The sequence below is a fragment of the Piliocolobus tephrosceles genome, chromosome 4 (assembly GCF_002776525.5).
Source record: "Piliocolobus tephrosceles isolate RC106 chromosome 4, ASM277652v3, whole genome shotgun sequence".
NCBI classification, from domain to species: Eukaryota; Metazoa; Chordata; class Mammalia; order Primates; family Cercopithecidae; genus Piliocolobus; species Piliocolobus tephrosceles.
This window is the reverse complement of record NC_045437.1, coordinates 84,022,595-84,262,566: the sequence shown is the minus strand read 5'-3', so window position 1 is coordinate 84,262,566 and position 239,972 is coordinate 84,022,595. Positions and strand designations below refer to the sequence as shown.

At 36.8% G+C, this 239,972-nt stretch overlaps 2 protein-coding genes and 2 non-coding genes across 8 annotated transcripts; 3 read left to right on the top strand and 1 right to left on the bottom strand.

The window, feature by feature from the left end:
- The first annotated feature begins 28,231 nt into the window (after nucleotides 1-28,231).
- Nucleotides 28,232-28,338, top strand: LOC111544523. The gene has a single exon (XR_002732187.2). It is a non-coding gene; the product is annotated as a U6 spliceosomal RNA (small nuclear RNA).
- A 7,321-nt stretch (nucleotides 28,339-35,659) lies between these two features.
- CCNH (cyclin H) lies at nucleotides 35,660-72,142 on the top strand. 4 transcript variants are annotated; one of them, XR_002732169.3, is made up of 12 exons: nucleotides 35,660-36,019; nucleotides 37,324-37,446; nucleotides 39,290-39,363; nucleotides 40,454-40,664; nucleotides 43,607-43,770; nucleotides 46,815-46,885; nucleotides 49,380-49,491; nucleotides 53,479-53,539; nucleotides 54,078-54,157; nucleotides 55,255-55,368; nucleotides 55,671-55,805; nucleotides 71,880-72,142. XR_002732169.3 is itself a non-coding variant. In XM_023215011.3 (9 exons), the coding sequence occupies exons 1-9, from the start codon at nucleotides 35,903-35,905 to the stop codon at nucleotides 54,114-54,116; spliced, it is 972 nt and encodes a 323-aa protein (XP_023070779.2). In that variant the 5' UTR covers nucleotides 35,660-35,902; the 3' UTR covers nucleotides 54,117-54,295. The 4 variants fall into 4 exon arrangements, 2 of the variants coding, with proteins under 2 accessions (XP_023070779.2, XP_023070778.2); XR_003309434.2 differs by having other exon boundaries at nucleotides 55,255-55,805; XM_023215011.3 differs by lacking the exons at nucleotides 55,255-55,368; nucleotides 55,671-55,805; nucleotides 71,880-72,142 and having other exon boundaries at nucleotides 54,078-54,295.
- Nucleotides 56,639-184,256, bottom strand: RASA1 (RAS p21 protein activator 1). Of its 2 annotated transcripts, XM_023215007.3 has the most exons (25): nucleotides 183,071-184,256; nucleotides 115,467-115,619; nucleotides 114,326-114,461; nucleotides 113,643-113,713; nucleotides 108,877-108,994; nucleotides 105,628-105,659; nucleotides 100,205-100,257; nucleotides 97,560-97,710; nucleotides 93,726-93,804; nucleotides 85,655-85,775; nucleotides 84,901-85,057; nucleotides 78,474-78,561; nucleotides 76,177-76,254; nucleotides 74,056-74,213; nucleotides 73,471-73,547; nucleotides 71,833-72,005; nucleotides 71,357-71,516; nucleotides 69,851-69,993; nucleotides 68,564-68,679; nucleotides 67,817-67,903; nucleotides 64,618-64,685; nucleotides 63,027-63,115; nucleotides 61,535-61,612; nucleotides 58,967-59,101; nucleotides 56,656-57,764 (listed from the first exon to the last, which is right to left on the bottom strand). In XM_023215007.3, exons 1-25 carry the CDS (start codon nucleotides 183,607-183,609, stop codon nucleotides 57,681-57,683), a joined length of 3,144 nt encoding a protein of 1,047 aa, XP_023070775.2. In that variant the 5' UTR covers nucleotides 183,610-184,256; the 3' UTR covers nucleotides 56,656-57,680. The 2 variants fall into 2 exon arrangements, with proteins under 2 accessions (XP_023070776.2, XP_023070775.2); XM_023215008.2 differs by lacking the exon at nucleotides 67,817-67,903 and having other exon boundaries at nucleotides 56,639-57,764.
- Nucleotides 153,410-153,520, top strand: LOC111544526. The gene has a single exon (XR_002732190.1). It is a non-coding gene; the product is annotated as a U6 spliceosomal RNA (small nuclear RNA).
- Nucleotides 184,257-239,972: the final 55,716 nt, after the last annotated feature.

Genomic DNA, 239,972 nt, shown 5'->3' with positions numbered 1-239,972 from the left:
CTAGGTATTTTATTCTCTTTGAAGCAATTGTGAATGGAAGTTCATTCATGATTTGGCTTTCTGTCTGTTACTGGTGTATAAGAATACTTGTGATTTTTGCACATTAATTTTGTATCCTGAGACTTTGCTGAAGGTGCTTATCAGCTTAAGGAGATTTTGGGCTGAGACAATGGGGTTTTCTAAATATACAATCATGTCATCTGCAAACAGGGACAATTTGACTTCTTCTTTTCCTAACTGGATACCCTTGATTTCTTTCCCTTGCCTGATTGCCCTAGCCAGAAATTCCAACACTATGTTGAATACGAGTGGTGAGAGAGGGCATCCCTGTCTTGTGCCAGATTTCAAAGGGAATTTTTCCAGTTTTTGCCCATTCAGTATGATATTGGCTGTAGGTTTGTCATAGATAGCTCTTATTATTTTGAGGTACATTCCATCAATACCGAATTTGTTGAGCATTTTTAGCATGAAGGGCTGTTGAATTTTGTCAAAAGCCTTTTCTGCATCTATTGAGATAATCATGTGGTTCTTGTCTTTGGTTCTGTTTATATGCTGGGTTACGTTTATTGATTTGCAAATGTTGAACCAGCCTTGCATCCCAGGGATGAATCCCACTTGATCATGGTGGATAAGCTTTTTGATGTGCTGCTGAATCTGGTTTGCCAGTATTTTATTGAGGATTTTTGCATCGATGTTCATCAGGGATATTGGTCTAAAATTCTCTTTTTTTGTTGTGTCTCTGCCAGGCTTTGGTATCAGGATGATGTTGGCCTCATAAAATGAGTTAGGGAGGATTCCCTCTTTTTCAATTGATTGGAATACTTTCAGAAGGAAAGGTACCAGCTCCTCCATGTACCTCTGGTAGAATTCAGCTGTGAATCCGTCTGGTCTTGGACTTTTTTTGGTTGGTAGGCTATTAATTATTGCCTCAATTTCAGAGCCTGCTATTGGTCTATTTAGGGATTCAACTTCTTCCTGGTTTAGCCTTGGAAGAGTGTAAGTGTCCAGGAAATTATCCATTTCTTCTAGATTTTCTAGTTTATTTGCGTAGAGGTGTTTATAGTGTTCTCTGATGGTAGTTTGTATTTCTGTGGGGTCGGTGGTGATATCCCCTTTATCATTTTTTATTGCGTCTATTTGATTCCTCTCTCTTTTCTTCTTTATTAGTCTTGCTAGCGGTCTGTCAATTTTGTGGATCTTTTCAAAAAACCAACTCCTGGATTCAGTAATTTTTTGGAGGGTTTTTTTTGTCTCTATCTCCTTCGGTTCTGCTTTGATCTTAGTTATATCTTGCCTTCTGCTAGCTTTTGAATGTGTTTGCTCATGCCTCTCTAGATCTTTTAATTGTGATGTTAGAGTGTCAATTTTAGATCTTTCTAGCTTTCTCTTGTGGGTATTTAGTGCTATAAATTTCCCTCTACACACTGCTTTAAATGTGTCCCAGAGATTCTGGTAAGTTGTATGTTTGTTCTCATTAGTTTCAAAGAACATCTTTATTTCTGCCTTCATTTCGTTATGTACCCAGTAGTCATTCAGGAGCAGGTTGTTCAGTTTCCATGTAGTTGAGCGGTTTTGATTGAGTTTCTTAGTCCTGAGTTCTATTTTGATTGCACTGTGGTCTGATAGACAGTTTGTTATAATTTTTCTTCTTTTATATTTGCTGAGGAGTGCTTTACTTCCAATTATGTGGTCAATTTTGGAATAAGTGTGATGTGGTGCTGAGAAGAATGTATATTCTGTTGACTTGGGGTGGAGAGTTCTATAGATATCTATTAGGTCCGCTTGGTGCAGAGATGAGTTCAATTCCTGGATATCCTTGTTAACTTTCTGTCTCGTTGATCTGTCTAATGTTGACAGTGGAGTGTTGAAGTCTCCCATTATTATTGTATGGGAGTCTAAGTCTCTTTGTAAGTCTCTAAGGACTTGCTTTATGAATCTGGGTACAGAGATAAATACTTGGTTCACTATCTGCTTTAAATTTTTCCAATGCTGAAATTTCTGAAGCCCCAGTCAAAGACCTAGACTAATTAAGGCAGGGAGCTTTTATTTGTACAATATATACAAAGAAACAAATTCTACTCCTTAATTACATTATTAATTTGGTTCACTGATAGCCCCTCGGACCAATTCTATGGGGAAGTAGTGGTGCTTACACTCTGAGTCATGTCTCTGTATCGGGGTCCTCAGCTTTCATGAGATGATTTAAACCCTAATCCAGTTTGGAGTGTCTATAGGACATTCAGTTTATTTGTCGCCTCTTAATTCTCTTAAATCTATTGTTAAATTTAGTCATTAGGGCCCCACACAGAATTTCATGAATCAACCTGGTGGAAAATTTAAGAATAGGATTATATATCTCTTTCCAGTGTTTATTGGAAAGATGATTGTGTTAACCCTTACATTATATAGTAAGCTCTTCATTAAGACCTATAGGTCTTTCTTAATCTCAGTATCAGAAAAATGAGTTTCTCTTAAACAGTTGATGTATTTTTGTCTTACAGACACTGCAAATCATATTTTCATCTTTGCATTGGCAATTAGTTTAGAGCCATGTTTGCACCTACTTCTAATTCTGTGTACAGAATTTTGTGACATGATTTTGGGAACAACTTGCTCATGCTATATCGTTTTCCCCCTGCATTCATTCTTTTGTCCAGGTTTCTTCATCATTTGTTTTAAATGTATGTTACTATTATACAGGACACAGTTGTAGAGAGTGATTCAATTATACCTGAGAACAATTTGGAAAATAGATAAATATGTAGATGTACCAGTCAAACCTCTTATTTGTCATTGAAACACTTAAAACATAGTTTTCATCTGACTTTTCCACTGTTCACCTAAATACAACCATTCTTTAATAAATCCTACTTTAAATATCTCACACTGAATTTTCTGCTAAGGCATCTCATCTACATGCATGTCTTCAGTTTGCATCTGTACTAGTTGTGACAACCAGGAAGGTGTGCCATTCACATCTCCCTTCAAGAAAGGACTTGTCATTCAGTAGTAAGGAGGACTGTTAGGTGACATCTCCACTGCAGTTCTTTCTGGATTCACCGCAGTGTTTCAGCTAAGATTATGCTTTCTTGGCAAACACCCAGCCAATGACTGAGCACAGTGGGTGTACCAGGGCCTACCCATGTCCAGTGAGAGCCTTCTTTAATGGCCAGTCTTTGGTCTGGGGATCACAATTGAGTTGGCCAGGACTCTGTCACATTTACATCACAGTTTAAGGCTCTTGCTGCCCAATTCTGCTCCTTTCCTGTTAGATGTCAGATTAGCACCATGGTCTGAAATCTTCCCATGCCCAATCATGTTTGCTCCTTTATCTTTCTCATAGGTATTATCAACCTTCTACATCCCTGACCAATAAACTTCTTGCACTCCTAAATCCAAATCAGCATCTTATTCTGATTTGACATAATGAATAAATGACATAACAGATAACACACAAATGTATAATTCCTTGTTCTAGACCTATAAGTATATAAATATATTTAAATTCATCTCCTGGGTGTCTCAGAGATACCTTAGCTGGGACCTAGCCAAAGAGAACTCATGATCTTCTAATTTTTTTCTGTTCTGCTGTTCCCTATCAGTTGATAGTTCTAGCTTCCATCTCATTTTGCAAGTCAAAAACCCAAGAGATATCCTTGACATTTCTTCTTGCTTGTCCCACATATCCAATTTATTACTGATTCATGTCATTCTTACCTAATAAATATATTCCTCCTTCTATTATCTCTCCAGATCCACTGCAATGGTTTTTGTCTAGAATACCATCATCCTTTGATTTTATTCTCTACTAGCCTCCAAAGATCCGTATCCACTGTAACCACCATCCAATACCTTTTGTCCATATTACCTCCGGAATTATTTTCAAAAGACAAATCTAATCATGTCACTACCTGGCTTAAAATAACTTCCGTCGTTTCCCCTTTGCTCTTACAATAAAGATAAAACTCTTTAACACAGCCTACAAGTCCCTGTAGTCAAGTTCCAGACTTATTTCCCATTCCCCTGACCCTGCCATATTGTAATTCCACTGTGGCAAGGACTGTGCCTATTTGATTGACTTTTTTTTTTTTTTTTTTTTTTTTTTGAGATGGAGTCTTGCTCTATCGCCCAGGCTGGAGTGCAGTGGTGTGATCTCCACTCACTGCAAGTTCCGCCTCCCGGGTTCATGCCATTCTCCTGCCTCAGCCTCCCGAGTAGCTGAGACTACAGGTGCCTGCCACCACGCCTGGCTAATTTTTTGTATTTTTAGTAGAGACGGGGTTTCACGTTGACATTTTTTATCTCCACCGACTGCTTGAGTACCTGCTACATGCCAGGTGCTCACTATATAGTTGTTTAATACACAATGAAATGACTGAGTAAATGAATTGATTGAATGAATCTATTCACAATCCACTGAGCACACAAAATTTTCTATTGTAGCTCTTTATTTCAGAGTTGCCTATCTAAATCTCTATCCTATAATTCTCAGCTCATATGTCACTTCCACCAAGAGGGCTTGCTTGACTTATCTAGCTGATAATAGTTATGCTACCCTATTATAAATGCCTATGTTCTTAATATGTATGATGCTTAATATTTAATCATCTGATTAAAAGCTTTAAGATTTAATACAACTAACATATGCAATTAAACTCTACATTCCTTGAAGGCAAATGTTGAGCTTATTGTTTTATGTATTCTGCACATGACCTAACATACACATATGTGTATAACTGTGTGTGCTTTAGTTGATTGAATGATTTGATTGACTGATCTGGCAACATCTGGATGATTTTGTCTGCCACTACAGCAACACTGTTGTGATATTAGAAAGAGTAGATGAGGCTAATAAAAGTGTGATGGCCCAGTAAAAATGTTAGTAAGGCAATTTATCTATTGAACCTAACTTTGCATATCAACAATAAGAGACTCATTTGACCTATAAATTTTTGTTGTTGGTTTTCTAAACTCAGATATTATAAAATCTGCTCTGTAGCTACAAAATGTTCAGTGGCTGTAGGCATTTAAGAATTGCCAAAGCTTTATATTAGAAAAATTTTTCAAAATATCAATATGTGTACTATTGGGATAGAAAAGTATGTTTAAGACAGTTGATTTTTAGAGACAAGCTGTCTTTAAAATTTTTGTTCTGAAAATTTTAATGTATATTAAAAAAATAAAGTGTACTACCACATTGTGGTATTTCTCACAACATTTCAAACATTTAATTATTATAATATCTGTTATGGTGATCTGTGATCAGTGGTCTTTGATGTCGCTATTGTAATTGTTTTGGGGCACCACAAACCACACCCATAGAAGACAGCAAACTTAATCGGTGAATGTGTGTGTTCTGATTCCTCCACTCACCAGCTATTCCCCATCTCTCTCCCTCTTCTCAGGCCTCCCTATTCCCTGAGACACACCAATATTGAAGTTAGGTCAGCTAACAACCATACAATAGCCTCTAAGTGATCAAGTGAAAGGAAGAGTCACAGGTCTCTCACTTTACATCAAAAGCTAGAAATAATTACACTTAGCGAGGAAGATATATCAAAAGCTGAAATGGGTAGAGGCCTGTTGTGCCAAACAGTTAGTCAAGTTGTGAATGCAAAGGAAGAGATCTTAAAGGAAACTAAAAGTGCTACTCTAGTGAGTACACAAATGATTAAAATAAAAGTGAAACAAACTTATTGCCAATATGGAGAAAGTTTGAGTGGTCTGAATAAATGAAACCAGCCACAACAGCCCCTATGCCAAATCCTAATCTGGACCAAGGCCCTAACCATCTTCAATTCTGTGAAGGCTTAGAGAGGTGAGAAAGCTGCAGAAGAAAAGTTGGAAAGTAGCAAAGGTTGTTTCACAAGATTTAAGGAAACACTCTGTCTCCATAACATAAAAGTGTAAGATGAAGCAGCAAGTGCTGATGTAGAAGCTGCAGCAAGTCAGATGATCTAGCTAAGATCATTCACCAAGGTGGCTACACTAAACAACAGCATTTCAATATAGATGAAACAGCTTTCTATTAGAAGAAGATGCCCTCTAGGACTTGCCTAGTTAGAGAGGTGAAGCCAATGCTTGACTTCAAAGGTCAGGCAGACTCTCTTGTTAGGTGTAAATGCACCTGGTGACTTCAAGTAGAAGTCAGTGCTCATTTGACATGCTGAAAATTGGAGGGCCCTTAAGAATTATGCTAAATCTATTCTGCCTGCGTCCTATAAATGGAACAAGAAAGACTGGATGACAGCACATCTGTTTACAGCATGGTTTACTGAACACTGTAAGCCTCCTGTTGAGACACACTGTTCAGAAAAAAAAATTTTCTTTCAAAATATTACTGCTCTTTGACAATGTGCTCAGCAGCTCTGATGGAGATACACTAGAAGATGAATGCTGTCTTCATGTCTGCTAACACAACATCAATTTTGCAGCCCATGGATCAAGTAGTAATTTCAACTTTTAAGTCTTATTATTTAGGAAATACACTTTGACAGGTTATATCTGTCATAGACCGTGATTCTTTTGATGGATCTGGGCAGAGTACGTTGAAAACCTTCTAGAAAAGATTCACCATTCTAGATGCCATCAAGAACATTTATGATTCATGGCCAGAGGCCAAAATATCAACATTAACAGGAATTTGGAAGAAGTTCATTCCAACCCTCATGAATGACTTTCAGAGGTTCAAGACTTGAGTGAAAGAAGTAACTGCAGATGTGGTAAAAATAACAAAAGAACTAGAATTAGAAATGGAGCCAGAAGATATAGAATTGCTGCGATTTCATGATAAACTTGAAAAAATGAGGAGTTGGTTCTTATGCATTAACAAAGAAAGTGGTTTCGTGTGAAAGAATCTGTTCTTTGTGAAGAGACCATGAACACTGTTGCAATGACAACAAAGAATTTAGAATATTGTATCGACTTAGTTGATAAAGCAGTAGAAGGGTTTAAGATGATTGACTCCAATTTTCAAAAAACATCCTATTGTGAGCAAAATGATATTAAATCACATCTTTTACTACAGAGAAAACTTTTGTGAAAAAAAGAGTCAATCGATAAGGCAAAATCTGTTGTTGCCTTATTTTCAGAAATTGCCACAGCCACCCCAACTTTCGGCAACCACCACTGTGATCAGTCAGCTGTCAACACTGAGGCAAGACCTTCTGCTAACAAAAAGATTTTGACTGATGATGATCATTAGCATTTTTCAGCAATAAAGTATTTTAACTGCTATGTACTTTTTTAGACATAATGCTACTGCACACTTAATAAACTATAGTATAGTTACAAACAAAACTTGTATGTGCTGGGAAACCACAAAATTCATGTGACTTGCTTTATTGTAGTAATCTGGAACAAAACCCACAATATCTCTGAGGTATACCTGTACTATGTGATGTCAGATATGGCCAAACCAATGACTGAAGTTTAAGAACCATTTTTTTTTTGTTGTTTTTTTGATATGGAGTCTCACTTTGTCACCCAGGCTGGCCTGCAGAGGTGCGATCTCGGCTCACTGCAACCTCCACCTCCCTGTTCAAGCAATTCTCTGCCTCAGGCTCCCGAGTAGCTAGGATTACAGGCACCCACCACCACGCCTGCCTACATTTTATGTTTTTAGTAGAGACGGGGTTCCACCATCTTGTCCAGGTTGGTCTTGAACTCCTGACCTTATGATCCACCCACCTCAGTCTCCCAGTGTGCTGGGATTACAGGCGTGAGCCACCACGCTCAGCAAGAAGCATTGTTTTTAAGGACTGAAACATTATTCTAGCTCTTTATTGAAAACTAGGTTCTAGTTGGTCCGAGTGTTGTGGGTTATTGTTAAGTTGAAAACTAGGTTCTTACCACTATTTAATAATTGTGTCTGCTAGCTTTCATTCAGCTGTCACATATTTATAGAGTACTGCCTATGTGTAAAGCACTATGTTTAGAACTACAGAAATAAAATAATTAAGAAAGTTTCTTCCCTCGAACAGCTCAGGACATCAAGGGGAAGGCACTACGGAATAAATAAATAAACCCAGTAGAAATTCCCCAATAGAGGCACATCTATTAAAAGGTTACTTATGGAGGAAAAAAAAAAGTAGGAATGATCAGCTGTGCTTGCTGAAAGTGGTATCAACAAAAGGGGTCAATACAAGGGCTGCATTTGGGAGGCTGAGTAAAACAAGTGTGGTCACATAATTTCAGGTGAAGGCAACAGTCTTTGTCAATCCAGAGAGGCTAGAATGACAGGAAGTAATTCCAAATGTCTGGAGCATGGGATGCAGCATAGTGGAGACTCGAAACTGAGGCAAAGCAAGTAGAGGCCTTCTATGCCATGCCAAGGTGACAAAGGACCAATACATAGGAGACGCAGATGATCAGGCTTCTATTTTAAACTAAATAGTGTCACAGGAATTTTGTTCCTTATGAATTTCAAGGCAAGAAATCTGAAAAGTACTTTTTCTATAAAGATAATTTTAGGTATAAATGTTTTCCAAAATTTCCAAAAGTGAGATTTGGAGAAGACACACAAACTGAGGTAAGGTGAACAGAGACTTAATAAACCATGAAAGTTTTCTCTCTAACATCAAGAATAAAACAAAGATGCCCACTTTTGCCACTTCTATTCAACATAGTACTGGATGTCCTAGCCAGAGCAGTAAGGCAAGAGAAAGAAATGAAAGGCATCCAAAGTGGAAGGAAGACATTAAATTGTCCCTATTTTCAGACAACTTAATCTTAACCATAGAAAATCTTAAAGATGCTACCAGAATACTATTAAAACTAATTTTTTAAATTCAGTAAAGTTGCAGGATACAAAATCAAGATGTGAAAATCAGTAGTATTTCTATACACTAACAATGAACTATCAGAAAAAGAAATCAAGAAAACAATCCTATTCACAATAGCAAAAAAATAATAATAATAAAGATACTTACGAATGAAATTAAGCAAGGAGATGAAAGGCCTATACGATAAAAACTATCAAACAATGATGAAAGAAATTGAAGGCACAAATCAATGGAAAGATATCCCATATTCATGGAAGGAAACAATATTGTTTAAATGTCCAAATTGGCCAGAGCAATCTACAGATTCAATCCAAGTTCCATCAAACTTTTGATGACATTTTTCACAGAAATAGAAAAATCCTAAAAATTTGTATGGAACCACAAAAGACCCTGAATAGCCAAAGCAATCCTGAGCAAAAATAACAGAGCTGGAGGCATCACACTATGTGACTTCAAAATATACTACAAAGCTATTGTAGTCAGAACAGCATGACATTGGCATTAAAAGTAGACATAAGGGCCTGGCACGGTGGCTCATGCCTGTAATCCCAGCACTTTGGGAGGCTGAGGCAGGCAGATCACGAGGTCAGGAGATCAAGACTATCCTGGCTAACACGGTGAAACCCTTTCTCTACTGAAAATACAAAAAAATTAGCCAGGTGTGGTGGCAGGCGCCTTTAGTTCCAGGTACTTGGGAGGCTTAGGCAGGAGAGTGGCATGAACCCAGGAGGCGGAGCTTGCAGTGAGCCAAGATCTTGCCACTGCACTCCAGCCTGGGTGATAGAGCGAGACTCCATCTCAAAAAAAAAATAGTGGACCAATAGTACAGAACAGAGCCCAGAAACGTATCAACACATTTGCAAACAATTGACTTTCAGCAAAGGTGCCAAAAACACACAATGGGGAAAGAACCGTCTTTTCAGTATATGATGTTGAGAATACTGTATATCCACACGAAAAACTGAAATTAGACCCTTAACTCACATACAAGGATCCACTCATTATGGATTAAAGGCTTAAACATAAGACCTGAAACTGTAAAACTACTGGGAGAAAACTCTTGAGGACATTGTTTTGGGCAATGATTTTTTGGAGATAGCCCCAAAGCACAGGCAACAAATTCAAAAAAGACAAATAGGATTACATCAAAGTAAAAAGCTTCTGCACAGCAAAGGAAATAATCAACAGAGGGAAGAGACAAATCTACAAAATGGGGGAAAATATTTGCAAACCATACATCTAATAAGGGATTAATATCCAAACTATATGAGGAACTACTACAACTCATAGCAAAACAAATAAATAACCTGATTTTTTTAAATAAGCAAAGTTTGTGAATAGATATTTCTAGAAAGAAGATATACAAGTGTCCAGGAGATATATGAAAAAATGTTCAACATTACTAATCATCAGAGAAACGGATATTCAAACCCAATGAGATATCACCTCACACTTGTTAGAATGGCTATCATCAAAAAGATGAAAGATAATAAGGAAGGCAAGGATGTGAAGTGGGAACCCTTCCACAGTGTTGATGGAAATGCAAATTAGTACAGCTATTATGGAAAGCAGTGTGGAGTTTCCTCCAAAAATTAAAAATAGAACTACCATATGATCCAGCAATGCCACTACTGGGTGTATATCCACAGGATATGAAATCAATATTTTGAAGAGATATCTGCAGTCACATGCTTATTGCAGCATTATTTACAGTAGCCAAGATACGGAAGCCACCCAAGTGTCCATGAACAGATGAATGGATAAGAAAGTGTGGTATATATAGCACAGTAAACTACTACGCAGCCTTAAAAAAAAAAAAAAAAAAGGAAATCTTGCCATTTGGGACAACATTGACGAACTTGGAGGACATTATGTTATGTGAAATAAGCTAGGCACAGAAAGACAAATACCACATGATCTCACTTTCATGTAGGATCTAAAAATGTCAAATTCATAGAAATAAAGAAGAAAGTGGTGTTTATAAGGAGCTGAGGGTGAGGGGGAAGGGTGATGTTGGGGAAATGTTGGTCAAAGGACAAAATTTCAGTTAGGTAGAAGGAGTATGTTCAAACAATTTATTGTAAAACATAGTGACTGTGGTTAGTAACTATTATATTCTTGAAAATTGCTAAGAGAATAGATTTTAAATGTTCTCATTATAAAAAATTGTAAGTATGTGAGGTAATGCTTATGTTAATTAGCTCTATTGAGCTATTCCACAATATATACCATTTCAAAATACCATGTTGTACATAATAAATATGTAAATTTTTGCCTGTTAAAAATTAATAGAGTGAACAAAATCAATAAAAACAAAAGTACTTTATAAATGATATTTCCAATTATGAGTCTATTTACATCACATGACATGAATTATGGCATTCCATTGAAATTGAATTAAAGATGATAAATTTTGGTTTTAAAAAAAGGAAAAGAAAAAAAGAGACAAGGCAAATAAATGTAAGTGTGAATCTTTGGATCCTGATTTTAAAAAAGCAGCTATTAAGGATGTAATTGGAGTGAGTGGAGAATTTTGAAAAAAGATATATATTATCTGTACATTGTATATTTATGACGTTATTGTAAAGTTAAATTGCCTTAGTTTGATTGATTGATTGATTGATTGATTGATTTTTTTAGATGGAGTCTGGTTCTATCTCCCAGTCTGGAGTGCAGTGGCACAATCTTGGCTCATTGAGGCTTACTGCAAACTCCACTTTCTGGGTTTAAAGGATTCTTTGCCTCCGCCTCCTGAGTAGCTAGGATTACAGGTGTGTGTACCCTGCCTGGCTAATTTTTGTATTTTTAAAGTAGAGATGGGGTTTCACCATGTTAGCCACACCAGTCTTGGACTCCTGATCTCAATTGATCCGCTCACCTCGGCCTCTCAAAGTGAGCCACTGTGTCCAGCTTGTTTTGTAGGAAAAATGCCTTTGTTCTTACGAGTTACGTGCAGAAATATTTGAGTATAAAATTGTATAATTTGAGGGTAAGTTATTCTCAAATGTTTCAGAATAAAAAATATATTAATACATATATAAACAGTGAGGTAGAGCAAGGAATGTGAGTGTTGATTTATTATTCTTGTAGACATTCTGTAGACTTGATTACAAAATAAAATATTGGAAAATAATTGATTCCTGAGTCCCTAAAATTTCTGATTTAATTAGTTGGAGGAGTAGCCTAAGCATGGGGATTTCTTTTAAGCTCCTTAGATTTTGCTTAGGTTGAAAACCACTGCAATAGTTCAAAATTGTATTTTATGACTATTTGGGGTGTAGAGAAATCACAGCTCCTTCAGCATAGCAATTCTTGACTTTAGGGCAACATCTTTACAGGTTCTTAACATATATTAACTGGCTACATTGGAACATCATAGGGTATAGGCTTGGATACTTGATTTTAGTATTTTATTCATTTTTACAAGATATATCTGTGAGTGATTTACTTTGTACCAGAAACCCACCCATTTCAACCCATAAATAAGGCCAAACCATTTAAAATAACATCTTCCTGGAATATGTAAACTACTAGACCAGAGAGTTAAAATTTGAGAATGTTATGTGAAAAACACTCAAAATTATATGCAGTCAGGATATATATCACTGAAGGACAAGAGTTTTCCACACACAAAAAAATATATTAATGCAAGAAAAGATATGATAAAATATGCATGCATTTATCCCTCACTGAATGACAGGAAATATAAATTTCTAAAATCAATAGCTGAGTAAAAAATAAAAATTCAACTTTATATCTGATCTTCATCCAGAATAAAAGACTAAAGGTGAAAATCTCAAATTTAGTTATATTTTATGTAACATTTTTAAAAGGTTTAACGGATGATATAATATCAAAGGAGCCTTATATCTCCATGGCCAAGTATAAAATTTAGATTTCATTTGGTCCTGATTTCAGGGATTTGTGCTGCTTGCTACAGGAAAATTAGACATCATCTGAAGCTATAATTATATCTAACTTTTGCCCTAACATTTGCCAGCCAGTCAATGTCCTTGCTCTTTCCATGTTTTTGCATGTAAAAAAGTAAACAAATTAAACAGTAATATTTCTATAAAAGGAAAAGTTACAAGAAGAATGAAAAATAAATATTCTTCAATATAACAGATTCATAGACAATCTCTAGGCTTTGATAGTCTCAACCCATTACTTCTTTATCAATAATTAAATCTATCATTAAACAAAAGTTTATCCTTTAAGAAAGTGCATATAATTGGTCTATCTCTTTGCTACATTTGTGTTAGGTGAGGTCTAGTTGCAGAGCCAAAATTCCGTATCAAGCTTAGCAGTTACTTTATAAATAAGCACACAGTGTCCTTATCTTCTAATCCTGAAAAACAAATGTTATTTGACCATTACTTCAAACATTAGCCCCATATGTACATTAAGCAAAGAAATTATGTTCTATAATTTTTTACTAGAAAAATAAAATCTATTCTCCCCACTCCTTGCCTTTTCACTAAGGTCTGCCACCAAGATCAGAAAAGAGAATGGTGTATTATTTAAGAGCAATAATGTATACACTTTGGTTTGGTCACATACAGCTAAGAAAGCAGGTATAATGAGACACCTGAACTGGTTATTTACTTTATACCCAGTAGCCTTATGAGATGCAATTTGGAAATGAGGAAGTAAACGAAAAAAAAAAAATGTTAACACCACCAGAACAAGGATAATAGTGGCCTTGAAAATTATAGGGAAGAAACTTGTTTCTCTTCTTCCTTATGGATTTAGTCTTTCCTGTCCCTGAACATTATTTGCCCAGAAGAGAAATATGTATGCATTTGTGTTGTGGGGGGGCGGGGGGTGTGTGTGTGAGAGAGAGACTCTGTGTGTGTGTGTGTGTGTGTAATCCAACAGCTTACCCACTGAATGCTAAGATTAAGGATGCCCATCTGCAACTCACACCATTGGAGAGACTTTTAGAGATGAGGCTTGTCAAGGCCACACCCATTCTAGACCTTTCTCTAAGATTTGGAGTGTGAATGCCGAATCTGCACTGTCCTTGAGTCCCCATGAAATTATTCCAACTCATACTTGGGAGAATATACTTCCAGGAAGGAGGGAAATAAATTCTAGAGTAAGACTAATTTGTGGATAGGAAATAAAGTTTCTAACAGTAGATAAAGAAACTGACAAGGAGAAACTCTTACAAACCTGATGATAGAATGAGGTTAGAAATTGGGACACCTTCCTAAGAGGCCTTGCAGGAAAGGTAGAAATTTGGGGACACTTTCCCTTTGGACCACGGGAAAGCCATGTCACTCTCATTTACAATTCTTTCTCCATTGCTTTTTGTTTTCTTCAATCTTTTAATAAATTCAGATATAATTTAATAATTGTGGTAGTTGTGATGTAGAAGGAAGGAAGGAACAGGGCCATAAAAACAGACTGGACCTGTAACACTTTTACCACATACACTTCTGCAGAGGACTTTGGCAAGCAGCACCATTTCTCTGAGAGGCCTTGAAGTTCGTGAACATGATTTATTTTTTTTAAGTTTTTTATAAAAGGGTTTTACATCTACTTTTTTGTACCATAGTCTATTGCCTGCCACATCTCTTTTTCCTATGTATTACATTAGATATTGTGAAAAAGTATTTTTGAAACTGAACTTATATCATCAAAAAAGAAAGAAAACAAAGAACTAGAAAGGACTGGTGTAAAATGTGGGATTTCTGTTCCCGGAACTCATTGAACTTACTTCTCCCTCAACCATCTATAGATGAACATGGGCTATCATAAAATCATGTTAGAACCTTAGAGATTTTGATGGCAAAAGTCAACTGTCAGAGAAACCAGTTTCAAGTCATTTCAAGAAGAATATTAAATGATTTTCATTTGGGAAATTCTGGTTTAAAAAAAAAAACATGTTGATGTGGGTACAAGACTTGACCACATCACCCAAGTAGTAAACACCAAAGTAAGAATCAGCCTAGTTTCATCTAACTCCAGAACTCTTGCTGTTCCCCACTATGCTGCACTATCCCATAATTTTATAATGTCAGCTGCACACCTAAGCAATCATTATGAACCTATCAGTTCCCTGGGATCTTGTAGAATGACAGAAAGCCCTATTAGAACCCTAGGGGCAGGTTATGACAGCATCACTTCTTTTGAAAATGGGGAAAACTGTACTGCTTTTCAGTTACCAACCACACAAGGATACTAATTTTTTTTGTTCTTTATTCGGAATTAAGAAAGGGACATGGGGCATCAAATCTGACATGCAGCAAGATTCTTCTGCCTGCATCCCCGAGAAGCTGTGAAATTTAGGTAGTTAAAAGGTGACTGGCAGAAGGATCCAATCCGTTGTGTTCTCTGCATTGACACATATATCACAATGTTGAGTAACAGTACAACTCTGAATGCAGAATATGGATTTATTGTCATATATCATGTGTAAGAGATGTACTTAATATTCACTATTGAATATTAAAACTATATTACCTTGAAGCAACAGAGGCATCAAGAAGGAAAGAAAAATGACATGTTATTTTTTTTGACATGATAAACTTCTAAAAGACTCAGAAAAAATATTATCTTAATCATGATAGGTATGCCTGGGGAAAGAACATGGTAGTTGCTGGAAGCACAAGAGCATCAGATGAGTCCAGCAAGCCCAGTTCTGTTCATGACTGCGACATCAAATATATAACCGTTGACAATGTTAAGTCCCTCACCTTAGTTTCCTTATCTATTAAAGCCAGCTATTTATTTGGCCTTTATCTACCTATTAGCTTATTGTGAGGAGCAAATATAATAATGGGGATGATCACAACAAACTTCTATAAAAACAAAAGTTTGTCTAATAATTTGATAGGATAATACATCTATTATATGCAAATTTTACTTATTAACCACAGAATTATTTTAATTAGCAACTACAGATTAGTTGAGTCATCCAAATAAAATTAGAAAATAGAAGTATTAAGTATACATATTTAAACAGGAGTGTGGGAAACATTGAAGCACTATCTGTTGAGTGTAGTTTCTGGTGCTGATTCAATTCTCATCCCAATGACATAGAATGTCTTTTGTTTTCCCAGGTTAAATATAGTATCTTCGGGAATTATTGACATTTTAAAAAAACATTTTCAATTAATATTAAATTCTGAGTGGTGCAATATTTTGAAAGATGAAAGACAGCAAAGAATAAACAAATGAAATTGATTTTCAAGTCTAAAAGTTTAAAAACATGAAAAGTAGGAATTGAAATGTTAAAATGGTGGTCTCAGATGTTGGATAGGCACAATGTCTTAGTCTGTTTAAACTGCTATAACAAAATACCACAGTAATAAGTTTAATAGTAATAAGTTTCTGTTGTATTTTATAAACAACAGAATCTTATTACTCACAGTTCTGTAAGGTGAACAGTTTAAGATCAAGGCATCAGCAGATTCAGTGTCTGGTGAAGGCCCATTCCCTCATAGATGGCATCTTCTAGCTCTGTCTTCATGTGGTGGAACAGGGAAGGAACAAGCCTCATAGCATCTCTTTTATAAGTACAGTAACCTTTTATCTGGATACTGAGGAGCCCCCATGACCTAATTGCCTCCCAAAGGGCCCCACCTCCTGACACCATCACATTGGAGACTAGGTTTCCATCTTTGAATTTTTGGGGGACAAAAGCATTCAGACTATAGTACATAGGCCTGCATATTTCCAGTTCTAGAAGGATCTCACACTTTGGAGTGTTTTTCTCTACATTTTCTATAGCCTCCTCTATGCCTGGTAGTGGCTAGACCAGCAGTGCCATCCAAGCAGGGTTCTCCAAGCTCAGATCATAAAACACAAGGTCTTCATTCTCCATTTCTCCACTAAGGTATTTCTCCAACCCTCTTTTCCAAGACATGGGTTCTACCAAATGCCCGTGGAGTCCTAGGGCTCATGCGGATGGGATTGTCCTGAGACCCCTGCCTGGCCTCTAATCCAAGAGAGCAGACTGAAGACTGGTAACTCCCAATAGTCAGCACAGCATTTCTTTTTGTGGGACCACACAAGACTGAGTTTTCAGAATGGAACCAACAAGCAGCAGATGTTGGCCGACTCTCTTATCAATGTAAGACAAGTTCAGGACTCAGGGCTACAAAGAATCTACTGCTAAAACTTGAGCTTGATCTGAGTGTGTGGTCTAGAACATGGGCCCACACTCATCTTTGTTCTGACCACAGTACCACTTTTGATCCAGCACTGAAGAGTATTCTTTACCCTATGTACCCTTGGCCATTCCTGTGGCAGATACCTACCCCTTCTTCAGGCTCCATGCCCCATTCTCTGGCGTTTGGTGATATTATCTACTCTAAGGCCTTTGGATCTGTATCTACTCTGGCTATTGATCACTGTGGTAATGCCATGCTTTTGTAAGATGGACTTCCTCACACAAATTGGACCATTCCTTCCCTATCCCATCCCCCTTCCCCTCAAACTCCTCACCTATTCTCTCCTCTGGTGGTAGTGTATAGAAGGAAGAGAGAGTCAACTTTTAAGAAGATCATATTTTAGGTATGCAGTGATAATAGCCTAAGGAGTTCAAGAGAAAACATGGTTGGAAGTCATGTTGTTCTATGCTTATGCATTAAAATTTAAAACGAGAAATTTAACATGAATGGAGAATGAATTGTTGTTCACATGTTTCTGCATAGTCTGGGTAAGTTTACATTTCTGTTCATCATCAACAAAACGTAGTAACAACATTAAAGAGAGTCTTTGGGGGGCAGTAATCATGGAAGGCACTATGGATGATGCAAAGTCATGAGCAATCATGTAACCAGAATTAAATAAATGGTATTAGGGAACTGCAGAAGCAAGATCTATATTTTTCAATATAAGCAGGTTCCAGCAAGCCATGACCTTATGAGTAATAACAATGTTAATGCCTTTTTCTTTGAGTAAGCAATATAAAATTAGCCAGGAATGGTACATTTTACAATAAAGAAGAGTGGGCTCCTGTACCTGAACAGGAAAAGATAATGCCTGTATACTACTAGAAAATGTCATCTGCCATGGGCCTGATCAGGCTTGCACATTCTTGCTCTGTGTGCCAGATTACTAGTTTTATCCATTCCCTGTTACTGATCAGGGGCACATAGGCACTAAGTAGGTCAAAGTGACCACAGTAAGATTCCAGGTTTGTAGCAGGAGGGGTCTGAATGATTTGCTACCTGCCTCAACATTTTGTAGCTTGCTCAGAGAGTCCTGGACCCTTGGGACCCCTACTTTAATGCAACTCCCTGCATGTACAGGTGTCATCTTAGCCCACTTCATCAAGCCCTGATACTTAGCAAGGAGAACCAATGCAAATATGGGGATGCTCATGCTTTTTGCTGTACTGTGAGCAATTAAATCCTTTGTCTCTGACCCATGAGTCTCCTGTTTTTTGCCAGTATCCTTGATATAGTAACAAACTAACTTGTTAGATTGCATTAGGGTAAACTTTCAGAACCTTCACAGTTTTTGGCAGATCCTACAAATAATCCCTTCTCAATTCATTATTCTAAATCACCATCAACATATCACTGTAACTCACATGGGCCTGTGAATTTCATAACACGTTTTAAAATCAAATTAACCACATAGACAGGAGCCTGACAAAAAAGTTTTGCCCTGTACTCTGCACACCCTATGGATGGCCCTACATAGGTTCCCATTATTTGAATGGCTACTTATGTTGTAAAGTTGAAAATGTACTCAAGTTTGCTTTTGTTTTGTGAAACTGAGAGTCCAGAAATAGTTTAATAATCAAAGCATGTTTGTACAAGTAATTAAGAAAGATAATAATTTTAAAATAACTTTTTAAAAATTAATATATACCAGACAGTGATTAAATACTTGAGGAATCTAATCTCTCTCCTCCACTGTAAGACCCCATTGTAGTGGTTCCTATATCTATTACTGTGAGTCCCTCTTGAATAAAGTCTGTCTTTCCATCTTTAAGAAAAAGAAAAAAAAAGCTGAGCACAGTAGTGTGCACCTGTAGTCCTAGCTACTCACGGGAGGAGCTCTTGAGACCAGGAGCTTGAGTCCAGCCTAGTGTGATGTCTCATTAAAAAAAAAAAAAAAAAAAAAAAAATCACTTCTTGATCTTTTGACTAAGATCAAGTGTGAATGTTTGATATATATTATCTCATTTAATCCTATAATTCCATTATCCTCAAATTTTCCTACCAGTTAACAACATGTTTGAAGTTTCATCCTTAGTTAATATATTAAAGCATTCTACTTAAAGGAATGGATCAATGTAAGCTTAAGATAAGGAGGGTCTTAAAAAGAAGGTGGGTATATTTGCAGATATTTGTAAAGGACACTGGATCAGTTCATAGATTGTACATAAATGACCAAGACCAAGAATAACAAAAATTAGGGTTCTTGAGGACCTCAGGAATTAGAACTACAGACATTAAAAATCTTTTCAACACTGTTTCTTGTCTTCTTTTCTTTAGTTCCCTCTTGTGTTTTATTCCTCTGTCTGCTTAAAACTCTCAATCCAAGGCTGAATCACTACCACTAGTGAATGCTGGATTAATATCCTCACATCTTTACCATCTGAAGTAGAAGGGTTCATTCCTCTAACTCAAGCTTAAATTCATAAGAAAGAGTCTGACTGGCATGACATATGTCTGGTGCCTCCTCCCTGGACTAATCACTGTGAACAAAATGTACTATGATTAGCAATCTTTACTAAAGGTAGTCTATTAATCCTAGAAGGGAAGGATGCTGGGAAAACCAAGCAAAGTAATATCCAAAATAATAGTTTAAACAATTATGAGTTTATCTTTACTTTAAAATTATGAACGAACCATGTCAATATCATTCACTTATTTTTTGATAGAAAGAAGAGTTGTTATTCAAGTCCATAATTTGAATGCCATCCACGCAGCCACAACCCATACAGCTAAGAGATTCCTACTACTTATGAACATGACACTGAAGTTTTGTTTTTTTAAAAAAAGATGCTCTGTGTAGCCAAGAAATGTATTCTAAACACATTGTAGTTATCAAGGATCATCAATCTTAAAATATTACTGTCACTGAAAAGGGATTCCCTGATATGACCAATACAGGCAGTAGGGCTTACTATTTATCTTTAATAAAGAATTATATTAAACCTATTCAATGTCATAGAAATACTAGTTAATTCAACAGCACATTTGAATTTACATTAGAAAAGCAAAACCACTTGTTTTTCAATATCTGCACCATCATCCACATGCAAGCATTGTACGTAAATGTCATCCATGTTCTAATCATGAATTTTGACATCAAAAGTGCTCAGTTCATGTGAGCACTTTGCAATGAGTAACATTTTCAAAAACATTTATTTTTATAAACTTGAAAACTTTGACAATTTCTTTCACTAGAGGGCATTTGATAATACTAATTCTAAGAAAATCTGAGTATAAATGATAGGTCAGTATGATCTTTATTACTATACTCATTTCTACTATTGGCACCTTTCCATTAAGGGAACATCAAGATATATCTGTTCGATATATAGACCAATGGAACAGAACAGAGGCTCAGAAATAACACCACATATCTACAACCATCTGATCTTTGACAAACCTGACAAAAACAAGCAATGGGGAAAGGATTCCCTATTTAATAAATGATGTTGGGAAAACTGGCTAGCCATATGCGGAAAACTGAAACTAGACCCCTTCTTTACACCTTATACAAAAATTAACTCAAGATGGATTAAAGACTTAAAACTAAGACTTAAAACCATAAACCCTAAAAGAAAACCTAGGCAATATCATTCAGGACATAGGCATGGGCAAAGACTTCATGACTAAAACACCAAAAGCAGTGGCAACAAAAGCCAATATTGACAAATGGGATTTAATTAAACTAAAGAGCTTCTGTAAAGCAAAAGAAACTATCAGCAGAGTGAACAGGCAATCTATAGAATGGGAGAAAATTTTTGCCATATATCCATCTGACAAAGGGCCAACATCCAGAATCTACAAGGAACTTAAACAAATTTGCCAAAAAAAAAAAGAAAGAAAAAATCCCATCAAAAAGTGGGCAAAGAATATGAACAGACACTTCTCAAAAGAAGACATTTATGCAGCCAGCAAACATAAGAAAAAAAGCTCATCATCACTGGTCATTAGATAAATGCAAATCAAAACCACAATGAGATGCCATCTCACACCAGTTAGAATGGTGATCATCAAAAAGTCTGGAAACAACAGATGCTGGAGAGGATGTGGAGAAATAGGAATCCTTTTACACTGTTGGTGTCAGTGTAAATTAGTTCAATCATTGTGGAAGACAGTGTGGCGATTCCTCAAAGATCTAGAACCAGAAATACCATTTAACCTAGGTGGGTATATACCCAAAGGATTATAAATCATTCTACTGTAAAGACACATGGACACATATATCTTATTGCCGCACTGTTCACAATAGCAAAGACTTGGAACCAACCCAAATGCCCATCAATGGTAGACTGGATAAAGAAAATGTGGCACATATATACCATGGAATACTATGCAGCCATAAAAAAGGATGAGTTCGTGTCCTTTGCAGGGACATGGATGAAGCTGGAAACCATCATTCTCAGCAAACTAACACAGGAACAGAAAACCAAACACTGCATGTTCTCGCTCATAAGTGGGAGTTGAACAATGAGAACACATGGACACAGGGAGGGGAACGTCACACACCGGGGCCTACTGGGGGCTAGGGACCTAGGGGAGGGATAGCATTAGGAGAAATACCTAATGTAGATGACAGATTGATGGGTGCAGCAAACCACCATGACACGTGTATACCTATGTAACAAACCTGCACGTTCTGCACATGTATCCCAGAACTTAAAGTATAATAAAAACAGAAAGATTTAAAAAAAAGATATGTCTGTTCAAAAGGAGTAGCTTTGACATGCTAAGTGACTCACTCGGATATAAGAAAGGTACATGCTACAGTGAAAAATCGGGTTGAAGGTATGATTACAGGAACATTCTAAAGTTGTTTGATATGTGAGTACAAGCAACTAACTCTACTTCTCCTGGGAAGGGGGTGGGAAACCGTACTGAGACGAGATAGTGATGGTCTGAAAATAAAGACCAAGTTAACTTACTACCTGCTATCATCATTACATCATCTGGCAGGCACATCTGAGGAGACATTTTAGGGCTGAAGGGCTCCTCCCTAATTTTTCTGAAATGAGGGCCACATGACTTTCCTGGGACCTAGCTGCTTTTGCCTTCATGGCCAAAATACAACAGAATTACAAATTGCATTTTATCACTGTATTGGCATAAAGATGACTATATTACTATTTTATGTTAAAACATTTTCTTTGATGCAAAGGGTCTTTTTTTTCCTTCTAACTTAAAGGACATTAAAACATAATCGTGGGCGCCTAAAAGCACTGTGGTTCCTAGGCACTAAACCTACCGTGCCTAACGGAGAAGGCGGCCCTGGCTCAAGTCACATCACTTACTCTTCCATAATAGTCACTCTTGAAAATCCAGTTCATTCAGGGTCTTGGCAGTTTTAGGATGAGGACTATCACAAAGTCGAAGATTCTGAATGACTAGCTAGTGAATATGAGGATCCACTAATTTAAAAAGAATATCTACACCATCATCCACATGCAGGCAGTCCATTTTCTGTTGACTGAAACAGAAATGTTAGAGTTGAGAATTTTAGATTGAAAAGAAGTACAACGTAAAAGCAGCTGTTTCTAAGGAAGTTTCTGATGTTACCTTTGAATTCAATAAGTTTGCAGAAAACAGTGTCTTCTTTAAAATATAGTTAACATCTGTTGGTTGACCTGGTGCCACATTCTGTACTCTAAGCCACCGAAAGGCAAGCAAACACTTGAGAGTTGTTTGACAAAAATAAACATCTGTGTCCTAAATAAGAGGAAGCCATTTTACAGTATTCATCTAGTCATTCAATAAATATCAATTAGTGCGTAGTGTATTAGTTGTTAAAGTTACGAGGTAATTCTGGAATTGTGAAAATGCCTGGTCAGTTTAGAAGCCTGCAAGCAATTCTTTAGGCTGGAACTCTGCATGTGCTGTGGGGTGGAAGATGGCGGTGATGCTAGAAAAGCAAACGTCAGATGTTGAACAGAATTGTTTGCCTTGTTAATGAGGTTGATTTTATCCTAGAGTTGATGAGGAGCCAATGAACAATTTTAACTGGAAGAGTGGCGTGATTAGATCTATAATTGAAAAAGGTGTCTACAGTGGTAGTATGCACTGGTTTACAACCTTGCTTTCAGGACAGAATCACACATGGAGACTTCAAACATGTGCCAATGTCCAGACTCCACTCTGCAGATTGCTGATCAATTAGCTTGAGGTAGGGCCCTCAGCACGAGGATTTATAAAAATTGCCCAGAGTTACCAATGTGCAGCCAAGATTAGCAAATCACTGCTATAAAAGACAGACTGGAATAGATTAAGGCTGCACTCTGCTACAGTGCGAGATAATAAGGAACTAAACTAAGAGAACCAGAGAAAACTGCACACAGGAAGAAGAAATTTGGTTGGTTGGATTTATCATGAGTTATTACAAAACGATGAGGATAATAAAATTAGTGTCTCCAGGATCTAGCCACATGGCTCCACCATGTGGATAAACTGTGATGTGCCAAGTTGGTTCATTGCTTCTTTTCCCTCTGATCTTAGTTGCTGTTAACATGACAATATTAGTTTAGAAATCAATCTTAAAAAACAAAAGTAATGTGCTGATTAGCAGAAAAATATGTATTCATACCTGAAAATATTTAGAATTCCAATACTTTATTCAAACCTGATATAGTACTTACATGTGAAATTCCTTTATAACGTTTCCTTGGGTACAACATTTATGTTTAGAAAGGTACTTATTTGCATTTATTAAGTCCAAAATGTATTAAGTAGTGAAATTATTATATTTATTTTGAGGTAAAGTATATAAAGAATATTGCTTTAAGAACTCAAAAGTTGGCCAGGCGCGGTGGTTCGTGTCTGTGATCCCAGAACTTTTGGGAGGCCAAGGCAGATAGATTGATCACTTGAGGTCAGGAGTTTAAGACCAGCCTGGCCAACACTGTGAAACCCCGTCTCTACTTAAAAAAAAAAAAAAAGACGAAAATTAGCCAGGCTTGGTGGTGGGTGCCTGTAATCCCAGCTACTCAAGAAACTGCGGCAGGAGAGTTGCTTGAACCTGGGAGACGGAGGTTGCAGTGAGCCCAGATTGCGCCATTGCCCTCCAGCCTGTGCAACAGAGTGAGGCTCCATCTCAAAAAAAAAAGGAACTCAAAAGTTCATAAAATGCCAAATATTTATAACTGCTTTTTATATCTATCTATAAGATTCCTTGAAAGCAGCTTCATCTTCATACTACTTTTATTCTTGGAATATACTAAAATAGTTCAGGTAGAAATTTTAAATTGATTAGAAGAAGAGCAAAGTAAATTGGCTAATTTTTATGACAGCAGAAGTTTCTCATCTTATTTAATTACTCACATAATTCTCTTCAAAAGCTGGAATGTGTGATTCTTAATGGCAAAATAAAACATTTTCATAGTCTGTAAACTTTCATACATGATTGGCTATTGCAATTTATCAATACCTCTTCAAGCAAATCCTGAAAATGAAATTATTAAACTTGTGAAATTAACATTACATTTCTAATTCTCCAGCCTCCAGGCAATTTGCACAATAAGCAGATTTTCAGTTCGTAATTAAGGTGTACTTTTCATCTCAAGGCTTGAGACAAGTTTAAATTTCAATTCTGTAGCCTGATTTAATGTATTAATCCAAAGACTTGTATTTTACTTCAATACTGTCTTTTGTTCAGGAAGAAGAATAATTCTTATCACTGAAATTTATCAAAATTATTAAAGAGAAAAAATAAATTAATTCTAAAGCTGTATCAATGACTAAGAATATCACTTCACGTACTGCGATGATGTACTGTTTATTTAACTATATCCTCTCTAGGTGTGGAACATTAATTAATTTAATAACTATCTTGAGAATACCTTCTACATGTTAGGTACTATGCAAGCATAACAGGTAATAGATGTCTCAAAACAGAATATCTAAACTTTAAATCTTTTGAAGGAGTTAAGATAGTCACACATTAAAAAGTCAGGCCTGGCGTGGTGGCTCGCGCCTGTAATCCCAGCACTGCCGGAAGCCGAGGCAGGTGGATCACCTGAGGTCAGGAGTTCGAGACCAGCCTGGCCAACATGGTCAAACCCTGTCTCTAATAAAAATACAAAAATCAGCCAGTTGTGATAACAGGAGCCTGCAATCCTAGCTACTTGGGAGACTGAGGCAGGAGAATCGCTGAACCCCGGAGGTGGAGGTTGCAGTGAGCCAAGATTATGCCATCACACTTCAGCCTGGGGGACGAGAGTGAGATTTGGTCTCAAAAAAAGAGTGCAACAGCCAGGGAACACAGAATACATTCAAAGCCTAAAAATTTGAAACAAAGTAAGTACAATGAGGAAGAAGAGTTCACAATAAGATGAAATAGTTTGGAGAATAAATAGAAGTAGCAGGATTTAAGTTTGATGAACCTAAAGAGAATCTGCATAGGCAGGAGTTTAAGGCATTATAGTTAGGGACTATGAAAAGAGCAAAAACTGAGAAATAGAATATGCAGTTTGCAGTCTAGCAGCACTGGCCTCACCCAGAAGTATGATAGTAATGGAGAATTTTGGCTATGACCTACTGAATCTGAACCAACAATTTAACAAGATCCCCAGTTGATTGCACATATATTAAAAGGTTAAAAGCACTCTCTTAGAACATTGGTGAGCAAAGTTTTTTATTGTAAAGGGTCAAATAGTAAATATTTTGGGTTTTGCAGGCCAAATGGTCTTTGTTTCAACTCCTCAGCTCTGTTGTTATAGCTTGAAAACAGCCGAAGATGACAATATGGAAATGAACAAGTGTGGCTTTGTTTCAATAAAACTCACTAAAGTGATGGTTAATTTTATATGTTCGCTTGACTAGAACACATGGTGCAAGGTATTTGGTGGGAAGTTGTTCTGGGTGTGTCAGTAAGGACATTTATAGGTGAGATTAACATTTGAATCAGTAGACTAAGTGAAGCAGGTTGCCCTCCACAATATGAGTGGGCCTCCATCAATCCATTGGAGGCCTGAATACCACAAAAGGTGAAGTAAGGGAGAATTCACTGTCTGTCAGACTGTTTTCTTCTCCTGTATTTCAGCTGAAACCTCTACGATTGGTTCTCCTGGTCTTTAGCCTCGCACTGGAACTATACCACTAACTCTCCTGGGTCTCCACCTTGTAGAATGCAGATCCAAATCATGAGACTTCTCAGCCTTCATAATTACGTGAGCCAATTCCTCATAATAAATATATACATAGGAGCACTGATAGTCCATGGCATGAACTGGTAGCAGAGATACACAAAATACCTGCACGGAACACTCCTAATCAACCACTTCCAAGAAGCAGCAAGCTGGGTGGCTGTGTATACAGTACTTCCAAGCTTTTTTGGAAAACTAACCAATACAATAAGATTGACTGGTTGTTCCACTGTTGCTGGACAAAGTGGTGAAGGAAAAGAATGAGCTCAGGGATTCAAATTCACAGCTCAAGCACCACATAAATGACCTGGGTTTCTATCTGTGTCCTAAAGGAGACCCTTATCTCCTATAGCCAAAGGGCTAGGTAGAAAATCGAATGCAGAATACCATCCCGAGACTAAATTACAATTTAATTGATTATAAATTCCCAGCCTTGTTGAATGTCTACTGTTAAAGTATGGGCATTGATTGGGAAAGAATAAGATTTAGGATGAGGATGTGTGGGAAGACCTTGACAAAGCTGAGGATATTGTGTCCCTAAATTCTGATGTCTCTTTACCAGTGGAAGAGGCCTCTCCATCCCCAGAAGGTACGGCCTCCCCATCCCCAATGGAAACAGCCTCCCCATGCCCCAGTGTCAGTGGCCTCCCTACTACCAGTGGCATCAGCCTTTTTTTTTTTTTTTTTTTTTTTTGAGACAGAGTCTCGCTCTGTCGCCCAGGCTGGAGTGCAGTGGCCTGATCTCAGCTCACTGCAAGCTCCGCCTCCCAGGTTTACGCCATTCTCCTGCCTCAGCCTCCCGAGTAGCTGGGACTACAGGCGCCCGCCACCTCGCCCAGCTAGTTTTTTGTATTTTTTAGTAGAGACGGGGTTTCACAGTGTTAGCCAGGATGGTCTCGATCTCCTGACCTCGTGATCCGCCCGTCTCGGCCTCCCAAGGCATCAGCCTTTTTAATCCAGTCTGAGATTAACCATGCATTGCCTGAGGAAAGTTTAATGGCCTCCCACGAGACAGTTGCCATGCAAGACAATGCTGACTGTCCTAAGGCCCACCTCTCTTTGTTTCTAGACCTATAGGTAGACTCAAGTCCCAGCAGGCCCCTAAAGGTGAGGTAAAAAGTGTGATTCATGAGAGGGCTCACTACACTTCAATGGAACTGCTTGAGTTTTCTAATTTGTACAGACAGAAGTCCAGGAAACATGTGTGGGAATGAACACTAACAGTGTGAAATGAAGGAAGATAAAGTTAGATCAGGCTGAATTTATTGATATGGGCTCACTGAGGATAGCCTGCATTTCGTGTTACAGCTCAGAAAGTTGGAAAGGGCACTATGAATTTGTTCAGTTGGTTGGCTGAAACATGTTCTAAAAGGTGGCTCACAGTAAGTGAACTGAAAATGTCAGACTTGCCTTGGTATAATGTAGAGGAAGAAATTTAAACGCTTAGGGAGATTGTCACATAAGACCTATCCACCTACACTGGAAGGATTCTTAAAACAAACTTTTACCAGTACTGAGAGAAATAAATGTGTGAGGGGGGCCCTGGCATCCTTGAAGAACTCTTTGATGCCTCTTCTCTGTAAGCAAGACCATCTTAAGTATGGATTTGCATGCAATGCTTCTGCCAAAACTGTGATCCTGGACTTACAGGATTCCTTTTCCACGGGCACAGGATTCCACAGATTCCACACAGCATTGCTTCTGATTAAGGAACTCACTTCACAGCAAAAGAAGTATGGTAATGGGTCCATGCTCATGGAATGTATAGGCCTTATCATGTTGCCCACCATCCTGAAGCAATTTGTTTGATAGAACAGTGGAATGGCCTTTGGAGAACTTAGTTACAGCACCAGCTAGGTGGTAATATTTTGCAGTGCTGAGGCAAGATTCTCCAGAAGGCTGCACATTCTCTGAATCAACATCTAATATATAGATAGAGCTGTTTCTTCCATAGCAAGGACTCATGGGTCCAGGAATAAGGGGCAGAAGCGGGAATGAATTTATTCACTATTACTCCTTGTGACCCACTAATAAAATGTTTTGCTTCCTGTTCCCATGACCTTATGCTCTACTGGCCTAAAAGTCTTAGTTCCTGAGGGAGAAATGCTTCCAGTAGGAGATACAACAATGAACTGTGCTCACTTCAGCAGCACATATACTGAAATTGGGATGATACGGAGAAGATTCGCATGGCCCCTGTGCAAGGATGACATGCAAATTTGTGAAGTGTTTCATTGAAAAATATATTAATTAATAAAAACTGCTGCCCAGCCACTTTGAATTCCTCATACCTCTGAATCAACAGGCAAAGAAGAGAGTTGCTGTGCTGTCTGCGGTGACTGATCAGAACTAGCAAAGGGAAACTGAAGTGTTATTGCACAATAGAAGTAAGGTTGAGTATGTTTGAAATGCAGTAGAACCTGCAGGATGCCCCTCTGTACTACATGTCCGGTAATTAAAGTCAGTGTAAAATTACAACAACCCAATCCAGGCAAAACTCCTGATGCCCCAGATCCTTTAGGAATGAAAGCTTGGGTCACCTGACCAGGTAAAGCACCAGCTGAGGGGCTTGCTAAAGGCAAACAAACAAACAAAAAACAGGATAGTTAGTGAAAGAAGGTAGTTATAAATATCAACTACAACCATGTAACCAGTTACATAAATGAGGACCGTTAGGAGTATTCCCCCTTACTTTGTTATGAAATGTTCGTGTGTGTATAGTAAACATCTTTTTCTCCCTCTCTTATTCCTTTATTATGTAACATATAATGTATTGATTTATTAACATAACATTTAAGTATTGTTCAATTTACATCATAGTATTTTTTAAGTTACAGGATGTCAAGGAGAAGAGTAAACATCAAGAACTTTATCTCCTTTTCTGGGGAATGGGTAATGAATATTCAGTTGTATGTGGGATAGTTGCATTAGGTAAGGTGGAGTTATGACCTTGCTATTGTGTTTATTTGGAAATTAAATATGATTTAAGGAGATGTATATGAATGCCAAGCTGAGAAGGGATAGATTTTGTTGACTAGGACAATGGGCTGCCCAGATATTTGGTTGAACATTATTCTGGGTGTGTCTGTGAAGGGTTTATAGATGAAATTAACATTTGAATCAGTAGGGCGAGTGAAGCAGTTTGATCTTCCAATGTTGGTGGGCCTTATCCAATGTATTGGAAGTCTAAATGAAGCAAAAGACAGTATAAGGAAGAATTTTCTCTTGGTACCTGACTTTTTTTGTGATGGTGCATTGATCTTCTCCTGTACTTGGACTGGAACTTACACAATCAGCTCTCCTGGGTCTCCAGCTTGCAGTCAGCAGATCATGGAACTTCTCAGCATCCAAAATTGTGTGAGCCAATTCCAATATCCAAAATATTATGTATTATATATACATATGCATATGTACACACACACACACCCCTCCTATTGGCCTATTGGTTCTGTTTCTCTGGATAACTTAATACATTTATAGACATCAAAATTTGAATTTCGTACAATTTTCATGAGTCTTGAAATATTACTCTTCTTTTGATTTTTTTCAACCACTTAAAAATATAAAGGCCATTCTTGGCTTGTGGACCATACAAAAATAGACATTGACGGAATTTGGTCTGTGAGCCAAATTCACATTTTACTGACCCCTGTCAATAGAAAACCAAAAAAAAAAGTATCCTTTCAATTATCTTTATCATTTGAATTCTAGACTTTAAAACAACAGAAGAATAACTAAAGGGGTTGATAATTTTTATTACTCTACAACGAAAGTATATTTCAATCCAACTGTGAGAGAATACATTTTTTCTTCACCTTTTATTTATCCAGTGAGAATGTTATTAGTCATTTTTTTTTCAAATGGATATTAAATTTCACCATGGTCATGTTGTCTGGGTAAGGCCAACAAATGACTAAGCATCCTCCATTTTTCTTCTCTTAGGTAACAAAGAATAAAAATATGGTTTTCTTCAACCTAATAGAAAAGGCGAAGATTCTTAACAATAAGGACACTATCATTCTCCCCATTACCCAGGCTATAAAAATCAACTGCAGTAGTGGTTCTCAAACTGTGGTGGTCCACGTTCCAAGTATTATGTGGAAATTAGTTAGAAATGCAAATGCTTGGGCCTGCCCAGGATTGGCTGAATGAGAAATTCAGCAATCTGTGTTTCAACAAGCTTTCCGTATGAGTACGACGAACACTAAAGCTTAAAAATCACCAAACTCAAGGTAACACTTAAGGATCCAGATTCTTGGGGCTTCATTCCAGACCTACTGAATTGTAATCACTGGTTTGTGTTTTAACATGATCCAGATGATTGATATGTTGATTCACATTTGAAAGTCATTACTTTTTAGAGTTGCTGCTTCTCTTTCATCCCACCACCATATCTGTCCTATTTGCCAAGTCCTGTAAATTTTACATTTGCAAAAACTTTCAAACAAGATTTTTATCCACCAAAATTCCTAGGCCCTGCTTCATAATTTCACACAAAAATATATTATATGGATTGGTTATATCTCATAGAGCATATGTTGTATGATATACAGGATATACTACCTATCTCTCTATCTGGAGACATAGTGAGGAATTCCCCTTTATAATCGAGAATCTCATGTAGCTAGTTCAAGAACACAGGCATTTGGGTATCACTTATAGACTTAATCCCCTGTTCTATTTCAAGTTATTTTAATGAGGGTTTATAAAGTCCTCACTATCAAAACAGTCACAAATCATTTCCAGATTAAAGTAATGCAACTCTGATCATTTCATTCTCCCATTGAAAATGTTTGACATTCAAAGCCCTCTTGTCAATCAATCAAGCTATTCTACTTCCTAGTCCTTAGAGACACCCTGTACATTGTGGCCCTTTGCCTTTACTCAAGCAAATCCTATCCACTGGCACTGCCCTCTCCCTCAGTATCAATACAAATTCACAAAAATATTATATCTTCCAATTAGCCTATGCCATGTGTCAATGAAGTAATAACTAACAATTTAAAACATTTTATAGAAGCCAACCAGTCTGCTATATCTTCACATATATTAACTAATTTAATCCTCACAACCACCTTATGAGGTAGTTACAACTATTTTCTTCACTATGCAAGAGATGAAACTTAGGGTAAGGTAGGTTGAAGTGACTTTCTCAAGAATGCTTTATTAATGATACTTGTGAAGAATGGTGAGACAGACCTTTTCAAAGTCAGCTATGGAGATAGGTTTCAGGACCACTGCAGTAAGGTATTGTAGTGGGGGAGTGAGATTGGACTCAATTCTAACTCCAATAAGGACAAGTGGGAATTTATAACCAAGAAGCAGGGTGGGGAGCAATGGATGGAAAATTACTAAGAGTAAACACCAAGGATAAAGGATTTCTGGCTAAACTGACCTGATGCGATTATTGCTGAAGGCAGGCCAGGGTGATAAGACATTGAGGGTGGTCTGATACCAAGGGTAGGGAATATTCATTAAAGTGATGTGGCAGGATTCTTGCTCCAATTGGATTCTACAGATGGTCCCCAACTTACAATGATTTGATTTTATGATGGTGCAAAAGCCATACGTATTCAATGGAAACACTTCCAATTTTGAATTTTGATCTTCTCCTGGGCAAGTGATTCACAATACAATACCCGCTCCTGATGCTGGGCAGTGGCCGTGAGCCGCAGCTGTCAGTCAACCATGCAATCACAAGGAGCATGTTTAAGGTAGGCTAGGCTTCAGCACGTCTAAGGTAGGCTAAGCTGAGCTATGATGTTCAATAGTTTAGGTATATTAAGTGCACTTTCCACGTGGAATATTTTCAACTTATGATGGGTTTTTTGCATCGTAACTTCATCCTAAGTCGAGGAGAATCTGTACTAGAACAGAAAGGAAAGCCCAGATCAGGCTTAGTCAAGCAGAGGACTCAGAGAAAAGCCTAATTATAGTTTTGGTCAAAGGAGAGAGTGTGTGTCAGCCCTATCCAAGGTTACCATCATTGAGAGGGGATTGTATTCATACATGCCATAATTCTACTAGAGTCCAAGAACCCTGGGACAAGAACTGTGAGAGAGTCATTCTTGTGACCCCATCACCATATCACTACCACCTAACAATTGATACTAGGCCTTGTGTATAGTGGTGATTTACTAAGTATTTGCTGAATTGAAGATGCCTTTATAGGATTTTCTCTTTAGTACGTTGTCATGTCTTCTTTATGCCTTAATTTGAAATAGTCTTAAAGCAAAAGAAAAAGCATTTCCGTTTTGAGGGGGTCACGTATAGATCAATGATATTTTCTAAATGCTATTTGTTCTTTTTATTTGTCTTCCTTTAGTAGCACTCTGTTTTCTAGAAACTAGGTACTTGCTTCAGGCGACTCCTTTTCTTCTGTTAGTTGTAACTTGACAACTGAGAATAAAACTAAGAAAGGATTTTGCAGCCAATGCTGCAAATACAAATTTGTTAATTGTATATTAACCAAATATGACTGCAAAAGGTTACTAAATACTCATTGTAAAGCTGTATTTTAAATGTCAGAAATCCATGTCAGTAGCTGAAGGCATATAGTTTTATGTTATATTTTAAAGTAAGAAAGATATCATGTTTTTTTGTGAGCATAGATGTGGTTTAGTCTCTTTTATCCCCCTTTTGTGTGTGTGTGTGTGTGTACGTGTGTGTGTGTCCCTGAAATCAGAAATGGTGTGAACGTGAGTATGCTGATGCATTTGGGAAATGAGGACTATAAATTAATCTGGCCACTTTATAAGATGTTTTATATTAGACTGCAAAATTATTTCAGTTGCAAACGTATTTAGTGGTAACTCCCATATACTTTTAATTCCCCTTTTTCTTCCTTTTCTCCTAAGATCGGGCAATATGACATTTTTACTTTTATTTTTCCCTAAATATTAAGATCACTAGGTAGTGCCTGAAGAAGGAAGACTGTCCTGAAGCAAGAGAAAGGAAATCCTAATACTCTTATGGGAAATTTTGGAATAGTATGTGGATAAGTACAGGGCATTTCTGTGGTGGCCAAACAGATGACACCTGCTCAGCATCACCTAATCTCTGATTGGTAACCCTTAGTTTACAGGCAATGCTTGCAACTCAAAATATTTGGAATTTGTCTACAAGTACATACCATAGCACAATTTAACAACTGCAGCACAATAAAAGAGATTGTATTTACTTTGAAAAGTCATTGAAATATTTCTTAACATTTCACTTCTGAGTAGTGTCTAATGAAATAGTAATATCTTTGTCAACAAGCTGTGAATTTCCCTATCACTCTTCTAGGAAGAATATGTTCTGTCTGGTTAGCTGGTTTGTTCTTGTTTGAAATATCTTCATTTAGTAGCAGGGAAATTGTGATTTAAAACTAATGGAGTTGGGAGGCCCAGGCAGGTGGATCACTTAAGGCCAGGGGTTCTAGACCAGCCTGGCCAACAAGGTGAAACCCCATCTCTAATAAAAATACAAAAATTAGCTGGGCATGGTGGCATGAGTCTGTAGTCCCAGCTACTCGGGAGACTGAGGCTGGAGAATGGCTTGAACCCAGGAGGCGGAGATTGCAGTAAGTAGAGATTGTGCCACTGCACTCCAGCCTGGGTGACAGAGCAAGACTTTGTCTCAAAAAAAAAAAGAAGAAGAAAAAAACCTAATGGAGGTGTGAGCGGGGGTAGAAGGGAATTGGCCATATATTGATAATTTTTGAAATGTGTTTCTCTATATTCTTTATATTTGAAATTCTCCATAAATAAAGTAAGTAAAAATAATAGAAGTGAAGAGAAACACTTGCTGCTTTTTAGTTGAAACTAGAAATGGAAATAGATAAAGGCACAAGTTCTACATTCCAGTGTGCCTCCTGTGGTAGCAATAGCAAAGAAACACTGTCTCACATCAGGCTGAGTAGGAGACTGTCACAGCATCCAGTCTGCTTACTTTAATAAAAAAAATCATACATGAGCCTTAATGTTAGGGCATCAGCAACAATTGTATTCTGTAGACAGTTAATTTAGACACAGCCCAATTCCTACTACAGCTGAAAAATAAGATCAATGTCAATTTTCATGAACTAAAATTTGTTCAAGGTTTAAAAAAAAGTTACACCAGCAATGCCAGGTTTTTCACATATTTTTCCTAAGTGACATTCAGAAATTTTACTCATATCCCTGGAGAAATCATAGTCTGCCAACTCTTTTAAATGCCTATTTTTATTTTCCTTTACATAAAACTAAGGAGTTGTCAAATATCTTTCAGAAAAACAAAATGAAAAGAATTTATATGATATTATAAGACGCAAACTGTCATGCGTCTAATGCTTTATATAGACATTTAATTATCTAGATCACTTATTTTCCTATCTTTTGTACCATTAATGTTTTTCTCCGTTAAATTATTCTTTCCCCCATATGCAACATTTTAGGTTGTTCACAATTCATTGTAATCAATTTGCCATGCCCTTCAATCTTCTCTTTCTCTTTTTCTCTCTTAGCCAATTTACGACACCAGATTAGCCACATATGTTGAGTGTGTGGATCGCCAAAATTATAAACCACAAATGGCGTAAGTTTGAGGAATTCAAATAACTGTGGCAAACTCTAACCTCAACTGCACCCAACAAAAATGAACAAGAAAAGACTTTCCCTATCATAAGCCTCTAAAAACATTTTCATAGAAAGCAGAGTTAAAGTCATCCTGCCACTTCTTTTCAGGATGTTCAAGACCTAAATTCTCCAGGTCTCATCATCTTTCTCTATTATTTATTTATTTATTTATTTAATTTTTTAGAAAAGCTATTTGCCATAGGGAAATCCATTTTTCGGATTGGATACATAATAAATACATGAGAGAATACGGTATGCCTAAATGGGACAAACCAGAATCAATGTAAATTTTGAATCTCACCTGCAATTTTGAAAGTCCTATTAATTTAAAAACTAGTAAATACCTTAGTATTCATGATAGCTTACTGTAAGATTCCCTAGGGGCAATGAAGATGGGAATCTCAAGAAAACTAAAACTACCATACATCCTGGCTTCAGAGGTGAAAACAGGGGGAGAGGAGTGGCTAGTTATCAACAGAAGGGAAAGGAAAAAAAGCACAGAGAAAGAATAGACAAGGCAACAAAAGTGGCAAACTGTAAGGGCCAATACACATCCACTGCTTCAAGTTTTTCAGCCATGTTCCATTCTCAGAGATTTCTGGTAGTGCTTCAAGAACACCGATCTCCAAACTCTTTCTGAAAAGGGCTAGGAATGCTTCTGCCTGAAGATCTTATCTATTCTTTCTGGGCCCCATGATCTCCCTATATGATTGATCAACCTACTATTTCAACTCGAAAAAGCCTTTTCACAAATGTCAACTTCAGTAAGGCCTCCATTTAAAAATGAACACCCTACCGAGTCCTTTCCTAATTTCTGATTACACCCTGTGAATTTACATCAGCCTACCCCACACCCTCAGTTTATGCCTCTTTTGAAAACTCCTGCCGGGCTTCTCCTTTAAATCTTGCCTGGAAGGGGCGGAGCTATGTCCCAGGCTCACCAGGAGGAGCGTTCCGTAGGCTCCGCCCACCCTAGTCTCAGCTGGCGCCCCGACGAACCCAGATACGGTCTCTTCCTAGTCCGCTCCGGAAATGCGACTGCGTACGCGCTGGACACATAATCGTGACGTCAGCGCGCCCGCGCCGGCTGGCCGAACGCCCTAGCCTTCGGCGAGATCTTTGGTGCGGTTAACGGCTGCTTTACGCCACGGCAGTGCTGCGTTTGGGTTGTCTCCTGCAGGCTGTTTGGACCTGCTCACGATTCCACAATGTACCACAACAGTAGCCAGAAGCGGCACTGGACTTTCTCCAGTGAGGAGCAGCTGGCAAGACTGCGGGCCGACGCCAACCGCAAATTCAGATGCAAAGCGGTGGCCAACGGGAAGGTGAGGTTTTCCCGACGGTTGCCCAGTTGCTTGGTCACTAAATTCTGAGCAGCTGCGGGAGCTCTTCTGGCTCCTAGGACAATCTTACTCCCTCATTTCTCTGCCTCTGCGGCGCGGAGTACGTTTATCTATTAAGCGAGCACCTTGCGAGGTTCCGTGGGTACAAAGACGAACAACGCCATCCCCGTAGTCGAATGGCAGGCAAGTAACCAGTCTTTGTAACGTGGTGAAGAAGAGAGTAGGTAGTGTGCTAAGGTAGTGCGTGGCAAGAGCAGTTCACTTGTCAAGCGATAATGTTGGGGAAGGTTTTTCCCAGTAGTCAATGGCGGAGAAAATGGGGAAAGGACGTTCCAGGCAGTCAGAACTACCGTGCGGAGTGGGAGGGAGGTCAGAAGTTACAGGGCTGATGCGTGGAGGTGTTTGTGGTCGTATGTGGCCAAATGTGAGTACCTGTGCGGGAATGGCTGGGGAGGGTAGGAAGGGAACTTGTTTGTAAGTGGAAGTGAGGCGTTTGAAATTTCCATTGAAAGGATGAGGAACCTTTGAAATATTTAAAATGGGAAGCTAACCTTATCAGATTTCCGTGCTCTAGCAACCTCGTGGTGAATGGGTTGGATGAGGGCGGGAGACCGGAGACGGAAAACAAACCAAGTGACTGAGGATGGTTTGGACTATGGCCCGCTAGCCAAGTCCCTTCTGTTACAGCTCTAGGACTGGTTTAATCTTTCTTACAAGTTCCGCTCCAGCAAGTGTTCAATGCCTCCAAATTACTGATACTGAGTTACTTTACTTTCTACCTTTAATTCACGTCACTGATTTTAGCACCTGAATTAGTTTCCTAAGGGCTGCCTTAAAAAAATCACCACAGACTGGGTAGCTTAAAATAACAGAAATTTATTGAAACATTTGCTGTTTTTTTACAACTTGTGTCGTAATGACTGACCGAGAAACGGATGTTGGAAGCTTTCCAATCATATTTGTAAAAAGTCCATCTACTTTTAAATTTGTAAATAATGGTATCACAGCTGTGAGCATATGCACACAGCCTGTCGTGATTGTTTATATAATGAAGCAAAGGTCTAGCTGACATTCCGAAAAGTTGTGAAATGATGGTACAGTTTTAGTTTATTATTTTCCTACAGCTATTTTGTGTAATGAGTAGCGAATCTATAAAGAAAACGAGGCTTGATATATTCCCCTTCGTTGGAGATATAAACTAAATTTAATCTGGATAGAGAAAAATGTTTTACAATTGTTTAATTCATTGAATTCACTGAACTTGTGTTGTAATTGTTGATCTAAAGGTTCTTCCGAATGATCCAGTCTTTCTTGAGCCTCATGAAGAAATGACACTCTGCAAATACTATGAGAAAAGGTTATTGGAATTCTGCTCGGTGTTTAAGCCAGCAATGCCAAGGTCTGTTGTGGTAAGTTACAGTAGTGATGAAATATAAGGTCCTTTAGTTGACTTGTGAAATTTGACCTCTTCTAAATTCCCTGTCCACTCTAGTCTTAAAAATTCACATTAGTTACAATTAATTAGTTTTTGGCACATTATATCTTTTTCAATTCAGGCCTTAACTCATGAATTGCTGTATCATATCTTCAAAAGTATTTCAAGTCTCATTTTGTGGCCAGAAAAAAATTTGAGGTCAGGTAATATTATAAGGAAAGAAACAAAATAAATTACTTTCCTCTAAGTTCTCAACTCATGAGCCATAGAACTGGGACTAGAACATAGACTACTTGCTTTTCCAACTCTGTGACACCCAATAAATGTTTGAAGTAATGCATTCTTTCATAATTGGTAATCATATGCCCCAGCTGAAACTGCTACCATAAGATTTTTTTAAGCCTTGATTAGTAGAAGCTGGAGTTTTATCTTTGGTTAAAAAAGATTGTCTTATTGTTTCAGATGTTTGGTTCTGAGGACCTGTTTGTTTTTTGCTGGGGTGGGCAACCGTGAGGAGAAACAGGTAGCTGAGATTAAAAAGCAGAAAGATAAAAAAGCTAGTGTGGGAGGGTGTTTAAAATGACTTTATATTATTCTCTCACAGGTTTGTTGTAAAGAACAAATATTGAAGTGTATCTTAAGTAAAAGTCTGTTAAATTTTAAAGTTATACAGTGTCACTAGCTTACGACCGAGTAGAGAATAATCTTCCAGGAAATTATCTCCATTTTTATAGTTGAAAAAAATTTGAAGTATGTTGAAAATATTAAGTCCATAGAATTTATAATTTTTTTTTTCATCTGAGATATCAAAGATTCAGAGAGAATTTTAGGTATACTTCATTAGTTTATGTCTTCAGATTTGGCTTATTCTTACAAAAGAACTAAACTGAGGCAGTAAATTTAAGTGATCTTATCAAATGAAGAAAAAAGTCCTTTAATGAACTTCTTTATGGAATTTGTTTTTAAATAACATGTTTATCATTGGTGAATAATTTTTTGTTTTACATAATGACAAAACTAAACTTTTAAAATACTTAAAAGGAAATATTCTTTTTTCTATCATAAAATAGATTAGTGGTTATTTCATTGATTCCAGCCAGATGATATAATGGTTAAAAATACAGGCAGGTCTTACTTGAATTCATTCCTGTTCCTTATTGGCTATGTGACCTAGATAAGTCAGTTAACCTCATTGATACTCAGTTTCCTTCTCTGCAGAGATAGTAATATTTCACCAAGCTGTTGTAAGGATTAAAACATGATGATAGTTTTGTGCTTATCACAGAGTCTGGCACTTGGTATGCATTCAGTAAATGGTAGTGCTGCTTCTGCCATTCACTTGGCAGCAGTGATCACAGATCATGGGAATGGATACATAGCAATATCACAAATATGTAGTGGCTTTAGAGAGAAGGCTTATTGCCTTGCTCATGTTTTTTTGTCATTATTTTTATAAGATTGGTTAATCTGTGAACATTGGTATTTTTCTTCCTGAATTTATCTAATTCAGGACATTTTTGATACTCTGACTTCTAAAACATACACACTCACGTATTTTTAAATCCAGTGACCATAGGAAGGATTAGCCAGGGTAGGCTGGGGATAGACAAGCAAAGGATGGGAAAGGATCTTTTGGCTATGGCATTTCTGTAGTAATTCATCACAATTTATTTTGATTAAAGAAGAATTAATGAGTATTAGTATGTTTCTGGGTAATCTCTACAAAGAAACCTTTCCATAAATAAGTTCTGTTTCACACAATTTAACATTTAACGTTTGTGAGTAGATCCTGATGATATATTTTTTTTAACTCTTAGGGTACAGCTTGTATGTATTTCAAACGTTTTTATCTTAATAACTCAGTAATGGAATATCACCCCAGGATAATAATGTGAGTATGTCTGTCTAATATATTGTTTTCATTTAAGAAGATCTTTATACTCTTTTTGAGTTTTTTTTGGGAGGAGAGAGTTGTGTGTGAGAGAGAGGATAATTTAGACTTGAATTCTGTTTTTTTTTTGTTTTTTTTTTTGTTTTAATTCAGAACTTAAGATCTCTATTTACCTGTACTTCGGTAATTCTGATGGCATCTGAACTTCATCTTGTCCAGATTCAAATTTTGTTTTTCTCAAATTAGCTACTTCTCTAACATCTCTTTCTATTTGACACCTTTGTTCTTCCAGTTGTTCAGACTGAGAATCATTTGTAGTGGCCCCTCCCACATCCAGTCAGTGTACGGATCCTATAGCTTCATACTCATTTCAGTTGAACAAAGGTCTGTTGTTGCTGCTCTCTGCTGAGCACTGTGTCTATCATTAAAGATGAAATTAGTATGAGACTCATCAAAGAGCTTGCTCTCAATGACATTGTACCTGTTTTCTCTTTTTGATTCCCATTTCCACCAGTCAAGATTAGGCCCTTGATCTCACTGCCAACCTTGATTTTTGCAGTAGCTTTCTTACTGTTTTCTTATACTGAGCAGCATGAATTGGCCAGGTGAATTTCACACATTTGTCCCTTAAATAATAGTCTCTTATTCAGATGCCCTTAGAGACTTCCACCGATGGCCTTCCACAATGTTCCTTTAACCTACTTTTCTTCCCATACTTATATGGTACATATATGCTTTATTTTTAACTATTCCATCTACGTTATACAAAGTGCTCTTATTCCTCAGTTAATTTATTTTTCCAGATATTTAGGTTGTACTACATAACACTGTCATTGAGTCAGTGATGTTTGAATGCCATGGAAATATTGGTTTGACCTAATTTTATAGTTTGTCTTATGTCTCTTAATGAAGTGTGAACAGGAACTATCTTTCAAAAAAAATTCTTGCAATGTCTAGCAGTCACTTTTGAATATTAGGCAATTATAGAATATACTTTTAGAAATAAAATATTTAGATACTTCTCAAAGTATATGCATGTTCTTCTGCCCCACCCCAACCCCGCCCCCTGCCTCCTTATTTTTTCCTCTAGGCTCACTTGTGCATTTTTGGCCTGCAAAGTAGATGAATTCAATGTATCTAGTCCTCAGTTTGTTGGAAACCTTCGGGAGAGTCCTCTTGGACAGGAGAAGGCACTTGAACAGATACTGGAATATGAACTACTTCTTATACAGCAACTTAATTTCCACCTTATTGTCCACAATCCTTACAGACCATTTGAGGGCTTCCTCATCGACTTAAAGGTAAACTTGATGTAAAATAAACTAATACCACATTCTCCTTTCCTATTCTTTAACAAAAAGGATCCAAAATTTTAAAACTCATAGTCATCCTCATTGTTAGAGCATGGATACGACCTGTGGGTCTGGCCTGATCATATAGGGCAGTTGTGTTTAAACTTCAGTGGGCATCATCAGTCATCTGGAGAAATTGTTAACTCAGATGGTTGGGTGGGACTTAAACGGAGTTTCTCATTTAAGTGATCTTTATTACGTCCAGGGATGTAATGAAGACCATTGAGAGTTTAGAACAGTGCTTATTATGGAGGCTTAAGATACCTCTTCTAACTTTGAATTATATTGTCATGGATCTGGGCCTGATTTAAACCATAAAAAATTCTTAAACTAGAAGATTGCTAAGTGACTTATATTTTTAGAGGCTTGTGAACTTGAGTCCCTATGTAGGCATCAATAATATAAGTAAACAAACATCGACAGAAGCAACTTTTAAGTTGTTTTGTTTGGCTCTAAAAGAGAAGTTGGATAGTCAGAGTCAAATCAAACAAATCAGGAACTGGTTCATTCATATTAGATCAGTGGCTCAATTTGGGTATCTTCTGTGTGCCAAACTTTGTGCTTGAGGATGTAACCAGAAACAGGACAGGAACAGTCTCAACTTTTGTGAACCTTGCAATCGAAAGGTTTTAGACAATCATATATCCATTGTGCTCAATGATACAGAGGGGAAAATACATTTTAGAGGGAGATAACAGATTAAGAGATAAGGAAAACATTCTAAGAACGTATCATTTAAAGTACAATTCAGAGTAGGAATAGGAGAGAGAAGAACATTCCAATCAGAGACTTCCCTGGTAAAAAGTTCAAATTCAAGAAACCATTCTGTGCAGAACAACCTGAACAGAGCATAGCAATTCAGGGGGAAGAGATCACAGACAGCTGCTGCCAGAGTGGAAGGCAGAGTCTAGACTGTGGAGACAATGTTACAGATTTTGAATAGAGCAAAGAGAAGCCAGTGAAAGGTTTAAATTTGGAGAGTGGCATGATTAGATTTGCAGTTTTAAAAGATCATGTTGGCAATCTTATGGATCAGGTATTTACTGCACATCTGTATATGTCAGGCATAACGTGGAGAATGGATTAGAATAGATTAAGTGAATAATGGGGTACTGTTAAAGGAGTCCAAGCTAAAGATGGTGGTGGTCTTCACTTGTATGAAGGTTGTGGATACAGAAAGTGCTTCCTGGGCTTCAAAGATACAGGATAAGTATCCCTTACCTAAAAAATTTCGAGCCAAAAGTATTTGGGATTTCATTTTTTTTTTTTTTTTTTTTTTCGATTTTGCAATATTTGCATTGTGCTTACTGGTTGAGCATCCCAAATCCAAAATCTGAAATGCTCCAGTGAGAATTTCCTGAGTGTCATGTCAGTGCTCAGAAAGTTTCAGATTTTGGAGTATTTCGGATTTTGAATTTTTTGGATTTATGCTCAGCCTGCAGTTAGGTAGAATCAATGGAACATGAGGAATGATTGTATGTAGAGATGAGGACGGAGGAAGAACCCCCAAGTTTCTGACTGGGTGATACTTTTTTTTTGTTGTTTTTTTGTTTAATGGAAGAGACCGATGCACATTTAAATACTGATGTAAGAGAGGAAGATGAAATACAAAATAGTCTGTTTGGAGTAAGGTGGAAGGGGTTGGCATGGAATTTGGAAGCAAGGGAGAAGAACTGGCCTTAGAAGGAATAATAGCTCTTTCTCTTAACAGTGGAAAAGGGGAAATTATGGGCTTAGGATACTGTTATGCCTCAGGATTTGGTGTTGGCAGGAAATAGCACCTTTCTTTGGTAAGAAATAGTTTTCTGAGAGTGACGGAGTTTCTGAGAATTATCAAAGACGTTAAGACAGATGGAAAATATTTATGCAGTCACTGAAAAATGAGAAAGTAAACTGTCTGTGGAAATACTGTGGTTGCTTGACAGTGTTTAATAGCCTTGCTGAGGTCAGTGAACATGAGTTTACAGTAACATTTCCAGACTTCTGCTCGTATTGTTTTCTCTGGCAGTACTCAGAAATCTTGGTATAGTTGCAAAGCGAAGTTTGTTGGATTCAACCACTGTTCAACTTCTGGTTTTGCCAGAAATTTGTTGGAGCGTATCAGGGCAGGGAATTCAGGAGAGAAATGAGGACCAGAGGACACTGGTGAGTGGGAGCAAGTAGAGGGATAAATGAGCAAAGGTTCAGAGGAGGAAGAACAGCTGTGAAGTAAATGAGTAAATATATTAGAAAGGGAGGCATTGTGGTCAGAGTAGTGGGTCTTAATTTCTCATATCACAGGTGAGACATTTTTGTACAATTGACTCTTAAATATTTCAGAGTGTAGAAAAGCTTTCCTACTGCTTTAGGTGTTGAACATGGATATCTGAGGACTTCAGATTTATGGTTTATTTTATAGGGTATGAAGAATTGTCAGGAAATAGGAGGTCTTCCACATCTCTTGGGCATATTCTAAACTTTTTCTGTGGGAATTTGAAGTCTAGTGTGTTCTAATCAAATTGAGATTCACTTTTATTTACTTCTTCCTGAAAGTAAATTTTAAGTAGAAGGAATTTCATATAAAAATAAGGTGTATTCCTAAATGTGGCCTTACATTTGAATCACCTGGGTTGCCTGAGAGAAGCATTTACCTGGGAATATGTATTTCTTGTCCCTACTTTAGACTCAGTGGAATCTCTAAGAGCTTCCCTTCCTTCCCCTTCCTACTCAGGTGGAAAAGGACCGAGAAGGGATTAATGTAAATTGGGGACACTGTCAAGTACTGTGCTAGGAACTTTAGATATGTTATGGCACATATTTCTTAATTTGAGTTGTGTAATTTTAAACTGTTGTTATACTCCATTTAAACCCTCAGAAATGGTAACATTTACATTTGCAAACTTTCTTTCTAGACTCGCTATCCCATATTGGAGAATCCAGAGATTTTGAGGAAAACAGCTGATGACTTTCTTAATAGAATTGCATTGACGGATGCCTACCTTTTATACACACCTTCCCAAATTGCCCTGACTGCCATTTTATCTAGTGCCTCCAGGGCTGGAATTACTATGGAAAGGTATTAATTAGTGTTTTAGGTCAACTTCAGTCACTGAGTTTATTTATTCATAGAATCATTTCTGACTATAATCTTTAATATTCCTTGTGGCTGGGATGGTTGGTGAAAAGAAGAAATGAAATTGCCTTTTAAGGAAATCTTTAAACATCATGAAAATACTGTTGAACTAAGAGGAGGATACATTTAGGATTAAAGTAGGAGTAAACCAGGTGATCCTTGAAAGACTGATATAGCTATCAGTATATGACAAATTTAGAAGGTCCTGTGAACTGGTGAGCAACTTGAGTGCAGCAAATATGTCTGCCTTGTTTTATCTTTATTCCCCTTCTGTAGAGCATGTATCACACGTGGAAGTTAAATATTGTTAACTAACTGAAGCACAAGCTAGCAGCCAATTAGACATTTTTAGTTTCTGTATTAGGTTTCTCAATTTATGACCTTTGAGATTCTGCTTGATTTCATTTTTAGAAATAGCTGAGGAAGAAAGATGATAAAACTTCCTAAAGTTAATTAAAACTATTTTACATGATTATAATCCCTTATCCATAATTTCAGAATCCACTGATAAGGTGGCAGCAGATAGAGCAGATTGTATTTAGTTTTTATTTCACTTAATAGGAATATTTGTGTTCCCTTGCAGGAATCTTAATATTCCTGATTACAGACATCACTTAGGTATTTCACATTTCATAATATATGCACCAGATAACTTTTCTAAGACATGAATACTTAAGAATTTCACAACACATCTGCATCTAGGATAAGGGATTGTAGGTTTATATTTTATGATATGCCTCTTCTCTGCAAACACAGCTTACTAACTGTATATAAATGTATATATTTAATCCCAAAGTGATTTAAATCTCCACTTATTTACTAAGCAAACATCTATTAAATACCTTCTGTGTACTACTATGCACTGTACTACACTTTAGGAATATGAAAATGAATAAGATAAATCTCTGCGTTAGGAAAGACAGTCATGTAAATTATTGATGTATATGGAGTTAAGATGTGGACTTCCATTAATTTTGGGGGGGTTGGTTGGTTATTTTTTTTGGGGGGGGGACAGCATCTCACTCTCAGCCAGGCTGGAATGCAGTGGCACAGTCATAGCTCACTGCAGCCTCAACCTCCCAGCCTCAAGCGATCCTCCTACTTCAGCTCGCTGAGTAGCTGGGACCACAGGCACACACCACCACACCCTGGCTAATCTTTTTGTTTTTTTGTAGAGTTGGGGTTTCCCTATATTGCCTAGGCTTATCTCAGTCACTCCTAAACTCAAGTAATCTCCTGCCTACGCCTCCCAAAGTGCTGGGGTGACAGGTGCACACCACCATACCTGGCCTGCGGACTTCATTCTGTAAGGGAACAAAAGTCCTCTTTTCCACAGTTCAAATAACCAAAAGTCTGATTAATCTTGAAGCATTGTATATAGTGCATATATAAATTCTTCAGTGATGAGATTTTAGTTACATAGAGTGGGATGAAGCATCCTAAGGTCCAGATGAGTTTATTTCATCTTATAAGTTTAGTTCAGTATAATTCCAGGCAGGCAAAATGGAAATTGTGATACCTTTGGCTCCGTGCAAATTTAATAGGCCTTTGTAACATTCCCAGAGACTAGACATTGGGCCTTCCCCGCCCCCCACTTAGGGAAATGCTTTCCAAACATTTTTAACTTACAGCTGATTTACAGGCAAATTTTTGAGATACGTGGAAATGGGGTTTACATTTATTGCTGATTTCAAAAGGGAAAGCCCCTGTGCTGTTGTCAGAGTCTGGATAATGCCTCAGATTATTAATCATAGGATTATTACCGTTATTTCTGGGTTTTCTTCTCTTGTAGATTTAGAGCTTTATTTCTCATCTGCTACTTTAGGTATTCTTATCAAATTCAAAACTGAGGTTAAGAGTTGCTAACTTCACAGAGCTAATGAGTAGTCAGCCAACTCTTAGCACCAAACCTATGATCCTTATGCTTAAGAAATCAAAAGGAAATGAAGAGTAAAAATAAAGGAAGATGACAAAAATGGGAGTAATTTCAGGTAGGAAAGGGAAAGGAAAAAACTAGTTATTTTGAATTACTAGTAAGTGGAAATGGATTAGTTGTCAGGAGATTTCTTGATTTTCAGATCCAACATTTATTCCCACAATAGATGATGATGATGTAATGTCAAACAGTTATGAAAACTTTATAATAAAATTTAAATCTGGATAAAGACACAAGAGTTCTTAAAGCATTGCTTTCTATTTTTGTAACTATTACACCCAAGAGAAAAATAATTTTTTTGCATTTGTGTTTGAAAAACTATTTAATACTTTGAGAATCTGTTCATTTGAGCTTTTATCAATTATAGGTCAAGTTCAGGTATGTAAAACTTCAGAGTAACTAAAAATTTAAATATAGAAATTATATTTTCATACTGTCAGTAGCTCTGAGAAAAACAGGTAATTTGGATTTTATATCACATTGATAAAGAAGTTTAACACCTTTGATTTGGACTTGATGCAAATAAGATGTAATAGATTTATAAAGCATTAGGTGGCTGGTTTGAATGTCTGTTACTTCTCAAAAGTGCAACTATAGGTAAAATGGCTTTCATATTAAGGGAACAGAGAATCCTTACTAGTGCCAGATTCCAGTTTTGCTGCTTCCTAGCTTTATTACTTTGGGCAAGTTACAAGATCATGACTTATTCATCCCTGTAACTCAGATTCCTCATCTGTAAAGTAAGGTTAGACTCATTGGCCTTCTATATTAAAAGATATAAATGTTATAAGTACTGACTGTTACTGTTACTTTCATACTCTTTTGTCTCTGAAAGGTTGTACTTGAATGTCACTAAACTTAAACAGTAAACATCTTGTAATGTAAGTGCTAATAAATCCTTAAAACATGAGTTATAGATTATACAATTCATAAATTAAAAAAAATTTTAATTGCCTTTGATGAGGATGGAAGAAAATAATTTATGATGTCATGTTTTCTCAATGTGCTGTATGTTTTCAATAGATTACATTTTTTTTCTTTTCTTTACCAGTTATTTATCAGAGAGTCTGATGCTGAGAGAGAACAGAACTTGCCTGTCACAGTTACTAGATATAATGAAAAGTAAGTAAATGAGAACACTTTACAAAATGTTCTTCCAATACAAAGCTCCTTTCTAAATAAATATCTTGGTGTTTAACTAGAAATACAACATAGATTTTTGTTTAGATTTCTTTTCACCGAATTACTGTATTATGGAAGCATGAAAGACACATTGGTCTAGAACAAATAGAAGGTACATAGAAGGAAGTAGTGTTCATATCTATAGAACTTACGCAAAGAGTGAAAATAGAGTCCGGTTTAGAAAGGATTTAGAGATTGACAACAGGATCCTTTTAAAGAATAAAGAAACATACTAGGCACTGAAAAAGATGTAATGGGAAATAAGGATAATGTTTAAATTTGTAACTTCTATTTTGTAGATAAATTATTTCTCTAAGAGAAAGGTAGAAGGAGATTTGACACACTCAGAGAAGGCACGGTTAAGACAGCAGAGAAAGATTTAAAGATGCTTGCCTTGAAAATTGGAGTGATGTGGTTGCAAGCCAAAGGAAGCTGGCAGCCACTGGAAGCTGGAACAGGCAAGGAATGGATTTATCCCTGGAGCCTCCAGAGAGAGTGTGGCCCTTCCAGCACCTTAATTTTGGTGCAGTGAAACAGATTTCAGACTTCTGGGCTCCAGAACTATGAGATAATAGATTTCTGTTGTTTTAAGCCATCACGTTTGTGATAATTTTGATAGCAAGGTTGGGAAAATAATACAGCCCTGAATAACCAAGACTTATCCAGTCCAAAACGTTGTGAGTGCTGGTGTTGAGAAACGCTGTCCTAAGAGTTGAGTAGAATCTCTTATTGGCTGAATTAACCAGCATTCTCCATTGCTCATTCTTGCCCATGGCACACTTGGTCATGGCTGCTAAGCTACTCTTTGGGGTTAAAAGTAATCATGTGGCCGGGCGCGGTGGCTCACGCCTGTAATCCCAGCACTTTGGGAGGCCGAGGCGGGCAGATCACGAGGTCAGAAGATCGAGACCATCCTGGTGAACACTGTGAAACCCCATCTCTACTAAAAATACAAAAAAATTAGCCGGGCATGGTAGTGAGCACCTGTAGTCCCAGCTACTCGGGAGGCTGAGGCAGGAGAATGGCATGAACCCAGGGAGCAGAGCTTGCAGTGAGCGGAGATTGCGCCCCTGCACTCCAGCCTGGGTGACAGAGTCAGACTCCGTCTCAAAAAAAAAAAGAAAGTCAATCATGTTTGTTTCCAAACCTTCTTGTGTAAATTGTTCTTGTTAATTAAATTTGTAATGTAATTAAATGTTAAGCCAGTAAAATACAAGATTGAAATCTTGATCTTCGATGACAGTAAATGGGTATACATTTTACATATTTTGTGTTTTAAAATTTAAGATGCTTCAGGGCATCTCTGTATCATTTCTTGATTCTCTGCTCGAAGTGATCCTGAGGGCTTCCTTCTTGGAGAATGATGGCTGTGATTTATGAATTATAAACTGTAGGTCTTTAGTTATACCACTAGGGGGTTCACTTTAAAAGCTAATTGTGATTTGACTGTAGCTGTTAGGATCGCATCACTTAGTAGGTAAAGGGGGTCTTATTCCAGTGTACTCATTTCATAGCTTAGTTTTATTACTGATTTCTTCTCAATACCTTTATTTTGCTCCACTTATTTTAAAATGAAATAAAAACAGCTCTTTATGAAACACTCAGAAGTTTAATGCTACTAAGATATTGGTAATTTTTGGAACACAGATACTGTCCTAAGGGTGTTGAGTTACAAGTATTAATTCAATTAAAAATACTGTTTTGTTTGCATTATGAAATAGGTCAGTAGTGTAGTCATTTGGATCACATGGCTGGCTAATTGTAATAATAAGCTCATTGGATCTCTCATTATTCCACTAATGTTGAAATTTGTATTCTTTGGTTTATTATACTTGAATAACAAGATCAGCTAGAGGATGCTTTTGCAATTATAAAGTTACTGATATAGTAGTTTACTTTTAACTTGAAGTGGACATTTTTGTATAGGGTCTGCTTTTTGTTAAAGCAAAGGATTATTAAATTTTTACTAAGCATCCTCCCTTTATTGCATATTGTGTAATAACAGTTTCCTTTGTAAACAGGAAGTATACTGTTGGCCCACTATCTATGGAATGGAATATTACAAAGATGGTTGGTGATAGAGAACAAAACATGTTCACTAAATCATTTAGGGATTTTTTTTTTTTAAGTCTTAAAACTGAACAAGAAGTGACCCCAGTAGGATTTGCAAAAAATACTAGATTTTACAGTGTGCTTTATGTTATATATGATATGGGCTAAACAGCAGAGAGCCATAATTACTTCAACTAAACATACAGTGCTTATTGGATTTTAATGTAGAATGAAATGCAGAATGATGCAAATCCTGAGAATAATAACCATGTCATTTGCAGGGTGTTTTGTTGTTTCCTATAACAAAATGGAAAAGTAACCAGCTCCGCTACTATGAGAAGGTTTGCTTATTCAGTTTAAATTCTTTTTTGTATCCACATAGGCATGAGAAACTTAGTAAAAAAGTATGAACCACCCAGATCTGAAGAAGTTGCTGTTCTGAAACAGAAGTTGGAGCGATGTCATTCTGCTGAGCTTGCACTTAATGTAATCACGTAAGTTGATGTGACAGTGTTTATCAATAGACACAATTGTTACCCAGTCCAACTGGTTCGTAAATCATTTTATTGGTGTTTGCTCATTTGAGGAAAGCTGACTGATCCATTAAATCAGATTTTCTTTATTGAATGGACATTTCTAATGAGATTAAGTTAATAGTTCGGCAATCACTGTGCAGTTCTGATCCTGCTGTGATTCATAAGTTCTTTGGCTTGCAGGCCGTTCTGTTCTGTTACTTCTCATGGGATTTCAGGGGTCAGGGTCTTCCTAAGGAATCCTTTTACCTTTTCCTGTCCTTTTAATCTTTGATCTCTCTGAAGTTGTGATACTTGGTTTGAGGAACAAATATGCTGTTCCAGACTTCCGTTAGCTAGAGTAGGGAAAGTTGGCATACTTGCTTTCAGTGACAAATTTTATATTGACGATAAAGCCAGTAGGAAAATAGGCTGTTTAATTTCTTCTTGTAGCTAGACATAACACCTTTAATGTCTCTTAATTGATATGTAAGCTGAATGTGGAAATCACCATAAAATTGGCAATGCATGCTTTGCAAATTGAAAGATCCACTTAAACTTTTCTCTTTTAGGTGTTTAAGCAGTTGGGAATTTGGATAGATACTAGGATTAAGTAAACTGTCATTTTCTATTTCCTGTGGGATGCATTTTGTTACTTAAAGTTATACCGTATTTGTTAAAATTTAATGGGAGTTATCTGTGGCCTTTTATATTTAAGATGTATTGAGGTATTATTTCTGTAATTGGTGAATATGTGCTGCTGGACACCTATGAAAAGCCAGAACAGCATTCCAAGGCCCTTATGTCAAATACACATGACTTAAATTCCTTACCTATACAGTTGTAGTTGGGGAATATCTAGGGAGTTAGGAAGTGTGCAGAATATAAGGTTGTTTTATTATAGTTAGAGCTATAATGACAAAGCATGATTTAGCACAGAATTTGAAATTGGTGGATTTCATTTACTCCCGAGTTTCAGTGGTAACAGGAATTTTTCAGAGTGGTTACAGAGAAGTAATGTTGGCTTTAATGAATAAAAGTATTGCAGCACTGATTATGTTCTTTTTGCATTGATTTTGAAATGGGATTAGACCAGGGGTTGGCAAACTGTGACCTACCAGGCCTATCCAGCCCATTAGCTGTTTTTAGAACAGTTTCTTGGGATGTAGCACACCCATTCGTTTATGTATCACCTATGGCTATTTTCATGATACAGCAGAAAAGTTAGGTAGTTGAAACAGAAACTGATTATAGGGCCTTGCAAGGCCTAAAATATTTACTGTCTCTTTAAAGTTTATCCGCCCCTGGATTAGACCAGTGAACTATTAATCCGACCTTTTCTAGCTAAGTAACTGAATGGACCATAATCCAGAATTCCTAACTACCATAGCTTACATTTTATTCCAGATTGCCATCTGCCTTGTACTGGGTGGGCCAAGCAAATTCTGAATATCTATGAGTACTTGAGGGGTGCTTCTCAAACTGTGAAGGACTTTTTTAAAAAAATTCACTAGATGTATACTTTTGTAAAATTCAATAAAAAATGAGTTACTAGAAAAGTGAAGACAAAAACATAAGCTCAAGTTGTATTAGATTCAACAGTCATAAAATTATATCAGATTGCTATTAAAAATTTCTAGGGCTGGGCACAGTGGCTTATGCCTGTAATCCCAGCACTTTGGGAGGCTGAGGCAGGCAGATCACCTGAGGTCGGGAGTTCGAGACCAGCCTGGCCAACATGGCGAAACACCGTCTCTACTAAAAATACAATAATTAGCTGGACGTGGTGGCAGTTGCCTGTAATTCCAGCTGCTCGGGAGACTGAGGCAGGGAGAACTGCTTGAACGCCGGAGGGGTCACAGTGAGCCGAGATCATGCCATTGCACTCCAGCCTGGGCAACAGAGTGAGACTCTGTCTCAAAAAAAAAAAAAAAGAAAGAAAAACAACTTCCAAACACAATTCCTATACTTAACTCACTGCAAACTGTGCAAACTGTTCATGGACCAGCCCTGGTACTCACTACCATGAGTAGTGCTACTTTAGGACTAAATATTTGTTTTCTTTGATCTTCAAAATTATTTTACCTTTATTTTTCATGACACAAAAACTGTTTTGTCATTGTCAGTCAATACAAGTGAAACCAAAGTCCCCTTTGATTCAAAACCCAAATCTGTCATGACCTCAGAAGTTACTTAGCAGTTGTTTACCTTTGCCAGCCTTTTCTCTGCACGTATATCGATGTGTGTATTTATGAAATAAGTCGCATTTTCTTCTTTACATCTTTCATACATATGATACAACGTGTAATTATCAATGCTTAGCTTTAGCTAGTCTGAGTGGAAAAGTATCACATTGGTATTTTAATTTGCATTTTCTTGATTATGGGGCATTGAAGTTTCCACGTTTAACAGTCACTTATATTTCTACTGTGTTGCTTATTTATTCCCCTTGTCCAATTTTCTGGCTTTTTTTTTTTTTTTTTTTTTTTTGAGATGGAGTCTTGCTGTGTTACCCAGGCCTGAGTGCAGTGGCGTGATCTCACTGCAACCTTTGCCTCCTGTGTTCAAGCAATTCTCCTGCCTCAGCCTTCCAAGTAGCTGGGATGACAGGTGCATGCCACCACGTCCGGCTAGTTTTATTTTTTGTATTTTTAGTAGAGATGGGATTTCACCGTGTTAGCCAAGGATGGTCTCAAGCTCCTGACCCCCGCCCACCTCAGCCTCCCGAAGTGCTGGAATTACAGGCGTGAGCCACCTTGCCTGGCCACATTTTTGTGGTTTGTAGTGCTTTATAGATTCTATATACAGTCATCCTTCAGTATCTATGGGGGATTGGTTTCAGGACTTTCTGCTGATAACCAAAATCTACAGATGCCCTAATACAAAATGGTGTATTTGCATATAACCTATATACATCCTCCCATATACTTTAAATCATCTCTAGATTACTTATAATACCTAAATACAATGTAAATGCTATGTAGTTATTATACTGTATTCTTGAGGGAATAATGACAAAGTCTGTACATGTTCAGTACAGATAGAATTTTTTTCCTTATTTTCAATCCGCAATTGGTTGAGTCCACAGATGTGGAAACCACAGGATACAGAAGGCTGATTGTACTTAATTATATATGATATATTCTATTGTTTTTCACAACTTTTTTCCAAATACTAATTTTTGCCCCAGCTCCCATACCCCTACTTTTTTGAGAAAAAGTCTGTGTCATCCAGGTGGAGTGCAGTGGCTCGATCTTTGCTCACTGCACCCTCTGCTGTCTCGGCTCAAGTGATCTTCCCACCTCAGCCTCTCGAGCAGCTGGGACTACAGGTGCTCAACCACGTTGGCTAATTTTTTAATTTTTTTTGTAGAGACAAGGTTTTGCCACATTGCTCAGGCTGGTCTCAAATTCCTGGGCTCAGGCGATCTGCCACCTCGGCCTCCTAAAGAGCTGGGATTACAATTTGTGAGCCCCTGTGCCCGGCAGGTCCCAGCTCATTTTTTATTTCATGTTTTTCCTAGTTACTTGAAACACTTTTTATCACACATTAAATTTGTACTTCTGCATAGTCATTACTTTGCTTAATCTAGTCTGATCATTGATTTAATATCTCACTTTTAATTACCATAGCTTTTGTAGTGTGCTTTGAAGATAACTGGGACAAGGTCTTCCAACATTGTTCTTTTTTATATTCTCTATTTTTTCACACTTCTTCCTAGGTCAGTGTTAGACTTGACAAATTCCATGAAAAATTTTATTGGGATTTTAATTAGAATTGCATTTAATTTAAAGATTGATTTTAAAAGTATCATTTTCCCTACCCATAACTCTTCATCTTTTTCCATTTATCCAGGCCTATGTTTTTCAGTAGATACATGATATTGCATATAGCCTTGCTAGTTTATTTTACATTTTATAGTTTCTGTGGCTGGTATTAGATTGCTTATTGACAGCTGCTTAATTATAGGAAGAAGAGGAAAGGCTATGAAGATGATGATTACGTCTCAAAGAAATCCAAACATGAGGAGGTATGTTTTACTCCAAAGATGAACTCTAAGTCATTTTTGTTACACATTCTGGTGTGATTATACTATTAGATTTGTTCTCCAAGAGTACAAGCATTATAGAGTTGTGCGTTTTTTCATTTTTTGCATACTTCCTTATGTACAGTACTGTTGTCCATTATTAAAGGGATTTTTCTCTCTTCTGTCTTTACTTGATGAAGAATCCTTCTTGTGTTCATAGAAAGCAGAAATAATATGCATACATACTACATATTTGCTTTATTTTTTATTTTACCCCCTTTTAAAAACAAATTTTCTGTCAAGTCAGATAAGTGAATAATCAGAGGCAAAAGGTCACAGTTGTAACCTTTATTCCTCATTGGAGGAGTCTGGTGAGACCATGCCAACATTACTAACAGTGAAATATTACAAAATTTCCTGGTTTATCTTTTGTAATCCACATGGGTAAAAGGAGGAGAACATTTTCCTAAAGGGAGGTAAGAAGTAAACAATACTGGTTATGCTTCAGTGTTATCCTTACCACACTTTTTTTCCTTCTTAGGAAGAATGGACTGACGACGACCTGGTAGAATCTCTCTAACCATTTGAAGTTGATTTCTCAATGCTAACTAATCAAGAGAAGTAGGAAGCATATCAAGCGTTTAACTTTATTTAAAAAGTGTAATGTGAAAACAAAATATATTAAAACTTTTCTATTACTTTCTTTCCCTTTCACAGTAACTTTATGTAAAATAAACCATCTTCAAAAGAGCTAGAATAGCACCTGTTTTGAATATTCTTATTCCATTATGACTAATATCAAATTAAAGTTGCAACTTACTTGCCTAATTTTTTAAGCAAAATATGATAGGCAAACCTATGCTTTTTTAAGAAAAAGGCACCACAAAAAACAAAACTTAGTAGCCAGCTTTAAAAGTGTTAAGGAATGTGTTTTGCCCTCTAGAAACCTTTATAAATGGCTTTTTGAATGCCATCCTGATACATTTAGCTATTTGTCCATTACTATTAAACTGCAGAAGGTATTTCAGCTATTACATGGTACTGAAAGCCAGTTGTCTGGGTAATGAATATTATTGGTTTTCTTTACTTACCCGAAAACAATTCCAAATGAGTTTAAAAAATATATATATATATATATATATATGATTTTGAATAGCTGTCTACATCAAACTCGTAGGCTAGTATAGATAAGTAGGCAGAAGCATTTGTATATTCGGTTATGGTTTTTTAATTTTGTTTTGATGTAGGGTCTTGCTATGTTGCCTAGGAGGTCTCAAACTCCTAGGCGCTAGTGTTTCCTGAGTAATTGGGACTACAGGCACACGTCACCACAGCCTTTAATTAACCTATTAGATCACCTATAAGTGAATCCGTGTAAGTAGATTATAACAGTTACTAGGAATTGTGCAGACTAAATATGTTCGAGAAATGTAATTCAAATTGAAATGAGTCAATTTAAAAATATAAAAGCACAGACTGTTACAACAAATTACTTAGATGTGAATCATGGCTGCCTCTATTTCACTATGTGACCTTGGTAAGTTATTAAATCTCTAAGTGCCAGTTTCCCACACTGAAAATGGGGAAAATAGTAATGCCCACTCTTTATAGGATTAATTAGAACAGTACCTGCATACACTAAGTATTCAGTAATTGTTAACTATTATAATTGGAACCAAACTGTGGATGTCTGTATATCAAGCCAGATTTTTTTTCAGGAAAACTGGCTTGAAGGAATTCCGAGTAATTCAAGTGTCCTAAATCTAATTAAATTGCACAGATACACACACCTCCTCAGTCTCAGTACATCCCAGGCTGTACTTTCCAGAAAGGTAAGTACCATTATAATTACATCTACTTTAAGGCAATGCTTACTATGTGCATATTCATCTCTCTAACAATTCTTTAAACTGTAGGCTTGAGTTTTGTGGGGTGTTTTTTTTGTTTTGTTTTGTTTTTTTTCCCCTCATTCTGGAGTCAAAGGAATAAAATTCATGACATGAGATTTTACAAAAGCAGAGTGGAAGAAGCCAAAAGTTATAAATCCTCCATCGTGGTCCTAGTTAAGTACATTGCTGCTAGGCTCTAGACAGAATTACAAGATGTTCACAGTTTTTCTCATTTTCCCTTTCAGATCGCCAAACTTTGGCATCAGAGCAAGGTCCACACTTATCACTGAAAATTTTCCCACCCAGCCCCATTAAAAAAGTTAAAGTGTGAGAGATTTTATTTCAACACTGACAAGCTAGTTACTACAGGGCCTACAAAGGTAAGTAACAAGTTTCCATTTCAACTTGAGAGACAAATGATGTTAAAATATAAGAAGCAGGATGAGTCAGGTTTGTGATTTTTAATAAAAGGGAGAAGGATTTCAGACTGAGGAATGACAGGTTAGTATGGCTAAAGATTGAATCATGATTAGCGGGAACCAAAGTGCATAGCAAAATATCTTGACTAGTCCGTATCCTCCCTGTCTTCTATCATGTAACTAAGGAAGGAGACCACCTGGGATACTATGTTGGTCCAAGTCCAGCTATAAAACAGAAGGGATGGAAAGGAGAGTAATTTGATAAAAGAGCCAGGAAAGGAGAGAATGGAATGAATTGAGTTGATTTCAAGGAAAAGGAGCATGGGACATGTTGAGATTTTTGGTATCAGTGTTAAACTGTGATTGAAGCCACAGAAGTTAGCAGCCCCCATATAAACAATTGCCTTTTGTAGCTTGAAACTATTAAGCAGACATCTTTTAAACCTTTAGCATTTTATTTTTTCCTGTATTTATACATTAGAGGAATAGCATAAAGTGTTGCCCTTGGAATCTAGGCCTTTCCTTACTGTAAGAACACCTCCTTGGGTTCCTGTCTCACCCACTTTGATTACCAATGTCATTCTGCCACATATGTTCCATATGTCATACCTGCCCTGCACAATTATGAGACGGAAGGAATTGTTGCATATATAGAATCCTTTTCAAAAGAGGCCATTAGCAAAAATACTGATCTAAAGCTTCAGCTTCTCCCTGGGCCTTGCTCTGGTGCTAAGGTTTAAACTGCCCCTGAAGGAGGAAGAAAATAAACAAATTAAATGCTTAGCTCTATTTAGACAGAAGTAATCAATTATGCAAGATATCCCTTGGTTTTATTTTAACTTAACCTTTGTGAATACTTCACAAAAATACACATACAGAAGTAAATAAAACTATACAGTTGAACTAAATGTCCAGCAGATACAACAAGTAGTCAGAAGTTCAAAGATGGATAAGTTAGGCAGCTGATGAGGTTTGTCTGCATAATCAAAGGGGTAGGGTAGCACAAATAATGAACAAATAACTTTTAACAAAAACATTCTAGTTAAAAGAAACTGGTAGTCTATAAAATGAAGGGGTAACATGCATTGATCAATACAACAACCAATAATATTTACTGAATTCAAACTATTTACTGTTGTAAACATTTAACAAAGCATTATGAGATCTAAATACAGTCTTTGACAATTTCAACAAAATAAGTAGTATGTTTAAAAAATAAAGCTGATGAGCAATAGATCATTCTATATATTTTCTTTCAACAGTTCCAGCAAGAGAAATAGCACAGTATTTTTTAAAAGTATACAGCAAAGATTGTTCCTATTATAATGACAAACTCTGGAAACTGTAAATACAAATAATCATTGAACAGTCAAATGGTCATATTCCTAATCAGGAAGTAGTTACAGTAAGAACAGTCTGCAATCCAGTTATACACAATTGTCAATAAGAGAATATGTTTGTCAGTTGATTTCATAGTTCTTTCTCTAAGAGACAGCAAGACTTTGGCAACTGGGTGTACTGAAAATATATTTTCAGAGTTCCAAGATACAGTCATAGCATTTTGTTTTGTGAAAGGTGATCTGTACACCAAGGCTCAGAGGTTGTTAAAGATTGATTCCATGTGGAAATAGTGCAAATATCCTGCACAGATAGCTTACAAGGTTGCTGGCATAGTTACGCACCAGCAGAATCTTGGATTTTGTTTGCATAGCTCACACATCAGTGGAATGTGGAAAAGGGTGCTATTTTTTTGGCAAGAGCAAAGGAGACATTATACTGAAGTGAATTACCACGTTGGGCATGATGAATCCATGCAGAACACTGGGGCGAAGGCTGCTACCTGACATCATTGGTTTTTGTATACTGGTTTTGTTTTTGTTGAAGCAGTTCTGTTATAGCCAGAAGCTTTTTCAATACGTGCTAGACAGAGGAAAAATGGTATGAAAATAAATGAAAGCTCGGTCAGCAATTTCAGGATGGGAACCTGGATTTGAAAAAAGCAGTATCAAAGCAAAGGGATGCATAAAATATTAGCACAATTCCACTCAAAACATAAGTTTCTATTATTCAGTCATTGGCTGAGTATTTCTGGTCATAACTAAGAGAATTTTTATACCCTAAAGGGAACAGAGATTCGTTTGTGTTTGGCATGCTCCTATTTTTTAGGCCAGAACTATCACTATCACATTTTGCCAGAAGAAGTTTACCTCTCTTTAAAGGTCTTTTATTTAATATCTAAGGCAAGTCGTATTATTAGTTTTGAAAGCTGGGGGGGGTGGGGGGCTGGGAGGAACAGGACTTGAGGATTCTAGAATCTCAGATTGTAGAGAACTCAGTCACCAAATTCAATGCTTTAATCCCTTCTACAAAATCCCTGCCAAATGGTTAGCCAGTGCGGTGACAGCATTCAGTATCTCCTGAAACTACATTAGAAACTAGTCAAAACTGTCCCCGTGGTCACTTCTTCTCAGTGGCCCTTATGTCAGCTGAGGACATTGAAAATGTAACTCATTTTGTTCTGTATCTCCAGTATCTTAATTGACCTAGTAATCTGTATCTCTTTGGTGCAGATGGCAGATAGAAGTCTATCAATGTAGTCTACTGTTTCTCAAAATGTAGGCCATGGTTCACTTGCATCAGAATCCCTATAAATTCCTGTAAGAGTTTGCTAGATGTGCAGCTTTCAAGGCCACACTTCAGAATCTCTGGATGTGAATTTGACAAACATCCCAAATAATAATCATTTGTTTCACAATTTGAGAATCACTTTGGCCATGCACTGTATCTGTATGTGACAGAAAAAAGAAACTGAAAGAAAAAAAAAAAAAAATACTGACTTACTAGCCATTTTCACATATGTCGCCAAAGTATATTAACAGTTACACTGTTTTCTAGTAGAATTAACATGCAGACTCAAGAGCAAAACCTGATGTTTTTCAGTATTAAATGTACATCATTTTAGTCTGGGCCCGTTATTTCTGTCTGCTGAGATCTTTTGTTAATATGATGCAGAGTCTCAAAAATGTAACAAGAAAAAATGTTAACCAGAATTCAGCTATTTATTACCTCTCAAAGTGTTATCCTTGAAACATCATTGTTAATGAAGGCTGGCGAAAGCCTACCTGCTGTGCACCACGCTCATTACTGAGCGTTCGAAGTTCATCTGAATGAGCCACACAAATCTCATGCAATGCTGCTAAATCACGGGACAGGTCCGTTCTAGAATGCTCTGTAGTGTCCGGAAGTTCAGGTACATTCTTTAAGGGAATTGTAAAATTGCATTTAGAAATACAAATCTTTTTTCTTTTTTTAAAAGTTTTTGAGACAGAGTTTCGCTCTTGTTGCCCAGGCTGGAGTGTGATGGCATGATCTCGGCTCACTGCAACCTCCGCCTCCCGGGTTCAAGCGATTCTCCTGCCTCAGCCTCCCAAGTAGCTAGGATTACAGGCGCCTGCCACCATGCCCGGCTAATTTTTTGTTAGAAATACAAATCTTTATAGTCTCGTGTGAAAATATTCTAATTGGGTATATTAGATAATTTTTTTAATTCTCAAATTTCTTAAAATTCTTAAGATTCTTATTGAAATATAAAATTCAGCATTAATGATGGTAAAATATAGACTCTGTAACCTTTGTATTTACATGAAAGCCAGATTCTCTTTTTTTCCATAGCATGACAGATGTGGTACAATATTATTGCTATTTTAAAAATAGGGTCGGGGGGTGTGGCTTCCTAACAATTAGCTTTATATCTGAAATATAGAACATATGCCAAATAGTGTAGGTTAACTGCTAATCTGGATTAAATGCAGCCTATACTTAAAATTCCTAGATGAAATTTCATTATTAAGCTCCTGTAGTTTGTCTAAGTTAATATGCATATAAGTAGGAACTGCACTATGAAAATGCAATGAGAACATGTCAAGTTAGACATTATCTGTGGACTGTGTTCAGAATACGTGCTAATATGTGGGAATAATCAGTGTTAATTATGGTACTTTCAGATAAGGTTCATAAAGTAACTTAGTCACTATAATTAAAGTTTATAGTATAGGTTGAATATCACCCAAAATGCTTGGGACTAGAAGTGTTTCAGATTTTGGAACATATGCAGTATACTTGCCAGTTGAGCATCCCAAATCCAAAAATCCAGAATTGGAAATTTTCCACATAGCATTTCCTGTTGGTGCCCAACAAGTTTTGGATTTTTTAGCATTTCAGATTTCAGATTAGGGATACTCAACCTGTACTTTATTATCAACACTAAATGGCAGTGTTATTTTAAGCCTTGGAATAACATTTAACAAAGGCTTGGATTACCAGTAAAATGGTGACAGTATTTGCTTTACACTGCTAAAAACTGCAAAACAATGTTTTCTTTGGGATAGAGAAACACGGTTATACAGGATATATTCATTCAGTGATTAAAGGATTATAGCGATGAAAGACACCATATTTGCCTTCAGAGAACTGACTCTAGTAGAAAGGACTTTAGAAAAAGTAATCATAGCAACACAGAGTTTATATATCACAGATATGCAGGGGATGCTTAGGAGGTAAAACAAAAGTTACTTTATTCACGTTTGGGGCTCGGCAAAGCTTCCTGAAGGAGATAATAATTCAAGTGGGTCTTCAAAAATAAATTTGGCTTATACAGATGGTATACAGATGGTGAAGAAATATAATAGTATTATATTTGGATTCTAAGCAGTATGAAATCCTAGATTGTGTGGCATAATTTCTCACACAGTTCCTTAAACATTATAGTAAAAATGTTTTCCAATGATCAGCTGTATCCCAGTTCACATATAGAAGCATGATGGACTTTTAGCTTGTCAATTTCACTACATAGAGCTATACCATAATTTTTCATACACTAAACTAGTGACTCACAGGCATTTCTGATTTGTTTGCCAGAAATTGTGTTCTTTTTAACTGAATCTGAATATATTAAGACAGAACATGGACACCTCAATCTCCAATCCTAGCACTCCCTAATGCCATGCCTTATACCTAGCTCTATTCACATGTACATGTGTACATGTACCTTGCTGGTTTCCCTATATATGAACTGAATTATTAATAAGTTTAGTTTAAAACTGACTCAGTACCTGAAAATCTGTACAATCATGAAAATTTAACTCTTAAAGGCAGGGTCCTAGAAATTATAAAATAACCTCATTCATAATTTTGTAATCACATTTTATTAACAAGGCCCAAATGAGGCATAGATATTCACACTGAATGAAGTGTAACACCAAATCCATGTCTTTTATTCCTAGAAAAGAAGACTTTTCAGTCTATTTACTTATTTAACCTGGTCAGAACTGTGTCATCGTCTTGCTTCAAGCCCCACATAGTAGCAGCAAAGTAAAAAAGCTAAGGAGGCAACAGAATGTCATGGCAGTCAGATGTGATAGCTTTAAAAGGATATGAAAAACAAGACGGACCCTAAAAAATGATGGAAGTAGTCTAAAAGCCACAATAATGTATGCTTTGGTTTAAGAATAAATGGTTTTAATTACAAACAAAAACGCTGTTTTTTGTTTAGGAAGGTAGACAAAAATTTGCAGGCTTTTTGTCTTTGTAGTTTTGGATAGAAAATCTTTCTAAAGATGGCTGCTTAAATGGGTTAACTTAGCTATGCCAACTCTAAGTCTTTAAAAAGTACCTAAAAACTATATACATACCCCAAGTTCATCTAAAAACATGATCATACGATGTTTGTTGCTTTTGATGAATGGATTGACACCTTCCATGTAGGGCTCCTGAAAAATAAAATGCTTCTGTTATATGCACCGGAAACAAACCACTGTTTGACCTATTAGGTTGATGCAAAAGTAATTACAGTTAACAGCAAAAACCACAGTTACTTTCACACCAAATTAATATAGCAAAACCCATACATGTAGCAATACTTCTTATAAATTAGGTGTAGCAGCAGCAACACATTCACAAGAATTAATTAAATCATATAATGACAGTATTTTCCTTCTAGTATATAAGCAAATGGCTATACTGAGGAGTATGGGCATTTTTAATGAAAGAAAATTCTGAACCCAAGCACAAATCATAACACACAGACTGGCAGACACAAATTGCTTATATATAAAATCACTCAAACATGGTCCCAAATCATAGGTTCGAATCCAGCAGAGATTACAGGGAATTAAAATACAATATAATGAAGACTGCAATAGGAAAATATCTTATTTGTAACCTGCCTCAAGATTCAGATGAATTCAAAACCTAGGCCATACATGTTAACTGCTCATCATACTAAAATCCTGACTACTTACAACTATACTATAAATAGGGAAAAGGTTAAGATTAACACACTCTTAAAAATCAGTAAGAAACTCAATGAGACAAGGACCTCAATAGGCAATTCCAAAGATAGAGACAATGAAAGTCTAACAGTAATAAAACAATGAAATACAAAATATTCTGCCTATCAAATTGGCAGAAAAGAAAAAAGTATAGTACCCACTGAGTTTTGGCAAGGCTGTGAGGAGTGACAAAAGAATCTTAAGTTGTTGACAGGAAATCTTGTAATACATAGCAAAGCCTAAAACATGTATTAGTAATTTTACTCCTAAGTTCAGCTAATAATTGAACAAGTATGAAAGGAAATGTATGTAAGGATATATGTTACAACAATAACAGGGACAAATTGGAAGCCATCTAAATATCCATTATTAAGAATAATGAGTTATCTATTTCCACATATGGCAAGAAGTCTGTCACATATTAGGTGACAAAAGCAGGAGGCATGATATGATCCCAACTGAATATTAGTCATTATCCTTAGATAGTACAGTTACATGTAGGTGTCAAAAAAAAAAAATCTTGAGTTTTAATATTTACAGTGAAGGTTTACTGTGAAATAAAATTTTTAGTGAATTTTTGTATTAAAATGTACTCATTTATTGTTTTTATGTTAAAAGTGGGAGAATTTGAGTACACTGGACCTTGAAAAATTTGTTTTCTATAATGGCTGAAGTGTTTTTTTTTAAAATTCCACTATTAAAATGTAAAATTTAAACAAGATGCTTTAAACACAAACATAGCAACGAAAATAATCTTTCACTGCTAAAAATTTCACTGAAGCCAAATTTTATCGTTTTATCATGTCAAACTTGCAGTCATAAATTACATTTTAAAGTATCAAAATGTTTTTACCTTAGCTCCAAATTCCACAAGATTTGCTAAGTTCTGCACAGATTTAGCCACTAATATTAGTGTTCTTGCAGCAATAGGAGATGGGGAATCTGGAAGAGAATTGGGCACAGCTAATGACACCAACTCCAACAGCACTTTCAGCTAAACCATTATAAATTTAGCACTTTAACATTTCTTTACTATTAAACTACTACCCATTCTTCCATTCACAACTCAGAATGTTTTTTGAAAAATGTTTTTTGAAAAAAAAATTATGATCTGTATAATTCAAAAGAACTTGAGTTAAAAGAGGAAAACTGAATATGCTTATCAGTGCTTCTAAAGGCTTGTGAAAAGGGTACTACAAAACGCAGCAATTTCCAATGGTTGATACTATTTCAGAGGACCTCAAAGCTTTACCTTTATCACTAAAAAAGACTGTCACTCCTCCCATGTTTTGTGACAGTTCACAAAGCTAATTTTGGCCTACTCAGGTTAGCAATCTGAGCAATTCCCTGCTCCCAACATTATCTGCAATCCAAATAATTCACTTAAAGCACAAGAAGCAAGATAAAATCTAGGACCTCTGCTTTATTTTGAGGAGAAAAACATGAAATTTAATAAACTTTTAAAATATTTTAAAGGGAAATCAGGAGGCATTTCCCTGTAGAACACAGATAAGTAGGATGTAAATGACAAGTATTGGTGTCTATTAAATATAAGCTCTGGAACTTAATTATTTAACAGTAAAATCCCATAGATAATCTACCTGACTGCCTAGTTTTATATAGTGTTGTCTGAGGCAAACATTCAGATAGATCTCTCCAAAAGAATTTCAAACCCTTAATCTTAATGGATTTGTAGATTTAACTACTTTAGTAGCAATAAAAGATAATTACAGAGACGTGATGGCTATATACAAGTAAAAATTAAGACATTTCCAAAACATTTTTAATACAATTTTGAGCTTCAGATTATTAAGGTAAAAATTCCAGTTCCTACTGTTTATAATTGTTCATTATTACATTCAGAGTCCCAAATACCCCTGTTATCCTTTCTTTGAAAGAAGTGTGTAACACCTGAAAGTCATCTCAAAATGGGTATATGGGTAATAAAACTGCATCAGGTTTACGGAAGTTTAAAATGGCCAATTTACACTATATAACTGGTGACTTTAAAAATCTCTAATGAGAGGAACCAGGATTGCTTTCTTCATACATACTCACAGAATACTATTCCAACTGTAGATATCATTTAATTTGATCTTGAAGATCCAGCTAGCAGCAGTCTAGCAATGGGCTAAGCAAAGCTCTTCCCAACTTGAAAAAGCCAAGTTGCAGACTATAAGAAGTTATTTATTATAAAGGTTTGAGACACAATAGCGTCAGAAAAAAAGGTGGAATGTGTGTAATCATGCCATCTCAGATTAGATATGAGATGGAAGAAAAGAAACAAAAAGAAAAAAGCCGAAGAAGCACAAGGAAGGAAGGGTGCTTTGGAGTACTTTATATATGCCAAGACTAGAACTGGATAAGAAGAGTATTCTTGTCTAACAGTGTGAAACTGTTAATTGTAAATTTTTGAATTTTGAAATTTATCAAAAGCTGATTACCTGAGATGATATTGAACATCCGTGGATTCAGGATGGCAGGACAGATGAGTCGAAGAAAAACAAAACCACTGAATGGGAGGGAAATTTTTTTTTTTTTTTTTTTTTAGAAAACATATATAATGTGTTACATTAAAACAATACATATAAAACAGAATTTTTAGTACTCATAGAACCATAAACTTCACTCTAAACCAATAAAAGAAAGCCCAGACACAGAAAGCTTTAAGAAAACAGTAAGCCAAAGCATCATATTTTAAGAATATATATATATATATCTGCTTCCTGAATGTATTACTCACTTTTCCCAATTTAGAATTTGGGTTAACTTTGGGAAAATGTTGTTCATCTGTAGTATTTACTGTCTTGCTTACTATTTATTATTCCAGGCCTAGTAGTCATGTGATACTTAAAGTAGTATCCTCGGGAACCCTAAGAATTTCTGAAATACCACAGGAGTATAAATATACTTTTTATATTATATAAGCATAATTCTGTACAATTTCAGAATTTCACACATCCTCATTTCTTAATTTATTTAAACAAAACAGCCTTAAGTTGGCTGCATTGATTTTGTTGATGATTCATATAAAAATAAGAATCCATTGCACTAGAGAAAAAGTGACTTATTGATAAATGAAAATGTCTATAATGGAACACTGGAAAGGTTTTTTTTTTTTTTTTCTTTTCTTTGAGATAGGGTTTTGTTTTTTGAGACAAAACCCTATCTCAAAGGCTTGAGTACACTGAGGCTTGAGTACAGTGGCCCGCAATCACAGCTCACTGCAACCTTGAAGCCCTGGGATCAAACAATTCTCTTGCCTCAGGCTCAGAGTAGTTAAGACTACAGGTGCACATCACCATACCTGGCTGACTTTTTTTTTTTTAAATTATTTTTGTAGAGAACAGAGTCTCAATACGGTGCCCAGGACAATTTCAAATTCCCGGCCTCAAGCAATCCTCCTGTCTTGGTCTAAACGTGTTGAGATTACAGGCTTGAGCCACCATGCCCAGCCTGGAAAACTTTTAAGGCAAGACATTAGGAATTCTAAAGTTTTTAAAAGTTACCAAATTACAAAACAATAGCAAAAGCAAAAATTATACTAACAGCTGTCTTATATTATTTTATCTGCTAATTTTATTTTGGGACAAGTTAAGTGTGAAAATGAAGCTTGCATAGATACTCCTATTCTGCCTCCTTTAGTCACTGGTAGGGAGGATATGTTGTCATGTAGATAATTTCTCTCTAATTTCCTTTTAAGAAGAATCCACACTAATAACCTCTTGTCCCATGTAAAGACAAGCATTATTTCTAAAATAATGAATTATGCAATTCCTTCTACAGATTAATAGACATAATCTATGTAAAGACAAGCATTATTCCCAAAATAATGAGTTACGCAATTCCTTCTAGACATTAATAGGCACAATCTCTGTTCTCTGTTAGAGTGGGTTACCCAATTTCTTAGCATTTACCTTTGAACATGTACCTGTTTGCTAATTTTGGGGCTCTCAGAAAGTAGTTACTTCTCAAACACCATTTATAGGAATTGTAATTTATTGGCTGGGCATGGTGGCTCATGCCTGTAATCCAACACTTTGGGAGGCCAAGGTGGGTATATTACCTGAGGCCAGGAGTTCAAGACCAGCCTGGCCAACATGGTCTAACCCCATCTCTACTAAAAATACAAAAATAGACAGGTGTGGTGCTGCATGCCTGTAATCCCAGCTACTTGGGTGGGTGAAGCACGAAAATCACTTGAACCTGGGAGGCGGGGGTCGCAGTAAGCTGAAATCACACCACTGCACTCCAGCCTGGTCAACAGAGCGATACTCTGTCTCAAAAAAACGAAGTCTTTAATTTTGGACTTCTCAAATTTACAGAATCTTGTGTAAACTTTACTTGAAAATATTGTCATAATTATACATAGTAGGTCTATGAGCCTGAAACATAACCTTGGCAAAAATGCCCTAAAACACCCTCTTGCATCAGTTCAAAATTTCCTGCTGTGTTTGCTTAACAATTATACTTGTTTGAAACTTACAAATTTATAGAACAGTTTTAATTTACATCTCACACATAACTGTGCTGGAATGTAATTCTTTTCTATTCCTCTCAATCACCATTAATGCCAAGAAAAACAGAATCTGTAGTTCTTAAATATTATGTCATATCATAACCAAGAGAAATTTTATCTGCCCCCCAAAAAAAGAAATAGAAGACCCTTGACAAAATTTAGGTTGGAGGCAGGATTAACACACATTTTCAAAACAAACTGTAATAATGGTGTTAATGGTTGTCTAATTATTTTAAATATAGCATGGCATGACAATGTATATTCTAAATAACATATTATTAGAAAACTGCTGTATTCCATGATGCTTTTGCATTAAACTTCCATTTGCCTGGAATTAGTTGGGGTATTGGTTGGAGTATGCTTAACAAAAGCAAAAGCCTACAAGTAAGACTTAAGGATATCAGATTGGGTCTTAGAAAGTTACCTTTAGTTGTGCCTTAGCCACCAGCTTCCTATATAACCTTAGTTCAACAACTTAATCTCTCCAGACAGATCTGCTTCTTCATTGGAAAGTAAGTTAGAATAATGATAATTAAGTAACCTTATATAAGCTCCCAAATTCCATGATTTGCCAAAGCAGTTCTTCCTACAGAATAATGATAATGAAGTCCCTTTATATAAGCTTCCGAATTCCATGGTTTGCCCAAACATTTCTTCCTAATTATGGTACATTGAGCAGACTGAAACACAGCTTCAGCACTACATGTTCTGGTTACAGGTTAGCTCAGAGTCACAGATTGTAATAAAGCAATTAATATCTAAATCAGTCAATTACTGCTCTTCTCTTTTAGTGCCAATCAATGTGTGTGTGTATGTATGAAGAATATGATATGAAGTTAGCTACAGATTTTAGTTGTATAACTTTTAACCTCATCCTGTAAGGGTTTAAAAATCCCCAATACTTGACTATAAATGAATGTTCATGTTTTTAGAAAATGCAAACAGTAGCTAAATCTCATAGTAACTTTAAGTTTAGGAGCCATTTGGACTTAGAAAATATGCAACAGGGCTTTGACATAAAAGCCAAAGAAAAAAAGCATTGAATTGTATATTGTTATTCTTCAGTTTTTCACAATTATCCATCTATCAGTTTGTGATTTAACAAATGAATTGATGAGCCTTACCTAACAACTCTTGTTCTCATTGTGGTATTTGTAGGCCACTTATGCTGAACAGATTTCTGTAAACACCCATAAATATATCTCAGTGTCCTGCCAAAATAACACAATCATCTCAACACAGAAAGCAAGTGAAACTACTGATCTCCTAGCAGCCGAAAGCTTAATTTACCCAAATATACCACAGTTTAATAAAACTGGCCTTTTCCCCCAAAAAAGCATTTTGCCACAGGTAATGAGACATTTAGAAGGGGTAAGGAAAACTTTATCGACTAAGTTTATCATCATCAATTTATTCAGTCAACTTCCTGACATTTACTTTAAGATACAGAGAACTAACCAGCTGCAAACTCTGGGGAGAAAGATTTAGACTTAGGTTAACTTCTGCCTGAACAAATGAGTTCACTAATACTGGAGGCCTAAAAGCATATTAACAGAGTGATTAATCTATCAAGTATAGACTAAATGGACAGACCAGATATCTTTTACAATCTCAAATCTGAAACTATAAACCTCTATTCACTCCCCAAGCTACTATACAAACCAGACATATTGGCTTGTACAAAAACAATGGGTGGTTTTATTAAGACAGTTATTTTCTTTAAATATAATTCATCTTATAAAGATTAACCGTGACTTTTCCAGAGTATAACAATATTAGGACAACAGAAAAGCTTTCACATGTTTTAGAAATAGAAACTTCTCAAGACATAGATACACAATTTCTTGTCAAATGAAAATTTCACCACTTACGGTGGAAGTATTTCTGAAGCCATGAATATTTTCTCCACAAGCTCTGAAAGTATGTTCAATAGGTGTGCTAAATTAGTGTTCACATCTTCATTTTTTTCTAACTTTGATGGACTTAACTAAAAGAAGGAATAAATCAATAGAAATGCATTGTTGGCAATGACAAATGCAAATGAATTGAGGAAAATAAGTAGTTGTAGTTTTCAAGGTTCTCTATTTTTCAGTATCTCTGTGTGTACTAATCTTTTTTCTTTGTATAAATGGGAGTCTTTAAGTAGTTTGCTCTATGGAACTCCTTCTGGTAGGTTTGTTACCATTTATTCCCAATTACCCAACTGAAAAGCAACCAGTGGTTAGTCAATTCTATTTATTTGAGGGTAAAAAAAGCTGATTAAAAGCCTTTTCTGAATGAGGCTTATTTAATGACTAATAAAAATATCAAATGTCTTAGGCAGAATCACAAACCTTTCTCACAACTTTTCCTGTAACCCTTCTGATCTAGTGTCAGCAGAGTACATTTATCTATGGAAGTCCGAATTCCGCAGCCTATCTCTAAAGTCCAGAGACTCCCCTACCCACCTGCTGCACTTCTGTGTCATCCTTATGTTAGGCCAACTATGGCATTACTCCAGATTTCCAAAATTAAATCACTGATTTCTTCCCTTCAGGTTATTAGTATGAATTGACACCTTCGTGCAGGATTAACATTTGCTAGGTTCCAGTGTCCACTGTCGAAAACAATTCCTTAAACTGATTTTTGTATCAGATCTAAAATATATATTTCTTTGTAGCTGCTTTACCATTAAAATGAGAGAATATATGTGTGAGATTCCACTTACTGTCTTAATAGTTTATTATGAATTTATACTGAAGCTTTAATAATCCTAAAAAGATGTTTTTTGTTTTAGTCAAGGTTATCTCATAATTCTCCTCTCGCAAAAAAAACCTTCAAGGACAAAGCTAGATGTAATGAAGTGCTACATAGGTCATATGATAAGTCACTAACAAAACCTTCAATGTATGTTATGCACACTTTCTGTAAGTAGTATATAGATTACTAGTGCAGTAGAGGAAATGACAAAAGTATTTTCATGAATTTCTGGTGCAACTTGATGGTTTTTAATCCCAAAATAAAGTACATCTTTTTTAAAAAGTCCATTTTGCAGAACATTTTTATAAATGTATTAGAGACAGGTATAACTGCTATGAGGAATAATTTTAGAAATTTAATATTTTTCTTAAAATGTAATTGGCTACAAATTATTACCTACTAAAACATTAAATTCTTACCTCACAAGACTGCTTGCTTTCCATTATCTTTAAAATAGAGTCTTTCAAAGCATGATGAACAAACTGTGTAGCAGTGGCTTTCATATACTGCTCCATCAAGGTGCTTGCAAGTGTTGTGGCTCGAAATAGGGTAGTGGCTTCATCTACACAAATATTTACATTAGATTATTTGTAAAGGACTGACCTAATGTGATCAAATTGGAAATTAAGTGAATTCATTTTACCTCAAAAGGAATAACCACTTAAACGTACTTTTTGCATGCAGCATTGAAGTACTAATTACAACGACATCCTGTACTTCTACAGACTTAACTCTGTAAGACTTTCATATGTATTACCTCATTAGATCATAAACAGGAGAAGGGATTAACACTGCCATGTTCATGTGGAAAAATGAAGTCTCAGAATTGTTATATGTAAGATCAGTTAGACAGCTAGTGACAAAATTAGGACCACAAATCAGCTTTCCTGCCCATTGACCCCATGCTTTGAAACTTTGGGGTTTATTTACAATTAAGGATATAACACAAAATCCCAGTTTAGATTAATTTATTAGCTTAAAACGTGTCTACTGAGTTTCAGTAAAATTTTAATGAAATACAAATGCTACGGAAAAGATAAACTCAGTGTAAAATGAGGACCACCGTTTTATCTATTCCTTGACAAATCTATATTTTGTGATGACAAGGAAATAGTTCTAAACTTTACTATTTATTTGGGGAAACTAGAAGCAAGAACTATTACTGAATCAAAGTGTTGGGGCAGGGGGTGGTGGGGGTGCTGGTGGATTATTTTGTAAGCCACTAAAAGCACTAAGTCTAGCAGCTTGGGAACTCTACCTATCTATAAAAGTTAGAAATAAAATGCAATTGACACCCAGCTTCTGTGAAATGAATAAGTAAAATTAAACAAGACCTGTAATCCCAGCACTTTGGGAGGCCGAGGCAGGCGGATCACCTGAAATCAGGAGTTCAAGACCAGCCTGGCCAACATGGTGAAACCCCGTCTCTACTAAAAAATAAAATAAAAAATTAGCCGGGTGTGGTGGCATGTGCCCATAGTCCCAGCTACTCGGGAGACTGAGGCAGAAGAATCGCTTGAACCCGAGAGGTGGAGGTTGCAGTGAGCTGAGATTGCGCCACTGCACTACAGCCTGGGCGACTGAGACTCCATCTCAAAATAAATAAATAAATAAACAAGAGAATACAATTAAATATGCCAGATAATCAAGCACTATGAACCATTGATGTAGACACAGATACCACTTTCTTGTGGCTTCTAGTACTTATCTGCCAAACTCTGCATTAGAAAATATCAGCTCCCCATAGTAACCAACATAATCAGAACTGATCTCCAGCTGCAGTTTTTAATGAGGGAAAACAGAATAACTTATTTTGCAATATAATTTTAACAATTTAGTATATTCAGAGATAGAGTCCATATACCCTTGATACAAAATCTAAACCCAGTTTCTTAAAGTATCACACTAACATAGCCATACTATACCTTCCATGCTTATTTCTCTGTCATTTAGTGTGCATAACAACAACGATTCAAGCTTTTCGTGAAGAAAAATCCTCAGTAGGATGCTGGCCAGTAGTGTTCGGTCTTGTCCACATACATGTGATAAAGCATAGACTACATGAAGTTCCTTTTGCAGTATAAGCTAAAATGACATTTTAAAAGACTGTTTAAAGTACATAGCAATAAGCATGCTCCATGAGACTAACAAGAAATATGTTCTTTCACAAGTTCTTATATTTAAAATGATGTCCCATTGAATAAATTTATTTAAAATAGAATGAATTCGTAATCTACCTATTTCTACCAAAATCACACTATAAAACAAGGTTTTAAATCTTCTCTGGTGTCAATGTGCTACTAAGCTATGAATTACTATGTTTAGCTTAATGGATTTTTTATTAAATGTTAAATGTTTCTGTTAATTCCAACAAAAACAAGACTGATAAATAACTTAATACCTCTTTAAATTCACTGTACTCTTCTTCTGGCATGATTTTTTCCATAGAGTATCGTGCTCGAACACGCAGGGACCCTGGTTCAATACCTTTTAATGGTATATGGGAGCTGAGCAGAAACCATTCATCTGTGGCATGCCCTTTCTGTAATCGGCTCAACTGGCAGCGCATAAATACTTGGGAAGAAAAACAAGCAATTATTGTCTAAAAAGATAACATGATAATTAGTCATGCAAGTAAATTTTTCTGGTGTTCAGTCTTCTCTATGGTGTTAAATGCTTTTCATTAAAGGAGTTTCCAATAACATCACAAATTCAATATTTAATTGCTTCATTCATTTACTGAATGTCTACTGTGCACTAAACTCTGATAGGTAGGGAGTATAGAGATGATTGAGATGTGGTCTTTGAGTTGCACAGAGGTCAATTTAGTCAAGAAGGCAAGAAATCAATTATGTTTCAGCATTAAGTGCTGTTAATAGTGGTGAATGCTATTCGAGTACAGATAAATAATATCTAATTCAGCCTGTGGAGGTGAAAACTCCACTTTAAACAGGTAACCCTTGAGCTGACAAGATCTGGAGGTGTAGCTAAGAAGAAAAGTAGTGAAAAAAGAAAAGAGAGCACTTCAAATATAAGGTATGGCCTTCCTTCTGTGTCATTACTGTGGGGTTTGGATTTTATCGTAAAAGTAATGGAAAACTAAAATTACTACAAAAAAATTACAGAATAAACATTTTATAGAGGAATATTCAGGCTCTGATCTGTTAATACATATCACTTCCTTCCCTAAGCCTGAGTGTTAAGAAGGTATTAACCTAATTCACCCTGATGTGAATTGGTAAATCCCACTGTCAACTGCTTTAGCAGCAGGATGGAAGGAGTTGTGCTGCTGAGGACAGGAACTGGGAGCCTTTGACTACCAGAAGTGAATAAATGACATATTCAAGTTTAAGGGAAATTTTTAAATAGAATACTTTTTTACTAATATGCTAGTGTAATCCCAGCACTTTGGGAGGCTGAGACAGGCAGATCACCTGAGGTCAGGAGTTCGAGACCAACCTGGCCAAAATAGTGAAACCCCGTCTCTACTAAAAAAAAGTACAAAGCTTAGCCAGGCATGGTGGTGGGTGCCTGTAGTCCCAGATACTCAGGAGGCTGAGGCAGGAGAATCGCTTGAACCTGTGAGGTGGAGGTTGCAGTGAGCCAAGATCATACCACTGCACTCCAGCTTGAGCAACAAGAGCAAGACTCCATCTCAAAAGAAAAAAAAGAAAAAAATGGAAAAACCTAAAAAGTAGAAAGAAGGGATGAGGGCAAGCCCTACAAAAAGACCACTGTAATCATTTTCTTATTCTTCCTATTTATTAGAGAAAGGAGGGTGGCTAGATACTTTAATCTTAATTGCTTAACAGTATGTACAGTTGAACCGTGTTGGTCTTTTTCTTTCTTAGGTATACTCTTTCTTGATAATCAATACTTTAAGATAATCAATACAATAATACAGAAAGAAACTATCTCAAATTATACTACGTGCATTTCTGATTTTTTTAAATTTCTATTTCAAGACTATTTCATTGTGAATTTTAAAAGTATATAAAACATGCTTTCTCTATTTTAGAAAGTTTCTGTATCAACTTACAGATATCAGGATCTTTGCTTTTCTTTGTTTTATTACTAAGAGTTATTTCAAATCTGTTGATGTCAGGAGGAAGATCACTAAAGGAGCAAGGAGAAAAAGAATTAACAAAATGATTTGGCATCAAACTACCTTATTTCTTTAGTTCTAGTATCAAATAAACCCCCATTTCTGCCAAAAAAAAAAAAAAAAAAAGTGAGTGTGCTAGACCTAAAACCAGATTCACAACGTATTTTATTATTTGGTATACAGAAGACACGCAAATTACACACTTTTCCTACCATCTTTAACCTCCTAAACTAATAATTCATTCAAATAAGTACTGGAAACCTTAGTAAACATTTTGTATGTGTGGGTTAGTAAAGTTTTTTGACTTGCTAATAATTCATGTTAATAACTAAGTGGAAAAACCAAGGGCATAGCACTTCACAAATAAAGGTAAACAAATACAACAGAAAAGAAAAAATATATAGCTATTAGGACACCTGGATATAGTACCTTGTTCTGATGGTTTAGAGACCAAAAAAATAGAAAGAAACGCAATATGGTAAAAGAAAATGATTAATGTAATGATAAAATAAGACTTACTCAAAGACAAACTCTTCTGACCACACTGGGTTTTGCCCTTCCCTTGCATGAGTTTTTGCTACTTGCACACTATTCAGGTAGATGTTACAATATGGATTAGTAAAATGTTTTACTGGGAGTTTATGGGCTTCTTCAATATGTAAAACAAGGCTGCTGACCTAAAAAAAAAAAAAAAAATTATTACCCCAGGTTTCTAGAATTGCACATTTCAAAAGCAATTACTCTAAGATACAAAGCCAAAAATAATGACTTATTTTCCCCTTTTTTCAGAAAATATGAGCTTTGGTTATATTTTTCCTTTATATATGACATACTTAAAACATTCAAACATTTAAAATAATTCTTCCCACCTAAAAAGATAAAACAATGCAATTTTATTTTACAAGTTATTTCTCCCATATATATCTTGGAGAAATAATGAAATACATCTTTTCTACCATAAAACAATGATAAAGAGAAAATGAAGTTAAAAAGAAAATTCTTTACTAATGTAAGTAAACAACTGTCACTACTCAAATCGAAATCCCATATGTTATATAATATTTATCTGGAAGATTCTATTTCTATAGAAGAGTTCCACAGCTAAACATTTTTAAAATACTGACCTTACCTTCTTATTTCACAGGAAAGGATACAAACCTAAAGAAACTAAGTTACTTGTCAGTTTGGATGCCAAAACTTAGATCATCTACCTTCTAGTATCAGGTCCTCTTTCTCTCTTGCCATATACTACTTATGTGGCCTTGGACAAATCTGTCCCTCTAAGCCTCATCTTTCTAATATGTAAGTATAAAGTCTACACTACAGGTTGTAATAAGGATTACAAACTAGTTATCCCTCAGTATCTGTGGGGGACTGATTTCAAGACCCTCCACCTCTCTCTCCTGGCAGATAACAAAGCCCAAGATGCTCAAGTTCCATATAGAAAATGATGTAGTATCTGCATAAAATCTATGCATGCCCTCCTGTATGCTGTAAATCATCTCTAGATTACTTGTAATACTTAATACAATGTGAATGCTATGTACATAGTTGTTACACTGTATCTTTTTATTGTATTTTTTTCTGAATATTTTTGACCCATGGTTGGTAGATTACAGTGATGCAGAACCCATGAATAGAAAGGGCCAACTGTATATGTAAATCACGAAATCTCACTGCCCACTGATACATAAAAAGTGTTTGAGATGTTAGCTATGATTATGTTAAACCTGCAAATGTCAGTTTAATGGCTCAGGTTTCATACAAAATACAACTTGCTCTTATTTGCAAAAATCCAATCTGATTTTTGATAGCTTACAAAATGTTACAATGTTATGAAGACATGGCGATTGTGTGTCTACTTAAATTTCCCTGGCGAAGAGCCAGACTTTGGGTTACAGGGACCATTTAGTCACCTAAATGTCAACCATTATCCACTCCCAGTAGAACAGTATGTTAATCACTCAGTTTATCAGATATTCACATGAAGAGAACAGGAGACACTTTGGTCAGTAAATATTGTACTCAACTTTCTTTAAAACCTCGAGAATGTCAAGATTTGCCTAACTTCTTCCAATTATATAGGGATTACTATAAAGAAAAAAGCCAAGAAATGGAGGTTATAAAGTTACCCTTGTAAAGGCAAAAAAGAGAAAGCCTAGCTTAACTCTCCACAAATCAAAGTATAGGGCATGTTACAGTTTCAAATAAGATTAAATATTTCCTAAGAGTTAAGCAGTAGGTTTTAAAAGCTGTTCTTCAAAATGAAAATCCCAGAAAAGTTTACTGGGATTTGTGCCATAAATCTGATGATCTTTTCAATGTTCTACTTTTCTGAAAAAGGCCAAAATAATTTTTTAAAGGAAAATTAAGTGCCCAACAGAACAGTTTCTGCTGTGTTGGTTTAGTACTGTTATTTAAAGTGGAAGAATATCTTATGTTTTTAACAGTTGGCATTTTGGACTAAGAAAGAACATTCTCTTTCATAAAGAAGTAACATTTTCCTGCTACTAAAGCAAGTGGCAGCATGGCTTAACCCCTCCTAAGATATGATGTCCAAAACAGTTCAGATAAAAATAAAAAGAGCGAAGCGTTAGAGCAAACTGTGACAATTAAAAATCAAAGAAAATTAAGCTTCACCTGACGAAGGCGTTTATTGGATGTCCCTGGACTACTTTTCCGTAAATTGCAAAATGCCTGCAGACCTTTCATCCAATCCTACAAAGAAAAAAAGCATTTCAAAGAAATATACACTAGTTTATTTGGTTTCCAAATCATCAGTTAGGTTTTTTTTTTTTTTTTTTTTTTTTCAAAGTCAACAATTCCTTCCTTCTCTAGACTGCCATTTTGATTCTCGGACTATATTGCACTTCATAACAATAACCAATAATATCAATAAAACAACCAAAACAGTTGTAATTCTGTATAAATCTTTATTTGAATTTATGTATTAAACACATCGAGTGGCCATTAATTAGCCAAAAAATCAAATTTACATGAAAGAAACTGTTTCTCCCAAACATACTACCTTGGGGAAGTTAACTGTCAAGTATAATTAAGCTGTTACACTTGAGGAAGGCTTAGGTGGAATTTAACTTGATACATTTTTTGAGAAGGGGAGAGGGCTGATTGTAAAACCAACTGATAACGTGATGACTGATCCCATGACAAGCATGCTAATCTATACTTTAGGCCATGATACAGGTAGAAATGTATAAGGGGATTTGGGTTATTTTTAAGCTTTTAAATATAACATTAGATTTTTAAAATCATTTTAGCCTAATATTCAAATCAAATTGCAGCCATATTTTTTAAATGTTTATCTAGTGCTTTGGGGGAAAGGAGAGAACTAAGGTTTATTAAAAATAAATCTAAATATTCACTTTGGTTTTTACATGTTTCTGGAAAGCTGTGTTCTATTGCTTTATTCAATTATGTCTTTAGTTTGTTGGCTATTTCAGTGAAGCTGAAGTACAGCAAATTAAAACCAAATCAGTTACCATAGCTTTTTGAAATAGAAGAGAATAACCAGAGACCCCCACAGCCCAACAAATCGACAAAAACTGGACCCCCACAGCCCAACAAATCGACAAATACCATTTATGGAAATATATAAATATTATGTATAAATACATTTAAAACATATTCTAAGTCAGGCTGCAAAACATGCTGAAGTGTCACTATGGTATGTGACACATTTTTATTCAGAAAGATGGACGATGGTAAAATAATTAGAAAATAGGATGCTGAAGTTTAAATTTCTAACTCAATTTCTAACATTTAAAAAAATCATGTAAGTTACCAAAATGTTTTGAGCCCTACCTTTCTCATCTAAAAATTAGGGATACATAGCCATAAAATTTTATGTGCATTACATGTGAAATGAGCATTTAAATGAGATATTTTATAAAGATGTGAAATATGACATTCAGTTACAAGCTACAAAACACAGTGGCTCATTCAAGTTTATTCTGTGAGTCTCATGCTAGGATCCAGTTTTAAGGGCATCTTCCTCATATCTAGGGTTGGCAAATCATATTTCCAACACCCACTTTCACTTCTTAACCACGTTTAAGTTCCTTCATTAGAGTATAAGCTGAAATTTAGCCATTATTTGTGTAAAATACAACCATATACCCCAGAAGTATTAGGGTTCAAAGAAAGCAAAAAAAAATTTTAAGAGACAGTGTCTCAGTCTGTTGCCTAGGCTAAGGTACACTGTCTCAATCTTACTCACGGTAACTCAAACTCCTGTGCTAATGCAATCTTCCTGCCTCATTCTATCCAGTGGCTGGGACTACAGGCATAAGCCAGAACACCCAGCTAATTTTTTACTTTTGTTATAGAGGTGGTGTCTCCGTTTGCTGCAAAATATTTTTTAAAGAGTTTTTTTCTTTACTATTATTTCTTCACAAAATTACTTAATAGAAGCTGTAAGAAGGACACTGCACATGGATCAATAGCTAATCTAAAGTAGACATTATATCTAGACTTGGCTTGGAGAATAGATTCCTAAACTCTCTTTCCTTGTGTTGACTGACTTTTATTTTCAGACATGGAGTTCAACCAGTGAAGAATAATAATTAATGCCTGTTAGCAAAACTAACTGGCTTACCTTTGGATTGTACTGAGATTATCTATAGCCTTTATGCAGAGAGGATTTTAAATGAGCATTCTCAGTTGGACTCAACATCATAGAGTATTTAAAGGTCAATTTAAAATGCAGTTTTCATTCCTAATAACCCTTCACTGTGTTTGTTTCTGCATTTCTTTCAGAAAACTTTTTACATATGAAATCTCTTTCCTTAAAATAAGAGATGATTAGATTTCAGGGCTTCTGTCACTTTATCTTGAATGCAATCGTTTTCTATTCCAGTTAATAAGAAAACATGGGCTCACATAAAAGTTTACAGTAGTTGAAGAAACAGTACTCTTACCTCTGCTTGTTCTGGAGTTTCTCCCGCAAAGTAAAAGATGTAATGTTCTTCACTAAAGTGCTGAACTACTATCTGAAAACAGTTTGGCCTTTAAAATAAAAACAAAAATTATTAGGAAGCTTAACAAAAAGCAGCAAAATATTTATACCAGCTTCCAAAACACAATAAATAACATAAAATTATAATTCTTAGAGAAATAATACTCCACTGTACTAGATCATTACTAAAAACAAGTCAGCTGTATATATTTTAGAAAACTTTATGTCAGCACTATTAAAATTTTATCAGTGTTTCAAAGTGTAAACTAAAGCAATTTCAATTAATTGTAAAAGACATTAGAAATAAAGTTACAAACAAATTGAAGCTGAATTGCTACAACTACACACAGCTAATCTGAAAAGCTTTATATGCACTGGAAAAAGACTAGAAATGTTCTTAGACCAAAAATGTTCTAAGTAATTATCTCTAAGGAGATTGCAGGTGATTCTATATTTTCAAATTTTTCTAAACTGATCATTTTTCTTCACCTGTTGAAATGGAAACATCATCTCCTCATACATACGCTGTTCTAGAGTTTAAGTGAACAGCTGTGTACAACAAATGTTCCTGTCTTCTTTTAGTATTATTATAAATCATTTGATATCACTTTTGAAAATATGCTATCTTTCCAACTAGACTTGAAAACATTGATAAAATCTTTACTAAGGGCCTGCATGTTTTTGGAACTCAATAAATGTTACTTCTATTTCCTGCTTTAAACAAAGATTTTATATCATGCTAATATTAGGAAGCCATAGCAAAAATACAGAGGACAGGCTTAACACTTATTAAAGATAAAGACTATCTTTTCATGCTTTGTGAATGTCCTAAAAATAATCATGGAAAATAGAAACTGGAAACTCCCAATTGTAAATATTGCCTGTATCAGACTAACCATCCTAGTTGGATGAAATTTAAAATATTAATACAGAACAAAAAAAACAACTGTTTTTGAAAGCAATGGAGAACAACCAAAGCAGCTAAGATTTGAGGAGCCAAGATCATACTATAATGAACCCAACATTCTCCACAGCTTTTCCATTCAAGGCAGTTGCCAATTCCTAAGCTGTGTAGCTGAGACGCTAAGCAGAAAATAGTAGCTAAAAGGCTAAAAAACTAACTACAAATCCAGTAGTTTGACAGTGCTGGAAGGGGAAAAAAAATGAATTTCAGGCTTTCCACTGAGACCCCTGAAGGGCTATGCCTTCATGATTAAGGGCAAACCAGAAATAGAACAGCCTTTACAAGATGTACTATCCCTATACCATCCGTAAGAACAATTCTTTCTGGACACAGTAACATTATTATCCATAGTTTCCACAGTTTTTCATGTACAATGTTTACCATTCAATCAAAGTAAGTAGACACTACAGGCATCAGGATTAAATGGCTAAAAGTTAAGACAAAAAACCAGAAAGACATACATATAATCCAGATACTGAAGACAGACAAGACTTTCAAGTAATTATAATTAAAATGTTTAAGAAAATAGGTAACAAGAATTTTGCCAGAAACTAGATCTTTTAAAAAATGGAAATTCTAAATTGAAAAAAATGTAATAAAATGAAGTCCTGAAAAAGTGGATTTAACTGCAGAATGGAAGATTGAACTGAAAGACCAGAAGAAAATATATAGCTTGGTACAGAGGAAAAAAGGATGAAAAACATAGAAAACAGCATGGGAAATAGTGCAACTTTTTTTTAACAGGACTCCAAGAAGAAAAAAGAGTGTGGCAGAACAACTGTTTAAATTAGACACTAGCCATTTAAATAGATACCAACACCAAGAGTTTTCTAAAACTGACAAAGAACATCAGGTCTCAGGTTGAAGAAGCACTACAAACCTAAGGATATATATTTTTTTAATTTACAGTAGGTACATTTTGATTTTACTGCTAAAAATTTTTTAAGGAAATATCTCAAAGCATCCAGAGAAAGTTGTGTGAGATACATTACCTCTAAGAGAAAAGACAAAGATATATTACCTCTAAAACAGAAACAATTTGAATGACAACGAAAATGCTGGAAGGCAGAAAACCATCTTTAAAATGTCAAAATAACTGCCAATCTTAAATGTAATATCCAGCAAAACATTTTCATAAATAAATGTAAAGCAATAAATAATACCATGGTGAGATCCAGCTATGAAAAGATGGTGTTAAAATTAATTACCACATGGATATTCACTAGAATAACTTTATATCACTAAGACATCTTTCTACTTGTGCTTCTGAAATGGTTAATATTTAAAGTAATGCAGTATTAAAAGTTAGAAGTGTAATACAAGGAAATAGAGTGCTTAGAGATCTCTTAATATTGAAAATAATCTGGAAAAATTGCACAGCTGTGAAACTAAAGCCATGCAAGAAAACAGCATTGCCATCCAACATTCGTTCAGCATCAGGCTGAGCATGCACACGAATCACCTACTGCAGAAGGCAGTAGGTTTTAATGTGAAAATGTTAACTTTCACATTAGTCTTCATCTAAATGCTAAAGGTCAGCGTATCAGGTTCTATGTGTACACAAAGCAGGAAATGTTCAATGTCTGGCATTAATTTGATAATAAAGAAAAAGATGTTAACATTCATCTATAATTTCCCCTTTTGTCCTCTGGTATTTGCATCCTATGGTAATACATAATTTATCAACCTATTTTTCTACTTGTCCTATTATATGGTACAGATGTCTTCTCATTTCCTTGAAATGTACTTTGTTAAAGCTATTTGCCTTGGCATTCAGTCTTTCTCACTAAGTGCTTCTCTATTTCACAGGAAGGCACACATTTTAAAAAAATAATTGATGGTAAACTAGCGTACTTTGAAAAAAAAATTTTTATTGTTTTTGGTTTAGTTTTGAGACAGGGTCTCACTCTGCCATGGGTGTAGTGGTACAGTCAGCTCACTGCAACATCCACCTCCTGGGCTCAGACAATCCTCATACCTCAGTCTCCTCAGTAGCTGGGACCACAGGTGCGCAACACCACACCTGGCTAATTTTTTAATTTTTTAAAGAAATGGGGTTTCGCCTTGTAGGCCCAGGCTGGTCTCCAACCCCTGGGCTCAAGTGATCAGCCCACTTTGGGCCCCCAAAGTGCTGGGATTACAGGCGTGAGCCACTGTGCCCAACCTTAAAAGAAAAACCTGTTTTCTAAATGAGAGACTTGAGTTTAGTTCTCATGAACATAACTTTTTCATACTAGGTTTCAGACTTGGTATCATTAAATATAATTCATGACAAAGACTTTTTTTAATGTCTTCATATTCTTTTAAGTCACCTTCACCAAGAAACTGCACAAGAAACAAGTTACAACTTCATAGCAAGTGATAAAAGTATATTTATTGCTTTTCCCCATACCAGACAGAAACTCCTTTCTTGTTACTAACCAGAATAGGAATCATTCAGAATCTTCAACTTGTACTTCAAGGATCTGATCCTTCTTTTTACTCTAGCAGTTCTTTCTCTTTTACTGTCAAGTGTAATGTGGACCTTTCTTTTGATTGTGCCAACAGATTTCCAATCTAACTGCATCTGTTCATGTAAACTAATGCTAAAGCTTTTCTTCAGTCTTATAGATATTGCTATATTCCTCTTAATACTTCCTTAAGATTCATATAATTCCAGTTGTAAGTATCACTAGTGAAACATTTTTAACTTCATTTTTCCCGGGTTGAATTTCTGCCTTAAATCCATAAACTGTCAAAACACGTATCTTTTTGTATTGTACATATAATTTGATGAAGTTTACTCATTCTTCAGTAAACCTGCAAAATGAGAATCATTCCCCAAAAGTTTTTCTCCTGTAATCATAAACTTTTATCAAAACTTTTCTTTTGGACAGCTAACATACTTCAGCATCCAACAGTAGGTATTTTGATTCCACTTCTCACATAAAACTGAAAACACATGCAACTAAAGCAGCTTAGATTTTATTACAGCCTCCATTTCATTCTATTATTTAATATGGAATTCAGGTCTACAGACAAACATATATATAATCTTGACATGAAATCTTTAAATGTTCCTATCATGAAGGCTCATCATCAGTCATTAACTAGCATTTCCATAGGACCTTCGCTGTTTCAAAGTATTAAAGGAATACATTTAACAAATGTATTTCTTTCGGGGCCTAGGAAGTGAGTTAACATTTTTTAAATTATTTTTCATCTTATGAGTCTAATGATTTGCCAATGTTAGTCACTAAATTGCCCTTATTGGGGGAAAATTAATATCGGTACATTAAGGCTAATTATAAAGTAGTAAAAATGAAAAATATATCAAATTTATTATGTTCTTTTCAAGAACCTCCTTATATATTTTACAATGATAATTACAACAATTTTAACTTTCCTGTTAATTGAAAGAAATGTAAGAAACAAAATGAGACATTTCTGCTTGAACATAAAAAGTAGCTTCATGATGATTAACAAGCTGTGAATAAAGTAATATTCAGAGTACCTGGATGATTGAACAAGAAAGTAGGAAGTACTGAAGTATAGCCACTATGAAAAGCTCTCTGTCTCCAAGTGTTATGCACCAATTCTTTTGCCCCAATAAAATAATGAATTGGAGCAGTTTATACAGGGATCATATGATTTCAAGTGTTATAATTTTTGAATAACATCTGTTAAATACTTATACTACAATAGGATTTTACAACCACTAGTATCTCAAGGGACACCTACACTGATTAATGGAACACTGGTTAGGAAGCTGTGCTTAACTATCCAAATAAATTCATACCCATCCTCCAAGAATCAAGAACCACCTATTTCATATTACTGATCTCAATGAAGTTGTTCCCAAAATATCATCCGACTTTTACTGTTTTAATTGTTTTCACGATAATAAACTACATTTAGTGGTGAATAGTGTCGTCTCTCCAACATCCATTTCACCCATACATATGGTAAGTAGAGCAGCCTCACTATTTGGATGAGATCACTTCTAGCAACAGATCTGGACACAAAAGGGCCTCCTCATTTTATCGGGATAATCCCATTCCTTTTGCTACCTCAGGTAACCTAGAACTAAAAATTGGTTGAGAGGTGGCTCAACAGAATATTTTCAAGATTTTTAATAATTATGGGAGTGAATGCTTACAGCCCTTTCTCTGGTGCTGTTTGCCACCTTGCTACTATGTACGGAATTGGTTTGAGGAAGGATTCAACCCACAAGAAGGGTGTAGAGTAGAACTAAAGAGAAAAGCCAGAGACCCGAATCAACCACATTTGAAGGCTAAGATTCTCAGGTTCTGAAAAAGGGGCAGAAAAATCTCAAGAAATTCTGTCTCGCCCAATCTTTGTATTTTTTGGGACAACTCTTTATGAGGTATCAGAGAGTATTCAAGGAAAAAAAAAAAAAAAAAGGGTATCTTTGTAAAATGAATTTATGAAGTAGTTCATACTATTTTAGAGATTCACAATATAAACACTAGCTAAGAATACAAAAAGCCTTGCTATATATAAGTAAAACTATTTGTTCAATCAGCATTCCCCAAACCTATCTGATCATTTTAAAAAACTGTCAAAATCACAAATAACACTAATGTGATCTCCTAAACACACTCTGAAAAAAGAAATGACAAGGCTATATATTTTACAGGTATTTCTCTTAAGAGAAACATTTCAACAGGATAAAACATAGATTTGCCTCACAGAAATGCCATCCTGCAGCAGAAAAACAAGCTGTTGAAACATTTGTTTTAACTGCCTTTTCTCTAATTGTAATAATAGGTAATAAAAGTGATAAGTACATCTAAAAAGACTGGGATGGATTACTGATAATACTAATGGTGAAAGGTAAAAGGCCGTTGTTCTTGAGCAAAAAAATCCAGATGTAATCAAGAGCTGGATTTGTCCTCTGATGTTTAGGATTCAGCTTATGCATTTATATTCATTTTTTTAAAACCAAGAAATCAATGTAAGAAGAACTGTTTTTTTTTAATTTCAAATATATTTTTCCTATCAAGACAATTTTAAGATTATTTTTTAACGTTAACTTTTCTCAAGAACTTGCTTACAGAGTTAATAGCAGAATTGAGTGCACCTAGTACTCTTGGGTACACTGAGTTAAAGCATGTGAAAAAAACAGAGGAAAGATGACAAAGACTCAAAATCAATCACTCAAAAGATTGCTGGTGGGGGCAGGGAGAAACATGCCTTATACTACAGGAAATGTCATGCCAAAGATTTCTATGCAATACAATGGAGTAGGCTTTATGCATATGTTAGTCTAAAATTAAGCAAGGAAGGCAAAAATTACCTAGAAAGTACATCTACTACTGTTAGAAGATGATTTTAGGGCTCTCAAAATTGGTTTGCTTTGTTTATACCCACTATTTTATTACTAAGACAATCCCGGAAGAAAAATAGGAAACCAGTCTCTTACCTGCCAAAGAGACTATCGTGAACGACATAGACAGAACATACACTGAGATCTATTAATCCTTTTGGTTTGGTAGCTCGTTTTTCGCTTTCAAAATAAATAAGCTGGGCATCACTACCCTCTAAGATAAAATATAAATTTTTCCAACGTTTTCCTTTGCCTGTTTAAAAAAAAAGAAAATTGTTTTCTCTTAGCCAAATAATTGTGAAATCCTACATATTATTAAAATTAGTGTTTCTAAAAATATGAATCAATTTTTATTCCAAAGCTTATATAATATGCCAATTCTTACATAATGAGAAAATGCCTATAACAAATGTATATAAAAATGCCTTTTGTTACATTACTTGTTTTAATCACAGAGTAAATGCTGAGAATACTTCGTATCTTCAGAGATTTCATCTAAAGCACACCCCCCCACCCACAATTCCCCAACATGTCTTTATGTCAAATTGAGGTAAATCTGTAAAATATCAATACTATCAATGTGCCATGTGCCATAAGGAGTTCCTCAAAAAAAAAAAAAAAGAGAGAAAGAAAAAGAAACCACGGGCTGAAGAAACATTCTGGTTGAAAATATAGACTTTTAATATACCTACACTCTAAATTTTGAAGAATGCTTATATATGGGCTCTAAACAAGTGTCAGTTACTAATAACTCATGTCAAAACTTATTAAATATATATCACAATAAGTTCAGAGCTCCATATTTACAACATCTCTATCAAATGGGTTAATGATGAAAGTCTGAACTTACCCTTTTTCAGAAGATAACCTTTCTTAACAATATTTTTATAGAAGGCATCCTTTGTTTTACGACGGATGGTATTATAAATTTCCTTGCCATCCACTGCGTCATTGAGTACTTGTTCTTGATCCTGAATTTTAAAAAACATTAAAATTATTTCGTACATTCTTGATGGAAATGAAGTAAAAATCTATAAAATTACCAATTAAAAGCCAAAGTGCTTAAAATACCAAAATCTAGATATACATAACACATAAATGATTTTTTGCTTTCCAAAGAAATTCTCAGAAATGTTTCCTTATAATTTCGAAGAACACAGACAACGTTCACAGAAAGATTTCCTTGCCAATCCCAACTAATAAGTTGTCTGTTTCCATGGATACCTAATAAACTATTTTCAAATATAGTCAGTTATATTTTACAGCAAATAATGTTTTAAAAACATAAACTTGTCACAGCATAACTGGTAAATCAGGACCCAATATAAGCATAAAGCAAATTCATGTTTGCTTATGCACAGTTGTGTCTGTGAGAAATGCTAGGTGAATACAGAAAACAGTACCCAGGTGAACTAAGACATGAGAATGAACAAAACATACACACTTCGAATACCTAACAGTTCCCTCAATCCACTAAGTGTGTCACATGCCACACCCATGCATCTGCAGCTGGTGTTATAACCCTGATTTCAGATAATCCTCCTCTGCCAATCTGCAACATTCCCACACTTCAACCCTACCAATGGCCATTTCCACGTGTAAACTTAAGGTCTTTCTTCAAGGTAAAGTGCCGTATTTATTGTAGTATGTACATATTTATTAAAAAGAAAACATAAAATTAAGCAACATATTAGGTTCTTTCTTAATGTATCACTGATGAAATTTCTAAGTGTTACACCCTTAACCTCACTTTTCCCAAAAGCCCTGTGGTTTTGATGGCCTGATTTTGCATAATGCTATGATTTTTAGGAATGTATATGTTACATTATAGCAGAACTTACATTAATTACTAAATCTCCTGAGTAAAAGAATTTATCAGGATGCCTTTATCATGATCTTTCCAGAATGAATGAATCTTCAATTTCACTATTAAGGTCAGTTGGATTGTTTTAGTTTTTTGGTTTCCTTTTTGAGTAGCTCTTAACTATTTTGCAAGGATTAGTATTTTATGACTTTTAGTCCATCTTACAAACTTCATGGGTCCACTCAATCCTCTTATAAATCTAAGTTATGCTGTGGGGTTTTCACAATCCTCTCTCTCCTGTATCTTGAAATATTATGCTGTTTCATCATCATTACTCAGAATTATTCCCAAGTTTATGCTAAAAAATTACTAAAATAATAAGAAAATAGAAGAATGAATTGCCTACAGCAGGGTTGACAAACTATGGCACGCATGCTAAATCCAGTCCACCACCTGTTTTTTATACATAAAGTTTTACTGGAACATAGCCATGCTCATTCCCTAACATGCTGTCTGTGGTTGCTTCCAGATAAAAAGACAGACGTTAGTGGACACACTAAATGAACTGCAAAACCCTTTACAGAAAATTTTTGCCAACCCCTGGCCTAGATAATATAACTGAAATAAATCATCTGTATTGCATCACTCTGGGTGTTTTTGTGTCTCTCTCTGTGTGTGTGTGTGTGTGTGTGTTAACTGTGTTGCAGAGTATTGCAGCATCTTTTGTAAAAATATAAAAGGCCATCTTTGCTGTATTTTTAGCTTTGATTGATCGTACTTAAAATATTCAGAACTCTTTATTTTCTGCTCATAAATGATAAAGAGAAAAAAACTGATCCAGGAAGATGTCTGGCAATTAGAAAAATCAGAAAATGAATGCAAAGAAATAGCACTCTAGACTCTATCATGATGGCAGAATTGATTTTGATAAACAAATCTCAGACTATTTTTCAGATGATGATATATTTGAATTTTCTCAAACTCAAGAATCACTGAGTGAACCATAAGAATGTCATCATGCAATATTTTGTGATAAGAACCTGGATTATCCTGTTTGGCTAAAAAGAAATGAGACTATTTAAATTTTTGTATGTACATCAAAATTTACTTAATATGACTTGTGAATGGGCAAATATTAAATAGGCCCTTTGTCTAAAAAATTACTGAAAGTAAACATAGAAATTTTAAAATTCACTGGATTGATCACTCTTATAAACAACGTTAATTGCTGTTTTAAAATCTAAACAAAAATATTTTACAATTATGGAGCAAAGGACACTGTACTCTCCAACAAAATTATAAGCCATCAAAGTTTTCAAAAGTACTGCATTTTGCTTGCGCCTTTAACCCCAGGACTTTGGGAGGCCGAGGCGGGATCATCTGAGGTCAGGAGTTCAGGACCAGCAGCCTGGCCCACATGGTGAAACTCCGTCTCTACTAAAAATACAAAATTAGCTGGGCGTGGTGGCGCATGCCTGTAATTTCAGCTACATGGGAGGCTGAGGCAGGAGAATCGCTTGAACCCAGGAGGCGGAGGTTGCAGTGAGCTGAGATCGCACCATTGCACTCTAAGCCTGAACAAAAGAGCAAAATTACGTCTCAAAAAAAACACAAAAACTACTGCATTTTGATAATACAAAAACAAGAATTATAAGCTAGATTGCAATAGTGATGTACTTAAAATCTAGAATTGATATGATAAATACAATGCAAGAAGAACCAAAGTAATTACAAGTAGAACTTATTAGACATGTATCTGATTTCAAATCTGGAATCAGAATTTACAAGATGGCTGTGTTCCAGGTCTGTGCACGAAGGGTGAAGAACTGTTAGTTGCATTGAAAAGACTATCCATTTCAGGTACGTAAGCCTTCCTAGACATGAAAACATGGAACAAAAATTTGGGTACGCTACATTTAAATTCTTATTACATTTTCCAATGCAGTTGTTTTTGGATCATACCCTGATTCTTGGTGATGCGAATTATTTGTAAAATGACTTCGGAATATAAAAAAATTAAAAGGGTACACTGGACCATGATGTTACAATAGTGATGACTTTTTTTTACTTTCCTGGTAATACCGATTGTATTTACCAAATCTTTAGTTCAATGGTGATGGCACTTAGTATTAGCTGCAGAATGGAACATTCTTGGAGTCTGTCATTTAAGACATGTAACCACACTAATATTTGGATTTAAATACTTGATTCCAAGATGCTCTATATAGGTCTTTTAAAAATCATATTAAAGTGGGGACTAGTCCACAAATCCTAAAGGATTCCAATGCACTAGAGGATGCTATGGGCAAGAACACAACTTCACTTTTCAAGTCCTAGTAAATGACAGGAGAAAGCCTTCTCTGTGTGTTCCTTTTCTCAGCCCGAGAGAAAGTTCTTAGATTTTTTACATTTCTCTCAAGGGAAGTTCAATAATCGGATTGGTGACAGTCTAACAGCCACTGAACCAAGCATTTCCCTAGAAGTTACATATGTAAGCTCCTGAAGGCAGACTTAACTTGCAGATCCTAGCTTTGTTACTTAATGTAGGAAAACACCATTTAATATATTAATTCAGTAACTGTTTGTTGAGTCCCAGGCATTGTTGTAGTTCTTGAAATACATCAGTGAACAAATGAAAGACCCCTATCCTCATGGAACTTATATTCTAACCAGGGAAAGATTAAAAGTAAACATAAATAAATTGTACTGTATGTTAGAAGATAAGCGCTCTGCAGGGTTGAGCAAGTTACAGTGTTAATTAAGGTGTCTAGGTAAGTGTCATTTTCTAATTTGCTAAGTTTTGAGCAAAAACTTGAAAGATTTAAGAGTTAGGCTAGTGGATATCCAAGGGAAAATAATTTTGGACACAGTGAACAGCTACAGCAAAGATCCTAAGGAAGAAAAGAGTCTGGCTTATGTATGAATAATAGTACAGAAGCAAGTATGAGTGAAAAAGAGTGGCAGGAGGATAGTAGAAAGAGACGAGTTCAGAAAATTAATGGACTGCCACTGTTGGGTCTTGTATGCTATTCTAAGGACTTTGGCTTTTATTCTGAAAGAAACAGAGAACATTTTCAAGTATTAAAACAGAGGAGTAACATGATCTGATATTTTAAATGGATCCCAGTGATAGCTCCGTAGCATGCAGCATAAGGGGGACAAAACTAGAAGCTAGCAGACTGAGGCAGATTCTGGCGGTGGTCATATTCTAGACATACTCTGAAGGCAGAGTTAGTATGATCTTCCTGACAGGTTAGATATAGAGTACAGGAAGAAAAAACAGAAGAACTGAGGATGATTTAAGTTATTTACTTAACCTCTCAGCTCTCAGTTGCCTTATCTTTGAAATAGGTGTCGTCATTATAGTGTCACCTTGGTAAAGTTGTTGAGAAAATTAAATGAATGAATATGTATAAAAAACAGTGCTTAAAATATAGTGCTCAAAAATGTAAGGCATTTTTATTATGGGGTGTATTGTCTCAAAAGGTCCCTTTTCTTCTAATGCTTGCCTCAACAAGTGTTAACAGTTCCAGGAAGTAAGCAAACCTAGCTAGGACTCTGCTCTTTCTTAGCCTTTGCCAGCATCTTAGCCTGAGTCTGGGTATACAGGGTCACCTCATTGGAAGATGAGGTGATTTGCTAGCTAATCAATTTGGCAATTAGTAAAAAGATTGTACTTGCCTTTGTACTAACAGTTAAAATCCTGCTTGAAGAATGAGTTTTATTATTCCCCAAACTTCTACTAAAACCTACTTTTCACTCCATGCTCCAAAATAATAGACCACAAATAGCACTTAATAGTTTCTGTGTAGCAATCAAATTGCTTTATAATCAATATTAATTATGTCTGAAGTATTCAAAGCATTACAGGCACTTTCGCAAAACCAACTGGAGGTTTGTTCAGTTATAAAACAGTAACACAAGAGTGAGGCACATTATGTATCTGAAGTAATTCTTAAAGCAGTCTTATAACATACTGCAAGTTTACTAGATGCCACATACTCTCTTTTTTTTTTTTTTTTTTTTTTTGAGACAGAGTCTCGTTCTGTCGCCCGGGCTGGAGTGCAGTGGCGCAATCTCAGCTCACTACAACCTCCACCTCCCGGGTTCAAGCGATTCTCCTGCATCAGCCTCCAGAGTAGCTGGGACTACAGGTGCATGCCACCATGCCTGGCTAATTTTTTGTATTTTTAGTAGAGACGGGGTTTTTACCGTGTTAGCCAGGGTGGTCTTGATCAAAACTTAAATTAGAAAATTCTAAGTACAAATTCAGTATGGGGAAATGTATGATTTAATTTGGGGTCAAATAAAATCACTAATTCAAAGAGCCAAGGGGAATTAGAATTGAGGATACTGCAATGGAACTATATGGCAGGATCTGTCATCTGGAGGCAAAAGCACCTCTGATCCTGAAAAAAGACCCTAGCTGTGGTCTAAAAAGCACTCACCACATGTTATTTAAAAAACATATATAAAACATATATATATTTGTGTGTGTGTGTGTGTGTCTGTGTGTAATATGTTCTGGCTACCTTCTCTTCCAATTACTCTGCAGTAATCAAAAAAAAATTACTCAGAAAGTGAAACAAGATGGATGTTAAAATAGCAGTATTTAGACAGGCAGAGAGGAAGACTGACATGGCGATAGGAAGGAGCACATTAAGGTGTAAGACATATTAGTAACAATACAGGCAAGAGTAAAGTAGGTACTTCTTGCTGGAAAGCAGAGAATCATTCATTCAATCAATATTTATTGAATATCTAATGTCAGGTACTGTTCTAAGCACTGGGATAAAACAATGCAAACAAAAATCTCTGTTCTCATAGACCTTAAATTCTACTAGGAAAGCATGCGGGAACAAAGGAAAATATAGGCATACCTTGGAGGTATTTCAGATTTAGCTCCAGACCACCACAATAAAGCCAGCCATATGAATTTTTTGCTTTCGCAGTGCATGTAGAAGTTATGTTTACAACTATACTGTAGTCTGTTAACTGTGCAACAACATGTCTAACAATGTACACGTGTTAAAAATATTTTATTGCTAAAAACTGTTGCAGCAGCCAAGGTGGCTCAAAACTGTAATCCCAGCATTTTGGGAGACCAAGGCAGAAGCCTTAGTCTTGAGGCCAGGAATTCAAGACTAGCCTGGGCAACATAGCAAGACTCTATCTCTACAAAAAATATTAGCTAGGCACGGTGGTGTACACCTGTAGTCCTAGCTACTGGGGAGCCTGAGGCAGGAGGATTGCTTGAGCCCAGGAGTTCAAGGTTGCAGTGAGCTACACCTTACACTTTTATGTTATGGAGATAGCATCTTTCCTTAAATCTTATAAATCAACCTCTGCTAGCTTTCAACTCTTGTGCAGCTTCCTCACCTCTGTCAGCTTTCACAGAATAGAAAAGAATTAGGACTTTGCTTTGGATAGGCTTAAGGGAATGTTATCCCTGGTTTAATCTTCAATCCAGACCACTCCACTCATATTTTCTCCGTATCAGCAATAAGTGTGTTTCATTTTATTATCATTTATGTGTTCAGTGCAGTAGCACTTTTAATTTCCTTCAACAACTCTTCCTTTGCATTCACAACTTGGCTGTTTGGTGCAAGAGACCTAGCTTTCAGCCTATTTTGGCTTTCACCATCCCTCCCTAAGCTTAATCATTTCTAGCTTTTGACTTAATGTGAGAGACATGTGACTTTTCCTTTCACTTGACCATTTAGAGGCCACTGTAGGGTTATTAATTGGTCCAATTTCAATAGTGTTGTTTCTGGAGAAATAGGAAGGCCCAAGGAGAGGAAGAGAAACAGAACCAGCCAGTCAATGAAGCAATCAGAACATACACTACATTTATCGATTAAGCTTGCAGTCTTCTTCAGATGCAGTTCATGGCACCCCAAAACAATTGCAATGTAACATTAAAGATCACTGATCACAGATCAACCTAACATATAATAGTGGAAAAGTTTGAAACATTATAAGAATTACCAAAATGTGACACTAATACACAAATGAGCACATGCTTTGGAAAAACAGTAGCAACAGACATCCTTGTTGCCACAAACCTTCAATTTGTAGAAAAAAAAACTATCTTTGAAGCATAATAAGGCAATGCACAATAAAATGAGGTGTGCCTGTATGTTAAAATGTGGCAAGATTATGATTCTTGAATTTATATTTAGCTTCAGATTAATGATTCCTCACCCCTCCGCGCCCCCCCCCCCCCAATTAACTGCAATAAGTAGTAGGTATAACCACGTGAAATGAACTTGTTAGGAGGAGACATCAAGAAACTAGGCACACTACAAATCACTGTACAACTGCAGCTGGGTACCCAAAACCCTTAATAATCCTTTATGTCCCTAGAATAACAGTATCTCCATTTTCCACTTAGGAAAATTATTAATCCATCTTTTGAAGCACCTTTTTCTAACTCCTGTTATACCATTTCCCTATCATACATTTCAGAAAGTGCAATGAGGAAGAAACAGAAGCTAATCACCCTAAGCATTAAGCAACTAATATTTAACAGGCTCTCTTGCTCAAGGCCATTCTTTCCTTTTATGTTCTAGATTCTATTCATTTTTGTCTTCTCTAGGACCTTGTCCGTAAGACACTGCCACCACCCGTCTCCCCATACGACATCACTCTCTTTACTACTATATAGTTTTTACTCAAGTATACAGACATTCTCAAATTCTCACCATAAAACTACAGGCAAATAAAGAAAGTGTAAACCATTTTCTGCCCTAATCCTCTTCTGTCAGTATTTTTTATTTCCTTTTATTACTCCCCAGGCTTTAATAAGCCTGGCTGTGGTTTATCACTGCTGTCTCTACTTTTGCCTCCAAAAAACTCACTCCTGGACCTATTGCAACTTACCTTCCTCCATAACTGCTTCTAATCTCAAAAACCTACTAGGTTGCTCCTGATTACCTAAAATCAACATAGATAAAAACTAAAAGATTCTCTTACAGTTTACTTTCTAAAAAATCTAAATAATCTCTAGTTTTAAGTTGTATCCAATTTTAATTGTACAAATGTGCGCAAAAACATACCACCAAAATGCATTTTAAAATAAAATGCTAATTATTGCAATAAGAAACGCAACACTGACCTGCATTGGTACAGGTTCCTTAAGATAATATCCTTCAACAATCTGTTCTTTTCGATAGTGATCTATGATGTCCCCAATGCTGTTAAAATAAAAATTTCTAACATTAATCCGTCTGATAAAAATGCAAAATCTTTAAAAATATGTGTAAACTTTCTTACCAAGGATTATCTTAATTAGCAAATTTTTTTCAAAGCACATAACACAAACACATTAATAGAATAAATGATCATAACATTCATATTGTTTTAGAAAAACCAGAATGTTCTCAATATAGATTTACAGGCCAGAATACGTGGCGCAGGTTCTGATTTTCCGTACCCATCAAGTGGGCAGCCAGGTCAACAATACCATATTCAAAGTCACCATAAATGAGGAAATGATTAAAAGTCTACCTTTTTTTTTCCACCCCCAAGAGTACTTCTGAGATACTAAGAATGAAAAATTCACAGAAACATGGCATTTATTTAGGAAGCAGAATTCAGGTAAATTAAGAATTTTTATTATCACATTTGCACATTCTGATTTTATATTAGAAACAGGTCATAAAACACATGAAAAGCAGGCAAAAAGATGAAAAAAACCCAGCTAATCTTACATGTAGGATTATCACTGTACAGGGAGAAAAGCTTATTATTTTAATTAAAGGTGCTACAAATTGGGAAATATTGGGAAAATATTACAAAAAAATAAAATGATGTACTGTGTTTTAATATAAATTTTAGTGAACCACATATTTTTAAATATAAAGTTGTTTCTCTATAATCAGTCAGATCATTCTACTGTCCTGAATACATAAATCTTGGAATTTTAAACCTTCCTTTAATATAGTGGACAAATGGGAACTTTTGAGCCACTTAGGAAACACTTCTCCAGACAGATTTTGTTTAACCTACTATATATATATAATTAGAATCTATGTGTGTGTATGTATCTTCAAGTATGTTATCTTCCCTATACTACAAAGTTAATTTAAACCAAATATAAGTAATGTTAAAAAACAAAACAAAAAGACCTGACAAGTTAACTAGTAGTATGAATGAACTTTACAGAAGCAGCATTTAACACAAGCCACAGAAGAGTGTGGTGAAAATGAGATAAATAAAAGCATTATTAAAAGAACAAGCAAAGTTTTATGTTTTTAAGAAAAAATCTAATACCATATAAATCCAAAATTATTAAAAGAAAAATGAAAATCAGGAAATATATTTGAAGATAGCTACATTCCACTAAGATGACTATGTGTTTTAAAGCAAAAAGCATCAAATCTATGAAAATCAGTAAACATCAAAGGTTTTTGGGCTCAGTAACTGTAAAATACAATCAATCCACTGTAGCACCTCAATGTTACAATATAATTGTTTTCCATAAACTGAGAGAAGAGGAACCATTGGGAAGTACAGTTTAGATTGTCCACGAGCAAATTTAAAAGTGTGTGGCAACCAATCAGATAGGTTTTTACCAATGAGCTAGACTTAAGAGTTTTTTAAAAAATTACTCTTCCATTCATATTCTACCCAGAAACACCAAAATAAACAGTCAGGGGAGATATAACAAACCAGAATATTCTAGACATTCATAAAAGTTCCAGCCATGAAATAAGACAGATTTACATCTCAGAAAACTAAAACATATTCAATGTAAACTTACTTTTGAAATAAATGTGAGCTTCTAGAGACACTATGTTCTGTACTTTAATTTTTGTAATGCACTTAGCACATAAAACCATGTGCACTCTTCTTGAAGTCTAGATAGATGTTAATATTGTCTCATCAAGGTCTAGCCAAAATCTATTGTCTTCCTTCTCACCCCGCACTGAGCTCTCATCTACTGATGAGAGTTTATATATCCCCTGAATTTATCACAGTCTGCATACCACACTGTCTTTTCTAATAAACCTGAGCACTAGTAATGAAGAAACTGTATCTTTTTTTTAATGTGTTTACACAGGATTTGTACAGTATATTTCACGAAGTAGTTAAATCGATAAATGGCTGCTGAATTAAATTTGCTATTAAATGCCTCTTCTGCTTTTATTTAAAAAACTCTGAATGTAGGAACATTAAAGTTATGTCTTAGTTTCTAAATGAAAGACATAACTACTATCCCTCTTTATCAAGGTCTCGTGTATAGTTAATGGGGATATGGGACAGCAGAGTATGGTTGTGTTAGATTTATTGAAAAATCTTTCTTTATATGTTTATATCTAACAATAAACAATAAGCACAAAGATTTATCTTCCTAGGAATTATTTCTGACATTACTAACATTAATGCTGAAATGAAGTATATATTTCCAAAACAATTACAAAATCCTTCATTTTCACACACCTGATTCACATAATTTGGGGCTTTTTTAAAAAGTTTAATATTAAATCTAGAAACAATAAGATGAATTTATAAACAAATTCACAGGGAAGAAAAAGTATAAAAAAGTTCTGGGGGAATGGTCAAGGCCACTAAATTAACATACATTTAACCTTTTAAAAAAATCCTTATTTTGAAAACATAATATTGTAATAATTTGGACAGAAATCTACTTAAAATACTTCTTTTTTCATGTTCCATCATGGTCTTTAGCAACAAAAAGCGACCACCTTTACATGTTTTACCGACTGCCTCCACTATGTACGAAGAATTTCCAGTTTTGTATGATGTATCATAAGGAAGTTTAAGTTAGTAACAAGACGAACTTCAAAAAAAAAATTCATATAAATTATTTTATCTTTAAAAAGGATCTCAATATGGACATTTATTTAAGAAGACGATATGTTTTCAATGAATTATTTTGTATGTTCTAAATCTCTAGAAAACTGGAATGGGGAAAAATTACATTCTTAAAGAGCTCAAATTGCAGCTAGCTGTATTTTCAGTGAAGACATCTAGAACTCAGATTGTTATGCAAAAAGTACTCAAGCAACCTGTATATGAGGTAGGCAAAGGGGTAGAGCTGCCTAGACTCACTCACATCTTACATTTGATGTCTTTTAACAGTCAACTGAGCTTCTAGCAAGCAACTAGAAGAACTTGTTTTTGTTTTTTTTCAGATAAACAAGTTACAGAATCTCTATTCACTCAAATGTCTAGTTTGATAAATTATAATCTGGATAGAGAACGCTGCTGTGGCAGAGGGGTTAAACCAGGCAAATATAAGCATTTTAGAACGAGATTATGCTAGCCCCTGAAACAGGAAAACAATGCTACTCTAGAGTTATTAGGTATAGGAAAACCTTTACATTCACAAATGATTATTTTCTATTTGACAGAAAAATTGCTGACATTCTGTCATATGGTTTCTTCTATTAACTTATTTTCCTAATCAAGTAACTATAATTCATTCTGAGTTTTGGGACAAACAATGAGTTGACTTTGAAAGTGAGAAGTAAAAACCAACAATCACAGATAAGAAATGTCAACTTGAGAACTGAACTCAATTACATAACATCTGTATAATAAGTCTCAGGTACCTTCAGAAACCTTTTTTTTCCCTACTAAAGTATCTCACTGATAAAATAATGTTGATATATTTTATTGTCCTTAGATATTTTGCTCCTCCTACAGATAATACATGGATTTAGTAAATCTGCTGCAAATAGCTTACGTCTAATTTTTAAAATCACAAAAATTATTTTGGAAGCAAAGTATAAGTTACTAATTTGTATTCATATTTGACACTGTCTAAAGAATTCTTGGGCATGACCACTATGAAATTATATTGAAGGTCTTATAATTTTTAGAATTTAGAAACTTTTATATAATTTTGAATCTGAATACTGTATTATCAAGGTTTCAACTACTTTTGCCAAAAGCAAAAGATAACTAAAAAATTATGATTTACCTGTTATAATACCGGCCTCCCATCATAAACTGATTGTTTGGCGTTGGACATATTTTAAATCGCTGAATATTTTCATTGGTCCGGAAATAAAGTGAATAATCACCAGGAGTATTATCTGAGGGTCTCACAAGAAAACTGCAGACTTGACCAACTGTAAAAATTAAGCTGTTAGTTTTTCCCTAATTATCAAATAAAAAAGAAAAGATGTTAAGTAGTATTATTACAAAGTGCATTCAAAGTCATAAATATATGTAAATTTTCACCAGGAACTTGTTTTATTTAAGGACAATTTCTTTCAAATTTTCTGGTTTATGATTCACAACCATCCATGTTGCTTGTCTGCTATCTCTCTGTTGTATCTTACCAGCTTTAATACATAAAAATAGAAAGCAGAAATTTTGCAGCAGTAACTTCTGATCAGTAATACCTACAACTGTCATAATTTGGAAGGAACCTAAGCACAGTTAGGGAATACTGGCTAAAAATGCTAAATTCTGTTTGTAAATCCTTGTAATAAGAAGATTCTAAAAAGTGAAGACCAGTTTTGCTTAAGAATACTCTGTGCTTTATCAGTGTTTTCAATTAATCATTAAACAGTAATGACTGTGCCAGGCACAGTGATACGTGCATATAATCCCAGCTATTCAGGAAGATCACTTGAGCCCAGGAGTTTAATACCAGCCTGGACAACACAGCAAGATCCTGCCTCTTAAAAAAAAAAATTAAAAAGTAATGACTGTAATAAAATAGAACCAAAAGCTTTTCACAAAGGTAGATTCAAAACAACTGAAACGTGTATACATTATCAAAATCAATACACACACACTATATTTTATTCAATAGATATGCTCCTCAAAGGAATTATAGAAGCAAATTATCCTATGTTAAATATGTCATATTAATTTTAGAGAAGTATTTCTGGTATCTTTGATTGGCAGTGACTCATACTACTAAGATGCTCTGCCTTTTCTCCATTTAAGTCCAAATGATCCAGTAAAGATCAGGACTTGATTGTTTTTAGGAAAACACAATGAATGCTTAGATTATAAGATATAAAGTTTGGGGGCAAATTACAATAGTTCCAATCATCCAGTCAAGGCACATATTATCAAGTAACTTCATGTTCAATAAAAAGAAAAAAAAAATCTCCTTAAAAAACTGAATCTTCAAGGCTTAATACATAAGTAAACATAAAAATTACAGAAATTGTATAACGTGGGCTAAAATGAAAGTGTTTCTAAGTTGATACAACAAATCTTAGTGACAAGAATCCAAGATACTCTCTAAATTTCTTCTAGAATATGATAGGAATTTCATGCAAAATTATGCATGCAAGTCCTTATTTGTACTACTTCTTAGGAGAGAAAATCCCACCAGATCCTCAAAAGAGGACATGACACAAAGAAAATGCAAACTAATGTAAGGAAATTAAGTTTAGCTCCTTTTCAACCCTGCATGCCTTAAAACAAAAGTACCTCAAGTACTTGATGGTGCAAGTTCCAAAAAAGAAACATATCCAAAATTCAATAAATTCACTAAACTACATATTTTTGGTTCCATACTGAAATAGCTGATAGAATGTCATTTTGGTTTAAAATTTCTTCTTTATTACTATCATATAGCATTATCATGATCTTTTTCATTTTTTGAACCTACTTAACATACATCTTCACAATAAAATTGAGTACTTCAAAAACTATCTCAAATCTTTCAAAAGAATAAATTATTAATTTAAAATGCAATGCTTTATGGATTAAAACAATTCAGATTACCTCTTTAATAACTAGTGTTATCACCACAAGAATCTATTTCATTCAATATTTCACAGAAACTATTGAATAGTCAACATTTTTGAAGAACTAAAACTTTTAAATTACAAACTAAAGCTCAAACTTGTCGGAAATCTTTATAAGATGTGGTTTGCTGAAGAAATACTTGGTATTTAAATTAATTCAGCTTTAGATATTTAGTAGGAATAAACAATGACAGGATGGTTAAAACCACAATACAAGTCAATTTTTACTTTGTATTTATAAGCACAAGAGTTTTGGGAAATGTTAAAATTAATACATGTTAAATAAAGCTCAATCATACAATTCCACCAAGTATACAAAGATAAATACAAGAATGTCTGTTATAGGTGAACAGCAAAAGAATAAAAACAATATAATATCCTTCTTCTGAAGACCAGTTAATTATGGTATTTACATAATGAAAAGTTTAAATCCATAAAAAGAGTAATGAAAATTTTTATCTGCAGATACAAAATCATCTCCCAATATATATCTAACATGAAAAAAGTGTGTTGAATGTTCCTGTCTGTGTAGGTGCAGGGGTGAGAAAGAGAGATTCACAGAGACACAGAAAACTTCTAGAAACATATGGGAAAAAAAACTGTCACCTAGTGTTACTTCTGAGGAAGTGGAGAGGGGCCTGGGGTAAAAGAAAAACACACTTTACTAAATTTTATAATACATGTATGTTTAAAATATAAATAAAAACACCAGGTTCTTAGCACTGGACACGAAATTGTAACATGCATAAACACTAACTGAAGGCTAAAGGCAAAACCCATGATAAATGGTTTGTTCACTTTTTTATTATCTTTAAACAGACATTAGAAAAGCAAGTGAATAAGTAAGTACCTGTCATTAGTAAATTATAAGCTTCCTGTTTGGAAATCTTCCCATGGAACCATCTTAAAAAGAGAATAAATTAGATATATAAAGTCCTTTTTGTTGTCATCATATGATCAAAATTAAACAACCAATATAGTAAGTTTAATTCAGTGATATAATAAAATAAATGCAATTAATCAAATCATCTCATTCTTATTATATTTTAATACATTTTATATGCATAATTATATTTAATTTCAACAAAATGTAGTAAAACTAGGAACTATCAAATATAAACTACAACTTTCATTACCAATACAAAAATGGCAATAATTTTTAATCCTGATAATAACAAACTGTTATAGGTCTTTTTTTTTTCTTTTTGTGGGGTAAGGGGGAGGAGTAGTTCAGATACAGCCTATTCCAGAATTTCCCTGAAAAAAATAATGAATTCATTTCTGAATTTTCCTGTAACATCTGATAAATTCTCTCTTCAAATAAAATCAAGATGTTGACTCTTACTTTGCTGAAAGTCAGAATATAAGATTAGGTGATAAGAATGAGTGGATACTACCATCAAGAACTGAAAGAAGTACTTAGTGTTTCCAACTCCATTTGAGCTAAAAACCTATCAAACTAGGTTGCTATGCATTTTATATTCTGTATTCTTAAATTAAGCCTTTAGAAATTATTATAAATGACATCACAGTCAAGATATAGAGCATATAATAACCTAAGTATTTAAAGGTTACCTTCAAATAAAATGATATATCTAATTTAAAAAGTAATTACTAGTCATCAAAGTACATAAAATCACCTCCTATTTAATTAAAGGCCTATTAATCTTGCTGATTGACACATCTTAATGCCAGCCTGACAATTCCCAATCAACTATTTACTACTTTGTTGGATCTTCTTAGGGTCTACAAGTATTTTTAATAATAAAGAGCAAGCTGGAAAGTAAACATAAGACTAAAATATGTAAATGCTCAAAAGTCCAGTGTGACAGGTTTAGAGGTCGTTCACATTGTTTTAAATGATCCATACAATTATTACTGGTGAAGTATGAAAATATAACTGAATTTTTACATTTTCACATGAATGAAAAGGTAAACTTTTCTTTAACACCATTCCAAGCATTAACTAATTCAGATCTCCTGGTGCTCCCTGTGTAAATTTTGAATAATATAAAGCAAGAATACAACAACTAAAACAGTTCAGACTACAAATAGGTTCTATATTGCATTCAAGTATAGGCTAAATGACCACTTACTACAAATGCTAGAGCAAGATTTTTATATTCTGGAGGAGAGTCAACTAGATGACCTGACCTCCAAAACTAATCCTCTACTTCTACAGTTTGAAAAAAAATTCAAAAAGAAAAGGGTAAAAAAATGACAGGGTTTACAGATGAACAAGATTATTTAGCATAAGCATACAATCTGAAGCTAAAGTGGCAATATCACTTTCTAAAGAATTTTAGTTTCATTCTTCAGATGTTTATTCCCATATAAAATTTATATATTTCAACCACATGTTTTCCAACAGTGATAAAAAGATGAGTCCCTGCTCTTATGAAGTTCCACTCCTAGGCCAGGTATGGTGGCTCATAATCCTGTAATCCCAGTACTTTTGGAGGCCAAGGCAGGAGGATCTCTTGATCCCAAGAGTCCAACACCAGCCTGGGCAACATAGACCCTATCTACCTACAGAAACTATGAACTATGTAGAAAATATAATAAGCACAGTGACAGGCACTGCCAAAGGCATTTTGGGAATAACAGAGAAGGGTACCAATTCTGTTGAGTGTGTAGAGAAGAAAATAAAGGAAGATGTTCTAGAGGGAAGTGATAAATGAACTAAGTATGAATGAAAGAATTCTTGCCTAGGAAGCAGCTTGAGCAAAGGTATAAAGAAAAATAGTTAGGAGCAATGGCTCACACCTGTAATCCCAACACTTTGGAAGGCCAAGGTGGGAGGATCACTTGAGGTCAGGAGTTTGAGACCAGTCTGGGCAGCATAGTAAGACCTGATCTCTACAAAAAAAAACAAAAAATTACAACATTTGCCAGGTGTGGTGGTACACACCTGTAGTCTCAGCTAATCAGGAGGCTCAGGCAGGAGGATCACTTGAGCCCAGGAGTTTGAGGTGAACTATGATAGCACTACTGCACTCCGGCTTGGGCAATGGCAAGAACCTATCTCTAAAACAATAAAGAAAAAAGTATTATGCATTTGAAGACCTACATGCTGGAGACTAGGAAACTAGAGATGATAAGTGCTAGGAGTAGTAAAGGACAATATAACCAGATAACAGATCATTTTTTAGGCTCTGCTAAGGTAAAAAGATGGAGAATCAGTAAAAGATTCGATTTTTTAATTTGTATTTTTTCTGTTTTTATGGGTAATGTATACAACTATTTTGTATATTTTTATGGGGTACCAGTGATGTTTTGATACAAGCATATAATGTTTAATGATCAAGTCAGGATAATTGGGGTATCCATCACCTCAAGTACATATAATCATTTCTTAGGCATATTCAAATTCCACTCTTTCAGCTATTTTAAAATATTCAGTAAATTATCTGGTAGCACCCTGTTGTGCTACCAAATACTAGATTTTATTCATTCTATCTAGGTGTATTTTTGTACTCATTAATCAGCCATATTGTATGCCCCTTCCCTGCTACCCTTCCCACCCTGTGGTAACCATCATTCTACTATCTAACTCCCTGAGTTCAATTTTCTAATATTTTGCTCCCACATGAGTAAGAACACATGGTATTTGTCTTCTGTGCCTGGTTTATTTCCCTTAACATGGTATTTTCCAGTTCCATTCATGTTGTGAATGACAGGATTTCATTCTTTTTTATGACTGAATAGTACTCCATTGTATGCATGTACTGTATTTTCTTTATCCATTCATCCACTGTTGAACACTTAGGTTGATTAAACATCTCGGCTATTGTGAATGGTGCTGAAACACAGGAGTGCAGCTGTCTCTTTGATATACTGATTTCCTTTCTTTTGGATATATACCCAGCAGTGGGACTGCTGGATCACATGGTAGCTTTATTTTTAATTTTTTGAAGAACTTCTATGCTGTGCTCTATAGTAACTGCACTCATTTACATTCCCACCAACAGGGTACAAGGGTTCCCTTTTCTCCACATCCTTACCAGCATTTATTACAGCCTATATTTTAGATAAAAGCCATTATAACTGGGGTGAAATGAAATCTCATTGTAGTTTTGATTTGCACTTATCTGATGATTAGTAAAGAATGGTGAGCATTTTTTCACATACCTGCTGGCAATTAAGGATTTTAAGTGAAAATATGATACAATCTAGGTAGAGTATTCCAGCTACTGGATAAAAGGATTTGATGAGGCTAAAGAGTCAAGGGAGATCAACTTGGAGGTTACTGCTATATCAAATCCTGGCAGGAGATTTAAAAGGGCCTGAGCTAGAATGTAGTTATTTAAGATTTGAGAAGGTGGTAAACATTTAAGAAATACTTTAGGAGATAAAAATCATCAGGACTTGGTGTCTGTATCATGTGAATAGGGAGCTGGAAAGAAACTCAACCAAAGTTATACCATCTATTTAATCTTAAAGGTTACGTGGATGTTACTGAGGACACTTTAAAGAATTTGAAGTACTGCCTCACAGCCACAGTCCCTATATTAGGAAATTAAAGGAAACGAACATACACATAAAATAAACCAACAATGCAAATTTACGTTATGCTAAATATCAAGTAAGAAATTATGTAAGTTAAGAAACATAGAAGAATGACAATGTTATCAGATAAAAAAAGACTTCCAAGTGAAAGTGGGATTTATATTTTATACTATGAGAAAACTGATGTAGCTTTACATGTTTATTGGCATTTAACCTACATTTTTAAATTTAAAATTCCATTGCTATTATCAAAAAAAAAAAAAACCCTACATTTATGGTTTTTGAAAATCAGAAGGATTTAACAACACTAGGCTCACATTCCTACACGTATCAACTAGACAACTAAACAGTGATTACCTTACAATAGGCAAACACTTTCTCGTTTTCTACTTCCCACGGTTTTCCCTAATACCATGAGTGAATATCAGTTGCCATTTATTACCAAGCTTACAGTGGTTTTTTTTTTTGATAGTACGGACATAGTTCCATGTACCTTGATCTCTAGCAAAGAGGGAAAATAAGAAAAGATTATTGTGTCTAAAGAAAACTGGGAATATATATACTTGACCCGCTTCACTTGCTTACATTGTCTGTCTGATTCTTCCAATCATTAGAATTTGCAACTCCTAGCTGGACATAGTGGCTCATGCCTGTAATTCCAGCACTTTGGGAGGCTGAGGCTGGTAGATTACTTGAGGTCAGGAGTTCAAGACAAGCCTGGCCAACATGGCAAAACCCCATCTCTACTAAAGGTACAATAATCAGCCTACAGTGGTGGTGTGCACCCGTGGTCCTAGCTAACTCATGAGGCTGAGGCAGAGAATCGTTTGAATCCAGGAGGTAGGGGTTGCAGTGAGCAGAGATCGTGCCATTGCACTCCAGCCTGGGCGACAGAGCAAGACTCTGTCTCAAAAAAAAAAAAAAAGAAAGAAAAAGTAACAAAAAATAATTTGAAACTCCTGATATAGGTAGAGGAGACTTCAAACTAATACAAACAGCAGGGTATAGTCTCACTAATGGAGTCTATTTTGTAGCTACAAGAAACAATAAAAATGAACTCAGAATATATCTTACATATTCCACTTACAGAAGGGTCAAGCACTAAATAAGGTGACTGCAAATGTAGTCAGTTGAATGTTTTAATATTCTAATGGTTAAAAAACAGAAAAAAAGCAAACACTTGAGGCAAGCCTCAAGTTCCATCCATAAATGCTGAAAGACAAGAAAAAAATGTAGTGAAAAGATATTAGAAAATGAATAGTCTATTAAAGTGCGAGTAAGAGAGAACTGGGATTAATGGTTCAGATCTTTAAAAGAAAACTTATATATACATAAAATCAGTTTGAAGATTATGGAAAAAAAGACCTTGCAGAATCTTATTAAAATTGTGAAGAACCATTATTTTGGGGGGATAAAAGATGTGGCTATAAAACAAGAAGGACTATGAATAACCAAGAAATACTATGAATAATTTTAAAATGTGCCGAATTGTGACATTCATAATGTTATAAATGTAATGTTTATTGAAAGTCTTTAGTGTGGTGATAAAAAGAGTTGTATTTAGTTATCAGCTACCTTTTATTTTAAAAATAACACTTTATCACTAGATCCTTAAGAAAATATTTAGAAATGAGTTCCCTGAGCCAAATTAAAAAGTCAGTCCAAAAACTTTAAAAAAATTTTTTTTGGCCAAAGTTTTCCAATTAGTAAATTTACAATATAGATATATATTTTTTTCATTTTTAATAATTAACACCAACTCACATTTTTCCTTCATGTGGATCTTCTTCCCGGCCCTAAAGGGAAGACATTAAGACAGTATTTTATGTAATTAACTGTTAATCTACTTTTATTAAAATTCACAGAAATCATATCTTCAAACATATCCCCACACTATCCTTATGTGTATACAAAAAAAGATGTTTCTGTTCAATATCTATCTTTCCACACCTCTCTTAATCTTTTCTTGTTGCCATTACCCTAACTCAGGCCCTCTTACCCACTTTTCTTAAACTAGTACAACAGCCCAACTAATATAATTATGTCCTACTACAACACTCTAATCTGGATACATCAGTTTCAATAGCAGCTTTGCCCTACATTAAGAAAAACCAAACAAAAAACAAACACCTCTCTACTGCCTACAAATTTCTCATTCTGCAACTGAAGTCCTTTACCACAGGACTCAAGTCCACATTTCCTGTCTCATACTACCAATTGATTTTTGGTTCCTATACCATGGTCACACATAATTTCCTATTTGACAATCTCCCACCACTGTAGCTCGTTCTTTTTGTTCTTAGAATGTACTTTCCACTTTTTGCTTTCTACCTGTTAGATAAATACCTAACCAATCTACGAAGGAACTATCTCAAATGCTACCTCTTCAGTAAAACATTCTGAGCCCATAAAAAGCGACATCGACTTTTACTTTGAATATAAAAGACATCCCCCTTTTATCATGTTTTGAACTTTATTTTATTCTATATTCCTCTGATTTAAGATACAATAGTGTTACTCATTCCACTATTATGGAGAAAAATGGTCTAACTACATGTGGATTTACTTCTCACAATTTGGTCCTCACTCATTAAATACCTAATCAAACTAAAATCAAACACTCACTGAATGCTACTATATCCAAGGGAGTAGGCTAAAAAAAACAAACAAAAAAACAAAAAACTGTAAAAATGAATAGCATTATGTGTGTATCACTGCCCAAAAGGAGTTAATCTCTTGTAGAAGAGGTTTACACTAAATTAATTTTAGACAGTGGAATAGAATGCAAAATTAACAAGGTGCTATGGAAATACAGAAGGAAACAATTTTGCCTAAGAGACTCCAGAAAGGCATAAATCCTCTGTGAAACAACGGGTGACATATAAACTGAGCTGATAAAGATGAATCAAATTTTACAAGGCAATCTATCAGGGCAGGAATGTCAAGGAAGAGGGGAAACTATAAGCACAGAAACATTCATTTACTCAACAAACATTTACCGAATGCCTACTGATGCCAGACACTATTCTAGGCAATGGTAATACATCAGTGAATCAGAGATAAAAAATCCCTCCCCTCAGAGAGCATACATTCTAGAGTTAATACATAAAAGTATAAATGTGTTTGGGGAACAGTAATTAGAATTTTAGAAGGAGAAATTCCTTAAATCTAACCACTAACTGAATGCCTGAAACATCTTCACAAACTAGACAATGTCCAAATGGTTTTTCAATCTACAGGGAATTCACTGCACTCTAATAAAGCCCATCATGAAAGTTATTCTACATATTGGAGTGAAAAGTGTTGATAACTGATGTGGAATTATTCCACTATTAATTTATAATGTTACTTACTATATTCATTTTTAGCAGCCACATCACATTATTCACTCATACTGAGTTGCTACCTTTTTCCTTCATCCCTTGTATTGATGTGAGGTCATGTCTCCTTATTCTGGTTTGGATTGTTATTATTATTTTTCTGTATACATTGAGTAATTTTCACTTTTCTTTAATATTAAAGTTTATCTTGTTAAATTTGATCCAGAATTCCAAAAGCTCAAGAAAAGTTCAACTATGGTGCAATTCCTTTAAGTAATCAGAATTGGGAAGATGGTGGTACAGCAGGGAGAGGGAAACCCAAATTAAGAGTTGTAACAAACACATTTTATAGGAAAACTCTAATAGATAGTAAGATGCTTCAGTATGAATACCGTTTGCCTATATGGAATAAATATCTCTTTTACTGTAGAATACAGAATACTAATCTAGGAATTAGGAGTCCTAATCCTAGCTCTTTCACTAAATAACTATATGACTATGAGTATGGAATGTATCACACCATTTCCTCAACTTTTTCCACCTCTACTCAGTATGTTTTACTTCTATGGATCAAGATTCGGTCGCCAGAATAGGCACGTAAGAGAATTAATAGGAAAAAAAAAATATTATCCACTGCAGTCTTCCAGGAGCAATAATCTTCAGCATATTATCAGGTCTGTGGCATAATTTAAAAACAGTAGCTTTGAGGGCTGTAAAAGACAACAGAAAGCCACTCCATCTCACTAGAAAAATCCAAAAGGAAAAGGAGAATTCCAAAGTTATAATGTATATTTGATACTGAGTATTATCTCTGAAATATAAAAGCTGTTTGAATGCTGACCTGTTATTAAAAATGCACCTGGTAATTGATACCATATGATAATGTATTATATTATGGAAACAAAAACAAGGATGAGATTCAAAATGTAGAACCATGTGATAATATATGTATAATATAAATGAAATCTTCCAAGTTTACTGGAAAATTATACATATATTTGAAAGATAAAGAATCTAAAACCAAACATGTGTAACCAGTTGAGATTCCATGATCAGACTGATATAACTTCACTTATGAGGAAGAAAAAGGGGGCAAAAAAAAAAAGAATAAAAATAAGCACAAATAGGCCGGGCACGGTGGCTCATGCCTGTCATCCCAGCACTTTGAGAGGCTAAGGCGGGTGGAACACTTGAGGTCAGGCATTTGAGATCAGCCTGGCCAACATGGTAAAACCCTGTCTCTATTAAAAAAAAAAAAAAAAAATACAAAAATTAGCTGGGCATGGTGGCACATGTCTGTAATCCCAGCTAGCTGGGTCGCTGAGGCACGAGAAATGCTTGAAGCTGGGAGGTGGAGGTTGCAGTGAGCCGAGATCGCACTACTGCACTCTAGCCTGGGCAACAGACCAAGACTCTGTCTCAAAAGAAGGCACAAATGTTAATATATTTTTAAGTCACAGAAACTCATACAAGCTTTCTGAATATTGGCAGTTATGTATTGTAATATGCTAGCTTGATTATGTTCCATACTAACTGTACTTATAATAGATTTTAATGAAAAATTCCTTGTACTTATCAATTCAGTTCTTTTATAAAAGAAATGTATTCATAGCTACTTTCTCTGATTAGAGACAAGATCCAAATTTATAAAATATTTAGAATCTAGAATTGAGAAGAAAAGAACAAAACTTACCACCTCTTCTACTAGGTCTTCAACAATAAGGCCTTGTTCATCTGTTCTTAAATTTGTAACCCACATCCATCCATCTTCTAATTCATTATGAACAATGAACATATCTCCTTTTAAGAAACTGAAAATAGCAATTTTAAAGTTATTAAAATTAAAAATTTTAAATACAGAAATTAGAATAGTCATATACCACAAAATAGGATAAAGATAGCATTATATTGAAAAATGCAAGGAATTAAGAGTCAAACACTCTAAATTTGTATCCTATTTCTGGCATTATCTACATGTCAATTCCTGAAGATAATAAATAATCTGAATCTTAATTTCCTCATGAGTACAATGTGTCTGATAATAGTATCTGCACTATCTATATCACTGAATTATTGTTAGAGTCAAATTACAACTTGTTAACAGAAACTGATTATACATATATTGAAGGTTTTGGGGTGTAACTACAAGAAACTGAATTGAAAAACTTATGTTTCAATGTTATTACTCTTTCAGATGTAGGTTAGATATAAAATCAAAACACAAAACAAATATAATTAACACATTATACATACATAAGATATGGAGATACTTAGAAAATGTTTATTTTAGATAAGCATGACGTAGATGCTTATGTCAGTTAACATTTTTCTTATTAAAAAACTAGGGCTTATTTAATTCACCCAGATACCCATCATCCAATGGGTACAGCATTCTTTCTCTGAAAGTGGTACCAAGGGATATATTATGAGAAAGCCATGTATTTTTTTTCTGTTACCAATTTAAGAGTACAGAGATACATATACAACTTAGTTTCCTTTTACTGAAACCTACATGTTTTCAACCTCCACACAATTATAGAAACAAGTTGCTGATGTATTTCATCAATATAAAACCATCAGTAATCCTTGAATTTGTCCTTTCAGGCTTAAAAGAATGCGTCTGAACACAAAGTTTCCAGACTTGTTGATGGTACCATTAACCCTATATCTATAACTGTATTTGTCTTTTTTTTCCAGCAATTTTCCTTTCGATCTTAATATTCACAAACCAAAATCTATTAAGTAAATTTAAGTAAATCTCTTCTCCTATCCTTGAAAGCTTTAACTGCTTTCTCTGTGCTATCTCCAGCCTCATTGTCTCTTGGATAATGTTTCGGACAACAGAACTGATACATAACATTTAACTAAATATTTGAATAATCATAGAATATTGTGTTCTATCTTGATTCTACAATCCTTCTTAATGATGGCAAATATTTCACTAGCTGAATGGCAGCAGACATTACCACTTAACCAATTAAATTATTCCTTTCTAGAACCACCTAAATAAGCACATTGAAGAAAATCATTATGAGTAAAAATAGGGTGCACGTGAAATGGTAAATTTCATTTCTTAGTTAAAAGTAGTCATAAGAGATATTTCTAATTTCAAGTTTACTTGTTGCTGCTATAACAACTTTTCATGGCGCAAAAACCAAAAAAAATGTTTTAAATAAGCTTGCTAGTAGTAACAAAATCTAATCATAACTCATTCTGTATTATTTTGTATTATTCCCCCCTAAAACAGGCTACAGTGCTTTATTAAATTATTAATTTTTAAGGTATTTTCATTTTAAAACTCACAGGTATGCATAATTTTTTTAAAAGACTCATAAATCCAAATTTATATCATCAAAGTATTGTTTAAATTCTCATCTTCCTAGAACAGCTATTTTTTTTTTTTTCTTTTTTGGTCTCCCAGGACCTCTTTACACTCTTAAAAACTGACATCCTAAATGACTTTTATTTATACGGATATCTACTGATATTTACCATACTCAAATTTAAAAACAAATGTTTTAAAATATTCACTAATTCCTTTAAAAATAGCTCATTAAAAATATGAAAAATATAACTTTTACAAATTTAGTGAGAATATCACTGTTTTATAATTTTGCAAATCTCTTAATGCCTGGCCTAACTGAAAACCGCTGGAGTCCCATATCTGTTTCTGTATTAAATTTGCTGCTATATGATTTTTTTGCTTAAAGCATATGAAGAAAATCTGGCTTCACCTAAGAATGTAGTTGTGAAAGGGATAAGTATTTTAATAGCCCTTTCAGATAATTATAGATATCCTATGAAATCACACCAAAAATTCAATGAGCGGTACTTTCTTGAAGGTTAATTGTAATATGGAATCCAAAACTATTTATCAGTGAACTTTCTGTATGCATTCCAGTAACATCTATTGGTCTATCTTGCATTTCAAATGAATCTTTTACTCATGCATAATTTTGTAACAACACGCATCGACCTTTTAGAAAATATTAGTTCACCAAGCTATCTATATCTTATAGTTGTTAACACATTATACACTATCAAAACCTCTCATTCTTGGCCAGCCACGATGGCTCACGCCTGCAATCCCAGCACTTTGGGAGGCCAAGGCAGGCAGATCACCCAAGATTAGGAATTCAAGACCACCCTGGCCAACATGGTGAAACTCCATCTCTACTAAAAATATCAAAATTAGCCAAGTGTGGTGGCAGGCGCCCATAGTTCCAGGTACTCAGGAGGCTGAGGCAGCAGAATCGCTCGAACTCAGGTGGCAGAGGTTGCAGTGAGCCAAGATGGCACCACTGCACTCCAGCTGGGTGACAAGAGCGAAACTGTCACAAAAACAAAAAAACAACAACAACAAAAAAAAACAACAAAACAAAACAAAAAAACCTCATTCTTTATTATCACTGCCTGTCTCATCACAGAAGTCATTATTTCAGAAGCTGTCAAACTTTTGATGGCCAATACAGAATGTCTAAAATTCAAATTTTTACTCAAAACTCAAATTTTGTCATTGGCAACAAACACTAACAGTTTTTTTCCTTGAAATAATAGTCTTACTTTGTTCTTCTTCAAAAAATGTCAAACATTCTCTCAAGTGAAAATGGTGTGCACAGAAGTAACAGCTAAGCCATGTGCAGTGGCTCATGCCTATAATCCCAGCACTTTGGGAGCCCGCGGCAGGCAGATCACTTGAGGTCAGGAATTCGAGACTGGCCTAGTCAACATGGCAAAACCCCATCTCTACTAAATAACAAAAATTAGCTGGACTTGGTGACACACGCCTGTAATTCCAGCCGCTCGGAAGACTGAGTCATAGAATCCCTTGAACCCAGGAGTTGGAGTCTGCAGTGAGGCCAGATGGTGCCACTGCATTCCAGCCTGGGTAACAGAACAAGACTGTCTCTAAAAGAAAAAAAAAAGGAACAAACTAGTTCAGCTCTCAACTCACTGCTTCTCCTCATGACACTGAGACACAGCAGAAGTGTTTTATACATACTTCCCATTTCATCATACAGATTAAAGTGTGTGGTCACAGGTCGAAATTTAATAAATATTTTTTAGTCCCTCATCAGTAACACTCTTAAATGAAACTGTCTTTGATTAACTCCAAGTAAAATACTGTACACTTTTGTGCCACAACCTTGATTTCTACTAAGACACCAGCAGTTTTACCATACATTGCTTTTGTACCATCATTGTAAACCTTACAGTGAAAAAGGCAAATTATGTCTTAGTATGGTTATGAAAATAATCTGATCTCATGGATTGTGATGGCTAATTTTATGTGTCAACTTGGCTAGACCGTAGGGTTCCCAGATTAAACATTATATTTCTGGGTTTCTCTGTGAGGGTGTTTCTGGATGAGATTAGCCTTTGAATCAGAGGACAGTATCCTGCCATTCCCAATGTGAGTGGGCATCATCCAATTCACTGAGGGTCTGAACAGAACAAAAACTGGAGGAGGAAGAAATTCATCCCTTTTTTCTGCCTCACTGGTTGAGCTGGGACATCTCATCTTACCTTTTCCTGCCCTCAGACTAGGATTTACACCATAGGTTCCCCTGGTTCTCAGGTCTTCAGATGTAGATTGAATTACACCACTGGCTTTCTTGGGTTTTCAGATTGCAGACAGCCAACTGTGGGTCTTTACTGTCTCCATCTACCATTGTGCAAACCAATTCTCCACAAAAAATCTCCTCTAGAGAACACTGACTAATACCCAGTGTCATTCTAAATGAGTCTCAAAGATCCCCATAGTTACATGAAACACACTTTGAGAACTGCTGTCCTAAATAATCCCACAAAAAATTTAAAAATTACCTAAATTCATAAATTTGTAATTCATCACTGTTCTTCTTTAATATATGCATTTTCTCCTTTGTCATTTATAGGCCTTTCCAGTTTAGATTACAAATAAAAATGTGTCAGTAAGAATTAAATGAGAATTAATGGTAAGAAACAAAGTTTCCACCAGAAATTTAAATACCTTATAGAAAGACATAATTTGATTATCAAATTATATAATTATAGAGAAATAAAACTACAAACTAACAATGTTGCATAGTTCTATAACATTACTAAGGTTTAAAATTATTCACCCCTTACATAAAGTAGAAGCTTATCCTTTATAGCTGTGGCCTACATGTCACATGGTAACAGAAATTTAAATAGGATATAGATTGAAACAGAACTCTCCTTACTTTGTGAGAGACAATGTAATAAAACCTAATTATTTCTCCTGTCATATTCACTGAGGCCACCCTGATTCAAAACCACAGTCTGAACAATTAAGTCAACCCAGAGGTACAGGACCAACAGACCCAATATCAAAAGCTCTTTCACCTTGCTGTATGCCATTTCTTCAAATTTCAAAAGCTTCCTAGTCCAAGAGTAATAAATCTTCAAAGTCTAGCTCTTTCAAATGCCTATACATGAGAACAGATTATAAAATACCTTATTTCATCAGTGTCTGGTACTTTAGTGTAAGGTAGAATAGCTCGTACACGCCTTCTATCTTCTACTGGCTAGAAACCATAAAAAAAAAAAACGGATTTAAAAAGATAGTCTTTTTATCTTAAAGTCAAAAGAGGTATAGCCACATAAAGCCAATAAAAATTCACATTAGAAATTCCATGGAATCATTCAAATAAATTTTGACTTGGACTATAAATACGCAGTGCCTAGAAAGGCTTTTTTGTTGTTCTTGTTATGAAAATTATATTGTAAATATAAGCAATATGCTTTTATAAGGTAATATGAATGATTTCATTTTAAATATACTACATGAAACATGTAAGTTAACCTTTCATTGATGAGGCATTTCAGAATCTTGCAGCAAAGTCAGGGTTAGTACTATGAAATCAATAATTTGTTCTCATACATTCAGAAATATTTGTTAGGCTATCACCAAACAGTACTTTTTTTTAATCTGGTTACTTAAACACAAAATTACTGAAAAATATTTTCTTTTTTTTTTTCAAAGAAGTCCATTTTGTTCTGACATTATAACCCAAATTAAAATGTAATACAACAAATACTTCCTGAATTATAATAAACATAAGAAATTGAGCAATAGCTAAACCTACTATTGTACTGAAAAATAAAGTTTTGAAAAATATTTTATTCATTTTACTTGCCTCTGGTGGTGCAACTGGGTAAAGTAATTTTTCTCCTTTAAGTAAACAAGAAACATGACTGTAATAACCTATTAGGTCTGACAGTGAAGAAAAACGTCTTCCACCAATGTAGTAATCTCCACACATAGCAATAATCCTATTTGAACAGGAAAAAATACAGTATAAAAAAAACTTTACAGCCAATTTTAAAGACCAAGTTTCATAAAGAAATTATAAATCCATAATTTCCATACTCTTTTCCTTGTAACTATATCCTTATACTAAAATACTACTTATTAATATCTTCATCACAGCAAATTACTTGGGGCTGTTTCTCTTACATATATACATGCATTTGATGCGAAATACGTATCAGGCTTATAAACCTCAATTACAGAATTCCATCAAATATTTGAAAATTCACCCTCAGATACCTCTTCTCACTTTCCATATTTAAGGCTGAATTAACAATGTTAGTAAGTTTTCTCTGGCTTAAAGGACCTCACAGATCTCTTGAAATATTTACACAAAGTACAGGAATAATTTCACATACTACATGTGGTATCATGGTACTACTGAACCTTATTTTAAAATCTAAAAACCAAGGGCACAAAAACATTTTATCATTTAACACTATATGCATTAGATGATTTTTTTCAATTTCTTCTATAAAAATGAAATAGAATACAATATGGGTAAATATGTTTATATATACAGAATATTTGTACTTGAAAATTTATATGCCTGTTTCACTGAAGTGCATGTCTGCAGAGTTTTAGAACAGTGAAGCTAAAATAGAGGACACAAAATTTGAGTTTTAAACAGGGTTTCCTATACTTTTTGTTATTCTACAGTCTAAAAGTATACAATTCCTTTATTTTAGACCTGCTGCTCAAAGTTTATTTGTAATTCTTTATACTTTAAAAGCTATAAATATATTTGAGGATCAGCACAGTAATGCCCAAATACACTGTTTTTAAACAAAAAATGTAAACATTCAAAAGAATCTCTCTAAATCACTGATTAAATCATTTGACTGAAAACAAGCTTCCTTCTCTATTATTTGTTACTGAGTGATTCACCTTTATTATACAGGTATATTTTTGAATATTATATCAAAATAGCTACACCATTTGGCTTCACAATAGGAATAAAGACTTACCTAAAATGGTTGACAACATTCATCTGGCTAAGAAATGAAAGCACAAAGGACCCTGGCCTGCGATCACTCTCTCTTATAAGGTAACTGCCAGATTTCCCTGCCTGCCTGAGGCGTTCTTCTGCTATCGTTCTGTCAAGTTTTCCGTGATACCACCTAGGGGAAAAACAGAGAAGATATTACAATATAATAGCAAGTGTAAAATTTCTAGTGATACTTGAAAAACATACTACTAGAGGTTTTAAATGCCTACATGTAACTTAAACATTTACATTTTACTCTGAACCAGTTATTCCAATTTTAACTCAATTCAACCTCAGTCTCTCAAAAAATACTCATTTACTTGGTCTTTAATTTGTTCTAAAAGCTCCGTCCTAGTCATCTCATATATAAATCTCTTCCATTTCTACCCATCTCCCTACTTCCAGGATTGCCTGCTATTCAAAATATAAATACTACTGCAACCAAATCCTTACTTAGAAAAATAAGATAAACAAATGGAAATGATTAATTTACTACCTCGATCTTATACTGAGGAACCATGACTTCACAAGGCACATGGAACCTATGAGAATATAAAATGTTTTATTCCATTTTAGTGTTTGTGCCCTGAGACAGGAAAACAGAATTACACTGTCTAAAGGATGCTATTTTAATTTCCTGTTTGAACATGAAGCTGATTAATCCCTTTGGCTCTAAGATAATCTACTCCATGACTATACATTTTACATTTGCACTCAACTTTCCAAATTTATTTAACAAACATTTGGGGGAATAAATAGCACCTTTGTCCCTTCACCCTTCTTGCTCTCAGTTTAACTGTATTCTACCTACATATTATCAAATGATCTACTTGAGAAACTGGCTATAACTCTAGCATCATCCATGATACCAAGTATGCCTATAAAAGCCTCATGGACTGATATAAACAGAAACATGCTTAGAAATATACCAGAAGTATCATACAGGCATGGTAACAAATCTCCAAACTAACTGTTATAAAATATTTTTACATTTTTCATAGTTTAGTCAAACTCATCCTTAGATACTTACAGCCTAATTTGAAACATTCAGAGAAAAACAACAAACGTTCATATTACATTGATATATTCAATTATGTAACATATTATAGTACTTCAGCTTTAACACTCAAAGTTTATTTGTAATCTTACATTTGTAATAATGTAGTATGTATTTTATATAATATATAATAAGCCAATGATAAAAACATTATGCTACTATGACTATTTTTGTAAGCTTGTTGTAATAAAAGCTCATTATTTTTGACACCTTAATTTTTAAAAATAAAACAAAAACACAGAAACTTAAAACTTATGAAAAGAATCACTTTTAGTTTTCTTCTAAAATCAACCTATTTTAAATAGAGCCCTATGCATAAGGCTGAAAATAACAAACTTATTTAGAGTTCCATTATAACTTAACAAACAAAATATAATTGTAAACTGTTAGTATTAGAGGAAGAAGGGAAAGAACAATCAATATTGCATTCCTCTAAAATCCTAATCTTAGTTCAGCCATCATCTTTGAGACAAATGACAAGTAATTTTAACTCTCAAGAGCTCAGGGATTTTTTTATTCTAAAATGGAAAGTTTACACCAGAGATCATAAAGGTCCCCTGAGGAACTATAATTTAACAACATAAGAGAATAAAATTTTGAAATTTCAGGCTGTAAGTTTAGCTATGAAAATATAATGGATATCCTTAGGTTATCCTTAGAATATGAAACTAGTGCTTTCCTCATTACTTAAAGCAGTAGAACTATCCCAGAGAGCAGATTTATATACCCAACAAAGATAAAATTAAGGACAATTTTAAGCAAATCTCTATTTTTGTGTACTTGTTATTTGTTAAATTTCTGTTATGTCTTAGGCAGTGTCAAGATGAAAAAGGTTTTATTTAAGCTCAATCTTTTGAACTTACCATGAAATGATACACAGAGATACAGGAGGCATTACACAATTACTACTTTACAATAAATATCTGACTTACAATTTTAAGTGATATATACGTTTATTTGTGGTTTTTAGTTGTTTTTGTTTTGTTTTAAGATGGGGTTCTCACTTTGTCACCCAGGCTGGAATGCACTGGTACAATCTCAGCTCACTGCAACCCCCACCTCCCGGGCTCAACCCATCTTCTCACCACAGCCTCCCAAGTAGCTGAGACTGCAGACACATGCTACCATGCCCAGCTTTTTTTTTTTTTTTTTTTTTTGGAGAGACAGTGTTTTGCCTGTCACCCAGGTTGGTCTCAAATTCCTGGACTCAAGCAATCTGCTCACCTCAGCCTTCCAAAGTGCTGGGATTACAGATGTGAGCCACCACACCAAGCTGATTTTTTACATCTATGTACTTTCAGTAAGATCTGAGCATTAAAGTGGATAAGTCAGTTCAGGAGAAAGACATTAATCTAAATAAGTAACTATTTCCTACATGTTAGCAATTTCCTTTCATGTCAAAAGGTCATAAGCTTCCAACACGTAAAGCAAAACATGTCAATTCTTGATTATGACTATAAACTGCAATTAAATTATCCAGCCATCAGCTTGTAAACATTTATGTAGTTGATTTGATCCTTAAATGTTTTATAAATAAATCACAATAAATCCAAAGTTATAAGATTTGATTCAGACATCTTACAGATTTATAGAACCTAAGTAAAATACTATATAACCTTTAAACACCAGTCCTTGGGTTTACTCAAAAACAGTATTTCTCAACCTTTTTTTAACCCACAATATTTTTCATAAATATAAAAATTTTACCCTGAGAGATTCAGAGTACCTAAGGTGGCTGCCCTGCACAGAGATTCATATATTCTAATTAGCCCCAATAGCCAAGAAAATGCTATCTACCTTAACTTTCTGAAGTCTGTAATTCTTTTTATTCTAGGTGTAAAATATATGGGATATGCCTTTACAAAATATACTCTCAATAACAAAGATATAACTTTTCCCAAGAGTGAACACTTGGAGAGTGGTTGTCTAAAATACTCAATTTTTTAAAATGCTACACTTTCTGCCTCTACAAATAGTCACAGCAATAGAATTACAAAGAAATAAAAGAAAACATTTAATCAACCCCCCTATTACTCTTAAGTCTTCACAGTCAAAGCCTTATTATATCTCTTTAAGAGCAGATTTGCTGGTGACTGTTTTCAAGTAAATTAAAAAAATAATTCAATTGGAATCTAGAATACCTTAAAGAAACATAAGTATAAAAGTCATACTGGTGGTATGAGAATACTCTAACATGAGATTACCAAATAATAGCTCATCACCTAAGTTAAAATTTATAAATCTGCTCACATTTGTGGCAATTATAGCACAGAGTATACCTGGCACATAGCAATAATAAGTTTTAAAGGTATTTGTCCAAAGAAGGAAGAAGTGTTGACTCATAAAACAACATTGAAAAATACTTTATAAGTCATCTAGTTGAACCACCTTGCCAATGTAAAAAACAAAACAAAACAAAAACCTCTTTTTTAACATCAACATAGGAAGTTCTCCTTTTTTCATTTTGGAAACAGCGTCTCGCTCTGTTACCCAGGTTGGGGTGCAGTGCCATGCTCTCGTGGCTCACTGCAACCTCTGCCTCCTGGGTTCAAGTGATTCTCCTGTCTCTGCCTCCCAAGTAGCTGGGATTACAGATGCGTGCCACCACATCCGGCTAATTTTTGTATTTTTAGTAGAGACTTGTAAATTAGGGAAATTAATTTCTATCTCAACCTCAGAATAAAATTAATGACTTGTCCTAAATTGCTTTAAAGAAAAATACAAAAATGAAAACTACTACGTAGGCTTTATAGTAGAACGGTTAAGACTCTAGAGTCACTGTCTTTGAATCCCACCTCTGCCACTGAGCTGCGCAAATGTAGGCAGATTACTTTATCTCCGAGCCTCAGTTTCCTCATCTATAAAAGGAATAGTGTCTACCTCACAGAACATTGGCTTTTTATTATTAAATGAGCTAACACATATAAAGTTGCTTAGAAGAATACCTAATGGATACCAAGAACCCAGTAAATACTAGCTTAATTATTATCAAACCAATATCACAGGGGAATAGAGGATACTCAAACACTATGGGACTGATGAATAAACTTCTTCAAAAAAACTAACACATTTTATGACTGTTGCATAATAGGTGATCAATCTGTGAATCATCTTAGTCTCAATTACCTATTTTCCAGTCTTGTTTACTTTCCATGTAATTTGGGGAAGAGAACAGAAGAAATCAATCTTTTTTTCTACTGAGGCATTAATTTTAGGAGGAAATTTTCTCAAAACTCTTTTTGAACATTATAAAGCATTCAAACTAATTGGGGCTGCAGGTGCCATACTATTAATAAACAAGAAATTCTATTTCACCTGGCAACTCTAGAAGGAAACCCTCAAAGAGCCCCCATCCTTTTCCCAATGTGTGTATATTTTGGGTGTTGGGGGGCAGTATAAAGGATAGTATGTACTTGAGATACTATGACTTAAAACTGCTTAATGCAACACGTTAATAACAAAGCATTTATGTCCTCCTATTTTAAAAGTAAATTTCCCTCTCTCATCTTCTTTGCCTAAGGAAGCTGGGGAAAAGGAACAGCAGGAGGAAATTCAAGAAGTACATACATGTCTTCCCAGCTAGCTTTGTAAATTTTTGTTGAGAAATCTTACAGGTAGATATGGAGTTTCTTAATTTCGTTTTTTTAGAAATACAAATCAATTTATAGACAATATCATACATCTAAGATAAAACTGCATGTGAAATAAGTGAACAATTTAAAAAAAAACGCACAGAAATCACTCTATTTTAAATTTGGAATCACATGAACGTTTTTTATAAATGTGTACTGTGGCCAGGCACAGCGGCTCACGCCTTTATAGACCAGCACTTTGGGAGGCTGCGGAGGGGACTGCTTGAACCCAGGAGTTCATGACCAACCTGGGCAATATGGCAAAACCCCACCTCTACAAAAAATACAAAAATTAGCCAAGCATGGTGGCACATGCCTATGATCCCAGCTACTAGAGAGCCTGAGATGGGAGGACAGCTTGAGCCTGAGAAGTCAAGGCTGCAGTGAGACGAGATCATGCCACTGCACTCCAGACTGGGCGACAGAGAGAGACCCTGACTCGGGGTGGGGGCTGCTGCATATTGCTGGAACACATTTGAGGGGCCCTAGTGGGGCCTTTGTGTTTTATAATCTGTCTCACTTGATCAGAGAAAAATATGTAAATTTGTGCAATGAGAAAATATCTTAGTGTGAATGCAGACCGGCATTTCATTGAAACTATACAATTATTTACAACTCACTTGACAATCCCAAATGAAAACTGTCTACTACACAAACAGAAAACCATTAAACCAGTGCTAACATCAGTAGACTTCCTTTTATAGAAAGAAAACTAAATTGAAGTTACCAGCAGATCGCTTTTACTGTCCACTTCTTTTTCCTTTTGGTTATATTACCGGCAGGCACCAAAGTAGTTACAGAGAAACATACATGCAGAAATCCAATTGCCAAGAAATCTTTTGCATCTGAATCACTTGGGACTCTGTGTGCCTGATCATACTACAAACTTCTGGAGTTATTCTACAAGTCTCAAAATGTTAATCAGACTTTCTTACACATGCTTGTGTCTTCTAAAACTAAATTGGTGATTTCAAGTTGGTATGCATTTGCTAAAACACAAAAATCTTCTAAAGCTCCCATATTTATTTGTAACTAATACATTCTTACAGTCTGTGATATGGTTTGGCTGTGTCTCCACCCAAATCTCATCTCACATGTTGTGGGTGGGACCTGGTGGGAAGTAACTGAATTATGGGGGCAGTTACCCCCATGCTGCTGTTATTGTGATAGTGAGTGAGTCCTCATGAGATCTAATGGTTTTATAAGGGGCATTTCCCCCTTTTGCTCAGTACTTCTCCTTGATGACACTTTGTGAAGAAGGACATGTTTGCTTCCCCTTCCACCGTGATTGTAAGTTCCCTGAGGCCTCCCCAGCCCTGCGGAACTATGAGTCAATTAAGCGTCTTTCCTTTATAAATGACCCCAACTCGGGTTTGTCTTTGTTAGCATCATGAGAATGGACTAATACAGTCTGCTAAAGGTTTAAAAAAAAAAAAGCAACTGATTTCTTAAAGTGAAAAGGAAAGTAAAGAAAATTTATCTCATACTAAGTGACTTTACTTGGCATTTTTTCAAATCACTATGATAGAGACTAAAATTGGGTCACTGGTAAATTCACTTGAACAACCACTAGGCTAAGCAAAACAGGTGTAGTACCCCTTAGACCAGCTATGCATCACTTAAACTTAGGGAAGGGGAGAAGAGAGCATGTTTATCTTAGCTATTCTTGGGTATATTTGCATATATCCAGATAGCTAGAGTGTGATGTATGTGTGTGTGTGCACATGTGTGCATGTGTGTATGTATTTATCTCAGATCAAGTTAGTTCAAAATAAGGGCAGAAATGCTGTTTCCTTTTTCAATAGGTAATGTATTTAGAGAATCCAAGAGGTTTTAGTTTTGAGAGAGCATTTCTAAAGAAACAGCACTATCATATACATTCTGTCCACCCAAAATTAACTAAAGACTAACATACAAAAGGTGAGAATACAAAAGTTTACACTGAAATGCACTCAACCATGATTGTGAAGTTTTTACTACCTTTAACTCCCATCACCCTAGTAAACAGATAATGAAGAGAAGAAAAAAACCACACCTCTCCAAGAAATGTTATGCACTAATCAAATGTTGCGAGGGAGGAGGAAAAGGGAGGGAAGGCTAGCACAATACCTACTAGCAGGAGGCCAGTATCAGTTAATACAGCACATTTTCAATCTCTTTTATCTGTGTACTTTAAATTCTCAAAATGGTATCAATTCTTATAGCTGGGATTTTCTTAGAACTTCAACAATTACAATATCCTACCATTCAGCACATGAAGACAAGAAATCACTACATCTGGAGGTTAAAAGTAAACTTTAGTCTAACATTGTCTCTTATTTAGTTCATCTCCAACAGACTATCTGCCAAGCAGTGTGCTACATGGTAGACGATAACAGTAAATACCACAGAACACCATGACATGAAAGTTTAGGATCCAGTGGAGAAGACATTCAAATTAAGCAACTGTAATCTGGTAAAGTAAGTAAGAGGATACACAGGGATACAAAAAAATACCTGTCTCAGTCTTAGAATTTTAGCATACATTTCCTGAAAGAACTGATGGCTAAACTGAAACCTAAAAGATGAATGGCAACTGATTCGGAAAAAGGGAGGGACTGAGAAGGAAAGTGAGAAAAACATAACAGGCAATGGGAGAAAGCACAGGCAAAGAAAAAAAACGACTTATCAAAAGATATATAGCCGAGGGTGGAGCAAGATGGCCGAATAGGAGCAGCTTCAGTCTCCATCTCCCAGCGCGAGCGACACAGAAGACCGGCGATTTCTGCATTTTCAACTGAGGTACTGGGGTCATCTCACTCGGGAGTGCCGGACAATCGGTGCTGGTCAGCTGCTGCAGCCCGACCAGCGAGAGCTGAAGCAGGGCGAGGCATCGCCTCACCTGGGAAGCGCGAGGGGGAAGGGAGTCCCTTTTCCTAGCCAGGGGAACTGAGACACACAACACCTGGAAAATCGGGTAACTCCCACCCCAATACTGCGCTGTAACACCAGCACACCGGAGATTGTATCCCACACCTGGCCGGGAGGGTCCCACGCCCACGGAGCCTCTCTACTTGCTAACACAGCAGTCTGCGGCAATCTAACCGCAAGGCAGCAGCGAGGCTGGGGGAGGGGCGCCCGCCATCGCTGAGGCTTAAGTAGGTAACTAAAGCCGCTGGGAAGCTGGAACTGGGTGGAGCTCACAGCAGCTCAAGGAAACCTGCCTGTCTCTGTAGACTGCGCCTCTGGGGACAGGGCTCAGCTAAAGGAGTAGAAGCCTGTGAAACGCGAACGACTCTGTCTGACAGCTTTGAAGAGAGCAGTGGATCTCCCAACACGGAGGTTGAGATCTGAGAAGGGGCAGTCTGCCTGCTCAAGTGGGTCACTGACCCCTGAGTAGCCTAACTGGGAGACATCCCCCACTAGGGGCAGTCTGACACCCCACACCTCACAGGGTGGAGTACACCCCTGAGAGGAAGCTTCCAAAGCAAGAATCAGACAGGTGCACTCGCTGTTCAGCAATATTCTATCTTCTGCAACCTCTGCTGCTGATACCCAGGCAAACAGGGTCTGGAGTGGACCTCAAGCAATCTCCAACAGACCTATAGCTGAGGGTCCTGACAGTCAGAAGGAAACCTATCAAACAGGAAGGACACCTAAATCAAAACCCCATCAGTACGTCACCATCATCAAAGACCAGTGACAGATAAAACCACAAAGATGGGGAAAAAGCAGGGCAGAAAAGCTGGAAATTCAAAAAATAAGAGTGCATCTCCTCCTGCAAAGGAGTACAGCCCATCGCCAGCAACGGATCAAAGCTGGTCAGAGAATGATTTTGATGAGATGAGAGAAGAAGGCTTCAGTCCATCAAACCTCTCAGAGCTAAAGGAGGAATTACGTACCCAGCGCAAAGAAACTAAAAATCTTGAAAAAAAAGTGGAAGAATTGACAGCTAGACTAATTAATGCAGAGAAGGTCATAAACGAAATGACAGAGATGAAAACCATGTCACGAGAAATACGTGACAAATGCACAAGCTTCAGTAACCGACTCGATCAACTGGAAGAAAGAGTATCAGCGATTGAGGATCAAATGAATGAAATGAAGCGAGAAGAGAAACCAAAAGAAAAAAGAAGAAAAAGAAATGAACAAAGCCTGCAAGAAGTATGGGATTATGTCAAAAGACCAAATCTACGTCTGATTGGGGTGCCTGAAAGTGAGGGGGAAAATGGAACCAAATTGGAAAACACTCTATAGGATATCATCCAGGAGAACTTCCCCAACCTAGCAGGCCAGGCCAACATTCAAATTCAGGAAATACAGAGAACGCCACAAAGATACTCCTCCAGAAGAGCAACTCCAAGACACATAATTGCCAGATTCACCAAAGTTGAAATGAAGGAAAAAATCTTAAGGGCAGCCAGAGAGAAAGGTCGGGTTACCCACAAAGGGAAGCCCATCAGACTGACAGCAGATCTCTCGGCAGAAACTCTACAAGCCAGAAGAGAGTGGGGGCCAATATTCAACGTTCTTAAAGAAAAGAATTTTAAACCCAGAATTTCATATCCAGCCAAACTAAGTTTCATAAGTGAAGGAGAAATAAAATTCTTTACAGATAAGCAAATGCTTAGAGATTTTGTCACCACCAGGCCTGCCTTACAAGAGACCCTGAAGGAAGCCCTAAACATGGAAAGGAACAACCGGTACCAGCCATTGCAAAAACATGCCAAAATGTAAAGACCATCGAGCCTAGGAAGAAACTGCATCAACTAATGAGCAAAATAACCAGGTAATATCATAATGGCAGGATCAAGATCACACATAACAATATTAACCTTAAATGTAAATAGACTAAATGCTCCAATTAAAAGACACAGACTGGCAAACTGGATAAAGAGTCAAGACCCATCAGTCTGCTGTCTTCAGGAGACCCATCTCACATGCAGAGACATACATAGGCTCAAAATAAAAGGATGGAGGAAGATCTACCAAGCAAATGGAGAACAAAAAAAAGCAGGGGTTGCAATCCTAGTCTCTGATAAAACAGACTTTAAACCATCAAAGATCAAAAGAGACAAAGAAGGCCATTACATAATGGTAAAGGGATCAATCCAACAGGAAGAGCTAACTATCCTAAATATATATGCACCCAATACAGGAGCACCCAGATTCATAAAGCAAGTCCTTAGAGACTTACAAAGAGACTTAGACTCCCATACAATAATAATGGGAGACTTCAACACTCCACTGTCAACATTAGACAGATCAACGAGACAGAAAGTTAACAAGGATATCCAGGAATTGAACTCATCTCTGCACCAAGCGGACCTAATAGACATCTATAGAACTCTCCACCCCAAGTCAACAGAATATACATTCTTCTCAGCACCACATCACACTTATTCCAAAATTGACCACATAATTGGAAGTAAAGCACTCCTCAGCAAATGTAAAAAAACAGAAATTATAACAAACTGTCTCTCTGACCACAGTGCAATCAAACTAGAACTCAGGACTAAGAAACTCAATCAAAACCGCTCAACTACATGGAAACTGAACAACCTGCTCCTGAATGACTACTGGGTACATAACGAAATGAAAGCAGAAATAAAGATGTTCTTTGAATCCAATGAGAACAAAGATACAACATACCAGAATCTCTGGGACACATTTAAAGCAGTGTGTAGAGGGAAATTTATAGCACTAAGTGCCCACAAGAGAAAGCAGGAAAGATCTAAAATTGACACTCTAACATCACAATTAAAAGAGCTAGAGAGGCAAGAGCAAACACATTCAAAAGCTAGCAGAAGGCAAGAAATAACTAAGATCAGAGCAGAACTGAAGGAGATAGAGACACAAAAAACCCTCCAAAACATCAATGAATCCAGGAGTTGGTTTTTTGAAAAGATCAACAAAATTGACAGACCGCTAGCAAGGTTAATAAAGAAGAAAAGAGAGAGGAATCAAATAGACGCAATAAAAAATGATAAAGGGGATATCACCACCGACCCCACAGAAATACAAACTACCATCAGAGAATACTATAAACACCTCTACGCAAATCAACTAGAAAATCTAGAAGAAATGGATAATTTCCTGGACGCGTACACTCTTCCAAGACTAAACCAGGAAGAAGTTGAATCCCTGAATAGACCAATAGCAGCCTCTGAAATTGAGGCAACAATTAATAGCCTGCCCACCAAAAAAAGCCCAGGACCAGATGGATTCACAGCTGAATTCTACCAGATGTACAAGGAGGAGCTGGTACCATTCCTTCTGAAACTATTCCAATCAATAGAAAACGAGGGAATCCTCCCTAACTCATTTTATGAGGCCAGCATCATCCTGATACCAAAGCCTGGCAGAGACACAACAAAAAAAGAGAATTTTAGACCAATCTCCCTGATGAACATCGATGCAAAAATCCTCAATAAAATACTGGCAAACCGGATTCAGCAGCACATCAAAAAGCTTATCCACCATGATCAAGTGGGCTTCATCCCTGGGATGCAAGGCTGGTTCAACATTTGCAAATCAATCAAGGTAATCCAGCATATCAACAGAACCAAAGACAAGAACCACATGATTATCTCAATAGATGCAGAAAAGGCTTTTGACAAAATTCAACAGCCCTTCATGCTAAAAACGCTCAACAAATTCGGTATTGATGGAACGTACCTCAAAATAATAAGAGCTATTTATGACAAACCCACAGCTAATATCATACTGAATGGGCAAAAACTGGAAAAGTTCCCTTTGAAAACTGGCACAAGACAGGGATGCCCTCTCTCACCACTCCTATTCAACATAGTGTTGGAAGTTCTGGCTAGGGCAATCAGGCAAGAGAAAGAAATCAAGGGTATTCAGTTAGGAAAAGAGGAAGTCAAATTGTCCCTGTTTGCAGATGACATGATTGTGTATTTAGAAAACCCCATCGTCTCAGCCCAAAATCTTCTTAAGCTGATAAGCAACTTCAGCAAAGTCTCAGGATACAAAATTAATGTGCAAAAATCACAAGCATTCTTATACACCAGTAACAGACAAGCAGAGAGCCAAATCAGGAATGAACTTCCATTCACAATTGCTTCAAAGAGAATAAAATACCTAGGAATCCAACTTACAAGGGATGTAAAGGACCTCTTCAAGGAGAACTACAAACCATTGCTCAGTGAAATCAAAGAGGACACAAACAAATGGAAGAACATACCATGCTCATGGATAGGCAGAATCAATATTGTGAAAATGGCCATACTGCCCAAGGTAATTTATAGATTCAATGCCATCCCCATCAAGCTACCAATGAGTTTCTTCACCGAATTGGAAAAAACTGCTTTAAAGTTCATATGGAACCAAAAAAGAGCCCGTATTGCCAAGACAATCCTAAGTCAAAAGGACAAAGCCGGAGGCGTCACGCTACCTGACTTCAAACTATACTACAAGGCTACAGTAACCAAAACAGCATGGTACTGGTACCAAAACAGAGATATAGACCAATGGAACAGAACGGAGCCTTCAGAAATAATGCCACACATCTACAACCATCTGATCTTTGACAAACCTGAGAAAAACAAGAAATGGGGAAAGGATTCCCTATTTAATAAATGGTGCTGGGAAAATTGGCTAGCCATAAGTAGAAAGCTGAAACTGGATCCTTTCCTTACTCCTTATACGAAGATTAATTCAAGATGGATTAGAGACTTAAATGTTAGACCTAATACCATAAAAACCCTAGAAGAAAATCTAGGTAGCACCATTCAGGACATAGGCACAGGCAAGGACTTCATGTCTAAAACACCAAAAGCAACGGCAGCAAAAGCCAAAATTGACAAATGGGATCTCATTAAACTAAAGAGCTTCTGCACAGCAAAAGAAACTACCATCAGAGTGAACAGGCAACCTACAGAATGGGAGAAAATTTTTGCAATCTACTCATCTGACAAAGGGCTCATTTCCAGAATCTACAAAGAACTCAAGCAAATATACAAGAAAAAAACAAACAACCCCATCCAAAAGTGGGGAAAGGATATGAACAGACATTTCTCAAAAGAAGACATTCATACAGCCAATAGACACATGAAAAAATGCTCATCATCACTGGCCATCAGAGAAATGCAAATCAAAACCACAATGAGATACCATCTCACACCAGTTAGAATGGCAATCATTAAAAAATCAGGAAACAACAGGTGTTGGAGAGGATGTGGAGAAATAGGAACACTTTTACACTGTTGGTGGGATTGTAAACTAGTTCAACCATTATGGAAAACAGTATGGCGATTCCTCAAGGACCTAGAACTAGATGTACCATATGACCCAGCCATCCCACTACTGGGTATATACCCAAAGGATTATAAATTATGCTACTACAAAGACACATGCACACGTATGTTTATTGCGGCACTATTCACAATAGCAAAGACTTGGAATCAACCCAAATGTCCATCAGTGACAGACTGGATTAAGAAAATGTGGCACATATACACCATGGAATACTATGCAGCCATAAAAAAGGATGAGTTTGCGTCCTTTGTAGAGACATGGATGCAGCTGGAAACCATCATTCTTAGCAAATTATCACAAGAAGAGAAAACCAAACACCGCATGTTCTCACTCATAGGTGGGAACTGAACAATGAGCTCACTTGGACTCGGGAAGGGGAACATCACACACTGGGGCCTATCATGGGGAGGGGGGAGGGGGGAGGGATTGCATTGGGGAGTTATACCTGATATAAATGATGAATTGATGGGTGCTGACGAGTTGATGGGTGCAGCACACCAACATGGCACATGTATACATATGTAACCTGCACGTTATGCACATGTACCCTAGAACTTAAATTATAATAAAAAAGAAAAAAAAAAAAGATATATAGCCATAACAATACCCTAAACGTTCTTCATAATATACTTTACAAATCTAATTCCCACCAAGTAAAATGGAAATAATATAAGCTTATAAGTAGACATGTTACTTTACTTGCTGAATACAGACATATTACCTTACTTATGGAATTTCTTCCGGTTCCTCAAACTGAAATACGCCTCAGAGAACATTTTAAAAGTTCAAAATATTCTCAGACCTGTCCTTTCATCTGGTATCAGCAATAACCCTATGAGCACAAGGCAGGGGAATGGGTATTATCCACTCTATCCCTCAAAAGTTCTCCACAATATGCCCATTTTTCTCCTATACATACGCTTATATCCCAAAAATTATTCATTCAACAAAGATTTTTTTAAGCTCCTATTATGTGTTAGGTAATGTTTTAAGGCATTAGTTTTCTTCCTTTGTGCTTTCTCAAGGTGTTTCTCCTATGTAACTTTTTTTAAGAAATAAGAGTGAAATATTACACAATTTACTCAAAGGTCATCCTAAAACTAAGGCATTTTCTACATGCCTTTTCCTCAGAATTTTCCATTTCTGTATTTATTCACAGTCATGGACATATCAGTTATCAATCAGCTCAAATTATAACCTCTATGAGAGTGATCCCCAAATTTCCCTCTCTAAATCTAACTTCCTTCTTAAACGCCAGGCTTAAATTAACAAAGCCCTCCCAAGAATCTTCACCTTAAGGTGAATATATCAAAATCTTAAAAAATTAGCAAATATCTCTACAAACACACAGAAACACACACACACACACTCACACTTCTCTTCCTCTTTATTGTTAATGACACCAGCATCCTTCCTAGTGTCCAGACCTGAAATTTCAAAAGCAATTTTGATTCCTTCTTGTGGTGTTACTTTATTTATGTATGTGGTTGTGTTTATATATCTATATTTTAAAAAATGGATTTTCATCCACAGTTCCTGGTTTATAACTCCCATAGCCCTTTGTGTTAGTCTGTCTTTGCATTGCTATAATCGAATACATGAGACTGGGTAATTTATAAAGAAAAGTGGTTTATTTTGGCTCATGGTTCTGCAGGACTATAGAGGAAGCATGGTGCTGGAATCTGCTTTCAGTGAGGCCTCAAGTAGCTTTTACTCATGGCAGAAGGCAAAGGGAGAGCTAGCACATCACATGACCAGAGAGAGCAAGAGAAGGGGGGAGGAGCCAGGCTCCTTTAAACCAGTAGTCCCCAACCTCTGGCACCAGGCACTGACTGATTTAGTGGAAGACAATTATTCCACAGACGGGAGCTCAGGAGAGATGATTTCAGGATGAAACTGTTTCAGCTCAGATCATCAACCATCAGATTCTCATAAGGAACGCACAACCTATATCCCTCATATGAGGAATTCACAATAGGGTTCGCACTCCTGTGAAAATCTAATGCTGCTGCTGATCTAACTTCTGCTGATCAGAAGGTGGAGCTCAGGCAGTACTGCTCGCTTGCCTATGGCTCACACCTTCTGCTATGTGGCCCAGCTCCTAACAGGTCATAGACAGGTACCAGTCCATGGAGTAGGAGTTGAGGACTCCTGCTTTAAACAACCAGCTCTCGCCTGAACTCATTACCACAGGGGAGGGCAGCAAACCATTCATGGGGGATCCACCTGTATGATCCAAACACCCACCAGACCCCACTTCCAACAATGGAGGTCTCATTAAACATGAGATTTGGAGGGGACACACATTCAAACTATGTCACCCTCCTTATAGTCTTTTATTACAATGTTTGGTGTGTTAGTCCTCAGGAAACAATATATTTGACCTTCTCCTGCCCTCCTTTCACCTGCACCAAGGCAGGACTCTAATTTTCCTCCACTTTTCTGACTGTGGGTCATAATGCCCTCATTTCAGAGAGGGTCTTGTGGGGGGCCTTCCTATTGGGGAAAGTGCTGATGTCATGAAAATTCCATAAAAAACCAAAAGGACTGGCTTCACAGCTGAACATGTGAAGATGGGCAGGAAGGTGAACAAGAACTCATCCATTTGCTGGGAGAGTGGCATACCCTAACTCCATGGAAACAGAGGCTCCTACATTTGAGACCCTTACAGACCTTGCCCTATGGCATCCAGACCTTGCCATATGGCTGTTTACTTGTATCCTTTAACATACCCTTCATAATAAACCGGTAAATGTGTTTCCCTGAGTTCTGTGAGTAGCTCTAGCAAATTAATCAAACCCAAAGAGAGGATTGTGGAAACCCCAACTCGAAGCCATCTGGTAGAAGTTCTAGATAATCCAGACTTACAACCAGTAGGAAGGAGGGCCCAGTCCCCAAGACTGAGCCCTCAGCCATTGGGATCTGACACTATCTCCGGGTAGTACCAGAAACGAATTGGAGGCCAATCAGCTGGTGTTCACTGAAGAACTGATTGCTTATTTGGCAGGGAGAAATACCGTGCATATGGACACAGAAGTCTTCTGTGTTGATTGTTGTGGTGTAAGGGCAGAGGAAAAACAATTTGAGAGTTTTTCCTAAACACTTATCTTCCTAGTCATAAAACTACTGTCAACTTGTATACTGCACCTCCACTATCACTGAAATTATTCTCCAGTTTTCCATTCCTTCATTCATTACCACCCTCTCCATATCATACTGCTCCAACCCTTCCTACAACTAGGGAAAGATTAATCTCCCTAATAGGCTTTTTCTTCCTAAACCACAGGCTTAATAATTTCACTCTAATAGCTCCAAAGTGTACAAATGGCTATTCAATAACAAGTAAAGTACAAACTATTCACCGTGGCATTCAAAAGCCACCATGAAAGGCTCCAGCCTCCCTTTTAGCCAAATCAGACTATGTGTAACTCTACAAATACTACCTTGTTTCACCATGTCTTTTCACAATACAGTCATCATTTGATTTTTGCTTGTCAAAACACTATTCTATGTTGAGTTCCAGGGAAAAGTATACTTGCATAAAGCCATTTTTAATCCCCTTTAACTGAATACATTATCTCCCCCTGATATGGTTGCCCTATATCCCCACACAAATCTCATGTTGAACTGTTACTCCCAGTGTTGGGGGAGGGACCTGGTGGTAGGTGATTGAATTATGAAGGCAAATTTCCCCTTGCTGTTCTCGTGATAGTAAATTCCCATAAGAGCTGATGTTTTAAAAGTGTGTGGCACTTCCCCCCTTCGCTCGCTCTCTCTCCTGTCACCATGTGAAGATGTTGTTGCTTCCCCTTTGCCTTCTGCCAAGATTGTAAGTTTTCTGAGGCCTCTCCAGCCATGACTCCTGTACAGCCTACAGAACTGTGAGTCACTTAAACCTTTTCTTCACAAATTACCCAGACTCAGGTAGTTCTTTGTAGCAGTATGAGAAAAGGATCATACAGAAAACTGGTACCAGAAAAGTGTGGCACTGCTATAAAGATACCTCAAAATGTGGAAGCAACTTTGGAACTGGGTAAGAGGCATAGGATGGAACAATTTGGAGGGATCAGAAGAAGACAGGAAGATGTGGGAAAGTTTTGAACTTCCTAGAGACTTGCTCAATTGTAACCAAAATGCTGATAGTGATATGGACAGTGAAATCCAGGCTGATGTGGTCTCAGATGGAGACAAGGAACTTACTAAGAACCAGAGTAACAGTCACTCTTGCTATGATTTAGCAGAGACTGGCAGCATTGTGCCCCTGCCCTAAAGATGTGTTGAACTTTGAACTTGACAGAGATGATTTAGGGTATCTGGCAGAAGAAATTTCTAAGCAGCAAAGCATTCAAGATGTGATTTGTTTTTTTTCTAAAAGTATATGCTCATATGTATGAAGAAAGAGATGGTATGAAACTGGAACTTATGTTTAAAAGGGAAGTAGAACATAAAAGTTTGGAAATTTTACAGCCTCACCATGCTATAGAAAAGGCAAACCCATTTTCTGGGGAGATATTCAAGCCAGTGGCAGAAATTTACATAAATAACAAGGAGCCAAATGCTAATAGCCAAGACAATGGGGAAAATGTCTCCCAGGGCATGTCAGAGATCTTCATGGCTGCCCCTCCGGTACAGGCCTGGAGGTCTAAGAGGGAAAAATGGTTTCATGGGCCAGTCCCAGAGCCCCACTGCTAAGTACATCCTTGGGACTTGGTGCCCTGCATCCCAGGCACTCCAGCTCCAGCTGTGGCTGTGGCTAAAAGGGGCCAACGTACAACTTGGGGCATGGCTTCAGAGGGTATAAGCCACAAGCCTTGGTGGATTCCACATGGTGTTGGGTCTGTGGGTGCACAGAAGGCAAGAGCAGAGCCTCCACCTTGATTTTAGAAGATGGATGGAAATGCCTGGATGTCCAGGCAGGACTCCACTGCAGGGGCAGAGCCCTCATGGAGAACCTCCACTAGGGCAGTGCAGAGGGGAAATGTGGGATTGGAACCCTCACAGAGAGTCCCCACTAGAGCACTGCCTAATGGAGCTGTGGGAAAAGGGCCATCATCCTCCAGACCCCACAAAGGTAGATCCACTGACAGCTTGCACTGTGTGTCTGCAAAAGTCGCAGGCACTCAATGCCAGCCCATAAAAGCAGCTGTGGGGGTTGTATCCTGCAGAGCCATGGGGCAGAGCTGCCAAAGGCCTTAGGAGGCCACCCCTTGCATCAGTGTGCTCTGGATATGAGATGTAGAATCAAGGATTTGGGAGCTTTAAGGTTTCATGACTTCTCTGCTGGGTTTCAGACTTGCATGGGGCCTGTAGCCCATTTGTTTTGGCTATTTCTCCCATTTGCAACAAGAGCATTTACCCAATGCCTGTACTCTCATTGTACCTTGGAAGAAACTAACTTGTTTTTTATTTTACAGCCTCATAGGTGGAAGGGACTTGCCTTGTCTCAGATGAGACTTTGGACTTTTGAGTTAATGCTGGAATAAGTTAAGAGTTTGGGGGACTGTTGGGAAGGCATGATTGTGTCTTGACATGTGAGAACAATGAGATTTGGGAGAGGCGGGGGAGAATGATATGGTTTGGCTCTGTGTCCCCCACCTAAATCTCATGTTGAATTGTAATTCCTAATGTTGGGGAGGGGACCTGGTGGTAGGTGATTGGATCATGGGAACAAATTTCCACTAGCTGCTCTCGTAATAGTGAGTTCTCACAAGATCTGACGGTTCAAAAGTGCGTGGCACATTCCCCTTCACATGCTGTCTCTCCTGTCACCATGTGAAGATGTGCTTGCTTCCCCTCTGCCTTCTACCATGACTGTAAGATTCCTGAGGCCTCCCCAGCCATGTGTGAGTCAATTAAACATTGCTTCTTTATAAACTACCCAGTCTCAGGTAGTTATTTATAGCAGTGTGAAGACAAACTAATACACATTCCTTTAAAATCCTCTGCATTTAGACATAATCTTCCTCTATCCCATTGTACTTTTTTACATGTTCCCCTATACTGGCCATAAACTCCTCCTCTAACAGGCCAAATTTTGCTGATTTTTATATCCCCTATAGCATTCTTAGTATAGTGCTTTGCATACAGTAGGGAATCCACAAATGTTTGTGGGGGTTATAATAAAAGCTCAGGTAGAACTGTTCTCTGGATTTCAATATGATACACGAAAGCACCTTTCAAAATGCCAAGAACATATCAGCCCAGCAATGAATCTCAACCTAATGGTAGTACTATTACTCTAAATATCTTCTAGAAAACTGTTTCATTACAACTATCTATTATAAAGGGGGGATATTTGACAAAGCAAACCTCTAAAAGAGATGGGAAAAAATGAGCTTAAGATTATGAGAAAAACGGCTGGGCGTGGTGGCTCAAGCCTATAATTATAGAACTTTGGAAGACTGAGGTGGGCGGACTGCTTGAACTCAGGAGTTCAAGACCAGGCTGGGCAACATGGCAAAACCCTGTCTCTACAAAATGTACAAAAATTAGCTGAGTGTGGTGGTACACGCCTGTAATCACAGCTACTCAGGAGGCTGAGGCATGAGAATTACTTAAACCCAGGTGGCAGAGGTTGCAGTGAGATGAGATCGTGCCACTGCACTCTAGCCTAGGCAACAGAGCAAGATATTCTCTCAAAACAAAACAAACAAACAAAAAAGAGCATGAAAAAAACAGTCTTATTAGGGAAGAAGGTCATCTTTTCCTTAAAAACAGAAGAGACAAAAAGATAGGTGGAAACACAGTGTCTACAATCATGGAATGGCAAAAGAACAAATACACAGTTGCCTCACAGTAAAAAGTAGAGAAAATTATTTTAAGATGAAATATCTGGGATGGAAAAAGCTTTCAGATATCTAGTCTAATTCCTTAAGGTCACAAATAAGCAAAGTGATAAGTGAACTTGAAAATATGTAATTTTGATTCTCCCTATAAAGTAGTAATCAAGGCCATCTAATGAGGAAGAAGATAGGCCTTAAGCAGTGTGGTAAAATGCCAAAGCAGAACAGCTAGGGGGAAATATATTAAAAGTCTGGAAGGCATAAACAAAAGAAGTGCAATAAGAGCACCATGTAATAAAAGCACAGATGAAGTTGGCACAAATTCATGGTATCTGCTAGGCACAGTGGCTCACAACTGTAATCCCAGCACTTTGGGAGGTTAAGGCGAGCAGATCACATGAGGCCAGGAGTTCAAGAACAGCCTGGCCAACAAGGTGAAACCCCAACTCTACTAAAAATACAAAAATTAGCCAGGTGTAGTGGCACACGCCTGTAATCCCAGCTACTCGGGAGTCTGAGGCATGAGAACTGCTTGAATCTAGGAGATAGAGGTTGCAGTAAGCCGAGATTGTGCCACTGCACTCTGGCCTGGGCCACACAGCGAGACTCTGTCTCCAAAAAAAAAAGGGGGGGGGGTATCCAAGTAGCAATCAGGTGACTTTTCCCATAAACTCAGATTCTTGGCACTTTAGAGCAGTTTTAATTTCCGAAACTCTGTTTCTCATATGGAAGAAGAAATCAGTGAGTCCACAAGTTACCAGAAAACAGCTTTGTATCTATAATTATGAGAGGCTTTGACAGTTTATGTGCAGGAAGTTCTCCAAAACAGGAATGCTGAGGCACAGGATACTAATAACAGATACAGGAAGGACCATGCAACTTCCTTACTCCCACTCTCCATGTTCTCAATTCTCAAGTCTCTGTGGGACAGGTCTAGAAATTTCAGAGAAGAAAGATAGATAGTGGCAATCCTGACACATGAAATAAAATGCCATGAAAGTTGAGGGAAAGAGGTAGAAAATTTAAGGATGAGAAAAATGAAGAACCACCTTTGGTTTTGAAGTATTTTTGATTGTCCATTTAACTGTTTATCCACTGATAACCTGGGAATCTGAATAGGCTATCCATTACTGTCTTTTGAAAGGCTAATTATTTTTTCCACAGCTATTTTTCCCATTTCTTAAAATGCATTCTGAAACCAACTGGCCCTCAATATGATAACTATAGTAACCAGGCAAAGAAGGAATTATCTTCCAGGTACCATAGTCAGAACATCTTAGAGGGCACATCTATTACGGGCAACAAAAGCCAAGGCACAAGCTAATCATTGGTCATGCTTTAAATTTATACTCGTAATTTGTCTTTTCAAACAAACAGATCTGGTTTCAGAGCATTCTAGCACAAAAAAAGTTAAACATTAATAGTTCTGAAAATTATCCAAATATGTCAGTTTAAAATGTATTACTTGGTGTACAGATTTTAACTTAGTGTCCATAATTTTTTAAATTTTAATGAAATTACTGAAGAAACCACAGAAAAATTTTTATTGCAATTCCAAACGACTTTCAATAATTAAAAAAAATCAGCCTTTAATTTCAATTTTTTGAAATTAAACTTTTAACCTGCACTGTACTTTAAATCAGTATTTTTTTGAAGTAAAATAAACATAATTGTTATGAAGTATTTAATCTGCTTGATTACTAATATAAAAAATAATGGAAGCAGACTATTATTCGCAAGGTGCTACTCATTTAACAGCACATAAAATAATCTTGACAGCAGTTGTTCAACCCTCTCCCACATTAAACATTCTAATATGAGATTATTAAATAGTATTCTGTATTTACTCTAGGTTGAGAGGTTCTCTGAAAAACTCAAAAGATAGCACACTTTTTTAAAAACACAAGATTTTTTAAAAGGAAGCTGCTATGATTTGAATATGCCCCCAAATTTCCTGTGTTAGAAACTTAATCCCCAAATTCATACATTGATGGTATTTGGTGGTAGGGCCTTTGTGAAGTAATTAGGGTTAGGTAAGGTCATCAGGGTGGGGCAGGCTCCCATGATGGGATTGGTGATTTTTATAAGACAAGGAGAGACCTAAGCTGGCATCCTCCCACCCTCTCACCATATGACTCCCTGAACTATGTTATTATGTAGCTAGAAGGCCCTGGCTGGATGCCAACCCCCCTCCCCAGTCTTGGACTTCCCAGCATCCAAAATTGTAACAAATAGCTTTTTTAAAATAAATTACCAGTTCCAGGTATTCTGCTGCAGTAATAGAAAATGGACTAAGACTGAAGTTTTTGCCTGTTAGCCATTAATAGAGGCTGTGATGTAATTCTGTACTTCTTTATGAACACAGTGAATATGACAATCAGAATAATATATCCATTTTAATATAAAACTCTTTATACTTTACATAATTTGGAAACCACACTCTGCTTAGCTCCCAAATATAATGCCCTCAAAAAGGTGTAATACTCAAAATTTTTTTATTTAGGATCTCTGAAACAAACTTAAAGATGAGGGTGTCACTTGTATAATAATCTAGGTCACATATCTGTCATCCAGTATCACAATAAAGAGCATTTAACAATGTAAATAATTCCTAACTCTCCCATTAACCTTAAAGACAGAACTGCATTTCCACCAGCGACTGGATCTTTCAATCTAGATATCTCAACAACTAAAACTCAACACTTTTTTTTTTAATGACCATCATCATTCTTCCCTCAGCCCTTCTCTTTACCTCTCCTCTCTCTCTTGTTTCTCATCTTTACTTGCCATTAACATCAATTCAGATACCCAAGCTATGAGCTGAACCATCTATTGTTGGTTTAAGACCAAAATTAAATACAATTCAACCTGATGGAAACTTCTCATCAGTATCTCTGACCTATCTCTCTACCCTGTTTCCCTCATATCCAATCAGTCAAAAAGCCTTAACAATTCCACCTTCCTATACTCTCTTATTCCATCCTGTCATTTCCTTTCCAACCCATTATGTTCTCTATTCCTACAACAGATTTTTCAGTTTTACTGGTCTCCCATCTCCTTATACATCTATAGTATTATCGCCAGAAACAACTATGCCCAAAACACAAATCAAAACTGAAAAAGTCCCATTGCTTACAGAATTAAATCTAAACAACTGGTACAACATTCAGTAATCTTTATGACTTGGCCAGTCTCTACTGGACTACCTGTCATTTCTTAAACAAACCAAACATGCACTTTATTTCTTGTTTTTGTTTTTTGTTGTTTGTTTTTTGAGACAGAGTTTCACTCTTGTTGGCCAGGCTGGAGTGCAACAGCATGATCTCAACTCACTGTAACTTTCACCTCCCGGGTTCAAGCGATTCTCCTGCCTGCCTCAGCCTCCCGAATAGCTGGGATTACAGGCATGTGCCATCATGCCTCGCTAATTGTTTGTATTTTCAGTAGAGACAGGGTTTCTCCATGTTGGTCAGGGTAGTCTCAGACTCCTGACCTCAGATGATCCACCCACCTCAGCCTCCCAAAGTGCTGGGATTGCAGGCATGAGCTACCATGCCTGGTCCAAACATGCATTTTCAGACCTCTACCCCTTTGATCATACTAATCCTTTCATTTGCAATGTCCTTATTGCCATCCCCTTGTCTATAGAAATCTGTCTCATTCTTCAGTGTCTAGCTTAAGTGTCATCTCCTTGATCCCTTGGTCATAATCTACCATGATGTCAGCTGATTTCTCACACTTTTTTTTGGCATTTTATCTTGTCTGTAATATAATCAATCATTTTCATATTTGCTTTCTCCATTACAGTAAAAAGTACTTGTGGATACTGGGGACATCTAAGTCATCTTCACAATTCTCTAGTCTAGCACATGGCACAGTGTCTTGAACCCAGTAGGCTCTGGCAGGTGGGAGATGAGGAAAACAAATCTGTCAAAAAGTTCCGCCTACGCAGAAATTCAAAAGTCATAATCCCTTACTGAAATCCACATATCTAGCCAAACTGGAGAATGACTTTCACTCTCCCATTCAAGCTATTTCTCACCTCTCCTTCCTCTTTTTCCTGGTAAAGCCCTGACTCCAAACTATTTGCCTTGTCCTCCCATCCTGTGGTAGTTATCTATCACTCTTCCCTTCAAGGAATACCTATATCTCCAGGGATAGTCAAAATTCAACCACCTCAAAGATATTAGCTAAAGGCCACCTGTGCCCAAAGTGATATTTTAAACCTAAAATCACCTAGTATAAAATGCCATTTGATCACATCAAAAACTGAGATAGAAATGTGAGTTCCCTCACTTAAACACCCTAACCTCCCCTTGCACTGAACTCCCATAATATCTGCAGTCTATACAACTTGTTGACACTCAAAGATGATTTGTAAGATGCCTGTTCAACACCCATCCCATTCAGGGAAAACACTCAGTCTCTCTGTGGGAACTCTTTCTCCCTCAATTCCAACAGGGAAAGTATAATTTTCCTTCAATAATCTGGCCTACTCAAAGTTGATCATTCCATGATAAGCACCTGAACCAAGTATTCAAGTATTTTTTCCACACTCATACTGGCAAATCTATTTTTTTCTCTGAAAGCAAAAGATTTAGGATGCAAGATCAAAGAAGGAGTTCTTGCTTATTTATTTGTTTGCTACATTTTCTAATATTCTGAAGAGCCTGTGTATAATAAGAAAGAATGAAGCTGAGAGGGCCAAAGAGATGAAGAGATGGAAATGAAGATTAATGGTAGCATTCACATCCCTGGTTCCAGATATCCCTGAGATTCCAGTTGCAAACTGTCTTTCCCTTAGTTTAGTTGTTCATCTCATCCTTTGATAACCTCTAGCCCAGAAAGAGGAGACCCAGCAAAAAGGTCTCTAGCCCCCTTCACATGTTTAAAACATTGCTGGCCCCTAAAGAACTTCCGTTTTTGTAGGTTATAACTGTCAATATTTACTGTATTAGAAAACAGAACTGAAAAAATTTTTAAAGTTTAAAAATTAATTTACAAACAACACATAATGGAGTAAATGTTAATACAGATAACATATTCTTCACGTAAAATATATTCTCCAAAAAAATTTTATGAGAAGAGCAGCACCAATTTACATTTTTGTACAAATGTTTAGTATCTAACTTAATAGAAAACAGATTTTCTTATCTGTTTCTGCATTCAATATGTTGCTCTATATTGCTTTGGTTCATAGCATATGAGGACTATTACTTAATAAAGTTATATATAAGTTAGATGAAATGTAGACTCTGACCACATCTAAAACATCTGTATTCTATTCCATTAAAATCTACTGGCCTATCATTTACTGATGCATATCATGAGTTGCATCATGCATCTGAAAAATAGTGCTTCACTGAGCTATGCAGATCTTCCGGATATTAACACATTTCATTTACATTATCAAAACATTACATTCCTTATATATCACCAGTATGCCAGTATGCAGTAAAGGATTAATAACTCAGTAGGGCTAGGTTGTCCACATCTTGGATATTCCAAAGAAAGGTTTGGTCCTTGCCCACCTAAGGCCCTTGAAATATGCTGCTTAATAAAAGGGCCTTTGTTTACTGAATCCTTGAGCCACACCAACAGATTATGCTAACAATGTAATTTATGGTAGGGGCCTTGGTCCATGCAGTATCAGTCTGACCTCTGGAGTCAAACAGATGGAGTTACTAAAGTCAGCAACGTGGGCACTTTAGGCCTTCACGAAAGATACCCAAAAAATCCCTGGACACCGAGACTCAGGTGAGTTCTCCTGGTTGGCAATATTTGACACGTGTTGTCACATACTGCTGCTGTGAGCAGCAGTTAAGCACAGTCCCTATGACTCCCGTGGGAGAGGGCAACTGGAAGCTTGCATCTAATCTCTGCTGGACTCTGCCCTATGCACCTCTTTCAATAGCTGATTTTAAACTGTAACCTTTTGCTATAATAAACTGTTATTACTGTGAGTATAACAGTTTTGCCGTGTTCTGTTAGTCCTTCTGGCAAATCACTGAACCTAAGGGTGGTCTCAGAGACTTCTGACAACCATCAGTCTCATCAGAAAAGTCATTAAGTATTTGAGAAACCTTCAAAGTCACAGTTGTAGATACAAGGCCTCCAAAATTCTAATTTTTGCTTGAAAATTTAAATATCATCTTAAAGCACCAAATACTGCCAGTTTTTTTCCTCAAAGTGACAGGCTCACTTAGTTCTTTTTCAAGAAAATATCTGCCATGTACTGAAATCTAAATAACCATGGTTTGTCAGTTATTTTTCAAAGTAAAACTAATGTGTCATGAAAGAAGTGGCTTGTTCAGGTACTGACTCAAATAATCGCATAACTATTTTTTCTCAAGACATTGCACATCAGGATATATTACTATGTGTTCTTTCCATTCCAACCCACAAAATACTAAAAAGACATACACTCAAGGACTGCAATTTAATAAAATTAATAATTTTTACTGTTCTATCAAAGACATTCTTAACTGGAACTGGCTTTATTTTTTTCTGCAGGTATGTGGCGGCAAAGAATACAATAATTACTATTATAGTTTGATGCATAAATTACTTGATAATGAATTATTTGGTACATTAAGGCAATTACTACATGAATTTATACTAAGGCATTAGAAGTTTTCATTTTGTACCAGAGTGCAAATGTCAAGAAACTGAAAATGGCAAATAATGCATTAGTATTATGAAAATTATTTGACTTTACAGACTTCTTGAAAGGGCCTCAGGGAACCCCATGGTTTGGAACTCTAGGGAAAGCAGACAGACTATCAATATCAGGAAAGCCATTCCAACCACTTTATACAACAATCTTAACTAAGTCAGTCAGCACTTACATGAAAAATAAGACTATCACCAATATTGTAACCAAAATTTTAATTCCTTCCTACTTCTTTATGCAAAGCCTACTCAGACTCCATTAGTTGTAAATTTTTGGTGGCCATTGTTTTTAAATAAGATCAACTCTGGAAATAAGTTATTTCTAAATAATTTATTCAACTCTCATATTCTATTGATGTATTTCGGAGTTCACTTACTAGCTTTGCATCTTTCCTTTGATTACAAACATTCTGATGATACATTCCAGTCTCTTTTGATTCATTTTTCTTTAGATGAATCACCCATTTGTGGAATGTTTTAAATTCCTTATTTTCTTCTTGATCGTTTGCTATGATCCTCATCTTCAACACAATTTCAAAAATTATTTAGGAATGTCTTACATGTAACTTACAGTTATTTACAAAGAAATCAACTTCAAAGCAGTCAATTGATCTTCAAAAGCAACAAGCTGCTTGACATTACTTGCCCCAACCAAAAACAGAAGTCTTTCCTGTAGCCAAACATTACATTACCTCTCTTTCTTCTTTTTCCTGGTAAAGCCCTGCCTCCAAGTCACCCAACAAGCAGAAGAGCTTTCAACTAGCACATACACATAAATCCTAGAAAAAGATCTTGTCACATATAAAAATTTAATGTATAATAGAAGGCATATCACAAAAAATATTCAAAAAATATTGATACAACATTCAGTTAGATGCTTGGAAAGTTATCAACTGAGAATCCCAAACCATGCCCAATTAAATGTTAAACAAGTTAAAGTATTTTTTTAAATACTATAAAAACTATAGGTTTATATATAAAATACTGATATACGATAATCTTTGCTTAAAAGCCAAAACAAAAACCAAAAATCAAAGAAATATACAAAGACTGAGATTTGACAGTACAAAACATGTGAAAGCAGGTAAAATACAAGATGTGCACGTGCTCACATAACACAAGAAAGGATCATCACTGTGGCTGTTCACAGTGTCATAAAACTAGATAAAACTTAATCACTAGAGATAAAGAGTAAATAAATTATGTACATCCAATAGAAAACTATGTGGTTACTTAAAAGAGTAAGGCAGTTTAAACATTCAGAAGTATACAAACACACTGTATGTATTACCATATACTTATCTTCAAGTCTTTGCACAAAACTGTCACTTAATGAGTCCTATCTTGACTACCTAATTTAAAATGGCAACTTCTCCTCTGGCACTGCCAGTACCCTATTATCCAGTCTGACTGCTTTTTCCTTTTTGCCATAGCACTTACTACCTTCTAGAATTCTATACTATTTAGGTATGTATCATATTTATTGCATGTCTCCTCTCTGCAAAATATAACCTACAGAGCAACGGTTATCTTCATCTGTTTATTCATGTATCCTAACCACCTTAAAATAGTGCCTGAATAGGTTCTGAAATTTTCATCCCTTAAATAAATCAATATACACAGAATTGGTATTGACCCTAGAAAGTCAAACTGGGAAACTGAGAGTCAGTGGCAGAAAGGGATCTTTTTAATTAAAGAGTACCTTTTTTTATATGTTGTATTTTCTCCCTCCATGAAAAAATATATTGCCTATTAGAAAACTTAACAATCTTATGCATTGTGTAACGACAGGGATACATTCTGAGAAATTTATCCTTAGGCAATTTTGTCATTGTGCAGACATCATAAAGTATACATACACAAATCTGACTGCCATGGCCTACTACACATGGCATAGCATATTGCTTCTAGGCTACCAACCTGCACAGCATATTGCTATACTGAATACTACAGGCAATTGTAACACAGTGGTATTTGTGTATCTAAACATATCTAAATATAGAAAAGGTACAATAAAAATATGGCACTATAATCCTATGGGACTGACCAAAATGTCATTATACTAACATAATTGTATGTTAAACATAGGTAAATGTATACTTATGTGTTATACATATGCATGTACATTATACATATACATACACAACAGCAATGGTTACTACCAAGAACAGTGCGATTAGGAAGGTATGAGGGAGTAAAGACTTTTTCCTATATTGTTCATTATTTTGTTTTTTAATGCTAGTTATAATACTTGTCACATTACTTGCAGCAGAATAATCTCCAATCAAGAACTGCTAGAAACGACAAATAAAATACCAAAAAATAAAAAATAAAAAGAAGAACAGTCTGTTTAAATCATCCAAGAGCTAAATATGGAGGCAATCAGAACTTAAGGAACCAACATTTCAAAAAAAGTAGAATCCTAAAGAAGGTGCCATTCAGCAACCACTCTGCCACTTTTCCCCTCAAACTATTTATCTGCATATTGTGGTCACAAAGCAAGAGGCTGAGAATTCATGCAAAAGACCCAGGTCTTCGGTCTGGGTCCTAATAGGAGGAAAACAATCCAGCAGAACTTTCAACAGTCTCACAAAGCTGGTGAGACAAATACTAAGAGACTTGAAGGGCGAGGATTCTGGCCATAAAAAAGAAACAGAGAACTGAACCACAGGCTTAACTATTTCCCTCCAGAGACATCTACTGAACTGTGAAGCTACAGAGACAAGAAGTTAAGTAAAGACTGCGTAGCAAGCTGTAGTATTCAAAAGTTTTGTGATTAAAGTGATCTAGCTACATTCTATCTGCCTAACAGAGGAGAGGCTAAGCCATCCATCCTCTATAGCAAATGATCATTCAGATAACCTATAAAATTGTCAAACACAACGTCTGGCATTTAACTAAAATGTAACACATGCCAAGAGAGTATACAAGAAGACAAACAAGTAAATAAATGAAACAAAGATACAATACAAAACTTCCGGAAAAAAACAAAAGTTGGTTCTTGGAGAGTCTATTAAAGTCAACATTTTGTTAACACTGATCAAAGAAGAAAAAGTCACAAATTATCAATTTCTGACTCAAAGAGGAATAAATTTTAAAATTACAGACAGAAAGCTGTAATAGTTATTCAAGAAAATATAGGAAAAGACAAAATAAAGATGGAATTTAAGGACAAAATTTGAATATTTAAGAAGTAATCAAAGTTGTAAAATTAAGAGCTAAACATGTTAACAGATTAGGCAGTTTTGTTTTGTTTTTTGTTTTGAGATGGAGTTTTGCTCTGTCACCCAGGCTGGAGTGCAGTGGTGCGATCTCAAGTCACTGTCAGCTCCGCATCCCGGGTTCACGCCATTCTCCTGCCTCAGCCTCCCAAGTAGCTGGGACTACAGCCGCCCGCTAACATGCCCATCTAATTTTTTGTATTTTTAGTAGAGGGGGTTTTCACCGTGTTAGCCAGGATGGTCTCGATCTCCTGACCTTGTGATTCACCTGCCTCAGCGTCCCAAAGTGCTGGGATTACAGACGTGAGCCACTGCGCCCGGCCAAGAAGCTAATAATTTGAAAAGTTCCATAGAAAATACACTTACTAGAGCATAAAAAGAAAACAACGACAGAAAATACAGAAAAGTTATACCTGTCAAACAGTAATGCAGAAAAAAAAGAAAATACAGAAAAGAATACAAAAGATGAATGGGACATCGTTTTTTAAAAAGTTGCTAACAGGCTGGGCAAAGTGGCTCACACCTGTTACCCAACACTTCAGGCGGCTGACGAGGGAGGATCTTTGAAGCCAGGAGTTCAAGACCAGCTTGGGCAACAAAGCAAGACCCCCAGCTCTACAAAAAAGGTTTTCTAAAACAAACAAGCTGCGCACAGTGGCGCACAGTTATAGTCTCTAGCTACTCATGAGGCTGAGGCAAGAGCGCTGCTTGAGCCCAGGAGTTCAAGGATGCAGTAAGCTATGATACCATTGCACTCCAGCCTGGGTGACAGAGAGACACCCTGTCTCAAAAAAAAGGGGAAGTGGTGGGGCGGGGGGTGGGGGCGTAGACATACATGTACAGTACCAGAAAGGAGGCAATAGAGAATAGAACAGAAGCAAAATATGAAGAAAAATTAGTCAAGAATTTTCCAAACTCAATCAAAAATGTTAAGGCAAAGATTCAAGCATTCTATATACCCCAGCAAGTTTTTTTTTTTTCCTTAAAAAAAAAAGGCTACATCTAGGCAAATCACAGTAAAAATGCTAAAAACCAAAGGCAAGACTAAATTTTTTTTTCAACTTTTAAGTTCAGGGGTACATGTGCAGAATTGTTACACAGGTAAATGTGTGTCATGGGAGTTTGTTGTACAGATCATTTCATCACCCAGGTTATAAAGCCTAGTACCTATTGGTTATTTTTCCTGAGCCTCTCCCTCTTCCCACCCTCCACTTTCAATGAGGCCCCAGTGTGTGTTACTCCCCTCTACGTATCCATGTGTTCTCATCATTCAGTTCCCACTTATAAGTGAGAGCATGCAGTATTTGATTTTTCTGTTCTTGCATTAGTTTGCTGAGGATAATGGCTCCCAGCTTCATGCATGTCCCTATAAAGGACATAATCTTGTTATTTTTTTAATGGCTGCATAGTATTCCATGGTATATATGTACCATATTTTCTTGATCCAGTCTATTAATGATGAGCATTTAGGCTGATTCCATGTCTTTGCTACCATGAACAGTGCTGCAATGAACATGCATGTGCAAACGTCTTTATAACAGAGTGATTTATATTCCTTTGGTTATATACCCAGTAATGAGATTCATGGGTTGAATGGTATGTCTATCTTTAGGTCTTTGAGGAAATGCCACACAGTCTTCCACAACAGTTGAACTAATTTACACCCCCACCAACTGTGTATAAGCATTCCTTTTTCTCCACAACCTCGCTAGCACGTGTGATTTTCTGACTTCTTAATAACACCCATGCTGACTGGTGTCATGGTGGCTTGGATTTATATTTCTCTAATGATCAGTGATGTTGAGCTTTATTTCGTCTGATTCTTGCCCGCATGTATGTCTTCGTTTGAAACATGTCTCTTCATGTCTTTTGCCCACATTTTAATGGATTATTTTCCTCATAAATTTAAGTTCTAGATGCTGAATATTAGACCTCTGTCAGATACATAGTTTGCAAATTTTTTCTCCCATTCTGTGGGTTGTCTGTTTACTCTGTTGATAGTTACTTTTGCCGTGCAGAAGCTCTTTCATTTAATTGGATCCCATTTGCCAAGTTTTGCTTTCGTTGCAATTGCTTTTGGCATCTTCCTCATGAAACTTTGCCCAGGCCTATGTCCTGAATGGTACGCCTACGTTGTCTTCCAGGGTTTTTATAGTATGGGGTGTTACATTTTAGTTTTTATTTCATCTTAATTTTTGCATATGGTGTAAGGAAAGGGTCTAGTTTCAATCTTCTGCATATGGCTAGTCAGTTATCCCAGCACCATTTATTGAATGGTCCTTTCCCCATTGCTTGTTTTGGTCAAGTTTGTCAAAAATCAGATAGCTGTGTGAGGTCTTATTTCTAGGATCTCTATTCTGTTCCATTGGTGTTATGTCTCTGTTCTAGTACCAGTACCATGTTATTTTGGTTACAGGAGTTCTGTGGTATAGCTTGAATTTGGGTAGCATGATGCCTCCAGTTTCATTCTTTGGCAAGACTAAATCTTCAAAGTAGTCAAAACTTGTTTCTGTTTCCTTCAGAAACAGAAACAAGTACATTTTCAGATAAATAGAAAGTATATTTGACAACTGACGTTTACCAAAAAAAAAAAAAAAAAAGTATTAAAAGAAGTTCCATAGGCCAAAAGAAAAGTTAAAAAGTTCCTATCCTACAGGAAACAATGGAAATGCAGCATAAAGTGAAGAGCATCATAACAGTAAATATATGTGTAAACAAACACTGTACAAAGCAATAATATCTAATGAATATTAAAACATGTATAATAGGCCGGCACAATGGTTCATGCCTGTAATCTCAGCACTTTGGGAGGCAGATGCAGGTGGATCACTTGAGGTCAGTAGTTCAAGACCAACCTCCCCAACATGGCGAAACCCCAACTCTACTAAAAACACAAAAATTAGCTGAGTGTGGGGGCACACACCTGTAATCTCAGTCACTTGGGAGAGTAAGGCAGGAGAATTGTATGAACCTAGGAGTCGGAGGTTGCAGTGAGCCAAGATTGTGGCACTGTACTCCAGCCTGGGCAACAGAGTGAGACTCCATGTCAAAAAAAAAGAAAAAAAAAGGGCATAATAAACATGCAGAGCAATAATGTAAAAAGCAGAAGGAGGCCGGACGCATTAGCTCACGCCTGTAATCCCAGCACTCTGGGAGGCCCGAAGCAGGCGGATCACGAGGTCAGGAGATCAAGACCATCCTGGCTAACACGGTGAAACCCCATCTCTACTAAAAATACAAAAGATTAACTGGGCGTGGTGACGGGCACCTGTAATCCCAGCTACTATGGAGGCTGAGGGAGGAGAATGGCGTGAACCCGGGAGGCAGAGCTTGCAATGAGCTGAGATCACGCCACTGCACTCCAGCCTGGGTGACAGAGCGAGACTCTGCCTCAAAAAAAAAAAAAAAAGGCAGGATAAGTGAAGTTCAGATGTTCTAAGTTCCTAGCATTGTTAGGGAAGTGGTAAAAGTAAATATTTTCAGTAGACTGTAATAAGTCAATGATACATGTTGTAATCTTTAGGACAATCACTGAAAGACTAAAATGTCAGGCTATATAAAACAATAAAACCCACTTATAAGAGATGTATCTTAAATATAAGAATACAGACATGTTGAAAGTAAAAGAACACAAAAAGCTTTACCATACTAGCACTAATCAAAAGAAAACTGATGTCAGACAAACTAGATTTTAAGACAAGTAGTATCAGCTGGGCACCGTGGCTCACGCCTGTAATTCCAACACTTTGAGAGGCTGAGGCAAGAGGATCACCTGTGGTCAGGAGTTCAACACCAGCTATGGTCAACATGGTGAAACTCTGTCTCTACTAAAAATACCAAAATTAGCCAGGTGTGGTGGTGGGCACCTGTCGTCCCAGCTACTCAGGAGGCTGAGGCAGGAGAATCGCTTGAACCCAGAAGGTGGGGTTTGCAGTAAGCCGAGATCACACCTCCAGCCTGGGCGATAAAAGCAAAACTCTATCTCAAAATAAATAAATAATTAATTAATTAAAAAAAAAAAAAAGACAAGAAGTATTAGAAGAAGTATCAAAGATAAGAGACATTTCATAATACAGTAATGAATTCATTAGGAACTGGTGTATGCATATTTCGAATTCATTATTCTAAATTGAATAATAATTGAAGAATAAATAATGAATTCTAAATACGCATACACCAAAATATAAAGCTAAAATAAAACTATATGTAGTTCTATATAGATAAAACCCCTAAAATAGATAAATCTACAAATCTACAATAGTAGGATGAGAAACTACACATTTCTCTCAAGAGTTTATTTAAAAAGCACATGAAAGAAAAAAAAAATCAGTGAACATATAAAAAACCAAGATACATAAATATAATTGACCCATGAAGAAAGCTGCATCCAATAAAAGTTTGTGTGCATATATTTGTGTGTGTGTGTGTATATATATATATATAGACACACCTTTCAAGTGAACATAGAACATTCATCCAAAACCATATGCTGAATCAAAATGCAAGCCTCATTTCAAAGGACTAAATTCATTCAGAGTATGTTCTCTCAAGGGAACTAATCGAAAAATTACTAACCCCTAAAAAAACTATAAAAGTTGCCATCTATTTGGAAATATGTCTTCACAATATGCTAGTGAAGAAACCAAATGCAGATAGGTCAGATAACAATTTGTGACATGTAGCTGAAGTTATGCTTGGAGGGAAATCTGTAACCTTAAATGATTATATTAAAAAAGAAGACAGAGAGGAATTATTTAAATATCTACCTCAAGAAATTAGAAAAGACAAAAAGTTAAACCTGAAAAGACAGAAAATAAATAGGACACAATTAATGAAATCAAAAGCAAAGGTACAACACAAGACTTCAGGGAAAAAAAATGAAAAATTGGTTCTTGGAAAGATCAACAAAATTGGTAGACTGGAGAAGACTGAACAAATGAAAAAGGTCACAACGTATCAATTTCACTAGTGAAAAAGAGACAGGTCCTACTGAAGAACAATTAGTCACGCTATTATACATTAAGAATTAATGCAAAGATAGACAAGTAGACTTATGGGACAGAAGTGAGATGTAACAAACTCACACATGTATTGCCACTGATTCATGACAATGATGAGTCTGAAAAATATGAGCTTTTTACTTGATGGAAATGGGTCAACTAGATATCCACATTGTTTTTAAATGAATCTTGACCTCTTCCTTGCTCCATTCACAAAAATCAATTCCATATGTACATTATATCTAAAAGAAAAAGACAATAAAGTGTCTAGGAAAAAACACAGGCAAATATGTTCGTCTCCTTAGAGCACGCAAAGATTTCTTAAACATGACTCAAAAAACCTCAACCTGTTTATGATTCAATTTTATTATATAAAGCTGAAAAAGTCAGAAATAATCTGGGATGTAAGAAGTTAGAATTCTGTTTACTTGGGAAGCGGTAGCGTGCGTATTAGGCAGAAAGCAGCCCCAAAAAGATATCTAGGATGCTGACAATATTCTGAGGTTAAGTATGGATTACATAGGTACATCCACTTTTTAAAATTCATTGTGTATAGTGTAGAATACTATGCTTTATGTGTGCTACACTTCAACCACAAAGAGAAAAAGAAAACTGATAAAATTAACTTCTGTTAAAAAAAAAACAACAGTTCAAAAGCACATATACTCATCAAAAGACTCATAGCCAAGATAGAGAATAACCAGAAATAAATACAAAAAAAAGACAAACCAATAGAAAACTGGAAATCAAAAGACTTCTTCATGGAAGAGTTACAGAAATGACCAATAAACATATGAAAAGATACACACTTCCATTAATCATCACATCAAGAAAATAAAAATTTAAAACCACAAGAGCTATTACACCACCAACCCAACTAAATCACTACAATGATTTTATTTTGATACTAAATGTTCACAAGAATGTAGAGCAACTGAAATTCTCACACGTTGCTACTCAGAATTTAAATGGGTACAAACAGCTTGCAAAACTATTCAGCAATTCCTACCAAGCTTATTATATGAACATGCTATGATCCAGCAATTCTAATCCTAGGTGTATAACATAAATGTCTATACATGTTCATCAAAAGTCATTATCAGAAAATTCATAGTAATGCTATCTGTAATAGTCAAACTACACACACCCTAAAGGTCATGTCCATCACTAGTAGAAAAAGATAATATACTATTGGTATAGTCACAATGTAACACAAGCAATGGAGATAAGGGAAATAGTGCTACACGCAACAACATGAATAAATCTTATCAACATAACAAAGAAACACACAAAAGAATGGATATTAAAGGTTGAGTATCCCTAATCTGAAAACTGAAATCCAAAATGCTCCAAAATCTGAAACTTTGAGGACCACCATGACACAAAAACAAAATGCTCATTGGAGCATTTGGATTTCAGATTAGAGATGCTCAACTGGTTTAATGCAAATAAAGCCCCCCAAAAATATGAAATCTGAAACACTTCTGTTCCTAAGCATTAAGGGAAACTCAACCTGTATATGATTCAATTTTATAATATAAAACTCAGAAAGTCAGAAATAATCTAGGATACAAGAAGTTAGAATTTTGTTTTTCAGGAGGAGGTGGTATGCATATTAGGCAGAAAGCAGGCACAAAAAGACATCTAAGATGCTGATAATATTCTGGGGTTCTTTAAGTATGGATTACACAGGTACATCCACTTGTTAAAATTCATTGTGCTGAACACTTAAGATACTATGCTTTGTATGTGTTATACTTCAAGAAAAAGTATACCCAAGGAAAAAAAAATTATTCCAAGCACAGAAAAACTCTATACTAAAACTTTCGTTTCAACACTAAAGGGAGCATGCTTTAAAATTAGTATGTGCATATATATTGTATGTAATTGTGCATATACATAAAACATTAGACAGTAAAAATTATATCTACACTAAACACCTCATAACAATGTGTTGTCCAGCTGTTACCCTCTCCCTCATCTGTTTTATTATTTTGGACTTAATCTCCCTTAACCCCCAATACTGCCAAATGTTTGCAGAGGCCACAACAGTGGTAACTTGAAAATTCACATATGTACCGTTCAGCGGCCTAAGACTAAGTGGTTGGTACTAACAGCTGAGTCAATGGGTGACTCAGAGCCAGGACCTAGCCCTGCCTCATCTTTTCTGCCTTTCCGTGACTAACGTCTCATGCCCACGAAGGTCAGAGACAGGACAGAAATTCATGCATCTGCCTCTTTGGCATATATAATTTTATACCTCTCAGGATTGTGTCACCATTTTTCATTTTCTCTGTTCATTAACTATGTAAGTTTTAATCATATAATCATCTTTTAAACTTTTTCAACACAAAAAAAATCTGAATATTTTATTTCCATATAAAAAGCTCTTCTATCCCCAACTATTATATGCATTATTCTAAAACTCATTTTAACATCCTTACAACAAAATAATTAGAACTGTAGATACTACCTTATAAATAATTGCATAAGATTCCATCCAAAACCTTATTCTATCATGTTTCAACTATATTTCTGTCATTAGTAAGTAGGATACACTTACCAGCTAAGGAAGTTTTCTTGTAATCCATCTAACTCTTTTTATTTTAATATTTTTTTGAGACAGGGTCTTGCTAGGTTGTTAAGGGTGGTCTCACACTCCTGGCCTCAAGAGTCCTCCCACCTCAGCCTCCCAAGTAGGTGGGATTACAGGCAGAGGCCACCCTGCCCAGTCTTGCTTTGTCACCCAGGTGAGAATGCAGTGGCAAGATCAGAACTCACTGCAACCTCAACCGTTTGGGTTCAAGTGAGCCTCCTACCCCAGCCTCCCGAGTAGCTGGGACCACAGGTGTGCCACCACCATGCCCTGCCAAACTTTTTATTTTTATTTTTTGTAGAGACAGGGTCTCCCTATGTTGCTTGGTCTGGTCTCTAACTCCTGGGCTCATGCAATCCTCTCTCCTTTGGCCCCTCAAAGTGCTGGGATTACAGGCATGAGCCAACTGCACCCAACCCCCAGCTTAACTCCTAATAAGCAACACTAAATATCTATTATTCTTGTTTTATTGGTCATCTCTTCGCAACATATTGAAGTGTTCAAAAGAAAAAAATTACAAGAAAACTATAATTCCTTAGCACTGTTGCCTCTATAAAATGTTAACACACCATTCCCTTGCATACTGATTTATTCTTTCAACATCGATACAGGTTTCTGACTCCTGGAACAATTCACATCAATATCACACCTACCACCAGAAAGCAGGTGTCAAATGTTCCCCTTCTTTGTAAGAACCATATACAGTACTCACTTCTGCAGCACATATACTAAAAATTGGAATGATGACAGAGAAAAGATCAACATGACCCCTGCTTAAGGATGACATGCAAATTTGTGAAGCACTCCATATATTTTTTGGCACTCTTAACCACATACACACACACACACACACACACAGAGAAACGGTTAACTGTGGGAGATGAGGGATATATTAACTTACTTGACGCAGTAATTACTTCACTAAATATATGCGTATCAAAACATTATGTTGTGTACCTTACATATAGACAATAAAAAAGAAAAAAGAACCATATACAAACCTTATATGTAAGTACTTTATTATAGCCTTTTTGGTAACTATAAAACATCAGCATCACTGTGAATTAGAAATGGAGAAATGTTACTATATTTTACAAAAGGAAACACTCATGAGGAGCTTAAATTAACTTTTCCAATATAGTGATTCACTAAAAGCATTAAAAACCACAAACTCAGGTTTTTCCAAAGGCTAAACTTGGGTTCTTCCTCTATACTACTCCCATTGTAAGCACCAGGTAGAGAGAAACCTAACGACTTGCTATTACTATGTTTCTCAAAACATGCCCTGCGGAGAATAATCACTAAGCACATAAGTTTAGAAAAAGCAGAGTTAAACAAGAAAGTTTGTTTAGTATATTAATGACTCATAGGGCTCCTGTATTTATGTCTAAGGTTGCAACTTTTTGAGTGTGAAAAATCGGACCTTGGCGATGGCCTTGAGCAGTAGGATATAAAGAACTCCCAGATGCTTAGCGCTCCATTAATGGAACACTAGGCATAAACAGGCTAATGTACATTCTGGATTTCCAAGAGCAAAGACCCAAAATGCAGAAGTTCTCAAATTACTTAACTGTCAAAAAGTCACAGAACACCAATTTCCTTTAACTGAACAATGCAGTGCACAATTTAGGAAATGTTATGTGATGCTTATGAAACAGCTGATACTTGTTAACTGACTAGTAATTCGCTCTCTTTGTTCAAAACTGCTTTCTTCTGATACAATGTCTACCTTAATTCTATAGGTTTTGATTAAATACATCAGCAAATATTAAAAATAAAGCATCATTTACTTTCAAATACACTAGGGTAAAAACCTAGTGTATTTGATTGATTTATAAAATAAATATTTACTATTAAGAATAAAAAAAATTATCAAGTATTATCTTTTGCTATTCTGAAAAATCTACTCCCCTTAATTTGCTATCCCCTCTAACTACTTATTCTCTGAAAGGATGTAGCTTCCAAATTCCCACAAACCAATCTCTTTTTAACCCCTTTAAAACTTGTAACCTTTAGGCCGGGCGCGGTGGCTCAAGCCTGTAATCCCAGCACTTTGGGAGGCCGAGACGGGCGGATCACGAGGTCAGGAGATCGAGACCATCCTGGCTAACACAGTGAAATCCTGTCTCTACTAAAAATACAAAAAAAAAAAAAAAAAAACTAGCCAGGCGAGGTGGCGGGCACCTGTAGTCCCAGCTACTCCGGAGGCTGAGGCAGGAGAATGGGGTAAACCCGGGAGGCGGAGCTTGCAGTGAGCTGAGATCCGGCCACTGCACTCCAGCTCGGGCGACAGAGCGAGACTCCGTCTCAAAAAAAAAAAAAAAAAAAAAAAAAAACTTGTAACCTTTAAGCGGCCTTTAAGCCGCTGTCAGTTTCCTGTTCCTTCTTTTTTTCTGAGACAGAGTCTTGCTCTGTCGCCCAGGCTGGAGTGCAGTGGCACAATCTCCGATCACTGCAAGCTCCGCCTCCCAGGCTCACGCCATTCTCCTGCCTCAGACTCCCGAGTAGCTGGGACTACAGGCGCCTGCCACCACACCCGGCTAATTTTTTGTATTTTTAATAGTGACGGGGTTTCACTGTGTTAGCCAGAATGGTCTCGATCTCCTGACCTCGTGATCCGCCCACCTCAGTCTCCCAAAGTGCTGGGATTACAGGCGTGAGTCACTGTGCCTGGCATCCTGTTCCTTCTTTACATATAAGAAGATTAAAAGTCACTACTCCATCCTAACAAGTAAAAAGCTGAACAAACTGAAAAATTAATAGCTCTAGTGAGATCCTTCAGAGAAGTGAGGTCACAGGGCAAACCACTGTCCCCCAAAATTCAGAGACAGGCAGGCAGATAGAGAAAAATCCCAAGTCATCAGAACAGAAACCCCCAAGCAGAAACTTCCTTGGGAACCAGCGCCAGCGTAAGAAAGTCAACTATGACGACAAATTGTTGGAGACTCGGTGCAAACAAATGACAATTTAAAACTCCAGGAGGACCCAGTCGTGTGAGGCCATGACACTCTTGTGAATTTTACCTCCAGGAGCTCTGCTAGGCCCTTACAGTAAATATCAGAGAAAAATCCCTTTGTGCTTCTGGTAGGGGAAAGGAAAAAGGAACAATTTTGAAATATGCCACAGCAATCAGTTCTTAACAAGGCCTGCCTTGAACAGAAACTAATTTACCAGAGCCTAACCTACCTGTGGATAAAGAAGTACGGTGAACAACTCCAGTTCACTTTAGCCTTTCACAAAAGGAAAGGGAAATACCAAATTCCAGTCCCTTCTAGCCATTCTATCCCACCTAAAAGTGACAGGGATAAGGGTGGGGGACTGAGAAACAATGGTTACGTTCACAGTCCAGGAGCACAGTTTCACCAAAAAACTGGGACCTAATACTAGGACTACACAATGCCTCCGTTATAACTACATCACTAAAGGCCTATTTGCAGCAGTTCCTTTTACCTACTACATCATGTATACCTTTCAATAAAAAATTACAAGACATAATAAAAGGCAAAAAACAGTTTGAAGAGACAGAGCAAGCATCAAAAACAGAGATGACAGGAATTCTGGAGTTACCAGACTGGGAATTTTTTAAAACTATGATTAATATGCTAGGTGCTTTATGAAAAGGGTAGACAATATGCAAATACATAGACAACGTAAGCAGAGAAATGGAAATTCTAACAAAGGATAAAGAGAAATGTTAGAAATCAAAAGCCATGTAATAGAAACGAAGAATGCCTTTAATGGCTTCATTAATAGACTGAACGTAGCTAAGGAAAGCATCCCTGAGCTTAAGGGTCTAAAAACAGAAACTACCTCCAAAACTGAAAAGCAAAGAAAAAACAGAGAGGAAAAAGAAAGAGTGGAACATTCAAGAACTGTAGGACAACTAAAAAAGGTGTAACTTACATACACTGATAACACAAGGAAACAAAAATGACTAAATTTCCAAGTTCATATCAGACACCAAACCACAGATCCATAAAACTCAGATAATATTAAGACTGAGGCTCCTAAAAACCTAAAAATAATTTGTAAAAATCTAAGCATATCATATTCAAGCTTCAGAAAATCAAAAACAAAGAAAAAAATCTTGAAAGAAACCAGAGGCAAAAAACACCTTGCCTACGGAAGACCAGCTTCCCCTCAGAAACAATGTGAACAGGAGAGTAGAATGAAACACTAAGTTGAGAGAAAAAAAACATGAATCTAAAAATTTGTAACCATGTGACACTATCCTTCTAGAGTGAAAGAAACATAAAGACATTCTCAAACAAAAATCGAAGAGATGTGTTGCCAGTAGACCTGCCTTGCAAGACATATTAAAATAATTTCATGAAAGAGAAGGATAAAGATATAGGTCAGAAACTCAGGAAGAATATGAGAGAACAAGTGAAGGTAAAATAAAAACTTTTATTTTTCTTATTTTTAATTCAGCTAAAAGGTAACAGTTCAAAATAATAGCCATGATGTATTTGCTTGCGTATGCCTATGTATAAGTGAAATGAATGACAAGATAGAAAAGGACAGAAGCGGCCGGGCGCGGTGGCTCAAGCCTGTAATCCCAGCACTTTGGGAGGCCGAGACGGGCGGATCACGAGGTCAGGAGATCAAGACCATCCTGGCTAACATGGTGAAACCCCGTCTCTACTAAAAAATACAAAAAACTAGCCGGGCGAGGTGGCAGGTGCCTGTAGTCCCAGCTACTCGGGAGGCTGAGGCAGGAGAATGGCGTAAACCCGGGAGGCGGAGCTTGCAGTGAGCTGAGATCTGGCCACTGCACTGCAGCCTGGGCTACAGAGCAAAGACTCCGTCTCAAAAAAAAAAAAAAAAAATGACAGAAGCAAGGGAACAGGAATATTTCGTTATTATAAAGTACTTACACAACCCATGAAGCAACACGGTATTATTTGACCATGTACTTGGAAAAACTGTAAATATATATTGCAAGCTCCAGGTCAAACACTTAAGTTAGGAAAAAAAAAAAAAATTAAAAGGCCAGGCGCAGCGGCTCACACCTGTAATCCCAACACTTTCGGAGGCCAAGGCAGGCAGATCGCTTGAAGTCAGGAGTTCAAGACCAGCCTGGTCAACATGGCAAAATCCCATCTCTACTAAAAACACAAAAATTAGCCAGGCATGGTGGCGCACGCCTGTAATCCCAGCTACCCGGGAGACTGAGGCAGGAGAATTGCTTGAATATGGAAGGCGGAGGTTGCTGTGAGCCGAGATGGTAACACTGCATTCCAGCCTCGATGACAGAGCAAGACTCCATCGCAAAAAAAAAAAAAGAAGAAAAAAAAAAAGTGGAGGACAGGCGTGGTGGCTCATGCCCATAATCCCAGCGCTTTGGGAGGCCAAGGTGAGAGAACTGCTTTAGCCCAGGAGTCTGAGACCAGCCTGGGCAACATGGCAAAACCTTATCTCTACAAAAAAAAGCACAAACAGTAACTAGCCAGGCATGGTGGTGTGCATCTGTGGTCCCAGCTACTCAAGAGGCTGAGGTGGGAGGATTACTTGAGCCAGGGAGGTGGAGCAGTGAGACAACATTACGCCACTGTACTCCAGTCTGGGTGATACAGTGTCTCAAAAATAAATAAATAAAATAAATATATATAACTGATGTGCTCAAAAATGAGAGAAAAATGAAATCATATAAAATACTCAAATCACAAAAGGCAGAAAAAGTGCATAACAAAAAGTTACAAAGAAACAGGGCAACAAATAGGAAATCGTTAAGAAATATGGTGAATATTAATTTAACTATATCAATAACCACTTTAAACATCAAGTCTAATATACCAATTAAAAGACATTGTCAGAGCAGACCAAAAAACAAGATCCTACTATATGAACAAGAAACCCATTTTAAATATAAAAACACATACAGATTAAAAGCAAAGGGATGGAGAAAGATACACCATGCTAACACTAATCAAAAGAAAGTGGGAGCAGCTATATTAATTTCAGACAGAGCCAACATCAGAGCACGGAAAGTTACCAGGGACAAAGAGAGGCATTAAGTAATGATAAAGGGATCAGTATCTCAAGAAGACTCAATGATCCTTAATATATATGTGCCTAACAATGGAGAGTAAAAATAAATGAAAAAAAAAAAAAAAAAAAAAAACCTGAACTTCAAGAGAAAATACATAAATGCACTATTAGAGTTGAGATTTCAACATGGCTCTATCAGGAATGGGCAGATCCAGCCAGCAACAAATCAGTAAAGATACAGTTTAACTCAGCAGCACTTTCAATCAACTGGATATAACTGATATCTATAGACCACTTCATCCAACAATAGCAGACTGAACATTCTTTCCAGGCTCGAATGAAATATTTACCAACATAGACCACATTCCGAGTAATAACACGCCTTAACAAATTTATAAGTATTGAAATCATATAATGTCTATTCTCAGACCACAGAATTAAACTAGAAATAAATAACCAAAAAATGGCAGGAAAATTCCAAAGTACTTCTAAATAAATACATTAATCAAAGAAAAAATGTGAAGAGCAATTTTAAAATACTTTAAATTAAAATGAAAATACAATTTAACACTTGTAGGATGCAACAGAAGCAGTGCTTGGAGGAAAACTTATAGTTTGAATGCACATGTAAGAGAAAAAATCAGTAATCAGAGCTTCAGCTGGGAGCACTGGCACACACTTGTAGTCCCAGTTACCTGGGTGGTGAAGACATAAAAATGGACAGAATTCAGAAGTTCTGGACTGTAGTACACTATGCCCAGTGAACCTCCATGATTAGCTTGGCATCAACACCCCTGGGAGCAGGATACCACCAGGTCGCCTAAGGAGGGGTGAACCAGCCCAAGTTAAAAACAGAGCAGGTCAAAACACAGATCAGTAGTAGGAGTGCACCTGGAAACAGTCACTGCCCTCCAGCTTCAGCCATGTAGCGAGACCCTGTCTCTTAAATAAAATTTGTAAATAATAATAATACTCTGAACTTCATCATAGAAAGCAAGAAAGAAAAGCAAATGAACTCCAAAGTAAGCAGATAAAGAGAAATATAAATATTACAGCAAAAATCAATGAAATTGAAAACAGGAAATCAACAGAGTAAATTAACAAACCCAAAGGTGTCTTTTCTGAAAAGATCAATAAAACTGATAAGCCTCTAGCCAGACTCAGAAAAAAAGAAGACAAATTAGTAATATCATAAATGAAAGAGAAGATCTTTACTAATTGCTACTACCCCAAAGCCATTAAAAAGATAATAAACTAATATCGTAAATAAATCTATGTCCACAAATTTGCAAAGCTAAATGAAATGGAGCAAGTCCTTAAAAAACATAATCTGCCAAAATTCACACAAGAAGAAAAAAAAATCTTGAATAGACCTATATCTACCAAAGAAATTGAATCAATAACTAACTTTCAAAAACAGAGGGAACCCAATCCAGATGGGTTCACTGGTGAATTCTAATCAACATATAAAGAAGAAATAATACCAATTCTCTACAATGTCTTTCAGAGATACAGCAGTTACTTCCTAAGTCATTCTGTGAGGACAGTACTAACCTAATATCAAAACCAGACAAAGACATTACAAGAACAGAAAACTACAGACCAATCTCTTATGAACAGAGACGCAAACATCCTCAACAAAATATTAGCAAATTAAATCCAACGATGTACAAAAAGAATTACATACCATGATCAAGAAGTATTTATCAAGACTGGTTCAACATTTTAAAAAATCAATGTAATTAATCACATCAGGCTGAAGAAGAAAAATCACACGATCATATTAATGGATGCAAAAAATCCATTTGACGGTATCCAATACCCAATCATGATTAAAATGCTGAGCAAATGAGGAATAGAAGGGAACTTCCTCAACTTGATGAAAAAACAAAAATCTACCAAGTAAATCAACAGTTAACACCACACTTAATGGTGAGAATGTCAAAGCTTTCCCACCAAGATGGGGAAAAATTCAAGGATGCCTCCTCTTACCACTGCTTTTTGAAATCATACTCAAAGTCCTAGCTAATGCAGTAAAACAGGAAAGGGAAAAAGGTGTACTGATTGGAAAAGAAGAAATAATACTGTCTTTGTTCTCAGATGACAGGATTGTCTAGGTAGAAAATTCGAAAGAACTGACAAAGAAAACCTCATGGAACTAACAAGCAAGGTTGCAAAATACAAGGAAAGCCAGTGGCTTTCCTGTATGTACAAAAGAAATTTAAAACGCATTACCATTTACATTAGCAACCAAAAAATGAAATACTTAGGTATAATTCTAACAAAATATGTACAGGATCTATATGAGAAAAACTACAAAACTATGATAGAACATAACAAAGAATTAAATAAATGGAGAGATACTCCAAGTTCATGAATAAGACTCAATATCAACGTGTCTGTTCTTCCCAACTTGATGTACAGATTTGGCACAATTCCAATCAAAATCCCAGCAATTATTTTGTGGATATCAACAAACTGATTCTAAAGTTTTTATGGAGAGGTAAAAGACCTAGAATAGCCAACATAACATTGAAAGAAAAACAAAGTCGCAGGGATTGACACTACTAGACTTATTATAATGCTTCAGTAACCAAGATAGTGTGGTATTTTGGAAAAGGACAAATAAATCAATGGAACACAACAGGAAACCCAGAAACAGACCCAAATAAATACAACAAATCATCTTTGAAAAAAAGAGCAAAGGTAAGATAATGGAGCAAAGACAGACTTTTTAACAAACAGTGCTGGCACAACTGGACATCCACATGTCAAAAAAAAAAGGAAAAAAAAAGAATGTAAACACTCACCTTACACTCTTCACAAAATTTAACTCAAAATGGATCACAGACCTAAATTAAAATGCAAAAGTGTAAAACTCCTAGACAGTAACAATAAAGGAAATCTAATGACCTTGGCTATGGCGATGACTTCTCAGACACAGAAGTCACAATCCATGAAAGAAAAAACGAATAAGCTGGATTTCATTAAATTAAAAACTTCTGCTCTGCAAAAAGCAACTGTCAAGAAAATGAAAAGACAACCACAGACTGGGAGAAAAATATTTTCAAAAGACACATCTGGTAAAGAACTGTTATCCAAAAATACACAAAGAACTCTTCACAACAATAAGAAAACGAACCTGGTTTTAAAATGGGCAAAAGACCTGAACAGACACCTCACCAAAGAAGATATAAAGATGGCAAATAAACACATGAAAAGATGTTCAGTATCACATGTATTAGACCATTCTTGCATGGCTATAAAGAAATACCTAAGCCTGGGTAATTTATAAGTGGTTTAACTAGCTCGTTGTTCTGAAGGCTGTATAGGAAGCATCGTGTCAGCATCTGCTCAGCTTCTGGGTAGGCTCAGGAAGCTTTTACTCATGGTGGAAGGCAAAGCGGGAGCAAACATATTACATGATGTTTCATGAAAGTAGGAGCAAGAGAGAGTAGCAGGCAAGGTGCCACAATTTACAACAACCAGACCTCGTGAAAACAAACTCACTATCAGGAGAATGGCAGCAAGTCATGAGGGATCCTCCCCCACGACCCAAATCTTGGAGACAGGGTCTCACCCTGTTCCCCAGGTTGGAGTGCCATGGCACAATCATAGCTCACTGCAGCCTTGACCTCTCAGGCTTAAGTGATCCTCCCCACTCAGCCTCCTAAGTAGCTGGGACCACAAGTGTGCTGACCACCACCTGGCTAATTTTTTTCTTTTTCGTAGAGACAGAGTCTCAGTCTCATTATGTTGGCCAAGCTGGTCTCAAACTCCTGGCCTCAAGCAATCCTCCCAACTCAGCCTCCCAAAGTGCTGGGATTATAGGTATAAGTCACCACCCTGGCCATAACAAGAGATCTAGAGGAGTCACATATCCAAATCATTATATATCATATGTGATTAGAAAATGGCATATTCAAACATGACATCACTATACACCTTTTACAATGGCCAAAATCCAAAAATCTGCCAATATCGACTGCTGGCAAGAATGTAGAGCAACAGGAACTGTTATTCACTACAGGTGGGAATGCAAAATGGTACAGCCACTATGGAAGACAGTTTGGCAGTTTCTTCCAAAACATACTTTTACTCTACTATCCAGTAAGCAGGCTTCTTGTTATTTATCCCAATAAACTGAAAACTTATGGCTACAAAAAAACCTGCAAGCAAATGTTTATAAGCACCTTTATTCATAATTGCCAAAATTCATAAACAACCACTAGCTGACTGGATAAACTATGGTACATTCAGACAAAAAAAGAAATTAGTTATTGAACCATGGAAAGAAAGAAAGAATCCTAAATGCATGTTATTAAGTGAAAGAAGTCAATCTGAAAAGGCTACATACTGTACAATTCCATCTATACAACATCCTGGAGAAGGTAAAACTATGGAGACAGTAAAAAGATTAGTCACTGACAGGGGCTAAGGGGGAAGGAAGAATGAACAGACAAAATATACAGGATTTTCAGGCAATGAAACTATTTTGTATGACACTACAATATGGCATACATGTCATTAAACATTTGTCAAAACCCACAGAATGTACAACGTCAAGAATAAACCCTAACATAAACTATGAACACTGGGTCACAATAATATGCTAATGTAAGTTCATCACTGGAAACAAATGTGCCAGTGTGCTGGATGTCAATAGTGGGAAAAAGAGGGGGTGGAATATGGGAACTCTACTTTCCCCTCAATTTTGCTATAAAGCTAAAACTGTTCTAAAAAATAGTTTATTAATTTTTAAAAAGTGAACTAGGGGAAACAAAATTTTTGTGCCTATCTAGAAGTATTCACCATTTTATTCAAACTGCATTCCTGTCCCTTATACACCACCTTTAACCATTAAATCCAATGCCTTTTTTGATTTTGTATCCTCCTTGTCCTCACTGCCTTGAAATAAGTCACTGTAAAAATGCAATACAAATGGGTAAGATGTAAGGCAGAGGGTTTCCCCCAGAACAAGCCATATAACTTGCTAACTGTCAAGAAACATTATTAAATACCAAAAGTCAAGATGACTTCTCCAGGATATACAACTTAAACTCAAGTGAGTCAAGTATTAAGAGTTGATGGGATATAAGGCTGTTGATCCATTCTAATAAAGTTCCAAAGTGACTAATACAGAAACCACAAGGACAATTTATCTATTAACACAACAACAAAATTAAGCCAAGCACGGTGGCTCATGCCTGTAATCCCAGCACTTTGGGAGGCCAAGGAGGGAGGATCACTCAAGTCCAAGAGTTCAAGATGAGCCTGGGAAATAGGTGAGACCCTGTCTATACAAAAAATAAAGCATTATTAGCTGGGCATGGTGGCATGCACCTGTAGTCCTAGTAACTTTAACAGGAAGGCTGAGGTGGGAAGACCGCTTGAACCTGGGAGGTTGAGGCTGCAGTGAACAGTTACACCACTGCACTCCAACCTGAGCAACAAAGCAAGACCTTGTTTCAAAAAATAGTAATAATAAAATAAAATACATGCATGCCTGCATGTATCTCTGCCCAGCCTAATCTCCCCTACAAGCCTACTAAGTGGGAAGCCAAACTGTAATCCTAAGATTCTCTAATGAAGGTTGCCAACTAATAAATTTCAAGGAAATTACAAATGGGGAGAAAAAAAATCACCATTTTTACAATATCATTACAAGAAAATAAATGATTCAGGTAAAAATAATCAATGGATACTAAAACTAATGGGTACTTATTATTTATTAATTATAAAGGGAAAGGTATCTTTTATAATAGCAAAATCTGGTGGAACCCATCTTAACCAAGTTCAAACTTAGGTACATCATCAACAGGATAATTGACATCATGTGCCCCTAGGTACTGAGAACTCATGACCTATGGCATATCTCTGCCAGTAACGGTTAATCTAAATCTAATCATGAGAGAACAATCAAATACAAATTGAGACACATTCTGCAGAACTATCCTAAACTCTTCAAAAATGTTAATGTTACAAAAGAAATGAAAAGCAAAAGGGACTGTTCTAGATTAAAGGAGACAAAAAAGACATAACAATTAAATGCAATTCATTAAAACAGACAGATTAAACGACACTATAGGAACAACTGATGATATGAATAATATATTAATGTTAAATTTATTGTATTTGCCTTTGTGGGCTATTGTCCTTATTCTTGGGAAATACACGATAAAGTATTTCAGAGGAAAAGAACAAGATCTCTGCAACTAACTTTTAAACAGTTCAGCAAAAATAATATATACATGTGTGTACAAAGAGAAAGAGACAAACTAAATGTGACAAAATGTAAAGTTACTCAGTATTCTTCCAACTTTTCTGCAAATTTAAAATTTTCCAACATAAATACTTGGGGTAAAGTTTGCTTACTGAGCATGCAATCTGGACAAAAAAAATGATATATCTAATAAAAACATTTACATATTACCAAGAATAACTCCACCAGAAACAGGTTCCATCCTTGGGCTAAAGAAAAGCCCACTCACTTGAACTTAGATGATACCTGACAAGCCTTAAGAAGGCTCCATTTTACATGAGTCCATTATGACCACATCGTTTGCTACAATCCCAATTATTTAAATAAGTCAGTATCACCAAGTAGGTTATTGTCAGGTCTTTCTAACCAAACAAACTTGTGTAATTCATGCACGTTGATTTAATTGAGATCATGTGGTTTAATTCTCTGAGAAAACAATTCTTTCCAAGTTGGTTTGATGACATCGTTGTTGTCACTGAGAAGAAATCTTTATTTTTTGTCATATTACGTCAACTTCAAGAATGTCCCAACTGTATTCAGAAGAATAAATTAAAATTTGTCATGTAATCAAGGTAGGGAGAAAGGTGTCCCAACAGAAAAAATAGAAAATGGAGAGACATAAAATTGCTTCTGGAGTGTGGGTGGGTGGGTGTGTGTGTGTGTGTATACGTTTCTGCATAAGTGTATGCTGGGTCACAGGTGTAAAATCTATTTCTTTTAGTGAGTCATGGTCAAAACTGTATCTGAAGGCCACTACTCTGTAAACAATAGACTCACAACAAGATTTTAAGAAAGTTTAAAATGTGTCTTTACAAGATTACACTGAAAGTAAAGCAATTTTTCAAACTGCTGGGAGTTTCAAATTCAATTTAGTTGCTTTCTACCAGTAATCTTTAAGTAGAGTATAACAGAATTAAAATGAAAACAGAATTGTATCAAGTAGTAATTTAAAAGGGTATTTTTCATTAAACCTTTGAGTTTTTTTTTTTTTAATTTAAATATACACACAAACTCTGCGTCATAATGTACCAAGAATTTCTTAATTTTTACTTCGGTTGAAGTTAAGCATTTTGAAAGCCAATAATAAAGAGTTATTAATTGGCTGAGGAAGAGGTCAGTAAAAGGGAAAAAAGTAACAGACCACTCTAATAGGAGAAGAAAGAGAAAATGAGGGTGTGAATCAAATAAAGGAGATAAAAAAGAAAAGTTAGATCCTTTTGGGAAGCCAAATGCGAGTGGATCACTTGACGTCAGGCATTCGAGACCAGCCTTGCCAACATGGTGAAACCCTGACTCTACTAAAAAAAATACAAAAATTAGCCAGGGGTGGTGGCACGTGCCTATAATCCCAGCTATTCGGGAGGCTGAGGCATGAGAATTGCTTGAACCAGGAGGCAGAGGTTTCAGTGAGCCAATATCGTGCCACTGTATTCTAGCCTTGGCTACAGAGCGAAACTCCATTGTAAAAATAATAATACTATAATAATAATAATAATAAAAGAAAGAAATGTTAGATCTATTTCGGATGTAGAATAGAACAATCTAGATAACTGGTTAGAGTGGAAAAGGAGAAAAAGAGACTGACTAGCCGGGCATGGTGGCTCAGACCCATAATCCCAGCACTCTGGAAGGCTGAGGCAGGTGGATTACCTAGGGTCAGGAGTTCGAGACCAGCTTGGTCAACCTGGTGAAATCCCATCTCTACTAAAAATACAAAAATTAGCTGGGCGTGGTGGTGTGCACCTGTGATCCCAGCTACTCAGGAGGCTAAGACAAAAGAAATTGCTTGAACCTGGGAGGTGGAGGTTGCAGTAAGCTGAGATCGCACCACTGCACGCCAGCCTAGGCAACAGAGTGAGACTTTATCTCAAAAAAAAAAAAAGAGACTGACTGAAATCTTAAAAAAATTGTTTTTAAAAGTTGAGAAGAGAATTGCATTACAATTCCACATATCTACACTACAATGCTATGCACAAGTCACTACACCATAGCATTCAAAGCATAACAAAATTTGTCTCCTATTATATTTAAACTTTTATTCCACTGTACTCTCTCAAGGGCCCTGTGCACTAGGAAGATAATACCATTTCCACAAAAATTAAAACTAATTTATTAAAAGGTACCATTGCCAGGAGCAGAGGCTCACGCCTATAATCTCAGCACTTTGGGAGGCCAAGGCGGGTGGACCACGAGGTCAAGAAATCAAGACCATCCTGGCCAACATGGTGAAACCCCGTCTCTCCTAAAAAATACAAAAATTAGCTGGGCGTGGTGGCACTCGTCTGTAGTCCCAGCTACTTGGGAAGCTGAGGCAGAAGAATCGCTTGAACCCAGGAAGCAGAGGTTGCAGTGAGCCGAGATCACACCACTGCACTCCAGCCTGGCGACAGAACGAGGCTCCATCTCAAAATAAATGAATGAATGAATGAATGAATGGTACCATTATTTCCACAGAACTTTAAAACGTTATATGATTTCTGACACTAACTTTAATGTTAAACGTTATTTTATCACATAGATAAGGTTCTTAAAAAACAATGTCAAAACAAAAATATTAGGTTATTTCCTATTCACTTACTATAATTTCAGAAACAGCTTCATGATAAAAAGATTTTGATCCCAATGATCAGGCAAAAGGAAGATATTCAGGAATCCTAATATTAACTAGAGGATATGATCTCCTGTTAGTCTGAGGTTTGTGTTCTTTTTTTCCAAATTCCATGAGAAATTAATCAGATTTATGTGCTAACAAAACACAAACAATAGTTACATTCTTTTTAATTACCAACAATGAGAAATGTGGAGAATTACTACATGATTCCAAAGAACTACTAAAATCTAACTGAAATTGTATTTCTTCTACCACCAGCAATAAAGCATTGCAGTGTCCCCTAAGTACTAAGTAGAGAACAACTCCACTCCAGATACCTGGATTAGCTTTCTTCATCAAGGAGGAACTAAAAGACAGTAAAATATTCCTAAGCTGTCATATGGTCACTACTGAATGCAGTGATCGATAATTTCCCCTAAATTCATGCTTTGGCAGCCACCCTAAAACCCAACTGATGTGAGTGAACAACTAAGCTTACCATCTACCTACCTACCTGTCTGTCTATATATGGAGAGAAAGCAACCTACAGTCACTTAAGTGACATAATGTATGAAAGAAATCCTATACGGTGGCTGTTCAATAAATAAGAAAGCTAACAATGGTTTAATTAAAATACTACAGTTACATCCTCATTTCATCACTGATAGGTTCTTAGAAACTGCAACCTTAAGAAAACAACATGCAGTAGGTCCTCAAATAACATCATTTCATTATAACACTGATAAGAAAAAAATTGGGTTTCATTGTATGTTGTTTCATATTTCTGCATTTGTCTTGAAAGGAGATTTAAAAATCTGTCAAAAAAAAAAAAAAGGCCTTCAACCTTAAGGAGGTATTTGTTGATACAAGTATCCCTAAATAAATGCATATACAGAAGTATCAAAGCTCATTTCTCTATTGCCTGAGATAACCTCTAGAATGCATGCAAGTACATGAATATCCATAAATACTGAACTACCCAAAATAAACACTGTATTAAGTCCCTTAAGATGGCTATAACACCCTAATTTCTCCTCAGAGAACTTCATTCTTCTACTGAAACCATTTTTTTGAAGCATTAAGGAAGAAAAACAGAAGCGGGAATGTGGCATAGAGGCTAAATAGATTTAGGGGTCAAAAGCTTGGGTTTGTATCACTTGGTAGCTCTGTGACTTGGGAAAGTTACCTAAAACCCTCCACATCTCAATGTCCTCATATGTGAAAATGTTAGCTATATTTAGGGGGACAGGGATATATACAGATGTATTTTAGATATATATAATATACAAAAACTTAACAGTGGTTATGACCTTTGGTAGTAAAAGTAAGGATGATTGTTTTTTCTTCGTATTTTCTAATAGTCTCCAAATTTTCTATAGTAAACATGTATTAATCATATTTAGGGGAAAAGTGATTATTTAAAAATTATCTAGAAGCCAAAATGTCCAACGTACAATCAAAACTCACCCATCATACCAAGAACCAAGAGAATCACAACTTGGATGAGAAAAAGAAAATAAACATGTTAATGTTCACGTGTATTAGATGTTGGAAAGGTTTTTTTTTTTTTTTTTTTTAATTTTCAATCAGCTATCATTAAAAACACTTCAACAATCAATTACAACTTTTAAAACAGATTTTAAAAATAGAATATTTCAGCAAAAAGTTGTAAAACCAACCAAATGATGATAAAACAAGCTACAATACCAACCAAAAAAAAAAAAAATCACAAAAAACAAAACTTATTGGATAGGTGAGGAAATGTTGATCAAAGGAGATAAATTTCAGTTAAGAGGAACAAGTTCAAGAGATGTATGACACAAACATGGTGTCCATAGTTTATAATAGTTTACTGCATATTTTAAATTGCTACGATTGTGTTTTCAGCACAAAAAAAAATGCTCAGTACGTGATGTAATGCAGGTTAATTAGCTCAGTTTAGCCATTCCACAACATATACATCTATCAAAATATCTGTTGTACACAATACATATACACAATTTTTGTCAAAAAAATTATTTTTTTCAACCTAATGGGCTCAATAGCAGATGACAGAAGACAGAATTTGTGAACTTGAGGACCAACAGATCAATAGAATTTACCCAATCTGGACAACAGGAAGAAAAATGACTAAAAAGAAGTTAAAAGTCTTGAGGACCTGTAAGACAGTAACGTTAAGATCTAACTCCGTATCACTGGAGTCCCATAAAGAAAAGAGGATGGAATTAAAAGGGTATTCAAAAATAATGGCTGAAAAACCCATATTTGGAGAAAAACATAAACCTACAGATGCAGGAAGTGATCAAATCTCAAATAGGTAAACCCACAGAAACTCTGACATATCACTAGACTTCTGAAAACAAAGATAAAGATTTTGAAAGCAATCACAGAGAACAGACACATTACCTTACCTTATAGGGCAACACCAATTCAAGTGGCAAGAGATTTATCATCTGAAACTATAAAGGATAGAAGAAAAGTGGCACAAAATTTTTCAACTTCTGAAAGAAAAGAATTGTCAACCATAAATTTTACTCGTGGTGAAATTATCTTTCAGGAATAATGATGAAATAATGACATTCACAGGCAAAAGGAAAATGAATAAACTGTTACCAGCAGACATACCTTTAAAGAATAAGGAAATTCTTCAAGTAATAAAAGAAGGAATCTTGAAACACCAAGAAAGAAGAAAAAACAATGAGAAAAGCAGAAATGTAGATAAAAACAACAGACTATCCTACTGCAGAGGTTTTCACATCGTAATTGACGACTGTAACGAAAATTATATAGGCAACAAAAGAAAAAAACACGTAAGCTGGAATTCATCAAAATTAAATTAAATGCATGAAAGGACACTATCAACAAAATTATAAAGTAGCCTGTGGAATGGGCAAAAATATTTGCTAATTATATAGCTGATAGGGGATTAATATCAAGAACATATAAAGAATTACGAAAATAAAAAAATCAAACTCAACTCAAAAATAGGAAATAGGCTGGGGCGGTGGCTTACGCCTGTAATCCCAGCACTTTGGGATGCTGAAACTGGTGGATCACTTGAGGTCAGGAGTTCGAGACCATCCTGACCAACATGGTGAAACCCCATCTCTACCAAAAACACAAAAATTAGCCGGGTGGGGTGGCACGCGTCCATAATCCCAGCTAGTTGGGAGGCTGAAACAGGAGAATCGCTTAAACCAAGGAGAAGGAGGTTGCAGTGAGCTGGAACTGCACTCCAGCCTGGGCAACGGAGCTAGACTCCATCTCAAAAAAACAAAAACAAAAATGGGCAATAGACATTTCTCCAAAAAAAAATATGTATATACAAATGGCCCATAAGCACATGAAAAGATGCTCAACAGCACTAATCTCAGGACAATGCAAATCAAAACCAGTTACTACTTCACACCCACTAGGATAGCTATTATTAAGAAAATAGAAAATAAAAAGTGTTGGCACTCGGTAGGCTGAGGCAGGAGAATCACTTGAACTCAGGAGGCGGAGGTTGCCAGTCTGGGCAACAAGAGTGAAACTCCATCTCAAAAAAAAAAAAAAAAACGTGTTGGCAAGGATGCAGAGAAATTCTAACCCTTGCGCATTGCTGCTGGGACTATAAAATGGTGTGGTCACTGTGGAAAACAGTATGATGATTCCTTAAAAAATTGAAAACAGAATTACCATATGATTCAGCAATTCCAAGTCTGGGTATATCCCAAAATGAAAGCAGGTACTGGAACAGATGTTTATATACCATGTGCACACTGGGAACCATAGCCAAAAGGTGCAAGCAACCCAAATGTTCAATGGATAACTGGGTAAACAAAAGGTGATATATACATGAAATGGAATATTATTCAGCTTTAAAGAAAAAAAAAAAGAAATTAGCCAGGCGTGGTGGCGGTGCCTGTAGTACCAGCTACTCGGGAGGCTGAGGCAGGAGAATGGTGTGAACCCGGGAGGCGGAGCTTGCAGTGAGCTGAGATCACACCACTGCACTCCAGCCTGGGCGACAGAGCAAGACTCCATCTCACAAAAGGAAAAAAAAAAAGAAAATTCTGACATGTTACAATATGGTTCGGTGAACCTCTTGAAACTCAACAATTTAAAAAAATCCAATTTGAAAATGGGCCAAAGACACAGACATTTCACCAAAGAAGGTATACAGATGAAAAAAACACGTGAAAAGATTTTTCAAGCTGGGTGAGGTGGCTCACGCTTGTAATCCCAGCATTTTGGGAGGCTGAGGCAGGTGGAGCACTTGAGGTCAGGAGTTCAGGACCAGCCCAGCCAATATGGTGAAACCCTATCTCTACTGAAAACACAAGAATTAGCCAGGCGTGGTGGCAGGTGCCTGTAATTCTAGCTCCTCGGGAGGCTAAGGCAGGAAAATCGCTTGAACCTGGGAGGTGGAAGTTGTAATGAGCCAATATCATGTCACTGCATTCTAGCCTGGGAAACAGAGCAAGACAGGGGAGGCCAGGGGGAGGCGAGGGGAGGCGAGGCGAGAAGAGGAGAGAAGAGGAGAGAGAAGAGAAGGGAAGAGAAGAGAATTTTCCAACATCATTAGTGTGATGGTTAATAATAGGTGTCAACTTGACTGGACTGAGGGATGCCTTGATGGCTGGTGAAGCATTGCTCCTGCATGTGTCTGTGAGGGTGTTTACAGAAGAGACTGGCATGTGAGTCAGTGAATGAGGAGAGTAAGACCCACTCTCGGTGGGCACCATCTAATCCAATCAGCTGCCAGAACAAAGTAGGCAGAAAGAGAAACAGAGCCAGTTTGCTGAGTTCCCCACCCCCTTCTAGTGAAGGATAGTTTGCTTTTGCCCTTAGGCATCAAACTCCAGGTTCTTTGGTCTCTGGACTCCAGGACTCATGCTGGCAGCCTCCCTGGGGTCTCAGGCCTTTGGCCTCAGACTGTCAGCTTCCCTGGTTTTGAGGTTTTCCAACTGGGATGTGGTACCAGCTTTTCTCATTCGCTAGCTTGCAGATGGCTTATTGTGGGATTTTGACTTTGTAATGGCATAAGCCAATTCTCCCTAATAAACTCCCTTTTGTATATGCATATATCTTATTGATTCTCTCTGGAGAACCTTGACTAATATAATTAGACATTAGAAAAATGTTAATCAAAACCACAATGAGATATCAGTAAAAACAGAAAGGCTAAAATAAAAAATGGTGGTACCATCAAATGCTGGTTAAGACATAGAGAAACTGGATCTCTCATACATTGCTGGTGAGAATATAAAAACGTATAGCCATTACAGAAAATACTGGCAATTGCTTATAAAAGTGAATATGCAACTATCATACAATCCAGTAACTATACTCTCGGGAACTTCCCTGACAGAAATGAAAACTGACGTTCACACAAAAACATATATACAAATGTTTATAGCAGTTTTTTTAATAATACTCAAAACTGGAAATGACCCAAATGTTTCCAAATGGCTGAATGCTTAAACAAACTGTAGCACATCTATACCATGGACTACTACTCAGCAATGAAAAAAAAGCAAAATATTGATACTTCAACTTACATGAACTTGACAAATTATGCTGAGTGACAAATGCCAATCCCAAAAGGTTAAAGACTATTTGATTCCACTTTGAGGCAGGGTCTCATTCTGTCACTCAGGCTGGAGTGCAGTGGCACAATCATAATTCACTGTAGCCTCAATCTCATAGGCTCAGGTCATCCTCCCACCTCAGCCTCCCGAGTAGCTGGGACTACAGGTGTGGAATACCACGAACAGCTAATTTTTGTTTTCCTGTAGAGACAAGGTTTCGCCATGTTGCCCAGGCTGGTCTTGAACACCTGAGTTCAAAGCGATCCAACCGCCTCAGCCTCACAAAGTGTTGAGATTACAGGAGTGAGCCATTGCACCCAGCCTGCATAATCTTCTTTAAATGACGGAAAAAAAAAAAAGAAAAGAAAAAAAAAAATTAGCAGTTACCAGGGGATAAGGAAAGAGGAAGGAGACTCTGGTTATAAAAACACAGCACAAGAGATCCCAGTGGTGAAGAAACTGTTCTGTATCTCTAGTATGGTAATTATTATACAAATTTACATGTTATAATACTGCATAGAACTAAATACTAAATATATCACACACCCATGCATGCACACACATAAATGAGTGTATGTGAAACTGGCGAAATGTGGATAAAATAGTTGGATTACAGCAATGTCGATTTCCTGGTTGTGATACTGCACATTAGCTATGCAAGATGTTACCATTGAGGTAAAATGGATGAAGGGGTACATCTCTGTCTTATTTCTTTCTTTTTTTTTTTTTTTTTTTTTTTTGTTGAGACGGAGTCTGCTCTGTCGCCCAGGCTGGAATGCAGTGGCGTGATCTGGGCTCACTGCAAGCCCCACCTCCCAGGTTCACATCATTCTCCCGCCTCAGCCTCCTCAGTCTCAGAGTAGCTGGGACTACAGGCGCCCACCACCACGCCTGGCTAATTTTTTTTTTGGCATTTTTAGTAGAGACGGGGTTTCACCGTGTTAGCCAGGATGGTCTCAATCTCCAGACTTTGTGATCCACCTGCCTCGGCCTCCCAAAGTGCTGGGATTCACAGGCATGAACCACGGCGCCCGGCCCATCTGTCTTATTTCTTAAAACTGCATATGAATCTACAATTATCTCAAAATAAAAAGATTTAAAAATTAGAGAAATGAATCAATATTTAGATAGAAAAGAATATAGGTGAGATATGGTTCTATCATTACACAAGTGTCTAATATGAACCCAGTTTAGTGAGTTATACCTACAAAAAACACTTAAAAGAGGTGAGTGAGATCTCTAAGTCTTTCCCTCAGCTTGAGACAGATATATGAGAGAAAGGAAATTTTTAAAGTAAAATGCTACAACAATGAACACACAGTGAATACAGAAAATTTGCTGGAGTAACAGCTTATCCATAGGATATTCCATGGCTACCATGGTCATGTGTAGGATCTTTCCACACTATAATAATCAGACGTGCATTTAAATATGCTTTCCGTCTTTCAACAGAGGTACAGCCAAAAAAGATAAAGGTCACTGACTAACAAAGAGGTAAAGTAAGGCAAGATTTTCTCTCCCACAGTGGAAGAAATTAAAAGAATGAGGACCTTATTTCTCAAGTAGCAGATACACATTTAATCTGCTCCAAAATAATCCAAATCCATTTTTAAAGATGTAGAGTTACCCATGCATTAGTCAGTTTGGGCTGCCATAATGAAATACCACAGTCTGGGTGGCTTAAACAACAGAAATTATTTTTTCACAGTTCTGCATGCTAGAAATTGAACTATCAAAGTGCTGGCAAGCTTGGTTTCTGGTCAGGCCTCTCTCCTTAGCTGACAAATGAAAGCCTCCTCACCATGTCTTCACGTGACCTTTTCTCTATGCACTCATACTCCTGGTACCTCTTCTTATAAAGGTACTCGTCCTATAGGATTCACCAGCCACCCTTATGACCTCATTTAACCTTAATTACCTCTTTTAAAGGCTGTATCTCCAAATACAGTTACATTAGTGGTTAAGGCTTCAACCTATGACTCTGGGGGACAAGGGGGAACTATTAAGTCCAAAACGTCAGTTACTGCCAGCCCTGAAGTACGTTGTTTTATGTGGGTGCATATATGTGTGTACATTCTATGTAATGGAAGGGGGCAAAAGAAAAAGCATAGTATTTACATTAAAATTCCAGCTCTATCACTCAGTTTTCTCAACAATGAGGATGATGCCCATTCTCACTATATCATTGTAAGAATTAAATAAGATAATCTATATAAAGTACCTGACATATAGCAAATGATTAGTAAACACTGAGCCTTTGCTTCTAGTCCCCCCTAAAATTAAAAACAAAATGAATTATAAATATTACCCTAATCTAAATATATGTGAAAAATTATGAGAATTGGATTCTGTCCCAGTTCTACCACTACCTAGTTATATGAACTTAGCTAGGGTGTAGGGTAGAGTGAAGCAAGTCACTCTACCTAAGGCTACTTCTGTATCTAAGCAGAGAAGCTTCCCTCTATAACTAAAACTCTATGTTACACATAACAATTTGACTATAATTTGAAACACAAATACTACAAAAGTTAATCACACTTTCTCTCTGTAATAATCCTAAAAGAAAGAATGATACTGAAATTTCCTCCAAGAGAATTATGGTATGAAATTTCAGTATCAATCTTTCATTTACTTTGATTCTTTCAGTCTCTGGTAACTATTCTCTGAATTTGAAAAATTTACCTGTACAACATATCTGTAGACTACTTATTTCCCTATCAGTAATGCCTCATCTTCCAACTAGACTGCAGAACTATATATTTTTTTGTCCCCCATACTGTTCATTATTTTACCTACTAAATCAAATAACCACTAAAACACCTAAAATCATCATACCCTAAATCCTGTAGAGACGTAACAAGACGTATATAGTTATCAATAAGTTGTATCTAATAACAATTTTTAACATAGCACAAAACCGAAATTTACTGCCAGTGATTTCAAGGTAACACAGTTATCATACAAATGTCTGCATATTCAAACAATAACCAACATCTATATTCAGTATTTTTGGTTTAAAATTAAGATAATGGTAGCCAAAAAGCAACATCTATTGTGGAGAAATTTGACTCAATTAATGAAAGACAACTTAGCTTGCCAGGCCTGAAGGAAGAACTCGTAAGTATTTACCCTATCTCCCACCCTGTCCCTCACCAGTAGTATTCTATTATCTGGTATTACATGTAATAAGTAATACACATGATATACCATTATTTTAGTGCCCTGAGGAAAGCTCAACTTGCTGTATCCACAACCTTTTATAGTCCCCCTCCCATACTTAATGCACACTGGGTTATGTGACCAGCACTCACCATTGGAATATTAGCAAGCATGAGGAGCACAGAGGCTTGATAAATACCGGCACACTAGGGCTTGGAAAGGTCATTCATGGAACTGCCATAGCTGCCATGTTATGAAGAAGGCCAAGCTGGCCGGGCGCAGTGGCTCATGCCTGTAATCGCAGCACTTTGGGAGGCTGAGGTGGCAAATCACGAGGTCAGGAGTTCAAGACCAGTCTGGCCAACATGGCGAAACCCCATCTCTACGAAAACTACAAAAATTAGCTGGGCGTGGTGATACACACCTGTAATGCCAGCTACTCGGGAGGCTGACACAGGAGAAACGCTTGAACCTAGAAGGCAGAGGTTGCAGTGAGCTGAGATCGTACCACTGCACTCCAGCCTGGGCGACAGGGCAAGACTCCATCTCGGGAAAAAAAAAAAAAAAAGAAGAAGAAGAAGGCCAACCTTCTTCAGGTGCAGAGGCAACATGGGGAGGAAGCGAGAGGAAAATGCCCAGCTATCTACCAGCTGCTCCAGCCATCCCAGCTAAGGCATTAGATTTATGAGTTAAGAAGCCACCATGGACATCATAGCCAACAGATCACATGTGGAGAAGTCTCCACAAAGCCACACACAAATTTTAGAATCAAGAGCAGATACACAATTGTTTTAGCCACTATGTTTTGGAGTGCTTTATTATGCAGCAACAGATAACCAAAACAATACAAATAAACCAATTAGAACTGTTCCTGTTTGGTAGTAAGCAACAACAACAAAAAATGTCAGTGGTAACCATTGTTACAGTTAATAATCACTATAAAAAAATCCTCCCCCAAAAGGTACTTTTTTGGATACTTAAGTGTTCTTAAAGGGACTCTGCTCATTTCACCAATGGCCAGTAAAGAGAGAGAAGTAAAGCAACCAGAAAGTCTACTCTTCATTTTTCCTTTTCCCTTCCTAATTTATGGTTGTCCTTTTCAGCTTTGCCAATAATGTTTGCCTGTTTTCCCCAGAGTGGCTAATCAATGATCCATACCAATTCTAGCATTCAACTGTGCTCTGTACTTCAGTAACTAGAGACATCACTGTCAAGTTCCGTCCAGACCACAGGTAACTAAGAATTCTGTTGACCAGATTCTTCACTAATTTAGGGGTGAAAAGTTTAAACTCATCCAATTCATAATTGTGTCTTTTGATAGAATCATTAAGCAAAGAGCTTCAGAACCAATAACCTCTTGCTCAGAAAATAAATTAAGTAGCAGGAAAAACATACCTGCTATTTTTCCTCAAAGAATTTACTGATCTTAGTAACATAAATTTCTTTTAACCCTCGTGACCTTTGCCCATACTTCACTCATGATATTTATCTTAACCTAGCCTGAATCACAGTAATTGGTTTACTTAATTTCCTACCAGATCTAATACTCCCTTTTCTCCCATTGAGAAAAGGGGCATTTTACTCTTGTAACACTTGAAGCACCTACTATATTTCTCTACTACTTATACAAATACAGTAAAAAATGAGTTCTAGTCATCAATCACTGTTCATAACTAATCGTAGCAAGTCTCACCCCCATTTTTATTAAGAAACAATGGCTCATCCAAATGTATAATGCAATCAGTGACAAAGTTAATGAATGCTACATGTTCTAACATTAACCTTCACCAATTATTTGACTTAATAAGAATGATTTTATTTTTGTAGAGACAGTAAAATGATTTTTTAAAAAAAGAAAGGTACTATTTACATTCCTTATTTTCTTTTCCTTGAAGTTTCAGGCTTGAGAAGTTTGAATATTAGGTTCAGGGTAAGATCCAGGCCAGATGCCAGGCAAATACTGCAATAGCAAAGGCAAAGCAGACCTGGTGGAGACTGCAAATGGAGACCTCAGTACCCACCTAAAAGGGTCAACTGCTACTCAGCTCTGGCAATCTAGTCTCAAGCAGGGATGGCCACCAGGTAGAGCCAAGTCCTGTGGGTTTTCTAGAGATGCTAGAAGTTGAGACTTCTTAAATATGAAATCTTCCTATTGGCCACAAGGTGACTCGTGCCTGTAATTCCAGCACTTTGGGAGGCCAACGCAGGCGGATCACCTGAGGTTAGGAGTTCGAGACCAGCCTGGCCAAAAGAGTGAAACCCTGTCTCTACTAAAAATACAAAAATTAGCTGGGCACGGTGGTGTGTACCTGTAACCCCAGCTACTTGGGAGGCTGAGGCAGGAGAATCCCCTGAATCCGGGAGGCAGAGGTTGCAGTGAGCCAAGATCATGCCACTGCACACCAGCCTGGGCAACAGAGCAAGACTCCATCTCAAAAACAAAACAAAACAAAAAAACTCTATCCTTAAATGGTGACAATTATCAAATATTCCAAATACCCTAAGAGCAAGCAGTATACATCTGTGGGTTGGATTCTCACCAATGGCCACTCGCTACCGCAGACTCACAGTTAAAAATCTCTACATATAATTGATGGTGCACTACACAATCTTCCTTTACCACCACCGCCCCTCACCCCACAGAAGCAAAAAATGAGAACCATGAAAAGAAACTCCAAAAAATTATGGAGTACTAGTGACAAACTGCTTTAATTTAACCTTTTCTCTCTCTTGAAAAAGAAATTTATTAACAGTTTTAGATATAGAAACTTCTATAGTAGAAAAATAGTAAGAATTTTTTTATTTTTAAAATTTCTCAAAACTTTCAAAAGAGAAAATATTCAAATAGTACAAATTACATAAACATTTCCAGCCTCAACCAAACGAATGAAAATGCTCAGTAATAAAAATGAGACTAATAATTCGCCATGTACACAGACAAACAAGGTACAAAATACTAATTAATAGTGTTAAGTTATTTGCACTGTTCTATCCACACATTGTCATTTGACTCTTTTGTGATCAACAGCACAAAACTAACTGGGAACAAAGTTGAACTAACACCCTGACCATGGAACACTCGAGTAACAAGCCACTTGTGGACTCAATCCTGTGACCTAAACCTCCTTAATATCATGCTATCCATAACTAAGGTGACCAGTTACTCAGAGTCAGTATTTAGTTCAACATTTCTTTAATACTTCTACAAAAGATAAATATTACTTCAAAATGTCTTTAAGGCTTTTCCTTCCACTTAAAAATATGAATGTCTACATTCAGGAATAGGAATTTATAGAGAACACTTGAATTTCACCTCTAAAATTGCTTAACCTACTGCTAGAAGCCCTTATAAAGTTAAAATAAAATTCTTAACATAATTAATCAGGTAGGCTTGATTTGGAGTTCACAACATTCTCTAAAATAGTCATGTAATAAGGGAGACCCTCTAACCAAAAGAATCAGTAGACAATTTAGTGACAGTAAAATATTATGGTTATGGGCACAAAGGACTATGTATTTACCTTAGTTACCTATGTCCAAGTACTGTGCTGAATACATCAAGGTATTCATTAAATCTTAAAAAAAAAAAAAAAAAAAAAAATCCTATGAGGAAGGTACCATTCCTATCCCCATTTTACGGATGGGGAAACTGACCATTCCAAGAATACCCAGCTAGTAAGTGGCAGAGTCAGGATTCCAACCCAAATCTTGTCTAACTTCAGAATCTGCACACTTAACCACTACACTGTATTGCCTCCAGTGACTCTGGGTTGATATCTAAGATGAAATAAGAAGGAAATTTGTACTTCTCAGTGGCAAATTTTAAAAACATACTAGAAATGAATGGTATTTTTTAGAACATGAATAAGTTTCACATACACGGTCAAACAATTTTTATTTCCAAATACATGTAATAATGATGAAAATCTCACACAACGAATTTCTCACAATTTTTCATAACTACTCAATCATCGTGTTTTTTTTTTTTTTTTTTTTTTTTAGACAGAGTTTCACTCTTGTTGCCCAGGCTAGAATGCAATGGTGGATCTCGGCTCACTGCAACCGCCACCTCCCTGGTTCAAGCAATTCTGCCTCAGCCTCCCGAGTAGCTGGGATTACAGGCGCCCACCACCATGTCCAGCTAATTTTTGTATTTTTAGCAGAGACGGGGTTTCACCATGTTAGCCAGGCTGGTCTTGAACCCTGACCTCACGTGATCCACTCGCCTTGGCCTCCCAAATTGCTGGGATTACAGGCGTGAGTCACCACCCCCAGCCCAATCGTGTTTATTATTAAAAATTTAATGGGAACACCCTGTATTTTCCCCTCAATTTTGCTGTGAACCTAAAACTACTCTAAAAAACAGTCTATTGGGCCAGGCACGGTGGCTCACACCTGTAATCCCAGCACTTTGGAAGGCAGGCGGATCACCTGAGGTCAGAGTTCGACACCAGCCTGGCCAACATGGCAAAACCCCGTCTACACTAAAAATATAAAACTTAGCCAGGTCTGGTGGCGGGCACCTGTAATCCTAGGTACTCAGGAGGCAGAGGCTGGAGAATCGCTTGAACCTGAAGGCGGGGAGGGGTGGGGCAGAGGCTGCAGTGAGCCGAGATCAGGCCACTTCACTCCAGCCTGGGCGAAAGAGCGAAACTCCATCTCAAAAAAAAAAAAAAAAGAAGTCTATTAAAAAAAGTTTTCAACTACAATATCCTAAATATACCTAATTTAGTTGTAAACTAGCATAAGACTAGATTCTTTCAGTATAAAAAGTTGCATTCTGTTTTTCATAACCACTGTACCAAGCATGCTGTTAGCATTTAATAAAAATTGAACTTTTTCTTTCAAAAGCAGTGGTGTAATACTGTGTGTGCGTGTTTTGTTTGTTTGAGACGGAGTTACGCTCTTATTGCCCAGGCTGGAGTGCAATGGCATGGTCTCAGCTCACTGCAGCCTCCGCCTCCCGGGTTCAAGCAATTCTCCTGTCTCGGTCTCCTGAGAAGCTGGGATTACACGCACCTGCCACCACGCCAGACTAATTTTGTATTTTTAGTAGAGAGGAGGTTTCTCCATCTTGGTCAGGCTGGTCTCAAACTCCCGACTTCGCGTGATCCACCCGCCTAGGCCTCCCGAAGTGCTGGGATTACAGGCGTGAGCCACCGCGCCCGGCAAAATTGGAATTTTTAACACTGCCTGAACACTCCCAGGGACTCTGCATTAAAATGACATGAAATAAGTTGGCATATAAAATTTGAACAAAACTTTGACGCAAGACTTGAACCCTTTATTGAGAAATATAAAAGGTGGAATACTACATCCCTATAACACGGCTGGCATAAATATGACTAACTTTACTTTTCCAATAAGTATCAAAGGATGTAGCCTTAAGTCAAAAATGGATTAGGGTAACAGAATTTTTTCCTAGTTTCAGTCCTTTCTAAATGCTCCAAAGAAGCTTATCCAAAAAAAAAAAAAAGGCCGGGCACGGTGGCTCACACCTGTAATCCCAGCACTTCAGGAGGCTGAGGCCGGCTGACCACCTGAGGTGAGGAGTTAGACACCAGTTTGGCCATATGGCAAAACTTCGTCTCTATTAAAAATACAAAAATTAGCCAGGCATGGTGGCATGCACCTGTAATCCCAGCTACTAGGGAGGCTGAGGCAGCAGAATCTCTTGAACCCGGGAGGCAGAAGTTGCAGTGAGCCGAGACCATGCCACTACACTCCAGCCTGGGCAACAGAGCAAGACTCCATCTCTTGGGGGCAATGGGGAGAGGAAAAAAAAAAAACCTCTGAATTGTCCAGAATGACTGTTAACATATGAACCAAATCTTTCTTTCCTGATACTCACCAAGGATGTTAAAATTCTAAGGGTCAATTAAGAGTTATATGAGAAATCTATAACAAGTTTTGCCTAATACCACTTCCCATCGCAACATTTTCATCAAGGTCCACCTTTATTATAAACACCTAAGTTCAATTAAGACAAGTGAGGAGGTATTAACTTACATTAAAAAAAAGTCATTGTCCTGTATATTCTACTTAATTTTCAAATAGAATACTGGCCACCAACAAAAAATGTTTAAGGGAAGCTCTGTTAATTTTGTTTTGCCTCACTGTTGTACTTCCAATGTCTCGACTATAAAAGCTAAGTGGGAAGCCTAAGGAAGAAGATACATTGTTGTAATACAGGCTCTTAATCACACCTATAATTCACAGTATTACTTTCCTTTCTCTCTGACCCAAGTTCTTATTAAGTGACCCACAGACTCTTCTAAACATCACTATGCTTTCTCTAATCAGAAGCTGGGATGTGCACTGAAATAGAAACATTCTAACCAATACATTTTTCAAATCATTAATACAATACTCGTTTAAATACTTGTATTCAAAGTTTCTCACTAATCATCTAGCTTTATCAAGTAACACACACAGATTAATATACACTATGACTGCCTTGGTAGCCGCAGTTTGACTAAATCCTGGGACACCACCTCAACTTGGAAGGGACAGAACCATATCCGGTTCTCATTAGATACACATTTTCTCATGCTTTCCATCTTAAAGACCTTACAACTTCCCAGAAGAGCAATAAATGTAGGAAGACGCCAGGTAGTATGCCTGTAAGGAAGATAAGTGATCAAATTAAATTCCTAAGCAAGAAACCTGAAACTTCAAAAACTTTTCCTAAACAAATCACAGATGAAAAAGACAAAAGTATGGTTTACCCCATTTCCACTTCTTTTCTGGAGCCAGCTGCCCAAATTCCTAAACAGCAGTCTTAACTTACTGGTTAGTTGGAGGAGCGGTCAATGGTATGGCCACCTCTTCCTCCTCGTATTCTGGTCCATCCAGAGAGTCACCTTCGTCCACTGTCCCCAGGCCCGCCCCCAAAGGGGGCAGGTAAGGGGGAGGGGGCAGAGGGGGAAAACCGCCGCCTGGCCCGAGAGTCTCAGCAGGCAACGAAGTGGGCAGCTTGGTGAGAGCCATGTCTCCACTAGGTCCAGCGACAGCAGCACCGGCCACGCCAGCAGCAGCACCAGCCACGCCAGCAGCAGTACCTCCCCCTGTCAGTCCGGCTCCCCCCAATGCCCCTGTCACAGACCCGGCTCCTAGGAACCCTGACCCCAAACTGGCTCCGCCACCCAGAGTTCCAGCCACTCCGGTCTCCACCAGCCCTGGATAGGGGGCGGCTGCCATAGGCAGGGCCGCGGGTATCTTCACCCGACACACTGCGGGATAGGCACTGGAGCCCGCTGCCGCGCCGCCTCCTCCAGCTCCGGCTGTTACCGGGCCGCCCTCCTCACTGCCGGCCTCGGCCGCCATCATGTTGAAGCCCGCTCTACTCTGCCCTACCCTGCCCGCCCGGGAGCCCCGGGGGCCACCAGGCCCGGGCTCCGAGCCGCCCCACCCAGACGCGTCTCCCCTTCAGCTCCCCAGGCGGAGGAAACAACAACAAAAGGAGAGAGCCCGCCGCCGCGCCCCCTCCTAGGGCCACAGCCCAGGCTCCGGAGCTGCCTGGGTTACGGGAAGCGAAGTGGGCAAAAAACCCAAAGCCTGCACAAACGCCACCCAAACCTCACGGCACACACCCACACTCACGCACACAAACACATGTACAGAAGCGAAAACTTCCTGGCTGCACTAAAGAGGAAAGGAAGCACAGGGAAAGAGGCTGAGGTGGCTATCGCTCCTTCAACAGCCACCACCGCTTCTTCACCACCACAGTTCCGGCCACCCACACCGCAGCCACCGCCGGTGCCGCTGCTGAGGCTGGGGCCACTGCAGCCGCTTCATCCTCCACCAGGCAGATGAGAGGGGTGGGGATTAGAGAAAGGGGGGCGGGGTAACAAGGAAATCGACTGAACTGCTCACTACCTGGAGCTCTCAGTGACTGAAACCGTAGAAAGAGAAAGGAAGGCGGGGCAGGGGAGGAGGGACGGAGGGAAGGAAGGGCGGAGGAGGGAGAGGGCAGCTTGTGCGCAGGCGCGTTCCCGGAGCGGGGAGCGGGGAGCGGGGGGCGGGGGGCCGGGCCTGGAGGAAAAGGAAGAGTCCAGAGGGAAGGAAGCGGCGGGGACGCGCGGTGCGTGGTCGCGCTTGCTGTCCTCTTCTGGTTCCCAGCGTGCGGCGGCGCGGCCGCATCTCTTGTTCGCTTGGCCGGCGGCGCGCGCCTGTCTCCCGGGGCTTTGTTTGATGGGCGGGAGAAGAGGGAAGGGTACCTGAGCACGCGGGTGCTCGGCGCTGTGAAAGCCGGAGAGACGAGATGGGGAGCGGGAGGCAGTGGAGAGGAAGAAGGGGGAAAGGGAAAGGAAAATGCCTAGAAACTAGTTCCGTACTTCCTGACCGGTGGAAGAAACAGCCTTAGCCAGCAGCGCAGAAACCAGGCAGGAGTCAGGTAGCTTTGAAGATCGGGGCAGTACTGAATGTTTTCTTTTTCGTTGCATGCTGTAAATCACCATGACTGTCTCACACACACACAGATAAAATAGATTCTGAAACTCCAAAACGAAATAAAGGGCACCATATGAGAAGGGTGGGGAATTTGGGTAGAAATAGTGGTTATGAAGTAAGATTTCTACCAGTATTTGCATACGTTTTTCTTTATCAACTGTCTCATATACTTATCTATGCTATTATAAGTCTGTTGGATACTGATGAAGAGGAGGGGGTGCCACAGAAAACACTAATCAATGCACTATTGTCCTCGTTTGTGTGCAAAAGACTGCAGGGTGTGATCCACAATGCAAACACCTTCAACAAGTCAAATGTCAAGAATGTCCCAGAATGCCAGTTACAATTATATATCGTTTCTAAAGTAGCAATAAACTGAAAACTCATACAATTAAGGAGAAGGGTGTTATTTGTCTTTTACACTAAAATGTATACAAACTATTACATGCATTCATATAGAGGGAGCTTCCCATGGTTTGAAATTAACGGCATTGTTATTTTAAATTCTCCCAGTAGTAATCCCACGTTGAATACCATTGGATATTGATCTTTGAGATCAGTATTTTCTCTGCTAAGGATGATCAAGCCAACACTCCGGATGGCAAGTGGTTGTGATAGAAACCCAGGAACACGAGAAAAGACCACTAAAAGAGGTGGCAAGATACAGGCAATGCATTTTCTTTGTAAGTTTGCATAGGCCTATTTACCTAGTCGATGACAACGATCCAACTTGATTAGGAGTAGTCCTGGGGCCTCCATTATGCTTATGTCTTAGGCAGTGTGCTGCTTGGGAGAAGGAAGATGAACCAGTCACAGGAGCTAGAGTTCTCGAGTGAATTAAGGCCAGCAACATCCTAGGAATTCAGAAATGCCACCTCAGACCTTCTGAATCAGCAACTGTGCAGCAATCCATTTTAACAAGCCATCCAAGTGATTGCCCACTTAAGTTTGAGAACCACTATATTAATGTATAGAATACTAATCAAGAAGGAGGTGTGCAATACCTAAAAAAGGTTCTGAAAGAAATAATAGATGTCATTCATTAGGTGGGTAGGTAAAATAGGTGAGTTTTGAGTTGCTAAGCTCTGTGCTGTTCTAGAAATGAGAATGAAGTAGATCCATAATACTTAATAATGAAGTACTACTAATAGTGGCCTCCCTGAGAACAGTTTTCTTTTAAACTTAGACCCTCAGTTAGACAAGACTTTCAAAATACCTACTCTACCTACTGTCTGCTGTATGAACACCAAGTGCAATGTTCCCAACAAATCTTAATACAACTGGTGCTTGAAAACGTCCAGTGTGTTAGCATCCCAATCCTCCATCCCAATGCCTGTCCCAGTCACCACTGTCAGCCCTTGAAAGCAGGACATTGGACGGGCAGGTTATCACTAGCTCTTGGTTTTCACTGATCTCTAAATGTTCACACACCCTCTGTATGTTGCCCGGGAGTCCGGATGAGGCTCACTACTCTTACTGCAGAATTACCTCCTCCTTTTTTGACAATTCTTTAGCACTTTTAAAGGTCAAAATTTAATGCAGTGTAACACCTATCAAATGCTCAATTAAATGTTTTCTAGACTTTTAGGTGTATGTACCTACAAAACTGGACTGCAAATACAACCTGTGGTCTATTCTACTGCCTAGCCAGTCCTAGGCAACCTCAGTATGCTACCTTGAACAGATCTTCATCCTTTTAACAAACACCAAATTTGATCAGCTCCCATCTTTGGAAATCAATTTCTTAACCAGTAGGAAATAAGTACTATGTCTATTTGTAAATCAGCCTTATATCCACATCTTACCTAGTTTATGTTTAGCCTTAGAGCTAGCCCTGTTCTTTTCATCCAAAGAAATTGCCACATATTTTATGAGGTATTTTCAAATATTTAATATATTCCTACTATTGAATAGATCTAGGCTCTAATCTTTACTATCGCTTGTGTACTTTCTGAATCTCAAATAAGTTGCCTATCTTTAATTTCTTTTCATTTTTTCCAAAAGGATTTGATGTGTCTACTTCCTTTATTGTTGTCTGTTGCCTTTCTTTTCCACCCACCTTAACTTTCTGCCCAGTTAACAAAGGGAAGTAAACAATCTTAATTAAATTCACAGATAATATTAAACGGGCAGGAGGTATTGAAAAACAGAATAGTACACAAAAGAAAGAAAATTCAAAATACATTTTACCTTTAGTAAAATAAGCTATTATATCTGTGATTTTAGAAAAGTTACTCTAGATTTTGAAACATAGTATTTAATGAAGACTAAATAAAAAGTGCTGGACAAAAACTTGTGTATGAAAAAAACTGAAAATTTAAGAAATGAAGTTGGCTCATTCTGGTTTCATTGGCAACTGAAATATGAATGTACTACATTCCAAAATATTTTATAGTTTTGATATTTTGAGTACATGGAAAGGTAATTCTAACTCAGTAACATAACTGTAATTTTAGAGGACCTTAGAGCCTCTATATGAAAGTTTCTGATGGGAGGACTAACCAAAAGTAACAAAGAGCTTACTGCTGTGTTTGAAGAATGCCAAACTGTGTTCCATGCCCTAGTACATATTCAACTACACGAATAGCCTTCCAAATTTACCTAAATAGTATCAAAAGATTTCATTGACCCAACAATTTTGAAAGAAAGCCTTTACTTCTAACCCTAATGTCCCCACTGCATTTATTGACTTTATCTTAAAATCCTCCATAGCATAAATTTTTTTATTAGAAAGATCTTTTGAGAAAATAACATTGAGATACAGGTTAAAGGAAATATTTTGATGAAAAGGTAAATAACTGCAAATATTACAGTATGTGGTATAATAACTAAATAAGATTTATGAAAATTATAAACACCATAGAGAAATTGAATAACTCTGTGATGATCTCTGAGGCTGTAAAATAAATTCCAAGGTAAATTATCCACAGCTCTCTCAAAACATTCAAACCAATATATGGGTAAAGAAGATTAGAACAATTAGATCTAAATCTCTCTTCTCTTGAAATATAAAATAATAGAAAAATATATTTATTTGTTGTTATTTACTTTATTCCTATTTTGTCTTTATATTGCAGATCCTTCATTATTTTTTGCCAGAATCTTTCCTCCTTCATGATTTCTAGTCTCTTTTTCTTTACCTATTATTTTACTCTGACTAGGTACATTTATGTATTTTCCTTTCTTTGCCTGGCTGCTATACATGATAGTATCCCATGGTAGAAGTAAAGGAGAAAAGGAAATGGAAAGGTTTCAAGGCAAAGAATGTGGGAGAGTCAGGTGGGTAGGACTCTGCCATATTTCCTTCATTATTACACTCCCATTTTTCACAGATAATATTTTTTGAATATGCCAGCAACAATTTAAATAGCACCTGAAGCACAGTCATGAAATCCAACTAAGCTTTACTCTTTTCACCTCAAGAATCCTGCAAAGTCTCTAATTCAAGTTACATTCTTTGGTCTACCTGAGGGTCTTCAGGAACCCTTTCACTTCCAAATTCAGTTAGTATGACAATACACACTGCTCTTTAACTATACAATGAAAGGGCTAAGTGGAGCCTTAAGTCAGATAATTATCATAAATAAGGTGAGAGCTTTAACTACTGTACATGCATTGTAAGTAGTGTAACTTTACTCAACTAAAAACAGCTTTCTATTTCTAACTATAATTATTTCTGAATCCACGTGCTCTTTTGAAGACTTTTCAACTTCACTTGTTATCTTAATAGAACTCTTATTTTTCAACTTCCTATTCATTGTTTATCTAATTGTTTTTAAAAAGCAATGAAATATGACATATAAATACAATGGTATGTATCAGTGATTTTCAGACATCTGAGTTTTGTGGACTACTAAAAGTTCCACAAAAATTGAGAGACTACCAAATTGCCAATTATGAGTTTACCAATTTTGTGAAGAGAGAAATATTTTGTTGTTACAACAAAACTGCCATTTCCTGCTGCTTTATTTCATAAAAGGAAAGGACATTTCAAGGTAGGGAGAAAGAGGGAAAGAGAAAAGAGAAAGGATGGAAATAATTGTAGAAAAAAAATGAAAAGTCCTTAGAATTACATAAATTTAGCTTCATGAAATATTCATCATATATTATGTTCTTATTTTATCTTTTTCCATGGACGCATTAAAAATTGGCATTGAAGGCCGGGCATGGTGGCTCAAGACTATAATCCCAGTACTTTGGGAGGCCAAGGCAGGAGGATCACTTGAGCCCAGGAGTTCCAGACCAGCCTGGGCAACATAGTGAGATCCTGTCTCTATGAGAAATAGAAAAAAATTAGCCAGGTGTGGTGGTACATGCCTGTAGTCCCAGCTAATTGGGAGGCTTAGGTGGGCAGATAGCTTGAGTTCCAGAGGTTGAGGCTGCAGCGAGCTGTGATTGTGCCACTGCACACCAGCCTGGGTGACAGCAAGACCCTGTCTCAAAAAAAAAAAAAAAGAAAAGAAAATAACTTTAGTTTGACAAAGTATGTTTGTATTTCCCCAGAAGCAGACTTTGAGACTAGTACTTGAGTGTTAAATTTTTTATTTAGGAATTGATTCCAGAATACTTCAGTTCAAGAGCAAGAAAGGGGAGGGGCCAATACAGGAAATGCTGAAATGAACAGGTTGCTGCTATGGATAAGTAGGGCACTCCATTGATGTGAAACTCTGGGACACAGCACAGAATCCACCTGAGAGCTGTTACACCTAAGGGACAAAGAAACTGTGTTTTATCCATCAGTTCTCATTTGGCATTGGTTGAGGGCTGCTCCTGGAAGCATCTCCTCTGCAATGCCTCCAGACTGCCTTGTGTGCAATTGGAACATCTTCATGACTAGAGAAAGCCCTCAGGTAGAGAGCCACTAGTGCATGCAGTAAGAGACCATTGGCATGCATAGAACAGGTGACTCCAAAGGGATGTGGACTTGACACTGACATCAGCTACTGTACCAGGATTTCAGAACCCCTGGATTGAATAACTTATTTCTGTTAAGTAGAGATGCTCCTTGACTTAGATGGAGTTACATCCTGACAAAACCACATTGTAAATCAAGGAGCGTACTGAATGCCCATCACTTTCATACCATCATAACGTACAAAAATCATTAAGTGGAACCATTGTAAGTTGGAAACTGTCTAGATACTTTGGAATGTCATTGTGTTTCATCCATTTTATATTTATCTTACTCTATAAAGCCTTAGTGTGCTAAGGCTATTTAGCACACATGGTTAAGAAGCTTATTCAGTTTGGGTGTGGTGGCTCATGCCTATAATCCCAGCACTTTGGGAGGCTGAGGCAGGAGAATCCCTTGAGCCCAGGAGTTTGAGACAAACCTAGGCAACATAGGGAGACCCCCGTCTCTACAAATATTGTTTTTTTTTTTTTGAGACAGAGTCGCACTCTGTTGCCCAGGCTGGAGTGTAGTGGCATAATCACGGCTGACTGCAGCCTTTGCCTCCTGGGTTCAAGCAATTCTCCTACCTCAGCCTCCCAAGTAGCTGGGATTACAGGCACCCTCCATCATGCCCAGCTAATTTTTGTATGTTTTTAGAGATGGGGTTTCACCATGTTGGCCAGGCTGGTCTTGAACTCCTGACCTCAGGTGATCCGCCTGCCTCAGCCTCCCAAAGTGCTGGGATTACAGGTGTGAGCCACCACACCCAACCTACAAATATATTTTTAAATTAGCCAGGTTACAGTGACTTCTGCCTGTAGTCCCAGCTACTCAGGAGGCTGAGGTGAGAGAATAGCTTGAGGCCAGGAAGGTCAAGGTTGCAGTGAGCCATGAAACTCTAGCCTAGGTGACAGAGCAAGACCATATCTTAAAAAAAAAAAAAATCAGTGTTAATGATGTGACTGAGGCAGGAGCTCCTAATTTCTCAGTGATACATTTTGTCTCTGTATCAGGGCCTGCCAGAAGTGGTTTTCTAAGACTATTTAATTATTGCTTGCTTCTAAACATAATCCATGTTTCTTCTTTTTATCTGACATTTTTTTTTTTTTTTTTTTTGAGCTAGAAAATAGAAGCATGGTCCAAAGATCATGACTTAGTAGAAAATTTTAAAGTTTTTAAAGTGCTTCTTTGAACATTGTCTCTCTCACAACTCCAGAAAGTGTGACAGTATTATTATCTTCAACTGACAGATCTGAAAGGCTTTTAAGTTCCAAAGGTGTGGTCAGTTCACCTTAAGTGACGAAGGTTTATTATAAGGATTCCTGGGGGAGTAAGGCAGGACAAGAAAACTGTTCCACAACAAAATGTCTAGTGTCATAGGGAACAATAATAGTATTTATTGTTCAGGATTCAGAAGCTGCTGCAGAGAATGAACAGGCAGACCTGTGTCATGTCTGAAAAATAAGGACCATGTTATTATCTCCTTTGGGTGCTGCACTATTCCCATGACTCAGATGCTCTGACACTGCCTCACTCACTGCTCCCCCAACACAGTCACTGCTTCTACTGATTCTGAGTCTGTCCCCAATACCAGCCATCCCTCTCTCCACTCCTCTCTAGCTCATGATTTTTGCTCACTCGTGGCTACCACTACTTCTCTGATTCCACTTATAAATATTTTTGAAGTGCCAGGGAAACAATAGTATGCCAAAATAGGTACGGTCTTTGCTCTCGTGGTGCATACAGTTTAGAGAGAAGAGAGGCAGACATTTAATCAAGTAACCACATAAATGAATGCAGGTTTTAACACTAAGATAGATTATGTTAGGGAAAGAAAAACTAAACTAACGTGAAATCTTTATGGATTTTGTAGTCACTTGACAGTCTTTGTTGGGTGTTTACAGAGTGTTACGATGTAATAATATAGACACAGTAAGTTAGCCCCAACCCTAGAATCCTGCCACACATAGACTATGTTTGATTCGCACCTCTGCCACTACTAGCTCCATAACTTAGCCAAGTTAATTAACCTCTCTGAGTCTCAGTTTTCACATTTGTTATATGCATGGAAAGCAACACCTATTGGCTTCGGTTGGGTTCCCCCAGAAGGAACTTGGGACTAGAACTGGGCTGTAAATTATTTATTTGAGAGGTGATTCCAAGAACTCCATTGCAGTGAAGGAAAGTGGGATAGGAAAATGAAGGAAGCCAATAAAGGGTGTGTCATTGAACAACCACTTGGGGCAATAAGTTAGGGGAGCAGGGGGTCAGTCCCATGGGGAAATTATGGCAGACCATGAAAACATGTCTCAGAGTGAGGAGTGAGGTAGCTGGAGGTATTTAACCTCCAACACCCTTCCATCTTTGGTGAAGGCTGCTTTGTGATTCATTAACTCCCTGTACCCCCAAGATGTTTCATGCTCACAGTGGAGAGAAAGATGGATCGTCACTAGATAGATTCCATAGCCATGCACTAGAAGAGTGAGTGACAAGGGAATATGAGTGGGGCACTGACAGTTGCTACAACTACTGTATTACGGTTCTCTTAGAGGGACAGAACATATATATACACATACACACACACACGTATACATGAAGGGCAGTTTATTAAGTATTAACTTACATGATCACAAGGTCCCACAATAGGTTGGTTGTCTGCAAGTTGAGGAGCAAGGAGAGTCAGTCTGAGTCCCAAAACTGAAGAACCTGGAGTCTGATGTTTGAGGGCAGGAAGCATCCAGCACAAAACAAAGATGTAGTCTGGGAGGCTAGACCTGTCTTGCCTTTCCACGTTTTTCTGCCTGCTTTATATTTGCTGGCAGCTGATTAGATTGTGGCCACCAGATTAAGGGTGGACCTGCTGTCCCCGGCCCAGTGATTCAAATGTTAATCCCTTTTGGCAACACCTTCACATACATACGCAGGATCAATACTTTGAATCCTTCAATCCAATGAAGTTGACACTTAGTATTAACTATCATACCTACCTTTAGGAGATTTTTATGAGAATTTGAAATTAGGAAATAGTGGAACAAAGTAAGAGCTAATGAATTGTATCTATTATTATATCTATATATATAATCAATATTACCATTGATAAGTCTTATTGAAATAAACTATGCACTAATGAAATAGTAACATCATATACTATAATGTAAACTTCAATATATAATTGTTAACATGAGCAATATAGATTACTGCAAGTGGCAGTTTAGAAAGTCAGATAATTTGTGTCCTGTAGTAAAAGGGTAAACATTTTCCTCTGGCTTCTATTAACTTTCAGTATTAACTCCTTCAGTAGTGAAAGAAGGACTGATCTCCCAGGCAAAGATGTAAAGAAAGGTTAGGAGACAAGACGAACATTCTTTTTGTGGTAGAGAGTGAAGAAGCCAGCCTTACTAGAACAGAGAACTTTAATCAGAAAAAAAATACAGAAGTGTAAGTTAGGACAAGGTTATGGAAGTTTATTAAAGCTAGTCAGAGGCATTAGGATTTTATCTTGAGGCAAATATGCAGTAGCTGAAGATTGTTGAATAAGGAAAACTGTCATGAAAATGAAAATCTAAAGATCAGCATCAAGTCTTAGATCTTGAAAAGGACACCTAGCATAAGTCCTACCCATACAAAATAGTCTTTTAGAAAGTCTGTAACTTGGTGACAATTTGAACATTTTCAGTGATTCAGTGTTCATAAGAAATGTCAGAATGTTAGAAAGTGGTTTCCTTTATTGATTAGAAGTGTGGTTTTGGTGACTTCCTCACATTGGTCCCAGTGCATATTTCTAAGTCTATAGTAAATATAGAGTCCCTAAAATACTTGAAGCTAACTAGTAAGTCCTCCAAAAAATTCCTCACCTGAAAAATTCTGGTTGCTTTTCTCATATTTCAAGTGACCAGCTGTAGACCCCTCACCATCTTGCTCCTGATTCTCTTGACATGCTCCTATTGTCACTGTCATTTGGTCATGATACCCTACACAACAGTAAAGATATATTTTGACCAACCTAGTATGGAATATAAATTATGTCCCTCATCATAAACTTTGACTAATAAAGCCTAAGATTGCATATATCCTCATCATACCCTATGGCAGCATCTAAAATTTGGTCCCTTCTCCCTTCTAAATAGAAACTTTTTTAACTTGGCTTCCAAAAATATCACATTCTCTTAAGTCGCTGCCTCAGATTCCTGTGCCAGATGCTTTCCCTCTTCTAATTGTTGAAAATTCTAATGTTGAGAGTATCCTGGACTTTCTTTGCTATTAACTGTTCTTCCTAAATGATTTAACTTAGGTCCATGAATTTAAGTATCATATATATGCAGATGACTCAAACTAATATCCCCAACACCAGCCATTTCTCTTGGCTCAAACTGTTCCTTGTAATCTCCACTCGAATATTTCATGTCCAAAATAACACTTGAATTTACCACACGTAAAACCTGCATCCCCAATGTTACCCATTTAGTAAATGATGGCACCACTCACTTAGTAGCCAAAAATCTAGGTGACATCATTTGATTCTCTCTTGTACATCCCACAGTTAATTTATCAGCATGTTCTCTCAACTCTCTCTCTATCAGCATGTTCTGTCAACTCACACACACTCTCTCCCAGTTAATTTATCAGCATGTTCTGTCATCTCTCTCTCTCTCTCTCTCTCTCTCTCTCTCTCCAGGGTCTTACTATGTTGCCCAGGCTGGATTTGAACTCTTAGGCTCAAGTGATCTTTCCACCTAAGCCTTCTAAGTCTTCACGTTGTGTAAGGGATGAGCTCTCTCTCTGCGTCCTCTTTTTTAAGGACTCTAATCCCATTAGGTCTTCACTCTCATGATCTAATCAACTGTCATTGGCCATACCTCCTAATACCATCACTTTGGGGGTTAGAATTTCAACATATGAATCTCGGAATTTGAGGACAAACATTCAAACCATAGCACTGTATTTGATCACATTTCAATCTTGATTGCTACCACTTCTGTGTAAGCCACCATCCTCTCTTACCTGAACTTCTACAATAAAATCTTCTAACAGTCTTCCTGCCCCCACTTTTACTCCCATTGTCTATTCCACACACATTAGCCAGAGTGATCTTTTAAAAATGTAAATCAAATCACCTCCCATCCCTTTTAAGAATTCTCCCATGACGCATAATAAAATGCAAATTTCTTCCTATGGTCTAGAAGGCCCTCCATGACATGGCTACTGTCTTTCTCTTAAACCTCAGCTTCTACCTCACATCTCCACTTTTCAGTTGCCTTTGATACCTCCTGAGTGTGACACCTCCTGTCACACTGAATATCTACTTATTGAATATTCCAAGAATCCTACTACCTCATAGCCTTTAGACTTGCTATACCCTCTAAGCAACATAATCTTCAACAGAGCTTTGCCTGGCTAACTTCTTCTCAAATGTTATATTCAATATTATATGCTCATTAAGTTCTTCACTGACCACTCAAACGATGAAAAGACCTCCATCTACAGTGTTTGGTTTTTCTTCTTAGTGCTTTTCAGTGCCTGAAGTTATGGCATGTATTTGTTTACATATTTATTTCTGTCTTAATTTGGTTAGAGTGCTGTAACAAAAATACAATAGACAGGGTGGCTTTTAACAACAAACATTTATTTCTCACAGTTAGGGAGGCTGCAAAGGATAAGATCAAGACACTGGCAGATTTGGTGTCTGGTGAAACTCGATTCTGGTTTATAGATGATTGTCTTCTGTATCCTCACATGGTGGAAGGGATGAAGGCACTAATCCCATTCATGAGGGCTCCATCCTTATAACCTAATCACCTCCCAAAGGCCTTACTTCCAAATATCATCACATTGGGGATTAGGTTTCAATATATAAATTTGGGGGGAACATACACTTTCAGTCTACAGCAGTCATCTACCTCGACAAATAGTGTGAAAGATTCATGAGTGCAGGGATTTATACCTTTGTTATTAACTACTATATTCCTCTTGCCTAGGGCAATGCCCACCACAGAGTAAGTGCCCTATAAATCTCTATGGAAGGAAGGAAGATGGAAGATGGAAGAGGGAATGAGGAAAAGAAGGAAGAAAGGAAGGAATTGGAATTCTTGGCAATTCATATCCCACTGTTGAAAAACATCGAGTTTACAGCAATTACTATTGAAACATTTTTCCTGTGAATGTGCATCAAGTCACATTTTTCCAGTGCTGTATTTGTGTAATGTGTAATATTTAATTTGGTGCTTTCTTTTGGTTTGTATTTAACATTTCAAGCTTCTAAGATTTAAATACTGTCTAGGTGTTTCTGTGAAAATATTTTGACGATACAGTTAATATCTCTAATCAGTCAACTTTAAGTAAAGATTACCCTTGATAAAGTGGGTGGGCCTCATCCAATAGGTTTGCCTTAAGAGCAAAAACTGAGGATCCCTGGAGAAAGAAATTGTGCCTCATGACAGCAGTGTCAACTCCTGCCTGTTTAAGCCTGCCATTCTGCCTTGCATATTTTGAATTTGCCAGCCACGCAATTGTGTAAGTGAATTCCTAAAAATAAAAAACTCTTATAATATATATCCAAATATATTTACTTATATTTATATATACTTATTTATAATATAAATATGTAAGTATATATTTATATACTATTTATATATAATTATTTACATTTACTTATATATCCAAATAAGGATATATTTGGATATATGGATATATGATATATATTATATATGATATATATTATATATTTATGTATATATATTTACTTATACATTATATATTCAAATATATATCTTATATATATCCAAATATATTGTTTTGGTGCATTCTTTTGGTTTGTATTTGACATTTCAAGTTTGTAAAATTTAAATACTATATGTGATATATAGTATATATATAATCATAAAGTGATCATCACATCTGTAAGTTCTTTTTTTTTTAATTTATTGTCTTTTTTTATTGAATTGTATGTAACCACATCATTGAATCATTTTTTTTTTTAATTATACTTTAAGTTCTAGGGTACATGTGCATAACGTGCAGGTTTGTTACATATGTATACATGTGCCATGTTGGTGTGCTGCACCCATCAACTCGTCAGCACCCATCAATTCATCATTTATATCAGGTATAACTCCCCAATGCAATCCCTCCCCCTTCCCCCTTGTGAGTTCTTTCAGTAGCCTAAGGTGTCATTTTTATGAATCAGATTATTGAAGCTTATACTACACATCTTGCTTGAGATACATATGTGTGTGTGTGTGTGTGTGTGTGTGTGTGTGTGTGTGTAATCTCCTGTTGGTTCTGTTTCCTCTGGAGATTTCTGACTGATACAGTGTTCAGTTATGTGAAAAGCAAATCATCAATATTATCACTTAAATCCAAGACTTCAAGCTGAGCACAGTGACTCACTCCTATAATTCAAGCACTTTGTGAGGCAAGGCAGGAGGATTGCTTGAGCCCAAGAGTTGGAGACCAACCTGGGTAACATAAAGAGACCCCTGTCTCTACAAAAAAATTAAAAAGTTAGCTAGGAGTGGTGGCACATGACTGTAATCCCAGCTACTCAGGAGGTTGAGGTGGGAGGCTCACTTGAGCTCAAGAGGTCAAGCCTGCAGGGAGCCATGATTGTGAAGTACAGGAGCCACTGTACTTCAGTCTGGGCGACAGAGTGAAGCTCTGTCTTAAAAAAAAAAAAATCCAAGTCTTTAGGAATAAAGAGAATAAATACAAAGTTAGCAACCTATCCATGTGGATGTATATCTATTATCCATTATCCAATATTACTTAGGTATATTTGATCAATAAGCAATAATTCTCTTAACCTACCTTTATTTTATTCCCATGTATATTATAAGAGATTTTGAAAAGCACCTTGCTAATTCCAAAAATAATGTTTATAGCATTTTTATCAATTTATTATCCTTGTCAATAAACAAAACAAAATTAAGCAGTGCTTGGTATGTCTTGTATCAATTTCTAACTAATTTTTTTCTATTCTACCCTCAAAATAAATTGGCTAATAATCTTTTCTAAAGTTTTGTTAGACATTGGCATATGTTATGCATTTTGGGAAATATTTTTGACAGAGGAAAGAATATTTTAAAATTCTACTCTTGTCATATGTCATCTCATCTCATTTAATCCCATCAATGACCTTAAGGAATAGATAATGATGTTCTCATTCAGTAAATGGGAAAACATGCTCCCAGTTTAAACTACCTATTTGCCAAACTCATATTATACCACGGTAGTCTTCTAGTCAGAACATGTGTCCAGTATCTGTCTTTTGATTTCTCATATGATCATTACCACTCATAAAATTTACCAGCAAATCCATTGTCACATCTGTAAATCTTTCAGTTTCAATTAAACCTAAGATATAATTTTTATGAATCTAGTTTTTGTAGCCCACTCAACACAGCCATCTTCTCTCTTAGGATTCTCTTGCCTACTTTGGGTCACAGATCTTTTTTAGGTTGATCTCCAACCAAGCAATACTCAGAGTAGATTAGAAGAAAAATTGAAGGAAATTGTGACTGACTAGATGTAAGAAGCAAAGAAAGTTGTTTTTTGTTTGTTTGTATGTTTGTTTTGAGATGGAGTCTCGCTCTGTCACCCAGGCTGGAATGCAATGGTGCGATCTCAGCTCACCGCAACCTCTGCCTCCCCAGTTTAAGTGATTCTCCTGCCTCAGCCTCCTGAGTAGCTGGGATTACAGGCACCCACCACCATGCCTGGTTAATTTTTGTATTTCTTTTTTAGTAGAGACAGGGTTTCACCCTGTTGGTCAGGTTGGTCTCGAACTCCTGACCTTGTGATCCCCCCACTTTTCTTTTTTTAAACGACTCCAATATACTAAGCCTATGAGGATACAACCAACAGGTCCTGTATTCACAATCAGCTTGTTCCATGTTGATTTGTAAGAGTATTATATATCCCCACCCACTGCCATGTAACTTGCAGTACAACCCCATCAGTGGAATATGCTTTTCTACCACATTGTTGAATGATATGTATACAGAAAGTAACATGTCATCACATCTTTCTTTTCTTAAGGGGGAGGGGGTGAATTATTATTATTTTAAAATTTGATTACAATGAATTTTGTTGGCATTAAAATTAGAGGCATTAAGCTAGAATGTATATATACCAAAAACCAGAAATTGAGTTTGGCAAAAATGGGAATAGCAGTTTTCCAGTAATTTCAGATTAGAAATCAACTTAGAGAAACAAACCACGTTTCTTTCTTTCTGTCTTTCCTTCTTTTTCCTTCTTTTCTTCTCTACTCTGCCTGTCTCTCCCTCTCTCCTCTCTCTTCTCTCTCTTTCTCCTTCTCCGTTTGCCCACGCTGGACTACCGTGGCAGGATCATAGTTCACTGCAACCTCAAACTTCTGGGCTCAAACAGTCCTCCCATCTCAGCCTCCTGAGTAGCTGAGATTACAGGCTCATGCCACCACACCTGGCTCCTGTGGATATTTCTGCCAACAATCTTGCTCTTATCCATTGCCATAATAATAGCATGTTCCAAACAAAGACTATTCCTTTAGTTAGGGTACCATAATTAGAAGATACATGGAGCAAGCCACAGACAAACTTGGCAGTCAACATGTAACATGAGAGGAATAAGCTGTTGCTATTTTAGGTACCAGAATTCCAGGATCATTTGTTACTGAAGCAGAGTTGACTAATAAAGGCAATGGATCCATAACAAATAGAAACAAATATACTGAAAAATAATGGTAATTTAGGATTATGCTAATGGATTGGATAATATAGACTAAAATCTGAATTATCAAAAAGCTTTTGCTACCATTTGGAAAGAAACAAAATGTCTTCCATAAGATATGAAGAATTATTGAAGAAAGAAAAGGCTTTTGTTATGGTCATGTGTCCCTCCAAAATTTCTATATTGAAACATTACCCCACAATGTGATGGTACCAGGAGGTAGCATCTTTGGGAGGTAATTGGGATTAGATGAGCTCAGGAGATGGATGCCTCATGGATGTGCTTAGTAGCCTTATAAGAGCTTACTTCCCTTCTTTGCTGTCCACTATGTGAGGATATGATAAGAAGTAGGTCGCCTGCTACCTGGAAAAAGGCCCTCACCAGAACTTAGCCATGCTGGCACCTTGATGGATATCCAACCTCCAGAAAAGTGAGAAATACATTTTTGTTGCTTGTAAGCCACTCAATCTGTGGTAATTTGTTACAGCAGCCTGAACTAAGACAGTTTTAGAATCTACATTATTTAAATAACTGTTTACATAGCCACAGTTAAGTAAAAAATCTTTGATTTATCTACAGATTTTGAGCAACAGTGATAGCATAGATAATGAGGTTTTTGTTTGAAGGTGAGGATTCTTTATTCTTTTGGACCGAGATATTAGAATTGATTTTATATTTTCATTTTTGCCATTTCTCCATTTGCTTTGTTTATTGATAAACCCTAACGATGATGAGAGTTTCTGAATTTGTACTTTATTTGGTATAAATATTTTTATATCTTAGTTAATAAAAAGGATATCCATTAAGTTTCTATGCTTTTTTGAGATGCTTGAATCAACTAGAAAAGCATGTTAATAATTTTTGGTTTGAAAATAAAGACAAATAGGTTAAAAAATGCAGTGACATATTATTTTTCTAGTCACCTAAAAATGTATGACTTATGCACATAGCCTAACTGGTTTAAAATTGTACTTTCCTCAAGTAAAATAATCAGTCTTTTAAGACTTGGCATTAATCAAAGCATGAGATGATTTTCGCCTGAAGTTTCTTAAATGAATTATGTATTGATGCTCTTATTTCCTGAGCCTTCCAAGAGAGGTCATGTATGATATGCTGCTTATATAATCTTGGTTCTTAGACAATGTAAGCCTGTTTAGCTCTTTTGTTCCACAAAACCAATCACCATAGCATCACAGGAATAAATTCATCTAATTAAATAATTATTGAAAGATTAAGTGGTTATACTTATTTTTTTTTTTTTCTTTTGAGACGGAGTTTCACTCTTGTTTCCCAGATTGGAGTGCAATGGCACAATCTCGGCTTACCGCAACGTCTGCCTCCTGGGTTCAAATGATTCTCCTGACTCAGCCTCCCGAGTAGCTGGGATTGATTACAGGCATGCACCACCACGACCGGCTAATTTTGTATTTTTAGTAGAGACAGGGTTTCTCCATGTTGGTCAGGCTGGTCTTGAACTCCTGACCTCAGGTGATCCGCCTGCCTCGCCCTCCCAAAGTGCTGGGATTACAGGCGTGAGCCACCACGCCCAGCCTGTACTTACTATTTCTTTATATTTTGCAGCTATAAAGTCTTATATTATATCGTTGATTCACTTGATATAAAGATATAAGTAAAAGTTTTATTAGAGGAATAAAACTCTGTGATTCATTTTCATCTGAAACAATTTTCTATCCCTTATGGCAAATATTTTTATTTTTAAATGGAATTTTTCTTCTTTAATAAGTTAATAAACATTTTCTTTCATTTTATGCAGACTACACAAACATGTTTTCTATAACTGTTTAATATGAATTCATTGTTCCATAACAACAGTACATATAATTTTTATATGTCATATTCTATAGTAGCAAATATTTTGTATCTTATATTTTCTGATTGTTTTGATATATTAGCATTCATTTTTACTGAAGTAATTAAAACATTGAAAGACAAAATCAGGCAAGGCTCATATAAGAGTAGTCCCAGCTACTCAGGAGGTTGAGGCAGGAGAATCACTTGAACCCAGGATGCAGAGGTTGCAGTGAGCCAAGATCTTGTCACTGCACTCCAGTCTGGCAACAGAGTGAGACTTTGCCTCTAAAAAAAAAAAAAAAAAAAAAAAAAAAAAAAAAAAAAAAAAAGAATTCTGCAGGGAAAGAACACAGTGATTATAGAAGATTCTGTTAGTTGCTTATCCAGAATCTTCTTCCTACCTCCTTTCTTGCTAACTGAACTTTTCCCAGCTACCCTTGCAACTAAACATGGCCATGTGATCCAGTTGGGTTCCTTCATGGCTTCTAGACTTGTGTCATAGTTAAAAACACCTCCATTAGAAACTCTCTCAAGTTATCTTCTGGTGCTTTTTTAGTTTCAATTTTTATGTTGCTTAAATATTTGATTCACTTGGAATTTATTTTGGTGTATAGCTTTCTATCTTTTTCCCCCTTTATATAACTTTCTCCTTTCATGCACTTATTGTCTTTGCTTTTTCTCCCATTACCCAGTTATTCAACTTTAAATAATTTTTCTTCACTTTCAGCGGTGAGATATTATTAAAGGGAGGAAATAACATTAGGACTTTTACATTTTAATTATCTCTAGCATTCAGGAAAAGCTTTTGTTATATTTAAAAGTTTGGGGAATGAGAGATCAAGAACAACCTGCTTAAAATTACTCTCTCTTTCTCCACGCCATACAGACATCCACTTTGGAGTGAAAATACCAAGGTGGAAAAGAGAAAACTCCACAAATATATGAGAAATATAATTATCTATCCAAAAGTTGTTTAAAATCTTTTTTCTCATCAAACAAATTTCTAGCTCCACAACTTTGAAAAGTTAAACGCAGGCCTTCTGTAGTTAAACTTTATATAAAATATATATATAAATACGTATAAGTATATATTCATATATAAACTTTATATATTATATATGTGTGTATATATATGTATTTTTCTTTTTGAGACAGAGTCTTGCTTTGTTGCCTAGACTGGAGTGCAGTGGTGCAATTTCAGCTCGCTGCAACCTTCACCTCCAGGGTTCAAGTGATCCTCCTGCCTTAGCCTCCCAAGTAGCTGGTATTATGGGTGCTCACCACCATGCCTGGCTAATTTTTGTATTTTTAGTAGAGACGAGTTTCGTCACATTGGCCAGGCTGGTCTCAAACTGCTGACCTCAGGTACCACCTGCCTCAGCCTCCCAAGGTGCTGGGATTACAGGCGCGAGCCACCATGTCTAGCCTAAACATTATATTTTTTAAAGAAGGAAGGAATCACTTCTCTGGATGAGATATACTTCATGTATCTCCTTTGAATAGATGACGATTCTCTTTATCCGCAGACATAGAACACAACTACTTAAAGGTATGATCCAACTTAGGAACATGGGGTTACAGGAAGATCTGCCTAAAATAATATGTATCCTTATCAAATACATTTGAGAAGAGATAATTTATTATAAAACTGACAAAATATTGATACTTGTTAAAGCTGGGTGATGGTATACAAGGTATTCATTCTACTTTTTTTGTATGTTTGAAAAAAATCCCATAATAAAAAGAGCAAAGCTTTAAAATTTTCTTGGTCATTTATACCTGACTTTGTGTAAAGATCCTTAGACAAATTGAAGAAAAGTTTCCAGCAGGAGGTGAGGAGGGCTCACTTCAGAGAGATTTATTCAGATCAACCAACAACCGATAATAAAAAGTTACCAATTCTCAAGTATTTGCAAATAACTCATGTCCAGCCGAAAAGAAGGAAAAGCATGGATGATAGCACAAAATGGATCTGAAGACATTTACAAAATATTCCAGAAAACACAATGCCTTTCCGTTAGAAGTCAAATCACAACACTCTATTAGTGTGGATGACTAGTTGTTATGAGTCAATATTACCACCCAAATTTTGGGACACTACATCATAGTTTGATAGCTATTTATTATTTCTTTTATTAACAAAGAGTCTTTCTCTGCACTATACTTTTGAGCTGTTAAAGCAAATTTAGATTTTAAAAACAGTATGGCATTTAGATTAGTAGGGACCAAAATAAATAAACAAACCTGACTTCCATTTCAATTCTAAGATTCAAATATTCTTTATTGAAGTGAGCTAAGACTGAAAAAGCCTGATGTTCATTAAAGTCGCATTTGTATTCAATTCTCAAATTTTTCCAATCATATAGCTTTATTTTCATCAGGATTCACTTCAACAAAAATATAATTAAATGAACAAGAGGAAAGGTTTCAGAGAATGTGATGTGCTTTGTTCCCAACCAGATCCTTCTTGTTGGTAATTCTAGCCAAAGTTAAATTACGTTTATTCTTATCCCATTCTTCTACAAAAAAAAAAAAAAAAAAATCAAAAATTGTTTTCAAGCACTTTGCAAAGATGTAAATGAAAGAAACTGAATAAGACTGATTGGCTTTATATGATAAAGAGAGGGCAATGAAGGAAGAAATAGAATAAAAAACAGACTGAAGGTGGAGAGCCAGGTTGTGTCTTTTTATTGTTGTTTTATTTTGGTAGGCAGAGAGAGAAAAGAAACTCTGGTAAAAAGAAGATTATAAAGATGATTTTTACAAAGTTCTGAAGGGTAACTAGAATATATATGATTAGGTTTTACAGTCATATTTGTATTTATTTGGGATGTGTTTCTAAATTGAGAGTGATCTGAGGTTGAAATAAAGTAAGCCCGATTTTATTCAAGTTTTAGTTCTATAAAATAAGCTTTACCTAAAGTATGTGTATTAATGCTGTTCCTTAAGGTCACCATTATAAAGATGTTATTTTATTAATGACTCAAATATTAAGGTTGAATTGAATGATTGGCAGGAGACATATATTAAATTCCCTCATTGCTCATTATTTTTTTCACTAAATTCAAGACAAAGTATAATAAAAAGGTCATAGGTATTGTTTTTACCTAGAACAGCTTGTGTTTCAGATCTAGCATGCACAGTGGGGTGAATTTTGGCAAATAAAACTTAATGAATTTTTATTTCTACCTATGTAATTTTAATGACTTTTTTTTTAGTTCTGGAAATTCTATTTGGTATTTTTTCAATATTCCCTGGTATCATTTGAAAATATAATGCTCTTTTTTCCGTTTTTTATTTCATATCTTGAATCATTTGAAACATACTCACTTTGTAGTTAATATTTAACAATTCTATTTTCTAAAGCTTTTTGGGGGGGTCTAAAGAAGTTGTTTGTTGTATTTATTGACTTTACCTCACAACGAACTATTTCACATGTTTTGTAATTTTAGATTGTGAATACATTTTAACCACAGTGTTATCTGTTTGAATCTTGCATGGTGTGTCCTTCTAGAACAGTTTATACTTCCACATCTAAGCAAGATGAAATAAGAGGGATTGGATTTACCCTTCTGCCTGAAACAACAAAAAGTCTGGACAGAATATATGAAACAACTGTTTTTAAAGACAGCCAACATTGAGCAAAAAAGACAATGATTCCTGAGAGACAGGAATGAAGAGAGCTCCAAGGAGAGATAGGAAACAAATGAGAATTTCCAAGAAAAGTGTGCACAGAAAGAGATTGCCAGGTTTTCTGAGGTGAGGAGATGGAACTGGAAATACAGAAAGGCCAAAGAGACCAGAGTTTATAGATCAGAGTATTAAGAAGGAGAAAGCTATGTAAAAAGAGAATTCAAGAGATCTGAGGAAGATGCCCCTGAAGTCAACACCCTAATGACAAGGCACACATGAACAGATTGGACAAAAAAGCAAAATGCAACTATATTCTATCTACAAAAAAACCTACTTTAAATAAGTCATAGTTAAAAAAGAAAAGGATAGGAAAAGATATACCCTGCCAATACTAATTAAAATAAGGATGAAAAATGAATTTCAAAGCAAAAATATGACTAGGGCAAAAGAGGGTCACTTCTTAGAATGATTTGGTATTTGCTTCTACAAGGCTGCCTGTGAGTATTATTAGCTTTCATATTCATGAACACAAAGAGAGGAGACTAAACCTAAGAATAAGAGGTAGAGACTTGGCACTGAGACTGGAATTTCTTGGCTTAAAGGTCTTCAGGCCCTATAGAGAGTAAATTCTAATCTCAAATTTGAATGCTGCTCTGAGGTAAACTCTAAGAGGAGACTGTTTTTGGACCCAGAATGTAGTAAGATGACAAACTTTCCTGTCCCCTGGTGTCATTTTTTTTTTTTCTTACTTCACACTTTCACTGGATTCCAGTAAGTCCATCTTTTTGTAGAGGGCCTCAGTTCTAAGGCTCTACCTTGCCTCATCCGAGCCTCACCTGTATATCTATGCCTACAGTGAATGAAAACACCTCCTTTGTCCTACCCTAAGACAAGTCCAGCACCAATTCACATTTTGAGATCTAGTTTTTAGTTTTGTCTTCATGTTTGACTTCCGGGGATTTCCTTACTCTCTTGCAAGCTCAGTTATGCATTTAAAAGTGGGTTTGTTATATTTTATCCAACAATTTTTTTGTTGTTTCATTGGAAGTTTTTCAGATATAGATTGCACTTTGCTGGTAATGGAAGTCTGTGTTTCTCTAAGTGAAGTCGTAGTTAAAGTGGCTACTGTAACATGAGGGTAAGGTTTGGAGATAATATTCACAAAATACTGAGCACACTGCTTGGGCCAAAGTTAATGCTCAGTACTGATAGTTACCATGGGGTGACTACAGTGTCTAGGGCATAGTGCTTTGGAAGTACAAAACAAGAGAGAATGCACTTTGGAGAAAACAAAAATACACCGGATGGAGTTCTTGTTATTTTTGTAGACTTTCTGTAGAACTTTCATCAAGACACCTTTTTTTTTTTTTTAAGAACTTGCTATTTTGGGTTTTAAGTAATAGCAAATGTAAAATTTTTTACGAGTTACTTTTCACTTTTCAAAATAAAATTTGTATAGAAAATGGTTTAACTATATGATAATGACTTGTCTACAGGGATTAGTTATTAGATAGGAAATTGATTGTGAAAGAAGGAAAAATCATTCATGTATGTTAAAGTCAGGGTTGTGGATACTGAGACACAAAAGAAACAGTTTTTGCTCCTAAAAGAGCTGGGGATCTGGTCAAGATATTATTTGACACATACGTACTTACAAAAATGAGCTTCCTATATTATCAGATAATATGTGCTTAAAAAAAATAAAAGTTACAAATAACAAGTACTGTGAAAGGTCAGAAGTGGGAAAGCATCTTGGGTTGAAATAGGAAAGACTTCATAACCGATGTGAGATGATTTTGACCCTCCATAGCTGAGCAGTAATTAGGTAGTGGAGGAGAAAGGTAGCCAGAAGAAGAGACGTAAAAAAGATAGGCACGGGGCGGGGCACCGTAGCTCACGCCTGTAATCCCAGCACTTTGGGAGGCGGAGGCGGGCAGATCATGAGGTCAGGAGTTCCAAATCAGCGCGGCCAACATGGTGAAACCCCGTCTCTACTAAAAATACAAAAAAATTATCCAGGCGTGGTGGTGCGTGCCTGTGATCCCAGCTACTGAAGAGGCTGAGGCAGGAGAATTGCTTGAACCCTTGAGGCAGAGGTTGCAGTGAACCAAGATCGCGCCACTGCACTCCAGCCTGGGCAGAAGACTCCATCTAAAAAAAAAAAAAAAAAAGCGCCCGGGTGGGTGGCTCACACCCGTAATCCCAGCACTTTGGGAGGCTGAGGCAGGCGGATCACAAGGTCAGGAAATCGAGACCATCCTGGCTAACACGGTGAAACCCCGTCTCTACTAAAAATAGAAAAAGTTAGCTAGCTGAGGTGGCAAGCGCCTGTAGTCCCAGCTACTCGGGAAGCTGAGACAGGAGAATCGCTTGAACCTGGGAGGCGGAGGATGCAGTGAGCCAAGATCGCGCCACTTCACTACAGCATGGACAACAGAGCGAGACTCCGTCTTAAAAAACAAAAACAAAACAAACAAACAAACAAAAGGCACCGGCATGGAAGTGATGGCAGCCGCTGGCCGTCTGATGTGGCTGCTGCCATCACGCCGGGCACGGCAAGGGGAGGAGATGGACAGCCCACCTTCCACCCTCCCCGCTCCCTGCAGCCCGCCACCTTGGGGGCCGCCGTGATAAGGCCAGGCCTGGTTGCGCTGAGCTGAGCCTCACCTCTCACAGGCGGCGCTCCAGCCGGTCCCTGAGCGCTGGGACACAGTGGGAGCTCACAGCAACCTCGCCCCTATACCACATGCCGGCGCAGGTCAAGGAATGACCTGGAGCCCCCGCACTTGGCTGCCAGGAGGTGCGGCTGGGTGCCCACTGCGCCAGTGGGAGCTGGGAACAACTGGGAGCCCTGCTCTTTCCAAGTTGGTCGGGCGGGAGCTCCCCAGGTACAACTGCAGCCACCCAAGCAAGCTGCATCCTGGCCCGGGTGCTCTTGGGAGCCAAGAGTAGGCGGGAGCCCCGCCCTCTTAGGCGGGGTTGCAGACCAAGGCATCCCTGAATTCTTAGATGGTCTGGGAAGGTCCCCCTTGCCCTTCCAGGCTCAGAGGTACCTGCTCCAGCTGGCAGACCTCTCCCCACTCCCAGCGCCAATCAGATCTCTGACTGGGGTTGGGGCTGAGCTAGGGTGCTGTCACAGCCCCGCCGGGTGTGTGCACAGGTCAGCGGTGACACGTCAGCTCCCTGTTGCCTCAGCCCGCTCCAGACTTTGGGCATGGAGAAGCAGGAGGGGAAGCTGAGGGGTAGCTGAGGGTACCTGGGCACTGCAGGTGCCATGGATGCCAGGGAAACAGACATGCTCCTGGGCGGAAGTGGGTGGGTGACCCGTGAAGCCCCACCTTCAGGCCAGGGCAGGTCTCAAGCCTGGGGGCGGGTCAGCCAGTCCTGCTGATGGGAGGGGGATTCATGGTGCTTTTCCCTGTGCCCGCCCATGGCTGCCCATGGACCAATCAGCATGCACTTCCCCCCTCTGAGGCCTATAAAAGCTCTGGGCTCAGTCAGGGCAGGGCAGAGGACCGGATGACTAGCTGCAGAGAGCGGCTGCTATTGTCAGTTCAAGACCAGCCTGGCCAATATGGTGAAACCCTGCCTCTACTGAAAATACAAAAATTAGCTGGGCGTGATGGCAGGGGCCTGTAATCCCAGCTACTTGGGAGGCTGAGGCGCGAGAATTGAGAATAGCTTGAACCTGGGAGGCAGAGGTTGCAGTGAGCCGAGATTGGGTCACTGCACTCCAGCCTGAGTGATAGAGCGAGACTCAGTCTCCGGGGGGAAAAAAAAGAGAGAGAGAGAGAGGACTTACCCTCTCTGCTGTTAGAGAGAACAAGACAACCAGCTCTAGGGGAACTACCTTCTCCAGGGCCTCCTCTGAGCTGTTTTAACACTCAGTAAAGCTCCTCTTGGTCTTGTTCACCCCACACTGTCTGCAAACCTCATTCTTCCTGGATGCAGGAAAAGAACTCAGGTAAAGGTGACACCAACCACAGAGGTCTCTGGCAAGAAAAGTGACACTGCAAAGCTCCTGTAACAGAAGTAGTAAAGGTAAGTATTGAAAAGGGGAAGAACACACACTGGGGCCTGCGTGGGGGGACGGCGCGTGGCGTTAGGGGGGCAGGAGACCATTAGGATAAATAACTAATGCATATGGGGCTTAGTACCTAGGTGATGGGTTGATAGGTGCAGGCAACCGCCATGGCACACATTTACCTATGTAACAAACCTGCATGTCCTGCACATATATCCCGGAAGCTAAAATTAAATTAAATTAAAAAAAGAAAATAATATAATCCAAAGATAATAATAAAAGAAAAGCTGAACTAAAGGGGATAATTTGTAAAAAGAAGTAATGGATAGGACGGAAAAGCAAACTGAGGAAGGCCCCCAATTTGTTAAATTTGGGACAATTTGTTATGCAGAAAAAGAAAATTAGCACAGCACCTATAACTTTATTATAGTCTGCAATCTTTATCTTATATATTAAATGTTTGTATCATATCCTACTTTTGAATTTTTAGACACTGATATCCTCAATTGGTATAGTTTTTGGCCTTAATCATCTAAGTCTTAGGTTTAATGGCCTCTGGTATGGATTCGTTGATAAGTTGCATTTGGGTTATCGTTTTAATTTTTTAGAAGACCTTATTAGAAGATTAATTATCAATGACAGACCATAACCTTTTCCTCAATCTTTGTTAATCATACAGTTTAGTTGAGAATGCTTTTGGTTACATGTTGAAAATGCAAATTGATGTTCAGATATTAATTATGAATAATCATCTTTGGTACTATACATAAAGGTATGAAACCATGGGTGTGTGTAGGCATGTGTGTGTGTGTATGTGTGAGACAGAGAGATCTATAGGTTATACTTTGCATGCTTTTTAATTTCAAATGGGTATTTAATACTCTTATTTTTTTCCTGAAGTTTTAGCAATAGGTTTAGCAACCTTTTAAATGTTAATTTTTAGTTAATCAACATTTTAGATAATGACAAATTAGTTAAGTGTTTTTTTTTTTTTTTTTGGTGGTGGGATGGATGGTGCTTTAGTTCTACTTTTGAATACAATTTTGTTGATATATGCACAGAAGTATACAAATCATAATGTACTGCTCAATTGATTTTCATAAAAGAAGTGCTCCTAAGAAACCAGTACCAAGTCAATAAATAAAACACCAACAGAATTTCAGAAACTTCTTTCCAGTTCCTACCTTGCTTACCATGATGGTAATCGCTAACCTGACTTCCAACACCAGAGATTAGCTTTGCTTATTTCTGAACTTCATATAAATGGACTCATACTAAATATTCTCTTTTGTGTCTGTATTCTTTATCTCAGTATTATGTTTGTGAAATTGATTTCTGTTGTAGCTCATTCATTTTATTGCTATATTGTAGTTTATTGTGTAAATAAACAATAGTCTCTTCTGCTATAGATAGATGTTTGGCTTGTTTCCAGTTTCTGGCTATTACAAATACTGCTGCTATAAACATTCCTACCCATGTCCTTTGTGGAACATATACATATACATTTTTGTTGGGTATTTATTAATTTCTTGGTGTGGGTGTGGTGGCTTACACTTGTAATGCGAACACTTTGGGAAGCCAAGGCAGGAGGATTGCTTGAGCCCAAGAGTTTGAGATTAGCCTGGGCAACATGGCAATAGCCCATCTCTAAAAAAAAAAAAAAAAAAAAAAAAAAAAATTTAGCCAGGTGTGGTGGCATGCACGTGTGATCTTAGCTACTCAGGAGGCTGAGGTAGGAGAATTGCTTGAGCCCAGCAGATGAAGGCTGCAGTGAGCCATGTTTGTGTACTGCACTCCAAACAGGGTGACAGAGTGAGACCCTGTCTCAAAATATTTTTTTTAATTAAGAAATTGCTTGAATTTATGATATACATATTCAGCTTTAATAGATATTGCCAAATAATTTTCCAAAATGTTGTTTCAACTTACATGCTCAGCAACAAACATGAGTTCCAGTTTCTCCACATCTTCTCCAGCACTTGACATTATCTCTTATATTTATTTTGTTAAAAAATTTTTTAGAGTTGGAGTTTTGCTATGTTGCCTAGGGCTGGTCTCAAACTCCTGGGCTCAAGCAATCCTTTTTTTTTGAAAATACAAGAGGTCATGAGAGTTACCAGATCAAAGGAAACTTGTAAGACCACTGATAATTTTTGTTTAATATTCTTTAAATAGTAATCTTCTTACTGACAGCATATGTAGCCCAAGCCCAATTTAATGCTCAATTAAATAACAAATATTTTAGACATTAAAATTAACATTTTGACTTCTTTTTACCATTTTATATTTTTTGTTTGTGTTTATTCAACTTTCTGAATGATTTATGTTAAGTCACTTCAAATCCTTTTTGAAAAGCAATGATGTATAAATAAATACCTTTAAGACCATCAAGCATCTTCTATACACTACAGAAGACAAAGTATTTAAAAAGCATGACACATTTTTTTTTTTGTTACTGTTCCTTCTGGATCCTATAACCTTACTTTCTATATAACATCATGACATCCACGCTGATTTTTCTTCCTAACCATTTAGTCAGACTTTAATTGGTGAATTTCTGAAACCTTGTGTACTGATTTCTGAGAACATTGATTGTATATTTATTTGAATCTTTTCCAATTTTATACACTATATTTAAAAGGAAGATAGGGTAAAGTTCCAAAGTATTAATTGCAAGTCCAACCATAAATTTAATAGTCTAGCTATTCTAAGTGAAGTAAATTATGTTTCACGAACTAAAAATGTAAGTATAAATGATATTCTTCCTACATTCAAAATAAATTTGAGGTGGGTTTGTAGACTAATTTACTGTAAGTTTCTTTCATTTAAATGTAAAATATTAATGCAAATATATATAATATACATTATGCATGACTTTTTCATGTATTTTTTTAGTATTTTTATTTAAAGATGACATATTAATGTCACATGAATGTATATAAATAATATACATTATTATGTCATTATGAAAACTATCCAGAACTTAGTTCTAAAATCACAAGTATACTTTCATATTTTGCCTTTCTTATAATTATCTTACTTTTACCATGTAACATATCCAAGTTTCATTCATTCATTCATTCATTCCACATATATTTATTAAATGCCTACTAGAGGACAGAATATCAGTTTTTTTTTCTTTTTCTTTTCTTTTCTTTTTTTTTTTTTTTTGAGATGGAGTCTCACTCTATCGCCCAGGATGGAGTATGGTGGTGTAATCTCAGCTCACTACAACCTTCGCCTCCTGGGTTCAATTGATTCTCCTGCCTTAGCCTCCTGAGTAGTTGCGATTACAGGTACGTGCCACCATGCTTGGCTAATTTTTGTATTTTTAGTAGAGACAGGGTTTTGCCATGTTGACCAGGCTGGTCTCGAACGTCTGACCTTGTGATCTGCCCGCCTCAGCCCCACAAAGGGCTGGGATTACAGGCATGACCCACCGTGCCCAGCCCAGGATATCAGTTTTCTATTGCTGCATCACATATTATCACAAACTTAGCAACTTAAAACAACACAAATTTACAAACTCACAGTTCTCCAGGTCAGAATTCCAGATGCAACATGACTGGATTCTCTCCTCAGGGTCTCATCAGGCTGAAATCCAGGTGTGGGCTGGGGCTGCTTTTCTCACTCTGGGCTCAGGTTTCTGTCCAGGCTCGTCCAGGTTGTTGGTAGAATTCAGTTTCTGGGATAGTGGGACTGAGGTCTCTGATATCTTGCTGGCTGTCAGCTGGAAGCTACTGTTAACTTTTAGAGGCTGCCTACCCTTCCCTGCCATGTGACCTTGTCCACAATATGGCAGTTCCTTTCTTCTGAACAAGTCATATGCATCACTCTGACTTCTGAAATCAGCAGAGAAAAACTGAGTTTTTAAAGACTCATGGGATTAGGTCAGGCCCGCCAGGATGATCTCCCTATCTTAAGGTCAATGATTTGGAACATTAATTGCATCTGTAAAATCTCTTCACAGCAATTCTTAGATTAGTGTTTGAATAAGTGGGAGAATACATAAAAGGCTGGGAATCTTGGAGGGCCATCTTAGAATTCTGCCTAAAACAGTCAGATATTTAACTATATGTCCTGCTACTTAGGACCTATTAGTGAAAAAGCAGATAAAAATTCTAGTCCACCTGGAGCATACATTCTAAGAGAGTTTAAGGGGAAAAGTGTTTATACTGTTTATTTGTATTGTCTTACCACTTAAGGAGTTTTAGGAGATAGCCAGATATAAACAGTCAGCAGAATAAGCGAATATACCTGTTTTACATTTTTTATCCTTAGGTAGTATTCAGTTAACTATTTTTAACAGATGGCATTTTTTCTCTGTATGTGCTTATAAATGTGTATATAATGAAAATTTCTGAGTTGTGTTGAGCACTTCTTTTTTTTTTATTTTTTTATTTTTTTTTTATTTTAGACTTGCAGAATTTCCAAATGGGGGAAGGGATCTTAAAGATCATGCTATGTTTTGTTAGCATTTAAGAATAAGGCAGTCAAAGAGACTTTTCCTGTTTATATTTAATAAAATACCAAGGTGCTATTAGATATTTTTTGAATATGTATACTTCTTTTCAGATGATCACAGATGTGACCGTCCCTAATGAGTGCATTTCTTGAAATAGAGCACAAACTCAAATAACAAGAATGGGCAGGATACCAAGGAAACAGACTAATCAGGCAGATGGTGACTATTTCATAGGGAAAGTCTGAGTAAACCAATAGCTCTACAACAGGGATCTGAAAATAAAGGAACATTAGTGAGCATGAAAAAAATATTTTTTTCATATTTTTTCATTACCTTATAAAAATAATTAGATTTACATACACACTTTTACCTATTACCAACAGATTATATGATAAACTTAGTTTTTCTTTCATTATAATGTTTTCTCTTCATATTAGCAAAATTTTGTCAAAAAACAACTTTTTCATAATTAAGATGCAGCAATGGATTTCCTTTTTTTGCTATACCGTCTGAGTACTTGCATGATTTTTTGAAACCTATTGGTCTTTTAAAATTTCTTAATCATTTTGAAATAAATTTATTTTTAAATTTAATAAAATAGATTTATATTTTGTGTAAAATATAAACATCACAATAAACTGAAATACATTTGCCAAAGAATAAAATTTTTTGTAAAAAAACAGAAGTAAAAAAACATCCTAGCAGGAAACCAGGAACGGAATAAAAACACAAAAAGGTATCTTGGGCACAATGCCCTGAAGGTCAACAACCATGGCCAAGAGCATGAGGTAATATCAGGAATAAGAAAACACCCTGGGATGGATCCTTGACATTCTGATCCTAAGATCATTAGCGATTGTGCAAAAATGTAATGTGTAAAGTGACTTATTAAGTTGTCAGGTGAATGTTGCTTCTCATTTCTACTTCACAAAACCCTGGTGAGGCAAAGCAGTTCTTATTCCCATTTTACAGATGAAGAAATACATACAGAAAAATTAGTTTGCCAATATTCATAGTTGCCAGAGTGGCAGAGCAAGAAATAAAACTGAGTCTTCTAATTCTGAATTCAGTGCACCTTGGGACTGAAGAATGGAATGATCAGGAGACAGAGAGACTATCAGTTGAAGAAATGAACTTTTTTCCACTTAGCATCTTAATATATACATAGCCTGTATTTGACTGTATTCTTACTATAGCATACTGCATTTAGTGTATAAAGATAATGCTTTGGGGTTAGCATTATTTTAAAAAATAGTTTCTTTCTAAAATTTGTGAATGGACATTTCATTGCACAAATTTTTTCTCTTCATATGAACTATAAGAAATTAAAAAGAGTGGCTGGATGCAGTGGCCCAAGCCTGTAATCCTAGCACTTTGGGAGGCCAAGATGAGTGTATCACTTGAGGTCAGAATTTCGAGACCAGCCTGGCCAATGTGGTGAAACCCCATCTCTGCTAAAAAAATACAAAAAATTAGCTGTGTATGGTGTCATTTGCCTGTAATCCCAGCCACTCGGGAGGCCAAGGAGAGAGGATCACTTAAACCTTTGAGGCAGAGGTTGCAGTGCAGAGATTGCAACACTGCACTCCAGCCTGGGTGACAGAATGAGATTGTCTCAAAAAAAAAAAAAAAAAAAGAGAAGAAAAAAGAAAGAGAAAAAGAAAAATCAAAAAGAGCAACCACACACACACACACAGACAAACACACACAAAGGAAAATCTAATGGCGCAGACAGGGGTGAATCCCTCACAATGATTTCATGATGCTAAAGATACTTTCTACAAACATCCAAGTTCATTGCAGTACGGTAGGAAAGGTGAATTTAAAAATGGCAGTGAAGAGGAACCAGGTTTTTAGCGGCCTGCAATCTGATGAAAGCACAAACACCCTATGGTGATTTGCTCTTCTCTTAGAAGAGAACCACTCTCTTAAGAGGCACAGTTGTTCCATATGAATCTGCTCTCCTCCCCTATCTATCACAAAGTAAGAATAATACTTTAAGAAGAGTAGGAGTAAATAGACTACTTCCATCTCCCAACATGTATAATCCACAGTAACCTGTAGCCTTCTAGAAAGCAAAGACTGTTATATACACTCTTAAATTTTTCCCCGAGTATAAGCTGAAACACTAAAAGTATTATTGTTTATAAGCATGTATGTATGAAGTTTTTGGCACAGGCTAACCACTGTTTACTAGACCCTTTTCCTTTTATTCTTGGATGAACCACTAAACATTACCTTGCAGTTAGGTATGAATTCTTTGCATTAGGTATACCCATAAGATGAAATCCAGCCAATGGAATATTGGATAAAGTACTGTGTGTCATTTTTAGACCAGGTCCATGGCATCCTACATGCTCCTTCCTTTTTTCACTTGTTGGATGTTGATGCCCAGTGTGTTCTTGGAAGATGTGTATGCAAGTCAGCAATCTCCTTTAGTCCTGGTCCTTGGATGACTGTGGTGGAGCAACAAACAAACAAACAATGCTATATGAAAACCTTCAGCTGCCTTGGTCTGCTTATGTGTAGGAGAAATAAATTTTCATTATATTTGAATCATTATTTTGGGTCAACTTCTTACAGCTGTTAGGCAGTTAGCTTACCTTAACTAATTTGTTAAGTACCCTAGATAAAGTGCCCCATGAGAGAATACACTTGTGATTTCCTTCTTTCTTTGTGACTGAGAACAGTTGCCAACTTCCTCCCTGTGGCCTAGTGTTTCTGCCTGAGAGTCTTCACTATTGCCTAACCTCTGAGCTTGTTGTATCATTTCTGGAGAAAACAATGTGTTGCCATATCATTTTGTGTTCAAAAGTGCTATCCACTCTCGCCCTAATCTCAACTGTTTCATGTCTGTTAAGTTGAAGTACCTAGCCAATTCAGTTGAAATTTCCATTTACTCAATATAATCCTGGATGAGAAGTGGTCAAGATTTGATAATTCTTAAGTGGCACAGTCGGTTGGTCCACCTTTGAACCTGAGGCACTAGAGAGGCCAGGGTATCATCCAAATTCCATGCTTTGCTATGACTCACCAGCACTGTGAATGTTACTCTGCTGTAGTCAAAGCAAAGCTGAACTGAAATTCTCTGTCTTTCCTGACACTAATGGATCTAAGGGGAATATGAGAAGCATAACTGGAATTGTTATGAAAGAATTTAGATTTGTAATCTGGATACCTGACATAGCAGAAGGTGGGTTAAACATTTATACTCTGAAGCGTATTAGTTACACTCCAAAAAGGGTAGGGGCCATCCTAGCTATAAATAAATTCATTCAGATGTGGCTAATATGATACTTTAGGTACAGAATGAAGAACAGGAAGGATAGTTGCACCTATTAAGTGGACTTCACAATTTTTTATTTCTGGTAACAGCTTTTCATATACTTGGGAACATGATGGGACTTTATTTACTTATTCGTTTCTTTAAAAAACTTTTCATTTTGAAAAAAGTTCAAGATTAGAAAAAAGTTACTAAGTATGACACAGAATTACTATATTTACTTCATCAAACTAGTGTTAGCATCTTACTGCACAGCAAGTATCAAGCAGGAAATATTGAGAAAATATTAACTAATTTATAGATCTTATTCAAATTTCATTAGTTATTTCTCTAATGTTTTTATCTGATTCACACATTGCCTTTAGGTGTCATGTCTCCTTGGTCTCTTCCAATCTATGAGAGTTCCTCAGTCTTTCTTTGTCTTTCAGTTCCCTGTCTTTCATAACTTTGATACTTTTAAAGATGGTCAGGTTTGTTTTGTTTTTCCCTCTGCTTGCTGACGGCAGATGGTCAGGTATTTTGAAGAATGTTTCTCAATATGTGTTTGACGTTTTCTCATAATCACATTTAGGTTAGGCATGTTTTGCAAGACTAGGACAGCAGTCTATGTCTTTCTCAGTGTGTCACAGTAGAAGACACATGACTGATACATCCCAATACTGATTATGTTACCCTTGAGACACATTGATATCATGTGCCCCTTGATATTATTCACGAGAACGGCACAACATGTTCAGACATGCTCTTCTCCTTTTTACTGGCTGAATGTTTTTGTTTAGAGTGACCCTGTAAGTTATTTGTGGTAGATGAGAAAACCTCCTTCAGATTGGGGTCCCTGAATGATTGTGTGGAGTAGAATCATCTCCAGCTCCACCCACTAACTTACAGTTATGTTGGTCTGTTTATGTGTAAGAAAAACTTTTATTGTGTTTGAGACATTGCACATTTTGGTTTTTTTCACCTGCTTCAGCCTCCCAAAGTGCTGGGATTACAGGCAAGAGCTTGTAGAAGAGTCATTGGCCTACTTCATTACATTACCTAGGATTAGATTCAGTTCCCTGCTGGGGAAAGCACTTCATCCAAAAACATTTCTGTGATTTTTCTTCTCCTTTATTGATACTTTCTAACTCTGTTTCTGTAGCACGCATCTCCCATCAATATTTCTATCCAGTTCGTTTCAAACTCAAGTACTCTGAAATATTTTAACATCCCACTCCTATCTGTAATCCTACCATATTTCAAGTTGCCGTTTTTAAGAACCCCCAAATTCATCTTTTGTTTTACAGTATTTAATGAGATTTATCAACATGTTCACCAAGTATTATTTTTTATGGACATTGATTTTTGCATCCTACATACTTCAGCAGTTATTTTAAAGAGGGTCTGCAAGTGGTACATTCTGACTATTCTGATAAATGTTTATTTCACGATACATCTTGAATGATAGTTTTGCTCTTTGAAAGTACCTGTTTTCTAGTATCAAATTTGTAAAACTGAAAATGGATTAAATTCACCTGAAAAATACAGAGATTCTCAGATTGGATTAAAAAAGCCTAAGTTTAGGCTATATGCTTTTTTTAAGAATCACACCCAAAATATAATAATCTCAAGAGGCCGGGCACAGTGGCTCTTGCCTGTAATCCCAGCACTTTGGGAGGCTGAACTGGGTGAATAGCTTGAGCTCAACAGTTCAAGACCAGCCTGGCTAACATGGTGAAACCTCGTCTCTACTAAAAATACAAAAATTAGCTGGTCATGGTGGCACTCACCTGTAATTTCAGCTAGTCTGGAGGCTGAGACATGAGAATCACTTGAACCCAGAGGTGAAATTTCCCATGAGCCGAGATTGCGCCACTGCACTCTACCCAGGGCTACAGAGTGAGATTCTGTCTCATAGTAATAATAACAATAATGATCTCAAAAGACTGAAATTATATCAGGTGCTCAGATAATGTTACTTTGTTATAATGTTGATGGGAAAAAAATTCATTCGTGGCTGAGGCTAATATCTCTGTGAAATTTGCACCTTTTCCCCATGTCTGTGTGGATTTTCTCCAGGTACTCCAGTTTCTTGCCACATCCCGAAGATGTGTATTTTAGGTGAGTGGGCATGTGTCAGCGATCTCAGTCAGAGTGAGTGTGGGTATATATATGAGTGTGTACTGTAATGGGAGGGTGTCATGGCCAGGGTTGCTTCCCATCTTGTATCCTGAGCTGCTGAATGGACTTTGGCCACCTGTAACCGGAACTGGAATTAGTGGGTTGGAAAATGAATGAATAAATGAATACAGGTTATTATAAGATAAAATATAAAGTATTTGATGATCATACAAATGCAAAACAATAAACAATGTTGTATGAAAGTGCTTACAGAACCTGCCTTATTGATTACTGTTTTTTTTTTTTATTATTTGGTTGTTCTTCTCTTTATTCTCTGATATGGTAACTTTAATAGTTAGTATAGCAGCCACAAAGGCAAAATTATGCAATTTCCTATTCCTTAAAATACTTTCTTCTAATTATTAAGGCATTTATCTTGTATTTCTGTGTAGAATAGTATTAGGACATGTTGTATATTATATCCTAACCTATGATATAATAGCTAATATTTATATAGCATTGTGGTAGGTAGAATAATCATTTCCCAAAAGATGTCCACATCCTAATCCCTGAAGCTTGTAAGTATGTTATCTTATATGGCGAAAAGAACTCTGCATATGTGACTAAGCAAAGTATCTTGATGGGAAGATTATCCTGGATTACCCCACTGTGCTCAGTGTAATCACAAGGGTCCTTACTCCTGCAAGAGTGGCTGTAATTAAAAAGTCAAAAAACAATAGATGTCGGCATGGATGTGGTGAAAAGGGAACATTTTTGCACTGCTGGTCCTTGTAAAAGAGCCATCTGTGAATGTTTCAGTTACAGGGGTTGAAAAGAGGAGAGGTATTTTAGAGGTCTCCCTTGAAGATGATTAGGATAGACTGCTGAGTAGGCACAGTAGAAGATCTTGTGTTGTGTTCAGCAGATACGCAATCTTAGACTTTCAAAGTTCCTAACTCATTCTGTCTGCTTCATTCACTCTCTGGGGTTGCCTTTATTAACTCTGAATAGAATCTGATTGGCAATATTTGGAAATTTGCTCCTTATTTGGGCTGCTCCCTTTTATTTTTTAAAGTTTGATTTGTTTTTTGAGATAAGGTCTCTCTCTGTCACCCAGGTTGGAGTGCAGTGGCATGCTCCCGGCTCACTGCAGCCTCCACCTCCTGGGTTCAAGCAATCCTCCCACCTCAGCCTCCCAAGTAGCTGGACCACAGGTGCATGCCACCAAGCCTGCCTAACTTTTGTAATTTTTGAACAGAAGGGCTTTTGCCATGTTGTCCAAACTGGTCTCGAACTCTTGGGCTCAAGTGATTCACCCACTTTGGCCTCTCAAAGTGCTGAAATTACAGGTGCGAGCTGCAGCCCCAGGCCTGGGCTGCTCTCTTTTAATTACCAGCTCTCTGCGTGCTTCAAAGGGCTGATATAGTTTTTTAACTATGTATTGGTAGGAAGTACTCCTGACAATTTTCACTTTGCAAACATTTCTTTCTTGATTTATCCTACCACGAGGTTGACTGCTATCACTCACTGATTCACCAAAAATTGGGCAAATAGCTTACTTATTTTTGTTGATTTTTCTTAAATGTATGTATAGCTTACATTTATATCAATATTTAACATTAGAAGTGTTTCAAGTCTTCACTTAGAAATTTGGTGACGTTTTTGTGATACAAATATGCCATAGGAACTAATTCTTGTTTATATTAATTAACCTATGGTAAAACTGGTTTTGTTACATGGCATCTCACTTGAAGTTGAAGTTTCCAAGACCCTATCGACAGCGTTGAGAACTTACTGTCATAGGTTGAAAAAATGTACACCAGGAATCTGACCAAAATAAATCTGACAGTAATGTTGATATTAGAAAACAACTTTAAGTCTAATAATGATTTTTCTCTAAAGAGGTTGATTACTTCATGCTAGAAGGATCACGTCACCATGACGACACAGACTGTTAGTACACATCAATATCCATTTTGTCTTCTTCTTTTTTGGCACACAACCAAAACTGACATAGCCTTTTTATAATTTTATTGGGCCTATATAACTGAGTTTTAGCCAGTGGAATATGTCCAAGTGACATTTGCCACTTCTAGGTCTGGCACATTAACGCTTGATGTATTACATTTCAGACCCTCTTATCATTCTGCAGTGTGTTTGACGATCTGTTGTTTAAGATCTATATGCACTGGGTACTGTTGCTTGCCTTCCATTCCTACTCTTACTAATCAGATTCCTATTATAGCTATTTCTGTCCTTGATTCATTTTTTATATTAGATGTGTGTGTGTTCATGTGCATGCATGCACCCAAGCATGTAGGTGTATACGGGAGTGGTGGTAAAGACAGATAGGATGTTTCTTCAGTTCATGGGATTTTATTTCAGGAGAATTCAAACATTCACATATTGGAGAAGATAACACATTTCTTGAATGTCTTTGGCTTTGAGCTGAATGCACTAACTAGAAGGGACTTCGGATTGTCCTTCTGAGAGGAAGGTAAGTATACTCTTCATATACAGGTAAGAGTGAAATGATAAAAGAATGTTCCTTCCTCCTTTTCTTCCTGGACAACAGATCAAATATTTCTCAGATCTTTTACAGTTGAATTGGAGTCACATGGACAGGTATGATCTTAAAATATAAAAAATTATTTCAAAATTACATGCTAAAATTTTATAAAAATAAATTCTAAAACTAACTCAAATGGAAGCGTTTGATTTAAAATTTATCCAAAAAAGTTTGAATTTTATATGAAACAGGATAGAAGATGAAAAAGCTAAAGAAATAAAATATAAAGAATTTATGGCTGGGGACAGTGGCTCACACCTGTAATCCCAGCACTTTGGGAGGCTGAGGTGGGAGGATTGATTGAGGCTAGGGTTTGAGACCTGTTATTTGAGGCACATGGAAAGGAAAGTTTTCTTTGAGATGTTCCACATTTTATAATATTCTTCAAGAGATTTACAGAGTTCTTTGAGTGAATTGTTGGTTTATTCTTAATACTGAATTTCCTATTCAAATTTATATAGAAGTTCATTTCTTACAGTGATCTCATCTCCTATTAAGATATTCTTCAAGACAGGTTCTCGGACAGTTTCTCGATGACAGATTTTTAAAAATATTGTTAATCTTTTTATTAACATGAGAGCATAATTGTTCCAGATCTGGAGGCCATCCTTTAAGCTTCTTGCAAGAGTCTGGGAGCACAAAGAGTCTACTTACCACTGGGTAGTGGGCCATGGACACCCCAGTCTCCACCAGAAATCTGGGATTGCAAAATGGGACTCTGGCAGCAAATTTCAAACTGTATGCCAGACCTGGCCCTTTGCAGGTGGGCATCAATAAAAATTGAAATTACCAAAATTGACTCAAGGGTAAACCTATGTCTGAGGAGAAAGCCTTCAGAAAAATTGACTTAGTGAGCAAAAACTTACCCAAAATAAATATAGCAAGTTCTAGAAAATTTTACACAGGCATTACCAACAAATGCTTCAAAGCACAGAAAAGTCTCCTTTGCACAAAATACTACAAAATATAGAAAAAGAGGAAAATTCTGTAGCTTCTCTCATGAAGTTAATATATTCTAGTTACCTGAACTAGAAACATAAGAGAAAGAAAAATTGTAGGTTAATCTTCGTTATGAGTACACGCAAGTATCATAAGATGTTGACAAATTGAATCAAGCATTTTAAAAAATGCATTATGATCAAATATGATTTATCCTAGAAATAATGTATGAGAGTTATAAAATTCCCATTAATATTAGGAACAAGCATTAATACTTATTATCTCCACCAATAATCATCATTGCTCTGGAGTTCCTAACCAATGAAATAAGAAAGAAATAACCAGTTATATGGATTAGGAAAGATTGAATATTGATTATTTGAATATTCTTTTTTATAGAAAATCCAATAATTGTACAGCTGAAGAACTAGAATAGGAGAGTTAAGCAAAGTTTCTACATACAAGAGGAAAGTACTCAAATCGATAGGTTATCTGTAGACCAGTGCTAATTACGTTGACATGGTGGCCTTAAAATTTTTACATGCAATTCATAAATCAGTTTCACTGATATTACTCTACCAGATATTGATATTCTAAAATTATAGTTATACAACTGTATTATTGTATCAGAAATAATAGATCAACAAAACAAAACTCAGAACAGATTCACATATTTGATAACTTGGTGTATGACAAGTGTGACATTAAAATTCAGGAGTAAAATAAGAAATTTACTCAACAAATAGTCACATGGGAAAAAGTCAGAAAGATCTCTGCCTCACTCTATTTACAGGAATATACTTCAGATGAAAGAAACTTAAGTATAAAGAGCAAAATGTTAAGACTTTTAGAAAAAGGTAGGAGAATTTATGACTTCTACTAAGGAAACCTTTCTTAAACTAGATGCAATGGCATAAATTATAAAATATATTGATCTTTTTTTATAACATTAAATGTGTTCCGTAAGAGACACCAAAATACAATTACAAGATAAGTTACAGTGTCTTAGTCCATTCTGGCTGTATAAAAAATTACCATAGACTGAGTGGCTTAAACAACATTTATTTCTCATAGTTTCTGGAGGCTGAGCAGTCCAAGTCAAAGTGAGCCCACTTTCTAGTTTATAGACCACCATCTTCTCAACTGTGTCCTCACATGGAAGAAAAACAAGATGGCTCTCTGGAGTACTTTTTACAAGAGTACTAATCCTATTTATGAGGGATTCACCCTCATGATATAATAACTTTCCAATGACCTCGTATCCAAATACTATCACATTGGAAGGCAGGATGGGAGTGGGAGGGTTGGATTTCAACGTAGGAATTTTTGGGGGACACAAATATTCAGTCCATAACACACAGACTGGGAGAAAATATCTATGATGCATACATGTTACAAAATAATTCATATGTAGACTACAAAGAGCTCCTCAAACAGATAATATCAAAAGAGAACAAAAACATAAACATAGTTCACAGAAGAAGAGACTCAGACGGCCATAAATGTATGGAAAAAATGTTTAACCATTTATCATGAAAATGTGAATGTGAACAACTGAGTTTACCTATAACAAACTTCCAAAATGACTGTAAAAAACTTGTATTAGCAAGTAAAGCACACACACAAACACACACACTTCTATAGGAACAGGAATTTATACAACCACTGTGGCAGTCACTATTGGTTGCCCATAACATATCTATCCACCTTTCTTCCTAAAGAGCAGAAGCACAATTTTATAAGTATGTGATTTCTGTGTTCTCTATGTCTATGCATCTATTTTTATGCAATAACATGCCATATAGTTAATAGTAACTTTGTTGTATATTTTGAAGTCAGGTAGTCTGCTGCTGCCAGCTTTGTTTTTGTTTTTTTGTTGTTGTTTTTGTTTTGTTTTGTTTTTGTTTTTGCTTAGGGTTGCTTTGGCTGTTTGGATTTTAGGGTTGTTTTTTCTGTTTTTGTGAAGAATGTCATTGGTATTTTGATAGGGGTTAGATTGAATATGTAGATTACTTTGGATGGCATGGTCATTTTAAAAATATTAATTCTTGCAATCCATAAATATAGGATGACTTTTCATTTTTTTATGTCCTCTTAATTTTTTTCATCAGTGTTTTGTAGTTTTCATTTTAGAGATATTTCACCCCCTTTGTTAAATTTATTCCTAGACTTTTTTGGGTAGGTATTATTATAAATGGAAATGCTACTGATTTTTGTATGCTGATTTTGTATCTTGCAGCTTTACTGCATTTGTTTATCAGCTCTAAGAGGTTTTGGTAATCTTCAGCATTATCTATATGTAAGATCATGTCATCTGCAAACAGAGACAGCTTGACTTCTTCCTTTCCAATCTGAATGGCTTTTATTTCTTTCTCTTGCCTGACTGATCTAATAGGACTTCCAATACTATGTTGAATAGGAGTAGTGAAAGTGGGCATCCTTGTCTTATTCCAGTTTTTAGAGGAAAAGCTTCCAACTTTTTCCCATTCAATATGTTAGCTATGGGTTTGTCATATATGGCTTTTATTGTGTTGAGGTGCTTTCCTTCTATGCCTAATTTGTTGGAAGTTTTTATCATTAAGTGATACTGAATATTATGAACTGCTTTTCTGCATCTATTGAAATGATCATGGTTTTTTATTCTTCATTCTGTTGATGTGATGTATCACGATTATTGACTTGCATGTTTTGAACCATCCTTGCGTCCTTGGGACAAATCCCACTGAACTTGAAGCCAGGCTCAGTGGCACATGCCTGTAGATGCAGTATGTGTAGTTGCAACAAACCCCCAGTCCTGAGGTGGGAGGATTGCTTGAGCCCAGGAGTTTGAGACCAACTTAGGGAACATAGTAAGAGACCAACTTGGGGAACATGGTAAGACCCCATCTCAAAAAAAAAATGACAATAAAAATCCAGCTTGATCGTGTATAATCTTTTTGATATGTTGGTAGATTCAGTTTTCTAATATATTGTTGAGATGTTTTGCATCTATGTTCGTCAGTGATATTAGCCTGTAGTTTTCTTTTTTTGTTGTATTTTTGTGTAGAATTAAAAAAAGATCTACATACCATATCTTCTAATTGGAGATTGTGGTTGAAATGTGATCCTTTTATATACAATTATTTCAAACTAGACATTGAAGTTTTTAATACACTTGGTTATAACTGGCATTTAAATTATAACCTTAAACAACAGTATTTACTTAAACTGTGATTTTTGACTATTAGCCAATACGTAGCCATTAGAATTTTGGCTGTTTCCTGAAATAAACTTCCCCAAATATCTGTGAAATTATGAATTAAAGATATATTAATTCTACTGTTTTAAAAATACATTTTATACATAAAGAAATTAAAATTTGTGCAATAACGGTCCTACTTTTTGTAAAATAGAAAACTTCAGTTTAAATATTAAAATGGAAATGATTTAGGCTGGAGATAACTCATATCTGTTGCAGGAAGTATAATTTTTAAATTTTATCTCAATGGGTTTTGGGAAAACAGGTGGTGTTTGGTTACATGAACGAGTTCTGTAGTGGTGATTTCTGAGATTTTGGAGCACCCATCACCTGAGCAGTGTACACTGTACCCAATGTGTAGTCTCCTCATTCCCCTCCCACCCTTTCCCCTGAGTCCCCAAGTCCCACTGTATCATTCTTATGCCTTTGCATAGAGGAAGTATAATTTAAATAGATCTCTGATAAAAACATGTATAGTGCTAAATATTTTGAATTAAAGTTTATGATTAATAGCTATACTTAAAAGATAAAATTAGTAGTAGATGATACCCAGGTCATTTGATAGAACAATTTATTTCAAAATGAACAATTTATACCTAAATGCTGAATAAGAAGTTAACACATGCTGTGAGAGGAGGGGTCTTTGCTTCATAAAGCTTTGCACTATGTCTTCCTAAGAGGTGATTAAAATTAGTTCTCTAAATTTATAAATATTATTTTCTGTATCTATTGGGCTATAACTATCACCTTCATGTAGGACACTGATGTCTCATGACTTCACCACTACCACAGAGGGAATTGTTGCCATATAGGCATTGAGTGTGAAGCTTCTAGAACACTTGTCTCCAAAATGGGGATGTATACTCCCAAGAAGGCATGCAAGTCAATTCTAAATATAGCTAGGTAGAGGGACAGAGATATTAAGCTTTGCTTGTGTTTAATATATTAATTGATACTGACAAAATCAGGCTTATTTGTCTGATGGTGCCATTTTATATACAATATGTAAGGTATGACTAAGAAATGAATCCCACACAGGATTTACACTGGAAGATTTTACATTGGCACATTTAGGTAAAATTATCTTACCACATATTGCAATTAAATGTGCTTGGTTAAATGGATCAGATGATTATAGTATGTCCTCACTAACGTCGTCAGTAGGTTCTTAGAAACTGACTTGAACCAAAACAGTGTACAACAAAACCAATTTTACCATAGGATAATTAATATAAACCAAAATTAAGTTTCTACAGCATATTTCTGGTCACAAAACCCACCAAACTTCTAAATAAAGACCCGAACACTTCTAATAATAAACATTGAAATAAATGTGAGCTACACATACATTTGAAGATTAATAAAAACAAGTAAGATAATTATTTGCCTGCTTATTCCAATTCAGGGTTCCCGGTAGCTGGAGCCTTTCCTGGCAGCTCAGGGCTCAAGGCAGGAACCAGCCCTGGAGAGGACACCATCCCATCGCAGAGTACATTCACATCCACCCTCACTCAGACTGGGACAATTTAGATGTGCCTGTTAACCTAATGTGCACATCACTGGGATGTGGGAAGAAACCAGAGTACCCAGAGAAAACCCACACAGGCATGAGGAGAACATGCAGGCAGATTCTACACAGATAGTGACCCCAGCCAAGAATACATTTTTTTTTTTTTTCTCATCAACATTGTAACAAAATGACATCGAATCATATACCAGGAGGACCTGCTGTATATCTCCTATGTTACCTGAAATACTTTGTAATTTGAGGAGGTGTTACCATGAGCATATTTTATACAATAAAGGGTTCATTCTTTACCTCAGGAAAAAGTATTTCTATTATTTTGTGTTTAGAGACTGAGGGGAAGAATTATATGTTACATCCTCATCTAGTAATGCAATTCTTAGGCCCAGGATGAAGCAAAACAGAAATGTGGCAAGAAATGAGAGAGCCAACACAAAGCTGCATTAACTAGAATGCCACTACTGGTGTCAAATGCCATGGCTCAGTCTCATGGGGCCATCTTCTTAGAGGCTTTATAAATGATTTCATTTTCCCAGGAGAGTCCCTTGGGAGGAGAAATGGGGAAGTAATAATCTTCTGGCCTTCTTCTCTTGGCCAAAGCTTGTGATGATTAATTTTATATGTCAACTTAATGGGGACACTGGATGTCCAGATATCTGGTAAAACATTATTAGAGGTGTCTGTGAAGTTATTTCTAGAAGAGATTAGCATTTAAATCAGTAGATCAAGTAAAGTAGATTGTTCTCCCCAGTGTGGATGGGCATCATGCAGTCTGTTCAGGGCCTGAATAGAACAAAAAGGTAGAGGAAGGTTGAATTTGCTCTCTGTGTGACTGCTTGAGCTGAGGCATCAAGCTTCTCCCTGAGTGCTCCTGGTTCTCAGGTCTTCAGACCTACACTGAAATTGGCACCATCAGCTTTCCAGCTTTAAGGCCTTAGAACTACATTTCTGGCTATAATACATGGGAAAAACAAACCCAGATGTTTTTCCTACGCTCTACTCACACACTCAATACAACACTTCAGATGCCAGATGTGTGAGGTTATCTCTCCACACACCAAGCGAGCACTCCTCCAGCAGACACAAGCTGGGTGTCCTTCAGCAGATACAAGCTGGGTGTCCTATAGTTCAATTCAATCCTAACACTGTCTACCTGGAGATAACATCAGATCCCACAGGTTGAGTTCTCAGTCCGCCAAGAGTATCCTCCACTTCAGATGCCAACTGTAGGTTATGGCCAGGCTGTGGCCTGTGGCCTGTGCTTCTGACAGACCAGCCATAAATCGGGGTTCCCATGACCCCCCTTCTCAGTTCTATTAATTTACTAGAGGTTCTCACATAACTCAGGGAGACACTTACATTTACCCACTTATTATGAAGGACATTATAAAAAATACAGATGAACAGCCAGATGGAAAAGTGCATAGGTTAAGGTATGGAAGAAGGGACATAGAGCTTTCATGCTGTCACTGGCACATTACTTTCCAAAAACTTTCACATGTTCAGCTATCCAGAAGGTGTTCCAAACCCTGTCTTTTTTGAGTTTTTATGGTGGTTTCATTGCATAGGCATGATTGATTATATCATTGGCCATTGTTGATGCCCAGCTCAATCTTTAGCCCCTCTCCCTTCTCCATAGGTTAGGGCTGAAAGTCTCAACCCTAGCAGCTCCCATCCTGAAGATATCTAGGGGTCCACACCTACTCGTTATCTCATTAACACACAAAAGATAATCCATCATTTCTGAAATTCTAAGGGTTTTAGTATCTGTATGCCAGGAAACAGGGAAGAAGACCAGATATATATTTCACAATACCACAATGGCTTTTCTGGGTCTCCAGGTAAATGGCAGAACATAAGACATCTTAACATAATCTCATGAGCTAATCTCTTACTAATTTCTTAAAATACATCTCTCTTTATGTGTACACACACACACACATACACACACACCCCTATTATAGGTTGGTGCAAAAGTAATTGTGGTTTTGCCACTAAAAGTAATGGCAAAACCTGCAATTACTTTTGCACCAACCTAATAGTCCTGTTTCTCTGGAAAATCCTAACTGCTGGAATAAGTACACAGAGTTCCCAAAGACTAGTGAGGCCAGGATGTGTGAGTCATTTTCCATCACACACAAAAAACCCAATTGTTCTAAGTATGTATTTTACCAAGCAGCTTTATAGAAAGAAAAACAAACAAACAAACAACAACAACAACAACAACAAAACACAAAAACTTTGGCCAGGCATGGTGGTTTACAATTGTAATCCCAGCATTTTGGGAGATTCAGGCAGGTGGATCCTTTGAGCTTGGGAGTTTGAGACCAGCCTGGGCAATGTGGCAAAACTCCATCTCTACCAAAAATATAAAAACTAGCCGCGTGTGGTAGTGCATGCCTGTAGTCCCAGCTACTTAGGAAACTGAGGTGGGAGGATTGCCTGAGCCCAAGAGGTAGAGGTTGCAATGAGCCGAGATTGTATCACTGCACTCCAGCCTGGGCAACAGAGCCAGATCCTGTCTCAAACAACAAAAACATTCCTTATATTTAATCTCTTACAGATGAAAAAAATAGTATTTTAGCAATTATTAAAAAGTATCTTGGTTTTGAAAGAAATTCGTGTTATGAAAAGGGCATTTTGAATATAAACTGAAACATTTTCAATTTTTAAGTGATACAGCTAAAAATTATTACAGCTCTTATAAAATTCCCTTATCTGCATGCCTAAAATTTTTCTCTAAGTTATTCTAAATCTTTCACATAAAGAATTCAGTGAGTTTTAAATTCATTTATTACATAAGAATATTATAACTTTTTATTAGTTTATAGAAAAGTTTAGCGACATCAGGATACATTGATATTTATTATACAAAAGTCATAAAAACTTTTGTATAGTTGGTAAATAGGATTGAAAAATGAGTATCAGAATTTGGTAAACACAGCCAGTGATATATTTCATTTGGACACAAATGTTTTTGTGAGGTTTCTTTTTCAGTTAGGAAAATCATTAAAATCATATACTGATATAAACTAAACATAGTACCAGACTTTCAAATCACTTGATTCCAAAGTTTAAATCAATATTTTAAAAAATAATTTTCAATTATAAAATGATTAATAATTTTCTAGTGAGAGTAAATATGTTCATATTATTAATAAATAAAATGAAATATGAGGCTTAATTTGACATATATATTTAATCCTATAAAATTTATTTTGTAATAACTGTATCTCCAGAGTAGCATATTTGTGATTTATAAATATTATATGTTCAAAATCCTTGATAGATAAGAGCATGTGATTAAAAAATGAAAACACTTACTGTAGAGTTAGTTACATATATATGTAACTATGAATATATATATAATATAAATAAATGTATAATGTATAAATATGTATTTTACACACACACACACACACACACATATGTTAGAACTATGTATGCTACATTGTCTTTAGGACAATATACTTCCAATGTCAGCTGATCAAGTACTCTGTGTTTTCCTATCCAGTTTTACTTCCTATGACTTCTCCTTGGAGGTAATTCCTATCTACTTTCCTAATCATTTCTCTTCATTCACTTAATACTTCAACTACTGTCTCACTGCCTTCCTGTATATCTTCATTCCTGTCATTGTTCTTAGTGATTCCAAGAACCATGTAGATGAAACACTCTGACCTTTAGCTTCTCTATTCCTTGACCTCTCCTTTTTTTTTTTTTTTTTTTTTTTTTTGAGACAGAGTCTCACTCTGTCGCCCAGGCTGGAGTGCAGTGGCGCGTCTTGGCTCACTGCAACCTCTGCCTCCCAGGTTCACACCATTCTCCTGCCTCAACCTCCCGAGTAGCTAGGACTACAGGCGCCCGTCACCACGCCCGGCATTTTTTTTTTTTTTTTTTTTTGTCTTTTAGTAGAGACAGGGTTTCACTGTGTTAGACAGGATGGTCTAGATCTCCTGACCTCGTGATCCACCCTACTCGGCCTCCCAAAGTGCTGGGATTACAGGCATGAGCCACCGCGCCCCGCCGACCTCTCCTCTTTCACTGTTTTCCTCTACCCCACCTTTGCCACTTATGACAAAACCACTGGAACTTATCACCACTAATGAAACCACCTCCTAATTCTCTATTTGAAGCATCCTACTTTGTGACCATCACCTCCTGTTCTTCTAATTCACTTACCTGAGTCTTCCATTGCTGCATTTTTTAGCCCTATTGTAATCTCCAAACTACTCTTTTCCTTGTTTGAACTTCAGTAGCTGAACATTGGTGGAAAATACTAGGGTGACTGATAACACTTGAAATTCATCACAAAAACTTCAACTAGCCATTCTATACTGCCTACCATTCTTGTATGGTTTTCTAGCAAATTTGAGCAAATTTGCTTTGACTTTCTCAGATGACGGTTGAAAACCTGCACTTCACCCTTCACACACCTTCCCTGCTTAACTGAGAAAATAGAAGGTATTTGCTGGGCAAAGTGGCTAAAGCCTGTGATCCTAGCACTTTGGGAGGCTAAGGTGGGAAGATCGCTTGAGCCTAGGAGTTCCAGAGCTGCCTAGTCAACATAGCATCATCCTGTCTCTAGTAGAAAAATAAAATTAGTGGCTGGGCGCGGTGGCTCAAGCCTGCAATCCCAGCACTTTGGGAGGCCGAGACGGGCGGATCACAAGGTCAGGAGATCGAGACCGTCCTGGCTAACCCGGTGAAACCCCGTCTCTACTAAAAATACAAAAACTAGCCGGGCGAGGTGGCGGGCGCCTGTAGTCCCAGCTACTCGGGAGGCTGAGGCAGGAGAATGGCGTAAACCCGGGAGGCGGAGTTTGCAGTGAGCTGAGATCCGGCCACTGCACTCCAGCCTGGGCGACAGAGCAAGACTCTGTCTCAAAGAAAGAAAGAAAGGAAGGAAGGAAGGAAGGAAGGAAGGAAGGAAGGAAGGAAGGAAGGAAGGAAGGAAGGAAGGAAGAAAAATAAAATTAGCCAGGCATGGTGAAGCATGCTTGTAGTCCCAGCTACGCTGGAGGCTGAGGAGGATTCCCTGAACCCAGGAGTTCAAATGACTAGGTTTGTGAAGGCTGCAGTGAGGCAGTGAGCCGTGACTGTACCACTGCACTTCAGCCTGTGCAACAAAGTGATACCTTGTCTCAAAAAAAAAAAAAAAAAAAAGGAAAGAAAAGAAAATAGAAAGCATTGAAGGTAAATTCCTTCATCTTCCCACACGAAATCTAACCAAACAGAGACTTTGCCCTCTTGTTACAGTGAAGGAAATATCCCTGCCATTATCAAATGCAAATCTTCCTACTCTTCTCTGGATTTAATCCCCTCTTGCTTTCTCATGGACTAGGAGTATTAGGAGTATTTGCTCCTCTGCTCCTCTATCTAGCAGCATCACTCTCACCCTTTCTGGTAGATCATACCTATTAACATATCTGACATGCCCTATGTTAAAAAAAAAAAAAAAAGTAAACACACTTCTGCTGATTACATCTTATTTTCTGGATACTGCCCTATTACTTTTAATTCTTCTATTTAACATCCTAAGCATGTTATCAATGCTCATTATCACCTCTTTCTTCCAATTAATTATTCACCCCATTCTAATCTAGCTTCTGTTTCCACCTCTGCAGTGAAACTGCCTTTGTCAAGGTCTCCCACAGTATCTGCATTGCCAAACCCAACTCCTCTCTTCTTACCTCATTTGATGCCTTGGTAGCATTAGACCCAGCAAAACACTTTCCTTAAAGCCTTTCTTTCCTTGGCTCTGTGACATCATCCTCCTGGTTTTCCTGTTACCTCACTGTTACTTCTTCTCTCTTTGCCAAGGCTCAGAGCTAGTCTCTTTTCAGTTCTATCAGAGCTTTCTCCCTAAGTGATCTTATTTTGTATCATAGATTTAAGTAACTTGTACTGTGTATACTACTCATGTTTTTCAAAATTAATTTCTAGCCCAATGGCCCAAACTGAGCTTTTGATTTTCTTCACAAACTTAGTCATTTGCAACTCTCTCTCATCTCAGTATTTGGCACCATTATTCATCCATTTTCTAAAATAACACTCAGGTATCAACTTTAATTTATTCTCTTTCTGCAATTCCCTACATCCAATCCATCATCTAGTTCATTTGTTTCTACCACCGAAAAATATCTCAGGTTTTGCCTCTACATACCACCATTCGAAATTAAGTCACCACAATCTCTTTCTCTACTATGTGAAAGAGATTTCTTTGCTTCTTCTCTTGCCCTTCTCCAAAAAAAAAAAAAAAAAATTGTCTTCACATAGCAATCAGTAATCACTTAGAAACACGAATCAGACATCATTTTTTTCTTAGATTAATTCAGTGGTTTCTCATTGTCCTTAGAATATGTCCATTCTTCTTACAATGGCCTGTCTGGATGATGTGGCTCCTGTAGACCTATACAATGTTACCTTCTACCTTTTATATTCTCCCTTAATTATTTTATGGCAATCCAATTGGCCTCTCTTCTGGTTTTCAAATTCCCAAGGTGCTTTCTGATGCCAAGGCATTTGCACTTCCTGTTCTCTTTGCCTACAAAGCTCTTACCTCAGCATTTTGCATAGCTAGCTCATTTTCATCCTTCAGGTCTCAGCCTAAATGCTGTCTCCTCAGAGTTCTTAATTGACTGCTCAAGACACACCTGCACTGAATATAATTATTCTTTATTTCATCTTCCTTCTTTCATCTTCCTTCATACCACTTCTCATGATCTATATTTGCCTTTTCTATTATTTCTTGTTTGTGACATGCCAAAAATGTAAGTTCTGTGCAGGTAGAGATTGTATCATGTTCATTATCCTCACCTTGGGATCTAGTACAATGTCTGGCACAAGATAAATTTTCAATAATATTTATGAACAAACAAAAGAAGGCTTCTTTTTCCTTGTCTTACTTCATGCTCTCACTATTCACATTTTTTCAGTTTACCCTCTGGTAACCATCTGTATTAGGCAGTCAGGATGCAAAAACAAAATACTGCAGGCTGGGTGGCTTAAACAACATAAATTAATTTTCTCCCAGTCTGGAGGCTGGAAAGTCCAAGATCAAGTTTCTGGCCAGTTTGGTGTCTGGTGAGGTCTCCCTTCCTAGCTACAGTCTCCATATACCCTCACGGCCTTTTTTCTTGGTGTGTGCACCTTGCAGTGAGGGAAGGGGGGGGGGGGGGTTTCTGGTATCTCTTCTTATGAAGACACTAATCTTAGAAGATTACGACTCCATACTCCTGACCTCATCTAACTTGAATTACTTCCTTAGAGGCCCCATCTCCAGATACAGCCATACTGGGAAGGAAGACCTCAGCATATGAATTTTTGGGGAACGCATCATCTTTTCATTACTGATTTCACTCACCCTGAGAAAGTGTGTATCGGGGGGCTCTGTCTACTGAACTCTTAGCTAGTTCTTATTTAAGCCCATTCTTGGTTTTTTGTTATTTTATATAGATATATGCCTTGGTTTGCATTTTAGTACACATTTCCTTTCCCTACTCCACACAGAGCTCTTTAAGTAGTGGTTCCATACATATTTCCTGATTGACTAAATCTACATCCACATTTCCATTTACAAACGTTCACCCAACATCCAGTTCTTTATCACTGACTGCTGATTATGTTTATACTTGGATTATCCACTTTTGTCTCAAATGTGTTGTGTCCCAAACTTATTTGCTCAACCACCAGCAAGCTTTCTCTTTGTCACTGCATTACATTCTCCTGACAATAGGGGCCTAAAACTTTGGCATAATATATGACTCATTCGTTAGTTTTCATCTACTTTATCTAATTGATTGCTAACCCAGTTGTTATTTCCTTTAAAATCTTGCATAAAATGTTTCTTCCTCTAGAATCTCTCTGTCATTTTAAAAATAAACGTTTTTATTTAAGAGATTTACATTTATAGAAAATTGCAAAGAGAATAGAGAATTCTCTTTTATCCTTCATGCAGTTTATCCTATTATTAGCATCTTAACATTAGTATGGTATATCTGGCAGTACTAATCAAACAACACTGATGCATTATGATCAACTAAAGTTCATACTTCATTCGTTCCTCCTTTGTTTTTACCTAATGTCTTTTCTATTTCATAGTCTTACCCAGGATATTACATTGCATTTAGTTGTACTGTCTTCTTAAGCTTCTTTTGGCTATGATAGTTTCCCAGATTTTCTTTCTTATATATGACCTTTAGAGTTTTAAGGAGTACTATTTAGGTATTTTTTAGAATATCTCTCAGTGGATTTGTTTGTAGTTTTTCTTATGACTATATTGGGATTATAAGTTTTGGGGAGAAAGACTACAGAGGTAAAGTGACATTCTCATCACATCATATCAGGAGTGCATGCTGTCAACATGATTATTGTTGCTAATGTTAGCCTTGATCACCTGGCTGAGGTGGTGTTTGCTAGCTTTTCCATTGTAAAGTTATTTTCTTTCTCCCTTTCTGTACTGTATTCTTTGGAAGGAAGCTATTATATGCAGCCCACACTTAAGAAGTGGGTAGTTATGCTCCCCTTTGAGAAGAGAGTTTCTTCAGGAATTACTTGAATTTCTACATAGAAATTGGTCTATTCTTGCCTATTTATGCAATTATTTATTTATATCAGTGTGAACTCAGGGATATTTATATTATACTTTGGGTTATAATACAATGCTGTTATTTACATTATTCCTCAAATTGTTCCAGCTTTAGCCATTGAAAGCTCTTTCACTCAGCTCCTATGTCCCTTTGACGTACCCCATTGATATGTTTTTTTTCTTTTTCTTTTAAACATTTCCTTACATTCTGGTACTATAAGATGCTCTAGGGTCATCTTGTATATTTCCTGCCTGTATTGGTTTCCCATTGTTATTGTAACAAGTTACCATAAACTTAATAGCTTGAAACAACACAAATTCATTATCTTGTAATTCTGATGGTAAGAATTCCAAAATGGGTCTCATCAGGCTAAAATGGAGGTGTATGAAGAGCTGCATTATTTCTGGAGGCTCAAAGGGAAATTTTGTTTTTTACTTTTTCCATCTTCTGGAGCCTTCTAACATCCTTGGATCATGGTCTCAGTCTTCCATTCTCTTCTTTTTTTTTCCCCCAGAGTCTTGCTCTGTCACCCAGGCTGGAGTGCAGTGGTGCAACCTTGGCTCACTGCAGCCTTGACTTCTGGGCTCAGACTATCCTCCCACCTCAGCCTCTCAGCCTCCCAAGTAGCTGGGACTACAGGCGCATGCCACCATGCCTGGCTAGTTTTTTTTTTTTTTTTTTTTTTTTTGTCTCACTATGTTGTCCAAATTGATCTTGAACTCCTGGGCTCAAGCAATCCTCCCACCTTGGCTTCCCAAAGTGCTGGGATTACAGGTGTGAGCCACTTCACATGGCCTCCATTCTTCCATTTTCAAAGCCAGCAATATCAAGTTGATTCCTTCTCATGCTGTCATCTCTCTGGTTCCCCTCTTCTGCCTCCCTCTTCCATACTTAAGGACTCTTGTGATTACACTGGCCCACCTAACAAAATTCACAATAATTTCCTTATATTAGAGTCAGCTAATTATCAACTTAAAATCCATCTGCTAGAGCTGGGTGTGTTGACTCACACCTGTAATCCCAACACTTTGGGAGGCCAAGGCAGGAGGATTACATGAAGCCAGGAATTTGAGACAAGCCTGAGGATGAAAGTGAGACCCTTTCTCTAAAGAAAGAAATAATAATAATCCATCTGCTATCTTAATTCCTCTTAACCATTTAATGTGACATATACATAGTTTCTGGGAATTAGAATATGGACCTCTTGATGGGGAAGGACATTTTTCTACTATATTGCCACAGTTTTGACTCAATTATTTCTCCAAGGATTTCTGTTTCCTTTTACTGGAGAATTTTATCAGCAATCAAGATTTGAGCACTGGGTGTGCCCACTGCTGTTGGGGTATAGTTTCTTTTAGGCCCTCTCAACTGAAAAAGCAAGGAAATACATGTATGTATACTAAACCAAGGATACATATAGAAATCCCTATTTCTACATGTATCCATTTGTATTTATATTAAGCTACATATGAGTTCATATTGATATTTTCACCTCTAATATAGTGTCTGTCATTTAAAAAAAAATGTAGGCTGCGTGCAGTGGCTCATGCCTGTAATCCCAGGACCTTGGGAGTCTGAGGAAGGCAGATCACCTGAGCTCAGGAGTTCGACAGCAGCCTGGCCAACATGGTGAAATCCTGTCTCTACTAAAAATACAAAAAATTAACCAAGCGTGGTGGTGTGCGCCTATAATCCCAGCTACTTGGGAGGCTGAGGCAGGAGAATCATGTGAACCTGTGAGGTGGAGGTTGCAGTGAGCTGAGATCGTGCTACTGCACTCCAGCCTAGGTGACAAAGTGAGACTCTGTCTCAAAAAAAAAGCCCTAGGCACTGTGAGCATAAGTTACCCCAAAGCATCCTAAGTAGTCACATTAGTTCATTCCTTTATTTGTTGTACATGGCACCAAAAGATCAATTTTTCTTAAAGACTGCTTTTTTAAAAAAAAAAAATCAGGTAACCATGTTTAAAAACACTCAACAGTATTCTATTCAAAAACTATTTGTCCATAGTTTAGGCAAAAATCTTTGCCTTATAAAGCTTTCTATAATCAGTGTCCACACTAACCATCCACCTTTACTCCCTAGAATTTCCTAGGCTAGCCACTGACTTCTTATAGCTCCTCATGGCTTCTCATGTTAATTAAGTTAGCTTTATGGTCCTTCAAAAATGCACCATTTTAGGTTTTACATGGTATCTTTGCTTTTGTAAATATTTTCTTCACTAATACTTCATTTGTGTTCAATTCCACTTACCACTGAAAATCCACTTATTCCAACTATCATTAATGTATTCCAGCCAACATTTTCTCTCTTTTAGAAACTATAGTACTTGAATAAAGAATCTATATCTTATACTTAAAAATTTAATAATCATTGTAAGGAGTGTTCAGTGTTCAGTATATATCGTTGAACAAGTTAACTTATTTAACTATTTCTTAACTTTCCCAACTTTGTAGGTCTTCCAAACAGAAGCCTAACTATTCTTGTCCCTCTTTTTTTTTTTTTTTTGCCTACACTATAAAGGAAATTTATCTTTCCTTTACAATATCTTCAATTTGTTTTTTAAACCCCTCAAGACCAGTTGTTTTCCAATGTTAGAGTACAAAAGATTCACCTGGGAAATTGATAAGACAGCACATTCCTTGATCTTATATTCAGAGACTTTGATTTGGTGCATATTTTTAGTTTCTTATTGCTGTTTTCATGAATTACCACAAACTTAGTGGCTTAAATAACACGAATTTATTACCTCACATTTCTGTAGTTAGAAGTTTGAACGGGTCTCACTGGGTTACAATCACGGTGTCAGGAGGGCTGCGTTCCTTTCTGGAGGCTCTGGAGGAGAATCACTTTTCTTGCTTCCAGAGGGCACCCACATTCTTCAGCTCGTGGGTCTCATTCTCCTCGAAAGCCATCGCATGGCAGCTTTATGCCTTTCTTCTGCAGCCGCATTTTTCTCTGACTAGTTCTCGTCTTCTGCTTCCTACTCTACTTTAAGGACGCTTCTGATTACATTAGATCCATCTGGATAACCTAGGTGAATCTCCTTAATTTATTTAGTTATTTTTTGTAGAGGGATCTCACAATGTTGCCCAGGCTGGTCTCTAACTCCTAGGCTCTGCCTCCCAAAGTGTTGGGTTTACAAGTGTGAGCCACTGTGCCCAGCTTTAATCTCCCTATTTTAAGGCCAGCTGATTAGCAACCTTTATTCCATCCGCAACTTTAATTCTCCTTTGCCAGGTAACACAACACAGGCTGTGGTTTTGGGGATTAGGATATGGATATATTTGAGGGCCATTATTCTATTACAGTAGGACTGAGGTGGTGGAGCCCAGGAAATTACCCTTTTAACAGTCATTCCAGCTGATTCTAATGAAAACAATCAGGACAACACATTTTGAGAAACACTCCTTTGGTTATTTATGCATAAAAGCTATGTTTATTCAACTTTGGAATTCAAACAAACACAGAGGTGGTTTAAGACTTGATTTAAACAGAAGATTTAGTACAAGCAGAAAAGTAAAATCAGACTCTGATAAACACGGTTATCTAGAAAGAGCTGTTTACACAGGAAGAAGAGGCACGGGCAGATTGATCTTTCAGTGTTTTATTCTGAGATGTTGCAGAGAGGTAACATAGTTTTACAATGTAAAGAAACATTTTACAGCCTGAATATCAAATACTAGGAAAGACAGCTATAACTAAAGTTATGAAATTAAATTTTACTTGGTTTTAAGAGTATACTTGGGTGAAGGTTCTTTATTGCTTGGTCCATTTTACACACACACACACACACACACACACTATATATATATATATATATACATATATATACTATATATATGTATATATAGTGTGTATATAACATTCAAACAACATCCTCATCCTAAAGCACTCTTTTTTTTTTTTTTTTGAGTCTCGCCCTATCCTAGGCTGTAGTGCAGTGGTGTGATCTTGGCTCACTGCAACCTCTGCCCCCTGGGTTCAAGCTATTCTCCTGCCTCAGCCTCCTGAGTGGCTGGGATTACAGGTGCCTGCTCTCACACCCGGCTAATTTTTGTATTTTTAGTAGAGAGGGGGGTTTCACCATGTTGGCCAGGCTGGTCTCAAACTCTTGACCTTGTGATCCACCCGCCTCAGCCTCCCAAAGTTCTGGGATTACAGGCTTGAGCCACCGTGCCTGGCCTAAAGCACTCTTTTCTATCTCTCCAAACCAGCAACTAAGCTGAACTATGCTAGGAATAGTCTATAGTCCCTTTATATCTTCTTGAAAAGATTCAGTTTGCTGAGATTTATATTATATATAAGAGTAAATTCAGCTATTTTATTAAGTACTTTAGTCTAGCTTAATAGTATTTTGAAACACCATCTACTTTTGCATAGTCTTTTTATTGGTTTATTGCTCATAAATCATATTTTCTCAAAGCTCAAGAAAAATTACTTTAAAAAAATCTGGATGCTGG

Excerpts from the sequence above, each read along its gene's own strand:
- RASA1 (XM_023215007.3), bottom strand. The coding sequence starts at position 183,609 with ATGATGGCGGCCGAGGCCGGCAGTGAGGAGGGCGGCCCGGTAACAGCC. Across the intron at positions 114,462-115,466 it reads AATGTTGTCAACCATTTTAG|GATTATTGCTATGTGTGGAG; the intron begins GTAAGTCTTTAT and ends CTGTTCAAATAG. Across the intron at positions 93,805-97,559 it reads GGAGGCCGGTATTATAACAG|CATTGGGGACATCATAGATC; the intron begins GTAAATCATAAT and ends TTATTTTAACAG.
- CCNH (XM_023215010.3), top strand. The coding sequence starts at position 35,903 with ATGTACCACAACAGTAGCCAGAAGCGGCACTGGACTTTCTCCAGTGAG. Across the intron at positions 40,665-43,606 it reads GCTTCCTCATCGACTTAAAG|ACTCGCTATCCCATATTGGA; the intron begins GTAAACTTGATG and ends CTTTCTTTCTAG. Across the intron at positions 43,771-46,814 it reads GCTGGAATTACTATGGAAAG|TTATTTATCAGAGAGTCTGA; the intron begins GTATTAATTAGT and ends TTTCTTTACCAG.